This window comes from Pelophylax lessonae (assembly GCF_965119305.1).
Source record: "Pelophylax lessonae genome assembly, chromosome: 7".
NCBI classification, from domain to species: domain Eukaryota; kingdom Metazoa; phylum Chordata; class Amphibia; order Anura; family Ranidae; genus Pelophylax; species Pelophylax lessonae.
Genome location: NC_138774.1, coordinates 168,566,487 through 168,821,375, shown reverse-complemented (window position 1 = coordinate 168,821,375; position 254,889 = coordinate 168,566,487). Strand labels below are relative to the sequence as shown.

At 45.0% G+C, this 254,889-nt stretch overlaps 3 protein-coding genes across 4 annotated transcripts in view; 1 reads left to right on the top strand and 2 right to left on the bottom strand.

The window, feature by feature from the left end:
• The window catches only part of ZC3H12B (zinc finger CCCH-type containing 12B), a 164,273-nt gene extending 117,027 nt beyond the window's left edge, over positions 1 to 47,246 (top strand). For both annotated transcript variants that reach the window (XM_082264457.1, XM_082264456.1), the window contains exons 2-6: positions 10,508 to 11,321; positions 12,103 to 12,242; positions 14,590 to 14,824; positions 30,214 to 30,320; positions 44,656 to 47,246. In XM_082264457.1, the coding sequence (XP_082120583.1) occupies positions 10,675 to 11,321; positions 12,103 to 12,242; positions 14,590 to 14,824; positions 30,214 to 30,320; positions 44,656 to 46,091 (2,565 nt within the window). In that variant the 5' untranslated portion in view covers positions 10,508 to 10,674 and the 3' untranslated portion in view covers positions 46,092 to 47,246. The remainder of the gene's footprint in view (positions 1 to 10,507; positions 11,322 to 12,102; positions 12,243 to 14,589; positions 14,825 to 30,213; positions 30,321 to 44,655) is intronic.
• A 65,809-nt stretch (positions 47,247 to 113,055) lies between these two features.
• Positions 113,056 to 115,330, bottom strand: LOC309560557 (E3 SUMO-protein ligase ZBED1-like; the record flags this gene model as incomplete). The annotated part of the gene is made up of 2 exons (XM_082264184.1): positions 113,056 to 113,722; positions 114,234 to 115,330. 2 exons carry the CDS (start codon positions 115,328 to 115,330, stop codon positions 113,056 to 113,058), a joined length of 1,764 nt encoding a protein of 587 aa, XP_082120310.1.
• A 24,011-nt stretch (positions 115,331 to 139,341) lies between these two features.
• Positions 139,342 to 248,633, bottom strand: LAS1L (LAS1 like ribosome biogenesis factor). The gene is made up of 13 exons (XM_082263603.1): positions 248,454 to 248,633; positions 230,278 to 230,403; positions 199,962 to 200,031; positions 189,738 to 189,819; positions 188,270 to 188,428; positions 186,273 to 186,319; positions 170,693 to 170,799; positions 163,553 to 163,641; positions 157,689 to 157,901; positions 153,665 to 153,812; positions 152,829 to 153,178; positions 140,374 to 140,524; positions 139,342 to 139,587 (listed from the first exon to the last, which is right to left on the bottom strand). Exons 1-13 carry the CDS (start codon positions 248,582 to 248,584, stop codon positions 139,503 to 139,505), a joined length of 1,758 nt encoding a protein of 585 aa, XP_082119729.1. The 5' UTR covers positions 248,585 to 248,633; the 3' UTR covers positions 139,342 to 139,502.
• Positions 248,634 to 254,889: the final 6,256 nt, after the last annotated feature.

The window sequence follows — 254,889 nt, the reverse complement described above, 5'->3', positions numbered from 1 at the left end:
GGCTGTGTAAGGGCTATTTGACCAAGAAGGAGAGTGATGGGGTGCTGCGCCAGATGACCTGGCCTCCACAGTCACCGGACCTGAACCCAATTGAGATGGTTTGGGGTGAGCTGGACCGCAGAGTGAAGGCAAAAGGGCCAACAAGTGCTAAGCATCTCTGGGAACTCCTTCAAGACTGTTGGAAGACCATTTCAGGTGACTACCTCTTGAAGTTCATCAAGAGAATGCCAAGAGTGTGCAAAGCAGTAATCAAAGCAAAAGGTGGCTACTTTGAAGAACCTAGAATATGACATATTTTCAGTTGTTTCACACTTTGTTATATATATATATATATATATATATATATATATATATATATATATATATATATATAATTCCACATTTGTTAATTCATAGTTTTGATGCATTCAGTGTAAATCTACAATTTTCATAGTCATGAAAATAAAGAAAACTCTTTGAATGAGAAGGTGTGTCCAAACTTTTGGTCTGTACTGTGGGTGTGTGTGTGTATATGTGTGTGTGTATATATATATATATATATATATATATATATATATATAAATGTGTGTACAATTGCTTTCACTGTTTTTAAAGTGATTTGTGTTTTTTTTTTTTTTTTTTAAACCACACACTTGTTATACTTACCTGTTCCGTGTAATGGTTTTGCACAGAACAGCCCTGATTCCCCTTTTCTGGGGTCCCCCACCAGCACTTCTGGCTCCTCCTGTCTTTTAGAGTGCCCCTATAGCAAGCTGCAAAGTATAGCATAGCTTGTCTTTTGTAACAAGTTTAAAAAAAAACATCTGGCTTTAGAACCACTCACTTCCTGCCCAGGACTACATGTCCCATGAGGCATTGCTCCTCACACATTCACAAGTTCTCAGGCATTTACTGACCTGTGTGGATGGTGTACTGAGCTGTATGTGTGCTGCACTGTATTTCCTGATAGGTAAACAAATAATGCATTCTGTATGCAGGCCAACTAATCAGCTGACCAACTAATCGATTGACCACTATCTTCATAATCGATTAGTTGTTTCGGCTCTACCATGAAACTAGTTGCAGGGGTCTCCCGTGCTATCCAGCTCATATTCTACTGCAGGGACAGTGGATGTAGCTGGCTTGGATAAGGTGAGATTTGGGAGCGGAGACCTCCTAAAAGATACAAACCAAAAGGGGGTATGACCACTGTGGTGGCACCAGGATAGGAAAGAAAGCTAGTAATTAGTGTACTGTTACACCCATTTAGGTGTGGGTCAGTGTACCCAACACTAAGCGCTGGTTCACATTAGTGCGATCGCGGAGATCGCATGTAATTCGGAGCGCACTGCTCCTAAATTACATGCGATCTCATGTGCGGTGCAAATTTCAGCCATACACTTTGTATGGCTGAATTTGCACCGCATCCGCACTAACGTGCACATGAGGCTTATTTTATCCGCAGCAGAATCGGATTGCATAGTGGTTCACACTAGTGCGATACGATTCTGTGCGAACTTGCAGATCGCACTGCGATGTGCGATCGCAACTGGGGGTATCGTTAACTTTTAATTGACACCCCCTGCGTATCGCATATGGCAGTGTGAACTTCCAGAGGTGCGGATGAGATGCGGGATCACGCTGCATATTCGCAGCATTCTCGCATCGCACAAATGTGAACCGGCACTAACTGTAAACAATAAGGATAGAAGGAAAGCTCCCAAGGAAAACCAGTGACTAAATGTGACCCAATTAGTATGAGTAAAAAAAATACAATCTTTATAATGGACTTCAAAAATTAAAGGCTCTCTTTTAAAAAAAAATAAAAAACATGTTATGCTTACCTGCTCTGTGTAATGGTTTTGCACAGGACAGCCCCAATCCTCCTCTTCTCGGGTCCCCCACCAGCGATCTTTGCCCCTCTCTCCTGCTAGAGGGGGCACCTAAGCAGGCTTGTTCACAAGCCACGGCTCTTCATGTCCATTTAGACACAGAGCTGCGGCTCGGCTTGGCCCTGCCCCTCTCTCTCTTCATTGGCTCACTGGCTGTGATTGACAGCAGCAGGAGCCAATGGTGCCCGCTGCTGTTTCAGCAAATGGAGAGGGAGAGTCTCGTGCACATCACTGGAGGAAGATCGGTCTCAGGTAAGTATTGGGAGGCTGCTACACAGAGCATTCATCAATGAATCAATCGGAGTTAAGTCCAAGGGGGTACATGTCATCTCCTGGTCTTCTATTTAGATCTGACAGGTTTGTTGCTCTGCTGGAGAAACACTCTGGGATCAGAGAGGAGAGAAGCACACAGAGTAGCTATGCCTGTTCCTCCCCTCTTTTTTGCTCATTTACAGAAGACTTTGCATTTTGTACTGGAGAGCGAGGCAGCAGCGGGAAACATTGGCTCCTCCTGCTAGCAATCACAGCCAGTGAGAGTGGGGGGGGGGGGGGGGGTCAGGGCTGAGCCATGCTGTGTTTGTCAATGGATAGACGCAGTGTGGCTAGAGAGCAAGCCCACACAAGTGTCCCCGTAACAAGTCACTTGCTGTGGGGTCACTTGGAGGAGCCAGGAGCACTGACTAGAGGGACACCAAAATGTTTGTTTATTAAGAAAAAAATATACCTTTTAAAAATCGTTTTATTTGTTGGGTCTTTTGTATTCTTTAAAGTGGTTCTAAAGATAGTAGTTTTCTTTATCTTAATGCATTAAGATATAAAGCCTTCTGTGTGCTGCAGCCCCCCTAATACTTACCTGAGCCCATCTCGATCCAACGATCTTGCAGGAGTGTCTCGTCTACCCAAGACTTTCTTCTCATTGGCTGAGATGGCAGCAAGGCGCGATTGGCTCCTGCTGCTGTCAATCAAATTCAATTAGCCAATGTGGAGAGAGAGGGGGCAGGGCTGGGCCACGGCTTTGTGTCTCAATGGGCACAGGGCGCTGCGGCTTGGGTGCAGGAGCACCGAGGGACCCGAGAAGAGGAGGATCTGGGCTGCTCTGTGCAAAACCATTACACAGAGCAGGTAAGTATCCACTTGCCGACCGCCCCGTGCAGATTTACTTTGGCAGGGCGGCTCGGCTGAGCATAATCGCGTAGATCTACGTGATTATGTGCACGTTGATTTGGGAGCAGGCACGATCGTCTATGGCCTCCCACGATTTTCGGCTAGAATGACAGAAGAGCCGCCTGCTTATGTAAACAAAGTTAGCTGGTGGAGAACCAGAGGAGGGCTGGAGTCGGCTTCCAGAGTCTGCTGAATGCTGAGACCAGGGAAGGCAGAGACAAGGTGTTGTTGCAGCTGCACAGAGAGGTGCAGAATCTGTAGGAGGAGCAAAGTTTTCTCTATGCTGCGAATCAAGCCTTTTTTGAATGAGGTTCAACTACTTGGTTATCTCTATGCTGTGGATAAGGCCTTGTATATGAAATTCACTATCTGAGTTTATATATGTAGTATTTCTACTTGTCTGCTTTGCCACATTTGCATACAATGCTTTATGATTTGTTGAGTTTTTCTTATGCGAATTCACCTTAAAATGGACTTCATGTTTTGTCTGTTTTTAATATATATTCAGGGTCCATGCACACTGGTTTAAAGAATGCGGCTTCTACAGTTTTTTGTTTTGCCTGTGGAAGTAGCTCGTGTTGTTCTGTGTTTCCATGCACATTAGGACGAATAGAGGCATATTTTAGGCTCTGCGTTTAGAGGCAGGAAAAAAACTCGGTTTGCATTTTTCTACCAAAGGAACTAGTGATTTTTTTTTTTTTTTTTATAGCCTAGTGTGCATGGATCCTTACTATGTTGAAGCCCTAATGCATGTATTTTTATTATACTCATGCTTATGTTGCGTTGTTTAGTCATGAATTTGTACACAGAATAGATGATTTAGGGATAAGACCTCTGTCTGCTAAGGGTCGAATGGATGGTCTTTAATGCTTGTTAGTAATTCCTGATGTATCAAATGGGTATTGGAGTGGAGCTAATATATCCCCTAATGTCAGGGAGAGGATCATTGGCCTTCAGATCCTTTTCTTTAGCCCAACTGGGGGTCTATCTTCAGGAGAATTCTCTTTAAGTACTCGGAGGACCAGCTTCCACAAGTCCATAAAGAGTGGGATCCTTCTGATTTTGGCCTAGGTAGACTAAGAGCACCTATGCCACTCCCCAAGGGGTTCAAAGATGAAGGCCCTACTTTGAAGTTTGGTTGTATTTTTTATCTTTGCACTCTTTTTTGTTTTGTGATTTCATGGTTCACTTTTGTTCACAGGGTTTTGACAAGCATCGCACTGTGGAGCTCTGTTAAAATAAAAAATTACTGTTGTTAAAAAAAAAAAAAAAATCTCATATTTGTATTTATACAATTTATTTATTTATTTTTTTGACTATGGAGGTTTCATGCATGTCTTTCGTGTTACTAGCGCAATACATGCTACCATATATGTTAAAACACTAGGCCATTTTATATGATGATGTGTGTTCCTGCGTGCTCTTTTGTAATATCTCTGCTCCAAACCTATATAGCATAAACCCATTTTCTCTTACGTCCTCCGACAGTCGCCGCCTCTTCATATTCGTCACATATGGGGTATTAGACTTTGCTCCGAAGGAGTAGCTAGGCAACAGAATATGTTAACAATAAAGCTTTTAACATATCCCACCCTCAAGGGGTGGTCCCCTCAGTCAATACCCTCCTACTTCCTGCAACCATATCTCAGTTTTAATGTCTAGCTTGTCAGGAGTGGCTGGCTCTCTCTGTGCTGGGACTTTCTGTCCCAGACTCTTTCTTCTTTTTAATATTTTGTTTGAGTTTTCTCTCTACCTTTACTTAGCTGTTATTTTGTCAGCGTTAGTTAGTTCTTCGGACGAAGAGGATCATGCGGACTGGGTCTCGGGTCGCCGGTCCTGGTACGCAGACCTCGTGAATCTGGCGGTCGACGCCCCGTGGCGTCTGCCTCTTCGAGACGATCTACTGTCTCAAGGACCGATATACCATCCTGCCTTACAGTCGCTGGCTTTGACGGCCTGGCTGTTGAGACCGAGGTCCTGAAGGAGAGGGGTCTCTCTCCGGAGGTCGTTCATACTTTAATCAACGCGAGGAAGTCTTCCTCGGGGAAGGTTTATTACCGTACTTGGAAGGCCTATTTTGCCTGGTGTGAGTCCAGGGGGTTTTCACCCCGCACGTACTCGGTGTCCCGTGTGCTGTCTTTCCTTCAAACGGGTGTCGATCAGCGTTTGGCGCTGGCTACGATAAAGGGTCAGGTGTCTGCTCTGGCCGTTCTGTTTCAACGTCCCGTGGCTTCCAACCCATTGGTTGGCACCTTTGTTCAGGGTGTGCGGCATCTGGTTCCCCCGAGGCGGGATCCTCTGCCCCCTTGGGACTTGAATCTCGTTCTATCTGTGTTACAACGTGCTCCTTTTGAACAGATCAGGGAGATCTCGTTGTCTATGTTGTCCAAAAAGGTCGCCTTTTTGGTGGCGATCACTTCGGCTCGCAGAGTGTCGGAGCTGGCGGCTTTGTCCTGCAAGTCTCCGTACCTGGTTATTCATTTGGATAAGGTGGTCTTGCGACCTAATCCTTCTTTTCTTCCGAAACGAGTTTCGGAATTCCATCTTGATGAGGATATTGTCTTGCCTTCGTTGTGCACGAAGCCTAAACATCCAAAGGAGGTGAGATTGCACTCTCTGGATGTTGTTCGGGCGATAAGGGTTTACCTTAAATCGACTGAGTCTTTTCGAAAGACGAACTCCTTGTTTGTTCTTCCAGAGGGTCCTCGGAAGGGCATGGCGGCTTCGGCCTCTACCATCGCCAAATGGATCTGGCAGACCATTGAACAGGCCTATGCTTTGCAGGGGAAGGTTCCCCCTGTGCCTGTGAAGGCGCACTCTACTAGATCTCGGAGTACGTCTTGGGCCTGTCGTCATGGGGCTTCTGTAGCCCAGGTGTGTAAGGCGGCGACTTGGTCGACCGTGCACACTTTCACAAAATTCTACAAAGTAGATGTTCAGGCATCGGCGGATGCTTCCTTTGGCCGCAAGGTTCTTAGTGCGGCTGTACCCTAGGGTCCCTTGTTGGGGACTCCTGGCTGTTGGGATAAGTTTTGTATCCCCTGGTTTTTTGTCTTTTCCTGGGTTGTTGCTCCTGTTGAGCACTTGTTTTTTGCTGTTGCCCAGCTGGTTTCCTTCCTTTGGTAAGGTTCCTTCTTTGATGCGGAGACTGCGTTGCCTTTCGGCGCGGATGCGTTTCCCACCCCTCATGTTTGCACTGCTTTGGGACGTCCCCATATGTGACGAATATGAAGAGGCGGCGACTGTCGGAGGACGTAAGAGAAAACGGAATTTTTGTAAAATCTTACCTGTAAAATTCCTTTCTCTGAGTCCTCCGACAGTCGCCGCCCCCGCCCCTCTTTTGGGGTTTGATTGTATACTCTACTGCTATTCCACTAAAACTGAGATATGGTTGCAGGAAGTAGGAGGGTATTGACTGAGGGGACCACCCCTTGAGGGTGGGATATGTTAAAAGCTTTATTGTTAACATATTCTGTTGCCTAGCTACTCCTTCGGAGCAAAGTCTAATACCCCATATGTGACGAATATGAAGAGGCGGCGACTGTCGGAGGACTCAGAGAAAGGAATTTTACAGGTAAGATTTTACAAAAATTCCGTTTTATGACTTGTTATGTAAGCATGGTAGCAGTCAAGCCTGCTTAATAGACAGACAGGACATTTTACATGATTTTTAAATTGCCTCACATGGTCCCATTGTAGCCTGCAGATGTGGCATTGTGACCTGCTCTCACTATAAGCCCTATGTGACGTTTTGTGTTAGGATTTGGTTTGTACGGTGGTGTCCCACTTCCTGGTCATCTTAGGCCCTTGTGAAGTTGCCAGGGCCCCGCAGAGGACCCCTGGAAAGGCTATCATTGTCTTCCAGGGAGATCTTGAGTCCCAGGTGTGAAAAGACCTTTCCCCCCCTCCTTCCTTTTTACATATTAGGGTAGAGTATTTTCTTGCTTCTCTCTCATATGCTGTCCTAGAAGATGATTGGGGAAAACAGAGCTGGTTGCCTGGTAACTCAATTTCCAGAAATCTTCCATGACAGAAAAATCCCTCCAATTATTTGATTAGGGGTTTAAAATTACTCACAGTATGTTCCAGTATTTGCTTTTTGGTTCTTAAATATTACTTAGGCATTGAGTCTAAGCTTGTTGTAATATAGGCTGTGAGCCTTGTGTTTCCTGTTTTGGAAGGGGAAATAACACTCATGCTGTCCTGGAGGATTCCTGGAAAATGAGTTACCAAGTAACTAACTTTTGTTTTGCCCATTTTGAAATGACAATAAAGGGAAACTCTTAAAAAGTTGTTAAACCAGTTTTTGCTTGGGGAATTTTTGTTGCGCGGACCGGTTTCTCTTTTCCATCTCTTTGTGGTTACTTAATAACAATTCATCTTAAAGTGGAGTTCCACCCTATTTTTATACTTACCTCCATCTTCTCGCTCCGGGTCACCTGAAAAAGAAATGGATAATCGCATATTTTTTTTTTTTTTTACTTACCTCGTAGCGAAGAAAATATACTTACCTTACTTCCTTCTTCCTCCTTCCTCGGCCGCGGCCCGTCGTCACTTCCTGGCTCTGCAATGATTCCTGGGAGCTGGACGTCATAGCTCCCAGGAATCATTGCGCCTGCACCGGCCCCGACGTCAGTTCCGGGTCGCGCGCGTCATCCCCTTCTAAACAGCTTCTGGGCATGCCCAGAAGCTGTGGAGGGGTGACGCGCGCGACCCGGAAGTGACGTCGGGGCCGGCGCAGAGCATCGTGGGACCACAGAAGGCGGAAGAAGACGCCGAAGAGGACACGCTGGCTTCAAGCTGCCCACATCTGAGATGGCAGCGCTGGACAAGACGTTTGCAAGGTAAGTATTTCGTCTTGCAGGTAAGTGCAACCCGGGACAGATCAGAGGCTAGCCATTGTGGAATGCACTAGCCCTGACTGTCCCGGGGGTATTAAAAAAAAAAAAAAAAACAAATCCAGGGTGGAACTCCGCTTTAAATGAGTAAACAAGTGAATGTATAGCTTAGGAGTCAGACCACCCTAGTGTTCTGCAGGTACTTTATTCTTACTTAAGGCCTGTACACACGATACGAAAAGCGGAAGGAAAATTTCGTCCGAATGCAACGTCTGATTTTCGTTTAATTAGTACAGTTTTCGTCCGAAAAAAATCATAAGAGCAAGACTAGGCATGCTCAGAAACGAAAGAACACATACAAAACAATTCAACACAGAACATCACTTCTGGAGTTGAATTCTGTCGTAACGAGACTTTTCGTATGAAAGTAAACTCTTCACTTTCGATATGAGACTAGCATGCAAGAGACAATGGACGAAAGATTGTCTGCTAATCTGATCGTGTGTACGAGGCTTTAGATTTCTTTCACACGGAGCAGGGCCCACTCCGATCAGGGTATCCGTGAGCAGATAGTATGCTGAATTGAAGCCGAATGGGAGAGATCAGATGTCAGTTTAACATCCATGCCCATTCAGTTTGTGTCCTGCAGACCCATGATAGCTCTGTGGGCGGCTGGATATACACAGATGCTGGTGTCCAAATAAATACAACACTTGGCTACCTACACATTGACATCCCGTAGACTTGAAATGGATGTTGCTCCTGCTATACAGGTATGTTCTATTGAAGTCTACAGGATATTACTGCACAGGTACCGAGTGCTTGGTTCTAGATTTTTATTGACCAGGCTGCACAGAATGCTTTTTAGTGAGTACTTACAAAACCTGCAGGGGATCAAATAATTATTATCCCTACTGTAAGTTTACCCACTTGCAAAGAAAGGGTCTAAAATTTTTATCATAGGTGTATTTAAAATGATAGAGGCAGAATATCATCTAAAAAATCCAGAAAAAAACACAATACAAATGTTCTACATTGAGTTTAGTGAGTAAAATAAGTATTTGATCCCCAATCAAAACATGACTTAGCACTTGGTGGAGAAACCCTTGTTGGCAAGCACAGAGGTAACACGTTTTTTTGTAGTTGGTTACCAGATTTGCACACATCTCAGAAGGGATTTTGGTCCACTCTTGTTTATAGATCTTCTCTAAATCCTTAAGGTTTCTTGGCTGTTGCTTGGCAACTCGAAGTTTTAGCTCCCTCCCATAAATTTTCTATATGATTAAGGTCTGGAGACTGGCTAGGCTACTTCATGACCTTAATGTGCTTCTTCTTGAGCCACTGCTTTGTTGCCTTGGCGGTAGATTTGGGTCAATGTTCTGCTAGAAAACCCATCCATGACCCATCTTCAGTGTTCTGGCTGAGGGAAGAAGGTTCTTATTCAAGATCTGCAATACATGGCCCAATCCAATGGCTCCTCAATGCAGCAAAGTCGGCCTGTACTTTTAGCAGAGAAACAGCCCCAAAGCATAATGTTTCCACCTCCGTGCTTGACTGTAGGAATGGTGTTAGAGTTATAGTCAGCATTTTCCTTCTTCCAAATACAGTGAGTCGAATTAATGCCAAAGAGCTCAATCCTTCTCTGAATCATTTAGATGTTTACTGGAAAACTTCAGAAAGGCCTGTACATGTTCCTTCTTGAGGAAGGGGACCTTGCGGGCGCTGCAGGATTTCAATCCACGGGGGTGTATTTTGTTACCAATGGTTTGGTGACACTGGTCCCAACTGCAGGCACCCCCCCCCCCCACTGAAAGATTTTTTTTAACTGAGTTTATAGGTCACATTAAAGGTGGAAAAAGTTCTGAAATTATTTATCTTTGTCTAATTTTTTTCACATAACAGAAACCTGACATTTTAACAGTGGTTTGTAGACTTTTTATATCCACTGTATGATAACAATTTTATAGACCCTTAATTTCTTTGTAAGTGGGGAAAACTGCAGGGGATCAAATAATTATTTCCCCAACTGTATCAGGAGCAGGTATACAGGGGCCAGAGTCTTCACCGCAGCGTGCTTGTTCTGGGTCAGTCCTCCAAAAGTTTTGAAGCCTTAAACTGACCCTCCCCCCCCCCACCCACAGCACCATATATTACCCTTTTTTTGTCACTTGTCCACTAGTATTGGGGAAAAAATGCCAGCGTAACCTCCAGGCTGAATTTTTGGACTGTACAGAGGGCTGTGTATCTGGTGCTGTAACATAGGAGAGGGTGACTAAGTAGTAACATGTTGGCCAAAATCCAGAGGTTCTGGGTATTTTACTGGCACAACCAGTGACTAAGCTAAATGGTGGGGGGTGCAAACAAAGTCAGCATATGCTGTTGAGAAGAGGAAAAGGTAAGTGACTCTGTTCCTTTGCCCTGCCCCAGTAAAGGCCAGGGTAACTCTGGCAAAGACAGAGCATAATTTCAATTTAAAATCAAGAAATCTGTTTATATATTTCTATTCAGAAATGCCCCCTTTAAAAATTGAAGTTGACCATCAATCATAAGAAATCTGAATGTCAATCATTTCAAGTTACATAAGGATTGTTTCAAATCATTTTGATAAAGGCTCTCAATTTTTATTTTCTTCAGGAATACATCTTATCTGTTGGCATCACAGAACATACCCTGCAAAAGTTTGGTTTTCCAAAATGGAAAGAATCTTGCCCTTGCTTGAAAATGCCCTCAAATCCACATAACTGGTTGTATTAACAAAGCAAAAGGGGAGCCTTGTAATCTCTGGCCATCTGGTAAACGTGATGACGGCCTGGTCCATGGTCAGAAAACTGGAAATGGAAAAGAAGACGCCGTCCAAAGAAGAGCGGGCGGCTGCAAGTGAGATGGAATATGAAATGGGAGACTGCAGTGGAGAATCTGATGAATGGACCAGCTCTGAAAGTGAAGCAGAACAGCAGGGAGGAAAAAGTGCCCTCGGCAGCTATGTTAGCACCCTTTTTCAAGGCATGGACATTTCCAGCAAGCCTCACAGACAGCTCTGCAGATCCCCTTGTCTAGACCGTCCCAGCTTCTCTCAGGGCAGTATTCAAGTTCCCATTGAACACCCAACAAAGTCAGAAGATGCGAAGAGCAGCCTAGACAGAGAATATCAAGCAAAAATGGACTTTGCCTTAAAGTTGGGCTACGGTGGAGACCAAATCCAAGCTGTCCTCAACAAGTTGGGGGCAGATGCTCTTATTAACGATGTTCTGGCAGAGCTGGTGAGGCTAGGCAATAAGGGAGAATCGGAGGCACAGACTAGTGGGGGCAGTTTGAATAGCAATCTTGTACCTAGAGGCCCTTGCACCAAAGAGATAACAAGTCCTGAACTGTCTTTAGAAGATGAAGTTGTTGACAGTTCAGATAACCTTAGACCAATTGTCATAGATGGAAGTAATGTAGCAATGAGGTTGGTATACTTACTGCAAGAAGATTATTTCTAATAACATTTAATCATTGCACAAATATTTTGTTTGCCTTGTAATGAAGTTTTTTTTTTTTTTTTAAGTATAGATTTGTTGATTAGCCACTAGAGGGGGCCCTTAGTGACTCCATGCAGTCAATATACTGCTGACTAGGGGGACATTCAAACGCATATATTTTCTTAATCTAGGTTTTATTGAGAGTTTTTACAGTATAATAAGACATGGGTAGCAAAAGGTGTCTACATCAAAAAAGAAGTACATAGTCATATGAGGCTGATTAGCATTTTCGGCATGTACATACACATTAAAAAGGTAGTGATAAATGAAGCTCGGGAATGTTTTGAGTGTGTTCGCTTGTCTCCAATGTATATGACTGAAAAATTTTATATTGAGTCCGCTATATGAAGATATGGTAAATATAGGGGATTGGGTGTAGAGTTGGGCAGAAAGAGGAAAAGGAGGAGGAATAAAGCTTTCATTGTCATTTGCGTTCTAGTGGACAGTCTTTGCGCAGTACTGGGGTGCTGTACAAATGAATGAAGCTTGGATGCAACCACCTGGATTTGATTGTTTTCTAAAGCTATAGCTGTTTTATCTGGCTTATCAAGTTCACAGGTTCTTGTGATTGTGATTGGATTGAACCTGACAACCTCTATCCCTATACAGCAGAGATGCTAATGTCACTGTGTGAAGGAGAGGAGCATGTTTGTGTCTTGAATGTATCATTTTTTTTTTTTAAATATTCTATCTGTCGTCTTCATTTAGCCATGGCAATAAAGAGGTTTTCTCATGTCGAGGAATACAGCTGGCTGTGGAATGGTTTCTGGAGAAAGGCCACAAAGACATCACTGTCTTTGTACCAGCTTGGAGGAAGGAGCAGTCTCGACCTGATGCCCCCATTGCAGGTATATAAATATATATATATTTTTTTTTTTTCTTTCTCCATTCGGATATGTTACTAACCAGTAAAATACTTTGATGTTTCTTGTGTATTCCCTAATGTTTTTGCTAAAATGAAAAAATGTATAATAAATGTTAATTTGTTGAATTGTGAGCACTTGACATAAAAAGTGTAGCTTACTAAGTGCCGATTCACACATATGCGATGCGGAAACCATGCGAATCCACTGCGGGTTCCCGCATCGCACTCAACTCGCAGGCAGTTCACACTGTCACATGCAAATGGCTGGGGTTGTCAATACAAAGTTAACGACACCCCCAGATCAGTTTGCATATCTTAGGGCAAACTGTCAGTTCAGACATGAATTGGATGGCATAGATGTGAACACCCATGCGATCCGATTCTGGTGTGGACCAAAAAAAAAGGGTCCTGTGCGACTTTGTTCCGAATGCGATGCAAATTCAGCCATACAATCGGTATGGCTGAATTCACAACGCACAGACATCACATGTGATTTGCTTAGCAGTGTGGTGCCAGTTAACCAATCAGGTGGGGGGGGGGGTCACAGCTCCATGTCTGAATAGACACAGAATGGAGCTGTGACCTAGCTCAGGTGCCCCCACAGCAAGCTGCTTGTTGTGGGGGCACTCAACAGGAGGGAGGGCCAGGAGCAACGAAGAGGATTCAGGCCACTCTGTGAAAAAACAAGTGCGGGTAAGTATAACATGTTTGTTATTTAAAAAAAAAATACTTTTACACTCACTTTAAGTATGCTCAGCAAGTTCCTGGAAAATTTAAATTATTTAGATTTATAGCTGAGAATAAAATTAATACAAGCAAGGTAAAGCAAACCTGTGTTATCGGCATGCAAGGTAAAGAAAAAGGTTTGGTTATCAAAAACAGCGCTCACACAAAAAAATAGTAAATAAAAACTCTCAAAAAATAATATATATACCTGTATTGTGATAATAAACATAAGTGGACATATAAAACAAAGTGCAATAAAGATGTGTAGATCTGTACACAAAAACAATGGTGGTAAAAAAATTGTCTTTGACGCCCGGGTAGGCGGGCAAAACGCGTTGACGCACTTCCGGTCAAGACTTAACTACCAACATCACTTCCTATATTCGTGGACGCACGCCGGCGGCGTTCCAGGAAGCATTTGTAACACCATTCTGCAGAATTTCTTTCTTTTATAGGTGTGATTTTATTTCTCCAATGTGTAAGTACATTACTAAATAATTAATAAATTATTTATAAACGGACCTCCCTATGTTAGCCATTCTGTCCTTTTGAGCCTCTCAGAGGAAGCCATGCATGGATTTCATGGGGAATGGTTGGAGGAATCCTATGGCAGAGAATTTTCATTAAAGCTCATCTGACCTGTTTAGGTCTATCGCTTCTGGTGAGTGGGGTCCCAGAGGGGATCTGGACACCTTTGCACCTGATTGCGGTTTTGGAGCACTACAGCACTTGGTTACATTAGCACTCGAGCACCTTTTTTTTTTTTTTTTTTTTTTTTTTTGCGCATCTTATTGGCTTTTTTTCAGCACTTTATATTATTTTTTGCACAGTATATTGTTGTTTTTTATTTGTATATTATATGGGACATTTTTTACCACCATTGTTTTTGTGTACAGGTGTACACATCGCTATTGCACTTTAGCACGATTGCACTTTGTTTTATGTGTCCATATATGTTTATTATCTTAACACTGGTACACATATACAGTATATTATCACAACACGGGTATATATATATAATTTTTTGAGAGTTTTTTTTATTTACTATTTTTTTGCCAGCGCTGTTTTTTTTGATAACCATCCTTTCTGAGTTTTTACTTAGTGAACAGCAGCTACAAATATCTTATTTCACAAATTTTCATAGTATTCACTTTATAATCATCCCCTTTTTAGTGCTGGTTTAATTATTTATTATTATTATTAAAGAAAAAGATTTACTTTAATGGCACACACATCCCTTCCCTTCCTCGTTACTTTGTTTGGACCAAAAATGTGACTGTGGTGTTGGACCAAATTGCCAAGCACTGTGATGTAGCAGAGAAAGAGGGTCCCTCCCATTACCATAAAGTTCTGATATTTTTTTTTTGGTTTCAGTGGCCAAACCCAGTGGCAGGGGCACAAATGGAAGTTAAATAATGGCTGGTAGTGGGGCCATTATGAAAATGAACCTGTTGTTGTACTGTGGGCAAATCACAGGTTCGCTTTAGGGTAAAAATTGTAAAAATATGACTGTGTGGAGCTAAAATAAGCAGTGTATTGCAAATAAATAATGGAAGTTATACATTATGAATTTTCTTTCTTAAATCTTGGGTCACCCATAACAGACCAAGAGGTTCTACGGAAGCTTGAGAAGGAGAAAATTCTTGTGTTTACACCATCCCGCCGGGTGCAGGGTCGCAGAGTGGTTTGCTATGATGATCGTTTCATTGTCAAGCTGGCCTTTGATTCTGATGGCATCATTGTATCTAATGATAACTACCGAGACCTCCAAAATGAAAAGCCTGAGTGGAAGAAGTTTATTGAAGAGAGGCTTCTTATGTATTCATTTGTCAATGACAAGTAAGGGTCTTCTGTTCTGCATTATTGCTATTGGCCGTATCCATGATGTTAGAAGTCTGTCATTTAATTGCTTTTCTATACCATACAGAAACAGAAAAAAAATATTGGAAATAAGAATACTGAGCTGGTAGTGACTATTATCCTCATCATTATTTCAGAGCTGTCTGCTAAAGTTTTAACTTGGCATAAAGGGGATGGGAATTCAAGGCCTAAATTAACTAATGGAATCAACGCATGCTTATCATCCGAAATCTGTAGCTCAATCCAGTTGCTTTATATGTTGATACAAAATGGATGCGAATAGAGATTCTGATGCATTTGTGGTAATCCATTCAATATTGCCAGTGGCCAAAATTATTGCCAGTGGCCTGGCTTGATGAACATATAGCAATATTAGTGTAAACACAGCGCTATAACAATAATCAAATACATAAACTTTGTGTCAATAAATAATCAAAGTCCATATTCAGTCTTCCATCACCATTGTTAATAAAGTGCGGTAAATTTTCAGCAATAGAATAAAACAAGTAGTGCCAAACGTGTCTCCACCACCAGTAACATGAAGCCGCTCACCTTACAGTTTGACCTCCAAAAAGGTCAAAAGGCGCTAAATCCCCTTCAGGGTTAAATGTCAGGACCGGTTTTGACCTCATTCAACTCCTCCAATCTGTTGGCACCGCTCTCAGTCATATAGGACTAATTTTCAGTTATGATTGTAAAAATTCCCTACAATCACAACTGAAAAACTAGTCCTTTATGATTGGGAGAGGTGCTGACAGCTTGGGGGAGTTGGATGGTTACAACCTGTCCTGACTTCAAATATGTGTCTAACTTGTTCAGAAAGACCGTAAAGATAATGTGTAGAACAAAAGTTTCAAATAAAATTGAATATTTCAGTTGAAATGTTTTTAGTAACTGGGAAAGATTGGAAAGGGTTAGGGTTTCTGTAAATTTTTTATTACTATGATTACCTTCCTTTCACTTCCTGTGTGGTGGGTAGATTATAGGAGAGGTAATTTGTCCACTTGAATGGGTAATCCATTTAAGAGGCCATATGATTGGTTGTTATAATTGCACGCTATTTCTTTATTGTACATTGAGGGACACAGAGCATCTTCATATCCATTATTATAGGCTTATGTTGTAATCTTTAGGCGATTGGTCACTGTTTGGATGTGGATAATGCTGTCAGGTCTTACTTGAAGCTGACTGCTGCAAATTGACAATCAGATTCCCTTTTTTTGCTTCCTGAAGGCCAAAGGAAGTGTCAAGCATCTTTCAAGCCTATTAAAAAAGAATAGTGCGCAAATGCAAAAGAAATAACTACCAAATCTGAAGACAATCCATAAATAAAAATGGGGGTTTGGTCCCACCATATGGCCATATCGTGCTCAAGCCCACTACTGCGTCAAAGTACCCCATTATCAGTGGGTCCTACACTATCCATGAAAAAGAGATGAATCCAGCCATTCTAACCCTTGGAGATAATACTCCTTGCTGGGAAGGATGTGCAAATGCACTACAGGGGACTCCTCCTATATCCAATTGATGGTGGACACTGATTGAGTACAGGTGTGTGTGGGGGGGTGGGGAGGGTTGCTCAACCTCGATAGTCTGGTCAGACCGAATACATAATAAACAGGCAAAAAATTTGGGGGAGCATACCCATGTATTTCTAAAGCTGCTGCAGCTATGAACCAAAAGACATGTATATTAAAAAAGAATAGTGCGCAAATGCAAAAGAAATAACTACCAAATCTGAAGACAAGCCATAAATAAAAATGGGGGTTTGGTCCCACCATATGGCCATATCGTGCTCAAGCCCACTACTGCGTCAAAGTACCCCATTATCAGTGGGTCCTACACTATCCATGAAAAAGAGATGAATCCAGCCATTCTAACCCTTGGAGATAATACTCCTTGCTGGGAAGGATGTGCAAATGCACTACAGGGGACTCCTCCTATATCCAATTGATGGTGGACACTGATTGAGTACAGGTGTGTGTGGGGGGGTGGGGAGGGTTGCTCAACCTCGATAGTCTGGTCAGACCGAATACATAATAAACAGGCAAAAAATTTGGGGGAGCATACCCATGTATTTCTAAAGCTGCTGCAGCTATGAACCAAAAGACATGTATATTAAAAAAGAATAGTGCGCAAATGCAAAAGAAATAACTACCAAATCTGAAGACAATCCATAAATAAAAATGGGGGTTTGGTCCCACCATATGGCTGGATTCATCTCTTTTTCATGGATAGTGTAGGACCCACTGATAATGGGGTACTTTGACGCAGTAGTGGGCTTGAGCACGATATGGCCATATGGTGGGACCAAACCCCCATTTTTATTTATGGATTGTCTTCAGATTTGGTAGTTATTTCTTTTGCATTTGCGCACTATTCTTTTTTAATATACATGTCTTTTGGTTCATAGCTGCAGCAGCTTTAGAAATACATGGGTATGCTCCCCCAAATTTTTTGCCCATCTTTCAAGCCTACCATTTCTCATTGGATCTGTCAGTTATTTTCTCAGTCTTAGAGTCTAAAGGCCCGTACACACGTACCGATCGTCGGCCGACGACCGATCTGCCGATTGTAGGCTTGTTAGTATGATGCCTCCGACAGCCGTTAGCGCACATTCGGCCGAAAAGAATCTGTCTTGCAAGCATTAAAATTTTCGGCCGACAGACAGCAGATTTGCAAGACTGGGCATGCTCAGAAAAGAAAAAACATACGGAAAGTTAACCATTACATGACATCACTTCTGCAGTCGGCTGTAGTCGGCGGACAAAATTCTTGTGCAGTCTTTGCACTTTTCAACAGACACCGACAGCCCGGGGACAAAAGACGGCCGATCGTTCGCCGACGATCGGTACGTGTGTACGGGGCTTTAAAGTCAAAATATCTGCCTTTTTGGTGGCAGTTATTCCCTGTTCACACCTGAGCATTTTTCAGCTCATAAAAAGCTCATCTCTGAAGTTCCAAAATGCCTAACAAGCAAAATCCCAATAGTTTTAATGGCCCCTGTTCACATATGAGCGTTTTGTCATCTGAAGCAAATCTTCTGAAGCTCAAAAAAGGCTTCTTTTTTTGCAGATTACAAAGTTTTTGGTCAAATGTCTGTGTCTGCTTACAAAGGGCCTGCAAAAAACACCTGAAAACCCCCCAAAAAAACACCTGAAAACAATATGCTCAGTTGTAAATGGAACCTTAATTTTGCAAGGAATGCGGATACTTTCTAGGGCTATTTGCCATCAGGCTTCGGTAGTTAAAGGTTTGTAAAGCTGCTACCTGGTCTTTCAGTTCATTCTTTTAAAAAATTTTACCAAGTGAATGTTAAGAGGACACGCTACCTTTTTACTAGGAATGTTTTTCAAGCTGCGCGTGAGGTTTGGTAATTTGGGTTTTGTTGCCATGTTGCCTTCCTGTCATGGTCATTGCTTTGGGACATCCCTATCATAATGGATATGAAGATGCCCTGTGTCCCGCGATGCACGATAAAGAAAATGTGATTTCTCTTACGTCCTCCGACAGTCGCCGCCTCTTCATATTCGTCACATATGGGGTATTAGACTTTGCTCCGAAGGAGTAGCTAGGCAACAGAATATGTTAACATTAAAGCTTTTAACATATCCCACCCTCAAGGGGTGGTCCCCTCAGTCAATACCCTCCTACTTCCTGCAACCATATCTCAGTTTTAATGTCTAGCTAGTCAGGAGTGGCTGGCTTTTCCTGTGCTGGGGCTTTCTGCCCCAGACTCTTTCTTCTTTTTGAAATTTTGTTTGAGTTTTCTCTCTACCTTTACTTAGCTGTTATTTTTGTCAGCGTTAGTTAGTTCTTCTGATGAAGAGGATCATGCGGGCTGGGTCTCGGGCTGATCCCCCCTGGTCGCAGGTCGTGGGTCAGTGGCTTCCCAGCCTGCCATCGAGCGTTCAGCCAGGTAACGCTCCTGGCACAGTGAACGACCCATCCCTGTTCGGTGCAGGGATGATTGGTGAGGTGGCTACCTCACTGGACGCTGTGCGGTTTCTTAACCCCCATTTTGTGCGTCTTGAATTGCGACTCTCCCTGCCTCATGTGCAGCGGCTTGTTCGCCTGTGCGGGTCCCCCACGCCATTGAGAGGTAAGTGTATCTATGTGGGGACCTGTCTGTCTGGGGGGGTGTCAGTCTGGGACTGTGTAACCTGCCTCTATTCACACTGCTTGTCTCCCTATCTCTCGGCTGCATGCTGTGGGCTGCAAGGGGGGGGGGGAGCTGTGTGACACTGTGTGTGTGTCAGCCTGGTCAGTGTGAGAAGCTGTGTGCTGTGGGGCATGTTTTTTTGGCATGTTTGGGCATATACAGCGATCGCTGCGGCGATCTGACATGTATTCCTATACAAGGATGTCACGTGTGCATTACTGCACTGTGGAGCGGCGCCATTTTGCCTACACTCGCTCCGGCCGCATGTTTTACATGCATGGCGGCCATTTTCTTGTAGCCTCCATAGGCTTTCATAGAGCGCCCTGGCAGCATCACTTCCTCTTTCCAGGAACACCGATCGAGGCAGCAGCAGCGGCGAGGGTCTCCTCAGGTTTTATCCTTCTGTTCTTGCTATCCATTGCCTGTGTTCAGTTTGCATATTCCCTGTGGGGGGTCTCATTGTGCTTGAGTGTGGTGCGGTGGGCTGCGCTTGCCGCGCTTACTAAAAGGGGCAGTTAACCCTTTATTGTCTGGCATTACAGGGGCAATGGATTCTCAGGAGGGCAAATTTCCTACCGCCTTGGTGGAAAGCCAGGGGACCGCTGTTTCCCCCCCAGGGGGGGATTTAGCCACTATTGTGGCTGGCCTTGCTGCTCAGGTACAGATGCTGGTGGCTGCTCAATCTACTAAAAGACCCAGAATTGCTCTTTCCTCTGATTCTGAGGGTGAAGGTGATGGGGTTGTTATGGCGGGGGCCTCCTTATCGGGGTCCCGCTCCTCCCTAGATCTAGTGGGGTCCGAGGTGGAGGCTGAAGTTGAGGGGGTTGATAATTCTCCCCCTGGCTCGCCTGAAGAGCTTGCAATCATGGATGAATTGATTGCTTCCATAAAGCAAACACTGCGTTTGCAGGATGAAGTGTGTCCCCCCGCTGCCTTGGCGGCCTATGGGACGCAGAGAAAACTCAGGACGCCGCAGGTTTTTCCCTGCAATGATGATTTTCAGCACGCTGTTAAGGAACAATGGCGCAATCTGCGCAAACCTTTTGCTGTACCAAGTAGGTTCAAGCTGCGTTATCCTTTCTCGCCTTCCACTGATGAAAGGTGGTGTGTGCCTCCCCCAGTGGATCACGCAATTGCGGTTTTAAACAAGGCCACTGCGATTCCTGCAGAGGATTCCCCTGTGTTCCGTGATGCCACGGATAGGAGATTGGAGTCTCTTGCCCGTCATACTTATTCTGTTACGGGTTCTATGCTTAAAGCTCTGTTTGCTTCTCTCATGGCGGCCCAGGCAATCGCAAGTTGGACGCAGATGCTTAGGCGCGTCCTAGTGGCCGATTCGGCCTCACCGGTGACCCTGGATATGGTGGATCAAATCCACCAGGGTGTCATGTATCTGTGTGATGCGGACCTGGACCTGGTTCCATTGGCTGCACGTGTGCACAGCGTGGCGGTGTTGTCTCGCCGCCTGGTTTGGTTAAAATGTTGGTCGGTGGACCAATCTTCACGTAAGACCTTAGCCAATCTGCCTTATGATGGGTCTCGCCTTTTTGGGGAGTCCTTGGATGTGTTGATTAAGGGGATCACCGGGGGTAAGAGCACTCTCTTGCCCCATTTCCCCAAGGCTAAGGGGGCTTCTGGGAAGAAGCATGCTAATTTTCGGCCCCCTCAGGGGTCCTTTCGTGCCTTTCGGCCGCACTACATGGGCAAGCCGTTCAAAGGTCAAGGCTCTCAGAAGAAGCCCTGGTCTGGGAAACAGAAGTCCGGCCAATCCGGATCTGCAGCCCATAACAGTTCGGCCTGAAGGGGTGCCCTCACCCAGTTTTGGGGTGGGGGGACGCTTGCTCGGTTTTCTTCAACCCTGGTTGGCCCGCGTGCGGGACAGATGGGTTCAGGAGATCGTTCGATCTGGTTACAAGATCGAGTTTCTCTCTCGGCCGGAGAGCAGATTTTTTCCCTCAAATCTTCAACTGTCACCAGAGCGTTTGCGGGACCTGCACCTGGCGGTGCGGGACCTGAGGGCTCAGGGAGTGGTGGTTCCGGTGCCTCATCGGGACAGGTTTCGGGGGTTTTATTCCAATCTGTTCACCGTGCCCAGAAAGGAGGGCAAGGTTCGTCCAATTCTGGACTTGAAGGCTCTGAACCGCTCCGTGCGGGTTCGCAAGTTCCGCATGGAATCCCTGCGGTCAGTGGTGGCTGCCCTGGTTCCGGGGGAATTCATGGCCTCCATCGATTTGAAGGATGCGTATCTTCACATCCCCATTTTCGAGGGTCACCAGAGGTCCCTTCGATTTGCCATTGCGGAGGATCACTACCAGTTCGTGGCGTTGCCTTTTGGTCTCGCCTCGGCTCCGCGGGTCTTCACCAAGGTGCTTGCACCGGTTCTGGCATTATTGAGGGCCCAGGGCATTTCTGTCCTGGGGTATCTGGACGACATTCTGGTTCGGTCTGCGACCAGCCAGGGTCTGGAGAAGGACCTGTCTGTCACGATGCAAACTCTGCAGGAGTTTGGTTGGACGATAAATTTTCCAAAGTCGACACTGAGTCCGTCGGTTCGTCTTCCCTACCTGGGAATGATTCTGGACTCGGTGCAGGCGAAGGTCTTCCTGCCGGAGGACAAACTCAGAACTCTTCAGGAGGAAGTCAGGTCCCTCAGGGACGTTCCGCACTCGTCTCTGCGGACGTGCATGAGATGTCTGGGATTGATGGTCTCGGCCTTCGAGGCGATTCCCTTCGCCCAGTTTCACACGCGGGGTCTCCAAGCGGAGATCCTGTCCAGGTGGGACGGGCGACCTCAATCTCTGGATCTTCAAATCTCGTTGAGTCATCGCACCAGAAGAAACCTTCTGTGGTGGCTCCAGTCCCCGATGGTGTCCGGGGGCAAGTCGTTTCGTCCTGTCTCGTGGACGGTGATCACCACGGATGCCAGCCTGTCCGGCTGGGGTGGTGTTCTGGGCGTTCTATCCGCCCAGGGAACTTGGTCGGAGGGGGAGTCTTCCCTTCCGATCAACATTCTGGAATTGCGTGCGATAAGTCTCTGTCTTCATCGCTGGACGGACCGGCTGCAGGGCTGCCCGGTTCGGGTGCAGACGGACAATGCCACGGCGGTGGCCTACATCAACCACCAAGGGGGCACCAGGAGTGCCCGAGCGGCTCGAGAAGTGGCCGACATTCTGTCTTGGGCCGAGACTCCTGTCCTGGCGATAACGGCGGTTCACATTCCGGGGGTGGAGAACTGGCAGGCGGACTATCTGAGTCGCCAGACCCTGGATCAGGGGGAATGGTCTCTCCACCCGGCTGTCTTCCAGATGTTGTGCGCGAAGTGGGGTCTTCCAGATGTGGACCTGTTCGCGTCTCGTCTCAACAACAAGGTGAAAAGGTTCGTGGCAAGGACGCACGACCCTCGGGCAGACGCGTCGGACGCGTTAGTCGCCCCGTGGCATCAGTACGGGCTGATGTACGCGTTTCCACCGATTCAGTTTCTGTCCAGGTTCCTTCGCAGGTTACACTCGGAACGCAGCACGGTGATTCTTGTGGCACCGGACTGGCCTCGCCGGTCCTGGTACGCAGACCTCGTGAATCTGGCGGTCGACGCCCCGTGGCGTCTGCCTCTTCGAGACGATCTACTGTCTCAAGGACCGATATACCATCCTGCTTTACAGTCGCTGGCTTTGACGGCCTGGCTGTTGAGACCGAGGTCCTGAAGGAGAGGGGTCTCTCTCCAGAGGTCGTTCATACTTTGATCAACGCGAGGAAGTCTTCCTCGGGGAAGGTTTATTACCGTACTTGGAAGGCCTATTTTGCCTGGTGTGAGTCCAGGGGGTTTTCACCCCGCACGTACTCGGTTTCCCGTGTGCTGTCTTTCCTTCAAACGGGTGTTGATCAGCGTTTGGCGCTGGCTACGATAAAGCGTCAGGTGTCTGCACTGGCCGTTCTGTTTCAACGTCCCGTGGCTTCCAACTCCTTGGTTGGCACTTTTGTTCAGGGTGTGCGGCATCTGGTTCCTCCTAGGAGGGATACTTTGCCCCCTTGGGACTTGAATCTCGTTCTGTCTGTGTTGCAACGTGCTCCTTTTGAACAGATCAGGGAGATCTCGTTGTCTATGTTGTCCAAAAAGGTCGCCTTTTTGGTGGCGATCACTTCGGCTCGCAGGGTGTCGGAGCTGGCAGCTTTGTCCTGCAAGTCTCCGTACCTGGTTGTTCATTTGGATAAGGTGGTCTTGCGACCTAATCCTTCTTTTCTTCCGAAACAGAGTTTCGGAATTCCATCTTAATGAGGATATTGTCTTACCTTCGCTGTGCGCGAAGCCTAAACATCCAAAGGAGGTGAGATTGCATTCTCTGGATGTTGTTCGGGCGATAAGGGTTTACCTTAAATCGACTGAGTCTTTTCGAAAGACGGACTCCTTGTTTGTTCTTCCAGAGGGTCCTCGGAAGGGCATGGCGGCTTCAGCCTCTACCATCGCCAAATGGATCAGGCAGACCATTGAACAGGCCTATGCTTTGCAGGGGAAGGTTCCCCCTGTGCCTGTGAAGGCGCACTCTACTAGATCTTTGAGTACGTCTTGGGCCTGTCGTCATGGGGCTTCTGTAGCCCAGGTGTGTAAGGCGGCGACCTGGTCGACCGTACACACTTTCACAAGATTCTACAAAGTAGATGTTCAGGCATCGGCGGATGCTTCCTTTGGCCGCAAGGTTCTTAGTGCGGCAATTCCCTAGGGTCCCTTGTTGGGGACCTCTGGCTGTTGGGATAAGTTTTGTATCCCCTGGTTTTTTGTCTTTTCCTGGGTTGTTGCTCCTGTTGAGCACTTGTTTTTTTCTGTTGCCCAGCTGGTTTCCTTCCTTTGGTAAGGTTCCTTTCTTTGATGCGGAGACTGCGTTGCCTTTTCGGCGCGGATGCGTTTCCCACCCCTCATGTTTGCACTGCTTTGGGACGTCCCCATATGTGACGAATATGAAGAGGCGGCGACTGTTGGAGGACGTAAGAGAAAACGGAATTTTTGTAAAATCTTACCTGTAAAATTCCTTTCTCTGAGTCCTCCGACAGTCGCCGCCCCCGCCCCTCTTTTGGGGTTTGGTTGTATACTCTACTGCTATTCCACTAAAACTGAGATATGGTTGCAGGAAGTAAGGAGGAAGAAGGAGGGTATTGACTGAGGGGACCACCCCTTGAGGGTGGGATATGTTAAAAGCTTTATTGTTAACATATTCTGTTGCCTAGCTACTCCTTCGGAGCAAAGTCTAATACCCCATATGTGACGAATATGAAGAGGCGGCGACTGTCGGAGGACTCAGAGAAAGGAATTTTACAGGTAAGATTTTACAAAAATTCCGTTTTCTCTTTCGTTCATTGACGGACACAGCTTCATATGTTCTTTAACCGATGGGTTATGCTGCTCTCATTAGAAGTAGGACATTAGACGGAAAAGGGTTAACAAAGCTTGACTACGCCTATAGGGCAGTCCAAGGGCATATACTTTCACTTCCTGCTATAGGATCTCCGTTTTTTTCTGCCTAGTCAGGAGTAAGGACCTAGCTCCTTGCTGGGATCTCTGGTCCTGGCATTTTTTCCTTTTTTAAACTGAACTTTTTTACTTTTTGTTTTTTTTTTCTTCTACAATCAAGTCTGTTCCTGTGAGAACTACAATCAACTGCCAGCGAGCGCGTGCAGACCACAGCTGCACGCTAGGTCGGCCACAACATAGCCCCACTGGACAGGGGCTGGCCTACGAGTGCAACACCTCGCGAGGACGCACACGACCTGGTCGTGGCCTGAGTCGCAGCTTATCTCTGGCCCGCTGCACACCCCCCTTTTCAAGATAGGGAAGTGACCCACCCGATTTCTGAAGGTGTGGTAAGTAGTGCCCCTCTCTCTCTCTCTCTCTCTCTCGAGAAAAGTTGGGGTGGACGCGGGTCCCTCTTACGGTCGGCAGGCCCCCCATAGGTCCTTCCTACCCTAACTCAACCCCCCCCCTCCCTTGCTGCTGTCAGTGTTTAGGGGTCCCTGTGTGGCCTGGAATCGTGCGCCTCGCCGCATTTTGCCAGTGACTGCATGCGGCGGAGCGGCGGCCATGTTTTCGGTGGCTCCTTTACTTTCTACGGGCGGCCATTTTCTTGTAGCCTGAAGGAGTGGTGCTCGGCAGGGGGCTTCTATTGTCAGCTGGACCGTTTTCCTCTTCCTCTTGTTCAGCATGCTGCAGGCAGTTGGTGCTTTTTCTCTCTCTTCCCTACTGAGTCACTGATTGTATCAGTGCGGGAAACTTTAACCATTTCTAGACCTGAAGGATTTGCTCCTTTAAAGACCAGGCCATTTTTTGCGATTTGGCACTGCATTACTTTAACTGACAACTGCGCAGTCGCGCGACGCTGTACCCAAATCAATCAATCAATCAATCAATGTCCTTTTTGTTCCCACAAATAGGGCTTTCTTTTGGTGGTATTTGATCACCTCTGCAGTTTTTTTGATTATGCGCTATAAATAAAATTTTTGTAATTTACAAACATTTTGTGAAATAAAAAAAGAGCGACAATTTTGTAATAATGCTATATAACATTCCCAGTAAAAAAAAAATTAAAAATCAAAATTTTTTTCATAATTTTTGGCCAATTTGTATTTTGCCACATATTTTTGTTAAAAAAAATCCCAATAAGTGTATTTTGATTGGTTTGCGCAAAAAGTTATCGTGTCTACAAACTAGGGGAAAGATTTATATAATTTTTAATTTCTTTTTTTTTTTTTTTTTTAACTAGTAATGGCTGCGATCAGCGATTTTTAGTGGGACTGAGGCGGACAGATCGGACCCCTATCTGACATTCTGAAACATTTTGGGGGGGACCAGTGACATTACTACAGTAATCAGTGCTAAAAATCTGCACTGTTACTGTAATAATGACACTGGGGCAGGGAAGGGGTTAACACCAGGGGCGATCAAAGGTATAAATGTGTACCTAGGGGGTGATTTTAACTGTGTGGAGGCCAGACTTGGTGGATGGAAACAGGGCTCCTTTGTTCTGAAATAACAGGAACACAGGAGCCCTGTTTCAATCAGTGACACCTGAGCGGTGTGCCGTGTTTACAACAGTACACTGACTTCTGTCAGTCCCTGCAGCGATCGCCGGGTTCCCGGCGGCCGTCGCTGCTGCCGGACCCAGTGCATCGTGCCAGCGCACGCCCGAGACCCGCTTGCACAGGAGAGCCAGCCTGCCTCAGTATATCTGCGGTGGCTGGTCTTTAAGCGGTTAAAAATGGATTACACAGTTAATGCTGCGCCGGTGCAATTTGGCACCTGCAGACCATCCAAGGTGACTAAGGTGTTCCCCTTTCCTGCCTATTCGACGAGATTGTCCCTAGTCAGTGGGGGTCCCTGAAACGCATAGTTGGGATACCTAAGCGTTTCTTAAAGAAACTGACAGTGCCACCGGTGGTGGACTCTCAGGTTTCTAGGTTAAATAAAGTCACGTTACTACCAGTGGAGTTTGCTCCATCCTTTAAAGACCCTGCAGATAGGAAGGCTGAATCTCTGGTTCGCCATCTCTACTGTGGCAGGTTCAATCTTGAGGCCGGTGTTTGCCATAACCTTGGTTTCCCGGAGCTTGACAGAATGGGCAAAGCTTTTACGCCAGGATTTGAAAGGGGGTCAGCATCCTCATAAACTGGCGGAGCTGGTGGACCAGTTGATACAGGGGTTACCGTATATTTGTGATGCCTCCCTGGGTGCGGCCCCTTTAGCGTGCAGGGTGTCGGTGACAGCAGTGACTCTGGGCCGCATGATCTGGTTGAAATGCTGGTCTGCGGACCAGGCCTTCAAAAAGGGGCTGACGGATCTCCCCTTTGTGGGGGACCACTTGTTTGGAGCTTCCATGGAAGACTAGAAATAGGTTGTTGGAGAAACATGGACTTTAAAGGCACTGACTATATTAAATATAACAATTTTGATACATTACTAAAAATACATCACAAACATAAATGACTCGCCTCAAGAAAGTCGTCAGAATATGTAGCCTCCATAATACAGTGATAAAGTATAAACACACACACACAAACAATACTAATTGCGGTATTTTGAGATACTTCACATCCACAGGATCTCACACAAGATGACAGATGTGTGTACTGCCGTCCATTGAGATCGGTTGATGTGATGATAAATATACAGAATATTCATAAAGCCAGGTTGCTCGACATGTTTCACCTGGAAAGCCTCTTGTGGAGCCAATAATTCAGTACTCTGTATATAGCAGAGCCTCAGTATTTCAACAGGGAAGGTGGAGTCAGAGGCCAGGAACAACTTGAAGACAATTGAAAGAGGTATAAATCGTGTCCTTAATACTAACCACCTGTACTTGTTTATCAGGGTCAGGATAAGTCCAAACAATACAATTGTTCCTTGAGAACTCATATGGGGCAGGGCTACCCAGTAGAAAAATCAGTAGATAACCACAGCAGAGTTTGCTGCCTGTGGAAGTGATCCCAAGAAATGTCCGACAAACGCCTCTCTGCCTTCCCCGGATGGGGATAAACCACGGAAGAGATCATAAAAGGTCTCTAGGGAGGCAGGAGCACCCTGCTTCTGCAGGTTACAAATAACAGAGTCTCTCTGCAAACACGGTCCTGTCTTTTTGGCCAACAAGCAGCCCTTTCATCCCGCAGGGTCGCAGGACCAAGGTTCTAAATCCTCCTGTTCCTTCTCGGGAGGTTCCAAGAGACTCTTGGTTGGTAAGTCTAAGGCGGGCTTCCCCTGTAGTGGACGGTGGTTTCCACAGATGCCAGCCTGTCCGGGTGGGGAGGTGTCTTGGGCACAGAATCAGCCCAGGGGACCTGGTCTCGGGGGGGGGGGGGGGGGAAGGGGGTTGTCCAGTCTGCCGATCAACATCCTGGAAATTCGGGCGATCAGGATTTGCCTATCCCAGTGGATGGATCATCTACAGGGATGTCCAGTAAGGATTCAATCCGACAACACCATGGCTGTGGCATATGTCAATCGCCAAGGGGGCACCAAAAGTGCCCTAGTAGCCAAAGAAGTGGCTGGCATTCTAAGGTGGGCAGAACGCTTTGTTCCACCCCCCTCTACTGTGCACATTCGAGGGGTGGAAAATTGGCAGGCGGACTACCTTAGTCGACAGGCACTCCAGGCCGGGGCGAATGGTCCCTTAACCCAGAAGGGTTTCAAAAACTGTATCCGGTGGGGGACCCCCCGATGTGCACCTATTAGCCTTTTTTGTGTCAAGGTGTCGAGACCCTCTGGCAGACGCCACAGACACTCTGGTGGTCCCTTGGGGCCAGTATCGTCTAATTTATGGCTTTCCTCCACTACAGCTTCTTCCCAGACTTTTGCGCAGAATCAAGGCAGAAGGGATGCGTGATTCTGGTGGCCTCAGACTGGCCTTCGTCGGGCTTGGTACGCGGGACTGGTAGCCGATGCCCCTTGGCGGCTTCCTCTCAGAGAAGATCTTTGTCTCAAGGGATGATCTTCAATCCTGCTTTATGGTTGCTGGCTTTAACAGCCTGGCTATTGAAAGCCAGGTATTGACGGATAGGGGGTTTTCGGATTCGGTGATTCCTATGACTTCCTACAGAAAGTGGCCTTCTTGGTAGCTATTACTTCTGCAGCAGGGTCTCTGAGCTGGCTGTGTTGTCCTGTCAGTCGCTTTACCTGGTGGTTTACAGGAACAAGAGGGTGCTACGTCCCTGTCAGTCATTCTTTCCTAAGGTCGTTTCGGGGTTCCACTTAGATGAAGACATTGTGTTGCCTTCGTTGTGTCCTAAGCAAAAACATCCAAAAGAAATTGGCTTGCATTCCTTGGATGTGGTCCAGGCCATCAGCGTGTACTTGACCGCGACTGAGTCAATTCGCAAATCGGATTACTGGTTTGTGCTTATGGATGGACCCCGTAAGGGGAAGGCTGCATCTGCTGCAACCATTTCCAGATGGATCTGGTAGATGGTTTTACAGGCCTATTCAATTAAGGGTCAGGTTCCTCCTTTTCCGGTTAAGGTGCATTCTATGAGGGCGCTCAGTGCCTCCTGGGCCCTGTGTCATCAGGCGTCAGTGGTCCAGGTTTGCAAAGTGGCCACTTGGTCGCCTGTATACACATTCATCAAGTTTTACAAAGTGGATATTTTTGCATCTGCAGATGCTGCGTTTGACAGCAAAGTTTTGCAGGCCGCTGTGGCAGAAACTTCTGCCTCCTAAAGGGTTTTTTTTTCTGGTAGGGGAACTCCAGTTGTTCCTGGTTGAGCTCCTGGTTTACCTGGTTGGCTAAGTTTAGCCCTTTTTGTGAAATATGTTTATTGCTGTGGTTTTTTTTTTTTTTTTTTTCCCACCCCTCATGCTGACACAGCTTTGGGACATCCCATCGGTCAAAGAAGATATGAAGCTGTGTCCATCAATAAATGAAAGAGAAAATTGGATTTTTGCCTTACCGTAAAATCTTTTTCTCTGATGTTCATTGGCGGACACAGCACCCCTCTGTGGAGTTGGGTTATGTATTCTTCCGACACTGCTTGTTACAAAACTGAGATCCTATAGCAGGAAGTGGGAGTATAGCCCCCTATAGGCTTAGTCAAGCATGGTTAACCCTTTTCCGCCTAGTGTCCTAAGGAGAGCAGCATAACCTATCGGTCAAAGAAGATATAAGGCTGTGTCCGTCAATGAACATCAGAGAATAGGATATTATGGTAAGAAAAAAATCCAGTTATTTTGGTTTACCTGTAAAATCCTTTTCTTGGAAGACATCACAGGACACAGAGACCTCACCCCTCATCCTTTGTGACTCCTGGCTTGCTACAAATACTGAAGCCTTGCCTAACTGGGAGGGTTTATGCGAGGAAGGAACTTCCTGTCTTTGTTTTTTTTGCTAGTGTCCATTCACCTAAAGGTGGCAGCATAACCCTATTGTAATAGGTATTAAGATGCTCTGTGTCCCATGATGTACTCCCAAGAAAAGGATTTTACAGGGAAACCAAAATATCTAATTTTCCTATTCGTAACTCTAATATCGTCTTCTGTGTCTGGCTCGTCTTCAGTATGGGGAAAAAAACGGAACCACTCTATTAAAAACTGCAATTTTCACATCACCGTGTGCCGGGCTATGTTTGGTTCCTTTTAAAATGCACTTTACAAAGCATACAGTAAACTTTGCATTAATATCCATTGATGGCTTCTCTAAAATGTAATTTTAACTATTGATCTTTTCCGCTGTATATCCAGGTTTATGCCTCCAGATGACCCACTAGGAAGGCATGGCCCCAGTCTAGAAAATTTCTTGCGTAAAAAGCCTGTTGTTCCTGAGCATAAGAAGCAACCATGTCCCTATGGTAAGCAGACAATGCTAACTGTATATGGTGTTTTTTTTTTTTGTTTTTTTACTTACAGCATGAGTTTTATGCTTTCTTATATTTGAGAACCTGGATGCAGTTTATATAGGAGTTGGATGAGCCAAAAGTTTTAAGGTTGTATTTCATCCAAAACTTTTCCATTTTATTGTAAAGGCTAGTCTGGAATAGGACCTTGGGGCCCCAACTCTGCATTGTTGTACTTTTCAGACCTCAGTGACTGTTAGCCACAGAGCGCTTTCTGGGGCCATCATGAGCTTGCCTCAGTTTGTATTGTGTTAATGCATTTTAAACTTCCCGCCACCATAAACTGGGTTGAGGCTGGAGCATAAGTGTTATCAGTTAGGTGAAGTGTTGTGCGAGCTCTGCTCTCTTTCTCCTGCCATTCAGCTTGGAGGAAGCACTATCCTGCTGTTAACCTTTTCCTACCCAGTTTTAGAGTCCTCACAGTCTACTCCTAGAGAGGTTGTTTTTGTGCCACCTGCAGATTACTCAGGTTTACCAAAAGGTTGTTTTAACCTACAGTGGGTACGGAAAGTATTCAGACCCCCTTAAATTTTTCACTCTTTGTTATATTGCAGCCATTTGCTAAAATCATTTAAGTTCATTCTTCTTCCTCATGAATGTACACATAGCACCCCATACTGACAGAAAAACACAGAATTGTTGACATTGTTGCAGATTTATTAAAAAAGAAAAACTGAAATATCACATGGTCCTAAGTATTCAGACCCTTTCCTCAGTATTTAGTAGAAGCCCCCTTTTGATGTCTTTTTGGGAAAGATGCAACAAGTCTTTCACACCTGGATTTGGGGATCCTCTGCCATTCCTCCTTGCAGATCCTCTCCAATTCTGTCAGGTTGGATGGTAAACGTTGGTGGACAGCCATTTTTAGGTCTCTCCAGAGATGCTCAATTGGGTTTAAGTCAGGGCCCTGGCTGGGCCATTCAAGAACAGTCACTGACTTGTTGTGAAGCCACTCCTTCGTTATTTTAGCTGTGTGCTTAGGGTCATTGTCTTGTTGGAAGGTAAACCTTCGGCCCAGTCTGAGGTCCAGAGCACTCTGGAGAAGGTTTTTGTCCAGGATATCCCTGTACTTGGCCGCATTCATCTTTCCCTCGATTGCAACCAGTCGTCCTGTCCCTGCAGCTGAAAAACACCCCCACAGCATGATGCTGCCACCACCATGCTTCACTGTTGGGACTGTATTGGACAGGTGATGAGCAGTGCCTGGTTTTCTCCACACATACCGCTTAGAATTAAGGCCAAAAAGTTCTATTTTGGTCTCATCAGACCAGAGAATCTTATTTTCTCTATCGCTCATTGACAGACGTAGTTTTCTTGATTCTCAAGAGCTGGGTTATGTTGTCTCCGCAGGAGTAGGACTAGGCAGAAAGACAAAACGTTCTGGCTCCACCTTAGGGGCAGTCCCTGAGGGTATATCCTCCCTCTCTCTGCTACAGGGAATCAGTTTTTTTCTGTCTAGTCAGGAGCAGAAGGTGGCCTTCTTGGTGGCTATTACTTCTGCACGCAGGGTGTCAGAACTGGCCGCATTATCTTGTCGTTCACCATATCTGGTGGTTCATAGAGATAAGGTGGTTCTTCGTCCGAATCCATCCTTCCTACCGAAAGTGGTTTCAGAATTTCATCTGAATGAAGAAATTGTATTACCTTCCCTGTGTCCTAAGCCCAGTCATCCTCGGGAGTTTGCTTTACACTCCTTGGATGTGGTCCGGGCGATCAGGGTATACTTGAAAACGACAGACTCGTTTCGCAAGACGGATTCACTTTTTGTGATCCCAGATGGACCCAAAAAGGGGTTGCCTGCATCTGCCGCGACCATTTCCAGATGGATCAGACAGACGGTAGTACAGGCTTATTCTATTAAGGGTCGGGAGCCCCCGTTCCCTGTTAAGGCGCACTCCACTCGGGCACTTAGTGCGTCATGGGCCTTTCGCCATCAGGCGTCAGTGGTCCAGGTGTGCAAGGCGGCTACCTGGTCGTCGGTGCATACCTTTACTAAACATTATAAAGTTGATGTAATGGCATCGTCTGATGCCTCGTTTGGCCGCAAGGTTTTGCAGGCCGCAATTTGAGGAGACCAGTGGTCTACCTTGAGGGTTTTTTCCGTTGGAAAATTTTTCTTTTAGTCTCATTCTTTGTTTATAATGAGCCTTTAAAACTTCTAGTTTGGCACCGGTTGGGCCTTCTAGATTGGATTTGATTTTGTCAATCCCACCCCTCATTTGTGGCACTGCTTCTGGATGTCCCAGCTCTTGAGAATCAAGAAGACTACGTCTGTCAATGAGCGATAGAGAAAAATGGATTTTTTGTAAGATCTTACCGTAAAATCCTTTTCTCTTAAGCTCATTGACAGACGTAGTACCCGCCCCTCTATCATTGAGTTGGGTTGGGTTAAATTCTCTGTACTGCTTTAAAACAGAACTGATTCCCTGTAGCAGAGAGAGGGAGGATATACCCTCAGGGACTGCCCCTAAGGTGGAGCCAGAACGTTTTGTCTTTCTGCCTAGTCCTACTCCTGCGGAGACAACATAACCCAGCTCTTGAGAATCAAGAAGACTACGTCTGTCAATGAGCTTAAGAGAAAAGGATTTTACGGTAAGATCTTACAAAAAATCCATTTTCTCACCATCTTGGAGTCCTTCAGGTGTTTTTTTAGCAAACTCCATGTGGGCTTTCATGTGTCTTACACAGAGGAGAGGCTTCCGTCGGGCCACTCTGCCATAAAGCCCCGACTGGTGGAGGGCTGCAGTGATGGTTGACTTTCTAAAACTTTCTCCCATCTCCTGACTGCATCTCTGGAGCTCAGCCACAGTGATCTTTGGGTTCTTCTTTACCTCTCTCACCAAGGCTCTTCTCCCCCGATAGCTCAGTTTGGCCGGACGGCCAGCTCTAGGAAGGGTTCTGGTCGTCCCAAACGTCTTCCATTTGAGGATTATGGAGGCCACTGTGCTCTTAGCCTAATTGGACAGCACATGACACAGGCTGAATATTCATAGACCCTGGAGTACAGGCTTTCAGGTGATTGGACACTGGCAAGCTTGTGAGGACACGCCCCTGGGTGCCTCCCCCTATAATTTTACACTACTCTGTGTGTCCTTCCACACTCAACCTCAGAGCAACAATGCTTTAGTTGCACCGGAGCCATACCAGATATTAACACCTGTCTCTGCATCTGAATCTTGTTCCATCGCCTACTTTGACAAAGGAAATTTCCTCTTTCGTTCATTGACAGACACAGTTCCTGATATTGTTAACCATTGGGTTATACTGCCCCCTACATGAGTAGGACACTAGGCCGAAAAAAAGACTGGCTACGCCTAAGGAGCAGTCCAAGGGGGGTATACTCAATATCTCTGCTATAGGTTTTTTTTCTTCCTAGCCAGGAGTAAGGACCTTGTTCCTTGCTGGGATCTCTGGTCCTGGCAAAATGTTTTTACTGTTTGATAGATTTTTTTTTTTCCTCCTGGTTTTTCCTGTGAGCTCTACAATCAACTGCCGGACTGGGCGACGGGCTGGATAATCTAGATCCAGTGGTCACCCCAGTCTGGCCAGCAAGCGGATCTCGGCCCGAGTCACAGCGTTCCTTCTGGCAGACAGCCCCCCCATTTCGATGGCTTCTGGCTAAGCCCCTGCCTTAGCTGAGCTGGCAGACCAACTCGTCCAGGGGCTGCAGTTTATCTGTAATGCCTCTTTGGATGCGGCTTCCCTAGTGGCTCGGCTCTCTGTTTCGACCATGGTCCTTCTGTGTGTCTTTTGGCTCAAATGCTGGTCTACGGACCAGACTTCTAAAAAAAAAAAAAGGCCTTGACTGATTTTCCCGTTTAAGGAGATCGCCTGTTTGGTGCTACCCTGGATGACATCAATAAATGTCTCACAGGGGGGGAAGAGTACCCTTCTTCCACAGGCTACTAAGGGCAAGGACCTTTGTTGTAGACATGGGCCCTCCTTCTCGGCTCAAAAGTTTTTTTTTTTCATCCCTCAGGGTCGACTGACAAGGGATCAAAGCCCTTAAGGGTACAAGACAAGTGGGTCCACAAAGTCATACGGACCGGCTACAAGATCGAGTTTCGTTCCTACCCTCCAGAAAGGTTCTTTCCTTCCAACGTGCGACTGTCCCCAGTCCGCTTACAGGCTCTCTTTGGGAGACCTTTTATTTCGAGGGGTGATTGTCCCGGTTTCAAATTCGGAACGTTTTCAGGGGTTTTACAGTCCCCAGAAAGAAAGGCAAGCTGCATCCAATCCTGGACCTCGGTGCTGAACCGCTTTGTGCAGGTTCAGAAGTTCATAATTAAGTCTTCGCATGGTGGTGGCTTCCCTGCATCAGGGGGATTTTCTTGCCTCCATAGACATCAAGGATGCTTACCTTCACATTCCAATATGTGTCGGTCACCAATCCTTCCTCCGCGTTGCCGTGGGAGAGGAGCATTATCAGTTTGTGGCGTTACCCTTTGGTCTCACCTCTGTTCTTCGGGTCTTCACGGAAGTGTTGACCCCGGTGCTAGCATTGTTACGTCAGCAGGGGATCGCAGTCCTGGGCTACTTGGATGACCTTCTTCTGCAAGCAGAGTCTCCTACTGCGCTGGTGGAAAACCTGGAGATCTCCATAAGGATCCTGAGGAAGTTTGGCTGGATTCTGAATCTTCAGAAGCCTGCCCTGGTTCCTTCCACAAAACTAGATTATCTGGGTCTGACTCTGGACTCAGCCTTAGCCAGAGTACTTTTTCCTCCAAACACCAGAAACTGCAGGCTTTAATTCGCCTCCTGCTGTCCATTCCTCCGAACTTGCATGCGAGTGCTGAGCCTGATGGTGTCTACCTTCGAGGGGGTCCAGTTTGCATGGTTCCATATGAGGTCCCTGCAAGGGAAATTATGATCAAATGGGACAAGACTCTGCAGTCTCTGGACAACCAAATCCAGTTGAGCCGGGGTGCAAAAGGGTCCCTGATCTGGTGGCTTTGTTCTCCGACGCGCCAGCAGAGCAAATCCTTTCTCCCCTTGTATTGGACGGTGGTCTCCACAGATGCCAGCCTGTCGGGTGTGGGGAGGCGTTCTCAACAGAAATTCTGCTTAAGGGGTCTCAACCCTGGAAGAAAAAAACATAGACATAAAATGTTGGCGCATAGGTAAAACCAAATAATGAGCTGTATGAAAGAAAGTAAATTAAAACGTAATTAAAGTCCGCAAAGAGTCGAATGGATAGGCTGTAGATGGTCAATAAATAATCCGCACTAGGGCTAAGCTTCTCCTCTGGAGTGAAGCCAACTCAAGGATCCATTTAAGAAAAATATTGCACTTAGGGGCGCTCTCCTGTTTCTTTTATAGGTATGGGGCAAATGGCACATTAAAAACTCCTATAAAAGGATATTCTCATCTGTGGTGAGACTGCTTCAGCGGAGGGGAGAAAAAGGCATCCGAGCTGTGAAATGGAGAGCCTTCCTCCGGCGTGCTGTTTCCGGAAAGGAGATGAAAAAGTTCAGGATCTCAGCTATGCGGGCCACTGGTTGGAACGCAGCGCCGGCTGGCGTGTGACGTCGTCATGGAGCAGGGGAACACAATGTGTTTCCAAGCATTCGCAAAGCTCACACAGAGCTTTGGTGCTCCTTTATCCAGTGTAGCCAGGATAAAGGGAAGCAAGGTTCATCTGCTCTACGGTCATTGACAGACACAGCACCCACTTCTCTGCGGAGTTGTATTTTCTCTGACACTGCTTGTAACAAAACTGAGTATCTATAGCAGAGAGAGGGAGTATACCCCCTGGGACTGCCCATAGGCATAGCCAGACTTTTTTTTTCTGCCTAGAGTCCTACTCCTGTAGGGGGCAGTATAACCCAATGGTTAAGAATATCAGGAGATGTGTCCGTCATTGAACATCAGAGAAATGGGTTTTACAGTAAGTCAAAAATCAAATTTTTCTCTTCTGTTCATATCCATATTGTCTAAACTGCTAAAGCTGACAGAGCTGCTGACTGACATCTGCCTTTCCCCCTGCTGCTCTGGGTGGTCGGCTCCGCTGGGGCTCGCATCCTGGCTGCTGGGCGCCCTCAAAATTCAGGCCGCAGTTTGTGGCCTACTGGGTCGTGGCCTGTGCTCTTCTTGGCCACGCGGCTGCTTGGGCGCTGCTGTTGGGGGGCGACCTCAGTGCATTTTAGCTGAAGCCCCCAACTTTCTCCCTGGGCATCTGCCAGACTGTGAATCTGGGCAAATGCGGCTGGGCCTCCACTGAAATTCAGGCGCAACCTGCTGAGCCATATGGCTAGCCTGGCGCCTCCCTTGAACCAGGTGGCGCCATGGGGGTGCTTCAATTTTAGTGACAGTGTAGAAGCCATTATTGTGTGGGCGAGGGTACTCTGCCTGCATGTCCATGTCATGGAGGGCGACCCTCTTGCTTTTTTGCAGAGTCTAATAGGTGCTCTTTTTGTGGACCTTTGACCAGCTTCTCCTTGGGGGACTGAGGTCAGCGGCCTCCCCTGCTTGTTATGTTTTCAGGGGGAGCTTAGTATATAGCGACCTTACTGTATCTGCGTCCACGCACTTCGAGTACTCTGATAGTGAGGATGATTCCTCTTTTGCCACACATGCGCATGAAAGCCGCTGGTAGATGCACTGATTGTAGCGGTGTGGAAAATTTTAAACATGGGGGATGCAACTCCTTTGGTGCCCGCAGATGCTCTAAAGTGGCAAAGATTTTTGCGCCAACTGTGACAAAATTGTTGCGAGTTGTCCTAAATGCTATATGGTGGTGCCTAAGCATTTAGATAGATGGTATCCCTTGAGGAGTCTCTGTTGAATATTTAGGCAGCTCCACCTGAACCCGTGGACCTCCCTGATTCAAGACAGGTGGGTCCACAAGCTGCTTCGGTTCAGTTTCAGTCTTATCCTCCAGAGAGGTTTTTCCTTCCTACCTGCGTTTATCCCCAAACTGCCTGCAAGGTCTCTTCGGGGCGATGCAAGACTTGCTACTACAAGGGGTGATTGATCCAGTATCAGAATCTGAATGGTTTTTTTTCATGGGTCTTATTCAAACCTGTTTACAGGTCCCAGGAAGGAAGGCAAGCTGAGTCCAATATAAGACCTCAAAGCTCTGAAACGCTTGTGCGGGTACAGATGTTCTGAATAGAGGTTATTCGTACAGTAGTGGCATCCCTACATCAGGGGAATCTTCTGGCCTCTACCAATATCAAGGGCGCTTACCTTCATATTCGCGCCTCCTCTGCTTGCCATGGGTGAGGAGCATTCTCAAGAGGTCTTGCCTTGGCTCCTCGGGTCTTCACAAAGTGTTGACCCCGGTGTTGACATTTTGCGTCAGTGGGGGATTGCGGTACTGGAGTATCTGGATGATCTTCTGCGAGCAGAGTCTCCCGACTGCTCTAAAGGACAACCGGGAGATTACTGTGAGGACTCTGCAGGAGTTTGGTTTGGAATAAAATTTCCAGGTATTGGCTCTGGTTCCGTCCACCTAGTTAGACTATCTGGGTCTGCTGTGAACTCTGCCTCAGCCAGGGTGTTCCTCCCATGGGACAAGCTCCAAAATCTGCAGGATGAATTCAGCTCCTGTTGTCCAGCAGTCAGTCGTCTTTCAGCACTGGCATGTGGGTGCTGGGTCTGATGTTGTCTACCTTCAAGGTGGTTCCGTTTGCACAGTTCCTCACAAGACCTCTGCAAAGAGAGATTCTTGGCATGTGGGGCAAGAATCCAGTCTCTAGGCAATCTGATCTTGTTGAGCCGGGGTACGAGAGGGTCTCTGATTCGGTGGCTTCAATCTGTGGCGCTTCGACAGGGAAAAATCTTCCTTCCCCTGTACTGGATGGTGGTCACTATGGATGCCAGCCTGTCCGAGTGGGGTGGCGTTTTTTGGCACAGTTTGTGCTCAGGGGTTCTAGACTCTGAAAGAATCCAGAATCCTGATCGATATACTGAACGTTTCCTCCGGAGGTGTATTATCAGTTGTGTCTCCGGTAGGGAACTCCTGAGGTGGTCCTGGTCTCTCGTCTCAACAGGAAGGTGCCTAGGTTTGCGGCACGGTCTTTGGATCCTCTGGCCGACGTCACAGATGCACTGGTGGCTCTTTTGGGGCCAGTATTGTCTGCTATATGTCTTTTCTCTTCTAGAACTTCTGCCAAGATTCCTGCATAGGATTGAGGCAGAAGGGATTACAGCCATCCTAGTGGCTCCAGACTGGCCTTGCCGTGCTTGGTACGCAGATCTAATACGGTTAGTTACCGATGCTCCTTGGAGACTTCCTCTTAGAGGAGATCTGTTGGTTCATGGGCCAATCTTCCTTCTTGCCTTATAGTCATTGCATTAATGGCTTGGCTGTCGGAAGCCTGGTGCTGCTGGATAGAGGGTTGTCTGAATCCGTGATTCCCACGCTGCTGCAAGCTAGTAAATCTACTTTTAGGAGGATTTATCATCGTGTTTCAGGAGCATACTTTGCGGGTGTGAATCTCTTTTGGGTTCACCTCCACTCCTTTTCGGTGACTCAGATTTTGGTTTTTCTCCAATGAGGTGTTGATCAGCATCTGGCCTCGGGTACCACCGAGAGCCAGGTTCGGCCTTGGCGGTTTTCTTTCAACGTCCTTTGGCTACACATTCTTTGGTTCGCACCCTTGTTCAAGGGGTTCGCCACTTTGCTCCCCTAGTGCCGTCTCCATTGCCCTTGTGGGATCTCAACTGTTTGTTCTTCAGTAACCACCGTTAGTAAATATTTGCAGGATTCCTCTATTTACATTGTCCCATAAGGTAGTCTTCTTGGTGGCTTTTTTTCTTCTGCACATAGGGTGTCGTGGGCTGGCAGCTTTGTCTTGTTCACCTTACTTGGTGGTTCACGGAGATAAAGTGGTGCTTCGTCCCTGCCAGTCATTCCTTCCTAAAGTCGTCTCTGGTTTTCATTTAAATGAAGACATTGTGTTGCCTCCCTTGTGGCCTAAGCCACCTAAAGAGATTGCCTTACATTTTTTTGGATGTGGTTCAGGCAGTCAGGGTGTTCTTGGGGGTGACTGAGTCATTCCGGAATCAGGTTCCCGGATGGACCAAGTTAGGGGCTGGCTGCATCTGCTGCGACCATTTCCAGATCGATCAGGCAGATGTTGCAGGCCTTTTTCCATTAAGGGTCAGGTTCCTCCTTTCCCTGTTAAGTCGCATTCTACGAGGGTGGTTAGGGCCTTCTGTCATCAGGCGTCCGTGGTGCAGGTTGCAAGATGGCCACCTGGTCGTCCGTGCACGATTTTAATTAAATTTTAAATGGTGGATGTGTTGGCATCTGCGGATGCTGCCTTTGGCCGCAAGGTTTTGCGGGCCGCTGTTGGAGAGGATAAGTCGTCTTTGAGGGTGTCATTTTTTTGTCAGATGCTCTCCAGTTGTTTCTTGGTTGAGCTGCTGTTTTACCTGGTTGGCTACGTTTAGCCTTTGGGAAGTATGTTTATTGCTGTGTTCTTCCCACCCCTCATATTGACACTGCTTTGGGACATCCCAATGGTAAAAAGATATGGAGCTGTGTCCATCAGTGAACGAAAGCAAACTGGATTTTTGTCTTACCGTAAAATCTTTTTCTCTGATGTTCATTGACGGACACAGCACCCACCCCTCTATGGAGTTGGGTTATATGTTCTTCTGACCTTGACTTGACTTCTTCTGTTCTTCTGCTTGTTACAAAACTGATAACTTAATGCATTATGTGGGAGTATGCCTCCTTGGACTGTCCTATAGGTGTAGTCAAACTTTTTTCCACCTAGTGGTCATTGCTTTGGGACGTCCCTATGGTACAGCATATGGAGCTGTCTGTCAATGAACAAAAGAGAAAATAGAATTTTTTTGCACTCACTGTAAAATTCTTTTCTCTGAGTTCATTGACCCACAGCACCCACCCCTCTAAGGAGTTTTATGCATCTGTTACTACTTGATACAAAACTGAGTATCTCTAAGCATAGAGGGGATTAGAGGGGGATTATGCCAGCTGAGGATGGACCACGGGCATAGCCAAGCTTTTGTGTTGTCTGCCTAGTCTTACTCCTGCAGAGGGCAGCATAACCCTATGGTACAGAATATGGAGTTGTCTGTCAATGAACTTTACGGTGAGTACAAAAATTATTTTATTCCTACTTTGCTAAAGCAAGAAAAGCCACTTCCAGAAAGCTCTACCATCGTACTTCGAAGTCCTTCTTTGCCCGGTGTCAACACAGGCACTTCATTCTCAGAGATTGCTCTGTGCCTCACATGCTGGCCTTCTTGCCATCAGGTCCTGACCAGAATTTGGCCTTAAGCACTCTGAAAAGGATGGATTTTGGCCTTTTCTCTTTTTAAAAACCTCTGGTCTCACTCTCCCTTCTCAAAACCTTTATTCACGGAGTAGCTCCCATCAAGATCCCCTTGCAGCACCCTGTGATTTCTTGGGATTTCAACTTGGTTCTCTCTGCCCTGCAGAATCCACACTTTTGAACCCAAAAGAAAAGAAGTCTTCCACTTCAATAAAGGCCTAGTACTACCATCCTTATCCTACCACTCCAAAGCACCCAAAATAAATTATTGTTCATTGCCTGGACGTAATCAAGAGTCATAAGTATCTTCCTCAAAGCAACAAATTGGATCAGGAAAACTGATTGCATATTTTTACTGTCCTCCGGACCTCGTAAGGGACAACTTGCTTCCAGGACCACCAACATTCTATGAATAAGAAATCTGATCACTATAGCCTTCACTTTCAAAGATAAATCCCATCCTGTGCTTTTTTTGTGCTTACTCCACCAAGTCAGTGTGAGTTTCCTAGGCATTCTGGCACTGGGCTTCTGTAGCCAATCTTTGTAAGGTCACTACGTGGCACTCTGTGCCTACCTTTTCAAAATTCTAAGTGGACCTCTAGTCCTTTGAGGATCTTTTTTTCACTGGCACTCTGATGAGTCTGCTAACCCTTTTTTGTTGTCCAGCCTGTTGCCATGGTTCTGTTTGCCTACTTGTTGCCCACCCTTTTCAATCACTTTTCGGGGACATGCATGAATACTTTATACATGTATACATTCAATATCTTGGAGTACAGCACAAGACACAGTCCACCCTCCCTTCTGCTCCTTGGTTACTATGCATTGCTTGCTACAAAGCTGAAGACTCAGGCAATGGGTTAAGGTTATGGGGTGGGGATTCAGGAGCTTGTCCTCAAAAGCTTGTCCAATCACCTAAAGGTACAAGCATTCCAGTGGACCTTCTGTTTACCCGCCCAAAAATGTGTGCCTTTTTCCTTTGAAATGCGTGGGGTATATAGAATTTTCTTTTCTATTCCCTTCTCTTTGGAAGTTCTCATCCATCACTGGCACCTTTTCTGTGTCGGGGTGTGTAGACTCTCAAGCAACGACCTCCAGATGATCCCTTTGGGTCAAGAAGTTCTTGATACTCAGTCTCTGCCTGTTGATGGGGTGGTGCGTGCTGTGTTAACCTTGTATAGTGGGTCCTCTCATCCCTGCCTATCCCCTTGCGGAAGGGTTTGCTCACTTGCAGGGCCGGAGTGGGACTATTTTCAGCCCTGGAGTTTCATGCCTTAGACCGGCCCACTTTAGTTCACGACTGACTATATTAAAATAATGTAAATTAAAACCCCTAGAATATGTTTGCAATGGCTGCGGACATAGTACAGGAGAATGCAGTGCTGCGGACATGGTACAGGAGAATGCAGGGCTGTGGTCATGGTACAGGAGAATGCAGTGCTGCGGACATGGTACAGGAGAATGCGGGGCTGCAGACATGGTACAGGAGATGCAGTGCTGCGGACATGGTACAGGAGAATGCGGGGCTGCGGACATGGTACAGGAGAATGCAGGGCTGTGGTCATGGTACAGGAGAATGCAGTGCTGCAGACATGGTACAGGAGAATGCGGGGCTACGGACATGGTACAGGAGAATGCAGTGCTGTGGACATGGTACAGGAGAATGCGGGGCTGTGGGCATGGTACAGGAGAATGCGGGGCTGCGGACATGGTACAGGAGAATGCGGGGCTGCGGACATGGTACTGGAGAATGCGGGGCTGCGGACATGGTACAGGAGATGCAGTGCTGCTGGCATGGTACAGGTGTACCATGCCCGCAGCACTGCATCTCTTGTAGTATGCCTGCAGCCCTGCATAATGGCAGGCAGTTGAGGAGTCTCACCTGTTCCTGAGGCTACATCGATTTAAAATTGGCGACGCCACTCGGGAAAGCTCGTATACGTTCGGCTATTCTCGGGAATAGCCGAACGTCTACGGCCTTTTCTGAGCGGCGGCGCATGCGCCGTGACATGTTGGCACCGTACGGCGCCATTTTTAAATCGGGCAACCCAGTGGAACGGCCCCCGGACCGACCGGCCCACCGGGAGAAGTCCCGGTGCTCCCGATTGGCCAATCTGGGCCTGCTCACTTGATATACTTTCCCCTTCCATATTACTTTTTAAGTGCTTTCCCTGGGATCCCTTTAGGCTTGGGAAGTTTTTTCTGTTGTCTCTCCATTGTGATAGTATGTTGTAAGGGCTATGTCAGTTGTAAATGTATTACAAGAATAGTTATTTGGCAGCACAGCCCTTTCCTCATTATAGAGCCTTCTACCCTGCTTCTAGCTAGCTTAGTCTTTCTCTCTTTTACTCACTTTTGACCAGCTAGTCTTTTTTTCTTCTATTGTCCAAGCTTCCCTTTAGGTATTTTTCTGTTTTCTATTTCTTAAAAATAGTTTTATGTATATATTTTTCTCATTTCACTTCACCAACTTAGACTATTGTGTTCTGATCCATCACATAAAATTTAGATTAACAAAACATTGAACTTAAGGCTGTAATGTAAAAAGTCAAGGGGGGTGAATACTTTTTCAAGGCACTGTATGCCTTGTTCGAACACAGAAACGTCTGATATTGAAATCTCAAGATTTGTTCTACTATACAGGCCAACAAGTGACACCATAAAGCTACATGATAGACAATGCACAACTTATGCAGGTGAAAAACACAATATGCACAATACGCAGGTAGAAAGGTTTATGAATGCCTTTTGTAGCCCATCTCTGGCCCTTGCAACTCCCCCTTGCCTTCTCTTTATGGCCTCTACTGGCAGAACTTCATGCTTTTTATGGTTTAATATGTAAACCTTTTCTGAAGTGTTCAGGCTGGATTCATGAGGCCACGGGGTCCTCTCTTTACCTCTTGTCTGTGCTGGATGGTGTTCACTGATGCTTAGAGCAGCACTGACACGAGTGTCAGTGTCTATCTCTGCAATAGTACACTTTGAGTGAAGGGCACTGTGGTTAAACTCACTTGGGCTGGACAGGGTCCTGATGTCCTGAACTCATAGTATTTACTAAATCATCTGTCTTGAGGGAAACTGGGCATTGGTTCTCCAACTTGGGGAATTGTGGCAGAAGAGCTACTGTAGCACATAGCTGTGAACTGAAAGTTACTATTAGAGGCTATGCTGTATTTTTTTCTTTGTAACACTGCTAAGGGAACTGTGAAAAGTGCAATTTAAATTGCCTTTACTGCAATGATGGGATGTCTGCGAGCTCCCTCACTGGTGCTAACATCTTTGACCAGTTTTCCACCAGGTTTGGCATTTTAGTCCAGAATGTCATAACTCCTACAGATGTGTGTGTCCAATTATCCCGACACAGAGGTATGGCGATAATGTGCACTTGTGCAGCACTGTGTACATTCCACAGAAAACATGCAAGCAAGAAGGTAATACAGTTTTATAGAAGCATCGTATATCAGTTTTGCAATAAAAAAAAAACTTCCTGTTGCCTGCAAGTTGTTTTTTTTGTTTTGTTTTTTTTTTTCACTTAAAATGCAGGCACCTTTAAAACTTGAAGCTTGTCACTCAAGATGGCCAGCCCTCAACTAAAACCACAATATTTTCTTAAAGAAAACTGGTCATGAGGGAAAAATTGGGGCTATCATTGCTTCTTAAAATAATAGTTCTATGGCTGTCATGCTGATTCTGTGCTTTATGAGTAGGTCAGGAGTTCACTTATCGCCTGTTTGCCTAGACCAAAGTGTTGAAGCCAGAGACAGACAGATATGCAAAGGCAGCTCAATATTTTTACCCATGACTGCTACCTTTAAGTAATGGAGGCATCACAAAAATGATACATTGATTTTTCATGTAATAAATGACCAGTGAATACAGTGTGTTATTGAAAGCACTAATGATATACCTTACACTAATTACTTTACTCACTACTAGTATACAATAGTATATGCTACAGTTGATATATAACAGTAATAGAACAGAATCCAAACAAATGCTATTTTAACATTGTGCCTCTTGGTAATGCCCTTCATTTATTTTAGGGAAGAAATGCACGTATGGACACAAATGCAAATACTACCACCCTGAGAGAGCAAACCAGCCTCTGCGATCAGTAGCTGATGAACTCCGAATAAGTGCAAAACTGTCAGCCGTCAAGACAATGAGTGAAGGTGCATTGGTAAAATGTGGGACTGGGCCATCTAATTCCAAGGGTGATGGACCCATGGAAGTAAAGAGAATTGCTCCCAAAAGACAGTCTGATCCTAGTATTCGTTCTGCAGTTGTAGAGCCAGAACAGAGGCTTTCAACAGCCCGCAAATCAGAGGCCAACTCTGTGCCATCACTTGTATCTGCCTTGAGCGTACCAACTCTTCCACCTCCCAAGAGTCATGCTGTCAGCGCTTTGAATACACGTTCAGCAAGCAGCCCTGTGCCAGGATCATCACAGTTCTCCCACCAGAAATCCTCTTTGGAGCACATGACAAGCGTTCACTATCCACCAATACTGGTCACTAACAGCCATGGCAATTCTGTCAGTTACACTGAGGAGTATCCAAAATATGACTCTCTGGGAGACCACGGTTATTACTCAATGCTTAGTGATTTCTCTAATTTGAGCATAAGCAGTATGCACAGTTCTGAATACTACAGCACAGAGCAGGACCGAGCAGCATTTTCAAGGAACTCCAGCCCATGTCCAGATAGCTGCATGAGTCACACCAGCAATGACTCCTACTCCTCATATAGTGACCTATATTTGGGCATCTCTGATCCTGGACCTGAAGACACTATCAAACCCCAAAGGCCACCTCCACATAATAGGCTACAGCCATTTGCACATGGCTACCATGAAGCTTTAACCCGAGTTCAGAGCTATGGTCAGGAGGAGCCCATGCAAAATTCCCGAAAGCAGTCCTCCTCACATCTGGCTTTGCATATGCAACATCCACTTGTTGGAGCAAGGTCCAGCTCTCCTGGAAATTACCCAGCACCAGAGAATATGCACCCTTCTGCTAATGCTCAGCCTGGGAGGGCACTGGTCATGACTAGAATGGATAGCATATCAGACTCTCGTCTTTATGAGAGTAACCCCATGCGGCAAAGACGACCTCCACTGTGCCGTGAACAGCATGCTAGCTGGGACCCTTTACCTTGCCCCACTGACTCCTATAATTACCACTCATACCCACTTAGTAATAGTCTCATGCAGCCATGCTATGAACCAGTCATGGTAAGAAGCATGCCTGAGAAGATGGAACAGCTCTGGAGATCTCCTCACTGGCCAGTTATGGCTAGTGAGCATAGAGAGCAACACATCATTCCAGAGCATCAGTATCAGACCTACAAAAACCTATGTAACATCTTTCCTCCAGCGGTGGTACTCTCTGTCATGGAGAAGAACCCACACATGACTGATGCCCAGCAGCTTGCAGCGATTATTGTATCAAGGTTACGATCAGGTCATCAGCACTGTTAAAATTATCCCTTAATGCCTGGACAATAGTATCTATTGATCAAGTTGCCTAAATAAAACCTGGCAGTGTTTTTCTCATTTAGCTTTCTCAGATGACCTATCGACCAGTTTTTCTTTCTTGCCACATCTTAAACTTTACAAAGACGATAAACTTTTATTTATTTTTTTAACGTAAACGTTCTGATCTTTACAGCATTCCCAAAGGAGTGCATATTTTACTGTATAGATATATTTATCCCTGCTAGACCTGATTGACAGGTAAAACCTCAATTTCTTGGAAGGCTAAGTCACTGATTCCTATTCTTAATAAAGAGGATGGAAGGGTCAGTCAATCTCTCCAATGCTGGAGATCCCAGCACATCATCAAAGCACATAAGTTGCTTGCATCATGTTAAGTTCAGCTGTTCACAAAAAACACCTGTTCATATTGTTAGCAATTATATTGCATGCTTACATGTGTATTTGCAGTTTCAATCAGTACAACCTTGTATATAGCTATTTCCTTTTCTCTATTGTTCAACAAAACTTCTGTCTTTGCTTAAAAGGAGGTTTTCTATTGCACAGTGAAATGTATTGCTGAACACTCAGATCTTTGTGTATCTCTCAGAGTTCAAAGATACATGAACATGTTGCAATATTTAGCTGTACTACCGATTTTATATTTGCACAACAGAACTTTAGTTTTGTTTTTGTCTTTGTTTTTTTGCACAATTTTTGACAGGTCACTGGTCAGTTGTACCTCAGTAATATTTTGTAATAGCCATGCGCCTCTTAATCACAATTGTGCTTTTGGTGCCCAAAATTCAAAGGAGGCCTTTAAATTTCATGGTGGGCCAAATGCATGTAGTATTTTGTAATAGAGGAAGAAATGTGTTTGTATATTTTTTGATGTAGCTATGTGTCCGTTTGTGGGCAAAAAGAAAACCTTGGACATTTTTCGTAAAAGAAAAACCCATTCTGATAGTATACCATTGATACAGCTCCTGAGGAGATGTAGCCTAAGACTTTGATTTCTGAACACATTATTAGTTGTTTGGCTTTACCTGCCCATGAATTGATATTTATTGCCACTTCCCAGATGGGGAAAAAGGCTAATAAATTAAAATGCTGGTATGGATAAGAGCTTTTGATAACATTTGTAGAAAATATATAATGTATTTAATAAGTGGTATTTGTTTACTACCCAGATACAGTTAATCTATCTCTAGTAATACAATTTAAAGTGGTATTAAACCCAAACCACAAATGTACTATATTGTAGCTCACCAATCATCGGATATGGGGACTGCATTCGTTTTCTTTTTTTTTTAGGCTTATTTTCCCCTCTGTTTTCACCTGGTGATCGAACCAGTAACACACCTCCTGTATTAGTGCCCCCACTCTGGGTGAAGGAGCACAGGTACACAGCTGCATTGTCAATCTGGGTGGAGGGGAGTGTTAGATGGACTAACAGATTTAAATACACTAACAAATTGATGCCAGACTCCAGCTAATACTTTATTTGCAGTTAAAGCAAACAGCGTTTTTTATTTTGAGATCAATAAATAAAAGTTGATCATTTTTAGCACCCTTGTCAGTGGTAAATAGTTTGTCTCATCCCTGTAACATGTATTCTGCTAGAGAGCCTGTGTTTTTTTTTTAAACAGACTTACTGGCTGGATTACCAGATGGAATTAGAAGAAATAAAGCATAGAAAAGAATACTATTGCAGCCATCATGTAAGAATTAGTAAGCTGCATAATAATACGTGTTTGCATAGGTTTTATACCACTTTGATGTTACAAAATACCATTTGTAGGCATTCTTTAGCCTAAAATTAAAGAGATTAACAGCATGTTGCCAACGTGTTGGATTTCTCTTGGGTTCATACAGATACAGAAGCTTTTATGATATTTAAATGTTATTTCTAGCTCTTTAACCTAAGCTTATTTATGAGGTTTACTAGTCCTTTACCTGACAGTAAGGGAGTGCAGCTCTTGTGGTGTCGTTCCTCCAATAGTAAGAGAGATTTTCTTTTAATCACTTAATTTGACTTGTGTAGTATTTTTTTTCTACTACTACCAGTTAATCAAGTCAACCTTGTATTTGGTATCTGTATATGACCTTACTCTATTTAGAGATACAGAAGGTGTAACTATCATTGCTGCTCCTTTCCAGCAGGTACTGGATGTGTTTGAGATGCAGACTTTATTCACTACTTGCTAGTGGATTTGTTGCACTTTTTTGTGGTTGTTGTTGGTCTATGTACATAGGTGTAAGGGGGAACACTGCAAATAGCGTTGCCAGACCAGGCATTTTCTTGGTGGTCTTCTGCTGCACTCAGGTTGCTGACCCTTTAGCACTATCCCTTATATAATTTTTTTAATGAACCCCATTGTATAATACTTTAAGGTTTTGAAGCCGATCCATAGCCACTGCTTTGGGCTTTAGGTGACTTCAGTTTTTTTCATGAAAGCTTAGAAGAGCCAAGCTGATTGGCCTTTTTGTTTCTTCATGAGAAGGTGATAACTGCCTAAATGTTTCTTACTGTGAAACAAAACGGAACGTCAGGCTGCCGTCAGGGTTTTCTCTGGCTTTCTGAGAATGGGTCTTCGGCTGCTCCACATTGGCTTTTACATATTTTTATTCACAGGGGAACCTGTGGTACATATATTGAGCCTCCTGAGTCAGTGTTTGTTAAAACTGTCTTGCCTATAGCCGCACGTAATCTCCCTTTCATGTCTGTGAAACACAGCAAAAAGGGAACTGAGAAACCTATTGTGGGTAAGCAACCTTTTTTTTTTTCAGATGCTTTCAATCATGAGGCTCATTGAGAAGTGAAAGTGACGTTGATGTACAACTATACTGTTTGTGTATGCACTTTGAATTTGCATACCTCTTATCAACACTATAATTGAGCATTAAAGTGAACCTGTCAGAATGGCTCTTCTGTCACAACTAACCTCCAATTTATTGTTTAACCGGTTGCCGACCGCCGCAAGTACATATACTGCGGTGGTCAGCCCCGGCCAGGCAAAGTGACGTACCGGTACGTCACTAGCCTGTCACTGGCTTGTGAGCCAATAGCGGGCGAGCGCGCGCCTTCTGAGGCGCGTGCCCGCCCTGGCTCATTCCCTAACAAGTCAGTGCGTGTGACCGGCGGACCCGATGTCCGCCGGTCACTCGCGATCGTTCGCCGGGAAGGGAGAAAGGCAGGCGGCTAATGTAAACAAAGCCACCTGTCATTTTCCCCTGTGTAAAAATGGAGATCAGACGGTTCTACTATGTAGGGCCGTTGATCTCTGGTTTTACACTAGTAGCCATGTCCAATCACAGTTACAAACACGCCCCTAGGACACACTTAACCCCTCCCTCTCCATTACAGGTAACCCCTTCCCTGCCAGTGTAATTTTTGCAGTAACCGTGCATATGTATAGCACAGATTACTGCAGTAATGTCACTGGTAACCCCAAAAGTGCCAAAAATGTCATTCAAGGGTCAGATCTGTCCGTCGCAATGTCGAAGTCCCCGCAAAAAAAATCGCCGCCATTACTCGTTAAAAAAAAAAACACCAAAAATGACAAAAATCTTTCCCTTTGTTAGTAAAGGCGATAACTTTTGCGCAAACCAATCAAAATACGCTTTTTGCGATTTTTACCAAACATATGTAGCATAAAACAAATTGGCCGAAAATTTTAAAATATTTTGATTTTTACATTTTTTTGGGGGGGGAATTTCATATAAAAAAATGTGAAAAATATTGTTATTTTTGCAAAATTGACGCTCTATTTTTGTTTATAGCGCATGATCAAAAAATCGCACAGGTGATCAAATACCACCAAAAGAAAGCTCTGTTTGTGGGAAAAAAAGGACGTCAAATTCGTTTAGGTACAGCATCGCTCGACCGCGCAATTGTCCATTACGCAGTAAAAAATCGCAAAAAAAACCCTGGTCAGGAAGGGGGTAAAATCTTCCGGGGCTTAAGTGGTTAAGCTTGGAAACCTATAGCTCAGGTTTGTGCCATTGTGAAAATGGAACTACTTCTAGGAGTAAGGCAGTGGTCCTTTCAGTTCTAGATAGGAGCCTTGTTTGAGACATATAGCAGATGTTCTGAAATGTTCACTTTAACATGCTGAGGTTCTGTATTGCTCCCCAGTGTTGTGCGTCATACTTTTCAGTTTCGCTTCTCTATTTGTGCAAGCTACCATTCCTGGGTAATGGTCACAAATCTTCAGCTAGCCATAGGCTGTATTTTCACAAGCCTGTGTAGAGGAATCAGTGGGAACCGGACTATTTTGTAATTTAGGAACAGTCAGAACTGAAATTCTTAGCAGTTGTTGTTAATGTACACACTGCAACATACTATACTGGACAGTTGGATACACAAGTAGTAACTGCAATAGAAAGTTAGATCAGATCCTATTGGATTTGTTCCTCTTCATATCGATCTATATATTTTGCTGTTCTTTGATGGGAATAAAAATGTTAACACATTCAGAGCACACACACATTTAAATTTAAAATCTCCAATATATAATTTCCAAACTATTCTTCTATAAAACACCCCGATCCCCATCTTTTAAGTTTGATGAACAGTATTAAAACGAATCAGATCTTAAGAGCATGCCTTTTCTTGGATTCTGAATTTTACTACAGGAGAAAAGAAAGGGACTTCTTTGTACCAGTGTTGGATTATAAAAATATCCTAATAGATGATGGATATGAACTAAAAACCCAATTTTGTCCTAATCTACTTCAGTAGAGTAAAGACAGGGTAGAATGTCTAATTTTTATTGGCCTCTGTCCTTATTGGGGTAAAAATAGTTTGACTTTAAATTCTTTAAATAAATTAACCTTTTCTTTAAAGGAACATTGAATGCGTTTTTAAAAGTTAAGATTTGTTGTACCACTTTTATCCAGGATTGGACAAGGGCAGCCGAAATATCCATCTTGTATAGCCAGAATTGACCTTTTGTTTGTTGATACAAATTGTATCTTTTTTTCTTGATTGTATAAAAAAAAAACTGCAGACAATGTGTATGTAAAAAAATATTGTATATATTTATCCTTATTTAAAAAAAAAAAAAAAAAAGAAAAAAAAATAGTATACACAGACAAAAAGTGTAGAATAGTTACAGCAATGCATTTTCACTGCTATGTTTGTGACACTATGTGTCACTTTGTTGTAGTCCATGGTGTGGAAGCCACTTCACTGCCATTGTACCTGCAGCTCTCTAGCTAACGTACTGGAGTGCAGGACTAGGCCACAGTGAGGAGGTTAAATAATTCCTTAATGACTTGGCAATGTAGTTTATAAAGAAACAAGACCTTTTCAAATTCACTTTATTATATAAATATATATATATATAAATGTGTATATTAATGACTCCGATTTATGTACAGATAATGCACAGGTAACCTGTGCCTACATTACATAACTTGTCTTGGTATTTATTAAAGTGGACCCATCTCCTCCATACAGTGGAAGCAGCCATGTTGCTCATGTAGCCTTTTGGCCTCCTGCACACTGGACAATTTTACAGCTGCTGTTTTTGGCTTCTGACGTTTTTTTTTTTTTCTGCAGCCAAAAAACTCCCTAGCATGTTATCCTATGTGTCCATGAACACATAGGCTGTTAACAGTTTTTGACAGGGTTTTTTTTCTGGCTGGGAACTAGTGGATTTGGAGAGGAGTTTTTTAGCTGTAAAAATGCTCTAACCCTGAAAAAAGCTCAAAAACCACTGAAAATGACACGGCTATTCAGCCTTTTTGAGCCATAAGCTTCTGTTGGAGTATAATTTTGCTAAAAAAACAAATAAATAAATAAAAAAGCTAAAAAAACGCTGATTAACTCTACGACAAAAACACTGAAAAACGAATTCTACAGCTACAGCTTTCCACAACTAACACTACTGGCTTTTTTTTTTTATAATGTCCAGTGTGCATGAGGCCCTAAATATAATATTGACTTTAACATGCAGTTTCAGTCCGGTATAAAGCAGCCCGTTCACCTTGTTGAAATTGCAATGCTAATTCAAAATGTGAAGCAAAAAGGATAAGCAAAGTGATGTAGCCAGCAGCAGCCAATACGATTTCAATTTACTGAAGTTAAATCTGAAAATGAAGTGTTATTGGTTGCTGTGGGCGAAACAGTTTGTGTTTTTTCCTTTTTTTTTTTTTTTTTTTATCTTCTTCATTGGTTTGTCCATTCTCTTAACCATTGGTACATCTCAGAAATGGCAGCCTCTACAGTTTACAGGTGACAGGTACACTTTTTATTGACTTTATGTTCCTAGGTAGGAATTTTAGTACAGGCACTTGGAGTTTTTTAGTATTTTGTAAAAATGTGCAATGCAGAAAAAAAGCATTATTAAATTCAATTCCACTTAAGTGCTTATGTAGAAGTATTTTGCAATTGTTTGTACTGTGACCTGTGCTGTGTGCGTTTATTTTGTATTTTTTGATTTTGTTGCATGGAATCAACTTTTTAAGTACAGTAAGTTACTGGGTTTTGTGTTAGCTCTGCATTCTGTATTTGCACTGAGCAAGTGAAAAGTGAGCAGTATACTTTCTGCCACATTATACATATGCATATATACATATGGTTTGACATTTCACACTAGCTAGACCTGAGTTTGCTTTGTTGTGATCTCTCACTTGAGAATATTCGCATGTCTTAAAGTAAAGTTTTGTTACTGTAACGCAGTTCTCTTAATTTTTTGGATTATAAGGTAATATTCAGGTATATAATAAGTAGAAGACTTGGGCTTTTCCCTGGGGACTAATCATAACCACAGAATTGTTAATTCTTGGATGGACTGTAGTTAGGGCCTTAATACACAAAAAAGACACTTAAAGATTATTTCAAGACAAAATAAAAAACACATTTCATACATTAAATGCATAAAAGTTAACTGTTGATCTGCCAAAAATATAGTATGCTCTTACCATCCTCTTTAAACACCCTCTTTTCTCTGAAAGCAGAGTATTTTTGGCTTCCACAGCATGCGTTGTTAGGCCTGCCTACTTAATTTCTGGTTCAATACATAAAACAACCCCCCCCCCATCCCCATAACTCCTCCTTGTGCACAGAACACATGACTTGTTCAGCTTACAGGCTTTCTGACAAAATTAACAAGTATTTCTTGCACTTGTTGAAACAATAGGATAAAAAAATCCAATGGTACATTTGACAGACCAAAAAGGAGGAAATGGGGAAAAAGTCAGTTGTTGGTTTTACATGCACTTTACCTACAACTGTTTCCACCTCTTTTTCTGCTTATCCCACAGAACACAGTAGGCAATCATAGAGGGAGATGAAGGCTCTAGCAGCATTCACTATGTATTGTAACACCCCAAAACACAGGTGTAAATGCACTCTTTGGATCTGGCGAATGCAGTGAAGCATTGATAGAACTGCATCAGTTTCCTCAAAACACTAGTTACACAGAGGCCTGGGGAGCATGCTGTGCACACATCAAACACATGCAAAGCTCTCGTTTTGGAACTTATAGTTGTGAAAGAATAAAGCTCATCTCCAGACAAATGTAAAAACACCATTGTATCTAATTATTAATAAAAATATTACATGTATTTATATGCAACTTGATAAACACCTGCATTTCTTTATATCCCCTTTATGGTTCCCTGTAAAGCAGTAATGAGAGCCAGTCAGGCTTTACTGCATGCACATTTGCTGACAAGGAGCGCACAGAATAAACCAAGTGATGACCCTATCGGCATTCTTCTGTTTATTGTCCAGTCAGTAAGCAGGGGGTGTGTTCTTAATTAAGTTGTGCTGGTGCTGTTGAGAATCTCCGTGTGCTTTCTGGCAGGAGTTCCTGGGTCACAATGCTGGCTGCGCAGAATTGCAAACCCTTCAGCAGGCAAAAGTCTTTTTAGGTTTTTCAAATGTATAATTTGCTGCTTGGCTGGAGTTGAGGTTTAAAGCATATTTTAAGTGTGCAATACTTTCCTCTACTTTAGTGGACCTATGCCTGCATCTTCTCTGACAGGTTTCAGCTGTCTTGATTTGCCAGCGAATGATGATATATCTTTTGTGCATACACAGGCGTTCAGTCACCCTATCATAAGGGCACTATGTCAGGAATGTAAATGGAGCTGCACATGCACAGCTCAGTGTACATTTTAACCACTTCCAGCCCAAGTCAATTTTGGCACTCTTCTCCTACATGTAAAAATTGTTTTTTTGCTAGAACATTATTTAGAACCCCCAAACTTTATATATGTCCCTAGCCGATAAAATGACAGTCATTGCAACTTTTTATGTCACACAGTATTTGCGCAGCAATTTTTTTTTTTTTAAAAGCTTATATATATATATATATATATATATATATATATATATATAACACTAAAGTTAGCCCAATTTTTCATCTAATGTGAATGATGTTATGCCGAGTAAATTGAAACCTAACCTGTCACGCTTTAACCACTTGAGGACCAAGCCTATTTCTGACACTTGTTTACAAGTTTAAAATCAGTATTTCCCTTTCGTTCATTGACACAACTTCAGATCTTCATAACAGTTGGGTTATACTGCCCCCTACAGGAGTAGGACACTAGGCAGAAAAAAAGTCTGGCTAGGCCCATGCGCAGTCCCACTCCCTCTCTCTGCTATAGGCTCTCAGTCAGGAGTAAGGACCTAGTCCCTCGCTGGGATCTTTGGTCCTGGCAATTTTTTCTTTATAGATAGAATTTTTTTCTCTCCAGGATTTTTCCTGTGAGCTCTAAAATCAACTGCCGGACTGGGCAACGAGCTAGATATAATCTAGATCCAGTGGTCACCCCAGTCTGGCCAGCAAGCATGTGCAGACCTCATCTCTGCGCTAGGTCGGTCACGACATAGTCCCACTGGGCGGGGGCTGGCCTGCGAGTTAAACGCCTCGCGAGACTGCTTACGACCAGGTCTCGGCCCGAGTCGCAGCGTTCCTCCTGGCCAACAGCCCCCATTTTGATGGAGAGGGGTTCTGTCTGGTGCGGTGCCCGCCTGGTTCCTGGTATGGTCAGTAGCTGTCCCCCCCCTTCTACCCCTGGGGGGTTTATGGGTGGACATGGGGGCACAAGAAATGGTGGTGGCTCTGGAGGTATCAGTCATTCTAAGGTGGGCAGAGCAGTTCATTACAGGCCTCTCCGTCGTACACATTCCCGAGGTGGAAAACTAGCAGGCGGATTACCTCAGTCAGCAGGCGTTGGACCAAGAGGAGTGGTCTCTTCATCCAAAGGTGTTTCATCAGTTGTGTCCCCGGTGGGGCACTTCTGAGGTGGATCGGTTGGCATCTCGGCTCAACAGAAAGGTGCAGAGGTTTGTGGCTCGGTCAAAGGATCCTCTGGCAGATGCCACAGATGCGCTGGTGGCCCCGTGGGGTCAGTAGAGTCTGATTTATGCCTTCCCTCTCAAGCTTCTGACAAGACATCTATGCAGAATCGAGGGCGAAGGGATTCCGGTCATCTTAGTGGTTTCCGGACTGGCCTCGCCGGGCTTAGTCTGGTCGCCGACGTTCCTTGGAAGCTTCCTCTCAGGGAAGATATGCTGTCCCAAGGACCGATCTTCCATCCTGCTTTACAGTGGCTGGCTTTGATGGCTTGGCTGTTGAACACCAGGTGGTGAAGGATTATCTGAGTCAGTGATTCCTGCAAAGCTAAGAAATTTACTTCTAGAAAGATCTACCATCGTATGTGGAAGATGTACATTGTGTGGTGTGAGTTCATCCTCGCTCCTTCTCGGTGGTTCAGTTCATGACCTTCCTTCTACGGGGGGTTTGAACCGAAATTGGCCTTGAGTACTATCCAGGGCCAGGTGTCGGCTTTGGCGGTCGTCTTCCAACGACCTTTGGCCACATACTCCCTGGTGCATACCTTTCTTCAGGGTGTGCCACATTTGGTTCCTCCAGTGCGGTCTCCGTTGCTGCCTTGGGACCTCAATTTGTTGCTTTCGGCCCTCGAGAAGCCTCCCTTTGAGAATCTTCGGGAGATTCCCCTGCCTATGCTGTCCCAGAAGGTGGCTTTTTTGGTGGCTGTTACCTCTGCGCGCAGGGTGTCCGAACTGGCGGTGTTATCCTGACGTTCACCTTACCTAGTGATTCACAGAGATAAGCTGGTTCTTCGCCCCCGTCTGTCGTTCCTTCCAAAGGTTGTTTCTGATTTTCATTTGAGTAAGACGTTGTGTTGCCTTCCCTGTGTCTTAGGGCTAAACATCCCAAGGAAATTGCCTTGCATGTCTTGGATGTGATCCAAGCAATTAGGGTGTACATGGCAGCTACGGAGTCTTTCAGGAAGTCAGACTCACTATTTGTGCTCACAGATGGGCCTCGTAAATGGTTGTCCGCTTCCTCTGCGACCATTTCCGGATAAATCGGACAGACAGTGATTCAGGCCTATTCCATCAAGGGTCAGGTTCCTCCTTTCCCTGTAAGGGGGCACTCTACTAGGGTGCTTAGTGCCTCCTGGGCCTTCCGTCATCAGGCGTCGGTGACGCAGGTTTGCAAGGTGGTCATCTGGTCGTCGGTGCACAACTTTTACAAAGTTTCATAAAGTGGATGTGTTGGCATCTGCGGATGCTTCTTTTGGCCGCAAGGTTTTGCAGGCTGCTGTTGAGAGAACCTGGTCCTCCTTTTGAGGGTGTATTGTTTTTTCAGGTGGGCTCCAGTTGTTTTGGTTTAGCTCCTGTTGGCTACCGTTTAGCCTTGGGAATTTTTTTGCTGTTCCCACCCCTCATGTTTAACACTGCTTTGGGATGTCCCAACAATGATGAAGATCTGAAGCTGTGTCCATCAGTGAATGAAAGAGAAAATGGGATTTTTGACTTGCCATTAAGTCCATTTCTATTATGTTCATTGATGGACACAGCACCCACCCCTCTGTGGAGTTTTAACTCTTCTGACACTGCTTGTAGCTAAACTGAGTGCCTATAGCAGATAGAGGGAATATATCCCCTGGGACTGCCCATGGGTATAGCCAGACCTTTTTTTTTCTGCCTAGTGTCCTACTCCTGTAGGGGTCAGTATAACCCAATGGTTATGAAGATCTGAAGCTGTGTCCGTCAGTGAACATCAGAGAAATTGATTTTACGGTAAGTCAAAAATCACAATTTTTTTACTAGAAAATTACTTAGAACCCCCAAACATTATATATATATATATATATATTTCTTTTTAGCAGAGACCCCAGAGATTAAAATGGAGATCGTTGCAATACTTTGTCACCCTGTATTTGCACAGCAGTCTTACAAACGCAATTAAAAAAAAAAAATATACACTTTTTTGCATTAAATAAGAAAACAGTAAAGTTAGCGCAATTTTGTTCTATAGTGTGAAAGATAATGTTATGCCGAGTAAATTGATACCTAACATGTCATGCTTCAAAATTGCGCACGCTCGCGGAATGGCGACAAATATTGGTGCTTAAAAATCTCCATGGGCAACGCTTTCAAAATTTCTACAGGTTACAAGTTTTAAGTTACAGAAGAGGTCCAGTGCTAGAATTATTGCTCTTGCTCTAAGGATCGCGGCAATACCTCACGTGTGGTTTGAACACAGTTTACATATGTGGGTGCAACTTGTGTATGGGGTTGCTTCTATGTGCAAGCTCAGAGGGACAGGGAACTTTACATTTTTTATTCTGATTTATTTTACTTTTTATTTTTACACTGTCCCTTTTTTAAAAAAATGTTTTTGATCACTTTTTTATTCTTTTTACAAGGAATGTAAACATCCCTTGTAATAGAAATAAGCAGGACAGATCCTCTTTAATGTGAGATCTGGGGTCATATCTGCACTAAAAAGCAATTTAAAAAAACGTCCTGTTTTAAGGTTGTTGGGCAGAAGTGACGTATGATGTCTCTCCTCCTCCAAGGTCATAAAGCCCAGTGGGGGCCATCTTGCTCCGGTAAGCTGGGAAAATGACTTGGAAGCGGCGGGAGGGGGGTGGGCATCTCTCCTGCCGCCCATAAAAGTGATCCCGCTGCGAATCCACCGCTGAGACCACTTTTATGTTGAAGAGGACCACCAGCCGTGTAGAGAAATACTGGGGTTATGGCAGCTATCTGCTGCCATAACCCCGGTATATAACATCAAAATAGCGACATAAATACACGGTGGGCGGTCCAGAAGTGGTTAAAATTGTGCATGTGGAACTCGTGGAATGGCACCAAACTTTAGTAATTAAAAACCTTTATAGGCTAAGCCTTTAAAAATGTTTACAGGTTACCTGTTTAGAGTTACAGGGGTCTTGTGCTAGAAATATTGCTCTCGCTCTAACGTTTGCGGCGATACCCCACCTGTGGTTTTAACGCCGTTTACATATGCGGGCGTGGTGTACATATGCGTTCGCTTCTGCGTGCAAGCACCTGGGGACAGGGTTGCTTTAAACTTTTTTTTTTTTTCTTTTTTTATTGTTACACTTCCCCTTTTTTTTAATCACTTTTATTGCTATTACAAGGAATGTAAACATCCCTTGTAATAGGAATAGGGCATGACAGGTCCTCTTTGCGTGGAGATCTTGAGTCTATAAGTCCCCAGATCTCTCCTCTAGGCTAGAAAGCCTGAGATAAAAAAAAAAGTGATTTCAGCATTTCAAGCTAAAAAATACAGCAGTGTTTACATCTGCCGACACCAGAAGTGATGTCCATAACGCTGCGCTGCCTCTGAATCACATAGAGCTGGCCGGTGACCATCTGGTCCTCGGTCGCTGGCCGATTTATTCTTTGTCTTTCCAATCATCCTGGCGCGCTGGTAAAACCACCAGAGGGGAGAAGGAGGGGGTCCCCTCCCACCGCCTGTAAAAACAATCAAGCAGCTGAACAGCTGCTATGATTGTTTTTACATTGCAGGTAATCGCCGGCAGAAAATAAGTTCTGAATGTCTGCAGCTGCTGACATCATTCAGATATCTCCACTCAAAGCCCAGAACATCATATGATGTCCTACGGGCAGGAACTGGTTAAAGAAGAAAGAGCAGGCAGGTAAGTTTAATTTATTGCAGAAAGGAATTGCATGTCTCTTCTGCAATAAAGAGCCTGTCTGCTCACTTTTTTTTTTTTTTACTTTAGAGTGCCAATAGACCCCTTATGCTACTCAGATGTCTATTTTCTGACAGATGGAGCAGCAGTTCCTTGTCTGTGGGCAATGTATTTACAGAATACCGAGATATACAAATAGACTTATTTTAATGGGTAACTATAGTATTTAAGGGAGCACATCTTTGACTTGCATTGGTTATTTACCTAAAGATTTTGATGTGAACTTCCCTAATTAAGGCCATCATGGTGGTCAAAGTGCCAATCTGATTTAACTTTTTTGATAGGCCAGTGCAAAGGAAGGAGGCGGTGACTAACTGTTTTCAGTTATAGCCTTTTATACATTGCTGTTTGAAATCTAAAAAAAAAAAAAAAAAGTCAGTTTAAAGTTCTCAATAACCTGAAAAAAACCTGTTACATACAGTATTCAACACATGACAAATGCACCTAACATAAGGTTGGCATATTAGCCAATTATGTATGACCACCCTTTGTTGATGAAGTGCACATACATCTTGACAAAATGTGAGTAATAACCTTAAAATTCAGGAAATCATTGTCAATGTGGAGACGATTAATTGAAAAATACTGGGGCAAAAGAATTTCCATATTTATTTTTAGTTTCTATGCCTAGATATGCTTTTATTATCAGCAATTCAAGTGAGCATGTACCAGCTGTGAGGTCAGGATGTTTCATTATTTTAAATCTTTTCGGACTTGTTTACATTGATATCGTGTAACACAGTGGTGTACCACATGATAGCCACATATGAGAATATATTTTGCTTTGTTATAATGTGGTGCTCCCACATTTTTGCAGCATTTTTGGTTTTACTTTTCATGCATTGTTATGCATTCCAAATGACCATTCATTTTTCACTGCTGTAGCCATGCCCTGATGCACAAAATAATCACAACATAACTTTTGTGAGTGCAATTCATTATTATTAATAAATTGTTTTACCTACACTATTGCGCACTTCCCTTGTTCTTCTTTTCGTTTTGTAGTCGCATATTTGTATGGGTGAATAACATGACTTCCGTCATAGATAAAATGGTGTGAGTAAGCTCAGACACCTAAGGACAGGATTACCAGGTGAAAGAAATACTAAAAAAAAAAAAAAAAAGTCTTAAAAAAAAAAAATAAATGCAGGAACCCCTTCTAAGGACTGGTAGGCTGTAATATAATGATTTGTTTGGGTTAGATGCATTTTTAAGCTGAACTAAACAAAAATTGTGAGCGCCAGATTCGTTCTTGCAGAAGTGACATGCTGTGTCTTTGCTGCAAAAACAAACTTGCCTGCCATTGTGCTTAGTGAACATTCTTTGCACAACTTGGTTCAAGGAGTGAATAAACTCTGCACATGCATGGAAGTAGCATAATTTCCTACTGGCCAATCAAGACTGCCAAAGACCTGGCAGAAGCTGAGAAAATGTCAATGCCAGCAATGCGATGAGTATTTACAGACTTCAGTTCCACTTTTAGCCTTAAAGCTTCGTACACACGCAACGATTGTTGACCATGAATTTTCGACCAACGTCCGATCGACCGATTGTCAGCTTGTTAGTATGGTGGTTCCAACAACAGACTCCGACTTTTTGGCCGAACAAAATCTGGTGTGCAGGCTATAAAATTTTTGTTGGCCGTCAACAGAACGGCCGATTTTCCGTCAGTCAGTACAGATTTCGGCAGACAAAAATCTGATGAGCAAGACTGGGCATGCTCAGAGAAGAAAAAACACACGGAAAGTAAACCATCACATGACATCACTTCTGAAGTTGGTTTTTGTTGGCCGAGAAAATTTGTGTGCAGTCTAGAGCACATTTCAACCAACACAACAACACTGGACAAAAGACGGCCGATCGGTCGGCCAACAATCGTTGCGTGTGTACGAGGCTTAAATCACAATGATGCTGGGTCTTAATGTTTTTGGCCTCTGCATAAATGTCACATGGTTCCACTGTCTTAGTTTCAGTGCATTACTGAAAAAAATGTCTAAAGCAGCTGGAAAGCACTAACCCTTTTTACTAACAGTTTTTATCGTCTAGTGTTTTTGTGGGTTAGTAAACCACATTATGTAGTTTTTATCTAAAAATATAATAATAGTCACTATTGTGTATCTGTAAACTTTTAAGTTTAGGGAACAAAAGCATGCTGACCATTAAGCAATATACCTAAATATACGGTCACAAAAATTAAAGCACACAATTAAAAATCGTATATTCATGTCCACATATTATTTTTTATTTCTAGTCTAATCACATTATTCTGAATGATCTTGAAGATTGTAAACGTACATTGCGAACATCCCCACACATTTACTTCCTTGAATTCTGACACATAATCACTATATTCTGTTGATAGGCACTGCTGTGTCAAAGCATTCACAGCACCTGACTTCTGAACTACAGCAACTACAAAGGTGCAGAGAGGCAGAGTTTCAGGAGGCAGAGTCACTGCTTGCAGGCAGCAGGGTACCAAGGGATATGTAGTCCTTAGAAGTTTAAAGTTAAAGCAGAGGAGAAGCTGCAAAGCATGCAAGGATTCCAGGAAGATGTGGCAAGAGATGGCCAGCAGACAGGCAGCACTCACAACATGAAAGGATATTTCTCTTACGTCCTCCGACAGTCGCCGCCACTTCATATTCATCACTAATGGGGTTATTGACCTTTGCTCCGCAGGAGTAGCTAGGCAACAAAATAGTTAATATCAAAGCTTTTAGCATATCCCACCCCTAGGGGGTGGTCCCCTCAGTCAATACCTCCCTGCTTCCTGCATTCCCAACTCAGTTTCTAATGCCTAGCTTAGGAGTAGGCTGGCTGTTCCTGTGCTGGGGCTCTCAGTCTCAGCTTCTTTTCTCTTTTTGATTTTATTTGGAGTTTTTTTCTCTTTCTTTTACTTAGCTGTTTATTTTCAGCATTAGTTAGCTTCTTCTGATGAAGATGATCGTGCGGAGCTGGGTCTCGGACTGGCCACCCTGGATCCCAGGGCTCAGGGCCAGGGGCTTCCCAGCCTGCCATCGAGCGTTCAGCAGAGGTTTCCCTGGCACATTGAACGACCCATCCCTGTTCGCTGCAGGGATGCTATCTGTGGGGGTGGCTACCTCACTGGACGCCATTGCGGTTTCACACCGCAGTTCCACTGCGTCACGGCTGCGACACTCCCTGTCCTCAGTACTGCAGTTTGGTCGCTGGAGCAGGCTCCCCACACCATCCGGACTGGTAAGTGTATCTCTATGTGGGGACCTGTCTATTGGGTGTCAGTCTGGGACTGTGTGACCCTGCATGTCTGTGTGGCTGCTGAGCTCCCTGTCAGTTCCTGTGTGGAATTACTGCCTGTGTGTGGGCTGCGAGGGGGGGGGGCTCTCCTGCTCTGCTGAGTGTATACATGAAGCAGTCTGGGTTTGGACATGCTGTGCGGAGATCGCTGCGGCGACCCGCCATTTTTTTGCGGCAGAATTGTGGTGGCCGGTCCTGTGTGGTAAAGCGCGGCGTTTTGGCGCCAGACGCTGCCATTTTGGCGGCGATCGATCAGGCCACATGTCGGCGCCATTTTCTATTTGCCTATGAAGTCCTCAGCCGAGCGGCCATGTTTGTGTAGCCTTACATAGGCTTTACAGGGGCGGTCAGTCATTGCATCACTTCCTTTTGCTCTGGGACAGCGATCGGTGGCAGCAGCCTGTGTGATCTCTCCAGGTTTTTACCTTTCCATTTTCCTGTATTCCTTGCCTAGTGTTCTTATCCCTGTGGGGGTCGGTGTATTCAGTGGGTGTGCGGTGGGCTACGCTCGCCGCGATCTTAAAGGGGCAGTACTCCTTTTTTCCGGATACTACTGGGGCATGGATTCTCAGGATTGCAAGTTTCCTCCCGCCTTGGTGGGGGGCCAAGGGGCTGCTGCTTCCCCCGAGGGGGCTGATCTGGCTACTATTGTGGCAAATTTGGCTGCTCAGGTGCAGATGCTGGTGGCTGATCGATCCACAAAACGGCCCAGAGTGTCTATTTCCTCTGATTCAGAGGGCGATGGGGCTGCTATGGCTGGAGTGCCCTTCTCAGGGTCTCACTCATCTCTAGACCTTGTGGGGTCTGAGGGGAAGGCTGAGGTGGAAGGGGTTGATAATTCTCCCCCTGGCTCGTCTGAAGAGCTTGCACTCATGGATGAGTTGGTTGCTTCTATCAAGCAAACGCTGCATTTGCAGGATGAACCATGTCCTCCTGTTTTGATGTCGTCTTATGGGACGCAAAGGAAACGCAAAACATCGCAGGTTTTTACTTGCTCTACGGAATTTCAGCGCGCGGTTGATGAGCAATGGCGCAATTTAAAAAAGCCTTTTGCTGTGCCGAGTAGGTTCAAGCTGCGTTATCCATTTACACCCGCCACTGATGAGCGCTGGTGTGTGCCGCCTCAGGTGGATCATGCAGTGGCGATTTTAAATAAATCCACTGCGATCCCTGCTGAGGATACCCCGGTGTTCCGGGACCCGACGGACAGGAGATTGGAGTCTCTGACCCGTCATTCTTATACGGTTGCTGGCTCTATGCTGAAGCCTAATGGTGCTTCCATTATGGCAGCCCAGGCTATTGCGGATTGGACGCAGGTGCTCAGGCGCACCCTGGTGGCTGACTCTGCCCCGCCGACAACTTTGGCTATGGTGGATCAGATTCATCAGGGTGTCATGTATTTGTGTGATGCGGACTTAGATTTGGTCCCTTTGGCTGCGCGTCTTTCAAGTGTGGCGGTATTGAACCGTCGCCTGATATGGCTGAAATGTTGGTCTGTTGACCAATCTTCTCGCAAGACTTTAGCTAACTTGCCCTACGCAGGATCTCGCCTTTTTGGCGAATCTTTGGATACTCTGATAAAGGGTATTTCTGGGGGTAAGAGCACACTCTTGCCCCAAAACTCACAATAATAAGTTTGTTCGCGGTAAGAAGAATACCTCGTTTAGCCCCTCTCAGGGGTCCTTTCGTGCCTTTCGGTCGCACTATAAGGGCAAGCCCTTCAAGGGCCAGGGCTCCCAGAAGAAGCCGTGGATGGGTAAGCAGAAGTCCGGCCAGTCCGGGTCCGCTGCCCATAACAATACGGCCTGAAGGGACACCCTCACCCAGTTCTGGGGTGGGGGGACGTTTGCTCGGTTTTCTTCAACCCTGGCTGGACCGCATTCGGGACAGGTGGGTTCAGGAAATCGTTCGATCTGGTTACAAGACCGAGTTTCTCTCTCGGCCGGCGGGCAGATTTTTCCCCTCAAACCTTCAACTGACTCGGGAGCGCTTGCGGGATCTGCACCTGGCGGTGCGGGACCTGCGGGCCCAGGGAGTGGTGGTTCCGGTGCCTCATCGGGACAGATTTCGGGGGTTCTATTCCAATCTGTTCACTATGCCCAGAAAGGAGGGCAAGGTACGTCCGATTCTGGACTTGAAAGCTCTGAACCACTTTGTGCGGGTTCGCAAATTTTGCATGGAATCCCTGCGCTCGGTGGTGGCTGCCCTGGTTCCGGGGGAATTCATGGCCTCCATCGATTTGAAGGATGCGTATCTTCACATTCCAATTTTCGAGGGTCACCAGAGGTTCCTTCGATTCGCCATTGCGGAGGATCACTACCAATTTGTGGCTTTTCCCTTCGGTCTCGCTTCGGCTCCGCGGGTTTTCACCAAGGTGCTTGCGCCGGTCCTGGCTTTACTGAGAGCCCAGGGCATCTCTGTCTTGGGGTATCTGGACAATATCTTGATTCGGTCTGCGACCAGTCAGGCCCTGGTGAACTACCTGTCCATCACGATGCAGACGCTGCAGGAGTTTGGTTGGACGATAAATTTCCCAAAGTCAACGTTGTGTCCGTCCGTTCGTCTTCCCTACCTGGGAATGATACTGGACTCTGTTCAAGCGAAGGTCTTCCTGCCGGAAGACAAGCTCTGGACACTTCAGGACGAGGTCAGGTCCCTCAGGGACAATCAGTGCTCGTCCCTCCGGACGTGTATGAGGTGTCTGGGATTGATGGTCTCGGCTTTCGAGGCGATTCCCTTCGCCCAGTTTCACACACGGGATCTTCAGGCGGAGGTCCTGGCCAAGTGGGACGGGCGTCCGCAATCTCTGGATCTGCGGATTTCGTTGAGCTGCCACACCCGAAGGGGTCTTTTGTGGTGGCTCCAGTCCCCGGCGGTGTCGGGGGGCAAGTCTTTTCGTCCTTTGCCGTGGACGGTGATCACCACGGATGCCAGCCTGTCAGGCTGGGGTGGTGTCCTGGGCGTTCTGTCCGCCCAGGGAACTTGGTCGGGGGAGGAATCCTCCCTTCCGATCAACATTCTGGAATTGCGAGCAATACATCTCTGCCTTCTGCGTTGGACGGACAGGCTTCAAGGCTGTCCGGTTCGGGTGCAGACGGACAATGCCACAGCGGTGGCCTACATCAACCACCAAGGGGGCACCAGGAGTGCCCGCGCGGCTCGGGAAGTGGCCGACATTCTGTCTTGGGCCGAGACGCACGTCCCAGCGATAACGGCAGTTCACATTCCGGGTGTGGAGAACTGGCAGGCGGATTATCTGAGTCGCCAGACCCTGGACCAGGGAGAATGGTCCCTTCACCCGGATGTTTTTCAGATGCTGTGCGCGAAGTGGGGGTCCCCAGATGTGGACCTGTTCGCGTCTCGTCTAAACAACCAGGTGGAAAGGTTCGTAGCAAGGACGCGCGATCCTCGGGCAGATGCCTCAGACGCGTTAGTGACGTCCTGGAGTCAGTATCGTCTGATGTATGCCTTTCCACCGATTCAGCTGCTGTCCAGGTTCCTTCGCAGGTTGGCCTCGGAACCGCGCACGGTGATTCTGGTGGCACCGGACTGGCCTCGCCGGTCTTGGTACGCAGACCTCGTGAATCTGGCGGTCGACGCTCCGTGGCGTCTGCCTCTTCGAGAAGATCTCCTGTCTCAAGGACCGATCTTCCATCCTGCTTTACAGTCGCTGGCTTTAACGGCCTGGCTGTTGAAAGCCAGGTCCTGAAGGATAGGGGTCTCTCCCCTTAGGTCATTCCCACTTTGATCAAGGCTAGGAAAGCCTCTTCGGGGAAGATTTACTACTGTACTTGGAAGGCGTATTTTGCCTGGTGTGAGTCCAGGGGGTATTCCCCTCGTTCGTACTCGGTATCGAGAGTGTTGGCTTTCCTCCAAACTGGAGTGGACCAGCGTTTGGCGTTGGCCACGATTAAGGGTCAGATCTCTGCGCTGGCCGTTCTTTTTCAACGCCCTGTGGCGTCTAATTCTTTGGTTAGCACCTTTGTTCAAGGGGTGCGTCGCTTGGCTCCTCCTCAGAGGCATCCTTTACCTCCATGGGACTTGAACCTTGTTCTGTCCGTATTGCAACATGATCCCTTTGAGAAGATCAGGGAGATCTCGTTGCCTCTCTTGTCTAAGAAGGTTGCCTTTTTGGTGGCAATCACTTCGGTTCGCAGGGTATCGGAGCTGGCGGCCTTGTCCTGCAGCTCTCCCTACTTGGTGATTCATCTGGATAAGGTGGTCTTACGACCTAACCCTTCTTTTCTTCCGAAGAGGATCTCGGAATTTCACCTCAATGAGGACATTGTCTTGCCTTCGCTTTGCGCAAAGCCTAAGCATCCAAGGGAGGTGGCTTTGCATTCCTTGGATGTTGTTCGGGCGATCAGGGTTTACCTGTCATCAACAAAATCCTTTCGCAAGTCGGATTCTTTTTTTGTTCTTCCTGAGGGTCCTCGGAAGGGCATGGCAGCGTCGGCTGCGACCATCGCCAAATGGATCAGACAGACCATTGTGCAAGCCTATGCTTTGAAGGGGAAGGTTCCCCCTTTCCCTGTGAAGGAGCACTCTACCAGGTCTCTGAGTACGTCTTGGGCCTATCGTCATCAGGCTTCTGTGGCCCAGGTGTGTAAGGCGGCGACTTGGTCGTCGGTTCACACCTTCTCCAAATTCTACAAGGTGGATGTTCAGGCATCGGCGGATGCTTCCTTTGGCCGCAAGGTTCTTAGTGCGGCAGTGCCTTAGGGCCCCTTGTTTTGGGTCCTTGGCTGTTGGGATGTCTTTATCCCTAGGTTACTTGTTTTCCTGGGTTGTTGCTCCTGTTGAACACGTTTTTTTCCTGTTGCCCAGTTGGTTCTCTTACTTTGATAAGGTTCCTTTCTCTGATGTGGGTACTGCGTTGCTTTAGGCGCGGCTGCTATTTTTCCCACCCCTCATGTCTACACTGCTATGGGACGTCCCCATTAGTGATGAATATGAAGTGGCGGCGACTGTCGGAGGACGTAAGAGAAAACTGAATTTTTGTAAGATCTTACCTGTAAAATTCCTTTCTCTGAGTCCTCCGACAGTCGCTGCCCCCGCCCCTCTTTTGGGGTTTGTTTATGTACTCTACTGCTATGCTACTGAAACTGAGTTGGGAATGCAGGAAGCAGGGAGGTATTGACTGAGGGGACCACCCCCTAGGGGTGGGATATGCTAAAAGCTTTGATATTAACTATTTTGTTGCCTAGCTACTCCTGCGGAGAAAAGGTCAATAACCCCATTAGTGATGAATATGAAGTGGCGGCGACTGTCGGAGGACTCAGAGAAAGGAATTTTAAAGGTAAGATCTTACAAAAATTCATTTTTTTCAAGTAAGCTTATATTTGATTGTCAAAACTAAATATTGTTTGTATTTGTATTACAATGCTGATGTTAAAAAATGAAAGTGGGTGGGGTGTGGCAAGAGGATGAAGCCGTGAGGAGGCTCACAATAGAGGTCCGACACCCGTAAGCAGGCATCCGCCCATTGCAGCGAGCAGCAGCATCCTCCCCCCTCAGACGCCGGAAGCGAGTGTACGAGGCGGTAACAGACTCCTCCGAGAGCGGCAGTCTTCTGAGACCGGCGTGGACTCCAGAGCGGAGCCCAGACTTCACTACACAGGGACCCGGACCCGGGGAGGACAGAGCAACGCCAGGACTCCCGCATATTGGGTCATAGACCCGGGGAGAACAGAGGGTCGCTGAGGTGCCCAACATAGGTACCGAGACCCGGAGAGGACAGAACCACGCTGAGACTACGGAAATACAGGGGCCCAGACCGGTCCCAAGAAATATACTGAGTCAAACAGGACGGATATCAGTGTACCCATACTAATGTGGAGGCAGGTGGGAAACAGCCAAACCGACACTGCGGGAGTACAGGGATTGAACCTGAGCATAGAGAAAGTGCAGCAACGGCCCTGGTGAGTGAAAAATCTGTATAAACTGTGGTTACTCTCGGGGGGGGGCTGTGTACTATGTTATACTGGGGGGACAGAGACTGAAGGGCAGAATCACGGATATATCTAATTAGCGGCTGGTGGGCTAGTGGTGAAGAAGTCTCAATGTCAACTAGCAGCTAAGTTCCCATCCCCCATATCCTCCATGCAGAGAAATGAACCCCAGAATATAAGAAGATCTGGCAGGAGGGCGGACATCTCTGTTTACTTTCTTAGGGGTGCACAAAGTGGGAGAGTGGAGGAACCGTCCAGAATGGCACCAACAAGACCAGGGGCTTCTGGAAATACAGGAGTAAAGAAGGACAGTAAAAGCAGTAATAATAGTAAAGAGACACAAGCCCAGCAAATGGAGGACAAACTGGAGCAGATTGTCTCTCCAAGTGATGAGCATCTAACCCCACAAGAATCCCCCCAGCAAAGTACGCCCGCACAGACTCTGGAATGGAAGGAGCTATTTGCCAGTATGCCAACAAAACAAGATCTGTCAACTATTGCAGCCTCCATAGTAAGCTCACTCACCACTGAAATTAACTCCTTGAAGGGCCAAATGCAGACAATGGACACTAGAATAGATGGAGTTGAAAAAGAGCATACCCAGATTATAGAGAAAGTTGAAAGTATAGAGGTGCAGCAGAAATTATTATCCAAACAGCTAAGTGTGATCCAGCTGCAGCAAGACGACGGCGAGAATAGAAATCGACGCAATAATATACGTCTTAGGGGGTTACCTGAGACGATAAAAGGGCCGGAACTGTCAGACAAGATAACAGGCATTTTCAATGGACTTCTGGATAGATCTCAATTGGAGCCAATTGAGATAGACAGGGTCCATAGAGTAAGGGCCCCGCGGAGTATGGGGGAAGGCTACCCACGAGACGTCTTAGCTAGGATCCATTTCTTCGCACTAAAAGAAAAAATAATGAAGAAAGCATGGGATAGGGGCCCCTTTGAATATGAAGGTTCTATGATTCGTCTCCTACCAGATCTATCTAGGAACACTCTCAGAATGCGTGCAGTAGTTAAACCTTTACTGGAAGAAATTCAGAAAGCGGGGGCTACCTATCACTGGGGTCACCCTTTTCATCTCAAGGTTACGAAAGGGGAATTGCTTTTTACACTACGATGGCCTGATCAACTACCGGGACTGTTTGCTTTTTTGGGGTCACAGCCGGTGCAAGTTCCTGATTGGCTTGACCCCCAAGTGATTAAGAGAGGCCCAGGAATCACCTTACAGGAACAGTGACATGATTACAGTTGGATGATGCCAAGCAGTAAATGTTCTTATCTTCTGTGGTTTTTCTTTTTTGCTTGTTTAGATCTTGGACTTTTTATATCAGCGGGGAGGTGATCAGTGAGGGTGAGGGAAGATACTGATCCTAGGAGTAAGGGAGGAATCCTGACTTCTTCTTTTTGATATTATTATGTGAGCAGTACAAGGGCTTCTAATGGAGAAGTCATAAGGATCTCCTTTTGATACAAGCACGGAGTGAGCCTAGCCCTGGTTGAGAAGGAAAGGGTTTAGAGTGTAACGAACCAACAGGAGAGAGACAAATAGTGATAGCAAGTTGAGTAGGGGGTTTAGAATAGGAGATGAAGGGAATATAGGTGGTTAGTGAGTAATAGGAGGGAGGGATAATGGTAGGAGGATGGTTTAGATACCAAGTACCGGTGAGGGCTTTGGGGGGTAAGATAAGGATAGCCTCTTAAACAATGAGCAAGTTCAGGGACACCGATAGATTGAAGCATGTATGGAGGCAGATCGGTAGGGAATAATATATGGGGACCCCCAAGGCATCTCTGGTGAAGGGCGGATGCCCCGGGTGCACGGACCCGCTGAGATTGATGTGTTTTACTTTTTGTGTCTTTATTTGTGGATTTTTCTACCATTTTTTTTTTTTTTTTTTTTTTTTGGTTGTTAGTGTGTAAACACATGAAGAGAAACAGTTATTTTTGACAACTGATTTGGTCCTCCTCATGGTGCGAATCCTTGGATCGCACACCCAAATAGGAAGCGTCTTGGTACGCATGGTCAAAAGTTGACCACATAGGATCCCGACTTACTGGCATATCCGCGGAGAGGGGGGGAAGGGAGAGTAAATTGGTGCTTAGGGGGGGGGGGGGGGAGTTTTTTTTTTTTTTTTTTTTTCCGAAGGAGCGTTCATGGACTCACGGCACCTCTTTTAGTGTGAGGGGGACGACGACAGTGGGAGGGGGGGGGGACGGGAGTACGTATAACCAGGGGAATAAGATTCGTAGACAGTACGTGGGGATAAAAATGCAGAAAATTAAAATCACTTCATTGAATGTTAGGGGACTGTCTACACCCGAAAAACGAGTACGTTTACTGGCAGATATGAGACGAAATCGGACACAAATACTTTTCTGCCAGGAAACGTATTTTAAAAAGGAAGCAACCCCAAAATTACAGAACAAAGATTTCCCCTGGTCGTATCACGCCCCCACCCCCATCCCTAAGTCGAAGGGGGTGAGCATTATTGTAGCCAAAGAGATACCATGGACATTTCTGGAAACACGTGTCGACCCACAGGGAAGATACCTGATGGTCAAGGGCAAGATAGGGGAAAAAACAATTACCCTGATAAATGTGTATTTCCCTAATCATAATCAAATTTCATTCTTAATGCTTATTACACCAATCATATTAGAGTTCCAAGAAGGGATGGTAATTATGGGTGGAGACTTTAATTACGCCCCAGAGCCAATCATAGACACCTCCCAAGGAACATCACATCTCTCATACGCTAGACTAAAAAAACTTAGTAGGGAAATTACACTCCTCAATCTCGTAGACCCATGGCGCATTATGCATCCTAGTGAAAGGAACTATACGTACTTTTCTATGGTGCATAATAGATATTCTAGAATAGACCGTATTTTAATATCTCGGGGAGACTTACACAAAGTGGTAGCTACACAAATTGGTTCTTTCTCCATGTCGGATCACTCTCCAATTGATATTACAATTGACTTTGAAGAAGGACCTACAAAACTTCCGTCATGGAGACTGAACGAATCATTATTACAAGGATTAGAAACAAAAACAGAGATAGAGGCAGAATTGAGGAGGTATTTCCAAGAAAATCAAACACCACAAGTGACACCATCAAGCATATGGGAGGCACATAAATGTGTAATCAGGGGAGTGTTGATCAAAATGGGAGCAAAACGGAAACGAGAAAAGGAAGAGAAGATTGTTGAGCTGCTGACACAGATAGAAGTTTTGAGCGCCAGTCATAAAAAATCAGTGGCGAGGGAACAGCTGATGCCTCTCACCGCGGCCAGGGAAAAATTGAACGAGTTACTTTTTGAGAAGGCTATTCGAGCAATAGTGTCACAAAAAAGGCATTATTATGAATATTCTGACAAACCGGGCACTATGTTGGCTAGAGCATTAAGGGGACCCCAGAAAAGGACGGTAATAACACAAATACAAACAAGAGGGGGACAGATGAAACATGGACCATCAGAAATAGCGGAAGAATTTAGCAGATTCTATCAAGAGTTATATGACATTGCCTCATCGGAGACAGCTGGAGGGGGGGAGGCTGGCTTCGATGAGGCGATCAAATATATCAGATCTACGAATATGCCCACCCTGAAGGAAGAGCAAATCTTAGCATTAGAGGGGAAAATAACAGAGGAAGAATTAAAAGTGGCAATATCACAAGTAAAGCCTCATAAAGCACCAGGCCCAGACGGTTTGACGCTGATATATTACCAGAAATTTTATGAAAGTCTAAAGACCCCCTTATTAGAACATTTGAATTATATTGGGGAGGGAGGGAGAGTGCCACTGGATTCGTTGCGAGCATACATCACATTGATTCATAAAGAGGGGAAGGACCCAGCGGCGTGTGGGAGTTACCGCCCAATATCGTTATTGAATTTAGACACTAAATTGTTTTCCAAAATATTGGCTAATCGAATTCTACCCTACATTCCACAACTAATCCACTACGATCAGGTCGGTTTTGTTCCCACGAGAGAGGCAAGAGATAACTCTACTCGAACAATCGATGTGATAGATGGCATGCGAACACGGGGAATCCCGATGATGATCCTCTCAGTTGATGCTGAAAAAGCATTTGACAGGGTGGCATGGAATTATATCCGTGCCACCCTGTCACATCTTGGCCTGGGAATATGGATGAGGACAGCTATTCTGTCAATGTATTCTAATCCCACGGCGGCGGTGAGAGTAAATGGCTGGTGTTCTAACTTCTTTCATATAAAAAACGGGACCAGACAAGGTTGCCCGCTATCGCCACTGATTTTTATATTAGCTCTAGAACCCTTTTTATGTAAGATCCGCCAAAATGCTGAAATAGAAGGAGCACAAATGGGTGGGGGACAGCATAAAGTAGCGGCCTATGCAGATGATCTTTTGTTCTATATAACAAATCCTGATAGAACACTCCCACTGATACTAGGGGCGATCCGAGAGTACGGGGAGGTCTCGTATTTTAAAATGAATATGTCTAAGTCGGAGGCATTGAACGTGTCAATACCAGGGAATAAGTGGAATCAAATGAGAGCCTCTTTTCCATTCCAGTGGAATAATAAAGCAATAGTATATTTAGGGATCCATATCACAGCAGATCCTAGGGATTTATTTGAGACAAACTTTATCCCATTGACAAAATCCATTAAAGCTGATCTACAAAAATGGCAGACACTAGTGCTGTCTTGGTTTGGGAGGTGTAGTGTAGTAAAAATGAACATCTTACCAAGACTATTATACATGATACAGGCCATCCCGATAGCAATTCCAATGACGTTTTTTACACAGATCAGGGCAGCTTTAAGGACATTTGTATGGGCTAGAAAATCCCCACGAATTGGTATACAGACCTTAACATTACCAAAGGTGAGAGGAGGGGTGGGTCTACCAGACCTAATACGCTATTATAAAGCTGCACATTTAATGCGAGTGTTGGACTGGCATTGCAACGGGGAACATAAGCAGTGGGTGCAAGTAGAAAAGGAGATCATGTGCTCTACAACTATCTTAGCAGCATGGACGCCTATACCAAAAGATGACAAGATACATTTACATCCGACGATCGGAGCGACATTAAGCGAAATGAATAAGGTACAGAAACATAGCTTAGTGGCACCAGCAATATCACCGATGACACCCCTGGCAGGTAACACCAACTTTCCTCCAGGGAATTCCAACGCTAAAATTATAGGACTAATCAAGAGGGGCAGGGTCAGATTATGTGATTTTTGGACCCAGAGAGATCCCCCGACGATAACAGAAATGCTATCTTGGCCAGAAGGAAACTTAGACATGTTCAGTGCTTACCAGATCAGACATTACTTAAAACAAATACAGAGGATGGGATTTACTCCACGCCCCCTAACTCCATTTGAGACCCTATGCAGGGAAGGGATCAGAATACCACATGCTCTATCCTATCTGTACGAGCTTCTGGGGACATCACAGGAGGGAAGACCACTTAAATTTATACAAAAATGGGAAAGAGAGTTGGAGATACCTCTAAATCAGAAACAGGTAAATAAAATTCTAAGACTGACACATAAAACATCGATATCAAGCAGATACCAAGAGATTAACTACAAAATTTTGACCAGATGGTACCGTGTACCAGCTAAATTACATAAAATTGATAGAAAACATCAAGACAGATGTTGGAGATGTGGAGAGGAAGGCGGAACGATGCTGCATATTTTCTGGACGTGTGCATCGATGGGGGGTTTCTGGGACGAGGTAGCTCGCTTTACCGAGAAGTTAACGCTGACTAAGATACGGGAGGATCCCGTGCTATGCTTACTACATGGCACGAGGAGCTCGGTCAAGAAATACAGGAACTCCCTATTGATGCACCTTCTGAACGCAGCAAAAGCTTGCATACCGGCTCTATGGAAGCAAACATACCCACCTACAGTACAGTTATGGTTTACCAAAATTAGGGAAATATACAGGATGGAAAAGCTAACTGCAGCTCGTCTATGTATGGAGGAGCGATTTAGGGTAAGATGGCAGCCATGGTCCCAATTTACATGCTCGGAGGATTATCTTAGACTGATAAGTTAGAGGGGATGTGGTGAGGAAGGGATGCTCGAGGAGATGGGGAAAGACATAAAGTTAAGGAGGGAGGGGGGAGGGTAGGGGGGGGTTTTTTTTTTTTTTTTTTTTTTCTTTTTCTTTTTCTTTTTTTTTTCCCCCTTAATGGGTGCTAGTACCTTTCCCAGACACCCCTCTCCGCGGGGAGCCAGTGGAGGGATCTTTAGGAGGCCTGACGAGTAACGTCAGGAGGGATTGTATGTAATGTACATAAGATGTATATAATGTAATAAGATGTCTGTATGTTTTGAAGGAAGCAAGTATTGGTGTTGTGATATGAAATATGGTTCCTCCCCCCAATGTTAAAGGTAAAGGGGGGGTGGGAGGGGGGTTTCACGGGGGCATAATTTTCCCTTTTTTTTTTTTTCTCTCCCTTCTCTAAATGAGAAGAAGGGTCATACACCGCTCACTTATTCTTCCTGATGAGGAAGTCTTATAGGATGGAACACGATTGGAGAGGGACCCCCCCTCCTTGTGCTCAGGGAGCATAGGGGAGGGGAGGAGCCCAAATATGCGGGGGGGTTTTTTTTTTTTTTCCCCGTAATAATTCGGGTAATTCTCCCCCCTTTTTTTTTTTTTTTTTTTTTTTTTTTTTTTTTCTATCACTTAGAGTATGATCACGAGGTTTGACAAGTTTGGCACGGTTCGGGGCATGAGATTATAGGGAACACTATTATGTTTTTGTTGTGATATGTGTGGAGGAATTTATATATTGTGGGTGGGATGTGTTTTTTTTTTTTTTTTTTCTCTCTCTCTCGCACCTTGAGTGCGAACACGTTGGTAGATAAGTATAAGTATGTCACGGATGAGGGTAATATACGAACATGTTTTTTTTTTTTTGTTTTTTTTTTTTTAGGATTCCTCTGAGTTTTGCCTGGAGGAATTCTTACACTGTGGGGGGGGGGGGGGGGATGGTGTGTGAGTTTTTTTTTTTTTTTTTTTTTTTGCAACAGGAGGGATAACGGGGGGGAGGGGCCAGGAGAGTGTTTTGGATTGTGATTGTATACATGTAAGTAATAATATGTAATGTATTGAAAACAATAAAAACTCGTGAATTAAAAAAAAAAAAAAAAAAATGAAAGTGTATGCTGTGACCATAGATTTTCTTTACATTTGTTTGAACTTGAAAAATGTTTGACATTGTTAATGTTTTATTAGCACGTTTGAGTGTTTTGGTTGCATGTTTCTTTGTTCACTCCTAAAATATGTCTTTAGAGGATGACCTCAAGTGTATATATACATCATTATAAACAGCTAAACCAAATCATCCCTTGTTATTCTAATGGAAAGCTTAATGCTTTGCCTTTTAAAGTATTTCACCCTAGGTCTGCTTTAACCATCTCAATACAGGGCACTTAAACCCCCTTCCTTCCCAGACCAATTTTCAGCTTTTAGCGCTGTTGCATTTTAAATGACAATTGCGCGGTCATGCAACACTGTACCTAAACCAAATTTATGTCATTTATTCTCCACAAATAGAGCTTTCTTTTGGTGGTATTTGGTCACCGCAAGGTTTTTTTCTTTTGGTGCACAAATAAAAAAACTTTTTTTTTTTAAACTTTTCGGTCTTTTTTTGTTTGTTATAAAATTTTGTAAATACGTTTTTTCCTGCACTGACGGGCACTGATGGGGTGGCACTGATATGCAGCACTGGTGGGCACTGATAGGTAGCACTGATATGCAGCACTGATAGGTAGCACTGATGTGCAGCATTGGTGGACACTGATAGGCAGCGCTGATGGGCACTGATTGGCGGCACTGATGGCAATAATGGGCACTGGTGGTCGGCACTGATAGGGAGGGCACCACTGGCAGGCTCTCTGAGCCCTGATTGCCATCCCTGGTGGCCATGGTGGGCATCCCTGGTGGTAATGGGTGGGCATCCCTGGTGGCTCTAGTGGCACCCCCCCACCCAGGGCTGCACTGGTAATCAATGTTCTGATTACCAGCACAGACCCCCCCCCCCCCTGTGATCAGTGAGTAATTAGAAAAACTCACTGATCCCCTGGCTGCAGCACAGATCGTCTTCGTCCCCTCACTGACAGGATCTGTGTGAGGAGAAGAAGAGATCAAAGCCGGCTGTATTTACATTACATGACGGCTGTGATTGGACACAGCCGTCATGTGGGCCAATCACAGGGCCCTCCTGCCAAAACTTGTTGCTATGTGTCCGAGGGACACAGGCACATCGAGATTGCGCCGCTGCGCGTGCCCGCGGCGGCGCAATCTCGCTCCTTCTACAGGACGTTCGGGAACGTCCGATAAGAAGGGCGAGACTCCCACCCGGCCGTATATGTACAGTGGCCGGGTGGGAGGTGGTTAAGTAAACCTGTAAGCATCCCCATACTATTTCCAGAAGATATGCCAAATTCCCTTTTTAATGTATTTATTCAGCCTGTAATTATTGATATTGAACAGGCTTGTTGCAGGACTCACAAGGCTATCTTGTGTGTGACTGCAGCAGCCACAGAGCTGTCATTAAAATGAAGTTCTGTAGTATTCGCCTGCTATTGAAGGCTCACTGAACAGGCTCTCATTTATCTAATGATAAGGCTGAGATGGTAGGAGCTCGCACACAGTGGAGAACTGACAAAAAAAGCCAGCAGTGACACCTCTGCTCTGCACCTACTATAGTAACGACCTTCCTTGTTTAAATTTTTGTGCAATAATGGCTGCAACTGGCAATTCTGTGTTAAATACTTCATAGGTTCACTGATAATGGCTAATTTTGCCTGAAATATGAACGTTTGCTAACAAGTAGCTTGGCTCCTGCTGTCTGCCTGCAAAGCAGTCAGGGAAGGGCACAGACAGGAATTGCTACTTCTAGATTCCCACTGAAGTTACACCAGGAAAGGGTTTTCAAGTGGGAAAACACGCAATTGCTTATTAGTCTCTACTGCTGCTAGGTTTTCTTTGAAAAGTGAGGTCTGATGACAGGGTATCTTTTAATCTGTTTGTGTCAGTTTCTATGGGACTGAGTCTCGTAAGACCAACCTCATGTAATGCTACAGTTTAGTCCTGTCATAGAAAGTACCTATAGCTATAAACAGTCTACACACCCCTGTAAAAATGCTAAGTGTTTGAGATGTAAAAAAAAAAAAAAAAAAAGATAAATCACTTCTGAATTTTTTTCCCCTTTATTGTGACCTATACTATGTGCAATTCAATTAAAAACAGAAGGGGATAAAAACAAAAAACTTACAATAATGTGGTAGCACAAATATGCACAACCTTAAACTAATACTTTGTTGAAGCACCTTTTGATTATGACAGCATTTGGTATTTTGGGGTAGTCTATAAGCATGGCACATCTTGCCTTGGGAGTCTTTGCCCACTCTTCCTTGACAAAGTGTTTCAAATCTTTTAGATTGTGATGGAAGGCATCTCCTTTGCATAACTCTCTTCAGGTCACCCCACAGATTTTCAATTGGATTCAGGTCCTGGCTCTGGCTGGACCATTCCAAAACATTGATCATCTTCTAATGAAGCCATTTTTTTGTTGATTTGGAAGTATGAGGTGGTGTCAAAGTTTCAAAACTAGCTCTGTTTAAAAGAAAGTACTTTATCTACTTTTACACACTATCAGACTTCAAAATCGTCCCCTTTCACAGCAATACAGTCGTCGCAGTGTTTCTGCCACTTCTGGAATGTGTCCTGGACGTCTTCTTATGAAAGCTTGTCAAGTACCTTCTGCTATTTGCGCAGGATCTCTGCAATGGTGTCAAAACAGCAACCTTTGAGCTGGATCTTTAACTCATTTCATTATTGCCATAAACTTGCCGATTTATGTCAAAAGTTTGTGGCAAATTTGCCCAGTTTCACACAGAATTTCACATTTGCTCTTTGTGCTAAATTGTTTTCCACGTGAAATAGCAAAAGTGATAATGTACATGTTCTGAATGGCACCAGTTGCACAGCTCCCAATGTACACAGGACGATGTCTTTTGGCACACTGACTTATGAAGGTCAGTGCTGCCATCTGTTGGTGTGTTAAAAAAAATAGTCTAGAAACCTTTTGATACCACCTTGTATGCTTTGAGTTATTACACTGAAAGATGAAATTCCTCTTATTCAGCTTTTTAGCAGTGGCCTGATGGTTTTGTGCCGAAATTAACTAATATTTGAAACTGTTCATAAGTCCCTCCACCATGACTAAAACCCCAGATCCAGCTGAGGAAAAATAGATCCAAAGCATACTACCACTATGCTTCACTGTGGGTATGGTGTTTTTTTGGTGATGTGTAGTGTTGGTTTTTGACCAAACATACTTTTTGGAATAATGGCCAAATAGTTTAACCTTGGTCTCATCAGACAGTACCATATTTTCTCCTATACTTTTGACAGACTTGATGTAGGTTTTTGCAAAATGCATGTGGTTTGGACATTTTTCTTAGTAAGAATAGGCTACCTTCCTTTCACCCTACCCTATAGCCCAGACATATGAAGAATACAGGCGATTGTTGTCATTTGCTGTACACAACTAGTATTTGTCCAAAGTTCCCAAAGCTCCTTTGATGTTGCTGTAGGTCTCTTGGCAGCCTCATGGAACAGTGTTTTTTATACATTTTGGAGAAATGTCCAGCTCTCGGTAGTGTCACTGTTGTGCTTTATATTCGCCACTTGTTGATGGCTGTCTTCACTGTATCCCATGGTATATTTAATTTATGCCTTAGGGTTTTTTGTACCTTCTCCTGACTGATCAATTTCAACAATGAGGTCCCTTTTGATGCTTTGAAAGATCTTTGCAGACCGTGGCTTTTGTTGTAAGGCTCCATGTACACGGGACGCTGGAAATGGCCGTTTAGGAGCAGTTGGGCGTTTTTTACAGAAGCCCCTGAACCCATCTACATTTTATCTTATCTGTCCATGTACACCAGGTCGTTTACAGTCATTTGCAGGCAGTTGCGTTCAGGGACTGTTTTTAGAACGCAATTATTTCCGTTCGAACGTGTGTTTCCCGGCGTTTCAAACGCACAAACGCGTCCGAACGCGATGACCCGCGTTTAGCGTTCGTGTTTTTCCATTTTAAAGGGGAATCATTTTTTTGACCTCTAGGAACGCTTCTAAATGCAAACGCTGCTAAACGCCCGCTAAACGCGGGTACAAACGCGACCGAACGGACGTTTCAAACGTCCTAAAAATTCCAGCATTCAAAGGGACTTTTAACAACGTCCCGTGTACATGGAGCCTAAGAGGCAACTGAAAAAAAAAAAAAAAGTCAGAAATCCATACTAGAGCAGCCAAACTTTTATTTTTTTATTTAATCAGAGTCACTTTTATTGATGGCATGACTTTTTCTATCCTCCGTATAACAAATAGTGTTGCAGCCCCATTCTTTAACGGATTCTAAAGGTTCTTGTTTGTTTTTAATAAAAAAAAATGTTATGACTTGCCTTCTCTGTGCAATGGTTTTGCACAGAGCAGCCCTGATCTCCTTTTCTGGGGTGCCCCAGCGGCACTTCTTCTCTTCATTGAATGCCCCCACGGAGAGCCGCTTTCCATGGGGGCACTCGTGCGGAAGTGCTCACGAGTCCCGCTGCTGCGTTCATTAATACAGACAGCGGGACTCGGCCCCCCCTCCCATGTCACTAAATTTGATTGACCCAAGACAGCGACTGGAGCCGGTGGGCTTGTGCTCGTCGCTGGAACGTTCGGGTTCAGGAAAGAAAAAGGGGGGGTTTGAGGGACAGTTGCAACCAAGATCCAAAATCCATAGAATGCATTAAGGTGAGAAACCTGGGGACTTTAAAACTCCTTTAACAAACCTGATTACAATTGTTGAATACATACAGTATATTAAACAGATATAAAATAGAATGTTCACAATCAATCTGTAAGGCATAACACAAAAAATATATGATCAATATGCTAACCCAATCGAATATAAATAGTTACGTATAAAACCATATTATCAATCAAAAAAATCAATGAAAAAATTCCTATAAATTGGTATTCCAGCTTACACCTAACTAGCTTTAAAACTGTCCAACCCTTCTTCCATATACCTATGCTATACCTGTAAGAAAGATACTTCCTTTCAGGCTGCTTCGGTCTGGTCACGTGATCCTGTTTCCCTGGTTCAGCCAGCACCGCTTCAGGGGAGAGGGGGGGTCACCGACCGCAGACAGGCCATTGAAGCCTCTAGGAGATCACAAGACCGGAGAGGCCTGAAAATAGTTAAGTATATACCTCTATTTTACACAGGTTAGTTAGCAGCGGTGTTAGGAGGGGGGGGGGGGACAATTTTAGGGTTAGTTAGGTGTAAGCAGAATTTCTCATTCGTTTATCAATGGACACAAGTCTAGTTGGGAGTAAGGACCTAGGCTCCCTGCTGGGATGTCTTAGTCCTAGCAATTTTTTTCTCCTTCCCTGCATCTTATTTGCTTTTTTTTCTTGGGAGATCTATAATTAACTGCCGGGCAACAGGCTGGATAATCTAGGTCCAGTGATCCCCCCAGTCCAGTCCGCAAGCGCATGCTGACCACAGCTACACCCTAGTTCGGCCGGGACTTAGCCTCACAGACGGAGGCTGGCCCGCGAGTTAAACATCTCGCAGGGTCGCATATGACCGAGTGGTGGGCCGGATGGCAGCGGCCCCTTAGCCGACAGCTTCCCTACTTTGGTGGTGAGAAGTTCTGTCTGGAGTACAGTCCCCCTCTCCTCCTTTTTTTTGGCAGTTTGGCGTGGAGGCGGGTACCCTCCGGGATGGTTGGGCCTGCCTGCGGGTTCCCTCCTCCCATCCATCCTCCCATCTCTGGTCAATAGAGATAAGGTGGTTCTTCCTACCTGTCCGTCATTCCTGCCTAAAATGGTCTCTGACTTTCATTTAAATAAGGACATTGTGTTGCCTTCCTTGTGTCCCAAGCCCGCTCATCCTAGGAATTTGCTTTGCATATCTTGGATGTGGTTCAAGTGATTCGGGTGTTTCTGGCAGCTACGGAGTCCTTTTTGAGGTCAGACTCGCTCTTTGTGGTTAGACAAGGAACAAGAAAAGGGCTGGCTGCTTTTTCAGCTACCATCGCCATATGGATCAGACAGATGGTGACTCAAGCCTATTCTATTAAAGGTCGGGTTCCTCCTTTCCCTTTCATAGAGCATTCTACTGGGGTGCTGAGTACTTCTTTAGCCTTCCGTTATCAAGCATCAGTTTCTTAAGTTTGCAAGGAAGCCACTTTGTCGTCAGTGCATACTTTCACAAAATTCTACAAAGTAGATACTTTGGCATCTGCGAATGCTTCTTTTGGTCACAAGGTTTTGCAGGCTGCTGTTTGAGCTGTGTCAGTCGATTAAACTCAGAGAAATGGATTTTACGGTGAGTAAAAAATCCCATTTTCCAATATAAATCAGCACAAATGAACTTTTTCAATAAATGCTGTTTCTTATTGCCAAAAAAAATATATCAAAAAGGGCTACACATGAGGTAATTCCTAATCACTGATAAATTTGAAATATCTTCAATACCAACCAGATACAATAAAATGTTCCAAAGATGGCATTCCCAAGTGACCACTCCCACCCTTATATAGACCTAAACGTAACCTTTTCATTTTTGTCTTGGTATCTTAACTTCACCTTTTCCAGAGTAAAACCTGAGTAAGCCAAAGAGACACAATGCGTAGTGCAGAGTTTTGGAGTGACATTACACCAGGAACAAGTTGTGTGGTCTAAAGGATTTGTAATATGTATATGCTGAACATTGCTGCTATTTAACATCTGGTGCATGGTTTTAGTGCACTCATTATATGAGTATCTTTCTTGTCCTATTAAAGCTTTTAAAACGCAAAACACTATGGTCTTGTCTTTCATATTTTTAAGCCTATGAGATACCCTGGTGGTGATGGATATAGATAGGTATTAATCTGGACAATGTTGAATTTGAACCTCTAAAGCAAACTTAAAACACGGAATATCGTATTTTGTACAGGACACAGACTGAGCGTTCATGAACCCTTGGTTATAGGCTCATTCCTTCAGGTGATGACAAACACTACCCTGTGAGTTCTCAGTTTTTTTGCTAGTGTCCAAAGGTGATAGAGCTCTTCTCCCTTAGAGAGAAATCACTCTAAGCTTAAAGCTGTAGTAAAGCCTGCTCTCTAATTTTTACCTACAGGTAAGTCTATAATAAGCCTTACCTGTAGGTAAAATTAATATCTATTAAACGTGCACTGTTTTAAGAGATATTAACCCTGGATGCAGCCAATTACATCACTGGTGCATGCGCATGACATCATCGCGGCTCCAGCCAATCCCATAGCCAGAGTGTGCAAACCCGGAAGAAAGATCGGGGGAAGATGTCAGCCCTCTCAGCAATGACATAACCCCACTGGAAGTCTTCATTCCTAGGTAAGTATTTCATAATGTGCTAGTATAGGATGTATACTAGCACATTATGCAATTGCCTTACAGGTGTTTTTTTTTTGTTTTTAACAGCCACAGTTTACTACCACTTTAAATTAGAATGTATGCCCTTTGAAGGAGGATATTGTTTTGGCTAGGCACTTTTCATAAAAGATGTCGCTCACGGGGAAGGTTCTAATTCCACAGCAGAAGATTCCAAAAACCCCTCTTAGAAGGCGCTACCTCTTCAAAATGCAGAGCAACCAATCACTGTACCCGGGCTTCAACTTCAAAACCCAAGTTCAGTAATTTCTTTCAGCAGAAGGCTTGATCTAAAAAGCCCTCCCAAGTCCTCCCCATAGCCCTCTTCTGAGAGTGAAAGAGTAAGTGGGAGCCTGTTAGTTTGCCTTTCTCTGGGTCAGACGTTCCTATGGGTTCAATTGATGGTTTCAAAGGGGAACAAAACAGAGTTCAAAACTCTACCCCCTCACCACTTTCTTCTCTCAAAGCAACCAAAAACTGCCCAAGGACACTGCTTTGCATAGAGCCCTGAACCTATTTTTTGCCCCAGGGAGTAGTTGTGACAATACCTCCACAATAAAGGTGTAAATGTTTCTATTCAAACATGTTGATGGTGCCAAAGACCAACAGGGGTGTCTGTTCTATTCTAGACCTAAAACCCCTCAACATTTACCTTCTAATTTTAAAATGTTGCATCAAATTTGCAAGGTTGGTTATTGCCTCTTTGAGACAAGGGGGATACCTGGCATCAGCAGACATCCAAGATGGTGATCTGTGTATTCCCATCTATTCACTTCATAAATGTTTTCTGTGCTTTGCAGTGGTAATCAACCATTTCCAGTTTGTCAGACTGCCTATTGGCCTACCCTCTGTTCCCAGATTATTCACAAAGGTCCTAGCACTTGCCTTTCTCAGAACACAGGGCATCCAGGTCCAGGTTATCTGGATAAGCTTCTCCTGAAGGACTCCTCTATTTCAGCTGTCTCTAAGCATCCACAGGCCAATTCAGATGCTCCAGGCTTTTGGTTTGATCGGTTTCCAAAAATCTCTCCAGCATTCTCCTCGCAGGGAATACTCGGGTCTGGTTCTAGACACATCCCAAGCAAAGGTTTTCCTTTGAAGTAGAACATTCTCTCAGAGCTCTCGATCAAATTGGCATCACACAATGAGATTCTCCATGAGAGTGCGAAGCCTCATGGTAGCTATATTCAGTGGGGGCACCAGAAGTCCCGCAGTCTTGAAGGAAGCAAGCCACATAATCTCATGGATGAAGACTCCCTGCCCAGTGATCGATGTGGTCCAATTCCCAGGAGTGGACAGCTGGAAAGCAGATTACCTCATCCACTACGGCCTGGTTTAAGGGGAATGGGCCCTTTACACAGATATCTTCAACCTGATACTTCAGGGATGGGGGGCCATGGATGTGGATATTTGTGCCTTCAAGTTAAACGAAAAACTATCTCTGTTTGTGGCCAAGGACTCTCAATTGTTGGCATTGGATGCCTTGATAATTCCCTGATCTCAGTTCAGACTAACCTATGCCTTTCCCTCAATGCAAATTCTAGCTTGCCTGCTCCATAAGATAGAGCAAGAAAAAAAGATGGTAATTCTCATTGCACCAAACTGGTCCAGAAGAACCTGGTACACAGACTACTAGAAGTTGACAACTAGCCTCTTCCCAACAGGCCAGACCTACAATCTCAGGGCCCTTTGTTCCATCCTACTTTTTAGCATGGCTGTTGAAGCCAAGATCTTAAGAGACAGAGGGGTCTCTGAGTCTGTCATTTGTACCTTGCTAAAAGCCCCCCCCCAAAAAAACATAAGCACTTCATTCTCCAAAAATACTTTGTGCCTCAATTCTGGCCTTCCTACAGTCAGGTCTTGATCAGAACTTGGCCTTGAACTCTAAGAGGACAGGTCTTGGCCTTGTCCATTCCTTGTCAAAAACCTCTGGCCTCGCTCTTCCAAGTCAAAACCTTTAGTTAAGGTGTTGCTCATATCAGGCCCCCCTTGCAGCACCCTACACTTTCTTCTGACCTCAACTTTCTTGTCCCTGCCCTGTAGAAACCACGGTTTGAACCCATCGTGGTTATACCCTTCGTTAACTACTCCTGCAAAGTAGCCTTTTTGGCTTCTACAGGGAGTGCAGAATTATTAGGCAAATGAGTATTTTGACCACATCATCCTCTTTATGCATGTTGTCTTACTCCAAGCTGTATAGGCTCGAAAGCCTACTACCAATTAAGCATATTAGGTGATGTGCATCTCTGTAATGAGAAGGGGTGTGGTCTAATGACATCAACACCCTATATCAGGTGTGCATAATTATTAGGCAACTTCCTTTCCTTGGGCAAAATGGGTCAAAAGAAGGACTTGACAGGCTCAGAAAAGTCAAAAAATAGTGAGATATCTTGCAGAGGGATGCAGCACTCTTAAAATTGCAAAGCTTCTGAAGCATGATCATCGAACAATCAAGCATTTCATTCAAAATAGTCAACAGGGTCGCAAGAAGCGTGTGGAAAAACCAAGGCGCAAAATAACAGCCCATGAACTGAGAAAAGTCAAGCGTGCAGCTGCCAAGATGCCACTTGCCACCAGTTTGGCCATATTTCAGAGCTGCAACATCACTGGAGTGCCCAAAAGCACAAGGTGTGCAATACTCAGAGACATGGCCAAGGTAAGAAAGGCTGAAAGACGACCACCACTGAACAAGACACACAAGCTGACCACCACTGAACAAGACACACAAGCTGAAACGTCAAGACTGGGCCAAGAAATATCTCAAGACTGATTTTTCAAAGGTTTTATGGACTGATGAAATGAGAGTGAGTCTTGATGGGCCAGATAGATGGGCCCGTGGCTGGATTGGTAAAGGGCAGAGAGCTCCAGTCCGACTCAGACGCCAGCAAGGTGGAGGTGGAGTACTGGTTTGGGCTGGTATCATCAAAGATGAGCTTGTGGGGCCTTTTCGGGTTGAGGATGGAGTCAAGCTCAACTCCCAGTCCTACTGCCAGTTTCTGGAAGACACCTTCTTCAAGCAGTGGTACAGGAAGAAGTCTGCATCCTTCAAGAAAAACATGATTTTCATGCAGGACAATGCTCCATCACACGCGTCCAAGTACTCCACAGCGTGGCTGGCAAGAAAGGGTATAAAAGAAGAAAAGCTAATGACATGGCCTCCTTGTTCACCTGATCTGAACCCCATTGAGAACCTGTGGTCCATCATCAAATGTGAGATTTACAAGGAGGGAAAACAGTACACCTCTCTGAACAGTGTCTGGGAGGCTGTGGTTGCTGCTGCACGCAATGTTGATGGTGAACAGATCAAAACACTGACAGAATCCATGGATGGCAGGCTTTTGAGTGTCCTTGCAAAGAAAGGTGGCTATATTGGTCACTGATTTGTTTTTGTTTTGTTTTTGAATGTCAGAAATGTATATTTGTGAATGTTGAGATGTTATATTGGTTTCACTGGTAAAAAAAATAATTGAAATGGGTATACTGTATCTTTGATTTTTGTTAAGTTGCCTAATGATTATGCACAGTAATAGTCACCTGCACACACAGATATCCCCCTAAAATAGCTAAAACTAAAAACAAACTAAAAACTACTTCCAAAAATAGTCAGCTTTGATATTAATGAATTTTTTGGGTTCATTGAGAACATGGTTGTTGTTCAATAATAAAATCCTCAAAAATACTCATTTGCCTAATAATTCTGCACTCCCTGTATAATGTCTGCTAGACATGTCTCTAAGTTCTGTCTAAGGCTGGCCATACACTATACAATTTTCTTGTTCAACTTTCCTTTGCATTGTTGGGTCCGTGTCTCGTATCTTCCTCTTAACAATACCCCACAGATTCTCTATGGGGTTTAGGTGAGGTGAATTTTCTGGCCAATCAAGCAGTGTGATACCATGATCATTGAACCAGGTATTGGTACTTTTGGCAGTGTGGGCAGGTGCCAAGTTCTGCTGGAAAATGAAATCCGCATCTCCATAAAGCTGGTCAGCAGAGGGAAGCATGAAGTGTTCTAGAATTTCTTGTTGGAGGGCTGCGCTGACTTTGGCATGATAAAACACAGTGGACCAACACCAGCAGATGACCTGGCTCCCCAAATAATCAATGACTGTGTAAATTTCACATTGGACCTTATGCAACTTGGATTCTGTGCCTCTCCACTCTTCCTCCAGACTTTGGGACCTTAATCTCCAAATGAAATGCAACATTTTCCACAGTCAGTGGTGCCAAAATACCAATACCTGGTTTAATGATCATGGTATTAATGTGCTTGCTTGGCCTGCAAACTCACCTGACCTAAACCCCATAGAGAATCTATGGGGTATATTGTCAAGAGAAGGATGAGAAACGCCAGACCCAACACTGCAGACGAGCTGAAAAGTGTTATCAAAGCAACCTGGACTTCATAACACCTCCGCAGTGCCACAGGCTGATCGCCTCCATGCCACCCATGCCACGCTGCATTGTTGCAGTAATTCATGCAAAAGGGACAGGGAAGATGGTTAAAATTGATGGGAAGATGGATGGAGCCAAATACAGGACCATTCTGGAAGAAAACCTGATGGGAGTCTGCAAAAGACCTGAGACTGGGACGGAAATTTGTCTTCCAACAAGACAATGATCCAAAAAATCTACAATGGAATGGTTCACAAATAAACATATCCAGGTGTTAGAATGGCCAAGTCAAAGTCCAGACCTGAATCCAATCGAGAATCTGTGGAAAGAACTGAAAACTGCTGTTCACAAACGCTCTCCATCCAACCTCACTGAGCTCGAGCTGTTTTGCAAGGAGGAATGGGCAAAAATTTCAGTCTCTCGATGTGCAAAACTGATGGAGACATATCCCAAGCGAGTTACAGCTGTAATCACAGCAAAAGGTGGCGCTACAAAGTATTAACTTAAGGGGGCTAAATAATTTTGCACGCCCAATTTTTCAGTTTTTTATTTGTTAACAAAGTTTGAAATATCCAATAAATTTTGTTCCACTTCATGATTGCGTCCCACTTGTTGATTCTTCACAAAAAAATACAGTTTTATATCTTTATGTTTGAAGCCTGAAATGTGGCAAAAGGTCGAAAAGCTCAAGGGGGCCGAATACTTTCGCAAGGCACTGTGTGTGTATATATATATATATATATATATATATATATATATATATATATATATTGTGTACGTGTGTACTGCTCAAAATATTTTTAAGGAACACTTTTTAATCAGAGTATAGCATCAAGTCAATTAAACTTTAGGAATATTGATCTGGTTAAGTAGCAGAGGGGGTTGTTAATCACTTTCAGCTGCTTTGGTGTTGATGAAATTAACAGGTGCACTAGATGAGCAACAATGAGACAATCTACAAAACAGGAATGGTTTTACAGGTGAAGGCCACTGACCTTTTTTCCTACTCATCTTTTCTGACTGTTTTTCACTAGTTTTGCATTTGGCTAGGGCCAGTGTCACTACTGGTAGCATGAGGCGATACCTGGACCCTATAGAGGTGGCACAGGCTGTTCATCTCTTCCAGAATGGCACATCAAGACAAGCCATTACCAGAAGGTTTGCTGTATCGTCCAGCACAGTCTCAAGAGCATGGAGGAGATTCCAGGAGACAGGCAGTTACTCTAGGAGAGCAGGACAGGACCGTAGAATGTCCTTAACCCATCATCAGGACCAGTATCTGCTCCTTTGTGCAAGGGGGAACAGGATGAGCACTGCCAAAGCCCTACAAAATTACCTCCAGCAGGCCACAGTTGTGAATGTCTCTGATCAAGCAATCAGAAACAGACTTCATAAGGGTGGCCTAAGGGCCTGACGTCCTCTAGTGGGCCTGGCACCATGGAGATTGATTGGCATTTGCCATTGAACACTAGAATTGGCAGGTCCTCTACTGGCACCCTGTGCTTTTCACAGATGAGAGCAGGTTCGCCCTGAGCATGTGACAGACATGAAAGGGTCTGGAGAAGCCATGGAGAATGTTATGCTGCCTGTAACATCATTCAGCAGCACCAGTTTGGAGGTGGGTCAGTGATGGTCTGGGGAGGCATATCCATGGAGGGATGCACAGACTTCTATAGGCTAGACAATGGCACCCTGACTGCCATTAGGTAGTGGGATGAAATCCTTGAACACATTGTCAGACCCTACGCTAGTGCAGTGGGTCCTGGGTTCCTCCTGGTGCATCACAATGGCTGGCCACGTGTGACTAGAGTATGCAGCCAGTTAGTGGAGGTTGAAGAAATTGATAACACTGAATGGCCCCCACACTCACCTGACCTAAATCCAATAGAACACCTCTGGGACACTATTTCGGTCCATCCAACGCCATCAGGTTGCACCTCAGTCTGTTCAAGAGCTCAGCGATGCCCTGCTCCAGATCTGGGGAGACATACCCCAGGACACCATCTGTCATCTCATTAGGAGCATGCCCCAACGTTATCAGGCATGCATACAAGCATGTGGGGGGCCATACAAACTAAATACCATTTTGAGTTGCTGCAATTAAATTTCGGTACAATGGACAAGCCTGCCTGTTTTCTATGTGTCCCATTCTCACTGCAACACAGCCCGGAGGCTGTGGGTTAAAAAAGAATTGGCCTTCAGACTATATTGTATAAGACCACGTTCACACCATGGTCAAATCGCACCCTATTATAGGCAATGGAAATGATTATATCGGTGCAACGCCGACTGCTCAGCTTTTGGTGATTTCGGGTGTGATTTGCATAGACATCTGTTCATGAAGTCGCACAGATATCAGCCAAGTTGCACCTAAAGTCACACTGATATGCAGCTTTGAAATCATGGGATTTCAAGTGAAATTGCATGATTTTAAAGCTGCATTCAGTGTAAACCAGGGCTTAATCCATTGTTTTTGCACATTAACCTGAAGTTGAGGCATAGAGGCAGCCTGCTATGTGATCTGTTAAGGGGTTGTCCTGAACAGCCAATGCAGAGCCCGCTAAGCCTTGTTTTCTAGGCTTGCTGTGCTTTCCATTCAGGTTTACTTTTAGGTAAATGTATGCCTTATTGGCTCTGTACTAACACCTCAACCTGGGCTTCTCATATTGACCATGCATCCTGGCAGTCAGCTAAAATTCAGCTGCAGTAAAGTAAAGAGAAGTGGAATGTCAAAGGGACCTGTATGAGAAGGAAAAGGGTGCTGGACATTCCATCAGGTCAATAAAATTGATGAGATTTCACACCGCCTATAAGGAACGCTTCTTTAACCACTTCTGGACCGGAAGGATTTGCCCCCTTAATGACCAGGCCATTTTTTGCGATTCTGCACTGCGTTACTTTAACCAAAAATTGCACAGTCATGCAACACTTTACCCAAATAAAATTGATGTCCTTTTTCCCATAAATAGAGCTTTCTTTTGGTGGTATTTGATCACCTCTGCGATTTTAAAACTATATTTTTCACTTTTCTGCTATATAACATTCCCCCAAAAAAACAATGTAAAAATCAAATTTTTTTCATCATTTTAGGCCAATTTGTATTCTGCTACATATTTTTGGTAAAATCCCAATAAGTATATTTTGATTGGTTTGAACAAAATTTATCAAGTCTACAACCTAGGGGAAAGATTTGACATTTTTATTTCTCTTTTTATTACTAGTAATGGTGGCGATCTGCGATTTTTAGCGGGGTTGCGGCGGACAGATTGGACCCCTAACTGACATTTTTTACACTTTTGGGGGGGACCAGGGACATTACTACAGTAATCAGTGCTAAAAATATGCACTGTTACTGTAATAATACTCGCAGGGAAGGGGTTAACTCGGGCGATCAAAGGGTTAAGTGTGAGCCTAGGGGGTGTTTACTAACTGTGAGGGGGATAGGCTTGTGGAATCAACACAGACCTGTGATCCTAAATAGGAGGATCACAGGCATGTGTTCATTCCAGGGAGAACAACTGTGTTTACAACAGCAGACCGTCGTTCTCTCTCCACAGGGAGGGATTGTGGGTGCCCGGTGGCAATCGTACGGCAGTTCGGGCAGCAGAGCTAGCCTGTCACAGTATATCTGCATTGGGCGGGCGGCAAGTAGTTAACATAAGTCACCAGTGCCAGGTCTCCGCTACCCTAGTTATATTGCAACGCTGTACTGCACTTGTGACCATATATAAAAAATTAATTTAATCCTTGGAAACTTTTTTCCCCCTTTTTTTGAGAGAATTACCTTTTCACCTATTATCAACTTTTGCAGCCACATATGCTCTTTTTAGGGGAGCTCAGCAGACAAATTTTTGTTTGTTGTTCTCTTTTTTGGGGATATTATGGCTGATTTGAGCTGTATACAAACAATTAATCCCTCATGTTTTTTGGCCCTCTCTGTGTGGAATATCTGTTACAGACACATTACACACTTATTTGGTATGTTATATAAAATTTTTATCCATCTACTACTATCATTATGGTCATGGACTCCCCTCCCCCCCCCCTTTTTTTGGTCCTCATGCCTCTTCCTCTTCCCCTCTCCCCTCCCCTTCTTTTTCCCTCCCTTTACATTTGTTTTTTCTTATTCTTCCCAGATACTAAACTTAACCCATTAAATCCTCCTGAGGAAGCGGCTAAGTCTGCGAAACATGTAGAGGAATATGCTGAGATTTTTCTGGTCTTCCATATTTGGGAGTTGTATCAATATAAGTTGGCACTGCAATTGTTAACTTCATTGTCAAATGTTTGTTGTGATGTTTTGTGTATATGTATGATTTTAATTTGTATTTAATAAAGATATCTTTTATTTTAACTTTTCTTCTTTTTTCTTGCTTTCTATGATTAATTGGTACCCAAAAATCCAGACCTATTCCCACATTCTCCCCATCCCCCTTCCCATGTTTGGGACCCTCTGTGCTTGGGGAACGGAGGCCCTACTAATTCCCCTCCCCCGTCATTTGATTATATAAAAAATTAAGTTGTGAAAAAAAGTTTTTTTAATTTCCATATTTATTGAAAAATTGTGACTTCAAAAAACTTGCTATGCCTCTTAATAAACCACCTTGGAATGACTACTTTCCAAAATGGGGCCATTTGGGGGATATTTGTACTGTTCTGGAACAGATGCCGTCAGTACATCATTAATCAATTTTCATAAATGTATTCACACACACAGTGCTCAGCATAAATGACTACACCCCTTTTAAAAAACGTAATTTTTGTAAAATCTTACCGTAAAATTCCTTTCTCTGAGTCCTCCGACAGTCGCCGCCCATTCACACAGTCTTCACCAATGGGTATTGACCTTTGCTCCGCAGGAGTAGCTAGGCACAAGATTTGTTAATAACAAAAGCTTTTAGCATAGACACACCCCTAGGGGCTGTCCCACTAGTCAATACCTCCCTGCACCAGCATTCCCAACTCAGTTTGGTAGCATAGCAGTAAGAGTACACAAAAACCCCAAAGAGGGGCGGGGGGCGGCGACTGTCGGAGGACTCGGAGAAAGGAATTTTACGGTAAGATTTTCCAAAAATTCAGTTTTCTCTTACGTCCTCTGACAGTCGCCGCCCATTCACACAGTCTTCACCAATGGGATGTTCCAAAGCAGTGTAGACATGAGGGGTGGGAGACGTAGCCGCAGAAGAAGCAACGCAGTACCCACATCAGAGAACGGAACCTTACGCACAGTAAGAGAACCAGCTGGGCAACAGGAAACGTGCTCAACAGGAGCAACAACCCAGGAACACAAGTAACCCAGGGGTGAAAACACCCCAACAGCCAAAAAACCCAAGAAACAGAGGACGACAGGTGAACCCTGATCGCCCAGACAACATCCAAGGAATGCAAAGCAACCCCCTTAGGATGCCCAGGCTTTGCACAGAGCAAAAGCACGACAACGGCCTCAACAAGGTGAAAGTCAGAGACCACCTTAGGGAGGAAGGACGGGTGAGGTCGCAAGACCACCCTACCCTTGTGAACCACTGAGTAGGGAGAGCGGCAGGACAATGCCGCCAACACTGACACCCAGCGAGCCGAAGCGATCGCCACTAAAAAAGGCAACCTGACCAGACAGCAGAGGCAACGATATCCCCCTGATGTAGTCAAAGGGGACACGCTGCAATACGGACAGAACCAAGTTCAAGTCCCACGGAGGCAAGGGCTCCCCCCGAGGGGGGGCCAAGAGACGCACACCTCGAACAAGGGTGCGAATGAGGAATGAGACGCCATAGGGCACTGAACAAGAACAGCCAGTGCAGAAACCTGACCTGGTATCGTGGCCAGCGCCAAACGCTGGTCCACACCAATGTGAAAGAAAGCCAACACTCTCGACACGAGCATGAGCGAGGGGGGAACCCCCTGGACACACACCAGGTAAAGTATGCTTTCCAAGTACGGTAACAAATATTACCAGACGAGGCTATTCCAGCCTCGATTAGAGCAGGAATGACCTCAGGGGAGAGACCCCAGTCCACAGGACCCGGCTTCCAACAGCCAGGACGTTACAGCCAGCGACTGTAAAGCAGGAATGAAGATCGGTCCACGAGACAGAAGGGCTTCCCGCAGTGGTAGGTGCCACGGAGGCACGACAGCCAGATGAACGATGTCCGTGTGCCAGGACCGGCGAGGCCAGTACGGAGCCACCGGAAACACCGCGTGCGGTTTTAGGCCAACCTGTGAAGGAACCTGGACCGCAACTCAAGTGGAGGAAAGGCATACATCAGACGATGCTGATGCCAAGGTGCCACGAACGCGTCCGAGGCGGCCGCCCGAGGATCGCGCACGCTTGCCACGAACCTTTCCACCAGGTTGTACAGCCGAGATGCGAAACAGATCCACATTCGGGGATCCCCACCTCGCACACAGCATCTGGAAGATTTCGACCTGCCAGTTCCCCACCCTCGGAATGTGAACGCCGGGACGTGAGCCGCGGCCCAAGACAGAATGTCAGTCACTTCCCGGGCCGCTTGGGCACACCTGGTGCCCCCTTGGTGGTTGATGTAAGCCACCGCGGTGGCAATGTCCATCTGTACCCGAACCAGACGGCCCCGAAGTCGTTCCGACCACTGGAGAAGGCTAAGCTGTATCGCTCTCAAATCCAGAATGTTGATCGGAAGGGAGGATCCCTCCTCCGACCAAGTTCCCTGGGCAAAACAGGGCGCCCAGAACACCACCCCAGCCCGACAGACTGGCAGCCGTGGTGATTACCGTCCATAGCAACGGACGAAAAGACTTGCCCCCCGACACAGCCGGGGGCTGGAGCCACCACAGAAGATCTCTTCTGGTTAGGCGCTCAATGAAACCCTCAGATCCCAAGACTGAGGATGCTTTTTCCCGCGTGTCCAGAATCACCACGCGGAGAGACCGCGCGTGAAAACTGAGTAAAGGGAAACGCCTCGAGGGTCGAGACCACTAACCCCAGGCACCGCATACAGGTCCTGAGTGAGGAGGAACGGGTGTCCCTGAGGGACCTGACCTCTTCCTGACGAGTCCGGAGCTCTTCCTCCGGCAGGAACACTCTAGCATGAGCAGAGTCCAGAACCATTCCCCGATAGGGAAAGCTAAATGAAGGAGACAGCGTCGACTTCGGAACGTTGATGGTCCAACCGAACTCCTGAAGCGCCTGTACCGTAGTGGATAGGGCGTGCAGCAGGCTCAGACTGACACTCGAACTTAACAGGAGATCATCCAGATATCCCAAGACCGCAATGCCCTGGGCTCTCAACAGGCCCAGAACAGGTGCCAGCACTTTGGTAAGAACCCGTGGAGCCGAAGCGAGACCAAAAGGTAACGCCACGAACTGGCAACGGTCTTCCGTAAAGGCGAACCGAAGGCACCTCTGGTGACCTTCGAAAATGGGGATGCGTAGGCACGCATCTTTCAGGTCGACAGAGGCCAGGAATCCTCCCGGGCTCAGAGCAACCCCACTGAGTGCAGGGATTCCATGCAAAACTCCCGAACACGCACAAAGCGGTTCAGAGCTTACAAGTCCAGGATCGGACGCACTTCGCCCACCTTACTGGGCACAGTGAGTAAATCGGAGTAAAAACCCCCGAAAAACCTGTCCCGGTGAGGCACTGGGATCACCACCCCCTGGGCCAGGAGATCCTGCCTGCGCCCAGGAGACAGCCGAGAATTGTTTCCTGAGTCCATCTGTCCCGAAGCGGGACAGCCAAGTTTGGAGGAAAAAACGCACAAACGTCCCCCCACCCCAGAAGCGGGTGAGGGCGTCCCTTCAGGCAGAAGCGGAATGGAGCGCAGAGCCGGCGTAGCGGGACTATCGCTACCCACCCAGGGCTTCTTCTGGCCACCTTGGCCTTTTGAAGGGTCTTCCCTTGGACTGCGACTTAAAGGCACGAAAGGACCCCTGAGAGGGTCCAAATGCGGGGCCCCACTCGCCGCGAAAGGACGTGTTCTTCGGATTCTGGGGCAGCAGTGTGCTCTTGCCCCCAGTGACTCCATTCACCAGAGTATCCAAAGCCTCGCCAAAAAGGCGAGACCCAGCATGGGGAAATCATCCACCGTTTTCCGTGACAATTGGTCAGTCGACCAACTCTTCAGCCAGAACAGTCGACACTAGACAGGCGTGCAGCGAAAGGGGCCTCATGCAAGGCTGCATCGCAAAAGTACATGACCCCCTGCTGGAGTAGGTCTACCATAGCCAGCGTAGCTGGCGGTGCAGCATCAGACACAAGGGTGCGCCAGAGCCCCTCAGTCCAGGCGGCCCCCGCCTGAGCCACCATGACAGAAGCGAAATAGATTCGAGCATAGAGCCCGCCACCATATAAGCATGGCGGGCAAGAGACTCCAACCTCCCGTCCGTAGGGTCCCGGAAAACCGGGGTATCCTCAGAGGAAACCAGGGTAACCTTGGTCAACACGGCCCCAGCGTAATCCACCTGGGGTGCCACGCACTAGCGCTCCTTCGTGGAGGGCGCAACAGGGTAAAGCAGTGTAAACTGACCAGGCACCGTAAAGGGCATTTTTAAATTGCGCCATTGTTCAATCACAGTGTGATGAAATGCAGCAGGGCAGGGGAAAAACCTGCGCCGACTAGCGGGTTCCATGTATCCCAAAGGATGATCTTTTATGGGAGGGAGCAGCTCATCCATGAGCGCAAGCTCTTCAGGCGAGCCTGGGGGAGACGTATCAACCCCTTCAACCTCTGCCTCCCCTGCAGACCCCAAAAGGTCCAGAGATGATCGAGACCCTGAAAAGGGCAAGCCAGTCACAGCAGCCACATCACCATCTGAAACAGAGGAGATAGATAACCTGGGCCGCTACTATGCAGAACGTTCAGCCATCCGCACCCCCATCTATGACACCAGAAATGTCACTACAGCGGCCAATATAAGGCACAGCGGGGGTTCAGTAGACCCAGGGTCCCCCACCAGGGCCGGGGGGAACCAGCTATCCTGAGAATCCATGTCAAAAAACAAGTTTGGAATAAAAGGTACTGGCCCTTTAAGCGCCGCGGCGAGCGCAGCCCACCGCAAGGCTCACAATATGCACCGATCCCCACAGGGGCAGAAAACAGCTGAATTAGGAAGGATAGCCCAGAAAGGTATGGAGAGATCATCTGCAGAGCTCGCAGAGCGTTGCTACTGATGGCAATAAGGCTGACCTATAACTGCAGCAGGCTCAGGGAAAATGGCTGCCCATAGAAATCAATGGGGGCTTCTAGAAAATGGCCGCTGACATGTGCTCGGATCGAGCGGCCCGCCACACACAAAAAAATGGCGGCGATCAGCGCCAAAAGCCACTGCAACCCTGTACAAGGCTCAGGGTGAAGCCAACATGTCACATACAGTGAAAATGGCGAACCGCGCGGCGCTCAGCCGCAGCGGTCGCCGCCACACATGTCTGTACTTACATCTCCCAAAGTGATTTTCACAGCGGAGCGAGAGAGGCGCCCCCCCCCCCCCCCGCAGCACAAATAAAGGCATGTAACCCCATAGGGATCGCAGCAGGGAGCCCGCACACAACAGACATGGGAGGGGATACACAGCCACAGACTGACCCCCCAGACAGAGGGTCCCCACACAGAAGGTGCTTACTGTACCGGATGGCGTGGGGAACCGTCTCAAAAACAACAAACCACTATCCTCCATGACAGGGAGTGCCGCAGCCGGGACGCAAGAGACCGCAGCACAAGACCGCAGAAAGGCATCCAGTGAGGTAGCCACCTCACAGGCAGCATCCCTGCAGCGAGCAGGGATGGGTCGTTCATGGCGCCAGGGCAAACCGTAGCTGAACGCTCGATGGCAGGCTGGGGATCCATCTGGCCCTCAGCCCTGGGATCCAGGGCGGCCAGTCCGAGACCCAGCTCCGCATGACACATCTTCATCCGAAGATCCCTAACTAAGAGCTGACAAAATAACAGCTAGTAAAGTAAAGAGAAAATACTTGGAATAAAATAAAAAAAAAAGGGTAGAAGGCTGAGACTGAAGCCCCAGCACAGGAAAGCCTGCTACTCCTAAGCTAGGCAAGATCAAACTGAGTTGGGAATGCTGGGGCAGGGAGGTATTGACTAGTGGGACAGCCCCTAGGGGTGTGTCTATGCTAAAAGCTTTTGTTATTAACAAATCTTGTGCCTAGCTACTCCTGCGGAGCAAAGGTCAATACCCATTGGTGAAGACTGTGTGAATGGGCGGCGACTGTCGGAGGACGTATGAGAAAGTAAGATTTTAATCAATATCTCAATGAACACAAACAATTTCCACAAATTTTGACAAGAGTTTTATAACATTTGTTTTTTTCTCATTACATGAAAGTAATGGTTAATAAAATAATTTCAGTTTTAACAAAATCTTCAGTTTTACTCAAATTAGGTGATTCAAAAATGAATACACCCCACAACAAACACTACTACATCTAGAATTTTGTATGACCTCCATGATTTGTGAGAACAGTACCAAGTCTACTACGCATTGAATGAACAAGTTGGTGACATATGGCAACATCAAACTTCCTCCATTTTTCAAGAACGACCTCTTGTAGAGCCTGGATGCTGGATGGAGAGTATTGCTCAACTTCAGATCATGAAGACATACTTGGCCATATAAATCGCTTTCACCCTGTTGTTCTTCAGAAAAGCAACAGTGGCCTTAGATGTGTGTTTTGGATCATTGTCATGTTGGAAAAGTGCACGATGAGCACGGGCACGGAGTGATGATAGCAACTTCTCTTTCAATATAGAGCAGTACATCTGTGAATTCATGATACCATCAATGAAATGCAGCTCCCTGCATTTTACCAGCATCACCACCATGATTCACTGTAGGCAGCATGCATATATTTTTTTTTTTGTACTCTTCACCTTTTCTACGCCATACAGATTTGAAGCCATCAGTTCCAAAAACATTTATACTGGTTTTATCACCAGAGTCCCAGTAGTCTTCTTTTTCAGCATGGGCTCTGGAAAATTCTAGGTGGGCTTTAGGAAAGGCTTCCTTCGTGAACGACACCCATGCATGCCATACCGCTGCAGTGTACACTGTATTGTGTCACAGGAAACAGTCACCCCAGTTTGGTTTTCTACTCCTTTAGCTAACTGCAGTGAACTTGCATGGCAATTTTCTTCAACCCTTATCAGAAGACGCTCCTGTTGAAGTGAGAACTTCTGTGCACAGCCTGGATGTCTCTGTGAGATGGTTGTAGTTCCATCTTTGTTAAATTTTTGTATCACTTTTGCTACAGTATTCTGACAAGTAAAACTTTGCTGATTTTCTTGTAGCCCTCACTTTTCTTGTGTAATGAAATGATTTTCTTTTTCTCAGACCTTGTGACATTTCTCTTCCATGTGGTGTCATTGCTGACAGCATGAAATGGAAGGGGTTTTCTTTGTTAAATAATGCCTTTTTCTAATCACCTGTCTGCTAGACGCCTGTTTAATGAATACTAAAGGCCCATACACACGATACGAAAATCCGAAGTAAAATTTCGTCCGAACGATCTGCTGATTTTTAGATTGTTAGTATAGTGCTTTCGACAGCCGATTTATGAATTTTTGGACGACAAAATCTGGATGTGCAGGCAATAAAATTTTTATCGTACGTCAGCACAACGTCAGATTTTCATTTAATTAGTACAGTTTTCGTCTGAAAAAAATCATAAGAGCAAGACTAGGCATGCTCAGAAACGAAAGAACAAATACAAAACAATTCAACACATGACATCACTTCTGAAGTTGAATTCTGTCTTACAGGAATTTTCGTAGGAAAGTAACCTCTTCACTTTCGATATGAATTTAGCATGCAACAAAAAACAGACGAAAGATCATTCGATAATCTGAACGTGTGTACGAGGCTTTAGACTCACCTGTATTTGAGTTCTTGTTAATTAGGATTTTGTTGTTTAAAATTTAGCTTTGCTCTTAAGACTTTCATTGTGGTTTTATCATTTGTGCATTCTGGTCTGGAATGAATTTGTTAGGAAAAAATACTTTTTGTGCTGCAAATAATAACACATCTTGGTTGCAATCTATAACTTTCCTAACTAAATAATATACACTGATATGGGTTTCCAAATGTTATAGTATATGTGAGCCCTCACCTTGTAATACAGCTCATTCATTTAAAAAAAAAAAATGTTTTGCCTTTCATTTCTAAAGCCCTGTACATATGCAACGATTATCAGCCGACCGATCGTCAGTCTTGTCCAGAGTGGTGTTTTGTTGGTTGGAATGTGCCTAGACTGCACACGAATTTTCTCACCCCGACAAAATTCTACTTCAGAAGTGATGTCATGTGTTGGTTTGCTTTCTTTGTGTTCTTTCTTCACTGAGCATGCCCAGACTCGCTCATCAGATTTTTCCCTGTCGAAATCTGTACTGACTGCACGAAAATCGGCCGTATTTTGACGGCAGACATACATTTTATAGCCTGCACACCAGATTTTTTTTCGTCCGAAAAGTCGGAGTCGGTTGTCGGAAAGCATCATACTAACCAGCCGAAAATCGTCAAATCAGTCGTTGGACGAAAATTCCCTGCCAATTTACGACGCATGTGTACGGGGCTTAAGTGATCACATACACTCTGTTCTTAGCTGCATAAGAAGCTCAGATTGCTAGGAGAGGTGAAAGAGCAGCACACTGATCTTCCCAGTGGAGGACTGTGCAGGGAAGGGGGGCATGTAAGCAGAAGTCTAATCATTGGAGGAGAGCAGGCTGAGTTTCCAGCAGAGCCAGAAAACTGACCACACTGTGTTTTCATGCCAAGTGTAGGCAATTTTTAATAGGAAAGCAGAGGAACCAGGTATTTAACATAAAAGAAGCAATACAAAGAACAGGATACTTTTTCATACAGGTAAATGGTACAGCAGGCACATATCAGGAATATGAAAAGTTGAGATAACCTATTTAACCACTTGCCGACCGCCGCAAGTACATATACTGCGGCGGTCAGCCCCTCCTGGGCAAAGTGACGTATATATACGTCACTCGCCCGCAAGCCAATAGGGGGCGCGTCCTGCCCCGCTCGTTCACTGTCATCCCCACGCGAGTGACCAGCGGCTTGGATGTCCGCTGTAGAGGGAGAAAGGCAGGAGGCTGATGTAAACAAAGTCGCCTGTCATTCTCCCCTGTGTAAGAATAGTGATCATGCGGTCCTGCTATGTAGGACTGTTGATCACTGTTCTTACAGCTCAAGCCACAGCCAATCAGTTAGAAACACGCCCCTAGGGACACACTTAACCCCTCCCTCTCAAAAGTTAACCCCTTCACTGCCAGTGTCATTTTGATTTTTAAATTTTTTTTTGTGAATTTCATATAAAAAATTTGAAAAATATTGTTATTTTTTTCAAAATTGTCGCTATTTTTGTTTATAGCGCAAAAAGTAAAAATCACACAGGTGATCAAATACCACCAAAAAAAAGCTCTGTTTGTGGGGGAAAAAAAGGACATCAATATCATCTGGGCACAGCATTGCTCGACCGCGCAATTGTCCGTTAAATTCACGCAGTGCCGAATCGCAAAATAGCCCCTGGTCTTTGAGCAGCCAAATCCTCCGGGGCTTAAGTGGTTAAGAACGCATACCTTTTTTGACACTATTTCTGACACCACTTTTGACACTATTTCTGACACCACTTTTGACGCTATATTTGACACCACTTTTGACCCTATATTTGACACTATTTCTGACACCACTTTTGACACTTTTTCTATTTCACTATTTCTGCTCAAAGTCCAGATGTCAATTATTACAGCATCTCTTGAACACTATGAAAGGAAATTTGATTGTGTCCTAGTATAGGAAAATTGTATAAAGTGGTACTACCTTCATCCCAAATAGATTAGCAAAAAAGGTTGGGACCAAAGGGCCCAAACCAACCTGGGAGAAAAAAGGGGATGGGGGGGGAAAGGGGGGAGAGGGAAGGGGGGGGGGCTGATGGGAATTTGATGGTAGCGTACAAATCACTGTATATATTGATTAAAACATTATTTTATTTGACTAATCATGAAAACATGTTAAAATATCAGTACATTTTACACATCCACATACAGTTATTGTATAAAAGATCTCTACATAAATAGGCCGAAAAAGACAGAACTGTAATGAGGCCTTGCCCGACATGTTTCGCGTTCCAAATAACGCTTTTGCAGGAGCATGAGTTGGAGGAGAGATCAGAATCACCCTGTTTAGGGATATATATATACAGTAAAACCTTGGTTTGAGAGTAACTTGGTTTGAGAGCGCTTTGCAAGACAAGCAAAATTTTCAAATAAATTTTGACTTGGTTTACAAGCGATGTCTTGATATACAAGTAGCCTCAAGTCACAGCTGAGTATAAAAGAGAAGAGAGGCGCCTCTAAGTGTAGCAATATGGTTACATTTAATGAAGGTACAACATTTAGCAACTCACATAGTTGATGATTGGAACAGGCACATCTAAGGATGCAGGCATCAGGGGTAAAGCTGTCCACATAGGACCATCCTCCGCATCGCCATCTACGTCATCCCTTCCATGTTGCCCCTCGCTTTCAGATCGCTTTACTGCAGGGTGGTCTTCCCGGTCAGGATTACAGACTGGCAGCCGGCGGTGCAGAAGATAGTCTATGTGGACAGCTTTACCCCGGATGCCTGCATACTTAGATGTGCCTGTTTTATTCATCAACCTTGTGAGTTGCTAAATATTGCACCTTCATTAAATGGAACCATATTGCTACACTTAGAGGTGCCACTCTTCTCTTTGATACTCTGTAGCTCCTGCTGGATTTTGCTTCTAATCCCGTTGTGGAAGCGGCTATTTGTGGATGGACATTTTATGGTTATATAACCTATCGCAATGCTATAATCTTTTTATATGGACTATAAATTGAAGGATTTATGAATGAATGGTTGTGGAACGAATCATCTGAGTTTCCATTATTTCTTATGGGGAAATTCGCTTTGATATAAGAGTGCTTTGGATTACAAGCATGCTTCCGGAACGAATTATGCTCGCAATCCAAGGTTTAACTGTATACAGAGAACAAACAAATTGTCAAAACATACAAATTTGTTTCTACATTGCAGACTCTTTAAATGGCGCACAGTGTGACTAAAGCACCAGAGTAACACCCATACCAAGTGTGGCATGCAAGAGGGCACGGGCAAAAAATGTTCCCCTGGGGACAAATGCGGGAGTGAAACAAAAATTCAAAATCACCAGAGATGTTTAGAAAAAATAGTCACAAGGTTATGTGTTTTTAAAGGGAGCAAAACCCCAAACCAGAAAACACCAGGAAGAAATCAGGTTAAATTAAAAATAAAGTGCTCAGTGTTGTAATCCTATAATAGGGCTACATATGATGCATACATACCACAATTACCACAGAGGTAAGTAGCATCGGCCAGAGATTTGGTGAAAAAGCCTCAGCACAATATATGAAAAACCCGGTGATTAAAAATAATAGCTCAGCAAGTGAGCTTTTCCTGGGTTTAAAAGATATGGAATAATATAGCTATATATACTTGTTATAGTAGAAAAACAAAGATTTAAATGTATTGGCTTGACCTGTAAATGAAACCGAAATAGCCCAACACAGAAAGGCGGCTGAAAAGGGAAAGTGTCATTTTATATAAAACAATTCCTTTACCTATTGACCATCCACAGGGAGATGTACTTGGGGCAGGGAGATATTTAGGTTTAGATGTCCTGAATGGTTAGTCTGGTTACAGTCCACTCATGGAGTTGACTGTTGAGTTGAGTCATGGAGTACATGGCGTTGTACCAAGATAGCCAGAGAAGTGAAAACTGTGAGGGCATTCTGGCCCAAGGAGGGTCAGGAAATTCAACCTATGGACAGTAAGAATAGTTTTAAAACATATATCCGGTCCAACAATTAATACAAGGTAATTGTTTAGGTATCATATCTTATAAGCAGTAGTCCCTGTGTATCTCCCTGTTGCCTGGCTGCAAACCGCGGCTCCAGCGTATTATGTAGCACTCCAACCCGATATGTCATATCTGGTTTGCCCCGGAAATAGACGCGCATCGGGCTTGGTCCCTAACTGCACAGGCGCCACAGGGAGCATGCGCAGTGCCAAAAACGAAAACCGCTGTATGGAAACAGACGGGTCCATAAAGCGAGGAAGAGGGAGGTGAAACAAGGAATGTTTTATCACTCCCTGTTCCTCCAGGGAGCGCACATTCGTCCCCAGGAGAGTCTACACCTCGCTTTCCTGACGTCTCTGCTGTCCAGTGTTTGACACGCCGGGTCCTCTTTCCTCCCTCTTCCGGGGAACCTGGGGCCTACCTATGCAGAGTCCTTGTAGAAGCTAAATACAGCATTCCCCTGCTGTCACTCAGAACTCTACTTGTAGAAAACAGGGCAAACCACTGGAGCCTGAGTGGCCTGCAGTCCTGCCGAGTCAGGGAAATATGAAAGGGGTCTTCCAAGGCACCCCTTGAAAAACTTTCTGGATGCACCGCCAGAGACTGTGACAGTCACCTGTTTTTTTCTTGGCTTAAAATGTGCAGTCTTTTGCACAGCTTTTTAATCCACAAAGATCCTGGCCCAATGGCCCAAGGGATCTCATCAAGTTCAGAACATTTTTTTCAGGACCCTGGCCCAATGGGTCCCCAAAAACAACACTCTTATCTTCAGCAACTTGCTTAACTTTCGGCATTATAGATTTTGTCTTCCTTAGTTGTGACGGCTAGCCAGCCATGAATACACAGTCTAGTGGAATAAAGTGACAAAGAAACTTCTTCTTTTTTTTTTTCTTTAAATATAATACTCCGGGTGGGGTACCCTAACATAGGCACCCTGGTCATCCTTTACTCGGTTCCACTGTGCCTTGACGGCCTTGAACCTCTCCTTCAGGTCAGCTTCTGGCGAGTCTCTATAGGGCTTAGGAATGAAGAGAAAGTCCCAGATAGTCTCCTGACACCAAAAGTCCCTCTGCTTTTCAGTCAGTAGCATGACCTCTCTGGGAGCATAAGAATAGTTATATCCATATTCTAGTGCCACCTTGCGCTGAATCCATCTCTGCGTTCTGGACAACCGATGGATGGTCTTTCTGTTGCCTCTCCCTGGCAGAGAAAAAGGTTTCTACCCGCTGAATTAAAGTACCATATGCTGTATTCTGGTCCTGAGCCCAGGTGTAGTTTGTAGGTGGGGATAAATCTGGAATCCTCTTAGCGTATGCTTCACAAAATCCCCTCTTTCTATGGCCTCCTTGGCCTCTTTATCAAGAGCAACAACAACTTCAAGACTTGGGGAGCTGCTCCCAGCCTCTGTCCCCCAGTCCCACTCTGTTTCATCAGCGGGTCCCCAGTCATCGATCCCTTCCTCAATGGATCCGTACTTGTGCTGAAATGATGGGGATCCTAGGTTAACAATTCCGGCTTTTTCCTCACCACTAGTTCTTGTGGGTGAGGCCGCAATGGCTGCGGGCCACGCTGGTTGCAGAATTGTAATAGGGGCAGACCCTTCTGCTGCTGCGACTGATGCCCCCTCTGGCCATCTCCCGGCCGCTTGTACCAGCATGCATCCTCTTCCCAGAGCTCCCGGTGTCCCAGTCCCTCTCACTAATAATGCTGGCCCACCGTCAGTGTGCATGGCCTCCAGCTTCATCATGACACGTATCATGCCCCTCCCGCCTCCGTGGAGGAACATGGACTCCGATCCGGTCACCTCTTGAGTGAACCCTGACTCCCAAGAAACACACATCTTCTTAGGCTGGCCTTCCCTCCGCCCTGCCCACAGCAGCAGATAGCCACAATGCCAACACTGGACCCACGCTTGCACCTTCATTGTAATACTAGTATATTGTGTACATACCGTTCCCAGGTACTCCAGGCCGCCACCTGTGCACAGCGCGAGTCCTCCTTCAGGCACATCCGAATGCCTGTGTCCCACACGAGTGTCTGGCTGGGCTGTCCGGTATGCTCCGGTGTCTGCCTAGCAGGTTTTCCGCCAATTGGTGAAGCTACTCCGGTCACACGCTTTTTCTCGCTAGCATACTCCATGATGCTCTCTCCTACACATATCTCCCTCTCAGCCACACACCCGAAGGGGGGGGGGTGTTAAATGGACTCTGTTAGTCACTCCTGATTGGCTGGGTGCGACCAATGTCTCCACCCTCTCTCCTTCTTTGGCGGTGGCTCCTCCTGCTAGGCAGTGCTGTGCAGATTGCGCTTTCCAGCCCACAGGGAAGTTACTGTAAAGCGGACCACGTCCCTCGCCAGACGTGCATACACTCTTCTTACTTGCACCCGGGCCACAACTGCGCCTCCCTCTCCCAGAGCCAGCCATCCCTCCTTGCCAGGCAAGGGAAATATCCCACTGTCATATGCATGGTCAATAGTCCTCTCCCCAACACATGTGCAAGTAAGGTCCTCCATACTGTCTCCGAAGATTGTCCCACTGCCTCTCCTGCCATGGCCGACTGCAATCTTCACAGTACCTGTGCACTCACTGTATAGAGCAAATGTGCAATCTTCACAGTACCTGTGCACTCACTGTATAGAGCAAATGTCCCGCTGTCATAAGCATGGTCAACACCAGTCCATATAGCTTGTACACACACCTGGCCCCTTGCACCTTGCTCCTCGTGCCCCTGGTGCCATTTTTTCCGTCCCTCCCTGAACTTTCCTCCGTTAAGCAGCTGCAGCTTCTATTTACTGTCATGGACTTCTTCCCTGCTTTCCAATGCCTGATACCAGAGTACATGTCGTAATCAAAATGTAAGGTTCCCATCATTTTGCAGAACTGACTGGAACACTTGCGTTGCCACGGGCAACCTTCCATGTGCACTTCAATCTTCATCCCACTCTCCCTGTATCCCGCATTGCTGACCTCACACTTGGCTTGAGACTTAAACAAAAGTTCCAGGCACAAAAAATTAAGATTTTTGACATTTTCTTTGGCCGTTGCCAGGGGCAACCAACCCAGTAACCCTTGGCAAAATCCCGGACAAGCCCCCAAATGTAGCAGGATTTCCAGCCTTTGTGCTGGATGTGGGTCTGCCAGGGTTACCGCTAGTAACCGCACATTTAAGCTTGTTCTCCAAGTGTGAGCACTGAGACAAGAAACAGTCCTGGATCTTTGGTTTTTATATTTATTTTAGGAACTTGAATGGGGAAAGGGAATGAGTGGGGTACTCCTCTGGCTCGACTATACACAATGTAATGGGACAACTGAGATAAATGCCTCTTGACGCTGACTTGATGCTGGATGAATGCTGGTCAACGCTTGTTACCGCTGACTTGCTGTCTTATTAACAATGAACTGACTTTGACAGTCCCCTGTGACACAAAGTCCTTTTGCACAGCTCCCTTTAGCCCTCCTGGCTGAGGTAGCTACTTGTAACACTGCTGCAACTCTAAACACTTCAGGGCCCAAACCGGCACCCTCTCTCACTGAATTCTCTTCCGGGTTTAGACTCCGGCACCCCCTTTCTAAGCTTCCTCCTGGTTAGCTGGCTCCTGGATCCCTCTGACCTCCTGGAGTGGTCTCCTATCCTAGGCAGACCCCGGGGCAGTTCACAGTACTGCCGACTCTGCTTTCCTGGAAACTCCAACCCCAACAGCTCCACACAGTCCTCAGCACACTGGATCCCTCTCTAGGCCGACTGTCATGCTGACAGGAGGAGAGACAGATGTCACCTTGCCCCTGGGACTCTGCTTCCCGCCAAAGACACCCTGTCATGTGCTCCCCTCAGACTTATATCCCATCCCAGGATGCATTGCGGCATATTCTGCCCTCTGGGGTAGATACAGGCCCTGGTGTGCTATTGTTCAGGTTTCCTCCACTGTCGAATGACAGCCCTCATTGAACACAGTGGGGAGACTCCCCAAACTCAACAGGCACACCTGAGAACACATGACAGCCTAGCTGAACAATTAAAGCCCCCTGATAAGCAGACAGGGCCACCCATATGCCTTTTTTTTTTCTAAACATCTCTGGTGATTTAGAATTTTTGTTTCACTCCCGCATTCGTCCCCAGGGGAACATTTTTTGCCCGTGCCCTCTTGCATGTCACACTTGGTATGGGTGTTACTCTGGTGCTTCCGTCACACTGTGCGCCATTTAAAAAATCTGCAATGTAGAAAAAAATTGTGTATGTTTTGAGGATGTATGTTTTGTTTGTTCTCTGTATATATATATATATATATATATATATATATATATATATCCCTAAACAGGGTGATTTTGATCTCTCCTGCAACTCATGCTCCTAAGGAAGCTGTATTTGGACCACAAAATATGTTTGGCAAGGCCTCATTACATTTCTCTGTATTTTTTGGCATATATGTTGTGTAAAATGTATTGTTATTTTAACATGTTTTCATAATTATTCAAATAAAATAATGTTTTAATCAATATTTACAGTAATTCTACAGTACCATCAAAATCCCCTCAGCCCCCTCCCTTCCCCCCTCCCTAAAGAGTGAAAACAGATCTGTCTGAATATAGAGTGTCAGGGGGACGGACAGTTCACAGGGTCAAAGCGGCACAGAAGAACATACAACTACAAGCAACCCCCAAGAGGGTAGTGCTACGTGGGGTATGACTCTTCTTTAAACGTTTTATTCCTAATTTTTATATAACGGCATGCTGTCAAATTATCAGAAACAGAGACCAAGAATAAGTTGATTATTGCAAACTACAGACTTACTCACCAGGCATTGGAACACACTACAAATACAAAGCAATTTAAAACACGTTTTCCCAATAGGCGTTAATGGCAGCATACTGCTGATCTCACTTACACTGCAATCTGATCTATAACCCCAGCACTGATCCTTCATGGAAATACATGATCATAAAGTTGCCAGGTTACAGTTTAGGTTTAAAAGGGACTAAATGCAATGAGCACAAAAAAATCCCCAGCTCTGAAAAGCAGATGTGATATTGGATTAGTTGGTTTCCTGGGAAGTTGGCTGTAGTTGTGTTTCCTGTGTGTAGATTGGGGAAGTGGTAAACACATCATCAATCTACACCTTATGTCAGCTTAAAGTGTGTGAAATTTGCTAGAAAATACCTTCCAAATCTTGGGCAAGTTTCGTGCAGGTTGAAAAACAAAGAATACCACATCAAATCAGAATTACTAAACAAGGCTGAATCTTTTATTAACCACCTCCCTCTAATTTCCGGGAGGTCGTCTTTATACGGCCTCCCAGTAACAGGCTCCCCGCGCGCGTGCGCGCATCGGGGAAAATCTGTGTCGGCCGTGTCCCTTGGACACAGCCAATCACAGATCGTGGTGAATGGCCAATCACAGCGGCCATTTGCCACGTGATCGGAACGTCCAATGAGAGATGATCTCAAATGTAAATATATGAGATCATCTCTCATTGCCAGGCTCTCCTTCCTCACACAGAGACTGCGTGTGAGGAAGAGGTGAGCTGATCAGCGGTTAGGGGACACAGAGAAATGTAATCAGGGCTCTGATCACCAGTGCCCTGATTACACAAGAGGAAATAAAATGCCATAACTGCCCACCATCAGTGCCGACAGCCTGCACTGCACTGATGAGGTGGCACCTATGGGCACTGATGAGGAGGTACTAATATGCCGCACTGATGGGCACTGACTAGCAGCACTATGGGCACTGATAGTGCCACCCGTCAGTGTCCATCAGTGCCATCCATCAGTGTCCATCAGTGCCACCTCTCAGTGCCCATCAGTGCCACCTATCAGTGCTCATCAGTGCGGCATATTAGTACCTCCTCATCAGTGCCCATAGGTGCCACCTCATCAGTGCCCATCAGTACCGCCTCATCAGCGCCCATCAGTACCGCCTCATCAGCGCACATCAGTGAAGGAGAAAATTGTATTTATTTTCAAAATTTACTCACAGAAAATAAGAAAAAAATGTTTTTTTTTCAAAATTTTCTGTCTTTTTTCTTTTTTTTTGTAAGAAATAAAAACCCAGAGGTGATTAAATACCACCAAAAGAAATCTCTATTTGTGTGAAAAAAAAATGATAAAAATTTCATATGGGTGCAGTGTAGCATGACCGCGCAATTGTCATTCAAAGCGTGAGAGCGCTGAAAGCTGAAAATTGGCCTGGGCAGGAAGGGGGTGAAAGTGCCCTGTAGGCAAGTGGTTAAACAAAATGTATATCTTTAACCACTTGCTGACTGCCTAACGCAGATCTACGTCGGCAGTCAGCCCCTCACAGGCAAAGCGACGTAGGTCTACGTCGCTAGCCTGTGAGGGTCTAGGGAGCGAGGTCACGCACCCCCCCGCACGTGTGACCGGCGGACCTGATGTCCGCCGGTCACTCGGCGATCGGCGGGGGAGAGGGAGAAAGTCAAATAAAGTTAACCCCTTCACTACCAGTGTATTTTTACAGTAACAGTGCATATGTATAGCACTGATTACTGTAGAAATGTCACTGGTAACCCCAAAAGTGTCAAAAATGTCAGTCAAGGGTCCGATCTGTCCGCCGCAATGTCGCAGTACCGCAAAAAAAGAAATCGCAGATCGCCGCCATTACGCGTTAAAAAAAAAAACAACAAAAATGACAAAAATCTTTCCCTTTGTTAGTAAACGCGATAACTTTTGCGCAAACCAATCAAAATACGCTTTTTGCGATTTTTTTTACCAAACATAGGTAGCATAAAACAAATTGGCCGAAAATGTTAAAAAATTTAGATTTTTACATTTTTTGGGGGGGGAATTTCATATAAAAAAATTTTAAAAATATTGCTATTTTTGCAAAATTGACGCTCTTTTTTTGTTTATAGCGCGTGATCAAAAAATCGCACAGGTGATCAAATACCACCAAAAGAAAGCTCTGTTTGTGGGAAAAAAAGGACGCCAAATTCGTTTAGGTACAGCGTCGCACGACCGCGCAATTGTCCGTTAAAGTCACGCAGTGCCGAATCGCAAAATACCCCCTGGTCAGGAAGGGGGTAAAATCTTCCGGTGCTTAAGTGGTTAAAATGACCTAAATATAAAAAATGACATAGTTAAAAATACGTGAAAGTGGATTTATAAAAAAAATATTTATTTTAAAGCTAGTTTTAGACATGCATCCTGATCAGGTTCGTCTAATTAGTTTTTCAGGTGGACCTGATCAGAAGGCCCATGCTTTCCTATAGGCAGCTGAGTGTAAACGGACTTGTGTCCATTTACGCCCTCCTGCCTTTAGGTCCAGTCGGATCTTCCATTTACATTGAGCAGATTGTAAATAGACAGCAGAGTCTGTTTACTCCCGGGCACCCATAGAGCAGAGCAGGCTCGGTGCGTGTCCGCTCTGCAGAAACCGAGCGGACACAGATGTGTCACCTGCCAGCTCCACTACGTTTAGCAGGGTATCATCTCACAGATCCCCTGCTGTTCAGAACATAATCCACCCTGTGTTACAGGGACCTAAAGCAAATCTTTATCAGAAACTGCAGTTGCTGACCTCCGTTTCAGAAAAGGCCAAAAACATTGCCAGAGTCACCAAAAACAAGTATAAAAGGAGTTCTAAATTATACAACATAGACTTCACCATAAAAGTGTACTACAACCAACTCTGACAGTCTTACCTGTAACCCTAATGGGGAGATTTCAACTCATTTACGCACCCTAAGTGATGTGAAATCTCTAGTAGGCAGGACCACAGTTAAAAAAAAATAAAAAGGATTGAAAGCCAACTCAGCATTCCTCAGTTTTGTGCACAAACAGTACATAGGAATTCTACAGTAAGTACAAAACTGTTAGTTTTAATATAATTCATTGAGGGTCACAGGAAGTCTATTACCATCAGGACATCCAAAATCAGTCCAGCCAAGTAGTGGATAGCATCTACTGATAGCCCTTTAAGTTTTATTAGGTCTATCGCACGTTAAAGGTATTTGAAAGAACCGCCTTCTCTAGATGGGAATAATACCTCTGCAAAAGCAGATAGACTGCCACAACCAAAGCAAAGCCAAAATTGCAGTCCACAGGCTGGATGTTACCCTTAAAGCGGAGTTCCGGGCACAAAATCGATCTTTTTTTTTGTGCCCGTCCGCTTGTTCACCTTCACCTGAAAAGGAATTGGATAGTTAGGTTTTTTTTTTTTTTACTCACCTTGTAATTGAAGATCGAAAATACTCACCTCAGTGTACTTCCTCCCTCTGAGCCGCGGCTCCGCCGTCACTTCCTGTCTTGCGATGATTCCTGGGAGCTGAACGTCATCGCTCCCAGGAATCAATGCGACGGCACCGGCCCCGCTCGTCACTTCTGGGGCGACGCCGCATTCCCTGCTAAACAGCTTCTGGGCATGCCCAGAAGCTGTGGAGGAATGCGGCGCCGCGCCGGAAGTGACGAGAGGGGCCGGTGCAGGCGCATTCTGGGAGAAGAGGACGCGGAAGAAGACGCAGAAGAGGATCGAGCCGGCTTCAGCTGCCCACAAGAGAGATGGCAACGCTGCGGAAGAAATTCTATAAGTGAGTATTTCTTCTTGCAGGTAAGTGTGAACCGGGACAGATCATAGGCTAGCCATTGTGGAATGTACTAGCCCTGACTGTCCCGGGGGTATGTTCACTGAAAGCGGAACTCCGCTTTAAGGCACAATTTCATCCCATGGCACCAACGATGGGTTACTATTCCTCCCCTAAATACCAACAATGGGGCACCATTCCTCCCACTGATAGCAACAATGGGGCACTATTCCTCCCACTAAAAAAATTAATAAATCAAAAATAAATGATTATGTGATATTATTTACTCCCACTGAAACCAGGACATTTCCTAATCCCACTGGCCAGTGTGCCTGCCCCCCTAAAGTCTGAAGGACAGTTCACTGGCCCTTCATTAAGAAAGTTTGGAGATCCCTGTTTTAAAGTCAAAAAATAAACTATTGTCAAGGAGAACTTCTGAATGAAGGAACAATTGTCTCCTGCCAGTGAGACTAGAGAGCCAAAACAGCAATCTACTAAGAGAACAAGTGGTAACAAGCACACTGCTAAAATGGGTGTAGAACAGATCAAAAGCAGAACAAAAGAAAATGGTCTTATACCTAGGACAAAAAAAAAAAACAAATCCCCAAAAGGAAGCTTGGACAACATACCAGGTCAAGCTTGGCCCTCCCGGCATACCATGTCAATTTGTAGACTTAAAAATATGCCAAGCCATACATGTATCCCAGGGGAATCAGTCTTAAAGGGGAAGGTTTAACAAGTGAGCAGAACCCTTAGATGAAAGGGATAGGCAGGACTGAGGGTACCTCACAACCCCACTAGTGCACATCACCTTAACTTGAAGGATGAACAGAGATTCTTCCACCTAATATCTATAGTAAAACTAAAAAAAAGAAAAGGTAACTGCTAGTACTGTCAATCGATTAAAATATTTAATCGCGATTAATCGCATGATTGTCATGAGTTAACTCGCGATTAATCGCACATTTGTATCAGTTCTAAATGTACCTTAAATTAATACTTTTCAAGTTTTGAATACATTAATCAACATGGGAGTGGACAAATAGACGCTTTATGCAAATGCATGTTTATTATTAGTGAAACCATACTTAACATAGGATGAAGACTGGACATCTATCAAAGGGACCATAGTATCAAAAGTCATATGTTTATCAAAGAACTTGTTCATGTCTATTATACACATGAAAAAACAACAACATAGAAATAAACGGTTCCCATTACTTCTCTTTCTTTACTCAATTTACTTACACAAACCTATTTACATTTTTGCATGATAGGGCAGCTCACTTCTTGTAAACATGCTAACCTAAATGTACATTTATTATTACTGAAATCACCCTAAACAGAGCATAAAGAACATTGACATGTTTTACAAAGAACGTGTTAATGTCTATCAAACAGGTGGGAAAAAGAATATAAAAAACCCACAGGTTCCTCACAGATTATTTCTCTTTCTTTGCACTGAGCCAGTTGCTCAAACAGACGAGCCTGTTTACATTTTCAGATGACAGGGCAGCTCGCTTTTTCTGAACAACATGTCCTGAGAGTGAAAACAATCTTTCACAAGGTACGGATGTGGCAGGTGTTGATAAGTATATGCGTGCAAGGTAGGCCATCTCACTGTGTGCCCCTTCATGATTGGACCACCACTGCAGGGGACAGTCCTCTATGCCAATAGAGGGCTCTGCCTTGTAGCGCTCCACACATTTCTCAATACAGTCCTCTTCATCATCATCAGATGAAGATTCTGGCACAGACATGAGACATGTTATCTTCTTAGGTGGTTCAGTTGTCACTGGTTTATCTGGCTGTGCAAGCCCCTCCCTCTGGAGCAAGGCACAGACTGAACTCCACACCTCAGCTCTGTCAGCCCTGCTCAGACATTTGAGGTCCTTAAACCTAGGGTCCAATGCTGATGCAACCCTCAGCCATGTGGTGTTGGTTTTTTCCTTCCGTTTGTCCATGTCAGTTGTGAAAGTTTCCTTAAACTTAATCATGTAGGCTGGGTCATCTTCTGAGACCTCCATCACACGTGATAGATGACACAACGCGGGCAGCACAACTGAGCAAGAAACAAATTTCTCTCCTCCTAAAAGTTCACTCACATACCTGGAATAATAGAGAAAAGCACTTTAGTTAGACATAATGAATCTCTCACTCACTTTCAATCTCTCACTCTTAACACACGCACGCGCACACAAACCTAACCTAACCATCACAGAAAACTTTCTGCATTTTTACATTTTCAATACAACTCATTCTGTATGATTTATAAGCTGTTTAACTGGACCAACAAATGTCCCCACAAAAACAAGGATTTCAGACATTTCTATTATATTTTGTCCCCATACTGTACACACACACACACACACACATCAGAACATAAATCCACTCTATTATAAATGACACACACACACACACACACACACATCAGAACTTAAATCCACTCTATTATAAATGTCACACACACACACACACAGTCAAGACACATCAGAACAACATAAATCCACTCTATTATAAAAATGTTACACACACACACACACAGACGTCCCCACTTTTGACACAACCTTACTTTGACTGAGAGACAAATATAATAATAATAAGAGTATCAATAAATTACCTGCAGTGTTCCAGCACAGTCTCCAACCTCTTCAGTTTATCAAATTTAGCTGCAGTTGGCATGTTGATGTTGCCTGCATGTAGGGCCAGTGCATCTCTCAATGGTTCTTGATTTCTCTCAACACGCTTTATCATTTCTAGGGTGCTGTTCCACCTAGTAGACACCTCCTGTACGAGTGACTCTTTCTTTTGAAGATGTTTGACTTGCTGCTGTTCAAGCTCGGCTGCGTTAGCAGGGCTATGCTTGAAATGACCCACTAACTTCCTGCATTTTGCCAAGGCGCCATCAAACGGGCTGTTTTGGAGAGAAACTGTGATGGCTCGGTGGAGGCTGTGTGCAATGCAAGGCATATGCTCGAACGGGAGCTGCCTGGCCGCTGCAATCATGTTGCGTGCACTATCAGTGGTCACTATTTTAATTTTGAGTTCAATGTTCCACTGTCTGGCTACTTGAAGAAAGTGCTCAGCGCAAACGTCAGCATAGTGTCTATCTTCTGTCTTCATAACGGTCAAAGCGTGAGACTGAAGTTTCCAGTGCGCGTCAAAATAATGTGCTGTGACGCCTAGGTAGCTATGGTTACTGAGGGAAGTCCAATAATCTCCGGTGAGCGCAACTGTGTTTGTCTGTCTCAATGCCTCCTGAACTTTAGCTTTCTCCTCTTCATATAAGTTGTGAATCTTGGTTGTAATGGTGGCTCTTGAAGGTAGTTCGTATGTAGAATCGTTAGATGCGATGCGAATAATATCAAGTAGACCCTCGTCCTCGACCACATTAACTGGTCTACATGCTGTAGCCACCCATTTAGCTATAGTTGAGGTGAGTCTATTAGTTGTGGACTTATCCATCGATCTCCGCTGCAAACTTTGATCCATTGTGGTCTGCCTTTGACGAGGGGGAGGGGGGCTCTCCGTGTCAGTTGTATGCTTCGCCATCAAGTGATATTTTAAACTCGACGTGCTGCGGTGATAACTTAATTCACATCGACAATAAATGCAGATAACTTTTGTCTTGTCGACAGAACCATCAGACCTCGTTTTGTATATAAATTTTCCGTTCAGAAGACCCCTTTCTTTTTCCATTTCTGTTTGCTGCTGCATCTCTATCTCTCCAACTACGGGCTAGGCCACGGGTCAAACAGGTGATGCGCGCTGCGTTAATCGTGCGTTAAAAAAATTAGCGCCGTTAAAATGAATTTGAGTTAATGCGTTATTAACGCGCTAATTTTGACAGCACTAGTAACTGCACATGGTGTATTGCACTAGTTGTGCAGCAAATGATTTTAGGAATAAGCAAACCTTCCGCGGCCTCCTGACAAAGAATGAGAAGTAAGAGTTTACTAGGAGCAGTTACTAGATTTGAAGCAGGAGGAAATAAGAAAACTGAAGGAATTTCTTCAAGACGTTGCAGAATAGCTTTAGATGAAGGACCCATATCCTAGTGGCCAAGTCCAATGAAGACCTCAGGTTTTATACAAGCTGTATTAGGGAGCTTTTGTAGCAGGGTCATATTTTGATCTACTTGCTGTCCACCCAAGGGAATATAGGGCCCTCTAGTTATTGATACTTCTCACTCAGCAGGAAAGATAGAGTAAAAAGTAGCTAAGCCCCTATATTTCAGCTCTAAAAGGCAAAGGGAACAAAAAAGGCACTAGGGACACACACTGCACACTTGATAGAAAAGTTTAAAAACCTTTCCAAAGGAAGATGTCCTGAAGTGTAAAATGGCGTTCTGGTCAAAACACTGGTGAACCAGATGAAACCCAGAGTGTGGAGACCCATCGTATAAGGAATTGTAAACAAAAAAGATCTAGCGCCAAGGTTATCAATGGTTGTGAACCACTATTGGGGGTGTTTAATATGCAATATATTAGTGATGGGCCGAACACCCCCCTTTTCAGTTCGCACCAGAACATCTTGAACAGGGGAAAAGTTCTGGCGAACATGCGAACCCTATTAAAGTCTATGGGACATGAAGATGAAAAATCAAAAGCCCTAATTTTAAAGGCTTATATGCAAGTTATTGCCATAAAAAGTGTATGGGGATCCGGGTACTACCATGGGGGACATGCATCAATGCAAAAAAAAAAAAAAAGTAAAATTATAGTTTTTACAGGAACAGTGATTTTATTGATGCTTAAAGTGAAACAATAAAAATGAATGAAAAATTAAAGTTGGGAAGATACTGGAGAGTTTAATAAAAGGCCACATAGATGAGTTCTTGCTGGAAAAAAATATTTTAAGCAACAGACCGCATGCATTCATGAAAGACAGAAGTTGTCAAACAAACCTGATTTCTTTTTATGAGGAGGTAAGTAAAACCTTGAACAATGTGGACGTAGTATACTTGGATTTTGCAAAAGCATTTGACACAGTTCCCCACACACGGCTAATGTGTAAGGTAAAGTCTACTGCCTTGAAAGATTGGTTTGTAGTTGGATAGAAAATTGGCTAAAAGATAGAATTCAGAGAGTAGTGGTTAATGATTCTTAATCTGAATGGTCTAAGGTTATTAGTGGTGTACACCAAGGTTCAGTGTTGGGACCCTTACTTTTTAATATCTTTATAAATGTATAATAGGGTCTGGGATTAAAAGTACCATTTCAGTCTTTGCAGATGACACCAAGCTTTGCAGTGGAATAACTTCCTTACAGGATGTCTCCAACTTACAAGCTGATCTCAATGCACTGTTTCATTAAGCAACTGTGGCAAATGAGGTTTAATGTTGATAAATGTAAAGTTATGCACTTTGGGGCTATTAATATGCATGCATCATACATACTAGGTGGAGTAGAACTGGGGGAATCCATAGCGGAGAAGGATCTGGGTGTTCTGGTAGATCATAAGCTTAATAATAGCATGCAATGCCAAGCTGCGGTTTCCAAAGCAAGCAAAGTCCTTTCTTGTATTAACAGAGAGAGAGAGAGAGAGAGAGGGAGAGAGAGAGATAATTTTGCCCCTGTACAAATCATTAGTAAGACCTCATCTGGAATATGCAGTTCAGTTTTGGGCACCAGTTCTTAAAAAGGATATGGGGGAACTGGAGAAAGTGCAGAGAAGGGCAACCAAACTGATAAGAGGCATGGATGAGCTCAGCTATGAGAAAAGATTAGAGGAACTGAATGTATTCTCTCTTGAGAAGAGGAGATTAATGCCCCATACACACGTGCAGATTATCTGCAGACTTACCTTTTCTATGTAGTGCAAGGGCCTGCCGGATTGCATACAAATTGAAAATGTTTAGGTTTGACCTCATATTATATGGTTTTGGTAAGTCTGCAGACAAAAGTCTGCAGATAATCTGCACGTGTGTATGGGGCATAAGGGGGGATATGATCAACATGTATAAATATATAAGGGGTCCATATAGTGAACTTGGTGTTGAGCTGTTCACTTTAAGGTCAACACAGAGGACAAGGGGGCACTCTTTACGTCTAGAGGAAAACAGATTTCATCTCCAAATACTGAAGTTTTTTCACTGTAAGAGCTGTGAAAATTTGGAATAGACTCCCTCCAGAGGTCATTCTGGCTAGCTCACTAGATTTTTTTTTTTAAAGCAAGGTCTGCATTCTTTCCTGGGTGTACTTAATATACAGTAAGTGGGTGCTAAAAACTGAATTTTTGTAAAATCTTACCTGTAAAATTCCTTTGAGTCCTCCGACAGTGCCGCCTCTTCATATTCGTCACAATGGGGGTAATTGACCTTTGCTCTGTAGGAGTAGCTAGGCAACAGAATATGTCAATATTAAAGCTTTTAACATATCCCACCCCCAGGGGGTGGTCCCCTCAGTCAATACCCTCCTACTTCCTGTACCCATACCTCAGTTTTAGTGGAATAGCAGTAGAGTATATAACCAAACCCCAAAAGAGGGGCGGGGGCGGCGACTGTCGGAGGACTCAGAGAAAGGAATTTTACAGGTAAGATTTTACAAAAATTCCGTTTTCTCTTACGTCCTCCGACAGTCGCCGCCTCTTCATATTCCTCACAATGGGGACGTCCCAAAGCAGTGCAAACATGAGGGGTGGGAAACGCAGCCGCGCCCAAGGCAACGCAGTCTCCACATCAGAGAAAGGAACCTTACCAAAGGAAGGAAACCAGCTGGGAAGCATGAAAAAAACTTGCTCAACAAGAGCAACAACCCAGGAAACAACAAACAACCTAGGGATAAAAAAAAACATATCCCAACAGCCAAGGGTCCAAAACAAAAGACCCTAAGGAACCGCCGCACTAAGAACCTTGCGGCCAAAGGAAGCATCTGCTGATGCCCGAACATCCACCTTGTAGAATTTCGTGAATGTGTGAACGGTCGACCAAGTCGCCGCCTTACACACCTGGGCCACAGAAGCCCCATGAGGACAGGCCCAAGACGTACTCAGAGATCTGGTAGAGTGCGCCTTCACAGGCATAGGAGGAACTTTCCCCTTCAAAGCATAGGCCTGTTCAATGGTCTGTCTGATCCATTTGGCGATGGTAGAAGCCGACGCCGCCATGCCCTTCAGAGGTCCCTCAGGAAGGACAAGCAGAGAATCCGACTTGCGAAAAGATTAAGTCGCTTTTAGGTAAACCCTAAGCGCCCGAACAACATCCAAGGAATGCAAATCCACCTCCTTCGGATGTTTAGGCTTCGCGCAGAGCGAAGGCAAGACAATGTCCTCATTGAGGTGAAAATCCGAAATCCTCTTTGGAAGAAAAGAAGGGTTAGGTCGCAAGACCACCTTATCCAAGTGAATGACCAGATACGGAGACCTGCACGACTAAGCTGCCAGCTCCGACACTCTGCGAGCCGAAGTGATCGCCACCAAAAAGGCGACCTTCTTGGACAACATGGACAAAGAGATCTCCCTGATCTGTTCGAATGGAGCACGTTGCAACACGGACAGAACAAGGTTCAAGTCCCAAGGAGGCAGAGGTTCCCTCCTAGGAGGGACCAAGTGCCGCACCCCCTGAACAAAAGTGCTAACCAAGGGGTTAGATGCCACAAGACGTTGAAAAAGAACGGCCAGTGCAGAAATCTGACCCTTGATCGTAGCCAGCGCCAAAAACGCTGGTCAACACCCGTTTGAAGGAAGGACAACACCCTAGACACCGAGTATGTGCGAGGGGAATACCCCCTGGACTCACACCAGGCAAAAGAGGCCTTCCAAGTACGGTAATAGACCTTCCCCGAGGAAGACTTCCTCGCGTTGATCAAAGTGTGAATGACCTCAGGGGAGAGACCCCTATCCCTCAGGACCTCGGTTTCAACAGCCAGGCCGTCAAAGCCAGCGACTGTAAAGCAGGATGGAATATCGGTCCTTGAGACAGGAGATCTTCTCGCAGAGGCAGACGCCACGGAGCGTCGACCGCCAGATTCACGAGGTCTGCGTACCAGGACCGGCGAGGCCAGTCCGGCGTCACAAGAATCACCGTGTGCGGTTCCGAGGTCAACCTGCGAAGAAACCTGGACAGCAGTTTAATCGGTGAAAACGCATACAGCAGTCGATACCGATGCCACGGAGCTACCAACGCGTCTGACACGTCTGCCCGAGGATCGCGCGTCCTTGCCACGAACCTTTCCACCTTGGGGTCTTCCGGAGGTAGACCTGTTCGTGTCTCGTCTGAACACCACTTCGCGCACAACATCTGGAAGACATCCGGGTGGAGGGACCATTCCCCCTGGTCCAGGGACTGGCGACTCAGATAATCCGCCTGCCAGTTCTCCACCCTCGGAATGTGAACCGCCGATATCGCCGGGACGTGTGTCTCGGCCCAAGACAGAATGTCGGCCACCTCCCGAGCCGCTCGGGCACTCCTGGTGCCCCCTTGGTGGTTGATGTAGGCCACCGCCGTGGCATTGTCCGTCTGCACCCGAACCGGACGGCCCTGCAGCCTGTCCGTCCAACGTCGAAGGCAGAGATTTATCACTCGCAATTCCAGAATGTTGATCGGAAGGGAGGATTCCTCCTCCGACCAAGTTCCCTGGGCGGACAGAACGCCAAAACACCACCCCAGCCCGACAGGCTGGCATCCGTGGTGACCACCGTCCATGAAAGAGGACGAAAAGACTTGCCCCCCGACACCGCCGGGGACTGGAGCCACCACAGAAGATCCCTTCTGGTGCGATGGCTCAACGAAATCTGGAGATCCAGAGATTGCGGGCGCCCGTCCCACCTGGACAGGATCTCCGCTTGGAGACCCCGCGTGTAAAACTGGGCGAAGGGAATCGCCTCGAAGGTCGAGACCATCAATCCCAGACATCGCATGCACGTCCAGAGAGACGAGCACGGAACGTCCCTGAGGGACCTGACCTCCTCCTGAAGAGTCCTGATAGGAAGACCTTCGCCTGGACCGAGTCCAGAATCATTCCCAGGTAGGGAAGACGAACCGACGGACACAGCGTCGATTTTGGAAAATTTATCTTCCAACCAAACTCCTGCAGAGTCTGCATCGTGACGGACAGGTCCTTCACCAGACCCTGGCTGGTCGCAGACCGAACTAGAATGTCGTCCAGATACCCCAGGACAGAGATGCCCTGGGTTCTCAACAAGGCTAGAACCGGTGCAAGCACCTTGGTGAACACCCGTGGAGCCGAAGCGAGACCAAAAGGCAGCACCACGAATTGGTAATGATCCTCCGCAATGGCGAATCGAAGGTACCTCTGGTGACCCTCGAAAATCGGGATGTGAAGGTACGCATCCTTCAAGTCGATGGAAGCCATGAATTCCCCTGGAAATAGGGCAGCCACCACCGACAGCAGGGATTCCATGCGGAACTTGCGAACCCGCACAAAGCGGTTCAGAGCCTTTAAGTCCAGAATTGGACGCACCTTGCCCTCCTTCCTGGGCACGGTGAACAGATTGGAATAGAACCCCCGAAATTTGTCCCGATGAGGCATCGGGACCACCACTCCCTGAGCCCGCAGGTCCCGCATCACCAGGTGCAGATCCCGCAAACGCTCTGGAGACAGTTGAAGATTTGAGGGAAAAAATCTGCTCTCCGGCCTTGAGAGAAACTCGATCTTGTAACCAGACCGAACGATTTCCTGAACCCACCTGTCCCGAACACGGGCCAGCCAGGGTTGAAGAAAACCGAGCAAGCGTCCCCCCACCCCAGAACTGGATGAGGGCGCCCCTTCAGGCCGCATTGTTATGGGCAGCGGATCTGGACTGGCCGGACTTCTGCTTACCTGTCCACGGCTTCTTTTGGGAGCCTTGACCTTTGAAAGGCTTGCCCTTATAGTGCGACCGAAAGGCACGAAAGGACCCCTGAGAGGGCCGAAAAGAAGCCTGCTTCTTACCAGTAGCAGCCTTAGCCTTGTGGAATTGGGGCAAGAGCGTGCTCTTACCACCCGTGATCCCCTTTATCAGTGTATCCAAGGAATCGCCAAAAAGGCGAGATCCGTTATAGGGTAGATTTAGCTAAGGTTTTGCGCGAAGATTGGTCCATAGACCAACACTTCAGCCAAATCAGGCGGCGAGACAACACCGCCACACTGTGTACACGTGCAGCCAACGGTACTATATCCAAGTCCGCATCACACAAATCCATGACACCCTGATGGATTTGATCCACCATATCCAACGTCGCCGGTGGGGCAGAGTCAGCCACCAGGACGCGCCGAAGCACCTGCGTCCAATTCGCGACAGCCTGAGCTGCCATAAGTGAAGCAAAAATAGCTTTTAGCATAGAACCGGTAACCGAATAAGTATGACGGGCAAGAGACTCCAGCCTCCTGTCCGTGGCATCCCGGAACACCGGGGTATCCTCAGCAGGGATCGCAGTGGACTTATTCAAAACCGCCACCGCGTGATCCACCGGAGGCGGCACACACCAACGTTCATCAGTAGCGGGTGTGAAAGGATAACGCAGCTTGAACCTACTTGGTACAGCAAAAGGCTTGCGTAAATTGCGCCATTGTTCACTAACAGCGCGCTGAAAATCTTCAGTGCAAGGAAAAACCTGCGATGTCTTGCGTCTTCGCTGCGTCCCATAAGAGGCCAGGACAGCAGGAGGACATGGTTCATCCTGCAAACGCAGTGTTTGTTTGATAGAAGCAACCAAGTCATCCATGAGTGCAAGCTCTTCAGACGAGCCAGGGGGAGAATTATCAACCCCTTCAACCTCAGCCTCCACCTCAGACCCCACAAGATCCAGGGAGGAACGGGACCCCGATAAGGAGACCCCAGCCACAGCAGCCCCATCACCATCACCCTCTGAATCAGAGGAAATTGAAACTCTGGGCCGTTTTGTGGATTGAGCAGCCACAAGCATTTGCACCTGAGCAGCAAGGTTAGCCACAACAGTAGCCAAATCACCCCCTGGGGGGGGAAACAGCAGCCCCTTGGCTTCCCACCAGAGTGAGAGGAAATTTGCTTTCCTGAGAATCCATGCCCCCAAAAGTTTGCAGAAGAATAAAGGGTAACTGTCCCTTTAAAAGCGCGGCAAGCGCAGCCCACCGCACTCACACACCAGCACAAAGTCGACCCCCACAGGGAAAAGTACAAACTCAGGCAAGGATAACAGGGATAGAGAGGATAAAAACTGGAGAGACCACCGCTGCTGCTGCCTCGATCAGTGCGCCCAGGGAAAAGGAAGTGATGCAACACAGGGCGCTCTGTTAAAGCCTATGGAAGGCTACAGAAAAATGGCCGCCCGCAGTGCTAGCATGAGGCCGGAGCGATCGCCGCCAAAATGGCGGCGCTTGGCGCCGAAAACGCCGCTCCCCACACACAGTGAAAACCACAGTACACGTGCAGTATAATAAAACAATGGCGGACCGCAGCAGCGGACGCCGCAAGTGTGCATAACACGATCCAATCATGCCCCGCAGCACACAGCCTGTCACACAGTAAAAAACAGCACACAGTCTGACACAGAAACAGTGCAGCATAGCCCCCCTCCTTGCAGTCCACAGAATGCAGCCAAGACAGATAGGGAGTCCTTTAGTGTGAACAGAGGCAGGGTTACACAGTCCCAGAATGACACCCCGCAAACAGACAGGTCCCCACACAGATACACTTACCTCCTAAATGGCGTGGGGAACCCGCACAAGCGATCAAGCCACTGCACATGGGACATGGAGAGTCGCAGTCAGGACGCAGGAGAACTGCGGTGCGAAACCGCATGGCGTCCAGTGAGGTAGCCACCTCACCATAGCATCCCTGCAGCGAACAGGGATGGGTCGTTCACTGTGCCAGGAAAAATACCTGAACGCTCGATGGCAGGCTGGGAAGCCACTGACCCACAACCTGCGACCAGGGGGGCCAGCCCGAGACCCAGCCCGCATGATCCTCTTCATCAGAAGACCTAACTAATGCTGACAAAAGTAACAGCTAAGTAAAGAGAGAGAAAAAAACTCAAATGAAATCAAAAAAGAAGAGAAAGGCTGAGACAAAATGCCCCAGCATAGAGACATCCAGCTACTCCTACGGAGCAAAGGTCAATTACCCCCATTGTGACGAATATGAAGAGGCGGCGACTGTCGGAGGACGTAAGAGAAAAAAATTTTCAGGTAAAGTTGATCCAGGGAATATCCGATTGCCTCCTGGGGGATCAGGAAGGAATTTTTTCCCCTGCTGCAGCAAATTGGATCATGCTTTGCTGGTTTTTTTTACCTTCCTCTGGATCAACTGCGGGTATAGGATTATGTATATGGGATTGTATGGTTGGGTTTTCAATGCTGTTTTTTGTTTTTGGTTGAACCAGATGGACATGTGTCTTTTTTCAACCTGACTAACTATGTAGCTATGAAAAATTCCTTTAAATATCGTGCCTGAGGGGTCCCCTTAATGTGCCTGCAAAGTGGCGCACCTGTACGATGTATGTATCCTGCTGCAGCAATACTGACATTTCTAAAAGAAAAATGTAATTTAAACTTGCTCGCCGCTGTAATGCATTGCCGGCTCCCAGGAATACAGGTAAAAATTTAAAAAAATAAAATAAAATGGCGTAGGGTCCCCCCAGTCCATACAAGGCCTCGTCACGACAACCCTGGACTGTGGTTGTTGGGGTCTCCGGTTAGTGGGCTTATAATCTGGAAGCCCCCTTTAACAAGGGGGTCCCCAGATCCCGCCCCCCCATGTGAATGGGTATCGGGTACAAACCCTATTTTTCTTCTGTTAAAAAAACGGATCAGAAGAAAAACGGGTGTAAACTGACAAGCCGTTTTTCATCAGTTTTTGCATTGGTAGAGGATATGAAAAAATAAACGGATGAAAAATGGATGAATACTTCATCCATTTTGACGTGACTGAACTGATGAAATGAGCGGTCCGTATGTGTGAAAGGGGCCTAAGTAAGAACTTATCCTTTGCCGAGATAATCCATCCATCTCACAGGTGTGGCATATCAAGAAGCTGATTAGACAGCATAATTATTGCACAGGTGTACCCTAGGCTAGCCACAATAAAGGCCACTCTAAAATGTGCAGTTTTACTGTATTGGGGGGGGGGTCTGAAAACCAGTCAGTATTTGGTGTGCCCACCATTTGCCTCACGCAGTGCAACACATATTCGCATTCAGTTGATCAGGTTGTTGATTGTGGCCTGTGGAATGTTGGTCCACTTCTCTTTAATGGCTTTGTGAAGTTTCTGAATATTGGCAGGACCTGAAACACTTTGTCGTTTAGGCCGATCCAGAGCATCCCAAACATGCTAAGGTGACATGTCCGGTGAGTATGCTGGCCATGCAAGAACTGGGATGTTTTCAGCTTCCAGGAATTGTGTACAGATCCTTGCAACATGGGGCCCTGCTTTATCATGCTGCAACATGAGGTGATGGTCATGGATGAATGGCACAACAATGGGCCTCAGGATCTCGTCACGGTATCTCTCTGCATTCAAAATGCCATCAATAAAATGCACCTGTGTTCGTTGTCCATAACATACGCCTACCCATACCATAAGCCCACCGCCACCAAGGGCCACTCGATCCACAATTTTGACAACAGCAAACTGCTCACCCACACAATGCCATACATGCTGTCTGCCATCTGCCCTGTACAGTAAAAACCGGGATTCATCCGTGAAGAGAACACCTCTCCAAAGTACCAGACGCTATCGAAGGTGAGCATTTGCCACTCAAGTCAGTTATGACGACGAACTGCAGACAGGTCGAGACCCCAATGAGGATGACGAGCATGCAGATGAGCTTCCCTGAGACGGTGTCTGACAGTTTGTGCTGAAATTCTTTGGTTATGCAAACCGATTGTTGCAGCAGCTGTCCGGGTGGCTGGTCTCAGACAATCTTGAAGGTGAAGATGCTGGATGTGGAGGTCCTGGGCTGGTGTGGTTACACGTGGTCTGCGGTTGTGAGGCTAGTTGGATGTACTGCCAAATTCTCTGAAACACCTTTGGAGACGGTTTATGGTAGAGAAATGAACATTCAATTAATGGGCAACAGCTCTGGTGGATATTCCTGCAGTCAGTATGCAAATTGCACGATCCCTCAAAACTTGCGACATCTGTAGCATTGTGCTGTGTGATAAAACTGCTCATTTTAGAGTGGCCAGCCTAAGGCACACCTGTGCAAAATTCATGCTGTTTAATCAGCATCTTTATATGCAAGGTGGATGGATTATCTCAGCAAAGGAGAAGTGCTCACTAACACATATTTAGACAGATTTGTTAACAATATTTGGGAGAATTAGACAGATTTGTTAACAATATTTGGGAGAAATAGGCCTTTTGTGTACATAGAAAAAGTCTTAGATCTTTGAGTTCAGCTCAAAATGGGAGCAAAAACAAAAGTGTTGCATTTATAATTTTGTTCAGTGTGTGTGTGTGTGTATATATATATATATATAATTTTTTTTTTTAAAGCAAAGGCAACAGAGAATAAAATGGTGGGTGTTGCAATTTTATAAGTTGCATGGTATTTGTGCTGTAAATTCTCAAACGCAATGTTTTTGGAAAAAAAATGGATTTTTGTAAGAACTTACCGTAAAATCCTTTTCTCTTAAGCTCATTGACAGACGTAGTCTTCTTGATTCTCAAGAGCTGGGTTATGTTGTCTCCGCAGGAGTAGGACTAGGCAGAAAGACAAAACGTTCTGGCTCCACCTTAGGGGCAGTCCCTGAGGGTATATCCTCCCTCTCTCTGCTACAGGGAATCAGTTCTGTTTAAAGCAGTACAGAGAATTTAACCCAACCCAACTCAATGATAGAGGGGCGGGTACTACGTCTGTCAATGAGCTTAAGAGAAAAGGATTTTACGGTAAGTTCTTACAAAAATCCATTTTTCTCTATCGCTCATTGACAGACGTAGTCTCAGTGGTGTATTTAGGTTTTGTGCTGCCCTAGGCCGGACTAAACTTGGGCACCCCCTAATTTACCTGCAACCCACCCCTTCCTGTTTCAGACCCGCCCTATCATCTGTAAACATCACCCCTTCCTATTTAGGCTCCACCTCTTCCTCTCTGTACATTAAAAGTGGGTACAAAGTGCCTACTTGTATATTTCGTTGTTTTGTATGGGTACGTTGGCTCGTGGGAGCGCTCCTGGGGGGCCCCCACTAGGCAGCAAGGATGCCAATCCACGGGACCAGCGGCCGCAATTGCCGCTGGGCACCTGCGATCGTTCCCTGCTGAGAGAGAACGACGGCCTGCTGTTGTAAATACAGCTGACCGTTGTTCTCCCTGAAATGATCGCAGAGCGCCTGTGATGCTTCTATATAGGAACACAGGTCTCTATGGTCATTTCACAAGCCCCTCCCCCATACAGTTAGAAAACACCACCTAGGCTCACACTTAACCCTTTGATCACCCCCGGGTTAACCCCCTTCCCTCCCAGTGTCATTATTACAGTAACAGGGCATATTTTTAGCACTGATTACTGTAGTAATGTCACTGGTCTCCCCAAAAGTGTCAAAAATGTCAGTTCGGGGTCCGATCTGTGCGCCACAATGTCGCAGTCCCACTAAAAATTGCAGATTGATGCTATTACTAGTAAAAAAACAATAAAATAATAAAAATGACATAAATCTTTCCCCTAGTTTGTAGACACGATAACTTTTGCACAAACCAATCAATATACACTTATTGGGATTTTTTTGACCAAAAATATATAGCAGAATACAAATTGGCCTAAAAGGATGACAAAATTAGATTTTTACATTTTTATGGGGGAATGTTATATCGCAGAATGTGAAAAACAATATTTTTTTTTTCCGAATTGTCGCTCTTTTTTGGTTTATAACGCAATAAATAAAAATCACACAGGTGATCAAATACCACCAAAAGAAAGCTCTATTTGTGGGAAAGAAAGGACATTCATTTTTTTAGGGTACAGTTTTGCACGACCGCGCAATTGTCCTTTAAAGTAACGCAGTCCTGAATCGCAAAAATGGCCTGGTCATTAAGGGGAAAAATCTGCCAGGGCTGCGGGCATAGTGCAGGGGCTGCGGACCTGGTACATGAGATGCAGGGGTTGTTGGCATGGTGCAGGGGCTGCAGACATGGTACAGGAGATGCAGGGGTTGCTGGCATGGTTCAGGGGCTGCGGACATGGTACAGGAGATGCAGTAGTTGCAGGCATAGTGCAGGGGCTGCAGACATGGAGATGTGGTGCTGCGGGCATGGTACAGGCATGGTACAGGAGATGCAGGGCTGTGGGCACTGGGCAGCATGTTACAGGAGATGCAGGGCTGTGGGCACTGGCAGCATGGTACAGGAGATGCAGGGCTGTGGTCACTGGTCACTGGCAGCATGGTACAGGAGATGCAGGGCTGTGGTCACTGGTCACTGGCAGCATGGTACAGGAGATGCAGGGCTGTGGGCACTGGCAGCATGGTACAGGAGATGCAGGGCTGTGGGCACTGGCAGCATGGTACATGAGATGCAGGGCTGTGGGCACTGGCATCATGATACAGGAGATGCAGCAAGGCTGTGGGCACTGGCAGCATGGCACAGGAGATGCAGCAGGGCTGTAGGCACTGGGCACTGGCAGCATGGTACAAGAGATGCAGCAGGGCTGTGGGCACTTTGACTGAGCAGCATAATATAAAAGATGCAGGGCTGTGGGCAGCATAGGCAGCATAGTACAGCCGATGCAGGTGCTGCGGGCATGGTACAGGAGAATATCCTGTACCATGCCCGCAGCACCGGCATCTGCTGCGGAGGAGTCCGAGTCACTTACCTTGAGGCGCCTTCCATTTAAAAATGGCGCCGCCCCGCGCCATTGCGTCACCGCGCAGGCGCCGCCTGCCCGGGAATAGCCGAACATCATGTTCGGGTTTTCCCGAGCGGCGGCGGCGGCACATGCGCAGTGCGCATGTCGGGCCGCCGCGGCTTTTTTTTTTCTTTCAGGTTCAGCGGCGGAATCGGGGGGGTTTTCATGCAGGGGGTCGGCTTTTTTGCCGCCCCCCCACAAAGTGCCGCCCTAGGCCTAGGCCTTGTCGGCCTAGGCCTAAATACAGCAGTGCGTAGTCTTCTTGATTCTCAAGAGCTGGGACATCCAGAAGCAGTGCCACAAATGAGGGGTGGGATTGACAAAATCAAATCCAATCTAGAAGGCCCAACCGGTGCCAAACTAGAAGTTTTAAAGGCTCATTATAAACAAAGAATGAGACTAAAGAAAAATTTTCCAACGGAAAATAACCCTCGAGGTAGACCACTGGTCTCCTCAAATTGCGGCCTGCAAAACCTTGCGGCCAAATGAGGCATCAGACGATGCCATTACATCAACTTTATAATGTTTAGAAAAGGTATGCACCGACGACCAGGTAGCCGCCTTGCACACCTGGACCACTGACGCCTGATGGCGAAAGGCCCAAGACGCACTAAGTGCCCGAGTGGAGTGCGCCTTAACAGGGAACGGGGGCTCCCGACCCTTAATAGAATAAGCCTGCACTACCGTCTGTCTGATCCATCTGGAAATGGTCGCGGCAGATGCAGGCAACCCCTTTTTGGGTCCATCCGGGATCACAAAAAGTGAATCCGTCTTGCGAAACGAGTCTGTCGTTTTCAAGTATACCCTGATCGCCCGGACCACATCCAAGGAGTGTAAAGCAAACTCCCGAGGATGACTGGGCTTAGGACACAGGGAAGGTAATACAATTTCTTCATTCAGATGAAATTCTGAAACCACTTTTGGTAGGAAGGATGGATTCGGACGAAGAACCACCTTATCTCTATGAACCACCAGATATGGTGAACGACAAGATAATGCGGCCAGTTCTGACACCCTGCGTGCAGAAGTAATAGCCACCAAGAAGGCCACCTTCTGGGACAACGTGGGTAGAGGAATCTCCCTAATATCTTCAAAGGGAGGTTTCTGAAGAACCGACAACACTAAATTAAGATCCCAGGGGGGTAACGGCGCGTGCACTGGCGGAGCCAGATGTCGCACCCCCTGGATGAAGCTCCGCACCAAGGAATGAGTAGCTAAAGCCTTCTGAAAGAAGATGGCTAATGCTGAGACCTGACCCTTGATAGTACTCAAGGCCAGTTTCTGCTCAACCCCTTGTTGCAGAAAAGCCAATATTCGACTAATCGAATAAGACCGAGGACGGAACCCCAAGGGTTCACACCATGCAATGTAGGACTTCCATGTGCGATGATAAATCTTTCTGGAAGTCGCTTTCCTTGCTTCAACTAGAGTAGGAATAACTGAAGCTGACAAACCTTTGTCCTTCAGCACCTGGGTCTCAATAGCCAGGCCGTTAAAGCCAGCGATCGTAAAGCAGGATGGAAGATAGGTCCCTGAGACAGTAGATCCTCCCTGAGAGGAAGTCTCCATGGGACGTCTGCCACCAGTCTGACCATGTCGGCGTACCAAGCTCGACGAGGCCAGTCCGGAGCTACCAGGATTACTGGGATTCCTTCCTCCTCTATCCTGCGTAGAAGTCTTGGCAGTAACGCGAGAGGAGGGAAGGCATATATTAGCTGGTATTGCCCCCACGGGGCGATCAGTGCGTCTGCGGTTTCTGCTAGAGGATCGCGGGAGCGAGCCACGAATCTCTGAACTTTCCTGTTGAATCGTGAAGCCAACAGATCCACATCCGGGGTGCCCCACCGTAGGCACAACTGGTGGAAAACGTCTGGATGGAGGGACCATTCCCCCTGATCCAGGGTCTGACGGCTGAGATAATCTGCCTGCCAATTCTCCACCCCCGGAATGAACACCGCAGAGATTGCTGGAACAAATCGTTCCGCCCAGCGAAGAATGCAAGCCACTTCTTTGGCCGCTCGGACACTCTTGGTGCCCCCCTGGTGATTGACATAAGCCACGGCCGTGGCATTGTCCGACTGGATCCGAACCGGGCTGCCCTGGAGCTGCTCGGTCCAGTGAATCAGACAAAGTCTGATCGCTCTCAGTTCCAATACATTTATCGGTAACCTGGATTCTTCCGGGGACCAAAGTCCCTGGGCAGATAACTGACCAAGAATTCCTCCCCATCCGGATAGACTGGCATCCGTGGTCACTATCGTCCAATATATTGGCAGAAATGACTTTCCCTGGCTGAGCATTGGAGACCGAAGCCACCAAACCAGAGACTCTCTGGTCTGTTTGCTCAATCGTATCTGATTGTCCAGGGATTCCGGATTCCGATTCCATCTGAGAAGAATCTCTTGCTGAAGAATTCGGGTATGGGACTGGGCAAATGGGACTGCTTCGAATGAAGCCACCATCAACCCCAGAACCCTCATGCAAGTCCGAAGGGAAGACCAGCTGTTGGACAGTAACAACTGGACTGCTGATTGAATCTTTCGGAGTTTCCCTACCGGAAGAAAAACTCTTGTCCTGACTGTGTCTAGAATTAGACCCAGATATTCGAGCCTCTGGGTGGGAACCAGAAATGACTTTTGCTGGTTCACCAGCCACCCGAATTCCTGTAAAGAAATCATAGTAATTTCTATGTTTTGTAGCAAGGTCTGAGGAGACTCTGCATGAAGCAGAAGATCGTCTAGGTAACCTAGAATCGATATACCTCTTTGGCGCAGAAGTGCCAACATTGGGGCCAACACCTTTGTGAAGACCCGCGGAGCCGTGGCGAGACCGAAAGGTAACGCCACAAACTGATAGTGGTTCTCCTCTACGGAAAAGCGTAGAAAACGCTGATGTCCTGCGAAAATGGGAATGTGAAGATAGGCGTCCTTGATGTCTATGGACGCTAGGACATCCCCTGGATGCAGGAAGGCTGCTACCGTGCGAATGGACTCCATTCTGAATCTTCTTATGTTGACGAAATAATTGAGTGCTCTTAAGTCCAGAATTGGACGCACTTTGCCCTCTTTCCTGGGTATTGTAAACAGGTTTGAATAAAACCCTTGAAACCGTTCTGTCCAAGGAACGTGGACTACCACTCCTTGTTGTAGTAAATCTGTGACTGCTCTCCGCAGATCTTCTAAACGATCTGCGGATAGACGGATATTGGAAGGGAAGAATCGCGCCGGTGGGAGAGATCGAAACTCGATCTTGTACCCTGACCTTATGACTTCGCAAACCCATTTGTCCGGGATTCTGGAAAGCCATGGATCCGGGAACCGGCGAAGACGTCCCCCCACCCCAGTTATGGGTGGGGGCGCACCTTCAGGCTTTGGATGGTTTATCTTCAGGTCTGGAGGGGGCGGGCTTTTGCTTGCCCGACCAACGACCCCTGACGCCTCCTGCAGGAGCTTTGGAGGACTTCGTTTTTTCACCCGCTGGACGAAAAAACCTCTTGTGAGCAGAAAAAGAAGGCCCTCGTCTTTGACGAGTTCCTCTACCTTTAAAATTTTGCGGTAAAAAGGTGCTTTTTCCACCGGTGAGATCCTTAATGATCTCATCTAAGTTGGCTCCAAATAGACGCTCTCCTGAAAAGGGGATATTAGCCAATGCTTTTTTGGAACCTTGGTCGGCTAACCAACCTTTTAGCCACAGTGTACGCCTGAGAACCACTGCTGAGACTGATGCTCGCGCCATTAATGGAGTGGCGTCTAACGCCGCATCACATACAAACTGTAACCCCTGTATCATTTGTTCCAACTGATACCGCCTGAGGGACTTCTTCTAAGTCCCGGCGTAACCACTTGGTCCATTCAGTTACAGCCTGCGAAACCAGACCAATAGCAATTATTGGTCTGAAAGCTGATCCAATCAAGGAAAACATGGTGCGAGACATAGCTTCTATCTTGCGATCCACTGGATCTTTAAAAGACGGAGCGTCTTCTAAAGGAATAACCGTGGCTTTATTCAATCTAGCAATAGGTGAATCCACCACAGGTGGTTCTGTCCATTTCTTAATAAGGGTTTCCTCAAACGGATAATGCCTGTCAATGCGTTTAGAAATATTAAAAGTGCGTTTTGGCAGACGCCATTCTTCTTCGATTGGATTGCCAAAACATTTGGGCAATGGAAAAACCTTCGCCACTTTGATGCGTTTTTTAGTCCCAAAAGGGATCTCAGTTTCAGCTATTTCTGATGGAATACCCTGTAACCTTAAAGTCTCTTGAACAGATACAATGAGTGCGTTTACCAACGCTTCCTCTCGGGCTATGGCGGATGCCGAAACATCCTCCTCACTGTCTGAAGAGACAGGACCCGAGACACCAATACCAGATGAAGTACCTGCAACTGCAGAAATAGGCTCAGAGTCTGAATCCGAGGTTTCAGATAATAGGGGGTTAGGCGGGGGTCGCTTTCTTGCGCCCTGTCCCTGACAAGCCGCTTCCACCCGGGACACAAAAGTTTCCATAATAGCTGACAAAGATTCAATTGTCAATGGGGTGCTGGAGGATCCCGCAGACCCCTCGAGGGGATCCGGAGGAGATACATGAGTGGCAGGGTCCATGTTAATACAGGACACCTTTGCCAGCAAAACAAAAAAAAAAACTTTTTCTTTCTTTTTTTTTTTTTTTTGTGTGTCTCCCCCTAGCGCAATAGCGCCCCTCAGAGTACCTGCTTCTCGATCCCAGAGAGAGAGAGAGAGGGACCCCCAAGGCTCACCAACCGATGCAGTGCAGTTTCCAACAAACTGCAGTCAGCGTCTGTCTTACACAGACTGGAAGGAGCTGTTTGCTTTTTCCCGGGCAGAAGGCGTGGCTCCGCCCCCTGTGTACGCCTTCCGGCGTTCCCAGCCCTCCACGAGGTAGCTGGGCTCACAAAACATGGCCGCCCCCATAGAAGAGACATAAGACTCCAAAAACATGGCGGCCGGCGTGACCTGAGGACATACATGCATTCGGTCTACGGCAAAATGGCGGCGGACCGCCGATATCGTCTTCCCAGCACATCCACCTGCACTCTGCTAAGAGGTGACATATGGATCTACAGAGATACACTGCACATAAGGTAGGATTATACCTCCTATGTCTGCTGTAATGTTACAGTCTGCTGGGTAGTGTTAGCTCTTGAACCAAGTCCACTTCCCACAAACACATGCTGTATTACAAGGGGGACTTGTAAGTATCAGATATATACTGACCATATATGGAGGGGCCCATAATATATACTGCCTCATAATGAGGAAAAAAGGGAACGTTTACTCACCATACCGAACCGACAGGCACCCTCTCTTCACAATACCCTCTCCACCGGGGTGGGGGTTTGTGGACGCCTCGACTCTCTGGTACCTGGCGTCCAAGCGAGACTTTTAACTCGCAAAGTCAGTCCCTTTACTGAGACTCCGTCGCGGCCGACCCAGCGCACTGGTCTGCACGCGCTCGTAGGCAGAAACCGGGGTGACCACTGGATCTCAACATCCAGCCCGTCGCCCGGCCCCGCATACTTACTTGAATATGTCGCGGCCGACCAAGCGCAATGCCATGGTCTGCGCGCGCTCGTAGGCCGGCTGGGGTGACCACAAGTGTCGCCCAGTCCGGCATTTTTGCTTGAAGATCTCACAGGAAAAATCACTGGAGAAAACTACCTAAAAAATGTCTTTTTCTTAAAGAAAAAAAGTCTTGCCAGGACCAAAAGATCCCAGCAAGGAACTTAGGTCCTTACTCCTGACTAGACAGAAAAAAACTGATTCCCTGTAGCAGAGAGAGGGAGGATATACCCTCAGGGACTGCCCCTAAGGTGGAGCCAGAACGTTTTGTCTTTCTGCCTAGTCCTACTCCTGCGGAGACAACATAACCCAGCTCTTGAGAATCAAGAAGACTACGTCTGTCAATGAGCGATAGAGAAACACACTTTTGTGAATTTTAATGCAAAAAAAAACACAATATACAGTATAACCCAATATTTTTCATTAAAATGTAAAAGATGTGTCATGATGTTGATACAGAAAATTGATAAATCATGTAAAATATACACCCAGTGAAAACATTCAGAGGAAAAATTCTCAAAGTTTCCCAAGCCAGAAGGAGGCTCTTATACAATAGCCATTTAGGCCACAGCTGCTAAAATATGCTGACCAAGTAATGACCTACATCCAAGCAATGAAAAGACTTTGTTGAACAGTTTAAACCTTATATGCAATTTTAACTAGTTGCCAACTTCCCGCCACAGATTTACTGCGGTAAGGTGGCAGGGCTGCGCCAATCAACATACTTGTACGTCGTTTGCGCCCACTGACCTGGTGGTGATCGGATTTGTTTCAGAACCGATCAATCTACAGGTCCAGGCCAATGATGTATAGCCTGGACCTGCTGATCAGTTCTGACAAATCCCAGAATGTCCTGTGCCTGTGTAATATAAACAAAGGTACAGGAAATTATGTGATTTCCTCTCCTGGAGCCCTTTTCAGTTCCAGTGTAAGAAGATCACATCAGACAAAGAGTACGTGCACTACACTGACACCAGTACACATAGTAAGTCGAAAATTAACCCTTGATCGCCTCCCCAGTTAATCCTTTAGCTCCCCATCACTGTGTCACTAAGTACAGTGTACAGATTTTTACTGATCACTGTATTAGTATCTCTGGTGATGCCAGTTAGTGTCCAGGATAGCGTCAGATTGCCTGCCACATATTCAGTAATACATTTTAACCCTTTGATTGCCAGTAACACACACACACTAAACATCTCCATTACTAGTATAGTATCTAAAACGGATCAATATCTTTGATCAGATCTATACTTCAGTATCAGTAGATCAATGTCACTTCCGATACACAGCACACAAAACCGCAGCGTTAAGAGTCAAGCCTGATCTCTGCTAGCGCTAGCCATTACATTTTTTGTAGCGGTTCTAACAGTCCCTGACAACCAGGGCCTTTTTTACCGGAGTCTCACTAGGTACCTATAAACTTATTTAAATGTCTAAAAGAAGTACACTAGTGAAGAGGCCTACACAACACTGAGCATGACGGATGAGAGCAATGAGGAAGCCTCACTGTCAGAATCAGGCTCAGTATTCAAACCTGCAGAGAGCAGCAGCACCCTGACAGATAGCTCTGACGACAGAGTAGTTGTCCCTGCTAGAGACAGGCGTACCTGACCCTGTTGCTTGGGTGCAACAAAAGCATGGTTCTTGTATGCAGCAGAGTGTCAGTACTAGTGCCACTCAACCTTCTGGTGAACTGGCAAGCACCAGTCGCCTAGTACAGGGTTTCTCAACTCCGGTCCTCAGGGCACACTAACAGGCCAGGATTGCAAGAAAACTGAAATACATCACAGGTGATATTATTTGCTGCTCAGTGATTGCAGTATTCTAGTCTGCATCTCCCCAAGGTAATACTTAAAATCTGGCCTGTTAGTGTGCCCTGAGGACCGGAGTTGAGAAACACTGGCCTAGTACATCCTGGTCGTAGACAGACCAGCACTGCAGTAACACTTGCTGACAAGGCTAGTCACATAAGTGCAGTTCAAGCTGGTGCGGTGGCTAGCACAAGTAGTGTCCCACAGCCACCAAGAATTCAAAGACAGGCCCATAGAGCTCATAGTGTCCTTCCTGATGCACTAGCAAATCCTGACTGGGAGCCCACCACTTCTGCAGCGCCCACTTGCCCCAGTCACTGGCCAACCCGAGATTCAGGTGGAAACAGCGGATTTTACGCCCCTTGGTTTTTATGAGCTGTTTTTCATGGAAGATCTATACAGATCTATTATGGACCAGAGCAATTTATATTCCAATCAATTTATCGCCGCAAACCCAAATTTGACCCTTGCCATGGAATTTGCATGGAGATGTATCACTGTTTCCGAAATTAGAACCTTTCTTGGCCTATCCCTCATCATGGGCGTTACTAAGAAGAGTGAGTTGCGGTCATATTGGTCTACAGACCCAATTAATCACATGCCTATATTCATTGCTGCCATGGCCAGGACTAGTTATAAGGAAATCTTGCTCTTCATGTATTTCAATGACAATGAACTGTCGTCCTCGGGGTGACCCTGCATGTGATTGACTTAACAAAATTTTTACAGCTGGTATAAAAAATAATTTCTGGATTTACAAGGGCAAAGATAGCAGCTTGGAGCCCCCTGACTGTCCAGATTACAGGGAACAGTGGCAAGATTGTTTGGGACTTGGTGTCACCCTTATTCGGAAAGAGGTACCATTTATACGTGGACAATTATTACACAAGCATGCCACTGTTTAGTCACCTTTTTGTTTCTGGAATTGGCGCATGTGGCATTGTGCGATCGAATTACCGGGGCTTTCCCCAACGGCTTGTAGATGCCCAACTTAGACGGGGGGAGAGAGCCTGCATAAAGTGGAAGGACACACGGAATGTTTTTTGTTGTGTCTTCCATTCACGCAGATATGACAGTCCAAATTACAACTGCGACTGGTGTTGTTGAGAAGCCCCTCTGTGTCTACAACTGCAACCTTAACATGGTGGACTTCAGCAACCAGATGGTGGCGCCGTACTTAATTGCCCTTAAGGCCAGACGCTGGTACAAAAAAGTGTCTGTATACTTATTACAATTGGCTCTGCTGAACGCTTATGTTCTATACAAAGCATGAGGAAGAAGTGGATCAGTCCTAAAATTTCAGGAAGAGATCATCACAGCTAGGGATGGGCCGAACATCCCCCTGTTGGGTTTGCACCAGAACATCTCGAACAGTGAAAAAGTTCTAGCAAACATGCAAATTCTTTTAAAATCTATAGGACACGGACATGAAAAATCAAATGTCCTAATTTTAAAGGCTTATATGTAAATTATATCCATAAAAAGTGTATGGGGGGTCCAAGTACTGGGGGACATGCACCAATGCAAAAAAAAAAAATGTTTCAAACAATCATTTTTAAATGAGTAGTGATTTTAATAATGCTTAAAGTGAAACAATAAAAATGAAAAATTCCTTTAAATATCATGCCGGGGGGGGGGGGGGGGGGGGTCTTAATGTGCCTGTAAAGTGGCGCATCCGTATGATGTATGGAGCCTGCTGCAGCAATACTGACATTTCTAATGGAAAAAGTTTGATTTAAACTTGCTTGAGGCTTCGGGTCTGCTATGGATTTTAAGGGGAACCCCACATCAAAATAAAAAAAAAAAAAAACAGCCTAGGGCCCCCACCCAAAATCAATACCAGACCCTTATCCGAGCATGCAGCCTGGAAGGTCAGGAAAGGGGGGGGCGAGCGAGCACCCCCCCTGAACCATACCAGGCCACATGCCCTCATGGGGGGTGGGTGCTTTGGGGCGGAAGGGCTCTGCCCCCCACCTTAAAGCACCTTGTCCCCATGTTGATGGGAGAAGGGCCTCTTTCCGACAACCCTGGGCTGTGGTTGGAGGGGTCTGCGGGTGGGGGTCCCCAGATCCCACCCCCCATCCTATGTGAATGGGTATTGGGGAGGGAAGGGGTTAACTTTATTGGAGAGGCAGGGGTTAAATGTGTGCCTAGGGGCATGCTTCTTACTGTAAAGGGGCGTGGCTTTTCATGTAACCACAGAGACATACGATCCTAAATAGCAGAATTGTATGATCTCTGCAGTTACACCAGGGAGAATGACAGGCGGCTTTGTTTACATCAGCTGCCTACCTTTCTCCCTCTCCAGCAGATGATCGCGAGTGACCGGCGGACATCCAAGCCGCCGGTCACTCGCGCTGGAGTGTCCGAGAAGGAGCGGGGGCGGGAGAGCGCCTCCAGTGGCACGCGCTCGCCCCCTATTGGCTCGCGGGCGAGTGACGTATATATACGTCACTTTGCCCAGGAGGAGCTGACCGCCGCCGTATATAGTCATGCGGCGGTCGGCAAGAGGTTAAACAAACATTGATCTGCAAAGTGTTTGGGGGAGGAAAAAAAAAAAATAAAAAATCAGTAGTCGTCCAGTCACTATACAGAATACGTTTAAGTAGGGAGTGTATTTTAAAAAGGTTTTTATGGTCACACCATGAATATCAGTGTAACATATATTCTGGTCAAACAAAATATGGTTTTACAGTATAAAAAGAATGAATAGTACAGTGCAATATGAGTGAAATATACATTGTGCTGAGTGTATGGAGCACAGGCACAGTGGTGGAGAATTTCAGGGAGCTGTGAGGTAATCTACCATAGCTCCCAGGGTTGCCAATTTTTATTGGCCAGGAGAAGAGTTCCCAGCCATGAAGAGGAAGGGGAGCTGAAACTTTGCAGTCACATGACACATCAAAAACCAGTATTCAGGAGCAAATTTATCAAAAATGTATACAAGTTAGATCAGGCCAAAGGGGAGCAACATTAAAATTGGTGAATTATTGTGCTACCTTCCCTACTACCTTTAATGAACAAGAAGAAAAAAAAAAAAAAAAAAAAGGCGCTCAGAATATAGTTTTTTTTCCCCTTTAAAAAGGAATAGTGTAATGCACATGCCTTCTGTAGAGGCTGACCTGTAACCTGCCAGAGGTCATATTTTTTTTTTCTGAAAGGGCTGCAATATTTCATTTCCACAATTTCTAAATGCATTCCTTTGAGCTACAGTTTTTAAAAAAAATAAGAATCTATATAATATTTTGTGTGTGTGTATATATATATATATATATATATATATATATATATATATATATATATATATATATATATATATATATATATATATATTATTAATATTTTGTGTATATATATAAAAAATAAAACATTAAATATCTTAGGGTTATAGTCTGCAGTCACAACTTGTCAAAACAATGCTTAGCTATAAAGTACCAACACAAACACTGACTATTTATACAACATATGTATTTAACAAGGTTTTAGAGCACAAAACAAGGTTTCACAGACATTTGTGAATGAGAATTAAGAAATCTATACAACACAACTAAATTGCTATACTAAGGGAAAAAAAAAAAAAAAAAAAAAAAAAAAAAAAAGAAGCTTTGAACATAGTTCATGAAAGAAGTAATTCTTGCTGCCCATCGGTCACAGCCAATGCCCAGGTTGATCTGCATTGAAAAGCCAGGCTATAAAGGGCTCTGTTTAGAAGCAGCAGGTCTGAATAAAGACCTTCAGAAGAGTCGAACTCCAGCTATGATACGATCCAATTCACTCTGACTCCAGAACATATTTTCAGATGATGGCATATTCTGGGTGCTGCAAGCGAAAAACAAAAAAAAATAATGTCATGTACATTTCTCTTAACTGAGGAAAAATAAATAAAATGGAAATAAAAACCTAGATAATCCCTTCACGCACAACCTCCTGGCAGTGTCCTTCAGGTGAGCTTTACTGGCTGTAGGCAGAACAGCTTCTCTATCATGTGACCCCAGTGACAGGCTTCCACAGGCGTCACACTATCAGGAGCCCATCCCACTGGCTCCTAACATGACCGAGAGCGGTCGTGAGCTGGGAGCACACAGTGACACAACCTCAGTCATAATCGCATGTGTGTGGCGGCTGGGCATTAAAGACCACTTTCCCTGCTGCCGCCTATATGTGTTACACGGACAGCTAGGAGGTTAAGATCATATGCTGCTAAACAAGAAAAAAAAAAAAACATCTATATAATAGCGATGTGCTAGGTATTTTAACTACCCCTTTTTTCTGTGCACTTGTTGACCTGATTCAGCACAGTTTTTATTTGCTTCAGTGGAAAACCGAATCCTAGCCATATTTATAAACTTATTACAGCACTTTTGGAGGGAAAGATCTACTACATGCAGCACAGGGTATTGCTATCAGTCATAGTAAAGATCCATAATGCAGATTTATTTTACACATCAATTTTCTTTGTTTTTAGGAACAACATGTACTTGTGGTGGATTTAGGAGTAGTGAAAAAAGCAAAGGAGGAACAGCGCAATCCACAAATATACATACTAATGGACCAGAGTACAAAAAAAAAAAAAAAAGAAGGAAAGACTGCATGTTTGCTGCTTACCAAATTGCAATGCTCTGTCCATTCTTCCTGGACTCAGACTCCTGTTGTTCCAAGACAGACATCATTGAGTAGCTATTAATCAGAAGGCAGCTGGGGTCCTGCGTCTGCCCTGGCACCAGTCCTAGTGGGTACTCATGCCACTTTTCAAATTCTGCAAAAATAAATAGCAATGCGCTCTGTCATATTTGTTTCCCATCCAATGTTAAAGTGGACTAACACTCCTTTCACTATTTTATACACACATACAGTTAGGCCAATACTGCATATATATGAATGAAAAAGTGCGCTGATAAATGTGAGCGTGCTGCTACCAAAAGGTGTATAAATGAAAGTGTAAAAAAAAAAAAAAGTCTGGTGCGCTACTAAATGGCAATAAAATGAACAATGTCAATCATGCATACAAAATAGTGTACAAACAATTTGAAACAAATGAAAATGTGAGTGAACAAAGTCTCTGGTTACTCTTGCAAATCAAGATAATGTGTTTTCCGTGATCAACTCCACCAGAAAAAAGCTAAATAGATGAATGTGCAAATAAAGTCCAGTATTCATGTAAATTCCAAGAATAATCACTGGTGGCCGTGAGAAAACCAAGTGTTGCTGCAAATCAACGAACGTGACATAAAAATCCCATCACCTGGTGAATTCACCGCTTACCAGCTTGAAGTAGATTTAGGGCAGATAGACAGAATATGAATCCAAAGGGACCTCTGTAGATAACCAAAAGGGAGTGCTGTGTTGGAATCTGGTAAGCAGACCCCCCCCCCCCCCCTCCCCTGTCACACACGAGGGTGGATTTCAACACAGCACTCCCTTTTGGTTATCTACAGAGGTCCCTTTGGATTCATATTCTGTCTATCTGCCCTAAATCTACTTAAAGCTGGTAAGTGGTGAATTCACCAGGTGATGGGATTTTTATGTCACGTTCATTGATTTGCAGCAGCACTTGGTTTTCTCACGGCCACCAGTGATTATTCTTGGAATTTACATGAATACTGGACTTCATTTGCACATTCATCTATTTAGCTTTTTTCTGGTGGAGTTGTTCACGGAAAACACATTATATTGATTTGCAAGAGTAACCAGAGACTTTGTTCACTCACATTTTCATTTGTTTCAAATTGTTTGTACACTATTTTGTATGCATGATTGACATTGTTCATTTTATTGCCATTTAGTAGCGCACCAGACTTTTTTACACAATACTGTATATACTTGGACACAAGCACAATTTTAGTTTAAGGTATTTACCAAAACATATTCAGGCTATAGTCTAATAATGGATATGGCCTGAAAGTGCACACTCCCCATTTTAATTTAATTTGAGGGTATGTACATCCAAATCCAAGGAAGGGTTTAGGAATTACAGCTCTTAAGAAAAGCCATTCCCCTTTTTTCAAGGGACCAAAAGTAATTGGACAATTAAATCAAAAGCAGTTTCATGGCCAGCTGTGTGCTACTCTCTTTTGTTATTTTATCAATTAAAGCAGGTAAAATGTTCTGGAGTTGATTCCAAGTGTGGTATTTGCATTTGGAATATTTTCCTGTGAACCTACAACATGCCTTCAAAGGAGCTGTCCATGCAAGTGAAACAGGCCATTGTAGGGCTTCAAAAACGAAAACCAGTCCATCAGAGAGATAGCCGCAACATTAGGAGTGGCCAAATCAACAGTTTGGTACAACATTCTGAGGAAAGAGGAATGCACTGGTGAGCGCGGCAACATAAAAATTCCTGGACGTCCACAGAAGACAACAGTGATGAATGATCGCAGGATCATCTCTATGGTAAAGAAAAACCTATTCACAACATCCAGACAAGTGAAGGACACTCTCCAGGAGGTGGGCATATTATCAAAAGGTGTACATTTATAAAAAAAACTTAGAAATTCTTTCAAATCGCTTCTCGGCAGTTCTCAGAGGAAAATTATCTCATCTGGCACCGTTTATGAAGCGGAGAACTTCAGTTCTCACAGGGAGAACAGAGAAATGTTTCCTCTACAGGCAGCCTATTCACTTTTACATGGATCTGGGCCGTTTTCAATCTTGTGAGACATAGCAAGATTAAAGTACGAGAAAATCACTGAAACATTCTGGTGCCCGTTTACATGGGCATTCTCAGAGGAGATCCCCACCTCTTGTTAATAAAAGAATTAGTCCCCCTACACAAAATACACTGCTCAAAAAAACTAAAGGAACACTTTTTTGTCAGAGTATAGTATCAAGTCAATTAAACTCATGGGATATTGATCTGGTCAGTTAAGTAGCAGAGAGGGTTGTAATTCAGTTTCAGCTGCTTTGGTTTTGATGAATTAAAAGGTGCACTAGATGGGCAACATTGAGACCACCTGTAAAACCATTCCAGTTTTTGGGGTTGAGGCCACTGAAAAAAAAAAAAAAATTTCCCTACTCTTGAATGTTTTTCACTGGTTTTGCATTTGGCTAGGGTCAATGTCACTACTGATAGCATGAGGTGATACCTGGATCCTATAGGAGGTTGCACAGGCAGTCCAACTCCTACAGGATGGTACTTTAATACGTGCTATTGCCAGGAGGTTTGCTGTGTCTCCCAGTACAGTGTCAAGAGCATGGAGGAGATTCCAGGAGATAGGCAGTTACTCCAGGAGAGCTGAACGGGTCATAGACGGTCCTTAACCCATCAGCAGAACCGGTATCTGCTCCTTTGTTCAGGGAGGAACAGGATGAGCACTGCCAAATGACCTCCAGCAGGCCACTGGTGTGACTGTTTCGGATTGTTTGGTCAGAGACAGACTTCATGAGGGTGGCCTGAGGGCCCAACGTCCTCTAGTGAGCCTTGTGCTCAATGCCCAGCACTGTGGAGCTCGATTGGCATTTGCCATTGAACACCAGATATTGCAGGTCTGCCACTGGTGCCCTGTGCTTTTAACAGATGAGAGAAAATTCATCCTGAGCACGTGACAGGCGTGAAAGGGTCTGGCAAAGCCGCGGAGAACGTTATGCAGTCTGTAACATTGTTCAGCACGACCAGTTTGGTGGTGGGTCAGTGATGGTCTGGGGAGGCATATGCATGGAGGGACGCACAGAACTCTACAGTCTAGACAATGGCACTGACTGCCATTAGGAATCGGGATTAAATCATTGGACCCATTGTCAAACCCTCTGCTGGTGCAGTGGGTCCTGGGTTCCACCTTGTGCGCAACAATGCCTGGCCTTATGAGGCGAGAGTATGCAGCCAGTTCCTGGAGAATGAAGGAATTGATACCATTGAATGGGCCCCACGCTTGCCTGACCTAAATCCAATAAACACCTCTGGGATATTAGGTTTTGGTCCATCCGACACCACCAGGTTGCACCTCATTCTGTTTAGGAGCTCAGTGATGCATTGGTCCAGATCTGGGAGAAAATACCCCAGGACAGCATTCGTTGTCTCATTAGGAGCATACCCTTACACTGTCAGGTATGCATACAAGCACATAGGGAGCCATACAAACTGAGTACCATGTTGAGTTGCTGTAATGAAATTTCAGCAAAATGGACTAACCTGCTGCATAATTGTTTCACTTTGATGGAAAGGAAATTATCAACCTACACAGATGGTTGAACTCAGACACCCCCCAAAAATAAAACAATGAGGCATCCTTTCCTTCCTAACACATTACCCTTACATTGACAGCAGCAGGAGCCAATCACGCTGCGCTGCTGTCTCAGCCAATCTAAATCATTCAGCCAATAAGGAGGGGGGGGTCGTGGCTCCATGTCTGAATGGACACACGGAGCTGTGATTCGGCCCGGGTCCCCTTATAACAAGCTGCTTGCTGTGTAGGCACTCAATGGGAGGGAGGGACCAGGAGAGCCGAAGAGTGACCCAAGAAGAGGAGGATCCAGGCTGCTCTGGGCAAAACCAACTGCACAGAGCAGGTAAGCATAACAGGTTTTTTTTTTTGTTTTTTTTAAACGAGACTTTACAATTACTTTAGGATAATCAGAGTTTTGACATTCCTGTAAATTCCATATCTTGGGGAGTACAGTGCAGGACACATCCCTCTGTTTTTTCACTACAAAACTGGAGTCTGAAGGAGTAGGGTAGTGTTTCCAGCAAAGCTTTTGCCGGTGTTGAATCAATCACTTGAAGGTTGCAGCATATAATCCATGGTCAATGGTCTATGGCCTAGGTCAAGTCTTATGTTCTGCACTGTATTCCAAGGTATGGACTTTGCAGATGTGTCAAAATTCCCCTTTTTGTCAGTTTTTTTTTTTTTTTGCTTGGCTGCTATAGGTCAGATGTGCTAAACTCCAAAAAGGTTAATCTTCACAATGAATGTGTTGAGTCTATAAAATTGAACCTTCAGTGTTGTATAGGAGTATGACCTTAGGTTACTACTCCTATATTTAGCAGAACAATGCTTTACAAAGACAATATGGCATGCAGTTTGCAAATGTTAAAGTATATGAGAACCCTCCCCTTGTAATGCAACTCACTCTAGTTTTTAAATAGTAGTGAAAGGCAAAACATTTGTGTATACATGTTTTTTTTTTTTTTTTTAAATAACTTTTCCCCCTATTTAAAAAAGTGATCACATACCCTCTGAGCTCCTTATGCAGCTGAGAACAGAGAGCTAGCAGAGATGAAAGAGCAAAACAGTCAGAAAAATTACCAAACTGTGCTCTCATGCCAAGTATAGTCTGTTTTTAATGGGAAAGCAGAGGGACACAGGGCATTTCATATAATGGAAGCAATACAAAGAACAGGATACTTTTTCATACAAAACACATGGTACAATAGGGACATATCAGGAACATGAAAAGTGGAGATAACATTCTTTCAGTATTCAGATCTTAGATTTTATTTAAATACAGGAACAGGTTTTCTCTCTACACCTTCCAGGACAGCCAACATATGAGAGATGACAGACTCCTCCCCACAGGAAACACAATCAATTTACAGCTTGTTAAAAGGCCCCACCCTTCCCCTCGTTCCTCAGTTTAGATTGTGTTTCTTCCTACAGCGAAACATTTGTTATTTTCTCTGACCCGAAACAGTGTGTGTTGATGGGTCCACCTGTAAGCCAGGTTCGGTCGGGCCAGTGAAGGCTTCTCCCTACCTGCCGCCTCCTCAGGCTTCTTACAGGTCGTCCCCAAAGCCCCAGGCAGTCGTTCCTATTTGGTGGTTCCTCCATGTCTGGGCCCTGACAGCTTGCAGGGGTCTCTCCTTCAGTCTTCCTGGATGTCTCAGCGTCTTCAGATTTCAAAAAGTCCGCCGCAGCGCACCTCAAGCCTCGCTTTGAAGACCGGAAGTCCGTTTGGAAGCAGAGCATGCGCAGTGCGATAAGGAAGAGAGTATATGGAGGAGACGCTGAAAACCGCTTGGCGGTAATATGGCAGAGTCTTCAACCCTGAAATACGGGAGGACTGCCAAGGAAACAAAACCCGCTGCTACTCGCCTCATGGAAGAGGAACAGTCGCTCAGGGTGGCTACCATTAAAAGCAGACCGGATCCCGGTAAGGCCATTTTTTTCCTTGTCTGCAAAGGGGGGGGGGGGGGTACCGATGTCTACCATTAGGCCCTGGTGACCCCCATGTTTCCCCTAGGTAATGTAGCCTAGGTTTCCAAGTTATTGTAGGAAGAGGGATCAGTTAGTAATCTTCTCTTCCCTTGCAGAAGTCCCTGTCGGGACCCAGGAGGCCTCTTATATCACCCCCTATTGCAGCTAGCACTAGCCCCTCTAAGAGATGTGCACCCCCTATTGCAGCTAGCATTAGCTCCTCTAAGAGATGTGCTAACTGCGGGGATAGATTGTCTAGATCGTATACAAAGCCTCTTTGTTACACCTGTATTAAACTGGCAGGTGAAGAGGCCTCAGGGTTAAAATGCCTCCTTTCCCTGTGTTCAGGATAGAAAAACAAGCCCTAGGGCTGTGGTAAAAAGGGGGGGAAACAACAGTGGTGTGTAAAATTTTAAATGGTTGCCGGAGATAAACTTCATAAGCACCACGTTATTGGTAAGAATAGACTAGGAATTTGTTATGGGACTTTTATGGTGCAAACCTACAAATAAATGATCATTTATTTGTAGGTTTTCACCTTAAAAGTCCCATAAATTCCTAATAGATTCTTAACAGCGGTGTGTACTTCCTTTTACCTGGGGAGCTTAGCAGCAGTATCCGATAGCAGCAAGGTGGGTTCTTGGGCTTGTCATAGTACTCCCTCCCTTGAGAGTCGGTTCACACTGGGGCGACACGACTCTGTACTACTTCGGGACGACTTTTGAGATGCACCACGACTTCGGAACGACTTGCAGGGACTTCACATAATGGAAGTCTATGCAAGTCGCTCCGAGGTCGCCCCGAAGTAGTACAGGACCCTTTTTCTAAGTCGGAGCGACTTGTGTCGCTCCTATTAAAACGGGTCCTGTAGCGGTCAATGGACCGCGAGAGAGCGCGACTTGTCAGGCTGACAAGTCGCGCTAGTGTGGACCGGCTCTGAGGGTACTACGATCTTTCCCTTTAGCACTGGGGTTAAGTAACCCAGAAGCTTCAGCTAGACCAGGTCCACATCCTCTTAAAATCAGGAGATGCTGTGGTCATTGCAACTTTAAGTTGCCAGTTCCTCACTATAAACCCTATTTGCACATCGATATGGGTAATTCTAGTGACACCTGTTAGACACAGAGTCTCTTGCAGGCTATTGCTGCCACTGAACAACTTGGACATTCCTAAAGGGTTAATCAATTAGAATGTAAGGTGGAGATCAGTAACCTGAAGGTTACATGGGTATTTCCACTGTTTTTCTTCCCCTTGTCAGCATTGCACGCCAGATAATCTGAACATATTTGGCCAGCTGCTATGATTCTGGCACGCATCTCCAAAGAGCCTGCATCCTAAATTCTCTCCACATATGGTGAAGAGACACAGTAAGGAGTACCCTTGAGGAACCTTTGGTTCTTATGGATTTCCTCGCCATGTTTAACACGCAATGTGTAACAACTTAACAAGCGGCAACCTATTGTTTTCATCCTTACACTACCGTTAGATCAGTTGTTGTGTAAGGCTACGTTTCCGCTAGTGCAAAACGCCAAAGTCGAGCGATTGCTGTGCGACTTTGATGCACCTTTTAGTGCAATTTTGATCTGATATTGCACTCGACTAGGTCGTAGCAAAGTAGTGCAGGCACCTTTCCAAAGTCGCTGCAACCTTAAGTTACAGAGGACCAGGGAAGGTCACATGACAAGTCGCACTAGTGGAAACAGAGCTTTAGAGTTAATTGGGACCCCTGGTGGTTTGAGCTACTGCCCACTCCGTGATGAACTAGATGTATTGTTTTCTGCAACTCTGTATAGAAGTTTTTTTAAACCCCAAAAAATCATCAAAGAGCTACATTTAGTAACCTGTAGTCAATGGTTGCTTCGGGTGTCCGATTGCTTCCAAGCTAAAATTGTGTCCAGCCCTTCCTAAAGGCTGATTTAACGAGCACAGACCTGGAGATCAATTAAGACCTTAGATGCTAGGAGGCTTGGATTCCCACCTGTGGGTGTGTGGGATAACTACACCTACTCATACATACAAAGGTAGGGTAACAGCTGCTACTAATGTGGTGTATACACCCACCTTAGACCTCCATTGTTTGGAACTACCCTGGTTCTCCTCTGGTGGAGGAAAGTTTAGTATCTGGAGTCCAAGCTATGCTTATATAAAGCTTACCTTCTGCTGTCTATTTTTTAGTTGATATCACCTTGACTCTGACTTTATGCCTGGTTTGGCGGCATCTCAGAAATACACAATGTGGTAGTTTTAATTGAGTCTTTGTGGTGTTTTACGGCAAAAATCAGAAAACACGCAACACTAGTTGTCTGTCTTTTCTGTTTATTTTGGCGATATGGTTCTTTTTCTTACTAGAAATACAACTAGAGCTGCACGATTCTGGTCAAAATGAGAATCACGATTTTTTAGCTTGGAATAAAGATCACGATTCTCTCACGATTCTCTGTGTAACAAAAAAAAATTGGGATAAATTTACTGTTACATTTTTTTTTTTATTCATTAAAGTTTATTAATTGCGTTTGAAAGACTGCTGCGCAAATACAGTGTGACATAAAATATTACAACAATCGCCATTTTATTCTGTAGGGTCTTTGCTAAAAAAAATATATAAAATGTTTGGGGGTTCTAAGTACTTTTCTAGCAAAAAAAACTGATTTTAACTTGCAAGCAACAAATGTCAGAAAAAGGTCCAGTCTTTAAGAGGTTAAACTTCCTTTCTCCCTGGCAGAGGGAAGGAAAAGATACAATGTAATCATTTTGTTTATAGTTACTGGGAGACTTATGCTGATAGGCTTTGCGGGAGGAAAGATACAATGTAATCATTTTGTTTATAGTTACTGGGAGTTTTCCACAGCTGTTTTCTCTGCTCCCTCAGCTATGCAAAGAATCGAGCATATGTCAGGTTTAGATCATCAGGGGGGGTGAATCGAGATCGCGATTTTCATACGATTAATCGTGCAGCTCTAAATACAACACATTGAAAGTTGGGGTGTCTTGCTATTACACCTCATTCTTCTGTACATTAGAAATGCACTACACTGTTAGTAACATTTCTGTTATTACTTGGATGTACCCTGACTGCCAAGTTAGAAATGCACAAGGGCTTCCAGTGTCATTTGTGTTACAACTACACTGGGATTAATCAACTGCGCAACTTTAAAGGATTGTTAATAACATCTATGTTACACTTCAGGTAGGACACCTGATTTAGTTGCGGACAGATCCATGAGGAGTGGTATATTGAACATTGTTCACAAACTGACATGCCAACATTCAGTGGTGACGGGGGTCATAAGTTTGCTGTACTTTGGGTATATACAGTGGAGAAAGTTTGGGCACCCCAGGTAAAAATTTGTATTAATGTGCATAAAGAAGCCAAGGAAAGATGGAAAAATCTCAAAGGCATCAAATTACAGATTAGACATTCTTATAATATGTAAACAAAAGTTAGATTTTATTTCCATCATTGACAGTTTTTTTTACAGATTACAAATTACAGAAAACAAAAAAATGGCGTCTTCAAAAGTTTGGGCACCCTGCAGAATTTATAGCATGCACTGCCCCCTTTGCAAGCCTGAGACCTGCCAGTGTCATGGATTGTTCTCAATCATTGTCTGGGAAGACCAGGTGATGTCAATCTCAAAAGTTTTAAATGCCCAGACTCATCTAACCTTGCCCCAACAATCAGCACCATGGGATCGTCTAAGCAGTTGTCTAGAAAACTGAAACTGAAAATAGTTGACGCTCACAAAGCTGGAGAAGGCTATAAGAAGATAGGAAAGCGTTTTCAGATGTCAATATCCTCTGTTCGGAATGTAATTAAGAAATGGCAGTCATCAAGAACAGTGGAAGTTAAAGCAAGATCTGGAAGACCAAGAAAAATATCAGACAGAACAGCTCGCAGGATTGTGAGAAAAACAATTCAAAACCCACGTTTGACTGCACGATCCCTTCAGAAAGATCTGGCAGACACTGGAGTTGTGGTACACTATTCCACCATAAAGAGATACTTGTACAAATATGGTCTTCATGGAAGAGTCATCAGAAGAAAACCTTTCTACGCCCTCACCACAAAAATCAGCATTTGAACTTTGCAAATGAACATATAGACAAGCCTGATGCATTTTTGAACCAAGTTCTGTGGACCAATGAGGTTAAAATTTAACTTTTTGGCTGGAATGAGCAAAGGTACGTTTGGAGAAGAAGGGGCACAGAATTTAATGAAAAGAACCTCTGTCCAACTGTTAAGCATGGGGGTGGATCAATCATGCTTTGGGGTGTATTGCAGCCAGTGGCACAGGGAACATCTCACGAGTAGAAGGAAAAATGGATTCAATAAAATTTCAGCAAATTTTGGATGGTAACTTGATGCCATCTGTGAAAAAGCTGAAGTTAAAGAGAGGATGGCTTCTATAAATGGATAATGATCCTAAACACAGCTTGAAATCCATGGGGGATTATATCAAGAGGCGTAAACTGAAGGTTTTGCCATGGCATTCACAATCTCCTGACCTCAACATAATTGAAAATCTATGGATAGACCTTAAAAGAGCAGTGCATGACAGACAACCGAGAAATCTCAAAGAACTGGAAGACTTTTGTAAGGAAGAATGGGCAAAGATAACTCAAACAAGAATTGAAAGACTCTTGGCTGGCTACAAAAAGCGTTTACAAGCTGTGATACTTGCCAAAGGGGGCAGTACAAGATATTAACTCTGCAGGGTGCCCAAACTTTTGCAGACGCCATTTTTTTACATGAAAGCGTAAATGATGGAAATAAAATATAACTTTTGCTGACATATAAGAATGTCTAATTTGTAATTTGATGACTGAGATTTTTCCATCTTTCCTTGGCTTCTTTATGCACATTAATACAAATTTTTACCTGGGGTGCCCAAACTTTCGATCCCCACTGTACCAGTCCAGCCCTTTTGAACCTATAGAAGAGGTTCCCTTTAAGTTTTGGCCCTCAAAACTAGTCTTCCTGGTTAGCTGTCACTACAGCCAGAAGAGTAGGGGATTTACAAGGTCTTTCTATTAAAGAACCATTTATGTTAATCTTCCCAGATAGGGTTATTCTCAGGCCAGATCCCTTATTTCTGCCCAAGATAACCTCTTCCTTTCACAGGAAGCAGGAAATCATTTTTCCATCCGTGTGTGGTAACCCTAAGAATGAAAAAGAAATGAAATGTCACTGCTTAGATGTGAGGAGGTGCCTCCTCACTTGTCTATAGGAGGATCAGGGAGTTTAGGAGTGCTATTCATCTTCTGATCCTCTACTCTGGACCAAGAAAAGGACTGCAGGCTTCAAAACCTTTAGTCTCTAGGTGGATTAGAAAAGCCATTAACATTGTCTTATGAGGTTGCAGGTGTTCCGGTTCCAGCAAAGCTGAAGGCACACTCTACAAGGGCACTGGCAACATCCTGGGCTAAAAAAGCAGGAGCTTCCTGGGAACAGATTCACAGTGCAACCACCTGGTTCAGCCATGACACTTTTCGGAAGCATTACCGTGTGGCGGTAAGGTAAAAGATAAGGTAAAATGTGTTGTCTCAGCAAGACCTAGCCTTTGGCCCGAAAGGTACTGCAGGCAGTGGTCCCACCCTAAAGTAGGCCGGTGTGGTTTCTTTATTTTCCTCTCATATGTTGGCCGTCCTGGAAGGTGTAGAGAGAATACCTACCGTTAGTGTACTTGTAACGGTATTTCTTCAAACCGTCCAGGACGGCCGGCCTACTTCCCGCCCTGGGGGAAGAGCGTACGTCCACACAAGCCTCCAGCTTTACCTTTCTTCCTGGCCTTGCGTCACCATTTAGATATTTTTCTTACATTTCGCAACTTGCCCTCCCTTATGGGATCCTCGCGGTATAGGTCACGGAGGACTTATACACAACGGGAATCTTCCAATACGATTAATACAAGGTCCACTTGCTGCTGGCTTTTCTACTACCCCTCCCCCTTTTTGCCTTCCCCTGACTGGTGCGCTTTTAATTAGCGCTGCAGATTCTTTGGACTGCGGCAGACGTTTTGCATGCGATTGCTTCCATCTGGAAACTCGATGAGCGAATTGTATCCCAATTGACCTTCGGACAAAAGGGTTCTACCTGAAACGCGTCAGTTCCTTGTTTGGGAATCTTTTCATGTCATCGCTTTGTATGTTTCCACAGCAACGCAGTTTTACCGCATGTTACGTTTCATGTATTTTTTCTTTCCCTTTTTTAGATGTAATTTTGTACGTTATTTCTAACTTGGATGTTTAATAAACTCACTTGTTTTACATTTGTGCATATACTTTCATTACTCGGATGGTCAATTGCCATTAAAGTCCTGCCCCAGGGGAATGTCTCTTTTTTCCAAGTTCATATTAGGGATGTCGGCAATTGCCCATCTAGACACCATCGCCTGAGCAATATTTAAATTTGCCATGTTAAAAGGGTGAGTAAAATAAGGTAAGGTAAATGGAAACTGGTGAGTGCCTAAGGGCTTATAAATCCCTTGTGAATTGGTTGTGGAAGCTACTTTGTTACAACTGAGGGACAAGGGGAAGGGTGGGGCCTTTTAACAAGCTGTAAATGGATTGTGTTTCCTGTGGGGAGGAGCCTGTCACCTCTCATATGTTGGCCGTCCTGGAAGGTTTGAAGAAATACCGTTACCAGTACACTAACGGTAGGTATTCATTGGGTCTTTATTAGCTGCTGGGGCTAATGTTAGGGAGATTTGTGTTGTGCAAGCCTTATGCAAAAGTATTACTGGGGAAAAGTTTCTCTCCCAACAACCAATAAGCATCCCCTTTCCTATAGCATGTGCCTTGTACATACAAGCAAGACACAGATTGGTTGCTAGGAGGCAAAGACATGCAGGCTAGTGGGAAGAACTTTTATCCACAAGGACATTTGTGTCCTAAATTAATTAGTTTTAGTAAAAGGAACAAATGAGTGAATACCTGAGCTGACACCCCACGCTGAACCCTCCAATGCAGCTCTTCTCTCAGATGCAGTCTTCAGATTGATCATTTCTATAAATTCCTTCTCGTATGTTTCTGTGATCATATCCTCATCCTCCATGGACTCACTCATATCTTCATCCTCAGGCGATGATCTATCCCAATGGTTGGAAACTTTGACCTTTGACTCCTGCTTTATCTTCCACTTCAGGCTCTCTACTGTGTAAATAGGCTGGTTGCTGTAGTCTACAGAGACATCTGGGACTTCGTTCTGGGTGTAAATGGAGCAAAGGCGCAGAAGCTTCTCTTGGGTGGTTGCAGGCAAGCGAGGCTTCATATACAAAAAGATTCTGGTAGAAAAGGGATAAAAAGCAAAGTGTGTGACTTCCAACCAAACAGGTTTTCCCCCTTTTTTTGCATAGAGCATTTCCCCACGGCTAGACTTTTTACCCTGCTATCATTTTCTGAAGCACCCCTTCTCATCTAACGCAGCCAAAGATATAGGGCTTTTGTCATCACCTGCATCATAGAAACCAATTACAGCTGCACAGCAATCAGGCTGGCCTTTTCTTAGAACAGCGCTGCTGCTGCTGCATTCCCCAGTGCTAGCTAAACCGGACGATCCTGGATCAGGAAGACTGCTTTCTATTAGGTCTTATTCACAGCAAGCAATCCAACTACATTTAATTCCACTGTAAATATTAGCAGTTTGGGGGGTGGGGGGGGGGGGAGAAACAGAGAAAACCAGAAGTGGAATGATATGAAGCAACAGACTGTACTAGTTATACATTTCACTAATCAGAAGTTCTACTAATGTACATAACCAGCTCACTTACAGCCTCAGCAGCTGTGGGGTTGTCCGGCATGGAAACTCCAGGCACTTCTGCATCAGCTGTTTCCACTGTAAATGCACTCTGTGATGAAAGAGCTTCCATTTGCTTTTCACGGTTGCCTGGGTGCGGGAAGGGACTGTGGTTTTTCCGTCTAAATAAAAGAAAAGGCATTTGTAGGAATTCCCATGTACACAAAGGTTTCTAAATAGATAAATGCTTAGGTTTTACACATTACATGGAAGAGGTGTGAAAATGTGCATCTTGAAGTGTGCAGCTAAGCATTAAAAATAAAAGGTAGGCAGGTTGGATCTTTAATTTGGCGGTTGCCTGAGGCCTCGCAGCTACCTACTATGCCTAATTAAAGAGTCGCCTCTGAGGCTGGCAGCAGGGATAAAACCCCCACCCCCCCCTCCCGCCATCAGCAGCGTAGTTTCCTGGCCAGTCTAAGACCAAATAGACGGGGGACGGGAGCTCCCCGATCCGCTCCGGATCACAGCCAGACAGATAGAGCCACTAAGTCAGCAGAATCAGCGCTGACAGATGACCGAGTTATACTCTAGAAATGCTATTACAAAATGTCTAAAATAAATTTAAATTGGGGGGGGGGGGATATGTGGATGGACGCACATGTGAGTAGGTGCTGATAGAGCTCAGGCAATGCATTCTTCAGTTATCTTGTCACAGATTGTGCTGTACCTCTCAACACCTGCTGCAAGTTCTGGGTCTTATTAAACACCCCAAGCCTGTTTTTTTTTTTGTTGTTTCCCAGCATGAAAAGGTGGATGTAGGGAGCGGGATCTGTGGAGCCCGGGACACAAAATGGCACCTGCCCCTCTCCAACTCCTCTTTCTGAATGACATACCTGTGAGAGACAGAATCAAGAAGACAGCCACCTCTTGCCTGGAGCGCTTTGCTAGACACCGTAGCCCGGCACAGGATACACTTCGCTTGTCATGCGACCCGTGGACTGCTCAATGCCTTCTGGGGAAAATGATCCTATTGTGATGTCTACAACATGTGGGGCAAACTGGACTGGGGATGCTATGGGAAACGAGTACTGCCTCTACAATCCATAAAACACACCAGAAATAAAAGGGTAGTGGACTGGGCAGGTTCAGTGGGTAAGAGAAGATGAATTCCTGCTCTGCCACAATTTACAGAGTGCCGGAGAGCACATACAATTTGAAGGCCACATGTGACCTGGAGAACACAATAATTCCTCTAACTACACTTATAAAGATTGCAATGCATAACATTGATGCCAAAGTTTTTAAACTCTGAGGACAGACTGCAGCGCAAAAATATTAGGATAGTAGGCCTCTCTGAATGGTTAACGGTGCTAATCCTTCCGATTTTGCTCAACACTGGGTATTGGAGGTAACATCTCACCCCTCTATTTGCAGTTGAATGTGCACACAGGGTCCCCCTGCCAGTAAACTACCTCCAGACAACCCTCCAAAGCCCTTCCTAGCTTGCCTTTTTTAATTATAGGGATATGGCGAACATTTTGTGTAGAGCAAGGAAATTAAAGAAGCTATCTTTAAATGGGTCTAAACGTCATGTGCTTCCCTGATTTTTCACATGAAGTCCAAACACATTTCAAGTGTAAATATACACAGATTTGGGTTATTTTTACCAAAGTCACATAGCAGACTACATTTGTTTGCAAAATGTTATACCAGGAACTAAGAAAAACGTGTTTTCAAAATTTATTTTTTCATATGTAGCAAAATTTAAAAAACCCAGTGGTGATTAAATACCAAAAGCAAGCTCTATTTGTGTAAAAAAATTATATAAAATTTAATTTGTGGACAAGGCTGCATGACCGCGCAATTGCCAGCTAAGAGTAGCAGTCAGTAGTAGTAGTAGTAGTAGTATTAGTAGCTGAATAGCAAAATATGCTTTGATCATGACAGGGGTAAAACCTTCAAGTGGTTAAGCCAGTTTTCTATCCATTTACAGACTGATGATTTTTCCAATCCTGTAGACTTTGACACAATTTTCCAAATGCAGATAATGTGTAAGATATATAAAATCCAAGTATACTATATCCACAGCCACTCCTTTGTCTACATTTTTGCTTACCTCCTCATAACAAGAAATCAAATTTGTTTAACAACTTCTGTATTTCATTACATGCTGTCTATTTTCCTTCTATGTGTATTTTCATTAAACGCTCCAGTATCTTCCCAACTATAGAAGTTAAACTAACAGCTCTGTAGTTACTTGGTAAATGCTTTGACCTCTTTTTTACATAGGCACCACATTGGCTTTACGCCAATCCAGTGGTACTATGCTAGTCATTAAAGAGTCCCTAAAAATTAGAATTGTGTTATTTGGATGATGGGGGGAGTAGTTTAAAAACTGGTCTCATGGAATGGGAGATGGATGATTGATTGTTTTAAGGCTACTTTCAGACTGATGCAGTAAAGAGTGAGTGCACCGCGGGTGCAGTGCAGCTTACCTGCCGGTTTGAAGCGGCGCTTTCCCATAGAGTTATATTGCGTTCCACAGTTTTGAGAAACCGCAGCTAAGCCGCTCCAAACATGCTGGAAAGCTGTACTGCACCCTTGGTGTGGTGAAACTGTCTCTTCAGGGTGTTTGAGACTAGAGTGGTGCAATGTGTGTTTAATTACGTATCCAATATTTCACCATGCTTGATGTGTTCGCAAGAAATGCATGCTACCGCTAATACCTCCCACCTCCTTGAAGGGAGGGTTTATTCAAACCACTTACCATTCAGTTTAGTCCAGCTACTCCCAAGAGGGTCTCTATTCTAGTTTACCAGGACACGATTTACCTGCAAGCAGGTCTTGGTAGATAAGCATGCAAGGTATCTTTTAAGCACTGTATAGTATCTGAATTAGAGTGTGTTATCTAATGTTTACCTCAACTCCACCCCCCTTTCTCATCTGAAGTGCACTGCTTACTGGCTAACATTTTGTTTTATTTACAGATTTGCTCCCTATACAATTCTTTGTCTCGATTAGACATGGCTTTGGGTACCTCCGAGCACCTCCCTTAGCTAAGCATCCTTAGGATTGTACCCAGGGGGAATTTGGATCAATTTCCCTTAGTTCATAGCATTGATCACGGGGGCCATGGTCCCTGCATCACATGGCACTCAAATCTATTCTAGTTATCCCTTTTTCAATCACTGAACACTGTGGGGGATTCTCTGGAATCCCTTCTTTCTTTCATTGCAGAGTCTGCTACACACACTGAAGCCCATCTTCTAAGTATCTTCATTAAACACAATTAACGCTATTAAAAGCTTTAGAAGGAAGGAGAGATTGAGGAGATGGATTAGAGCTGTTTGAGGCTTAAGCCAGGTATGTTCATGACCCTACTCCAGATAAAACCAATCTGCTGGTTAGAGCTGCAATCTCAATTACATCATCGTCTTAACAGGGCTAGACAAACAATTTTTCTAAAAATAGGTCTTACATGGGCTGACAAGAAGGCATCCAGGCAAGCTTTTGGCGCAGACAGCCATTTCCCCAATAGTTAACAGTAATGGGCTCCTACACATGCAAACTATTGACATTCTTAATCTATTTCTTAATCTATTTAAGAGGACTTATCTCAATTTGTACTCCTTTAAGGTTTATTACCCAAATACTGAATTATTGTTCTCTTTAGATGATCTCTCTTCTGGCACATTCACCTGCTGATCATATGTTCCTAAACTCATCATTTAAACAGCAGGAATTGGAAGTGGTGGTGTGCAGTTTCCCTAATCACATTTATAGCATGTCTTCTACAACAAAACATTTTGTTTGTTTATAAAAAAATGATCTACACATGTAGATATAAAAATAGGCCAGCCAAAGCAGAGTGACTAGAACCTAGTCTTTGATGTACATGTTGTAAATCAGTCAGTAGCACCTGAAATGTCCCAATGTCCATTTTTTTTTTATATATAAATAGGGTTTATTTTAGTTAGCAGGAATGTGGTGCAGTAAAATTCTGAGAATCTATGGAACAGGAAAAAAAAACCCCACACACACCAATACGGTTTACCTACCTGCCCCTGCTCTGTGGTTGGCAGTCAGAATTTCAGAGATCCAGCAGCTTAGGTAGTGGACCTTGGCTTGTGCATTCTTCTCCTTGCACATACTTAACTCAGAAAACATTTTTTCTAACACCAACTGAGTGAAAAGGTGGCTGTGCAAGACCTTCAGAAGTGGCTGCCAGAAACGAAGAAGTGTGCGAGGCAGGTACAAGTTGTCATCTGGGTCTGAAAGTAGCAATAGGTGAATACAGATAAGCCTTAAAGATTTAGTACAAGCAGAGAATTTAAAATTTATGTAAAAGAAAGGAACTGCATAGGACTTTACGTCAGCCTCCTATCATTCTTTGCACAGCGGCTTGCTCACATGTGCCTACAATGTTACGGTTCTATTTTGCTCAGAGGTTATGCAGATTTTGGGGGGTAGGGGGGCTAATGAAATGATTATTGTACAATTCACATAAACCGAATATACATTTTTGCATTGTACTATTCTTTGTAAATTCACAAGGCAAAATTTACCCAACCTTAAAGGCGTATGTACAGCTACATTTTTGGATATAAAAGAAAAAAGGGTTAAAAACCCACTACATGTTATTAAATCCTTAATCAATAAAACCAATACGGTTTTCTGCATTGTTTTCATTTATATTTTGCCTTTTAGCACATTCACAGTATATGCAAAATTAAAGCCCCACTTTGCGATACATCTATTTTTGATATGCTTTGCATTCATTTTCTGTTTAGGGTACCGGACAATCATACCTACACTTTCCCTTGCAGGGGGACTGGTACCTCACCGCCCCTAGTTTGCTCTGAAATATTGCAGACTCATCACATCAGCGTAAAGGATAGTGGGTGGTGCGTTTGTGATCTACATCTGTCTTCACAAAACCCTGTCAATCCCTGCCTCACTGTACTGGCACATTGACAGGTATAAGCGGATGACCTAACTGCCATACTTTCTGCACACATTTGCTTGCCTTCCCCTACTTTTGAGCTTTCTGTGCTATTCTCCACTGAGCGGGAAAAACCGCAGCGTAGCTGCTTTTCTTTGGCTGCTCTTCTTCTCCCTGCTAGGTCCCACCCACTTTGCTTTTACCCACTACACATGAATTGGCAGCTACTGAATTGAGTCCTGCAGCCAGTAATTTCTGTGGAGTGGAAAATAGCTCAGTACTGCGAACACTGTGTAGTGGGTTTTACGAATTTGGCAGAACGGGGCAGAGCTAAGCAAAACATCCAGAGCACAGCAGCTTTTCTCTGCTGAATGGCATCCTGCAGCTGTGGTTTCCTGCAAATTGAAGAAAAGAATGGGTAGCTGAACACAAGAAGTTTGAGTCAGGCAAATGTGGGCAGCAAGTAGAAGAGTCTGAAACTAACTAAACCTGTCAGTGTCCTAAGCTGCTGGAGAACATTCACACCCGGATGTTAAACAGTGGAGGAGAGGTCAAGAAATACTAAGGCATCGGTAAATTAGACGGAATTACTCCACTGACACCGCCCACAGACCCACCCAACCAGGAAAACAACATCCCAATGTATGCTGGGTTGTGTAGTTTCTTAGCCAAAGAGAGAGAAGGAGAAATGACATGTAGCATCAAGGTCTGCCCACCCACATACAAACAGGGAAAGAAGAAGAAAAAATAAAATACAGGACGTTTCTAAGACATCACAGGTACCCATGTGTCTGGATTTTCTCAGGCTTTGGAGGTTGTATAAATACAAAGAGATCACAGTTTGAATAAAAAAAAAAATCGGGGGGACAAAGGAATCTCTTTTTTTTTTTTGTCAAAAACATCTTAGAGTGGGACTTTAAAAAGGCATTGCTCTGGGTATAATGGTTACAGTTGCCAGTGCTTGTATCTATAAAATGATAGCTATATATATATATATATATATATATATATATATATATATATATATATATATATATATATATATATATATACACACACACACATACATACATACACACATATACATATACACACACACACATACATATAATATACACACACACACACACACACACACACACACACACACACACACACAATCTCACAAAAGTGAGTACACCCCTCACATTTTTGTAAATATTTAAATATCTTTTCATGTGACAACACTGAATAAATTGAAGAAATGACACTTTGCTACAATGTAAAGTAGTGAGTGTACAGCTTGTATACCAGTGTAAATTTGCTGTTCCTTCAAAAACACTCACACAATCATTGAGGTCTAAGCAACAAAAGGGAGTACACCTCCAAGTTAAAACGTCCAAATTGGGCCCAAAATGTCAATATTTTGTGTGGCCACCATTATTTTCCGGCACTGGGCATGGAGTTCACTAGAGCTTCACAGGTTGCCACTGGAGTCCTCTCCACTCCTCCATGACGAAATCATGGAGCTGGTGGATGTTAGAGACCTTGCACTCTTCCACCTTCCATTTGAGGATGCTTTACAGATGCTCAATAGGGTTTAGGTCTGGAGACATGCTTGGCCAGTCCATCACCTTTACCTCAGCTTCTTTAGCAAGGCAGTGGTCGTTATGTTGGAATACTGCCCTGCAGCCCAGAGGGGATCATGCTCTGCATTAGTATGTCACAGTACATGTTGGCATTCATGGTTCCCTCAATGAACTGTAGCTCCCCAGTGCTGGTAGCACTGATGCAGCCCCAGACCATGACACTCCCACCACCATGCTTGACTGTAGGCAAGACACACTTGTCTTTGTACTTCTCGCCAGGTTGCCACCATACACACTTGACACCATCTGAACCAAATAAGTTTATCTTGATCTCATCAGTCCACAGGACATGGTTCCACTTATCCAGGTCCTTAGTCTTAGAAGAGGCTTCCCTCTGGGACGACAGCCATACAGACCAATTTGATGCAGTGTGCAGCATATGGTCTGAGCACTGATTGGCTGGCCACCGTGCTGCAGCACAGTTTTAGGATCTTGGCAATCTTCCTATAGCCTAGGCCATCTTTATGTAGAGCAACATTTATTTTTTTCAGATCCTCAGAGTTCTTTACCATGAGGTGCCATGTTGAACTTCCAGTGACCGGTGTGAGAACACCAAATTTAACGCACCTGCTCCCTATTCACATCTAAGACCTTGTAACACCAACGAGTCACATGACACCGGGGAGGGAAATAGGCTAATTGGGCCTAATTTGGACATTTCCACTTAGGGGTGTACTCACCTTTGTTGCCAGTGGTTTAGACATTAATGGCTGTGTGTTGAGTTATTTTGAGGGGACAGCAAATTTACACTGTGATATAAGCTGTACACTCACTACTTTACATTGTAGCAAAGTGTCATTTCTTAAGTGTTGACATATGAAAAGATATAAAATATTTACAAAAATGTGAGGGGTGGTTTCTGACAGCTGCGACCATCCAGTCTGTACAAAGAAAGGAAAAGCTGACAGGAGACGAAGCGGTCTGCCAATCTTCGTATGCATGCACAGATCCAGCAGCCCATAGGCTGCTCAAGTAGTCTATGACCAAACAAATTAACCCCTAACGGGAATGTTATTAAGTTACAGATCACCTTGCTTATGAGAAAACCTGGTGTTATATAGAAAATGTATACATACAAGCATGAAAAATGAAAATAAAATATTTAAATAAATTGAGTATACAGCGTAGCTACATCATATTGTAATATATGCTAACCTCAAATACTGTTACAGTTTATTTGAGGAGTCACACACACTTCGGGATTGGTTTGTTTTTTTAACAAAAATTTTTTTTTAAATCAATATGTATGTATGCATGCATAGTGGGGATCGAAAGTTTGGGCACCCCAGGTAAAAATTTGGTATCTTTGCCCATTCTTCCTTACAAAAGTCTTCCAGTTCTTTGAGATTTCTCGGTTGTCTGTCACGCACTGCTCTTTTAAGGTCTATCCATAGATTTTCAATTATGTTGAGGTCAGGAGATTGTGAATGCCATGGCAAAACCTTCAGTTTACGCCTCTTGATATAATCCCCCATGGATTTCAAGCTGTGTTTAGGATCATTATCCATTTATAGAAGCCATCCTCTCTTTAACTTCAGCTTTTTCACAGATGGCATCAAGTTACCATCCAAAATTTGCTGAAATTTTATTGAATCCATTTTTCCTTCTACTCCTGAGATGTTCCCTGTGCCACTGGCTGCAATACAACCCCAAGGCATGATTGATCCACCCCCATGCTTAACAGTTAAACAGAGGTTCTTTTCATTAAATTCTGTGCCCCTTCTCCAAATGTACCTTTGCTCATTCCGGCCAAAAAAGTTCAATTGTAACCTCATCGGTCCACAGAACTTGTTTCCAAAATGCATCAGGCTTGTTGTCTATATGTTCATTTGCAAAGTTCAAACGCTGATTTTTGTTTTGAGGATGTAGAAGAGGTTTTCTTCTGATGACTCTTCCATGAAGACCATATTTGTACAAGTATCTCTTTATAGTGGAATAGTGTACCACAACTCCAGTGTCTGCCAGATCTTTCTGGAGGGATCGTTTAGTCAAACGTGGGTTTTGAATTGTTTTTCTCACAATCCTGCAAGCTGTTCTGTCTGATAATTTTCTTGGTCTTCCAGATCTTGCTTTAACTTCCACTGTTCCTGATGACTGCCATTTCTTAATGACATTCCGAACAGAGGATAATGACATCTGAAAACGCTTTGCTATCTTCTTATAGCCTTCTCCGGCTTTGTGAGCGTCAACTATTTTCAGTCTCAGTTTTCTAGACAACTGCTTAGAAGACCCCATGGTGCTGATTGTTGGGGCAAGGTCAGATGAGTCTGGGCATTTAAAACCTTTGAGATTGACATCACCTGGTCTTCCCAGACGATGATGGAGAACAATCCATGACACTAGCAGGTCTCAGCCTTGCAAAGGGGGCAGTGCAGGCTATAAATTCTGCAGGGTACCCAAACTTTTGCAGACGCCATTTTTTTGTTTTCTGTCATTTTGAAAAAGTGTCAATGATGGAAATAAAATCTAACTTTCGTTGACATATTATAAGAATGTCTAATCTGTAATTTGATGCCTTTTGGAGATTATTCCATCTTTCCTTGGCTTCTTTATGCACATTAATACAAATTTTTACCTGGGGTGCCCAAACTTTCGATCCCCACTGTATGTATGTATGTATGTATGTATGTATGTATGTATGTATGTATGTTTCATGAAGACATTGTCCATAAAGGATACTTTGTTGTTGTAATAGGACTACACGTAGTGTTTTTATGATACCGACAACTATGGATCTATATGTATGTTTACATTTTTCATACTTGTATACATTTTCCATATAACACCAGGTTTGCTAATAAGCAAGGTGATATGTGACCCAATAATTACCTTGTTAGGGGTTATTTTGTTTGGTCATTTATTGCTTGAGCAGCCTGTGGGGTTTTTTTTTTGTTAATTTGGGTGCATCTGATTAAGTTCAGGGTAATTATGCATATTATGCAGCTATTGTTATCTCTATATACCCCGTTTTTAGTCATGCACATTATAGCTATGATTAAGCACTGTTAGTAGTGTGAAACACGTCAACTGTTTGATCTGTACCTCTGCATGCTTTGGTATTTTTCTTTTTAAATAAATATTTCCATTAGACTGTGCTGCTATTTTGAGGATTATTGAAGGAACTTCCACCTGGAGCGGTGTGTGTTCTCTAAATTTGCAGAAACATACGAAGATCGGCAGACAGCTGCAGCTCCTGTCAGTCTGGCATTGCTTTGTACAGGCTGAGCAGCCACAGCTGTCAGGGACCATTTGCAATTTCATCAACAAGAATCTGCAGAACGTTGATGCAGGAATCCTCTGCCAGATGTAAAATTACTTAACGTCATACTACCCTTTAAGTCCCACTACCTACCTTCTTGTTCAATCTTCAGGGTTATCAGTTGCTTTGCAGTAGGTATCATGAAGCCGTCATCCACAAGAATATCAACTGCTGTATGAGAGCTAAGACAGAGAAAAACATTTGAGCAGAAATAAATTCCAGAGCCTTTCAGAAGATCTAAAAAGGAGAACTATAGACAGTTTTTTTTTCTTTTTGGATAGAGCAAGGGAAGGTCATAACCCTGGTCTTGATTTTTTTCAGCCATCTGTGTTCCATTGCGGCGATTTCCCTTCACTTACTGTCCTCTAGCGACAACAATTTGCTGGGATTTCCTCTCACTTCCTAGGGAAATTCTTTAGGGACCCCCAGGTGACCAGAACTAGTGTCCCCATTGCAAGGTTTCCCCTCTATTACTTTTCTGGGGACAACCCAAAATTTGGGATTTTCTTTTACTTTCAATGATATGGTAAAACAGGACAAATAGGAAGGGTGTATCTCCCTAATGGGGACACAGACCGCAATAAAAACCGACAAGCTCAGCTAAGTATTTGGCCTTAAGTGGTTAAGATAAAAAGCCTTCGGTGTGTAGCACCCCCTATTTCTGACAATTGTTTATAAATTAAAATCAGTATTTTTTGCTAGAAAATGACTTGGAACCCCCAAAACATATATTTTTTTAACAAAGACTCTGGAAAATAAATGGCGGTTGTTGCAATATTTTTTGTCACGCGGTATTTGCTCAGCGAGTCTTTCAAACACCATTATTTTGGAATAAAAACATTTCACTGCATGTAAAAAAATCTAAACAGTAAAGTTATCCCAATTTTTAATATGTGAAAGAATGTTACGCCGAATAAATATGACCCAACATGTCATGCTTCAAAATTGCTCACGCTCGTGGAAAGGCAACAAACTTTGGTACTTAAAAATCTCCATAGGTGACGCTTTAAAATTTCTACAAGTTACCAGTTTAGAGATACAATGGAGGTCTAGGGCTAGTATTATTGTTCTCGCTCTAACAATTGCAGCGATACCTCACATGTGGTTTGAACACCGTTTACCTATGGGGGCACGACGCTTTACATTTTATTGTTTAAATTTTTACACTGTCCCTTTAGAAAAAAATGTTTTGATCACTTTTATTCCTATGACAAGGAATGTAAACATCCCTTGTAATAGACAAGGAATGTAAACATCCCTTGTAAAATAAATAACCAGTTCCTCTTTAATGTGAGATCTGGGGTCAAAAAGACCTCAGATTTCACATCTACACTAAAAAGCAGGAAAAAAAAAAAAATGGGCCCTTTAAGGCCGTTGGGAGGAAGCGATGCAAGACGTCGCTCTGGTCCTCCACTGTATATAGAAAACTAGTATATAAAAACGTTGGCTGTTGTCCAAATCAACTATTAAAAGAAGTGTAGCCTTTTTTCTAACCAGTTTTAGAAAAACAAAACCTTGAATAAGTTTTGGTTGCTTTAGAAAAAGCCAGGTCATAAGAATAAAAAAAAGTTTTGGTACAACTGCTTTGTCAGTAATGAGTAAGGCGCCATTAACACAGGGCAAACTCCGTGGAGATCAGCAGGGGATCTGTCTGCGGATCAGGGTAGAGCAGGTAGATGACAAGTCTGTTTCAAATCTGCATTAACTGAGTGGACACAGACCAGTTATTCCAACTGCTCTGCTCTATGGGCAGTTGGTTGTTAACTGACTGCACTGTGTTTACACCTGACTGCCCCCCTGATCCGACAGACTTGAAAGTAGGAGGATGGATCCCCTTCAGTTTTTGTTTTAAGTGGACTGTATTAAAGGTAGGCGGGTGTAAAAGGACAAAAACAAACCTCAGCACCACCTCTGGGCAGTCCTGGCTGATATAAACCCCCCTCTCTGCATAGGCACCCCAGTTACTTACAAGCAGCATCAAAGAAAAAAAAAAAAAATGAACTCCGAGAAAGGGATTTTACGGTAACAAAAAAATCCCATTCTCCCTTTCATTCATTGACAGACACAGCGTCTTCTCAACCATAGAGACATCCCAAAAGCAGTGCCCAACAAGTGAGGAGGGGGGGGGGGGGGTCATGAAAAGGAAACCAGGCCAACAGGAGCTCAACAGGGACAAAAAGACCAATCAGAATAGACAGCTGCCAGGAGGAAACTAACCTAAAACCGCTGCCTGGAAAAAACTTTGCAGCCAAGACATGCATCCAAAGAAACCACCTTGCAAAATTTTGTAAAAGGTGTGCACAGGCAAACAGTTAGCTGCCTTGCAGATTTGAGACACAGACGCCGAATAACGGAAGGCCCAGGAAGCACTAAGCGCCTAAGTAGAGTGCGCCATTATGGGAAAAGATGAACCACGGCCTCACACCATGAGATATATGCCTTTCCAGGTGCAATGACATATCTTCCTAGTCGTAGACTTTTGCGCTTTCAGCATAGTAGGGAGAAGACTCAGACCGTCCCGTCTTTCAGAACCTGGCTTTCAATACCTAAGCCGTTAAAGCCAGCCACTGTAAAGCAGTGTGGAATATCAGTTCTTGAGACAGAATATTGCCCTGAGTGGCAGATGCCAGGGAGCATCAGCGACCAGTCGCACCACGTCAGCAAACCAGGGGCAATGGGGCCAATCCAAAGCCACTAGGATGACAGGAATGCCTCTGGCCTCTATCCGCAGCAGGCAGGGTAGAAGGTTGAGAGGAGGGAATGCATATATGGAGGGGATACTGACTCCATGACGCCACCAGGGCATCTATGGCTTTCGTCAAAGGATCCCTCGTGCTGGCCAGGAATTAAGATGCTAAGTGATCCATGTCTGGAGTGCCCCAACTGGAGGCAAATCTGATGAAACAGCGGGATGCAGGGACCACTTGCCTTGGACCAGCAATTGACAGCTAAGGTAGTCCACCTGCAATTGTCCAAAGCAGTAATGTGCACGACAGAGCGAGCCCGCATATGATGCTCCACCTACCAGAGGATGCCGGAGGACTCTGGCAATGCTGCCAAACTCCTGGGCCCTCCTTGGTGGCATCGCATACTAGCTCATTATGTATTACTTACCTTAGAACGAAGCCCCGACACGGACCCCCGGACATCGCTGCGGGCACTGCCATGATCCCTCGTCGTCTCTTCCGGGTTCGGCGGCTCCGGCGCTGTGATTGGCTGGAGCCGCGCCGACGTCACTCCCACGCATGCGCGCGGGAGTGATTTTCCGGCAAGTAAAACTGAAGGTCCCCCCAGACCTTCAGAGCGCATGCGCCGCTCGCGTGAGCGGCTGCATGCACTGCAAATATCTCCTAAACCGTGCCGGTTTAGGAGATATTAATTGTACCTACAGGTAAGCCTTATTATAGGCTTACCTGTAGGTAAAAGTGTCAAAAAGCGGGATACTACCGCTTTAAGGCCTCTTGCACACGACACTCCTGTTTGAGCATCTCGTGGCTTGAAAAAGCTCAGTACAGCTTTTTGAGCTAAAATACAGCCCATTATTTGTAATGTAAACAAGCAAAAAATTGGGGGAGCAAACCCTGAACATGTATATCTAAAGCCGGTGCAGCTATGAACCAAGCGACATGTATATTAAAAAAGAATAGTGCACACATGCTAAAGAAATGACTATCAAATATGGAGACAATCCATAAATAAAAATGGGGATTTGGTCCCACCATATGGCCATATCGTGCTCAAGCCCACCACTACGTCAAAGTACCCCATTGTCAGTGGGTCCTACACTATCCATAAAAAAGGATGAATCCAGACTCTCTAACCCTTGGAGATAACACTCCTTGCTGGGAGAGATGTGCAACTGCACTACAAGGGACTTCTCCATTTTTATTTATGGATGGTTTCCATATTTGATAGTCATTTCTTTAGCATGTGTGCGCTATTCTTTTTTAATATACATGTCGCTTGGTTCATAGCTGCACCGGCTTTAGATATACATGTTCAGGGTTTGCTCCCCCAATTTTATGCTTGTTTATTATGTATTCGGTCTGACCAGACTTCTGGGGTTGAGCACCCCACCCCACACACACCTGTACTCTATCAGTGTCCACTATCAAGTAGATATAGGAGAAGTCCCTTTGTAGTGCAGTTGCACATCTCTCCCAGCAAGGAGTGTTATCTCCAAGGGTTAGAGAGGCTGGATTCATCCTTTTTTATGGATAGTGTAGGACCCACTGATAATGGGGTACTTTGACGTAGTGGTGGGCTTGAGCACGATATGGCCATATGGTGGGACCAAATCCCCATTTTTATTTATGGATTGTCTCCATATTTAATAGTCATTTCTTTAGCATGTGTGCGCTATTCTTTTTTAATATACATTAATTGTAGTGTGCCTATGCACACAGGCGCGTAAACAAGCGCTGTGCATTCTTCAGTAAGAACAAAATAGAAAAATCAGCATTTTTGGTCAGTAATTTAAGCCTCAATGCATGCAAATACTCGCAAATGCATACAAAAAAAAAAAAAAAAAAAAAAGGTCTGGAAAAAGTAGATGCTCAAACAGGAGTATTATGTGCAAGAGGCTCAAGATGAAGTCCCGGTTCACACATATGCGGTGTGGGAACCCTGCGAATCCACTGCGGGTTCCCGCATCGCACTCGACTCGCAGGCAGTTCACACTGCCATATGCAAATCGCTGGGGGTGTCAATACAAAGTTAACGACAGATCAGTTCGCATATCACAGTGCGAACTGTCAATTCGGACATGAATGTATGGCTGAACTCGCAACGCACAGACATCGCATGCGATTTGCATAGCAGTGCGGTGCGAATCACATGCAATGTCTGACATCGCATATGTGTGAACCGGCACCAAGCCTTTTTCTGACACTTGTTGCTTACAAGTTAAAATCAGTATTTTTTGTTACACAATTACTTAAAACCCCCAAACACACACACACACACACACACACACACGGGGCTGCATGAGTGCTGCCGGCACTGGGGAGCTACAGGTCATTGAGGCAACCATGAATGCCAACATGTACTTTGACATACTGAAGCAGAGCATGATCCCCTCCCTTTGGAGACTGGGCCACAGGGCAGTATTCCAATATGATGATGACCCGAAACACACCTCCAAGACGAACACTGCCTTGCTAAAGAAGCTGAGGGTAAAGGTGATGGACTGGCCAAGCATGTCTCCAGACATAAACCCTATTGAGCATCTGTGGGACATCCTCAAATGTAAGGTGGAGGAGCTCAAGGTCTCCAACATCCACCAGCTCCATGATGTCGTCATGGAGGAGTAGAAGAGGACTCCAGTGGCAACCTGTGAAGCTCTGGTGAACTCCATGCCTAAGAGGGTTGGAAAATAATGGTGGCCACACAAAATATTGACACTTTGGGCCCAAATTGGACACTGTCACTTAGGGGTGTACTTAGGGGAGGAGTTGAAAGTCCATGTTGCCCAGCGACAGCCCCAAAATATCACTGCTCTAGAGGAGATCTGCATGGAGGTATGGGCCAAAATACCAGCAACAGCGTGTGAAAACCTTGTGAAGACCGAAAACGTTTGACCTCTATCATTGCCAACAAAGGGTATATAACAAAGTATCGAGATTAACTTTTGTTATTGACCAAATACTTATTTTTCCACCATAATTTGCAAATAAATTCTTTAAAAAAAAAAATCAGACAATGATTGTCTGGATTTTTTTTCTCATTTTGTCTCTTATAGTTGAAGTACACCTATGATGAAAATGACAGGTCTCTCTCATCTTTTTAAGTGGGAGAACTTGCACAATTGGTGGCTGACTAAATATTTTTTTGCCCAACTGCCTTTGGGATGAATTAAGAGCGCAGACTGAGCCAGGCCTTCTCTTCAACATCAGGTCCTGGCCTCACAAATGCGTTTCTGAAAGAATGGTAACAAACATTCCCATAGACACACTCCTAAACCTTGTGGACAGCCTTCCCAGAAGAGGCCGTTATAGCTGCAAAGCGGTTATAGCTGAAAAGACCAACTCAATATTGAACCCTACGGACTAAGACTGGGATGCCATTAAAGTTAATGTGCATGTAAAGGCAGGCGGCCCAATACTTTTGGTAATATAGTGTATGTATTCAGGTCCTATTGTCTTACCACATGGTAGAAGCTGAAATTCTCCTTTATTAACCACTTAAGCCCCGGAAGATTTTACCCCCTTCCTGACCAGGGCCTATTTTGCGATTTGGCACTGCGTGACTTTAACTGACAATTGCGTGGTCGTGCGACGCTGTACCTAAAGAAATTTGACGTCCTTTTTTTCCCCATAAACAGAGCTTTCTTTTGGTGGTATTTGATCACTTGTGCGATTTTTTGATCATGCGCTATAAACAAAAAAAGAGCGTCAATTTTGCAAAAATATTTTTCACAATGTAAAAATCAAAATTTAACATTTTAGGCCAATTTGTTTTATGCTACATATTTTTGGTAAAAAAAAAACAAAAAAAACGCAAAAAGCGTATTTTGATTGGTTTGCGCAAAAGTTATTGCGTTTACTAAGGGAAGATTGTCATTTTTGTTGTTTTTTTTAACCCGTAATGGCGGCGATCTGCGATTTTTTTTTTTTGCGGGACTGCGACATTGCGGCGGACAGATCGGACCCTTGACTGACATTTTTGACACTTTTGGGGTTACCAGTGACATTACTACAGTAATCAGTGCTATACATATGCACTGTTACTGTAAAAATGACACTGGCAGTGAAGGGGTTAACTTTTGAGAGGGAGGGGTTAAGTGTGTCCCTAGGGGCGTGTTTCTAACTGATTGGCTGTGGCTTGAGCTGTAAGAACAGTGATCAACAGTCCTACATAGCAGGACCGCATGATCACTATTCTTACACAGGGGAGAATGACAGGCGGCTTTGTTTACATTAGCCGCCTGGCTTTCTCCCGGTGTAACGGACAGCGAGTGCCCGGCAGACATCGGGTCCGCCGGGCCGTGACCGAGCGGGAGCGCGCATCCGGCGGCCCGCGCGCTCGCTCCCCAGAGCCTCACAGGCTAGTGACGTACCCCTACGTCACTTTGCCTGTGAGGGGCTGACCGCCGCAGTATATGTATTTGCGGCAGTCGGCAAGTGGTTAATAATCATAGAACAGAGCAATAGTATTTCAGTGCAAAGTAATAAAACAACTAACTGCATGATTTCGCCAATCACCATATGAAAGGACTAAATCTAATGAATGTACCCGCTTTGTTGGACCAACTCTTTAATTTGTGCTATGATCCATTCCAAGTTAGAAGTTGCATGCCAAGGCTTCTTTGATTTATGGTCATTCTGGAGTTCTTGAAAAATCTAATGAAGAAACAAACATAAAGTTGTAAAAGGACTAACCAAAAACAACATTTTATGTAAATCTGGCTACTGACATCACAAATATGTCACATCTAAACACTACATATAAAAGGCACTACACACTGTGGGGTTGATTTACTAAAACTGGTACAGATGTGCCAATCCGCTTCCAACAAGCTTTTTCAGTTAAGCTTTGGCCATAAAACCCGATTGGTTTCTATGCAGAACCATAATTTTGCACACTCCAGTTTTAGCAAATAAACCCCATTGCCTCAAACATGTATTAGGAGAGGCAGCTCTGAACAGGAAAGGGTCCCTTACACGATAAAATGTCATAATAAACCAGGTCTCATTTCTCAGATACAGATTTAAAATCTGGTATGTTCAAACTGAAATCACTAAACCTAAAACAGGCATTTTCTATGAAATAACTGTGGAAAACATTCATAAACATGTTTGATCATTCTTGTTCAGAAATAAAATCCACAAAACATGTATATAACCTAGCTTTTTCAGCTTACGGTTCTTTTTTTTTTACCCTTCAAGTAATTTAAACATCCAAAAAACTTACATGTACTAAATTAATAAAATCTCAACATATTTGGGGGTGGGAGCAATATATTTTACAACTTCTTAGCAGTGTTAAGAGTAGGCCCATCACCTCCACTTATTATACCTACTGGTCAGTAACATCTCAGTCAAAGAGATTATTAAGGCCATCAGAGAGAGAGAGCTCTCCAAGGATCACTGCATCCGATTTAAGAGGAAAATAACTGCCTCATAGGGAAGGGAATGCATTGTTTTTAGCGAGGTGGTCAAAAAAAAAAATGCATAAGAAAGGAATGCGTGTGAAGAACTGAGCAAACGGGATGCCTTCAAAAGGCCGAAACCATCAGTCTCAGGGACCGCATACAGGCCCGTAGAAAGGAGAGATTGATGGCCCTGAGGGACCAGATCTCGCCCTGCAAGTTCTGAAGTTTTTCCTCCGGGAGAAAAAAACCTTTGCTTGAGCGGAGTCCAGAACCATCCCCAGGTAACAGACGGAGTTAGTGCCGACTTCCGGAAGCAGATGGTCCACCCCAACTCCTGGAGCGTCTGAACCGTGACTGTCAGATCGCTCTACAGAGTGGCACACAAACTCGCCCTCAACAGGAGGTCGTCCAGATAACCGAGGACCGCAATCCCCCTCTTGCGCAGCAAAGCCAGCACCCGGGCCAAAACTTTGGTGAATACCCTGGGAGCCGAAGCTAGACCAAAGGGTAATGCCACAAATTGAAAGTGGTCCTCTGCCACTGAGAAGCGGAGATACCGCTGATGACCTTCGTAGATAGGAATGTGCAGACACGCATCCTTCAAGTCGATGGAGGCCAGAAAAAAACTCCTTGACTTAACGATTCTACCACCGACCAGATGGATTCCATCCGGAACCTCTGCGGGGGAGATCGAAACTCTATCTTGTACCCTCAGCGAATCAGTTCGTGAACCCACCTGTCCCGAATTTGGGACAACCAGGGTTTCCAAAAGCAACACAGACGTCCCCCCACCCCTGAAAAGGGTGAGGGCATCCCTTCAGGAGGAAGACGACCGGGCCGCTACAGCGGACTGTCCCAGGGCTTCCCAGACCATGGCTACTTATGACCGCCAGAGGCCTTGAAGAATTTACCTTTTTCCCGTGCCCCTGAGGCACGAAAAGACCCACGATGAGCCTTGAAGGAAGGACCCCGCCTAGTGTAGAGATTTGGGCTAAAAGGGTGCTCTTACCTCCTGTAAGACCCTTGATCAACTCATCCAAGGTATCCCCAAAAAGTTGATCTCCCATATAAAGGGACATCAGACAGTCCTTTTGGAAGCGTGGTCAGCCGACCAGCTTTCTTGCCAATAATGCAGCATATCGTGACCCCAACCGCCTAGAACCTTGCAACCAGAGGAGCCTCGACCAAGGCTGCGTTTGTGAAACCATCACAGAAGTGAACACAGGTGTGAGTAGACAGCCTGCCAGCAAAAACATGTTGCCGGAAAACGTCCCCACGTGCCTATCTGCCGGGTCTCTGAATGCTTGTGAGCCCTCCACGGCATTAACGTGGAGATATTCAACCTGGAAACAGCGCTGTCCACCTTAGGCGACGCCATCCAACAGGTAGCAGTGTTGAAAACAGCTTAGGTACCAGCATAGGTTTTGGTTGTAACCTGACAAAATGTGGAAAATTTTAAAGGGTATTAATACTTTTTAAAGGCATTGTACCCCTCTATTCTACCAACCACCAAGATAATCATGTTGATACTACATATTAAATTAGATCCTGATCATTTGCTTTTTTTTAGTGCTGTCAAAATTAGCGCGTTAATAACGCATTAACTCAAATTCATTTTAACGGCGATAATTTTTTTAACGCACGATTAATGCAGCGCGCATCACCTGTTTGACCCGTGGCCTAGCCCGTAGTTGGAGAGATAGAGATGCAGCAGCAAACAGAAATGGAAAAAGAAAGGGGTCTTCTGAACGGAAAATTTATATACAAAACGAGGTCTGATGGTTCTGTCGACAAGACAAAAGTTATCTGCAGTTATTGTCGATGTGAATTAAGTTATCACCGCAGCACGTCGAGTTTAAAATATCACTTGATGGCGAAGCATACAACTGACACGGAGAGCCCCCCTCCCCCTCGTCAAAGGCAGACCACAATGGATCAAAGTTTGCAGCGGAGATCGATGGATAAGTCCACAACTAATAGACTCACCTCAACTATAGCTAAATGGGTGGCTACAGCATGTAGACCAGTTAATGTGGTCGAGGACGAGGGTCTACTTGAAATTATTCGCATCGCATCTAACGATTCTACATACGAACTACCTTCAAGAGCCACCATTACAACCAAGATTCACAACTTATATGAAGAGGAGAAAGCTAAAGTTCAGGAGGCATTGAGACAGACAAACACGGTTGCGCTCACCGGAGATTATTGGACTTCCCTCAGTAACCATAGCTACCTAGGCGTCACAGCACATTATTTTGACGCGCACTGGAAACTTCAGTCTCACGCTTTGACCGTTATGAAGACAGAAGATAGACACTATGCTGACGTTTGCGCTGAGCACTTTCTTCAAGTAGCCAGACAGTGGAACATTGAACTCAAAATTAAAATAGTGACCACTGATAGTGCACGCAACATGATTGCAGCGGCCAGGCAGCTCCCGTTCGAGCATATGCCTTGCATTGCACACAGCCTCCACCGAGCCATCACAGTTTCTCTCCAAAACAGCCCGTTTGATGGCGCCTTGGCAAAATGCAGGAAGTTAGTGGGTCATTTCAAGCATAGCCCTGCTAACGCAGCCAAACTTGAACAGCAGCAAGTCAAACATCTTCAAAAGAAAGAGTCACTCGTACAGGAGGTGTCTACTAGGTGGAACAGCACCCTAGAAATGATAAAGCGTGTTGAGAGAAATCAAGAACCATTGAGAGATGCACTGGCCCTACATGCAGGCAACATCAACATGCCAACTGCAGCTGAATTTGATAAACTGAAGAGGTTGGAGACTGTGCTGGAACACTGCAGGTAATTTATTGATACTCTTATTATTATTATATTTGTCTCTCAGTCAAAGTAAGGTTGTGTCAAAAGTGGGGACGTCTGTGTGTGTGTGTGTGTGTGTGTGTAACATTTTTATAATAGAGTGGATTTATGTTGTTCTGATGTGTCTTGACTGTGTGTGTGTGTGTGTGTGACATTTATAATAGAGTGGATTTAAGTTCTGATGTGTGTGTGTGTGTGTGTGTGTGTCATTTATAATAGAGTGGATTTATGTTCTGATGTGTGTGTGTGTGTGTACAGTATGGGGACAAAATATAATAGAAATGTCTGAAATCCTTGTTTTTGTGGGGACATTTGTTGGTCCAGTTAAACAGCTTATAAATCATACAGAATGAGTTGTATTGAAAATGTAAAAATGCAGAAAGTTTTCTGTGATGGTTAGGTTTGTGTGTGTGTGTGTGTGTGTGCGCGTGCGTGTGTTAAGAGTGAGAGATTGAAAGTGAGTGAGAGATTCATTATGTCTAACTAAAGTGCTTTTCTCTATTATTCCAGGTATGTGAGTGAACTTTTAGGAGGAGAGAAATTTGTTTCTTGCTCAGTTGTGCTGCCCGCGTTGTGTCATCTATCACGTGTGATGGAGGTCTCAGAAGATGACCCAGCCTACATGATTAAGTTTAAGGAAACTTTCACAACTGACATGGACAAACGGAAGGAAAAAACCAACACCACATGGCTGAGGGTTGCATCAGCACTGGACCCTAGGTTTAAGGACCTCAAATGTCTGAGCAGGGCTGACAGAGCTGAGGTGTGGAGTTCAGTCTGTGCCTTGCTCAAGAGGGAGGGGCTTGCACAGCCAGATAAACCAGTGACAACTGAACCACCTAAGAAGATAACATGTCTCATGTCTGTGCCAGAATCTTCATCTGATGACGATGAAGAGGACTGTATTGAGAAATGTGTGGAGCGCTACAAGGCAGAGCCCTCTATTGGCATAGAGGACTGTCCCCTGCAGTGGTGGTCCAATCATGAAGGGGCACACAGTGAGATGGCCTACCTTGCACGCATATACTTATCAACACCTGCCACATCCGTACCTTGTGAAAGATTGTTTTCACTCTCAGGACATGTTGTTCAGAAAAAGCGAGCTGCCCTGTCATCTGAAAATGTAAACAGGCTCGTCTGTTTGAGCAACTGGCTCAGTGCAAAGAAAGAGAAATAATCTGTGAGGAACCTGTGGGTTTTTTATATTCTTTTTCCCACCTGTTTGATAGACATGAACACGTTCTTTGTAAAACATGTCAATGTTCTTTATGCTCTGTTTAGGGTGATTTCAGTAATAATAAATGTACATTTAGGTTAGCATGTTTACAAGAAGTGAGCTGCCCTATCGTGCAAAAATGTAAATAGGTTTGTGTAAGTAAATTGAGTAAAGAAAGAGAAGTAATGGGAACCGTTTATTTCTATGTTGTTGTTTTTTCATGTGTATAATAGACATGAACAAGTTCTTTGATAAACATATGACTTGATACTATGGTCCCTTTGATAGATGTCCAGTCTTCATCCTATGTTAAGTATGGTTTCACTAATAATAAACATGCATTTGCATAAAGCGTCTATTTGTCCACTCCCATGTTGATTAATGTATTCAAAACTTGAAAAGTATTAATTTAAGGTACATTTAGAACTGATACAAATGTGCGATTAATCGCGAGTTAACTCATGACAATCATGCGATTAATCGCGATTAAATATTTTAATCGATTGACAGCCCTACTTTTTTTTTTTTTTTATTGAACTCAGTATGGTTATACATCATCTTATACCAGGCTATGGCTCTCTGGTGCATCACAGAGGACCTACCAGCTTGGAGTGTGCCCCCAATAGGACTAGATCTTGGCTGTCGAGTGGATACGAGGCCAAGCTTCCACTGTCCATGTAGAGGCTTATGGGATCTTGTGCTCTAGGTTCTGTTATAAATTTCTGTTCTCTCCTCTTCTTCCTTCACCTGCTTTAGGGTACTTGTACCTGGTACTGATGTTTCAACATCAGTATTCCTGGCCAAAATTTCAGGCTTTTATTTTGCACGTATATGCAACAACAGACCACGAAGTCATATTTTAGAAAAAAAAAAAAACACAGGGAGGGTAACAGCTGCTGTTCTGAAAGGCTCCTAGAAATATCATCACTGATGGCTCTTAACAAAGGTTTTCCCAAACTGCCTTTCAGGAAAGCACCTGGAGAGGATAACCAAGAAACTTACCCCCAGGGTGAGACCACTGCCTGCAGTACCTTCCTTCCAGGCCTGATCTTCCCTATGAAGAGAAAAGAATATTGGCGCTTTCGCATTTTGTTGGCTCGTGAATAGGTCAACCTGGGGATGACCCCAGACCTCCGTAACCATTAGGAAGACTTCTTGCTTTAGGCTCAACTCTGCTTCTACCATCTTCCTTCTGCTCAGATCCACCAGGAGATTTAGGGAATCATTTTCAGGTGAACTACTGTTAACAGAATCCACACTTTGCTCTGCCCAGGTAAGTAGCTGCCTGGCGATGTCCAAAAATCCCCTGCTCCTTGTCCCCCCCCGCGCTTTGACACATAGGCACTGCCACTATGTTGTACGACAGGACCTGCACATATGGCCTCTTAATGGCTTGCTGAAAGGGCAGGAGACCGAGAAAAATGGCCCTCAACTCCTGCCAGTTAGAAGACTTCCTTGCCTCTACTTTGGACCAGGACCCCTGCACAGTACGGCCGTCTAGATGGGCTCCCCAGCCCCAAGCGCTTGCATCTGTGGTCACCCGTTTGTTTAGAGGAAAAGACCAGAGAGGCCTTCTGTCAGATTGGCCAGGTTTCACCACCAAAGAGCCCTCTTCAACCTCGAGGCAACCCTGATTAGCTTCTCCAAAGACTCTCAATATAAACATTTCTGTAGAATGTCCATCTGGAGAGGGAGAGAATGTAGTCTGGCCCTCTGGACTGCCGGAATGGATGCGGTAAGCAGCCTTAGCACTGCCATAGCCACCTGAACTGTCACCGAGAGGTTGGTCTGAATCTGACCTACGGCGGACTAGACCTTTTTCTGTGGGAGAGAAATCTTCTGAAGTACTGAATTTATCTTGTACCTCAAAAAACGAACCTCCTGTGCTAGAAACAAGCTGAATTTCTTTTTTTGAGGTGAGCCTGGGTCTCCTGTAGGTTTGCATCTAACTCCTGGAGTCAGGGTTTCTTTACCAGAAAGATGTGTGAACAGAACCCCCAGCCTTCCTGTTCTCTGGGGACTTGAATTATGACTTCCTGCTGTATCAGATCCTGTAAAAGGGACGCCATTACAGAAGCTTTTTCTTTGTCCCTTGGAAGACGGGTGACATAAAATTTGCTGGGGGGTTTCTGAGAACTACAGGCTGTAAAACTGGACGACATTTTTGACAAAGGGGCTTGAGGTTATTTGTTCCCATTGTGGGAGGAAAAAAAGATAACCGGGAAGGGGCTGTCATTTGCTTTTGGTGGACTGATCCAGGGGGTCTGAAGAGTACCCCACCTCTTCCCCTGCCCCTCTGGCAAGACCACCTGTTCTTTTGGTCCTGCTCCTTAACTCTCTGTGGAAAAGCACAAACTTTTTTCTTAAAGAGGCTGTTTCTTCCAAAAGGTTTCTAGATCCGCGCCGATAAGAAAGTCACCAGAAAACGGTATCCTGCCCAACTTGATCTTGGATGTTGAGTCACCCGACCACGTTTTGAGCCAAATTGCGCGTCTGGCCGAGTTGACCAACGCTAAGGATCTTGCAGACATTTTAATTAATTCTGCAGAAGCATCAGCCATATAGTTAACTGCTTTCAAAAGCACTGGGAAGGTCTTTAGTAAATCTTTCTTTGACGTCCAAGACTCCACATGCCCTTTTAGATGCTCCAACTAGCATTCCAAATTCCTGGCAACCACTGTGGATGCTATAGTCAGCTTGAGAAGGGAATCTGCCCTCTTGTCCATCTGTCTTTCAATATGCCCATACCCTCCAATGTCAGAACTGTGCAACAAGAGACTTGAGAAAAGGCCGCATCCACCCAGGGCCTTTTATTTCAAACATGGGCCTAATCTTCAAAAGGGGAACTTTCTCCGAAGGGTTTTAGAGAGGAATGAACCCCTCTCCCAATCTTTCCATTCTTTGTTTCTGAAAGAACCTTCTGGCCTGGGAATACCCTGTGTTTGGATTCATCCAGACCTGGATACATTCATTCATGTATGGAGAGTTGAACCTTCTCCTCTTGGATTTCAAGGGTAGTATAGATTGCTTTAAGCAGATCGTCTATTTCCTCTAAAGAGAACTTGTATCTGGACGTTCTACTGACATCCTCTTCCTCCTCTTCATCCGGATCCTTGAGGGAAAGTAGAGTACTCACCCCCTCTTCCTGTGAGTCACTAGCCTCCGCAGACTTTGAGGTGGATCCCAGGGAACTGGACAATGTACTTTGCGGAGTGTCTGTTGCTGGATTTTTGACCAACAAGGAGCGGACTGAATTTCGAATTGTGTCCGTTAACTCTTTCACGGAAGAAAATCAATCTTTACACTGTTGTGAGAATCTCTTTAACAAGGTCTGCAATGTAGGTTTTGCACAGAGGTTTAAGGCCATGAATCCCGAGGGGGATTTTGCAGGAAGGGCACATCCTTTGAACTGGGGGGGGGGGGGGGTTTAGACTTAACTGTGGCTGTGACCTAAAACCAAAACAAGACCACCAGTCACCCAACAGGTGGGCGACTATATATGTGCCTATGTAAACACACTACCACCACCTCCAAGAAGGAAAGGGGGGCCCCATGTGCACTGAACCAGCAACCACAGACAGAGCCCCTGTCCAGACTAAGGCTGAGGGCAGTTACCTTATCACTTTCAGAAGCAGGCTCCCCCACAGGAAGAAATAACCACAACCAAAATAAGTGCAATGGAAAAGATAGAGGCACCACTGTACCCCTCTTACCTGGGCCTGCCCGGTGCTTTTGGGACCCGCTTCCACCGACACTGCTGACATTTCCATCACATGCAGAGCGTGCAGCGGAATGTTGAAAGAACCGCCGTTCTTTTAAAAAAAAAGGGAGCTTCCCGGTCTCACCACGCTGCAGGAACCAGAAGAGGAAGCACCGGCCTTCCCCCCCCCCCCCTCAACTCCTGATCAGTACTCTCAGCCATTGGCAGAGAGCGGTCAGCGGTCCCCCAGAACACCATTCGTTCAGAGCCTGGATGGAAAAAAAATAAAAACTTATGAGCCGAAAAAAAGGGTCTATGTGTACAACGAGGGTCCTTGTCCTTAGTAGCCTGTGGAAGAAGAGTACACTCTCCTCCTCCCCCCCCATGTGAGATCTCTAAGGATGTCATCCAGGGTAGCACCAAACAGGCGGTGTCCTTAAAATGGGAAGATCAGTCAAAGCCTTTTAGAAGTCTGGTCCACAGACCAGTATTTGAGCCAAAAGACAGGCAGAAGGACCACTGTCGAAATAGAAAGCCGAGCCACCAGGAGAACCACATCCAAAGAGGCATTACAGATAAACTGCAGCCCCTGGACCAGCTGGTCTGCCAACCCAGTAAAGGCAGGGGGGAGCTGTTCTCCCGCCATGTCACGGCGTAAAAGCTTAGCCCACCCCGTCAGAGTCTGCAACACCAGGGCAATGGTGAATATCAGCCTCAGTGCCGAACCAGCCAGGGTGTACATATTGTGGGCCACAGCCTCCGCCTTCCTGTTAGCCGGGTCCTTAAAGGCCGGGAAATCTTCAACCGGAATCATGGAAAGCACTGAGGAAACGCTATGGTTGTCCCCACTCTGTAGTGACAATTCTGTCAAAATAGGAGGGGAAAAGTTACATCTTTGCAGCTCTAGATGGCTTGTGAGTGCCAAAGGAGACCTGCGCCTCTGTCACAGCTGCAATCAATGCTTCCCCCAGTGTCTTTTGCGCGCCGTTTCAGAAGCGAAGGAATCCTCCTCAATATCTGAGGATTCAGGGCACGTGGTAGGGTGACCCACATCTGTGGCGGCTGAACCAGATTCAGGATCTGAGGGGACTGATGAGGCAGGGGAAGGCGGGGATGCTTTTTTGCCAACTCGTCACCCAAAACCCACCTACACCCGGGACACAAAGGACTCCAGGACCGCCACCAGTGCGTCGATGGATGGTTGGGACCCGGAGGGGCCCCGCGGCCTCAGAGAGGGGGGGGGGGGGATCAGGTGGGGAGATGTGCTCTAAAAGACTCAATGAGTCAGCAGGGGGACCCCACAAAAAAAAAGTGTAAACCACTACTAAGGGACACCACCGCTCTGGCAGCACACCCAGTTGCCAGTCACAGAGCCCCAATCAATCCTCAGAGAGGAAGAGGACCCCACCAGACTCACCACAATGCAAAAACTAGGCACCGCAGCCTGCAGGAGAATCTGCACTGCACGCACGGCGATCAGGAAAGGATCCAAGAGCCAGCACTCCAAAAACGATATGGTGTATAAAGCCCCTTTCTCCTGTGCTCATAATCAGGTTCACGCTGCTATGTTGTTGCTTCCATGTTGTATTGCCCCCTGCACTAATAATGCAGAAAGTGAGAGAGTGTTCAGCACAGTTTGTGGATGAGAAGAGAAATAGACTTACAGCAGAGAGAAGAAATGCTTGTCTTCAATCTTCTTGAGAGAGAATTTGCCATTGCCATTCAGGTCATCTTTGTGTCATGTGTGACTGTGAATCAACTTGATATGTTATTTGTATGTGTGATCAAGTTGTTGTTAGACCAACTTTTTAGTCAGGTTCAGGCTGCTATGTTGTTGCTGCTATGTTGTATTGCCCCCTGCACTAGTGTAGAAAGTGAGAGTGTGTTCAGCACAGTTTCCAACATTGTGGATGAGAAGAGAAATAGACTAGACTTCTGAGCAGAGAGATCAGAAATGCTTGTCTTCATAAGAAAGAATTTGCCATTGCTGATTAAGTGACCATTCACTGGTCATGTACGTTTGTGTCATGTGTGAATCAACTTGATCACACAAAGAAATAGCATTTGTAATATAAACAGGTATTCCAGTGTCACGGTCACACGCCACCATCAAATTGTGATGGTGGTGTGACACAGGACTATGTTTACAAATTTACATGCTATTTGTATGTGTGATCAAGTGGTTTGTTGTTCGACCAGCTTTAGTTTATTCTCACTGAGAATTTTAGGTTCAGCTGCTATGTTGCATTTTAAATTCCTGTTTGCAGGATTTTGCACTTTATATTTTTTTACAATGTTTACTGTTTGATTGCTATTATATGTTCAAGCAATAAACATTTTTTTTTTTTTTTTCTTGTGGCTACATTTTATTCTCTCATTTTGAGTTTGATTACATGATATTTTAGATTTTGAATGCACAATTGTTATAACAAAACCATACTTCCGGATCGGTATTGACAGATACACAAAGCCAGGCATCGGTATCGGGACTAGAAAAGTCAGATCGGTGCATCCCCAATTTTGATATGACCGATTTTCACCTCTGTGAGTAGCCATTTTTAGGTTTTATTAATAAAGCCATTATTGAGGATAATGCACTAGGTTGGTGCGCCCTTCTTTGTTTTTTTGTTTCCAAGAGTCAGCACCAGGCGATGAGGAGGGGCTCCCACCGCTGAAACCACCGCCCATAGGGCTCCACTGTCATAGCTGCCGCTGTTTTCTATGTCAAACCACCGCAAAATGGCTGCAGACTACACAAACATGGCCACCGTGCATTGCAGCACAAAAGCTACAAGAAAATGGCGGCCCTGCGCGGCACCATGAGGCTCCCAGGGACCAAGGATGGTTCCCTAGGCCTCAGGACAGGCACAGGCAGGACGGGGGATCCTTGCAGGAGCCCCCACTATGTACAAACCCCCCTCCCACAGCCGATTGTCCGGTTGCGGGCGGCGCACCCCCCCCCCCGCCAGCATAGCGCCCTGCCCCCACCAAAGGAGATGTAGCAGATCACCCAAACAGCACCAGCATTGGTGGAGAGGGGGGGGGGCAGGTGAGGAGGGTGCCTAATGGGAAGGAGGGGAACCCAGGGATCCAACTGTCCTATAAAAAAAGAGAATTGATGCTCCTGCGCTTGAGGGTTTGTTATGAGACTTGGATAACCGGAAACACGACTTTAGCTTGTATTATCGTCCTCCTGCTGTGCTGCCACTCTCAACGGGTCGGGGAAACCCGAAGGAAACTGAAAAGAAAGAATACAGAGGGTGCACCAGCCTAGCACATTACCTTTAAAACAAACAACTTATTTGATAAAATCGTATGCACATCATACCCACAAAAGTGAATAAAAGCCACAAAGTAGAACAATAAGTCCACCGGAAATGTCCACTGGGTGTAGTTAACTGGTACAGACTGTGATGAGATGTAGACCTTTAAATACAGTTTACGCGTTTCAGGGGTGTGTCTCCCCCCCTTTCCTTAGCGCCCCCCCCCCGGCCAGCATAGCGCCCTGCCCCCACCTCAGGAGGTGTACCAGACCACCCACACAGCCCCAGCATTGGTGGAGAGGGGACAGGTGCCTAATGAGAAGGAGGGGAACCCAGGTGTCCAACCGTCCTATGGAGGGGCGCACCTCCACCCCAAAACCCTCCAGGGGGAGAAGGGGGACAGCTACTCACCAAGGACCTAGGCGGGCACGCTCCAGACAGAACCCCTCGCCATCAAAATGGGGGGGGCTGTCGGCCAGGAGGAACGCTGAAACTTGGGCCGACACCTAGTCGTATGTGACCTTGTGTGGCGTTTAATTCGCAGGCAAGCCCCCTCCGGTGGGCCTATGTCGCAGCAGACCTAGCGCGGAGCGGAGGTCTGCGTGCGCTCGCTGGCCAGTCTGGAGTGTCCACTGTATCTAGATTATCCAGCCCATCGCCCAGTCCAGCAGTGGATTGTAGATCTCACAGGAAAAAACAAAAGGAGAAAAAAAAAAAAAAATCTATCTAAAAGAAAAAGGTTTTTCCAGGATCAGAGATTCCAGCAAGGAACTAGGTCCTTACTCCTGACTAGGCAGAAGAAAAAAAAAACTGAGTATCTATAGCAGAGAGAGAGGGAGCATACCCCCTGGGACTGCCCATAGGCGTAGCCAGACTTATTTTCTGCCTAGTGTCCTACTCCTGTAGGGGGGGGGGCGGAATAACCCAATGGTTAAGAATATCAGGAGCTGTGTGCGACGAGGCTCCTTCCCTTTCCTAGACTGTGGCAGGAAGGTACTCTCCCCCCCCCCCCCCCCAACCAGTGAGCCCCTTAATAAAGTCATCCAGAGTAGCTCCAAAACAGACGATTGCCTTGAAATGGCAGATCAATAAGTGCTTTCTTAGAGGCTTGGTCTGCAGACCAATCATTAAGCCACAGCATGCGCCTAATCACCACCGCTGAAACAGAAAGCTTGGACAGCACAGGAGCTGTATCCAAAGCTGCATCACAAATAAACTGCAGCCCCTGGACTGGGAACCTGCTCACTCCCCAGGCCCTGGCACAAAAACTTGGCCCATTCAGTTGGGGTCTGAGACACCAGGGTTGAGACAAAGACTGGTTGCAATACCGAACCAGCCATAGTAAACATGCAGCATGCCACAGCCTCCGCTTTCCTGTCAGTGGGGTCTTTAAAGGACGGGGATTACTCTACTGGGATCATAGTTGCTTTATTCAACCTGAAAACAGGAGGGTCCACGTTTTTAAAAAGGGATTCCTCAAAAGGGTAACATACTGAGAAATGTTTGGGGACCACAAAGGGTTGCTTTGGTTGCTCCCATTCCTTCTAGATAAACCTCTCAAAATAAGGAAGATGGGGAAACACGTTAACTGTGCGAGGTGACTAGTGTGTACCAAAAGACACAGCCATGTCCCGTGGCCACATCAGCTACATCCTCCATTTTTAAAGTTTCATGCACTGCAGTAATAAGTGCATCTACCAGCGCTTTTTCATTCGTGGCTATGACCGTGGAGGAATCATCCTCCCTCTCAGGATGGATCAGGGGGTATGACAAGTCCCCTTGGACGGGCCACGTCCACAACGGGCTCACAATCAGATTAGAGAAACTGAGCAGGTGGAGGGGGGGGGGGGGGGACGCTTCCTCCAGGGTCTTTGCCCACAGGACCGCCATCAGCGCAACCATGGGAAGCTGAGCTGGGGTTCCAAGGGACCGGTCACCTTCAACAGGGGGTCAGTGGGGGAGATGTGAAGATGTGACCCAGAGGCTCCATAGGAAAAGAGAACCTGCAGTACAAAGGTTTTTTTGGCACTACTTAAGGATCCTGCAATGCTCAGGGTACCCATCAGCAGAGCGAGAGATACAAGGACCCCAAAGGCCTCACCTAACCAGCCGGAGGAGCGCCACAATTTGGCCCCAGCAACCACCATGGATGACATCCATTTCATATATCCTGGGTAGAGGAGAAAGGGGAAGAAGAGGAAGAACCCTAGCATCTCCAGGCGGCTCTGGCCATCTCCAGCGTCTCGCCGGACTAGGGGAAAAGGGCTGCCTTGACATCACGAGCTACACAAACATGGCCGATGACAAGAGATCAGCAAAACCAAGGGAAAAGGGCTGCCGTGACAAGGACGCCGAGAAGCATGCTGTGAGGATCCTTCCGGTGCCTGCTGCGCCCTCTGCCAGTGAACCACACAGAAGGGCATGCACCTAGGGGTCTCTGCTGCACTCTCTTCAATAGGACCCCCCACCAGACCAAGGTATTGCACCCCATACCACCAGGGCAGGAAACAGACCACCCAAGACCTTTACAAAAGGGGATTGGCTTGGGAAACACCCAGGGGTCTCCACAGCCTGTCACTGGGACCCCTACCAGACTCTAGGTCTGGGACATTCACGGGGGAGAGGTGTGAGGGATGGAAACCCAGCTCAACGGAGGAACTTTAGGATGGTAGAAGGGAACCCACAGGCAGGCCTGACCATCCTAGGAGGGTACCCACATCCACCCCAAACTGCCCAAAGGGGAAAGGGGGGACTGTACTTAGTATATGGTGCGGATGACGCTCCAGACAGAACTACTCGCCACTTAAATGGGGAAGCTATCGACCAAGGGGCTGCTGCGACACAGAACAGCGCCCAATGCAACCCTGGGAGAAGTTGAACTCACAGGCCAGCCTCTGTTCGTGAGGCTATGTCATGGTCAACCTAGCACATAGCTGGAGCCTGAACGCAATTGCTGGCTGGACTGGAGGGAACAACTGGATCTAGATTATCCAGCCCGTCACGGCAGTTGATTGTAAATTCTCCCAGAAAAAAAAAAAAAAAAACACAGCAAAAACAGTGCATAGAAGGAGAAAAAAATGGTAGGGCCAAGAGATCCCAGCAGGGAGCCTAGGTCTTTACTAACTAGACAGATTAAAACTGAATACCTAGAGCAAGAGCAGAGAGGGGGGGGGGTTATATACCAGCTGAGGTCGGCCCATGGGTGTAGCTAAGTGTTTTTGTTCTGCCTAGTCCTACTCCTGGGAGGAGGCAATATAACCCAGTATTTATGAAGCGCCGTGTCAGTCGAACAAAAGAAACAAAAATACTGTATTTAAATATACTGATTGGCATGGAACATTCAAGACGTGCGATACCAATGACAGAAAATTATTAGAAATCTCACTATGATGATACAATTTATAATATTTTAGGGGTAAAAACAAAGCTGTCCAGACCATTTTTGAATATCTTTGTAGAACAAGCAAAAATGTATATCTGTTTTCACACCTTAATCGCACACCTTCATTGCTTTTCTGTATGGCACATCAAAGACATGCAGGTATACATAAGACAATTGCCTTTTATTTCCTCATTTTTCAGGAAGAATGAAGCATTGTTTTATTGAGCTGCAAGGGAACTAACAAATGTATCCATGGCTGTATAAAAAGTAGTCATTTGGTACAACTAATCACGACTTTTAAACATTAGTTGGTGCTTAGAGAAGAAAATTGTGTCAATACCTTGAACTGTTCACTTGAATAGGAGCGAAAAGCTTCTCCGAGTTTCTCTGTGGGGAAATAAAATATACATGACAATGTTATCTAGAAGAGAATGTGCATGCAGAATTAATTTTCTTATAACCAGCAGCTTCCTAATAATGCAATGCAGCTTCCTAATAATGCAATGCAGACCATAGAGAGTAAACCCAGCACAGAATTAAGAGCAGGGAAATTCCCCCAGAAAGTCAATATGCAACACCATAGTGACTCATTGAGGGTTATGCCTCGTACACACGCGTCGATAGTTGGCCGTGAATTTTCGGCCAACGTCCGATCTGCCGATTTTCGGCTTGTTAGTATGATGCTTTCGACAACCGACTCCGACTTTTCGGCCGAATAAAATCTGGTGTGCAGGCTATAAAATTTTTGTTGGCCGTCACCACAACGGCCGATTTTCTGTCAGTCAGTACAGATTTCGGCAGACAAAAATCTGATGAGCAAGACTGGGCATGCTCAGAGAAGAAAAAAAAACACACGGAAAGGAAACCATCACATGACATCACTTCTGAAGTAGATTTTTGTTGGCCGAGAAAATTCGTGTGCAGTCTAGAGCACATTTCAACCAACAACACTGGACAAAAGTCGGCCGATCGGTCGGCCGATAATCGTTGCGTGTGTACGAGGTATTAGTCTGAACAAGTACAAGCCATGTGTGCAGAGAACGTTAGACAAACATTAAAACAGAATTGAATTTTTACACTGCTGTGAAAAGGAGTTTGCAAAAAGATTTTAAATGTAGTGCTGAGGAATAATTATGGAAACTACTCAAAAATCAGACAGGAAGGAAGGAAGGAAGGACGTACGGACGGAAGGACTGCACAGTCTGTAATTTAGTGGAATTCGGGACACAAACTTGAATTTACAGTATCTCACAAAAGTGAGTACACCCCTCACATTTTTGTAAATATTTATTATATATCTTTTCATGTGACAACACTGAAGACGTAAATAGGAAAATGCACTACCAGAAGTGGTTCACTGGGTGCATAGGGTCTGTATAGAAGTGCCACATCCTAATATCTAAACTGGATCAAAAAACACATGGACTTTGTAGGCACAAAAGTATAATATATATATTATATATACGTGTTATATGTGTTATATGTGTGTGTGTGTGTGTGTGTGTGTGTGTGTATTATATATATATATATATATATATATATATATATATATATATATATATATATATATATATATATATATACACACATACACACACACACACACACACACATTTTTAAAAAAGGAGGGACACAAACCACATCTATAGAGCCATAGCATGCCAAAAGATATGCAACATGTAGAACACAAGAACACACAACAAGGGCATAATATGTTTAGTGGCTCTACTTGGTTGGATGGGTTTTGGCAGAAGGACAGTAAGATGACCTCTTGTGACCGATGGAATGCTGAGGCAACTTTGGGGAGAAACAGTGGGACTTTTCTAAGGACTAGTTTGTCTAGGAAGACCGAAGAAAGGTTCCTTTATAGAGGACCTGAAGTTCGCTAACTCGTCTAGCTGACACAACAGCGACTAGGAAGTCGGATTTGATTGTCAGGTTTTTCAATGAAGTTTCCGAAAGTGGCTTGAAAAAGGTGCTCGAGTTAGAGCCCCGAGAACCAGGGAAAGGTCCCACGGGGCCACCTTAATGCTCTCGGTCGATCATTTCCTTGAAATGGACTTGAAGAATTGCTTGATCAAAACGTTTTCTCTAAGCTGTGTTTTCAAAAAAACTGAAAGTGTCACGGCGTGTACTTTGCTTACTGCTAGGCCAGCTTCTGCTCTTTCGAGAAGAAAGTAGAAGAACCACTCACTGGCCATACACAAGGTATATTAGTAAACTAGATCTAAAAAAGGAGTCAACTAGCTTTTTGAAAACCAAGTTTTTGCCCTTCTATTTGAAGATAGAAAAAACAAACAATATAAGCAGAACACTAATTGCCAGGAACTTACTAACCATTAATGGTTTCTTTTTGTTCTTTTACTGAACGTGAGGGAAGCACATCCGCCATGTCTTCTGAATCCACATCTTCAGATACCCACTGGCAGTTTGAGGAGTTACCCAATTGGCGAGACCAATACTCACGCCTTAGCCATTCCATAACAAAGTCCCAGCCTAAGTCAAAACAGGACATTCAGTGAAACAAAAAGTGGACTATATATAAATTATTAATTTCCACCATAAATAAAAATCCTGCTTTTACTTTAACAACATTTGAGCTAGCTTTATGTTGTGGTTGGTTATTTCATTATGTTTTCCTGTGTCCAGTATGCTCAAATAAACAGAACTGTTTTGAAAAAAAAAAAGCCTCCCATTACAAAATACTTTATCCTATACAGCAGTACATTCATAAATAATGGCCAGGTTGCTTAAAATAAAATAATCTAAAATAATATAATCTTTATTCACATCTGAAGTTTAGAACAGCGCCAATGAAACACTAAAATCCAAGAATATGAACTGGAATGGTTAATTCAATGGTTCAAATTTAAATCACTGTGGATAGATGTGGTGCACTTACCCAGTGTGTATAGCAGTTTTGGGTGCCATTTAAGCAGAGAATAGTGATGATATCTTGTAAGCATAACTTTTCACTCAAAAACATGCTTTGGGAAATTGGAAGTCTTTTTTTTAAACTTAGGATTTTAACACTCACACCTGTGTCTACCACAAACCATACCCTACATAAACTGGAATTATAGATTGTCTGTACCAAAAAACTAGAGTCAACATTTGTTAACTATACAAGTATTTGGAGCCAGTGCTCAGGACATTATATTTGGATGTAATTCTTGAGTGTAATAATGTAGAGGTAACAATTAAGCAGGACCTTGCATTTAGGTCTACAAAAAGCAGAATATTGACATAGTTCTATCCATTCCTAAGAAGTTATACGGAGTATTACTAAACTGTAACTTAGGCCCCATTCCCATGGCCATATGAAATTATGTTCCATAGATTCTGGCATTTTTTTCTGCCAGAACATGGCAGAAAATGCTTCTGTGGAGCATGTACGTTGTGTATAGCTTTGTTTGTAAATGCATTCTACTGCTCTTAGTACAAGAGCTTCTTTTTGGGCGACAGGCGTCCGATTGTTTGCACGCTTTGTTGGGTGACCACCGCAGCAAAAATCACGCCGTGTTTGGGTTGCCATTGGAATCGCACGGACGTCCAGTGATTTGCCGCGAATCGGGATGCCAATATGTGAACCAAGCTTTAAAATACAGACCTAAAATGCATGATGTGAATGACCACAGGCTAATCTAGAACAGAGTTTAGAGTAATAAAACTACAAAACACAAAAGGACACTTCTAACAGCAGCCTTTTTCTTTTTTTTTTTCATTCGGTGTGCATGAGGCCTTTAAGAACAACCATTGTCATGGCTTCCAATAAACCAGCCACCTAATCAAATACCATGCTCACCTTTCCGACACATGGTTAATTTGGGCATCTTTCCGTGAGTGGCACTGTGCCGAAGGTTTACCACCCACTCAGGAATATTCAACTGAAAGAAAAAAAAAAAAAAATACATTGTCAGACAATATAGCTACAACAGAACCAGGGATACACAGCATTAAAAAAATGTTACCTTTAAGCCAACATTTTTTTCAATTACGGTAAATAAATTTTTAATAAAGACATTTTTCAAAAAAAAAAAACCTGGGATTTGGCGTAGGGACACATTGAATGCCTTCAGCTGCCACTGTGCTCCTGCTGGACTTCTAATGAGTTCCTACCCCTTTAAAAGAGGGAATGGGCTCCCTTCAAGCATATGTGCCCTAAATGTATCCACTGCTATATGCTCCAACTTCTAGACTCTCAAATATAGAGATGAGACCCCACTTTACAGAGGAGCCTTTGTAAGGTAAGGGAGCCTCTACATATTAGGAAATGTATGTAAATAAAGTGCTGTTTTACATAAATTGTTAATGTGTTAACAGCAGAGAGGAGAGGATGTTGGGGGTGAGGGGCCTCAAGTGCCTTTTTCAGGTAGACAAGAAGACCGTTTACAACCCTCATGCAATGCATCCCACGTTTGTTTCCATGCGGATCTGACTTCCTCCAGCTATTTGGTACCAAACTAACTACAGGGCACCTTTTATCTTCAGTTGCTTGTAACAAAGGACTGGTTTTGGACCACACTGGGCAGATTTAATCAGTCAGTAGTAGTTAATAGTTGGTTCTGTGGGGAGTAAGGAAGGGATAACTTCCACATCCTCTGCCCAATCTTGAACGGGGGGAATCTATCACGTTTCCTCCCTCCTTTTGATGCTGAAGCAATCATGGCAGCAATTTTACCCTCAAGGCCGGCTAAAGACGATGCCAAATCATCCTTAGTGACATAGGCTGAGACAGAAGCACTAGATGTGGGTACTATCCCTGACAACTGTAATGGCTCAGATTGGCCAGTCGACTCCAGCCTCTCAGGGGAAGTAAACCCAGAGGAAGCACGGCTAGGATCTTCAAATCCTGATGGCGGCACACGTGTCCCTTGCTGCTGGGCCCCCCCCCCCCAAACACTCCTCTTACGGGGGGGGGGGGGGGGAATGTAAACATTACTTTATGCAAGAAAAAAAAAAACTTGAGGTACTAACTTTAGTGTACTCAATGTGAAGGTTTTTGATCTGGCGCCAGAATAAACTGTGGCTGTTTGTTATTAAACTACTCAGAGGTATGATTGCTGCTAATTAACTGCAAATGCAGCAACAGGGTAAAAGAAAAAAAATGAGGTGGATGTGCTGGCATCTGCAGATGCCACTTTTCGGCCGCAAGGTTTTTTGCTGGCTGATGTTTGGAGGACTTTTGGCCTTCCTTGAGGGTGTTTGTTTTCAGGTGGGCCTCATCTTTTGTTTTGATGAGTCCTATTTTGCCTGGTTGGCTGTGTTTGGCCTTGGGGACTTGTTCTTTTCTGCTGTTCCCACCCTTCATTTTATGGCACTGCTTTGGGATGTCCCTACTGATATGAATCAGAAAGAACTGCGTCCGTCAATGAACGATAGAGAACTGGAATTTTGACTTAACGTAAAATCCTTTTCTCTTAAGTTCATTGACGGACGCAGTACCTGCCCCTCTATTTTGAGTTGGGTTGGTGTTGCTTTCTGACACTGCTTTGATACAAAACTGACATCCTATGCAGGAAGAGAGAGGGTGTACCCTCCGGGACTGCCCATAGGCGTAGCCAGAACTTTTTCCTGCCTAGTGTCCTTCTCCTGTAGGGGGCAGTATTACCCTACTGATATGAATCAGAGAGAACTGCGTCCGTTAATGAACGATCGAGAAAAACTGGGGTGATTGGTGGAAGAATCACACAGGGTGTTTCTTGGCGCACACCTTTGGTAGAAGATTTGCTGATACAGATATTTCTTTGCACTTTATTGGACTTTTCTTGGGATTATTTTAACCACTAATTTAACAATTATGAACTTTGTCGATTGAATTTTTCACTTGTATGAATTGTTGCTAGTTTGTCACATATATGAAATCATTGATGGTTTACACCTTTTTTTGCACAAATGTTTTTAAACAATATTTTTGTATATTAGAGATATGAGGATTTAATAGTAATATTTTTAGCATAATTCACTGGGTTATATAATTTTTTAGGGCACTAAAATTATAAGAGGATTTTTGCGCTGATTTTTTTCTTTAATGTACTCTAAAGTGCTGCCAAGCTGAAAAGCTCATCACACACAGCACAGTTATCCCGAAAGTAGCAGAATCTGTTAGTGCCTGTAAGCATGAACCCACAGTGACTCATGCACCCAGATGCCGCTGCTCTGCTCTGTGTCCCCTCCAGCTTCTGACAGAAGCTTGCACCGCTGGGAACACTCCTCAAATGCCGTGCCGTTTGTGATACTTACCGTGCATGTGCGGCGTGCCATTATTATTTTTTTTATTATTTTCAGGTACTTGTATAGCGCTGTCAATTTACGCAGCGCTTTACATATACATTGTACATTCACATCAGTCCCTGCCCTCAAGGAGCTTACAATCTAAGGTCCCTAACTCACATGCATACACAGTAGGGACAATTTTTTTATACAGGATCCAATTAACCTACCAGCATGTCTTTGGAGTGTGGGAGGAAACCGGAGTACCCGGAGGAAACCCACGCAGGCACAGGGAGAACATGCAAACTCCAGGCAGGTAGTGTCGTGGTTGGGATTCAAACCAGTGACCCTCTTGCTGCTAGGTGAAAGTGCTAACCACTACACCACTGTGCCGCCCCACGGTCACACCCCTTTCCAGCTCCCCGTGTACATAAAGGCAGATCACCTGCTTCTGACTTTCCCATGCTTCTGACCTAGAGCAACAGAGGGGAGCAAATGCACAGGCGGGATGCATCAGCTAACAGAACCTGTCGGTACCTGTTCCTGCACACCAAGCATCAGGTTTTAAGAGCAGACTGTAAGGCATCCAAGTTATGCTTGTCACAGAAAATACATAAACTGCCCTTAGTGGAGACATGAAACATTGTACCTTTTAAATCAGAAGGTAACATTGCAACATAATTTAAAATTAACTTATTCCCGCTGCAGCATTCTGTCTATAACAAGAATCCAATCTTCACCCATCATGGCAGGTCCTGTCACTTGCACCCTGCCAAAACGCCTTTGAGGTTGGTCTTAACAAGGGTCCGGATCCCAGGGTCCAGCGCCAAAGAAGGTCGCATTACAGGCAATGCCTCCTTTTTCCTTTACCGAGGCTCAGTTACCATCCTTTTTGTCTTCCACTTTCGGATGGATGCGATTACCAATCCAGGGTAAGAAAGATCCAGAGATCTTAACCGGGATTATAAACAAAATCTTTTTTCTTCAAAAAAGAAAAAATCTGGAGCGCTTCTCCAAACGTGACTATCCCCTCTAAGACACTGGCGAAAAAAACCGAAAGGTACTTCCTGTATGAGAAGGGTTATATAGGAGGGGGACTTCCTATCTTGTTGGTTGCCACTGTCAATTCACCTATAGGGGGCGTATAACCCAGATAGTAATGAATATGGCTGCTCTGTGTCCCATGATGTACGAGAAAGAAACATGGACTAGTCACTCTCATAGCAAAGAAGGCCTCACTACACCCCACCAATCTCACACCCCACCAATCTTAACAACCTAAGAGCAAACAACCTAAGAGCCGTCCTCAGCAATGGAGCAGAGGACGGCTCCATTGCATGTAGCCGGGTCGTCCAATGAAAAAGGCATAGTTTGATTGCTCTGAGCTCCAATACATTTATAGGCAAGGATGATTCCTCCGCCGGCCAAGTCCCCTGGGCACAAAGCGTGCCCAGGACACCCCCCAGCCCGACAGGCTGGCATCCGTGGTGAGCACCGTCCACAAACAGAGGCAGAAAAAAATTTACCCTGTGTCAAGGTGGGAGACAGGAGCCACCACATCAGGTCCACCCTCGTGAGGTGGTTTAGGGATATCCTCTTGTCTAGAGACAGTCTGCTTGTTCCATCTGGCTAGAATCTCTGCTTGCAGGGTTCTAGTGTGGAACCGGGCTAACGGCACGGCCTCGAAGGCCGAGACCATCAGACCCAGGGCCCTGATCTCACTGCGTAGGGTCCGAAGCTTCTCTTCTGGGAGAAAAACCTTCGCTTGCACTGAGTCCAGGACTATCCCCAAATAAGTGAGACGAACTGACGGGGTCAGTGTTGACTTCTGAAAGTTCATGGTCCAACCGAACTCCTGGAGTGTCTGAACCGTAACCGTCAGATCGCTCGTCAGAGATACACTTGAGTTCGCCCTCAATAGGAGATCGTCCAGGTAGCCGATGACTGCATTCCCTTTCATGCGCAGCAATGCCAATACTGGAGCCAAAACCTCTGAACGCCCTGGGAGCCGAAGCAAGACCGAAGGGTAAGGCCACAAACTGAAAGTGCTCCTCTTCTACTGCGAAGCTGAGATACCGCTGATGACCTTCAAAGATAGGGATGTGCAGATATGCATCCTTCAGGTTGACGGAGGCCATGAAGGCTCCTGGACTCAAGGATGCCACCACCGATTGGATGGACTTCATCCTGAACTTCTGAAAACGCACAAATCGGTTCAGGGACTTGAGGTCCAGAATCGGACGCACCTTGCCCTTTTTACGGGGCACCGTGTACAGGTTGGACAAAAACCTGTGGAATCTGTTCTGCTGAGGGACTGGCACAATCACTTCTTGGACAACCATGGTACCTGAAAGTATTGCAGACGTCCCCCCCACCCCTACAATGGGTGAGGGCATCCCTGCAGGCGAAGGAGGACTGGGCCGCCGATAACTGCCCCAGGCACTCGCCGGACTGACCTGTCTTGGACTTACCAGACCTGCGAAGATAAAAATGTAAACAATTGAGACATAGGTCTCAGCTGGGTAACCTGGATCTACTCCTAAAGCTAGGCAGCAAAAAACAGAGCATGGGATGAGGCGAGCAGGGTAATGTATGGGGGGGGGGGGGGGGGACAGCCCCTAGGGGTGTGTCAAGTGTAAAAGTCTTGTTGTATTAACTTTTTCACTGCCTAGCTACTCCTGTGGAGGTTGCCGTTACCCAATAGTGAAGGTTGATTGGACTGGGCTGCGACTGTCAGAAAACGTTGAGAAACTAAAAATGTTCTTGGTTTTCATGACTACGCTCTCCGTTGGTTCGAATCTTACCCATCTCACCGCACCTTCAGTGCCTCTTACTCCTCTTACTGTTGGGCTCCCCCAAAGATTTGTCATTGGACCCCTATGCTAGATCTACACCTCCTCCCTGGGACAGCTAATAGCCTCCCATGGCTTTCACTACCATTTCTATGCTGACGACACCCAAATCGAATCGCTCTACCCCTCAGCTCACCCCATCAGTCTCCTCCCACATAACTGATTTACTAACTGACATAGCAGCCTGGATGTCCCACCACTTCCTCAAACAAACAAATCTAAAACCCAGCTAATATTTCCTCCTCCACGCGTCCCTTGCCCTGTATTCTGTCAAGATCAAAGGTCCTTCTATACATGCCAGGGTGTTAGGGGTAATCCTGGACTCTGCACTGTTCTTTCAGGCCCCACATTCAATCCCTGTCCAAATCATGCCGCCTTAACCTCTGCAACGTCTCAAGAATACGCTACTTTTTAACCAACGACACCACCAAGCTTCTAATTCACTCCATGGTTGCCTCTCGCCTCGACTACTGCAACTACCTCCTTATTGGATTACCTCTGCATAGACTATCCCCCCTTCAGTCCATAATGAATGCTGCTGCAAGACTCATCCACCCTACCAACCATTGTGTCCTCCACCCATCTCTGCCAATCCCTCCATTGGCTTCCACTTGAATAAAATTCAAAGTACTAAACAATAGTTTACGCCATCGACCTCAGGGCCCAGCAACATCACTTACCTGATCTCAAAATATCAACCAAGCCGCTCTCTTCAGACCTCCCAAGATCCCCTGTTCTCTAGTTACCTTGTCACCTCCTCCCCTGCTCGCCTCCAGGATTTCGCCAGAGCTTCTCCCATTCTTTAGGAGACAGACATATTGGGGTAGGGAGTTCCAATATATCCATCTTTAGACGATCCCTGAAAACCCTTCTCTTTAAAAGAAGCCTATCCGGCTTCTGACTAATACACTTTCTTCATCAGCTCATCCCCCACAGCTAATACCTTTTGTATCGATTGACACTCCCTGTTAAATTGTAAGCTCTAATAAGCAGGGCCCTTGGATTTCTTTTGTACCAAATTGTATTGTAACTGAAATGTCTGCCTTCATTTTGTTAAGCACTGCGCAAATTGTTGGTGCTATATAATTCCTGTATAATAAAATAATCATGGAATGAACAAGTTGGTGACATATTTAAACAACTATATTTTTCCATTCTTCAAGAACGACCTCTATTAGAGCCTGGATGCTGGATGGAGTGATGCTCAACTTGTCTCTTCAGAATTCTAGAGGTATTTAAATGGGTTTAGATCAGGAGACATACTTGGCCACTGAATCACTTTCACCCAGTTCTTCAGAAATGCAACAGTAGCCTGAGATGTGCGCTTTGGATCATTCTCATGTTTTAAAAGTGCACGAAGACCAAAGGCACGAAGTGATGGTAGCATCTTCTCTTTGAATATACAGCAGTACATCTGTGAATTCATGATACCATCAATGAGATGCAGCCACACAGAAGGACACTGCCAACTCCATGTTTCACTGTAGGAACCTTGCATTTTTCTTTGTACTCCTCACATTTGCGACACCATACAGGTATGAAGCAATCAGTTCCAAAAAGTCCCAGTAGTCTTTCAGCATGGGCTCTGGCAAAATTCTAGGAAGGCTTTTTTTCACATGGGCTTTAGGAGAGGATTTCTTTGTGGACAACACCTATGCATGCTATTCTTCTGCAGTGTATGCTGTATTGTGCCATGGGAAACGATTACCCCAGTTTGGCTTTCTACTTCTTTAGTGAACTGCAGTGAACTTGCATGGCGATTTTCTTCAAACCTCAGAAGATGCTACTGTCAAGTTCAGAAAGTTCCTGGTTCCACCCAAGTCAAAACCGCACAATTGGTCCTACAACTCCTGGTAGGATGGAGGCTGAAAAATGTCAGTATACATACCCATCGCTACAGCTGTGTCCTGGGCAAAGGGCCATAGATGAGCAAGGGAAAGAGAAAACACAGCTTGTAGAAGCAGTGGCAGGAAATCCATCAAAGAGATGGGTGCCCTGTGTGTGTCCAGGATGCTGAAAGTCATGTCAGCAGTCAGGCTGGGAGCAGAAAGTGATGCAAGTAATTGTCTTGGCAACAAGGAAGGAAGCCAAAAGGGGGCCAGGAACCTTCTCTCACTAAAGAGAACTTGTTTCAAAGCAAAATGCTTCTTTCAAAGTGGAAGTACTGGCAGAAGTAGTGCGGCCTATTTATGGGGACATTGAAGCGGCCCCGTGGGCCAATTGCCCCTGCCCAAAGGCATTGGTATGTACCTTTTACAAAGTTTTTGCGAAATGGCAGTTCGAACCACTCAGGAGGCTACCTTTGGTTGCAGGATACTTTTTGGAGGTTCAAACTCACTTTCTAGTTTGTTTGGGGCCAGTAGGCTTGTTGCATTCAAATGAATAGGCTGCCCCATGCGGTCGCACAAAACATGCAAAAATTAAATAAAAAATATGCAGTTTGTGAAGATTCAGTCTATCTGCAATTTGTCAAATGCTGTATTTTTAAAAAGGTATTCATTTATTTATTTGTGATACATAAAAGTAAATTCCTGCTGCAAATTTTATCATGTATGAAAAAGTGGTTGCTAATTAATAAACAAACACTCACCCAACGCTCAGAACAATTAGCACATAATAAAATTAATGATTTGAATGGTAAAAAGCAGCTGCTGCAAACACACAAACATATAGCAAAGTGTAATTAACCCCCAGTGTCCAAAAGAACACACAAGTATCAATAACACTCAGCAGTGCTATCGCGTCACTAGACGCATAAAATTCCTCCCCCGGTGGGGTCTGTGAAAGAATTAGGGCAGGTGCACAGTGCGTACAGTGTATCACACAGAATTATGTCCATACATTAGCATATTGGACCCTGCATAAAGTCTCTTAATATATCACAATCTTGTTATTTATAGCGGCTTTAGGTTTGTTCAAATTTTCCGGTGCGTGAAATAGTATTCCAATAGGTCACAAATCCTCCACCACACCGCTTGTGCACCCCCCTAGGGAATGGCCACTCAACAGATAGTATTGGGAAACAGCACCTTCTATACTATATACACACAAATTCACTTCTCTCCTCTCCAATGCCTCTCCTTTTGCACCAATCCACACCAGCACCTCACGAGCCAGATAACCCTCACATGGATTTGAAATAAACCTCCATCCGCTCTCAGAGATTTCTCATAGGTGTATAATGAACATTAGTTAGATGAAAGAAAAGCGGGGGGGGGGGGGGGCCAATAGTGTAATATTGTTTTGACAATTTTATTGATAAAATGACACACACAAATGTCTCCCTCCCCCTACAGTTATCTGCTTACATTTAGAATCAAATAACAGGCAATGATAATAAATCTATGGATCCCCATCACTGAGCCTCTCTCTGTGTCTGCTTCGCGCGGCTGCTGGTGGCGAGTTCCAGGAGATCGGGCTTAGCGTCTGGGTAACCAAGGAGACCGCATGCTCACGCCCTGATGCATTTTGTCCTCACAACTTCTACCGAGGGCGAGGGCATGCAGGACGGTCTGAGCTTGTATATGGGTTATCAAACAACCCAATCTGCATTTAACCCTTCAACCTCTGAAAGAGCTGCAGTGAATGTTTGTGATAATCTTGCATGCATACAACGAGCCCCCGAACACCTTTCATCATCAATGTTCTTGGAATAAGTTTTAAACAATCCACAAATAGGTTTCAATAATTCTAAAAAAAAAAAAAAAAAAAAGTAAAATTGCATGCCTCGAATCCATAAGTATGAATTGTGAGAAGTTTACAAAAGATCCCAGCTTCACTCAAGGCTGACATCTACAGGTGAACTTAAAAATCACATGCCTATAGCGCCATACTACACAGCAGCTCAAGCTGATCTAAAAAAAGTGACAAAATCAGCCCCTCTTCGAATAAGGATAAAATAATAAAATTATAAATACCATTAAAAAATGCTACAGATGTAGACTATTATTGGTTTACAAGACAGTACTATTGCAGATACCATACTGAATAAAAGTATTTACATACTGGTTATTGACAAAAATGTATTAGGACAATGCTGGACAGACTCACAAAGGCTCTATTAATCTGAGTGATGGTCTCTGATTTACTTTAATCAATGTCCCAACATATCATTATGACCCAATGGGGTTCACCAACGCAGAGCCATCATACAAGACAGAAAAAGAGAAAAAAAAAAAAATAATTGGAGTCGATGCATGGAGTTTACCCTTTAACTTATACATGTTGAAACCTATTGTGGATTGTTAAGGGCCAGTTCACATTACTGTGAGTGCGGCAAACGCATGTAATTCGGAGCGCACTGCTCCTTCATTACATGCGAACGGAGGTGCGGATGCGAATTCAGCCACACACTTTGTATGGCTGAATTCGCACCAAACACGCACATGACCCTTTTTTTCCAGCCGCATCAGGATCGGATCGCACAGTGGTTCACACTTGTGCGATCCGATCCTGTGGGAACTGTCAGATCGCACTGCGATATGCGATCAAACTGGGGGTGTCCTTAACATTTCATTGACACCCCCTGCGTATCGCATATGGCAGTGTGAACTGCCAGATGTGCGTTTGCGATGTGGGAACAGGCTGCGAATTCCATGATCATCAACACCATTGTGATATATTGAGAGACTTTATGCAGGGTCCAATATGCTAATGTATGGACATAATTCTGTGTGATACACTGTACGCAGTGTGAACCTGCCCTAATCCTTGCACAGACCCCACCTGGGGAAAAATTTTATGCGTCTAGTGACACCATAGCACTGCTGAGTGTTATTGATGTTTTTTGTGTTTTGAATGTTTGTGTTCTTTGTGTTCTTTTGGACACTGGGGGTTAATTACACTTTGCTATAAAGTTTTTATCATGTGATTTACAATGTAAAATATTTTTGGCCTCTACAGTATAATGCAATTTACAAACATACGATTAATATTTTACTCATTGATTGTAAAAACCACCTTACCTCATTAGCTAGGCGTCTTAAAGGAATAATTATTGTCTTCTGTTTATTTTCTGTGATAATATTTACAAACCTGTAAAACAGAAAATAAATAAATAAATCCAAAAATCACAATATAAATATTTTTTTTTGGTTTAGCGCCGGTTCACATATGAGCGACGCTACTTGCAGGGGCGACCTCCGAGATTGCGGTGTGAGCAGCGCGCCCCGACCTCTGAGCGGCCGCCACGGACTTCATAACATTGAAGTCTATGGCGGTCGCCTCCTGGTTGCCCCAAAGAAGCTCCGGACCCTTTTTCTAGGTCGGAGCGACTTGTGTCGCTCCTATTAGAACGGGTCCGCAGCTTCCCTATGGGAGGCGACCTGTGAGGCGAACAGGTCACCTCACAGGTCGCCCTAGTGTGAACCGAGGCTAATAAGAACACATTTGCAACATTAGTAAGCACAGATAAAACAAGATCCCTATTAAGCCCATTTCACACTTCTATGAAAGTAGCGTGACTTGAAGCAATGCCTGACTAATCTTGAGATCTATGGACCTCATGTGGCATCAAAGTTGGACCAAAGTAGTGCAGGGACTACCCTTTAACCACTTCTGGACCGGAAGTTTTTACCCCCTAATGACCAGGCAATATTTTGCAGCACTGTGTTACTTTAACTGACAATTGCGTGGCCGTGCGACGCTGTACCCAAAAAAATTGATGCCTTTTTTTTTCCATTTATCTATCTATCTATCTATACACACACACACTTTTTTTATTACGTTCGGCTATATACCATTCCCAAAAAAAAAAAAAAAAAAATATCACATTTTTTAAAATTTATTTTAGGCACAAAATGTATTCTGCTATACATTTTTGATTTTTAAAAGTCTGATTGATGTGGTTTCCGCAAAAAGTTATGTCTACAAACTAGGGGAAAGATTTTAGGTCATTTTCATTTATTTTCTTTTTACTAGTAATGGTGGCGATAAGCAATTATTAGCAGGACTGCGATATTTTAACACTTTTGGGGGGACCAGTGACATTACTACAGTAATCAGTGCTAAAAATATGCACTGTTACTGTACTGACACTGGCAGGGAAGGGGACAACACCAGACCCTAGGGGGTGCTTTCTAACTGAGTGGGGGGGGGGGATTGGCTTGCTGAATGAACACAGAGACCTGTGTCCCTAAATAAGAGGAACACAGGATGCCTGTGTTTATTACTGACAGAACAATGGCAGACCACCGTTCTGTCTCTACGGGGAGCGATCGTGGGTGCCCGGCGGCAATCTGGTCTGCCAGACCCGCTGATTTTCTCCCACTGCTGCCAAATCGGTGCGCGCGCCCCTACTAGAGGTCCAGCGAACGCTATGTACACTACGGTTAAAATGTTTGGGGTCACTTAGAAATGTCCTTAGTTTAAAAAAAAAAAAAAAAAACTTTTTTTTTTTAAATGGAGACCATTAAATTATTCAGAAATACAGTCTAGACACATAGATAAAGTGATAAATGACTATTCTAGCTGGAAACGGCTGATTTTTAATGGAATATCTACATAGGTGAACAGAGGCCATTTTCCAGCAACCATCACTCCTGTGTAATGGTACATTGTGTTAGCTAATCATGTTAAAAATTGAGGATTACAAAACCCTTGTGCAATTATGTTAGCAAAGCTTAAAACTGTTGTGCTGATTAGAGAAGCTTTAAAACTGGCCTTCCGTTGAGCTAGTTGAGTATCTGGAGCATCAGCATTTGTGGGTTCGATTATATTCTCAAAATGGCCAGAAAAAGAGAACTTTCTTCTCAACTCGACAGTCTATTCTTGTTCTGAGAAATAAAGGCTATTCCATGCAAGAAATTGTCAAGAAACTGAAGATTTCCTACAATGGTGTGTACTACTCCCTTCAGAGAACAGCACAAACGGGCTCTATCCAGAATAGAAAGAGAAGTGGGAGGCCACGGTGCACAACTAAGCAAGAGGACAAGTACAGTAGAATCTCTAGTTTGAGAAATAGATGCCTCACCGGGTCCTTAACTGGCAGCTTCAATAAATGGTACCCGCAAAACGCCAGTCTCAACGTCCACAGTGAAGAGGCAACTCCGGGATGCTGGCCTTCTAGGCAGAGTGTCCAAAAGAAAAAAAAAAAAAAAGGGGAAGCATCATCTGAGACTGGCCAAGAAAAAAAGGAAGAGATTAGGATGGGCAAAAGATCAGACATTGGACAGAGGAAGATTGGAAAAAAGTGTTATGGGCAGCAGAGCTTTAAGTGGCCCAAAAGAGGTGCCGGTACTTTATTATAGCCTATAAATTTTGTCGCCATCAACATCAGAGTCCCCACAGAGCACCCCCCCTGGCCTGGGACTCCAGAGCAGGGGGGACTCTCACTGGTGGGGACTGGTCTGACTCTGGAGTGGGAAATATTCTAGGGGGGGGGGGCAATTGAGGGCGCAGATGTCCAAAAAGAGCGTACTGGCACGCTAAGGCGCACGGAGAGGTGGTGGTATGCTTAAGAGCCATATTTGGAAGAGGCGGTACTGAGTACCAGTGCATACCTGCCCACTTAAAGCACTGAGGGGCAGACGAATCCAAGTTTGAGGTGTTTGGATCACACAGAACAACATTTGTGAGTGCTTGAACGCCATCCGTCAAGCATGGTAGAGGTAATGTGATAGTCTGGGGCTGCTTTGGTGCTGGTAAAGTGGGAGATTTGTACAAGGTAAAAGGGATTTAGAATAAGGAAGGCTATCACTCCATTTTGCAATGCCATGCCACACCCTGTGGACAGTGCTTGATTGGAGCCAATTACCTCCTACAACAGGACAATGACCCAAAGCACACCAACTATGCAAGAACTATTTAGTGAAGAAGCAGTCAGCTGGGATTCTGCCTGTAATGGCGTGGTCAGCGCAGTCACCAGATCTCAACTCTATTGAGCTGTTGTGGGAGCAGCTTGACCGTATGGTACGTAAGAAGTTCCCATTAAGCCAATCCAACTTGTGGGAGGTGCTTCAGGAAGCATGAAGTGAAATTTCTTCAGATTACCTCAACAAATTGACAGCTGGAATGCCAAATGTCTGCAAGGCTGTAATTGCTACAAAATGGAGAATGCTTTGATGAAAGCAAAGTTTGAAGGACAAATTATTTCAAATAAAAACCATTATTTCTAACCTCGTCAATGTCTTGACTTGACAATTACTCAGTCATGCAATGCTGTACCCAATCACATTTTCTATCATTTTTTTTTTCCACACAAATAGAGCTTTCTTTTGGTGGTATTTAATCACCACTGGGTTTATTTTTTGCGATAGAAGTGAAAAAAGAGCCAAGAATTGTTGTTTAAGTTTCTATTATAAAAATTTGCAAATAAGTATTTTTTTTTTCTTCATAATTTTGGGCCAAAGTTTATACTGCTACATATCTTTGGTAAAAGTAACCCAAATTAGTGGATATTATTTAGTCTGTGTGAAAGTTAGAGTCTATAAGCTATGGTGCCAATCACTGAAAATTGATCACACCTGATGTACCGACAGCCTGTCTCATTTCTTGAGGCCCTGAAATGTCAGGACGGTACAAATACCCCCCAAATTACCCCTTTTTGGAAAAGTAGATAGTCCAAGGTATTTATTAAGAGGCATGGTGAGTTTTTTAAAGTTTTAATTTTTTCCCACAATTCTTAGGGGGAAAAAAAAAAAATTAAGACTTTTTTCTTTTTTTTTTTTTTTTTTTTACACAAAAATTGTCATAAGTGATTTCTCACACACAGTATATGAATACTTGCAATTATACCCCAAAATACACTCTGCTACTCCTGAGTATGGCGATACCACATGTGTAAGAATTTTACACAGTCTTGGCCACATACAGAGGCCCAACATGCAAGGAGCACCTTCAGAGCATAAATTACACATAGATTTCCTAACGACCCATCACATTTTTGAAGGCCCTGGAGCACCAGGACAGTGGAGTTACCCACAAAATTACCCCATTTTGGAAAGCAAACACCCCAACGTATATTCTATGAGGCATAATGAGACTCTTGAACATGTCTTTTTTCCACAAGTTTTTGGAAAATGTGGCAAGAAAATTAATTTTTTTTTTTTTTATTACATAAAAGTTGTCAATTTATAAAGATATTTCTAACACATAATGTACATTGCAAATATGACACCCCAAAATACATTCTGCTACTACTCCCAAAGTATGGTAATACCCCATGTGTGAGACTTTTACACAGCCTGGCCACATACAGAGGCCCAAAATCCAAGTAGCACCTTCAGGCGTTCTAGGAGCATAAAATTTCACGTGGAAACGCCCACAAAAATTACCCCATTTTGGAAAGCAAACACCCCAACACAATCTAGCAGGCATGAGCTGCAGATAGGTACTCAGGTACTCTGATGGGCTACAGAGAGGGACTCGGGTACGCCGATGACAGGTGCGTTTACTGTGCACTGTATGATCGGTAACTAGCTACCGCAATCTACTCCTCATACAGGATCGATGTGCGAGGAGGAGAGCCCGGTAAACAGCTAGTCACCGGGTTTGTTGACATTCTGTGACCAGCTGGGATTGGACAGGACCGGTCATGTGGTTAAGAGCCAATTTCATTGGACAATTTCATGGACAGTGCATGTGGCCGGCTGTGATTGGACACAGCTGGTCACATGGTAAAAAGAGCAATTTTTTTTTTTATTGGCTCTTTACACTGATCGGGGATGGGTTGTGTCCCGAGGGGCGCGGAAGAGCGGCGAGAACGGGCAGACTTCATAGGACACCCGCCCGGAGGGACAGAGCATTCCTGCCGGTGTCATTTTATAATGCGCCAGTAGGGAAGAGGTTGAACTGTATAAGTGAATATATGCCAAGAATATTTCCATTTTTCTGAACGTTTTAACATTTAAGTTCAAATAATGGAGATATTCTGTCTCATGCTTGCTGTGGGACTACATTAAATGGATAGAGATACAGCGTGACCCTGTCTAACAGTCCACATCACCGATTCCTATATGGGGTGCAGGCTTCACTGAGCAGAAGTTTTCAGGGTCTGGGTTCCATAGGGATGGACCACAGCCTAGGACCTCTATACCACCCTGAGGCGAACTACACGCATTGTACCAAGTGCCAAAGTGAGTGCCCATGCAGGATCCAGTGCCCAAAGGAACGGCCGTCCCCATAGCTTGGGTTTGGTTATTGCTCCCAAGGTTCTACTGAGGTTGTACTGATCCAGGTGGGCTGCTTCTGTGGTTGTATTAGAAGACAGTGAATTCTTGAGTGAAAAATCCCAAGTTACAATAATAAACTTACAATATGTGCTAAAAATTCACAGTGGATATAAATAATAAACATGAAAATAAATCACTTCAAAAATAACTTAAAAATAATAATCCATCCAATGTGTGGTGATAAGTCAATCAACATTAATAATAAACCATAAAATTAATAAAGTCCAAATCCAATAATTGTGTACTAAAGTGCTGGTGCTTCTTCCTTAACTGGTGCTTCCTTTCCCGTGATAAATAAATAAATTGCCCACTCACCAGATGTTGTGGGTTCTATATGTGTCTTATGACATTAGAACCTAACTTGCTTCAATAGAAAATCCTTTCCAGGTTCGGGTTCCCTCTCCCTGGGTATGGACAGGCCGTTCGGTTATTACTCCACCATGGGATGAGTCTCCTCCAACAACGGGCCAAATTATGAGATGTATTCCCTGCAAATCACCTCCAATCACAAGCCGTGATGGGGGAATAAATGGATAGTGTGGTATTGCTTTTCAAAGTTTTATTGTACACACCAAAAACAATATTGCACACTCAACGGTCAAATCCGTAAACTCCAAAAGTGATAAAAGCAGGTGTCATACACTTCCACATCTTCAAAAACAATATCCAGCAAAGTGAAATAGAAAAAAACCATGCTCAATCCAAAGAAATGGCAGACAAACAGGACAGGATCGTCATACACGTGTGCTGGAGAGTGGAGAGCGGTAGTTCCGGCTTGCGTTCCACTCAACAACGTATGACGTCACGGCGTGCGTTCAATCTAACGCGTTTCGTCATTGGTTCAGACGTCTTCAGAGGTGGAGTCACACGTCTAGCTCAACCCTTATATGCCGGAGCTGCCGCTCTGCACAGCGCATGACTCCGCCCAGTTAATTACTCTGGCGGAAACAGGAAATAACTCCCGTGTCCCCGCAATAACATTGTGCTATGTAAACCAAGAAAATCATAACAAAATATCTTTGTGCTATTTCAAAATGTATTTGTTAAACCGGCTCTCATTTTCCCCTAGATTAATAGCGCTTGGCATTCATAGTGTATGTGTACTAACCCCAACCCCCACCGCCCCAACAAGGGTACCAACCTTACTACCAGAATCCACCCAACCAACACCCCCCACCTCGGAAAGACCAAGAGGGGGGAAGAGACGCAGAGGATGTAGAGGGGGCAGGGGCAAAAAGAAAAAGGGCCCAATAGGCCTGGGAATTTTCAACCTAAGCGGGGTTGAATTCTCAGAAAAAGAACTACAAGTACTAGATATGGGTCTTAAGTATGCCCCTGACCAACTTCTAGATCCTTTTAAAGTTTTTGTGAATATTCAGAAATTTACCTGAAAAATATAAAGAAACATTTTTTAAATAAACCTGATTTTAAAATTTTAACCAATGATAACAAATATGTGAATAGCGGATTAAAGAATAAATCAACGTTTAACCCAAAATGTGCTAACAACCATTTTGTGGATACTTTTAAATCAATGGTGGAGCAAGATTTGAAAATCGATGAATAAAAAAAGTGGCATGAACCTAAAGAAAACGTTAATATGAGTATACGTGAATTGGAACAAAGGAAAAATGTTGTCATTCGCCCCGCGGACAAAGGTGGGGGCATAGTAATCCTAAGAAAAGAGGACTACTATGAAGAACTTAATAAATTAGTGCATGATGAAGAAACCTACACAAAACTCACGAGTAATCCTTTAAATATATATAGAAAGAAATGTAAAAAATACCTGAAGAGGGCACACAAAAAGGGAATACTTACCAACAAAGAATACCGGTATCTACTTCCCGAAGCCCCTCGGACGCCTGTCATTTATCAACTCCCTAAGGTCCACAAGAATCCTGAAAAACCGCCAGGCAGGCCCATAATCAGCGGGATAGACTCCCTTTTCTCACGCATAGGAGAGTACTTCGATACTTATCTGAAACCTCTGGTTACAAAATATCCATCACACCTCAGAGATAGCAAACATCTTATCAATCTTATCGATTCACACACATGGGAGAACGAAGACATCATCTTAGCCACAGTAGATGTGGAATCGTTATACACGAACATTGAACAAGAGGATGCCCTATCAGCCATAAAATGGGCCATAGAAGACCAATTAGAGTTGGAATCGGAACAAAAAGAATTCATTTTGAAACTTCTAAAGATGACAATGAAGAGAAATTATTTCTGGCACCAGGGAGAATACTATCGCCAACACAAAGGAGTTGCTATGGGCGCCCGCTACGCACCGAGTGTAGCCAATCTTTTTCTAAGTAAGTGGGAAAAAGAAGAAATCTGGGGTAAAAAACGAGATGAACTGGTAATGTACCGAAGGTATATAGATGATGTGATCATCGTTTGGAAAGGATCGGAAGAAACTCTGAGGCAATATATAGAAGATTTGAACATCAACCGTTACAAAATAAAATTCAGTGGAACATGGGATAAAAATGAAATACACTACCTGGACCTTACCATATTTAAAGGAGAAAATGGACTCTGCACTAAGGCGCACTTTAAAGCAACAGATAGGAATGGATATATCCCTACTCATAGTGGACACCACCCTTACTGGATAAAAGGAATCCCTAAGGGACAACTGATGCGCCTAAGGAGGAATTGCAGCAATGAACAGGATTACATTACCCAATCGAATAGGATACTGGATAGGTTCCAAGAAAAAGGATACAAAAGAAATATATTGGAAAGAGTTAGAGAAGATGTAAAAGGTATGAACAGAGAAACACTTCTAAAAGATAAGAAAAAAGAAAATTCGGATTACTCTTTGAACTTCATCACACAATACAACGTAAGATATAAGGAAGTGGAAGACATCATAAAAAAGCATTGGCACCTTCTTTTGAGAGATGAAAAGTTGAGGGGGGTTATTCCAACTCGCCCGAAGTTTGTTTATCGAAGAGGACCTAACCTCAGAGACAAACTGGTGAAAAATGTTCCGGATCCCCCTAAGAAACTTAACTTTTTTAGATTACAAAGGATTTTATTCATGCGGAAGGTGCAAATCATGCAGAACTGTGAAAACCCGAAAACGACAAGTACTTGAATTTCAATCAAATGTGACTAAAAAGAAATATAATATAAAAGAAATTAATCACATGCCGTAGTACCCATGTCACTTACCTCCTCACTTGCCCATGTGGGCTTCAATACGTTGGTCGCACCACAAGAGAACTTAGGGTGCGTATGGGCAAACACATCGCCAACATTAAGAAAGGATTTAAAAAGCACAGCCTTTCCCTACATTTTAGACTGGTACATAATAGGGACCCATCCTTTCTTACTATTTTGGGCATTGACAAGATTGAGTAGAACTGGAGGGGCAGTAACATGCGAATTGCTGTCTCCCAAAATGAATCTCGGTGGATTTATGAACTTTCCACCTTGCAACCCAATGGTATGAACGTTGACATGGATATTAACTGTTTTATATCAAATCCATAGATTATCTTAATATTTAAATTTCCGCTTAATTTTTGTTAAATTTTAAAAATCTTTATAATAATATTTTAAATATAATTAATATGTTTTTTAATCATATTTATATATATTTTTTCTGGATCTACGTATTTTACATAATATATAATATATAATAGATTACAATGTTTAAATATATCCACATAATATATTAGTAAAAGTATTGATTTAATAAATTATAATTCTTTTAAATAAAATAAAGTTTTAAAAACTCTATACATATATAAATTATAAAAAGGTAATTATATGCCACAAAACCTCATAAAGATTGGTCATAATGTTATTTTAGGTTTACAAATAAAGTTTAAAAAATAATTTTTATAAATAATTTTTATTATTAATAAAAGTATTATTGAGAAATAATAAATAAAATAGTACACATACACTATGAATGCCAAGCGCTATTAATCTAGGGGAAAATGACAGCCGGTTTAACAAATACATTTTGAAATAGCACAAAGATATTTTATGATTTTCTTGGTTTACATAGCACAATGTTATTGCGGGGACACGGGAGTTATTTCCTGTTTCCGACAGAGTAATTAACTGGGCGGAGTCGTGCGCAGTGCAGAGCGGCAGCTCCGGCATATAAGGGTTGAGCTAGACGTGTGACTCCACCTCTGAAGACGTCTGAACCATTGACGAAACGCGTTAGATTGAACGCACGCCGTGACGTCATACGTTGTTGAGTGGAACGCAAGCCGGAACTACCGCTCTCCACTCTCCAGCACACGTGTATGACGATCCTGTCCTGTTTGTCTGCCATTTTTTTGGATTGAGCACGGTTTTTTTCTATTTCACTTTGCTGGATATTGTTTTTGAAGATGTGGAAGTGTATGACACCTGCTTTTATCACTTTTGGAGTTTACGGATTTGACCGTTGAGTGTGCAATATTGTTTTTGGTGTGTACAATAAAACTTTGAAAAGCAATACCACACTATCCATTTATTCCCCCATCACGGCTTGTGATTGGAGGTGATTTGCAGGGAATACATCTCATATACAGGTCTGAATACTTAGGACCATGTGATATTTCAGTTTTTCTTTTTTAATAAATCTGCAACAATGTCAACAATTCTGTGTTTTTCTGTCAGTATGGGGTGCTATGTGTACATTCATGGAGGAAGAAGAATGAACTTAAATGATTTTAGCAAATGGCTGCAATATAACAAAGAGTGAAAAATTTAAGGGGGTCTGAATACTTTCCGTACCCACTGTATATTATATATACGTTTGGGGCCACCCTGACAATCTCAGGTTTCCATGAAAACGCACTTTTATTCAACAAAAAGGAGTTGGAAAATGAATAGAGAATATAGTCAAGACATTGACAAGGTTAGAAATAATGATTTTTATTTGAAATAATAGTTTTGTCCTTCAAACTTTGCTTTCACCAAATAATTCTCTATTTGCAGCAATTACAGCCTTGCAGACTTTTAGTATTCCAGCTGTCAATTTGTTGAGGTAATCTGAAGAAATTTCATACCACGCTTCTTGAAGCACCTCCCACAAGTTGGATTGGCTTGATGGGCACTTATGTACCATACGGTCAAGCTGCTCCCACAACAGCTCAATAGGGTTGAGATCTGGTGACTGCGCTGGCCACTCCATTACAGACAGAATACCAGCTGACTGCTTCTCCCGCAAATAGTTTTTGCATAGTATGGAGGTGTGCTTGGGGTCCTTGGTCCTGTTGGAGGAAATTGGCTCCAATCAAGCGCTGTCCACAGGGCATGGCATTGCAAAATGGAGTAATAGCCTTCCTTATTCAAAATCCCTTTTGCCTTGTACAAATCTCCCACTTTACCAGCACCAAAGCAGCCCCAGACCATCACATTACCTCCACCATGCTTGACAGATGGCGTCAGGCACTCCTCCAGCATCTGTTCACTTGTTCTGCGTCTCACAAATGTTTTTCTGTGTGATCCAAAACACCTCAAACTTAGATTCATCTGGCCATAACACTTTTTTCCAATCTTCCTCTGTCCAAGGTCTGTTCTTTTGCCCATCCTAATCTTTTCCTTTTATTGGCCAGTCTCAGATATGGCTTTTTCTTTACCACTCTGCCTAGAAGGCCAGCATCCTACATTCGCCTCTTCACTGTGGACGTTGAGACTGGCGTTTTGCAGGTACCATTTAATGAAGCTGCCCGTTGAGGACCCGTGAGGCATCTACTTCTCAAACTAGAGACGAATGTATTTGTTCTCTTAGTTGTGCACCGGGCCTCCAACTTCTCTTTCTATTCTGGATAGAGCCCTTTTGTGCTGTTCTCTGGAGGTAGTAGTACACATCATTGTAGGAAATCTTCAGTGTCTTGACAATTTTTCGCATGAAATCGCCTTCATTTCTCAGAACAAAAATAGACTGTCTAGTTTCAGAAGAAAGTTCTCTTTTTCTGGTCATTTTGAGAGTATAAAATCGAACCCACAAATGCTGATGCTCCAGATACTCAACTAGCTCAAAGGCTGGCTAGTTTTAAAGCTTCTCTAACCAGCACAACAGTTTTCAGCTGTGCTAACATAATTGCACAAGGGTATTGTAATCATCAATTAGCCTTTTAACACGATTAGCTAACACAGTATACCATTAGAACACAGGAGTGATGGTTGCTGGAAATGGGCCTCTGTACACCTATGTAGATATTCCATTTAAAAAAAAAAAAAAAAATGAGCTGTTTCCGGCTAGAATAGTCATTTACTACATTCACAATGTCTAGACTGTATTTCTGGGTAATTTTGTTATCTTCATTGAAAACAGTGCTTTTCTTTCAAAAATAAGGACATTTCTAAGTGACCCTAAACTTTTTAATGGTAAATATCTATCTGGTTATCCAGGCATTGGGCCTGATGTGGGTCTGCCATTGTTACCAGATACCTCTACAGCCCATGTGAGCTGCCACCCTGGGTTGTTGGATTTAAGGGGATGGGAGAAGGGAATGAGTGGGATACTCATTAGGCTCAACTAGATACAACTTTGGGACTCTCTCAGAAAAATGTAAGTTAACGCTGTCTTGACACCAGCCAACGCACACAGATGCTTAGAACACACTGTAACCTGAAAGAAGCGCTGGAACCTCGACTAAGTCCAGGAGATCCAGGACTGAACTTCTGACACTGCAAAGTCACTGACTACTCCCTCCAGCCTTGCACTGGCTTGAGGTAGCTTGTTGTGAATTCCTGTATGGCTGCAACTCTCAACTGATGCACTGTACACTGACTCTTCAGGGCCAAACTGCAGGTGCCCCTTTAATCCTTCAGGGTCCCCTGACTAGGTACCCCCTTTACAGCTAGCTGATGTCTGGATCCTAGAACCTTCTCCGCAGTGGTCCCCTCTGACATTTCAGGCAGACCCCCAGGGGCAATCCTCAGTCCTCACGACCTGTGTAGGCTTTCCTGGGACTGGACCCCTCTCGCTCTCTGCTGGTTCTCGGCACATCAGATCCCCTCAACTCAACTCAGCACTCTCTGGATTCTAAGGCAGCACCCTGAGGCATCTGCTTCCTCAGACAGGAGGAGAGACAGCCGTTCTCTCCCTCCTGGGACTCTGCTCCCGCCAAAGACACTGAGTCACGCACTTCCCTCAAACTTATATCCTCTCCCAGAATCCTCTCCGGCAGAATCTGCCTTCTAGGGTAGTTACAAGCCTGAATATGTCCCTGATTGGTTTTCCTCCACTGCCCTATGAGAAGCCTCTCACAGAGCCAGTGGGGAGACTCCCCTCTCAGCAGACATACCTGTAGGGTGCTACATATACATACATACATACATATACATATACATATATATATATATATATATATATATATACACACACACACACACACACACACACACACCTCACCTTTTTGTAAATATATTATTAGATCACAACACTGAAGAAATGACACTTTGCTACAATGTAAAATAGTGAGTGTACAGCTTGTACAACAGGGTAAATTTGCTATCCCCTCAAAATAACTCAACATAGCCATTAATGTCTAAACCGCTGGCAACAAAAAGGGAGTACACCCCTAAGTGAATATGTCCAAATTGCACCCCAAGTGTCAATATTTTGTGTGGCCACCATTATTTTCCAGCACTGCCTTAACCCTCTTGGGCATGGAGTTCACCAGAGCTTCACAGGTTGCCACTGAAGTACTCTTCCACTCCTCCATGACAACATCACGGAGCTGGTGGATGTTCGAGACCTTACGCTCCCCCACCTTCCATTTGAGGATGCCCCACAGATGCTTAATAGGGTTTAGGTCTGGAGACCTGCTTGGCCAGACCATCACCTTTATGCTTAGCTTCGTTAGCAAGGCAGTGGTCGTCTTGGGGGTGTGTTTGGGGTCGTTAGGTTGGAATACTGCCCTGTGGCCCAGTCTTTGAAGGGAGGGGGATCGTGTCTGCTTCAGCATGTCACAGTACATGTTGGCATTCATAGCTCCCTCAATGAACTGTAGCTCCTCAGTGCTGGCAGCACTCATGCAGCCCCAGACCATGGACACTCCCATCACCATGCTTGACTGTAGGCAAGACACACTTGTCTTTGTACTTCTCATCTGGTTGCTGCCACACATGCTTGACACCATCTGAACCAAATAAGTTCATCTCAGTCTCATCAGACCAAAGGACATTGTGCCAGTGATCTATATACTTCGTCTGCTGGTGTTCAGCAAACTGTTTGAAGGCTTTCTTGTGCATCATAGTTAGAAAGGGCTTTCTTCTGGGACGACAGCCATGCAGACCAATTTGATGAAGTGTGCGACGTATGGGCTGAGCACCGACAGGCTGAACCCCCACCCCTTCAACCTCTGCAACAATGCTGGCAGCACTCATACTTTTATTTCCCAAAGACAACCTCTGGATATGACGCCGAGCACATGCACTCAACTGTTTTGGTCGACCATGGCGAAGCCTGTTCTGAGTGGAACCCGTCTTGTTAAACCACTGTATGGTCTTGTCCACCATGCTGCAGCTCAGTTTCAGGGTCTTGGCAATCTTCTTTTAGCCTAGGCCATCTTCATGTAGAGCAACAATTCTTTTTTCAGATCCTCAGAGAATTCTTTGCCATGAGGTGCCATGTTGAACTTCCAGTGGCCAGTATGAAAGTTATCACACCAAATTTAACACACCTGCTCCCCATTCACACATGAGACCTTGTAAGACTAATGAGTCACATGACACCAGGGAGGGAAAATGGCTAATTGGGCCCAATTTGGACATTTTTCGCTTAGGGGTGTACTCACTTGTTTCCAGCAGTTTAGATATTAAATAGCTGTGAGTTATTTGGAGGGAACAGCAAATTTACACTGTTATACAGGCTGTACACTCACTACTTTACATTGTAGCAAAGTAATTTCTTCAGTGTTGTCACATGAAAAAATATAAAATATTTACAAAAATGTTAGGGGTGTACTCAGAGCTATCTCCCATCTCAAGACTGCTCCTGAGATCCTCATGTTACCCAGTTTGTATCCTGTTCAGGGACCCCATACACTCCTGGCAGCATGCCATCTTCCTTTACCACTGTCTCCCTCAGCATTTGTCAGTTTCCTGCTTCTCTGCACCAGCGTTTCCCTGTGAGTTTTTAAACAGCTTCTTATTAACAGCACTTGTGCCTCTGTGCTCCCCTGCAGTAGGTAGGCAACAGTACATGTTGTCTGCACATAACCATATTTTACATTTGCCCTTATTTTACATTTGCTCTTCATTTTTGCACACCTCTTTTTAAAATGCAAAATTTTAGACCTGAAGATTGTGAAACCAACATTTTAAAATTAGATACCCTACAGCACGTGTCAAACACAAGGCCTCAAATCCAGCCCCTCATGTGGCTATTGCACCCACGGCTTTTTTTCCAGTCAGAACGTGGCTCTCACCCTCCGCTCACCACTGTCACTAGTGAACACAGAAGCCTTCTGTGTTTACAAGGATAGTTTTTCCCCTCGGTGGCTCTCACGCATCTCCTCACATCGCTACAGTTCCCAAAATGGTCCATAAGCAACCCCAAAAGTATTTTAACTCTAAATTGATGATCTATAAAGTGGAAGATGAAGCTAATTCCCTATTCTTAAAAAACACTCCTCCCCCTTACCCAACCTATCCAGCATAGAAAAAAAAAAAAAAAAAAAAGAAAAATTGATAAAGAGCTGTGTAGATACCTTACCTAGTTACCCATTTTTAATCCGGTCCGATCACATGATCAAGCAACTCTAGCTCGCTTGTGTCAGGGAGTGGGTGGTGCAGGGGAGAGGAGGGAGTGCCAGCAAAAGATGAGCCACGTGATCGTACGGGCGACATCACGGCTCCAGGAGTTTACAGACATTGTCGAGCACCCGCCAGCACATGAAGATGGCGGGAAAGGGATTCCACCCGCCTGCCCACTGGATCCGTAAAAACTGGGGAATCCGCCACTAGAAACAGGATGGTCCACTTTAGGTGGCACCCTCCAACGGTTGGAAACCTTTTCAGCAGAAAGATACCGGCGTTTAAAAAAGCGTTTTGGCACCACTAACACGTGCTTAACGCGCCACCATTGGTCAGTCACAATATCGTGAAAGGTGTCAAATGCGTCGGTGAAAACTGGATTTTTGACTTACCGTAAAATCCTTTTCTCTTAAGCCCCGTACACACGATCAGATTATCGAACGATCTGTCGTCAGTTTTTTGTGGCATGCTTATCTGATGTGGAAAGTGAAGAGGTTTTTTTCATACGAATGTTCCCGTACGACAGAATTCTACTGCAGAAGTGATGTCATGTGTTGGATTGCTTTGTATGTGTTCCTTCGTTTCTGAGCATGCCTAGTCTTGCACTTTTAAGATTTTTTTCCGTCGAAATCTGTACTAATGAGAGAAAATCGGACGTTGTATTACGGACAACAAAAAAGTTTTATAGCCTGCACATCAGGATTTTGTCAGCCGAAAAGTCGGAGTCGGCTGTCGAAAGCACCATACTAACAATCCGAAAATCGGCAGATCGGTCGGACGAATTTTCCCTTCCGAATTTCTTATAGTGTGTACAGGGCTTTAGGTTCATTGACTGACACAGTCCTCTGATGCATAATAGGGTTATACTGCCCCCTACAGGAGTAGGACACTAGGCAGAAAAATAAATAAATCTGGCTACACCTATGGGCAGTCCCGGAGGGTACACACTCTCTTCCTGCATGTCCGTTTTGTATCAAAGCAGTGTCAGAGAAAATACCAACCCAACTCAAAATCGAGGGGCGGGTACTGCGTCCGTCAATGAACCTAAGAGAAAAGGATTTTACGGCAAGTCAAAAATCCAGTTCATCGTTCATTGACGGACGCAGTCCTCTGATGCACATCAGTAGGGACGTCCCAAAGCAGTACCACAAAAATGAGGAGTGGGAACAGAAAAAAAAAAAAGTCCAAGGCTAAACACAGCCAACACTGAACTCATCAGAACAGCAAGATGAGCCCCACCTGAAAAAAAAAAAAAAAAAAAAAAAAAAAACCACACACCCCTAAACAGCAGCCTGCAAAACTTTGCGGCCAAAAGAGGCATCAGTCCAGTCGATGCCAACACATCCACCTTATAAAATTTGGTAAAGTTGTGAACAGGCAACCAGGTAGCCACCTTGCAAACCTGAAGCACAGATGCCTGATGGCGAAAAGCCCAGGAAACACTAAGCGCCGTGTAGAATGCGCCTTAACAGGGAAAGGTGGAACCTGACCCTTAATTGAATAAACCTGCACCACTGTCTGTCTGATCCATCTGGGAATAGTTGCAACAGACACAGGCAGCCCTTTCTTTGGGCCATCCATGAGTACAAAGAGTGAATCTGACTTATGAAAAGACTCCGTAGTCGCCAAGTACACCCCGATTGCCCGAACTACATCCAGAGTATGCAGAGCATATTCTTTAGGACGGTTGGGCTTAGGACACAAAGATTGTAATACAATGTCCTCATTTAAGTGAAAACTAGAAAACCACCTTCTGAAGGAAGGACGGACGGATCTGGACAAAGTACCACCTTGTCTCTATGAACTACCATATAGGGAGAACGACAGGACAATGCCGTCGGTTCAGAAACCCTGGGCGCAGAAGTGATCGCCACCAAGAAGGCCACCTCTGGGATAAAGTAAGCAGGGGGATCTCCTGGATACTTTCAAAGGGAGGCTTCTGAAGAACCGACAGCACCAGATTAAGGTCCCAAGGAGGCAATGGGGGCCGCACCAGAGGTACCAGGTGCCGCACTCCCTGGATGAATTACGCACCAGGGAATGGGTGGCTAATGGCATTTAAAAAAAATAAATAAAAATCGCCAAGGCCAAAATCTGACCCTTGATGGTACTCAAGGCCAACTTTTGATCAACTCCTCGTTGGAAGGAAAGCCAAGATGCGCGGCACTGAGTGAGAGCGAGGGGGAGCCCCAAGAGACTCACACCAGGCAATGTACGACTTCCACGTACGATGATAGATCTTCCTAGAAGTCGCTTTTCTCACTTTGAGCAGAGGGAATCACCGAAGCAAACCACTCCCTGTCCTTCAGCACCTGGCTTTCAACATCCAAGCCGTCAAAGCAGGATGGGGACTTTGGCCCTTGAGACAGTAGGTCCTCTCTGAGAGGAAGTCTCCAAGGAGCGTCCACGACTAGCCTGACCAGGTCGGCGCACCAAACTCGGCGAGGCTAGTCCGGAACCACAAAAATGACCGGAATCCCTTCCGCCTCGATCCTGCGAAGAAGTCTCGGCCACAACTTGAGAGGGAAAGGCATACATCAGCTGATACTGGCCCCCACGGGCCACCAGCGCATCTGTGGCATCTGCTGGAGGGTCCGGGGAGTGGGCCACAAATCTCTGCACTTTTCTGTTGATTCGAGACGCCAGCAGATCCACGTCTGGAGTGCCCCAACGAAGGCACAACTGCTGGAACACCGCCAGATGGAGGGACCATTCCCCTGGATCCAAAGCCTGTCGACTGAGGTAATCCACCTGCCAATTTTCCACTCCGGGAATGTGAACAGCAAGAGAGCTAGAACAAGGCGCTCTGCCCAACGAAGAATGCCTGCCACTTCCAAGACCGCAAGGACACTCTTGATGCCCCCTTGGTGATTGACATAAGCCACGGCCGCAACACTGTCCGATTGAATCCGCACTGGACAACCCCCCTCAGGTGCTCGGTCCAGTGGACTAGACAAAGCCGGATCACTCTCAAGTCCAGGACATAGATCAGCAACCTGGATTCCTCCAGGGACCAGACTGCCTGAGCAGAGAACCTACCAAAAATACTTCCCCACTCGGACAGGCTTGCATCCGTGGTGACATTGGTCCAGTATATAGGGAGGAAGTATTATCCTTGCTTGAGCATCGGGGACCGAAGCCACCAGATCAGGGACTCCCCGGGTCACCTGGCTCAGCTGGATCCGAATGTCCAGGGAGTTTGGATTCTTGTTCCTTTTCCATTTGTTGCATTTCCCTCTGGAGGATCCTCGTGTGGAATTGAGCAAAGGGGACCGCCTCGAAAGACAGCATCAGTCCCAGAACTCGCATGCAGGTTCGAAGGGATGACCATTTAATGGGACAGAAACAGGTGAACTGCAGTCTTAAGTTTCAAGAGTTTCAGGAGGAAGAAACACCCTGGCTGAGGAGAGTCCAAAACTCAGGCCCAGATAGTTCAGTCTCATGGAAGGGACCAGGGACGACTTCTGAAGATTCAGAATCCACCCGAACTCCTCCAGAGTTCTCATGGGGATTTTCAAAATTTGTAGTCAGCACCATAGGGAGACTCCGCACGGAGAAGCAGATCGTTCAGGTAACCCAGGACTGATATCCCCCGCTGCCAAAGCAGCGCCGGGATCGGAGCCAACACCATCGTAAAAACTAGAGGAGCCTCCGAGACCAAAAGGGTAACGCCACAAACTGATAGTGATCCTCTCCCACAGCAACACGGAGAAACCAGTGGTGACCTGCACAGATTGGGATGTGAAGGTTGGCTTCTTTGATGTCTATGGAGGCCAGGAAATCCCCCCTGATGTAGGGAAGCCACCACCGTGCAAACTGATTCCATCTTAAATTTTTGAATGCGCACAAAACCCATTCAGTGCCTTCAGGTCCAAGATTGGACGCACCTTACCTTCCTTCCTGGGAACCGAACAGGTTTGAATAAAAACCCTGAAAAACGTTCCACACACGGAACCAGAACTACCACCCCTTGTTGTACCAGGTCCTGTACTGCCCCTTAGAGCGCCAGCAAGCGATCCGGGGACAGACGTACATTGGAAGTTATGGCCTTCTGAACCCATCTGTTTGGGATCCGGGCCGGCCACAGGTCAGAGAACCGGTAAAGACATCCCCCCACCCCAGTTACGGGTGAGGGTGCACCTTGAGACCGAGGAAGTCTTGTCCGCAGGTCTGGAGAAATCTGACTTTTGTTTGCCAGTCCAGGGTCGCTTGGAACCACCCGAGGGAGTCTTGAAGGGCTTTGCCTTATCGACTGACCCAGAGGGACGGGAAAAAAAAAAAAAAAAACTGAGCCGAAAAGGAGGGACCCCTTCTGCAATGAGGGTCCTTACCCTTGTTAGCCTGTGAAAGAAAAGTACTCTTCCTCCCTGTGAGAAACTTAACGTCATCCAGGGTAGCACCAAACGGGTGATCCCCTTAAAAAGGGAGATCAGTTAAGGTCTTCTTAGAAGTCCGATCCGCAGACCAACACTTCAGCCAAAGTATACGCCGGATAACCACCGCTGAAACCGACAGTTGGCCCAATAAGGGAGCAGTGTCTAGTGAGGCATCGCAAACAAATTGCAGTCCCTGCACCAGCTGGTTCAACAGCTCCCCAAAAGGCAGGAGGGACTCGTTTTCCCTCCAAGTCACGGTGTAGTAACTTCGCCCATTCAGTCAACGTCTGGGTGACCAGGGCAATCGTAAACACTGATCTCAGTGCAGTCCCCGCCAGGGAGTATATAGTGCGGGCCACAGCCTCCGCCTTCCTATCCTCTGGGTCCTTGAAGATGGGGGATTCCTCCACTGGAATAACGGTTGTCTTATTCAGTCTGGAGACCGGTGGATTTTTCTTAGTTCGCACAGTCCACTTCTTTAGCAGAGACTCCACAAAAGGGTATCGTCTAGCAATCCGCTTAGGCACCCCAGGGGAACATCTTGGACTGTCCCATTCTTTCGTGAGCATGTTGGCAAAATTAGCGGGCAAGCAAAAAAATCTTTGCCGCTCTGGATAGCTTGTGGGTGCCAAACCCAACCTACGCCCCAGGTGCAGCCGCAGCCTTCAATTTTAGGATCTCACGCACAGAAACAACCAGTGCGTCCACCAGCGCCTCATCTTGCGCGGCAGTGGAGGCAGAATGTCATCCTCACTATCAGAGGAGACAGGGTGCGAGGTAGTAGGCCCAGCCGGGAGACCCACGTCTGCGGTGGCCGAATCAGACTCCGATTCTGAGACATCAGATGAGGCAGGGGTAGGCGGAGGGCATTTCTTAGCACCTCACCCTCTAAAGACCACCTCAATGAGCTTGGAAACCGCCCAGGGTATAGGGAGGGGCTCCACCCACAGAACAAACTCCTCAAGGAACTCCCATACAGATTCCTAATAGAAGAATCCAACGCAAAATGGCCATGCTGGGTGTACCAAGATAGCCGCTGATCACTGCAGCACATGTGGCTACAAGAAAATGGTGACCCCGCGCGGCGAGCAGAGCGACTGAGGACCCTCAAGACTCCACAACAGATCGAGCAGCAGGTGGGAAACCTAGGTCCTACTCCTGCTCTAGGCAGAAACAAACTGGTGTGCTGGGTTGTGCACTGGGGGGTTTATGCCGGATGGACAGCCCCCTGGGCGTGTATATTCAAATTTTCCTGCCTAGACTACTCCTGATGGGAGGAGAATAAACCCACTCAGCTCATGGAGATGAGGCTGCGTCTGTCGATGAACGATGGAGAAAAAACGAATATCTATAGCAGGAAGTGGGAGTATATCCCCTGGGACTGCCCCATAGGCTTAATAAAGCTTTTTCCTGCCCAGTGTCCTACTCCTGTAGGGGGCAGCATAACCCAATGGTCAAGAAGACTCTGGAGCTGTGTCAGTCAATGAACGACAGAGAAAAGACTAATGTGTCACTAAAGGTTACATAAACATACTGACCTGCTGCTATTAAATTAAAATATTTAATGTACAATTCTACAGTTTGCTTTAAAACTAAAAGGAAAGGCAACATTATAAGAAAGTTCCACCATTACACCCTCGTCAAAATGCCAATTACATCTTTAATTAAATTCGGTTTGATTTATAGATTATATTTTAGACACAGTGACGTAATTTGGCCCATGCGGCACAGTGGTGTAGTGGTTAGCACTTTCACCTAGCAGCAAGAGAGTCGCTGGTTCGAATCCAAACCACGACACTACCTGCCTGGAGTTTGCATGTTCTCCCTGTGCTGGTTTCCTCCGGGTACTCCGGTTTCCTCCCACACTCCAAAGACATGCTGGTAGGTTAATTGGATCCTGTATAAAAAAAAAAATTGGCCCCATTGTGTATGTATGCGAGTTAGGGACCTTAGATTGTAAGCTCCTTGAGGGCAGGGACTGATGTGAATGTACAATGTATATGTAAAAGCGCTGCGTAAATTGACAGCGCTATACAAGTACCTGAAATAAATAAATAAAATAAATGTGCCAGCCAGGCAGGCAGATCACAGCTGAAGGGAGGGGCAAGCAGATTAGATGTACATAACTGCCTGAAACATGACAGCAGCCTGCCGCAGTACTTCTCTGCCTGATGGGAATTGGGTCTTTGCTTTTGGGAAGAATTGTGCAAATGCTTTGACGTATGGGTGCCTATCTTGAGTAGGTGTCCCTTGGCAGTCAGTATTAGCATGGAGAATGATTTAGTAGGCAAAACCCATTGAACCTCCAGGATTGAAACAAAACAAAAAACACCAAACAAGTAGCCACTTCTGGACCAGAAGGTTTTACCCCCTTAATGTCCAGGCCATTTTTTGCAATATGGCACTGCGTTATTTTAACTGATAATTGCTCGGTGGAGCGACGATGTACCCAGCCTTTTTTTCCACACAAAGCTTTCTTTAGTGATGTTTGATCACCTCTACTGTTTTTATTGTTTTGCGCAATAAATAAAAAAAAAAGTGACAATTCTGTAAAAAAAATAAATAATAATCAACCACCCCAGGACAGTGATCAGCAGGCTATATGGCACTCACCCTCCCTCTTCCAGCAGTCCACAGTGAAGGTGAAGCCCCTGTTTACCCTCTCCAGGGCTCAGCACACCTCGCCCAGAATCTCCATGATGAGGAGCTCTATACTGGTCTTGGTGTCCTGGCTCTTCTTCAGATCCTCTACTGGGGTCACAGAAGCTGCCATGAAATCACCGTCGGGCCACCCGGTACTCCTATGACACAGAGGCTGCAATCTCTGCCCGCTATAGCAGAGAGAATCCTGCCGCCATTCTAGCCACCACTGCTGCCGCCAGCAGAACGAGGAGCTGGCTCTACACCCCATGAACATATCCTACATAACAGCCCACATACGTACTCACTGATGCAAGTATCCTTCTCGCTGGAAATGCACACCAGCCTCCGTAAACTGCGTGGGCGGAGTCCTAAATGCATCACGATTTGACTGCTCTGGCTCTCTGTAATTTGCGCGGGCTCGCACAGCACAATTTAAGCGGGCCCGCTCACAGTGATTTCCGGCTCAGCGCGACCCACTTAAATGCAGCTCGAGACCCACCAGTGGGTTCCCGACCCACAGTTTGGGAACTCCTGGTCTAGATCACGCTGGATGTTCTCTACTCAGGAAATGAGGTAGGTTCTAGCCAGGGCAGAATTAACATAGGGGCTATTGGAGCTGCAGCACCAGGCCCCTACCATAATATAGGCCCGCTGCTCCTTCAGAACCTCCCTGCATGTCCTCAGATTCAGGGGCAGTGTACTGACAGTATAGCACTACATTCAGTTTGACCGTCCAGCACAGTGTCAGTGAGAGAGTAGAGCTGTCAGATAGGAGCGATGTCGGGGATGGGCGGGCTAGATGTGCAGCTCCTCCTCCCTTCCATCCACAGTCAGTATCACACTCCTCCCTCGCCCCTCTCCATCCCGCCACATTTGACTGGGACCACCAGGGAGGTAGATGCAAGGCAAGAAGGTATGACCACAATTAGAGCAATGTCACATGTAATGCTGGTGGGCTGCAGTGTGTTCCAGATAGCTGTGTATTCAGGCATCGTGCAGGTTACCAATCAGCCTCCTCTCCCCTAACTCCTTATGTCTTATCTCCCTGAACTGTACATTGCCTGACACACTGATAAGAAGACGCTGCAGCAACACATGACTGTTAACCATTTCAGCTTCCATTCAGCTAGTATGAGCTCTGTCTGTGCTGCATGGGTTTTTATTTTGTTTTTGGAGGATTTACTGTTGGTTCTGGTTAGAAGCTTCACAAACCCATTACCCGTTTACTGAACTCCACTAATATTGAGCAGTTAACTGTTTTTAAGACAATTTTTATTTTGGAAATTGGATGTGCTGCTGTCTTCTGTCACTTTTACTGACTTGATCTTGCAGAGCTGGTTTAAATAGAGTGGAGCAACCCTGCGATACTATACACTTTTACACTGGGTTCAGCCATAAACTCAGTCCCTGACCATCTCTTGAATCAACCATGTCTGCAATCTCTGACCATCTCCTGTACCATGTCTGCACTCTCTGATCATCTCCTGTACCATGTCTGCACTCTCTGATCATCTCCTGTACCATGTCTGCACTCTCTGATCATCTCCTGTAGTATCTCTCTGGTGTGTGAGTGATGTGAGGTGTATATGTTTTATACAGGCTGCATGTGAGTGACATTACACAGACCCACCCGCACACAGAAAATAATATTCACACATATACTGACAAAATATAAATACACACACAAAAACATTACAGGTATACAGTCATTACATACAGAAGGGAAAAAAATGGGTAATAGCCCTGCCCTCTGCACGTAGCCTCCTCCTGAACCCTGCACGTAGCCTCCTACTGAACCTGTGCATTACGCTGCCCTGAACCCAGCGCTCTGTGTATTACGCTGACCTGAACCCAGCGCTCTGTGCATTACGCTGCCCTGAACCCAGCGCTCTGTGCATTACGCTGCCCTGAACCCAGCGCTCTGTGCATTACGCTGCCCTGAACCCAGCGCTCTGTGCATTACGCTGCCCTGAACCCAGCGCTCTGTGCATTACGCTGCCCTGAACCCAGCGCTCTGTGCATTACGCTGCCCTGAACCCAACTCCCTATGTATTATGCTGTCCTGACCCTAGCACTCTGTATTACGCTGTGTTGAACCCAGCATTCTGTGTATTACGCTGTCCTGTCCTTAACCCTGTGCTTGTGTGTTATGTATTCCTGGTTTTATTTAACAATGTTTCTTTAGGACCCTCCCTATGTGCAATTTGGCCACACCCACCCTATGATGTGGCCCTGGGCCCAGCTGCCCAAAAAGAACAGGCCATGCATGGAAAGCAATGGGCCGACAGGGAGAGATCTCCCCTGGCCTGACTGGTCCTGCATGGATCACCTGGGCTGGGTGGTGGGATTAATAATGGGCACTGCGGGCAGTCCTAATGGAAGCCAGGTATTCAGCTTCTGTAATGTTGTGTTAGCTCTGCACAGCTGCGCTCTTCAACCTCACCTCAGGGCGCACTTCGTACACTTATGCAGGGCTCTTATGGAAGCCTGGGACTTCCATAGCATTTGGCCTGTGCAGCTAAACCCTTTCACCTCAGAGCGCACGCCGACAACCCTTAAGGCCCACCAAAATCCTCAGCACCAGGCCCATATTGCTCTTAATCCGGCCCTGGTTCTAGCCAACTTGCTGGAGCTTCGAATGCACAGGGTAAAAAGCTCAGTGTGCAACAAAATGAGTGTAAGCCATTTCAATACAGAAAAGAAGTCTGTACAACTGTGCAAGGAAGGGAAGGCTTAAGTTCAGATTTACTCCAATACAAAAACTTACCGTTAGTTTACCGGTAACGGTCTTTCTGAAGAGCCTTCCAGGATGGCCCAACATGAGAGATGATAGGCTCCCCCTACCGGAAACACAATCAATCAAAGTTGTTAAAAGGCCCCACCCTTCTCTTCCACAACCATTTCCGAGGGAAGTGTTTCAAGAATTCTATAGGTACTTACCACCTAAGTTTTATCTATTGTTACTACACCCTTTTAACAGGGCAGGAATAGGCCGCCGTCCTGGAAGGCTCGTCAGAAAGACCGTTACGGTAAGTTTTCTCTCCTCGCCTTCCAGGACGGCCCAAAATGAGAGGATAATAGATTACCCATAGGCCTACCTTAGGGTGGGACCACTGCCTGTAAGACCTTTCGGCCAAAGGCTAGGTCTTTTAGAGACAGTACTTCTACACGGTAATGCTTCAGGAATGTGTCGTGACTGGACCAGATGGCTTCACTGCGGATCTGTTCCCATGAAGCTCCAGCCTTCCCGGCCCAGGATGTAGCTAGGGCTCTTGTCGAGTGTGCTTTAATCTAAAGCTGGATACACACTATCCAACTTTTGTGGTTAGATTTCCTTCAGATTTACCTTTTCTATGTAGTGCAAGGGCCTGTCAGATTGCATACAAATTGAAAGTGTTTAGGTTTGACCTCATATTATATGGTTTTGGAAAATCTAAAGGAAAAAGTCTTCAGAAAATCTTATAGTGTGTATGGCCCATTAGTTGGAGCAGGAACACTGGATGCCTCATAAGAGGTGGTAATTGCTTGTCTAATCCACCTAGATACTGAAGGCCTGCAGTCCCTTTCTGGGCCCAGAATGAAGGACTAAAAGATAGTTGGATCTCCTGAAGGTTTTTGTCCTTTCTAAATAAGTGAGAAGGGCTCTTCTTACATCAATACAATGGAAAGACTTTTCCTTACTATTTTTGGGTTTATCACAAAAGGATGGTAGATTTTTTTCCTGTGTCCTGTGGAAGGAAGATGCTACCTTTGGCAGATACAGGGGGATCTGGTTTTAGGACAATTCTATCTGGAAAAACCACCATAAATGGTTCTTCAATAGAGAGAGCTTGCAGGTCCCCTACTCTTCTTGCTGTCGTAATGGCTAGCAGGAAGGCCAATTTCAAAGGACAGAAATTTAAGGGAGATTTCCTTTAAAGATTCGAAGGGATCCTTAGATAAAGTCTCTAGGACCCTGGTCAGGTCCGAAGGGGGGAACCCTCTGTCTAGCCAACAAAAATCTTTTGATTAACGGCTCTTTTGCCAGACTAGTGTCCAAAAATACCGAAAGAGCTGCTATTTGTACCCTAAGGGTGTTAGTTGCCACACCCTTATCTACTCCATCTTGTTAGAATTCTAAGATCGTGGGAATAGAGGTAGAGGCAAAATCTTTTTGCCTACGCCAGGTACAAAACCTTTTCCAAACTTTTGTATAAATCTTTTTCGTAACTGGCTTTCTGCTCAGCAAGAGTGTGTCCACTACTCTTTCCGAGCAGCCTTCAGTAACCAGGCTGTCAACTGGAAGAATCCTGGATCCGGACACAACCCTGGTCCCTGAGAAAGCAGGTCTGGGGAGACTGGAAGATGCCATGGGCAAGCTACTGACATGGCTTTCAGGATGGCAAACCAAGGCCTTTTGGGCCACCATGGGGAAATTAGAATTAGTTGAAGATTCTGAGACTGACTTAATTTTTGTAGGACTTTGGGAATTAATATGGGGGGGGGGGGGGTTTAAGGCATAGGCTAGATTGAACTGCCACGGTTAGGCTAGACGCAGGGGTCTTCATACTACGGCCCTCCAGCTGTTCAGAAACTACAATTCCCATCATGCCCAGCCATGTCTGTAAAATGTCAGAGTTTTACAATGCGTCATGGGACGTGTAGTTCCACAACAGCTGGAGGGCCATAGTTTGAGGATCCCTGGGCTAGAGCATCCAATCCGGCCATCCCTCTGGTCCGTGTGGGGGAGAAGAACCTCTTTACCTACTTGTTCTGAGCAGAGGCAAACAGGTCTATCTCCGGGTTCCCAAACCTTTGTACTACTAACTGGAAGATTTTGGGACTTGGCTCCCATTCTTCTTTTATAAAAGGTGACGGCTGAGGAAGTCTGCTTGCGAGTTGTTCTTTCCCTTGATGTGAATGGCCACAAGGGAAAATTATCCTCCCTTCGGCCCACACCAGGATCTCTGTGGTCAGGGCTAGGAGGGGACTTGACCTGGTCCCTCCTTGTCGATTCAGATAGACAACCGTTGTGGTATTGTCTGACAGGATCAGAACTTCTCTGTTCAAAATTAACTTTTGGAAAGCTTTTAAAGCTTCCCCCACTGCCTTCAACTCTCTGAAGTTGGATGAGGCTTGTGCTGTTCTTTTGTCCCAGATCCCTTGCGCCTGAGCCCCCTCTAGGTGAGCTTCCCAACCCTTTGTGCTGGCATCTGTGGTAATCTTTATAGGATTCCACTGCCCCCAAGGTCTGCCTTCTCCCAGGTTGTTTGGGTTTGTCCACCATTCCAAAGATATTTGCACCTGCGGATTGAGATTGACGTATTTGTCTAGGGACTCTTATCTTTCTGTCCCAAGAGTACATATTGAAGAAGAGAAGTTCTGTTGCGTGGAGTTGTGCCCACACCACCGTTGGGATGCTGGCCGACATTAGTCCCAAGACCCTTAGAATCTCTCTTCTGGAACAGGAGGGAGCCTCCTTGAGAGTTAAGACTGAGGAAACCATTTTCTCCCTTTTTTCTATGGGTAGAAAGAGTTTGAGACCTTGAGTCTACCTGGAACCCCAAAAAGGTCTGTATTTGGGTAGGTTTCAGGGATGACTTTTCCAGGTTGATAAGCCATCCTAACTTTTGGAGGGAGTCCATCACCTGTTGGGTATTCAAGTTACTTGAGCTGCTGATTTGCCGAAAATCAGTAGGTCATCTAAATAGGGAATCAGGGCTATCCCTTGAAGGTGTAACTGGGTCACCGCCTCTGCCAGGATCTTTGTAAAGATTCTTGGACTGGCCGCTAGTCCGAAGGGTAGTGCTCTGAACTGCCAGTGAGTAGTCCCTTCTTTTGTCATGATCGCAAACCTCAAGAAAGGCTGATGTTCCTGGTGAATGGGGACATGCAGGTATGCATCTCTGAGGTCTAGCGTAGTCATGAAAACGTCTTTCAGTAGATTCTTTTGCACTGAATAAATGGTTTCCATTGAAAACTTTTTGTAAAGCAGAAACTTGAGGTTTTTCAAGTTTATTATCAGGCGATATTTTCCTGATGGTTTTGGGACCACAAATACATGAGAGTAGAAACCCTGGAAGAATTGATCTTCTGGGACCGGGATTAATACCAACTGTTCTGCCAGTTCCTGAATCCCTTGCAGTAGGGCTTCTTTTGTCTGAATCTTTTTGGGGACATGAGTAGGAGTTATTGTTACAGAAGGTATCGAGGCAAATTGTAGGCGGTAACCTTCCTGTATGAGAGAATAAATATAAGGGGAGACTGAAATTTCTTCCCATTGGGCCAGAAATTGACTTAGTCTGCCCCCCACTTTGACGTCACTTGTTATCCCTTACGCCTGAAGAGGAAACCCCATCTTTTGGCAGGCTCTCTTTTGCTCCTATGCTGGCTTTGTTCCAGGGGCCACGAAAAAAAAATTCCTGGCAACCTCTTTTTTGGGTTTTGCAGGAAACTTCTTCCCTTTCTCGAGGACCTGGTCAGAACTTCATCCAAACCAGACCCAAATAGTAGGGACCCTTCAAAAGGCAAACCACAGAGTTTTGTCTTAGAGGTAAAGTCCCCTTCCCACTCTTTGAGCTAAATGGCTCTTCTGGCAGAATTCCGGAGAGCTCCAGTCTTGGCGGATGATATAACAAATTCCACTGCCACATCTGCCAGATAGGCTACTGCTTTCCCTATTACTGAAAGTGAATCTTGTAAGTCTTGGGATTTAGGCTGAGGCAGGTTTTTGTTCAATCTGTCAACAGAAGGCATTCCTTGCCACACAGGAAGCAGCCAACGCTGGGGCCATTGCTGATGCATTGGCAACCCTCTTTCTTTTTTCTCAGAAGGGACTCCGCTTTACGGTTCATGACATCCTTTATGCTGCCTGTATCAACAAAGGAGAGGTCTGACCTTTTTGTCACCCGTGCCAGTGGTGCATCGAGTTTAGGATTTTTCAGAAATTTTTCTATTTCCTCTTCTTTAAAAAGGAAATCTCCTTTTCCAGGATCCTGGTCTGTTCAACCTATTTTCTGGCCGTTGCCACTGCTGAAGGATTAACCCCTTTAGAGATTGGTGGATAGGTAAAGCTCTAGAAGGGATCTTCCCTAGCCGTTTATACAGTCTATCCTGGGCTGAGGTTTCTTTTGGCAGATCGGGCATCTCTTCAGAGGCATAAACTGCCTGAAGGAGTCCCTGCATGTTTTCCAAACCAAACAGATTTCTAGATGGTTCTGCCTCACCAGGTTCCTCCGAGTCCCTGTCTCCCTCACCGTCTGAACTGGTTTGGGAGTCTGAGCGGTTTTCCTCTGCGGATAATCTATTTCTAGGCTGAGCTGAAGGGAGATCTTGGGATGAGGGTACTAGGCCCGAGGGTCCTGCCCTGGATAAACAACTTTCCTGTGAAGAGGTACCCTCCACTACAGGAGGTTCCCTGGGCTGAGGTTCCTGGAGTTTCCAATGAAGAGCATACTGACAGAACTGTAGTCAGCATTTCTTCTTTTACAGACTTTAAGAATTCTCTCATTAGGGCCGAAGACTCTTTTCCCGCTAATTTGTAGATACACTTGTAGCAGAAAGGCTTGGTGTGGGAACTAGATAATCTATCACCACACTTCTTAGAGGCAAGGAGCCTGATAAGGCTGGTGTAGTGGTAGAGGTCTCTTGAGAACCGCTCTGGGACTCTGGAAGACAGGATACAAAATAAAATAAGTATCACTCTTCCCAACTTAAAATGTAAGAAGACCATAGAAAAGACACTAAGTAAGTCCGACTAAGGTCAGTGAGAAGGGATTTTCCAGGCATTTTCTATGTCAGTAACCCATCATGCAAGGATACATTGCAGCACTTACCCGGTTCCGACCTGGGTTTGGCTGCCGACACCTGGCCCAGCCCCTCCTCCTTTCCTGGAGGGTGAGTTGTAGAGGGCTTCATCTCCCTTGCAGCTGTCCGGGCTCTGATAGCCTGGGAGTCTGCTTTACCGCTCACCAGCGGTTCCGGCTTTTCAAAAAATTTCTGTGGAGGAGAGCTGCTGGCGCAGAAGACAAGCCTAGAGGGGCACACCAGGTGACCGACGGCTTGCAAGCATGGGGGCGACATGTGAGAAGCCTGGGGAGGCGGCAGGTAAAGCTCAGCTCTCACGGCAATTTGCTGAACCTGGCTCACAGGGGGACCATCTGACTTCCAAAGTCTGCAGGTCAGTGAAAACAACAAATGTTTCGTAGGAAGAAACACAATCTAAACTGAGGGGCAGAGGGAAGGGTGGGGCCTTTTAACAACGGTGATTGATTGTGTTTCCGGTAGGAGGAGCCTATCATCTCATGTTAGGCCGTCCTGGAAGGCGAGGAGAGAAAGCATGAATATAAAAGATTCAAAAGTGCTAATTATATACCAACCTGACAAGTGCCAATCCATAAATTAGGGCAAGTTCTTGTTCCCCCATCCCTCCACTCACATCAAGAATCTTGCAGCGAACGAGGTCAGCAGTGCATGCCACAGCAACCGGTATACTGTTTCCATATCTATAAAGGAGAAAAAAAAAAAAAAAAGTTATACATACGTTTGGTCTAAATATATATATATATATATATATATTTTTTTTTTTTTTGGACACAGGCACAAATTTAGTTTTTTTTTTTCCCCCCAGGTATTTACCAACATATTCAAGCTATACTTCTATAATTGATATGGACAAAGTGCACACTCGGGTTTAATTTGGGGGTATGTACATCAAAATCTGAGGAAGGGTTTAGGAATTACAGCTCTTAATAGCCATCCCCCTTTTTTCAAGGGAACAAAATTAGACAATTGAATTGAATCAAAAGCAGTTTCATGACCAGATGTGTGCTACTCCTTTGTAATTTCTTCATCAATTAGGCAGGTAAAAGGTGTGCAGTGGATCCCAAGTGTGGTATTTGCATTTGGAATCTATTGCTGTGAACCCGCATTATGTGTTCAAAGGAGCTGTCCATGCAAGCGAAACAAGCCACTGTAAGGCTTCAAAACAACTAAATAAATCCATCAAAGATAGCAGCAACATTTGGAGTGGCCAAATCAACAGTTTGGTACATTCTGAGGAAAGCAGAATGCACTGGTAAGCTCAGCAACATAAAAAAAAGGACGTCCACGAAAGACAACAGTGGTGGATAATCGCATCCTCACTATGGTAAAGAAAAACCCATTAACATCCACTCTCCAGGAGGTGAGCGTATCATTGTCAAAGTATACAATCAAGAGCAGACTTCACGGAAGCAGATAGAGGGTTCACTACAAGGTGCAAACTATTCACAAGCCTGAAGAACAGAAAAGCTAGATAAGACTTTGCCAAAAAAACATCTAAAAAAGCCAGTTCTGGAAAAGCATTATTTTGACCGATGAAACTAAGATTAATCTGTACCAAAATGACATGAAGAAGAAAAAAAAAAAAAAAAGTGTGGAGAAGGCTTGGAACAGCTCAAGATCCAAAGCACACATCTGTAAAACATGGTGGAGGCAGTGTGATTGCATGTTCATGCATGGCTACCAATGTGTCATTGGTGTTTATTGATGGGACAGAAGCAGCCGGATGAATACTAGGGTCCTTTCACACGGGCTTTCCGCCCAGGGGACCGTTTTGCTCAGGGGGGATCGATCCGCCAATCCCCGCTGAGCAGGCAGATGACAGGTCCTTCTCCGCTTAAGGCGCAGAGAAAGTCCTGTCAGATCCCCGCTTTCCTTTATGGGAGATCGGATGAAAAACGGACTGTCTGTGTTTTCATCTGATCCTATCCCATCCTCCAGATGGATGGAAAATAGGGTTTCCATTAGGGCTGCAACTAACGATTATTTTCATTATCGATCAGTTGGCCGATTATTGCTTCGATTAATCGACTAATAAATCGGAAAAAAAAAAAAAAAAAAGAAGTTAGTGTATAATTTAGGTTAATATTCTTGAATATCTATATGCAGTGGTAAATATAAATATCCAGCTATATAGTTGGATATTTAATCCACTCTGAGAAAGATATATGCATTATTAGAGGTTTAAATGTGGTACATATGAGACTCGGGGATCAATATTTTTAAAAGACCAAAAACACAGATTTACAAAATTTTCAGACCAGATTGGTATAAAATATTCATGATAAGACTCCCTTATTAATAGGCAGGTAGCTTGATACAAGCTCCCTGCACCTGCTGTCACTTACGCTGTTCATACACAAACTAAATTTTTTTTTTTTTTTTTAGAAAATTTTTTAAAAAACATTCATCCTATTTTCTAACCATTAGTGGGGTCCATTCTGTGTTCGTTGTCAACCACAGTGACAGGAAAATTTGAAGGAGCAGAATAGAAAACTTCTCGATCAAACTAATCTTCAAATAGTGTATGTGGTTGTTCTATTCGTTTTAAAATTGAATGTTAAAAGTGGAATTTTCAAACAAAACTCGTCCATTCAACGAATATACAAATAATTTTTGTACAAATATAGATGCAAATATTTTTGTCTAAAAAATCCAATACATGTATGGGCAGCAAAAAAACATTAAGTAGTAGCAGCAAAAAAAAAAAAAAAAAAAAACAAATATCGCTACTGTAATATAATTATCATTTTGACTGTGAAACAGTGAAAGTATTATATCTTGTATCATGTGTATGTATGTAAAACAATATGCCCATAAGTCGGATGCAGGATATTTTTTAACTGGGAGTCAGACATGAAGCTATATGAAGAGTAGAGGCAGGAAAATAAAAAAAATTTATATTAAAAGTAGTACTAAAAGCTGAGACTTTTTCATGGATATAAGAATTTTAAATATAATGCACAATACTAGTAAACTTTTACTTTAAATGTAATTGTAATGCCTTATATCACCTCTAGTCTATCGGCCTCCACCTTCTCTGGGTTCAGATGCTCATCTTCCCTGCACAGAGCCCTTAAAGTGATTGTAAACGTTGGATTTTTTTTTTCCCCATTTTTAAACAATCTTGTCATACTTACCCTCTCTGTGTAATGATTTTGCACAGAGCAGCACTGATTCTCCTCTTCTGCCCCCCCCCCCCCCCCCACAGCAATTCTGGCCCCTCCTGCCTTTAAAGTGCCCCTAAAGAAAGCAGCAAGTTATAGTACTGTACAGAGTGTCCAATATAGCGAGGTACACACCTGCGCTACTGAAATTCTAGTGAAAGAGCCAGTTCTTTTGGAGGAATTTTATTTTTGAAATAAAAATTACATCTTTGTTTTGAAACTTTCAAATTCTTATATATGCATATCAGGCTTTGCCAAAGCACACACATCTAGGAAACTGACTGCGCCATACATTGGGATCCTTCTGGGTAATATTTTGGCTTGACCACGCTGCTGCAATATTCTATCTCCTTTGAGACATCTGAGCCTTCACTATATCCTATGACCTTGACATCCCTGTTCAACCTCTGGTGTGCAAATATCTGTATTCTTTTATCTGGCTCCTTGGTTTAGACAGGCGATTTTTATTTTTGGTATGTATAGGTCCTTCTATGGCTTTATTTAAAATCAGAACACTGTAAGATACAAAATATTCAACATGTTCATTCTACGTAGGTATTCTATGTAGGAAGCATTAAGTATATACAGAAAATCCTGGCGCTGTGGTACCGGTAGTCAGAAGACGGGGCTGGGACAATGAGGTCAGACAATGCCCAAAGGGGTCCACCATGAATTGTTAGTCCATGTCCGGGCTGCTGCCTACCCTAACCCAGATCCCAACTGAGAAGAGAAAGTAACAACAAAAAACGGGTATAATGGCGCTCCCAGACAAAATGGCACAATTTCCGAGCAGCATCCAAGTCATTTTTGTGCCATTTTGTCTGGGAGCGCCATTATACCCGTTTTTTGTTGTTACCATGTAGGAAGCATCTATCCCCTTAAAGCAGTTGTATCCTCACAACATAAAAAAAAACCTGCAAGACAAAGGCATAATGAGCTAGTATGAAATACTTACCTTAGAATGAAGCCCGGACAATGCTGAGGGAGCCGTCATGGTCCCTCGGCATCTCTTCTGGGTTCAGCGGTTCCGGCGCTGTGAGTGGCCAGAGCCGCAATGAGGTCACTCGTTTACTTTCCGGCAAGGAGCCGACAAAGAGCGCTGAAGGTCCACCTGACCTTCAGAGCGCATGCGCCGCTGCTGTCAGCGGCTGCATGCAGGGCGAATATCTCCTAAACCGTGTAGGTTAAGGAAAATATTCATTTTACCTACAGGTTAGCCTTATTATATGCTTGCCTGTTGGTAAAAGTTTAATGGCGGAGTATACTTCCGCTTTAATGATAGACCCCTGAAGAAGGGTATTTTTACCTGAAACTCATTGGGCCGTTTTTGGATTATACATGCTTCTTTCTTTCTCCTCCTCTCCCTCCTGCTGCTTTCAGCTGCCTAATGGAGAGCCATACAGGGAGATCAGTTCTTGTAACTGCCACCCCCCCCCCCCCCCCCAACCTTACACAGACCAGGGCTGTGGAGTCAGTAGATAAATGTTCCGACTCAGTTTTTTGAACTTCCAAATCCTCTGTATTAATATGCAAATGTATTTTATACATTCCTTGAAGGAAAGAAAGGCAACATGCATGTCATTACCACAGGACTACTGGCTACTCGCTTTCCTTTAGCAACTTCCATTTTGTCCAAGAAGGAACCAAAGTCTAATTCTTCGTTTAAAGAAGATGATCCTGAGTTACCACTATTGCTTAAAAGAACTTCATCCTGTGGAGGCATTTCAGGTCTTAATCCCTTCATGCGAACTGCTACATCATAGAGGGCCTTTCCCAGTAGCAGTCTGTTCACTGTTGAACAAAAGTCGGCTCATTGGGTCATCATAAATAGCCGCTAACAAGATTTAATTTTCCAGCAAAAGACTCTTTTCATCATTGAAGATGCAATGCCCTCAGCTATTAACCCTCCATTTTTGTTCAGGCGATATAACAGGCTCTTCCATTCCAAGAGGAATTTACCCAGGGTTAGATCGTCACATTGCAACCTCTTGGTGACAGTGAAGGGGTGAGAAAGAAAGTTCTCCAGCTCTTTTCTTTGTGTCCACTGGCTTTCAGTTAATGCAAGATTTTCATTGTCCATCTCTTCTATGAAGTCTTTAAGTGCAAGCAAACGCTTCACCATTAAATAGGTGCTTCCCCAGCGAGTTGTTTGATCCAAAAATGACTCCTTTTCCTGCACGTCTTTTCAAAATTGCATCGGTTTTCTGGGCCCTGGCTGCAACAGTTACTTGCCGTAATTTGCCAATTAGTGTAGCTGCATGGCGATCTTTTAATCCATCTCTTATGGCAAGTTGCAGTGTATGAACAGCACATTGCATATGATGAATAGTAGCAAGCTTCAATGCTGCTTCAACAAAGTTGTCTAAAAATTAAAGTTACTTACTGGTAACGTCTTTTCCAGTAGTCTTTCAGGACAGGCACTTCTGAGACAACCTGGCTCCTCCCTTCTTAGGAAACACCAGCCCAATTTATTGGATTTAAGCCTCCCTCCAGCTGGCTGCCTCAGTTCTTCAAGAGTACCTCCGGCCACTGGGGAGACACAAAGATATATCATACTAACCTCCACCCTCTGATCATCTTATATTCAGACCTTCTTCGGGTGGGTATTAGTGCTGTCCTGAAAGACTACTGGAAAAGACGTTACCAGTAAGTAACTTTAATTTTCCCTTATCGTCTTTCAGGACAGGCACTTCTGAGAGGATAAGAGAGTACTTACTTTCAGGGTGGGACTACCGCTTGCAGGACTTTTCGCCCAAAAGCCTGATCTTTAGCGGATAGTAGGTCCAGTCTGTAGTGTTTGGAAAAAGTTGTGTAGCTGGACCAAGTTGCTGCCCGACAGATCTGCTCCGGGGTAGCACCAGCTCTTTCCGCCTGCGAGGCCGCCATTGCTCTTGTAGAGTGCGCCTTAATACCCATAGGGACCTCCTTACCGGAAAGCCTATAAGCATCACTGATGATTAATCTTAGCCATCTGGCTATTGAGCGTCTGGACGCTTTAGTACCCTTCTTTGAACTATTAAATAAAACAAAAAAGGAGTCTGACTTCCTGAACTCCTTCGTGATGTTTAGGTATTGCAGAATGCATCTTCTGACATCTAAACTATGAAAACTAATTTCCTGTTCCCTCACAGGATCTGAACAAAACGTCGGTAGATCTCCTGGTCTCTATGGAACCTTGAGACTATCTTGGGTAGAAACGCTGGATCGGTTTTGAAAATAACCCGATCGGCAAAAATTTGTAAAAAAGGTGCTTTAATCGAAAGGGCCTCTAGCTCACTAACCCGCCTGGCGGTCGTGATTGCCACTAAAAAAAAACTTAAGTCTTGAGGGTTAAATTTCTCACTGAACAAGACTCCAATGGCTCAAATGGCTCTTTAATGAGAGCCTGCAACTAAGGACAAATCCCACATTGGAAATGGGAGATTTCCTGTTGGTCTTTGCCTATTCAGGGCTTTGAAAAAACGGATCACCCAGGGATCTTTTGCTAAAGGTATTTCCAGGAATACGCTAATGGCTGAAATTTGGCCTTTTAGGGTGCTGATGGCTAACCATTTGTTTGCCCCCTCTTGCAGGAACTCGAGTACTGACACTGTACTTCCTGCGTCTAAAGAGCTTGCTTTGCACCAGTTTCTAAAAAACTTCCAAGTTTTTAGGTAGATGCTCTGTCTTTTTTCCTGCTTCCTAGCAGAGTCTGCACCAGTTGGCCCGAGAAACCCTTGCTCCTTAACAGTTCTTCAGTATCCAAGCTGCAAGATTCCAATGTTGTGTCTGAGGACAGAGTACTGGGCCCTGGGAGAGGAGATCTTCTCTCACTGGTAACAACCAGGGGGGCTCTACCGCTAAGTGATTTAGGGTCGAGAACCACGGTCTCCTCGGCCAATGTGGTGCTATAAGTATTAGCGTCGTACTTTCCTCCTGAAACTTCCTCAAGACCGCTGGTATTAGCACTGGTGGGGGGGGGAAGGCATAGGATTTGGGGAACACCCAGGGTTGAGCTAGAGCATCCACCCCTAGAGCTCCGTCCCATCTGCTCAGGGAAAAATATTGAGGTGCCTTCGTGTTCTGCCGTGAGGCAAACAGGTCGATGTTTGGCATTCCCCATCTCTGGGTAATTCCATTGAACACCTCCTGATTTAGCGTCCAGTCTCCTTCTCTTACCGTCTTTCTGCTGAGAAAGTCGGCTAGTTGATTTAACTCTCCCTTGAGATGAACTGCCGAAAGAGAGAGAACTTGGATCTCGGCCCATTGCAAGATCTTCTTTGCCAGACCCCATAGGAGATTGCTTCTGGTTCCCCCCCCTGTCGGTTTAGATATGCCACCCCTGTGGCATTGTCTGACCGTACCTGGATTCGGTGACCCTGCAAGTCTTCCTGGAAGGCTCTGAGGGCTAGCTCTACCGCCCTCAATTCCCTCCAATTGGAGGATTGTTTTGCTTCCTCCAGTCCCCTGGGCTAGCTTGGATCCCAGATGGGCCCCCCAGCCTATGCCGCTTGCATCTGTGGTGATGATGGTGGAGGCTATCTGAACCCAACAGAGGCCTTGTGATAGATTTTCGGCTTTTCTCCACCACCACAGAGATCTTTTCACTGCGGTTGGGATTTGTATTAAGGTATCCAGGGAATCCTGGCTGCGGTCCCAAGCTTCCAGGATGAATAGTTGCAAGGGACGAAAATGCAGACCTGCCCACTGAACTGCTGGGATGACTGCTGTTAGTAACCCCAGTATAGACATGGATTGTCTGAGATCGCTTGGTTTGCTTGCAACTGTCCTACCGCCTTGTTTATCTTCTGCTTTTTGTCCGTGGGTAAGAAGATTTTTTGGACCCTGGAGTCTATCTCGTACCCCAATAACAATATCCTTTGTGTTGGTACTAAGGAGGATTTTTCTAGATTCAGTAACCAACCCAGGTCTTCCAGAATCCGTGTTGCATCCCGGAGATCCCTGGACAATTGTTCTTGGGAGTGGGCGAACAACAACAGGTCGTCTAGGTACGCGATGACCGACAAACCCTGTAGTCGCATAAATGCCAAGGTCTCTGCCATTACCTTCGTGAATATTCGGGGGGACGAGGAGAGGCCAAAAGGGAGGGCCTGAAATTGCCAGTGCTGAATGTCCTCCCCTGTTTTTACGGCTAACCTCAGGAACTTTTGGCTTTTCTCTGCAATGGGAATGTGCAGGTATGCATGCTTGAGATCTATCGAGGCCATATAACACTGTGGGGGAAGGATGGTTCTTATCGAATAGATAGAGTCCATCCTGAACTTCCTGTATCTGATTGAACGATTCAGGGGTTTTAGGTTTAAGATTAACCTGTAACTGCCTGAGGGCTTTATCACCACAAAGATGTGGGAGTAAAACCCTTCTCCCACTTCCCTTGCTGAAACTCTCCGAATGACGTTCTGTATTTTTAGTTCCTTGAGAGAGGAGAGTATGGCCCTGGACTTCTGTTCGCATTTTGGCAGATGGGCGATTAACATTCTGGCAGGAGGGGGGCTTGAGAACTCCAGCTGATAACCCTGTCTTATTATCTGCAGGATAAAGGGGCTGGAGGTGATCTCTTCCCACCAAGGGAGAAAGGTCCCCAGTCTTCCTCCCACAGTGGTGAGGTTGTCATTGAGACTTTTTGGGCTGTTCAGGAGGGCGAAAAATAGCCCCCCCGCGGCCCTTCCCTCTTTGACTCCAGGATTTTTTCTGTCCTTCAGATTTCCTTGGAGCCGAAAAATTTTTCTGGGGATAGGACTTTCTATTGAATCCCGTCTTTTTCCCCTGCTTAATTGGGAAGGATTTCTTTCGGTCTGCCGTGTGATCCAGGACTGTTTCCAATCCTGGACCAAATAAGCGGTCCCCTGTAAATGGGATCCCACACAATTTGGCTTTGGAACCCCCGTCTCCTTGCCAAGTTTTTAACCAGAGGGCTCTCCTAGCTGAATTGGTTAAGGCCGATGACCTGGCAGTCATGCGCACCGACTCTGCGGAGGCATCCGCTATGTATGCTACTCCCCGTAGTAACATGGGAAATGAGGATAATATGGTCTCCTTACCAGTATCAGCATCAATGTGTGCCTTTATCTGAGTTAGCCAATATTCCATGTTTCTGGCTACTACCGTAATTGCCATAGCAGGTTTAAGATTTCCTAGAGCTGAGTCCCAGGCTTTCTTCAGGAGGGAGTCTGCTCGCTTATCCATGGGATCAGGGAGTGACCCCATATCCTCGAAAGCCAAGTCCGTATGCCTGGAGACTCGCTAAAAGGCTGCGTCCAGTTTAGGTGATTTGTTCCAGACCGCCGAATCATCCTCAGAAAAAGGAAATCTTTTCAGAGCTCCTGAAAAGAAGGGTTTCCTTTCTGGGTCCTGCCACTCGCTCTTTATAGTGTCTACTAGGACTTCGTGTACTGGAAAAACCTTTTTCTTAGGTTTGCCCAGACCCGCGTACATCTGATCATGCAAGGATAATGTTTTCTTCTCTTCCTGGATTCCTAGAGTGGTGTGGATAGCCGCTATCAGGCCTTCCACCTCTTCTAGAGACAGTTTGTATCTAGAGGTCCTTTTGGATTCCCCATCCGACCCCTCTGCCTCAGATTCCCCTGGGGAATTGGGGGGTGTGCTATCGCACTCTTCCCCTTGATGTACAGAACCCGCGGGTGCCTCCCCACTTGTAGAGGGTAGTATCTGCGGTGTTGGAGCATTTTCCTGCCGTGCCGACTGGGGGGAACTCTGTGGAAGCTGGGTGTTAGCAAACAATTCCTTAAAGGATTGGAAAGTGCTAGCAAGCTCCTTGACAGAGGTGGCTAAATCTGCGTTTTGACTTTCCGTGTGTTCCTTAACTAAACTCTCCAGACATTCTTTGCATAAGGGTTTAGTCCAAGTTTCCCCCATATTCTCCTTGCAGGAAGGGCATCTCTTCTTGGAAACATGGGCTGGCTTTTTCTCAGAGGCTTTCTGTAATTTTAAATATAAAAGCATAGTTTAAATTCACTTCCTAATGCTCCCCAGTCTGCACAGCTTGCCCCACCAGAGGGTGTTGCTAGGGACGACCATCACCAAAAAGATCCCACAGTGTGACCCTCAGCCTCCCTAATCCCCTTTAAAGAGCCCTAAGGGAACAGAAAATGGAGCTGGTGGGAGAAGTAAGGGAGAACCACCCCAGGCCTCCTTACCTTATGGTGGCTGGTGCTGTTATCTCCCGGAGCGGTAACTGAGGTCTGTGCCTCCGACATGACTCCTGGAGTGGCTCTGTTTTCTCTTCCTGGCAGCTGTCCCCCAGCTTGCAGGACGCACCAGCCTTTTAAATCTGGCGCGCTCACCACCGCGACCCGGAAGTCGCGGTTTGCCGCCGGAAGTGACGTCCCCCGTCATCCGGCCCGGCTGCTCCATACTGCCGCAAGCGGGGGGCGGAATGCACCATGGCGGACGCTCTCCCCGAGCGTGGTGAGCGGGCCCCCCAGCCTGAAAACTCCGCTGAGCGAGGCTGTGGTGACAAAAATAATTTTCTGCGGCCGACAGGTAAGCGGGTCCCCCCGGTGCTGTCTTTCTTGGCCGCCTTCTGAGAGTACCTGACTCCCTCTAACTTCAGCCTCCTGGCTTCAGCTAAGGCTCCTCTTGGACGGTGTCTCCCCGCTGGAGGAAACACCAGATCTGAGGCAGCCAGCTGGAGGGAGGCTTAAATCCAATAAATTGGGGCGGTGTTTCCTAAGAAGGGAGGAGCCAGGTTCTCTCAGAAGTGCCTGTCCTGAAAGACGATAAGGGAAAAAATGTCAGCATTCTCTTCAGTTTCTAAACTTTCTCCAATACTTGCAGAGCTGTCTTCCTCTAACTCTAATATCGGTTTGTTACCTTCTTCATCTGCGTTCATCTTCTCAATTGTGCTCAACATGTTAGAAGCGTTATCTGTCACAACACATAAAATCTGTTCCTTTGTAATTTCAAAATCTTCTAGAACACCGTCCACTAACTTCTGAAGGTAATCACTGGTGTGATGTGCCTGAGTGTCCTTTAATCCGAGGGTCCGTGTTATTGTTTTGTTATTTTAACGCTTTACCACTGGTCACTGTGCTGCTACTATAGTGGCTCGTTATCGTCTGGCGACGTAGGTCTACGTCACCAGACTTTCCCCTCTCTCGGCGGCGCCGGAGGCTCGCTCCCGCTGTTTTCAGTTACAGCGGGAGTCGGGCCAGGGGAGATCGCCGTCGGATCTGAACCCTGGATCTGTCCCTGTGTCACACAGTCACCTCCCCCCCCCCCCCCCCACACGTTAGTAAGCACCAGGCATACATTAACCCCTCCCTCTCCAATAAAATTAACCCCTTCCCTGCCAGTGTCATTTTTACAGTAACAGTGCATATACAGGTCCTTTTCAAAAAATTAGCATATTGTGATAAAGTTCATTATTTTCTGTAATGTACTGATAAACATTAGACTTTCATATTTTTAGATTCATTACACACAACTGAAGTAGTGCAAGCCTTTTCTTGTTTTAATATTGATGATTTTGGCATACAGCTCATGAAAACCCAAAATTCCCATCTCAAAAAATAAGCATATTTCATCCGACCAATAAAAGAAAAGTGTTTTTAATACAAAAAAAGTCAACCTTCAAAAAATGATGTTCAGTTATGCACTCAATACTTGGTCGGGAATCCTTTTGCAGAAATGACTGCTTCAATGCGGAGTGGCATGGAGGCAATCAGCCTGTGGCACTACTGAGGTGTTATGGAGGCCCAGGATGCTTCGATAGCGGCCTTGAGCTCATCCAGAGTGTTGGGTCTTGCGTCTCTCAACTTTCTCTTCACAACATCCCACAGATTCTCTATGGGGTTCAGGTCAGGAGAGTTGGCAGGCCAATTGAGCACAGTAATACCATGGTCAGTAAACCATTTACCAGTGGTTTTGGCACTGTGAGCAGGTGCCAGGTCGTGCTGAAAAATGAAATCTTTCATCTCCATAAAGCTTTTCAGCAGATGGAAGCATTAAGTGCTCCAAAATCTCCTGATAGCTAGCGGCATTGACCCTGCCCTTGATAAAACACAGTGGACCAACACCAGCAGCTGACTGTGGGTACTTGACACTGGACTTCAGGCATTTTGGCATTTCCCTCTCCCCAGTCTTCCTCCAGACTCTGGCACCTTGATTTCCGAATGACATGCAAAATTTGCTTTCATCCGAAAAAAGTACTTTGGACCACTGAGCAACAGTCCAGTGCTGCTTCTCTGTAGCCCAGGTCAGGCGCTTCTGCCGCTGTTTCTGGTTCAAAAGTGGCTTGACCTGGGGAATGCGGCACCTGTAGCCCATTTCCTGCACACGCCTGTACACGGTGGCTCTAGATGTTTCTACTCCAGACTCAGTCCACTGCTTCCGCAGGTCCCCCAAGGTCTGGAATCGGTCCTTCTCCACAATCTTCCTCAGGGTCCGGTCACCTCTTCTCGTTGTGCAGCGTTTTCTGCCACATTTTTTCCTTCCCACAGACTTCCCACTGAGGTGCCTTGATACAGCACTCTGGGAACAGCCTATTCGTTCAGAAATTTCTTTCTGTGTCTTACCCTCTTGCTTGAGGGTGTCAATGATGGCCTTCTGGACAGCAGTCAGGTCGGCAGTCTTACCCATGATTGCGGTTTTGAGTAATGAACCAGGCTGGGAGTTTTTAAAAGCCTCAGGAATCTTTTGCAGGTGTTTAGAGTTAATTAGTTGATTCAGATGATTAGGTTAATAGCTCGTTTAGAGAACCTTTTCATGATATGCTAATTTTTTGAGATAGGAATTTTGGGTTTTCATGAGCTGTATGCCAAAATCATCAATATTTGAAAAAATAGAAGGCTTGCACTACTTCAGTTGTGTGTAATGAATCTAAAATATATGAAAGTCTAATGTTTATCAGTACATTACAGAAAATAATGAACTTTATCACAATATGCTCATTTTTTGAAAAGGACCTGTATATAGCACTGATTACTGCAGTAATGTCACTGGTACCCCCAAAAGTGTCAGTCAAGGGTCCGATCTGTCCGCCGCAATCCCGCAAAAAAAAAAAAAAAAAAACACCAAAAATGACATAAATCTTTCCCTTAGTTAGTAAACGCAATAACTTTTGCGCAAACCAATCAAAATACGCTTATTGTGATTTTTTTTACCAAACATGGGTAGCAGAAAACAAATTGATCAAAAATTAAAAAAAAAAATGGTTTTTACATCTTTTTTGGGGGGAATTTCATATATAAAAAAAAAAAAAAGTTAAAAATATTGTTATTTTTTCAAATTAAACGCTTTTCTTTTGTTTATAGCGCAAAAAGTAAAAATTGCACAGGTGATCAAATACCACCAAAAGAAAGCTCTGTTTGTGGGAAAAAAAGGACATAAATTTAGTTTGGGTACGGCGTCGCATGACCGCGCAATTGTCAGTTAAAGTCGCAAAGCGCCGAATCGCAAAAAGTGGCCCAGACGTAAGACAGCAAAATGCTCTAGTGGTAAAGTGGTTAATCCACAAATCTAACATTAATAGTAAAATAATTGACTCTGTGACGTGTGCATGCATCCATTTTAAGGAAGACAAAACGTCCTTTCAGAACTTTCTGTAGTTCTTCCTTTTTACATTTGGCCTCCTCAATTATCAATTATAAGTTTCCTTATACGAAGTCATTAATTAGAACTTTTTGTGAATTGGGACATTTAAACTTGCTTTTTTTTTTTTTTTTTTAATTCCAATCTAAATTTAGTAGGAGTTGGAGTATTGTTTGCCGACTCCAGGTACCCAAAATTTCCTCCAACTCCGACTCCACAGCCCTTCACAGAACGGAAGCCCACCTCCCCCCCTTTCCCAGGCTTCCTCACACAGAACGGAGCCCACCTCCCCCCCTTTCCCAGCCTACCTCACACAGAACGGAGCCCACCTCCCCCCCTTTCTCAGCCTACCTCACACAGAACGGAGCCCACCTCCCCCCCCCCTTTCTCAGCCTACCTCACACAGAACGGAGCCCACCTCCCCCCCCCCTTTCTCAGCCTACCTCACACAGAACGGAGCCCACCTCCCCCCCCCCTTTCTCAGCCTACCTCACACAGAACGGAGCCCAGCTCCCCCCCCCCCCTTTCTCAGCCTACCTCACACAGAACGGAGCCCAGCTCCCCCCTTTCTCAGCCTACCTCACACAGAACGGAGCCCACCTCCCCCCCCCCCTTTCTTAGCCTACCTCACACAGAACGGAGCCCACCTCCCCCCCTTTCTCAGCCTACCTCACACAGAACGGAGCCCCCCTCCCCCCTTTCCCCAGAACTGAGGCTAACCCCCAAACCCTTCTTCCTTACACAGAACAGAGGCTTCCTTCGTGACACTTCAACGCCCCCTCCCTATTTTTTTAATATACAGAACAAAATCTACCCCCACACACTTCTTTTCTTTACAGAGAACTGAGGCAACCCCTTATTTAAAACTGCAGTCAAGCCATCAGATAGTTTCAAATTAGTGGTCATGCTATCAGACAAGTTTTTCTTGTGTTGGAAATTGTAGACGGAAACATTATTTGACACAATAACCAGCAGATTGTAACCTACAAAATAATTATTACACAGATGTGTCATACACACCCCCCTCTACCATATCTTACAATATGGTGGGATTTTACTGTGGAAATTTAAAGATACAGAGCCCCAAATATTACCCCTTAGGCTACAAATTGACATTTTCGCAATACTTCAAAATGGATCAGAAATGAAATCTCCCATTGGACCAATACGTTTACAATGCAGATGTGCCATACACATCCCCCTCTACCATATCTTACAATACAGTGGGATTTTACTGTGGAAATTTAAAGATACAGAGCCCCAAATATCACCCCTTAGGCTACAAATTGACATTTTTTCAAAAATGTTTTAGGGAGAAAAATAAAATCTCCCATTGGACCAAAACGTTTACAATGCAGATGTGTCTTACACACCCCCCTCTACCATATCTTACAATATTGTGGGATTTTACTGTGGAAATTTAAAGATACAGACACCCAAATATCACCCCTTAGGCTACAAATTGATATTTTCGCAATACTTCAAAATGGATCAGATATGAAATCTCCCATTGGACCTGTAACTGACCGTTTCAGCAGACAAGGGGTTAAAATCCGTTTAGGCGTGTGACGAGACCAATCTCGCCCCTGGGCATTGGAGAAGCCTGGTTGCTCGCCTCCTGCAAGGTGACTATGGACCCTCTCATCAGCCCATGCTAAACGTAAACCCCATGGCAATTTGACTGTGTTTGTGGCATCAGAACGCTGTTTGGATATGTTGAGCGTTCAGATCCAGGCTATCTGGGGATGGGTTGAATGTGGGGGTTCTTTTCAGTAGACTGGGAGTTATGCATTTTTGTGTCTTTTTGTGTTTCTTTAACTATGTGGCTAATGGAGTCTTGCCTCCATCCTGGAAGCTAAACCTTATTCCTGTAAACTGTAAGGCACAGGAAGTGCACTCCTAATATGGTCATTCCAGGAAGTTCTGAGGAGACGGACTGTCTGAGGTGGCTCTCCATTCACCTATTGTCGGGTGTGCTAATGAACTTGCCTGCTGTCTGCTAAGAGATATATTGACACACCATTGTTCTGTGTCTGGCATTGTGTACATTGATTACCCCCTGGGGGCTTCTGTCTCCTTGCACCTGGCAGTCCTTCTGGTCAAGCTATCTGACCAATCACTGCTGACTCATTTTCAAGCCCTCATTTGCATGGCTGGAGAGGACCTTATTGGGAACTGCAGATACTGTGCAATTGACCAATGGGAAAGCGGTTGTTGGGGGAAGGATGTTCCAAATTCTGTATAAAAGTGTGCTGTGTTCTTCCAATAAATGTGGTTGCTCCTGTTTTACCCTCAACTCGGAGCTTTGTCTCGTTTTTGGAGGGGGATTTATTATACAGAAAGCCGTTCGACTGTTTGGGGCTCTCTTTGGATGATTATTCGTATGCTGGTGTGCTACAGGGGTAATTCGTACATGCTGCAAAGGTGGTACATCCACTAAACGGCGGTTTCATTCCTTTTTACGCTGAGGTTTGTAACAAGGCGATAATCCCCTTTTTACAGACAGGCACAGCTACTGTAACCTCACCAAACTCACGAATTGGATATAGGTGAATGCACCAAACTCCCGAACTGCATACAAGGGAATAAGGTAGCCCTCCAAACTCCCGAACTGGAACCTCACGAATTGCTGCTAGCAGACGAACAGGAAAAGCTCCCAAGCGGCTTACATTCCTGGCAGTCAGTCCCTATCAGCATACAGTGAATCCCCCCCAAGAACGAGATAAGGCTCCGTGTGGAGGGTCAAGCAGTGGTCTGTTTATTGAGGGCTACCTTCCCTTGTATTTATGCAGGTCTCCCACCTGGTGGACACTCCCCTAGGGGACCAATTGGAAGACTGTAACACAGGCAGACATGTATCACATTACAGACTCACAGAAGCAAAACATCCCCACAATGCATCCTGGCTTCCCCCCTTCTGCCCTGGAGACAATTGGAGAAGTAATTCAATTATCTCCCAGGACAAAGGCAAAACTCCATTATACACATGGGGACCCAAATACAGTAATATGCTTTAAAATACATAAAGTTACTTTTTATACATTAAACACAGACATGTAACATATCCCCAGATAGATTGGATTTGAGCGCTCAACATATCCAAACAGCGCTCAGATGCCACAAACACAGTCAAATCGCCATGGGGTTTACGTTTAGCATGGGCTGATGAGAGGGTCCATAGTTACATTGCAGGAGGCGAGCAACCAGGCTTCTCCAACGCCCAGTGGCGAGATTGGTCTCGTCACACTGATTTTTTTTCTACACTGCAAGCTTCCTGCTTCAGGGAGAAGCATGTAGCCTGAAAGATATGTACTCCATGCTTCTGTGCTGAAGGTGGTTCCCTGAAAAGGTATGTCTGAGGCACAAACAACATCAGAGTGTTTTGAACATCTCCTTTTTTGATGCTTCACATAAAGAATCAGGTTATACTTATCTGCTGCCGCCTGTTCAGTGGTGTTGCACAGAGCAGCCCTGATCCTCCTCTTCACAGGTCCCTTTCCACCCCGCTGGGCACTTCCCTCCTGTCGAGTGCCCCCACAGCAGGCAGCTTTCTATGGAGGCACCTGAGCTGAGGCTAAGTTCCCTGTGTCCATTCAGACACTGAGCTGTGACCTGGCCCTGCCAACTCTCTCTCATGATTGTACCTTTAAGTTTCCACAGTAAAAATCCCACCGTATTGTAAGATATCATAGAAGGGGTTGTGTATGACACATCTGCATTGTAAACGTATTGGTCCAATGGGAGATTTCCTTTCTGACGCATTTCAAAGTATTGCGAAAATGTCAGTTTGTAGTCAATGGGTTGATATTTGTGGCTCTGTATCTTTAAATCTCCAAAGTAAAATCCCACCATATTGTGAGATATGGTAGAGGGGGGGGGTGTATGACATTTCTGCATTGTAAACGTATTGGTCCAATGGGAGATTATATTTTTCTCCCATTTAACATTTTTGAAAAAATGTCAATTTGTAGCCTAAGGGGTGATATTTGGGGCTCTGTATCTTTAAATTTCCACAGTAAAATCCCACCATATTGTAAGATATGGTAGAGGGGGGTGTGTATGACACATCTGCATTGTAAACGTATTGGTCCAATGGGAGATTTCATGTCTGATCCATTTTGAAATATTGCGAAAATGGCAGTTTGTAGCCTAAGGGGTGATATTTGGAGCTCTGTATCTTTAAATTTCCACAGTAAAATCCCACCGTATTGTAAGATATGGTAGAGGGGGGTGTGTATGACACATCTGCATTGTAAACGTATTGGTCCAATGGGAGATTTCATATCAGATCCATTTTGAAATATTGCGAAAATGGCAGTTTGTAGCCTAGGGGGTGATATTTGGGTGTCTGTATCTTTAAATCTCCAAAGTAAAATCCCACCGTATTGTGAGATATGGTACAGGGGGGGGGGGGGTGTATGACACATCTGCATTGTAAACGTATTGGTCCAATGGGAGATTTCATGTCTGATCCATTTTGAAGTATTGCGAAAATGTCAATTTGCAGTCAATGGATTGATATTTGGGTGTCTGTATCTTTAAATTTCCACAGTAAAATCCCACCGTATTGTAAGATATGGTAGCGGGGGGTGTGTATGACACATATGCATTGTAAATGTATTGGTCCAATGGGAGATTTCATGTCTGATCCATTTTGAAGTATTGCAAAATGTCAATTTGTAGCCTAAGGGGTGATATTTGGGTGTCTGTATCTTTAAATTTCCAGAGGTAAAATCCCCCCATATAGTAAGATATGGTAGAGGGGGGTGTGTATGACACATCTGTGTAATAATTTATTTTGTAGGTTACAATCTGCTGTGTATTGTGTCAAATAATATTTCCGTCTACAATTTCCAACACACAAAAAAACTTGTCTGATAGCATGACCACTAATTTGGAACTGTCTGATGGCTTGACTGCAGTTATTTAAATAGAGCGGGGGCTTCTTTCTCATGCAACCCCTCTTCCTTACACAGAACAGAAGCTATTCTCCCCCCTTAGAACAAAAGGTTGACCTGCTTTTCCAGGCAGATAGCTGGTTTAGAGCATCCTGCTGAAGCTTGATGTCCCGGCTGTACAGATACTCCAAAACCTGCTCCCATTCCGCCTTGCTGATCCATGCGACTACCTGCCGCTTCCCCGCCATCTTCAAGCGGCTACGCAGGCAGACCAATTCTACCAATCAGCGAGCTCCTTTTCTTTACAGTGGTGTAACAATAAACAGCGCCGCCCGGGAACAAAACGACTAAACTTTGGTTCCCATGAAGTATAAGACTCATTCATTCTCTGGTCCATGCATTTATTTACGTTCATTTTCCCTCACATACACAACACAGCACTTATCACCTGATATAGATTCTGATTTAATACTGAGCAACACAAACGTTATCCACAACCGCACAGTCATGAGATTGCACTGTTTACAACAAATTGTCAACAAACCAAGCGCACCCTTTGCTTCTATTGCAGTGACACAGTTTCCTTTTTAACCACTTTAACCTCCAGAAGGTTTTGCCCCCTTCATGACCAGGGCATTGTTTTCTATTTAGCGTTGTGCTACTTTAACTGGCAGCTACGCGGTCATACAACACTGTACCCAAACAAGAACTTTTTTTAGTGGCACACAATTGTTTTTTTTTTAAATATAAATTAAAAAAAGAGTAAAAATTACAGGAAAAAAATAAAATTCTACCTCTGATAAGAAAATTCAAATTTCTTCATAAATTTAGGCCAAAATGTATTCTGCTACAAAAAAAAAAAAAAAAAAAAAAGAACCCCAAGAAGTGTATAGTATTTGGTTTGTGCCAAAATAAACAAAAAAAAGTTATAGCGTCTACAAACATGGAAGTTACACAGCTATGACACTGTACTGGTAATGGCAGTAATCAACGACTAATAGTGGGACTGTAAGGCTCCGTTCACATTATAGCGTATGGATCACGGGCAGAACCGCCGCGGTTCCGCCCGCGATCGGGAGATTATTGCAAATCGCGGGACGCCTGTGCGTTGCCCGTTGATTTGCAATAGACCCCCAAACGCTGAGCGATGTTGCCGCGATTTCCGCCTGCCGAATCGCGGTAACATCGCGCAAAAAAAATCGCGGGACGCAATACGATCCAAAGAAGCTCTTGTACTTTTTTGGTCGTATTGCGTCCCGCGATTTTTTTTTGCGCGATGTTACCACGACGTGGCAACATCGCTCAGCGTTTGGGGGTCTATTGCAAATCAACGGGCAACGCACAGGCGTCCCGCGATTTGCAATAATCTCCCGATCGCGGGCGGAACCGCGGCGGTTCTGCCCGTGATCCATACGCTATAATGTGAACGGAGCCTAAGAGTGTGGTAGGCAATCTGGCGCTGGCTGGGAGGTACACTGATGCTGACATCAATAGTGACACTAAGTGCTGGTTCACACTAACGCGGCACTACTTTGGGGGCGACCTGTGAAGTCGTGTTCACTGCGACTTCGGCGCGCCTTGCACGGACTTCATAAAATGAATGTCTATGCAAGTCGCTCCAGGTTGCCCCAAAGTAGTACAGGAACCTTTGTGACTTGTGTCGCTCCTATTAGAACGGTTCCTGTAGCACACAATGGACTGCGACAGACCGCGACTTGTCAGGCTGACCAGTCGCCTGACAAGTCGCGGTAGTGTGAATGGACACTTATACAGTGAGCAGTGCTAATACATACTTGCCAACTGTCCCTTTTTTCTTGGGACAGTCCCTGCAAATAGGAGCCTGTCCCAGGTAATTTATATTGTCCCTGGAAGCGCCTGTTTATCGGGCTGCCCATAAATGTTACACAGAAGTAGTGCAGCTGAATGGGAGACTTATTCCAACTCTGCTACTGTGGTCTTAAGTTTAAAATTCCCTTTTTAATTTCCTGTAATTCTCTCTATATTGAGTAGACTCTATAATCTGATAAATAGGCGAGATTATTTTATGCAGAGCTTCAGGGAAGTGGATGTGGTAATTGATAGCTGTGCTGCAAAGTGTCCCTGGAAATTTTTTTGAAATGTTGGCAACTATGCTAATACTAACACTGCCACTGTACTAATCACACTGGCTGGGAAGGGGCGATCAAAGGGTGAACTGTGTGCCTCACAATGTGTAATGTGTATAACATGTGCTGCTTTTACTTTACTTTATGTCCCTGTTTTTTCCTCCCTGCAACAGATAGATTGATGTTCCTTGTACACAGAACAATACAAAAAGTGGTCACTTCCCCCACCTATAACCGGTCTTAACAGTAAGGAGCACTGGAAGGGCAAACGCATGTCAAAAAAAGCCAAGGAATTTCACGTCACTACTTACCAACCAGCCAGCGACCAACCAAATAAACCTGTCTAACAGTATGCGTTAAAAGCAGGGGTTTAGTTGCACACATTTGCAAATACATGCGTAAGCTGCAGGCACTGGCAAGGCACCCTGATATCCTTGTACACAGAGCCTGGGGGTAAGGCCACAATGTACCGCAGCTGCCACCCACTCACAGAGCAACTAATCATTGTTACTAACTGAGATGGGAGAGCCCGGGAAAGGTGGTGGCAGGGGCAAATCCCTTCTGCCACCAGTAGAAGTGATCCTAGTGGCTGTACAGCTCTACATAAAAGAGTATCACCGGCTAAAAATGTTGTTACTGAGATGATGCCTGCAGGTGTATACATTCTGGAGCCTCAGGCCTTAGGTTCCTGGATCTGTTTCCCCAGGAGACGGGGTGTGATGTCCTCTGAAGATAAAAAGATGGCCACAACCCGTCTATGCAGAAATCTTCCTCTTCCCTACTCTCCCCTTCCCCTGTCTCTAGTGGTAAAGACTGACATCTAGTCACTATTAGCCTTGGAGAAACGGCCTGAGTGAGTCATGAATCTGATGCTGAGATATACAAGCTGCTTCCTTGAGTGGTAAGAGGTGGTTACTATGCCAGGTCTTTAATGGGCCAGTTTATCTTTCCGGGCAGATCTAGTAATCTGGGCGACTGCTTACAGACAATATATGGCTGGCATTTCCACTGATTAGCTAGCTTATGCTTCCTGAGGACACCCAGATTCCTCAGCAACACTTAATCCTCTGGTTGCAAGTCCTATACTCTCACTCTCAGATCAAAGTTTTTTTTTTGTTTTGCTGACCTCACATGTTTGAAGCTGCCTGAGCCTGGCCATATGCCATCTTCAGATTCTTTCAAACAATTTAGCCCCTGTGGGATGTCACAGACCCCTGGTCTAGGGACTTGCAGAATGACAGGTCAACCGCTAGCCAGGCCTCTCCTGAACATGAGCGGGGCGGGGCGGGGCGTAGCCTTCGACAGTGACATCATCATGCATGGCTGTGATTCCAAGTGGCATGCAAATTGCGCTGCTAATAGCTGGTAGGCTATTCCATTTCCCAAACTCTCTAAAATGATAAGTGCAAACTTATCTTAATAAAATTGTGCAAGTTTATTGGGTATTGCACCATGGAGTTTTCGATTTCCTATATATTCAACTTCTGATCCTGGCTGTCACAATTCACTGAACTGATACATTCGGCCATTCAATAGCAGGAGTAAGGAGCGTTAATTGTGGAAGTATTGAGTATTGTTTGGCCTTGGCGCTTGTTGCTGGTGGTACCAGTAAGAGTGTATGGCCTTTATGTGAAGCATTTGGCTCTGGTAAGCAGCCTGTGTGTGCACTTGGTGGGTGAAGGTGCACTGAAATAAATGTCAAGAGGCAGCAGTAGATTTACTTTTTACAGATGATCAGTAAATTCACTTTATAATAAGAAGTTTTAATTTCTTTACAGCATGGACACTTAAATCGCACTTAGCAACTTTATTTATTTAGGTTTTTTTTGCACAAATGAGTTTTTACTGTATTTATGACATTCATTTATTTATCATAATATATATTTATTTATCAGCACTGGTTTAAACTTTCCAAAATATTGTTGGCATTTACATCAATTTAAAGGGTTAGCGCACCTAATCAAGTTTTTTATTGTTTTTTGTGTGTTGTATTTAAACAGATTCTTAGAGTGCTGCTTTGCTTTAAAGCCACTTTTATCTTTTTTTATATACTTGGAGCCAGTTTACTTCACACTAAGCGCAGAGGCTTTATGTACAACCTTGTATACATGTGGCTGAGGGGTTGGGAATGCCCTGCCCTCAGATGATTGCCCAGTACATGCAGTGTTCCCTCAGTACCAGGCATAGGCCCCATCAGTTCAAGAGGGGGGCTCTGGAAGCTGACAAGCAGGGGAAAGTGGATTGTGGACAGGGTGGGTACGATTGGGGGGGGGGGGGTGTGTAAGTACTGAAACTGATTCTCCTGCAGCAGCTGAAAGCCTGCTTCTCCCTCCTCTCCCTCCCAGCAGTTTTTAGCTGCTGCAGGGGCATCCACAGGGGGATCAGTTGCAGTAATTCTTCCCCTCCACCTGTTCATTCCCCCTTCCTGTTAATTCATCTGCAGTGTGGCTGAGGCTGAAGAGAATGGATTGGGGTTCTATGCCCTGTGCAGACCCCTAATACTTCACCAAACATTTTTGAAATAAAATTAAATAAATCTATCTATCTATCTATCTATCTATCTATCTATCTATCTATCTATCTATCTATCTATCTATCTATCTATCTATCTATCTATCTATCTATCTATCTATCTATCTATCTATCTATCTATCTATCTATCTATCTATCGATACAGTTGTCATTGGCTGACGGCTGATTACGTCGTAAAGGGCTGGGATCGGCCTCTTTCTCTGATCTGTGACCTGCCGAGTGTCATTGACTCGCTAATCACAGAGCGTGCCTGTGCCCTGCAGGGGGCGCACAGGCAGCACATGCACAGGTGGACGTACATAGATGCCCTCCCTGCAATTTAGGCCTGCGCTTTAGCTGTCTTTCAGCTAGCGCAGGCGGGAAGGGATTTAGAGATATTCATATGTTTTTCAGCCAATGATTAAGTGTGAGAAGTTATACTAGGAAGTATAGCTGGGTGCCACAAAAGGGGACTTTACAATAGGGTGCTTGAGTATTATGTGGTATACCAGATATGACAAAAAAACATATATTGAAGTAAAAAAGCAAAATATAACTTTATTGTAAACAGCAATAAAAAATACACTGTGATTGGAGAAGTCACAGTATATTGTACAAAATTGGATTATATCACACCGACAATAAACAGTCATATAATTTCATACAAATATAGTCATATACATATTCTCCTAAACACAAGGGTAAATAGTGTGTATGCTTTTGTACCCAGTTGCATCCACAATGGATGGTCTTTGTGCAGGAGGCGTGGTAGCCCACAACAATTAACCCAACATGTTTCGCAGCACTACCGCCGCTTCTTCAGGGGTATCTTTGAGGGTATCACATAAATATATTTGTCATGAAAGAAATGTAATAATGAGCTAAGATGATAAAGAAAAAGAAAAATACAATTAGTACAAAATCATGATATACATGTTTGTAATAGCTTGTACATTTAATGATATAATGTCAGAGCTTATTCAAAATAGTGGCTATAGTAAACCAAAAAAGTGAGTAGTGTCCATGACACAGAAGTCAAAAGTAGTATACACTATCCTACCTGTTCGGCATGCAATAAAGCACGCTGTAGTAGGAGGTGCGACCACAAGGCCAGAGGGAAACCCCCCGGGGGCGGACACAGGAGACCGAACACAAATAGGGCATACAAATGCAGCTGAAGAAAAATATGATCTAAAAGATGAAAAAGAAAAAATAAATAAAATATATGCTTTTAATTTCATGTATGGCCACCCTATGTCTCACCTAGAAAGAGGAGACAGGAGGGGCACTTAGTGTTTTTAGCTTAGGCCGTAGCTCATGGGGCTATGGTAGTTAAGAGAGGTTGTCTTACCTCAGTAATGCCCGGCCATAAATATGGGCGGAGACTGGGTAGAAGAAGAAAGTGGATCAGAATAGAAGATCCCACAATAATGTTTCCTAAAAAGAAACAAATATAGGGTAATATATATCTGATATGTATCAACTAGAAAAGGCAATCTGCAATATTTAGGCAGATGCATATATCACATTATCTAGAGGTTAGACTAATCATCCTTGACGAGGATCTAAGCCATTAAATTGGGCTTGCACCGCGATGTGCGGGGACTGGACGCGATCCTTATTTTACTATCAGGTAATGCTTATGCCTTGTGCCTTCATTATTTTCTTGTATCGGCAGCACCTACATCGAGGGGCAAGCCCAATTTAATGGCTTAGATCCTCGTCAAGGATGATTAGTCTAACCTCTAGATAATGTGATATATGCATCTGCCTAAATATTGCAGATTGCCTTTTCTAGTTGATACATATCAGATATATTTTACCCTATATTTGTTTCTTTTTAGGAAACATTATTGTGGGATCTTCTATTCTGATCCACTTTCTTCTTCTACCCAGTCTCCGCCCATATTTATGGCCGGGCATTACTGAGGTAAGAC

Bases quoted from the DNA above. Each gene is read 5' to 3' on its own strand.
- LAS1L (XM_082263603.1), bottom strand. From the start codon at position 248,584: ATGGCGGGGAAGCGGCAGGTAGTCGCATGGATCAGCAAGGCGGAATGG. The intron at 230,404-248,453 runs GTCAACCTTTTG...TCTCCTTTATAG, and splicing joins CTATCTGCCTGGAAAAGCAG to ATATGGAAACAGTATACCGG. The intron at 186,320-188,269 runs GTTAGTAAGTTC...ATTTCCCCACAG, and splicing joins ACAAAAAGAAACCATTAATG to AGAAACTCGGAGAAGCTTTT.